Source organism: Nycticebus coucang, chromosome X (assembly GCF_027406575.1).
Source record: "Nycticebus coucang isolate mNycCou1 chromosome X, mNycCou1.pri, whole genome shotgun sequence".
Lineage (NCBI taxonomy): Eukaryota > Metazoa > Chordata > Mammalia > Primates > Lorisidae > Nycticebus > Nycticebus coucang.
In genome coordinates, this window is record NC_069804.1 from 14,001,419 (window position 1) to 14,284,136 (window position 282,718).

The 282,718-nt window shown below is 41.4% G+C and overlaps 4 protein-coding genes and 1 pseudogene across 14 annotated transcripts; 3 read left to right on the forward strand and 2 right to left on the reverse strand.

Annotated features, from left to right (window-relative positions):
* Positions 1–58,817: 58,817 nt before the first annotated feature.
* On the reverse strand, positions 58,818–58,966 carry LOC128578576 (uncharacterized; annotated as a pseudogene).
* Positions 58,967–93,370: 34,404 nt separating this feature from the next.
* CA5B (carbonic anhydrase 5B) lies at positions 93,371–162,216 on the forward strand. 6 transcript variants are annotated; one of them, XM_053580388.1, is made up of 9 exons: positions 93,371–93,552; positions 102,907–102,979; positions 115,578–115,772; positions 134,411–134,608; positions 144,893–145,011; positions 147,412–147,507; positions 148,830–148,892; positions 150,139–150,294; positions 157,982–162,216. In XM_053580388.1, exons 3-9 carry the CDS (start codon positions 115,631–115,633, stop codon positions 158,159–158,161), a joined length of 954 nt encoding a protein of 317 aa, XP_053436363.1. In that variant the 5' UTR covers positions 93,371–93,552; positions 102,907–102,979; positions 115,578–115,630; the 3' UTR covers positions 158,162–162,216. The 6 variants fall into 6 exon arrangements, with proteins under 6 accessions (XP_053436363.1, XP_053436364.1, XP_053436366.1 ...); XM_053580389.1 differs by lacking the exon at positions 93,371–93,552 and adding an exon at positions 93,649–93,663; XM_053580391.1 differs by lacking the exon at positions 93,371–93,552 and having other exon boundaries at positions 102,964–102,979; positions 115,586–115,772.
* LOC128578002 (protein S100-A10-like) lies at positions 143,865–144,474 on the forward strand. The gene has a single exon (XM_053580393.1). It carries the CDS (start codon positions 143,928–143,930, stop codon positions 144,303–144,305), a length of 378 nt encoding a protein of 125 aa, XP_053436368.1. The 5' UTR covers positions 143,865–143,927; the 3' UTR covers positions 144,306–144,474.
* On the forward strand, positions 161,634–196,738 carry ZRSR2 (zinc finger CCCH-type, RNA binding motif and serine/arginine rich 2). 4 transcript variants are annotated; one of them, XM_053580382.1, is made up of 13 exons: positions 161,634–161,723; positions 164,710–164,927; positions 165,338–165,417; positions 165,673–165,720; positions 170,852–170,927; positions 175,691–175,799; positions 178,932–179,018; positions 183,674–183,712; positions 184,599–184,717; positions 190,160–190,373; positions 192,587–192,642; positions 193,335–193,444; positions 196,185–196,738. In XM_053580382.1, exons 1-13 carry the CDS (start codon positions 161,685–161,687, stop codon positions 196,718–196,720), a joined length of 1,731 nt encoding a protein of 576 aa, XP_053436357.1. In that variant the 5' UTR covers positions 161,634–161,684; the 3' UTR covers positions 196,721–196,738. The 4 variants fall into 4 exon arrangements, with proteins under 4 accessions (XP_053436357.1, XP_053436358.1, XP_053436359.1 ...); XM_053580384.1 differs by having other exon boundaries at positions 161,643–161,723; positions 164,858–164,927; XM_053580383.1 differs by lacking the exon at positions 165,673–165,720.
* A 3,730-nt stretch (positions 196,739–200,468) lies between these two features.
* On the reverse strand, positions 200,469–230,684 carry AP1S2 (adaptor related protein complex 1 subunit sigma 2). 3 transcript variants are annotated; one of them, XM_053580395.1, is made up of 6 exons: positions 230,547–230,684; positions 230,334–230,411; positions 228,025–228,203; positions 220,325–220,433; positions 219,258–219,395; positions 200,469–201,790 (listed from the first exon to the last, which is right to left on the reverse strand). In XM_053580395.1, exons 3-6 carry the CDS (start codon positions 228,201–228,203, stop codon positions 201,743–201,745), a joined length of 474 nt encoding a protein of 157 aa, XP_053436370.1. In that variant the 5' UTR covers positions 230,334–230,411; positions 230,547–230,684; the 3' UTR covers positions 200,469–201,742. The 3 variants fall into 3 exon arrangements, 2 of the variants coding, with proteins under 2 accessions (XP_053436370.1, XP_053436369.1); XR_008377658.1 differs by adding an exon at positions 214,307–214,401 and having other exon boundaries at positions 201,668–201,790; positions 230,334–230,652; XM_053580394.1 differs by lacking the exon at positions 200,469–201,790 and adding an exon at positions 205,052–206,549 and having other exon boundaries at positions 230,334–230,652.
* Positions 230,685–282,718: the final 52,034 nt, after the last annotated feature.

The window sequence follows — 282,718 nt, forward strand, 5'->3', positions numbered from 1 at the left end:
CAGTAATTGCTTAGGAAACTATTTGACATCAGGAAAAGAAACAGCAGCCAAAAATATAATGATTCAAAATACAGAGTTTTATAGCTCTTGTCACATGGGAAAAAAAGCTAAGGTCAAATAACAAATACGAGACACTGCCAATAACTTAACTTCAAATATGAAGACACCACAGGTTACATGCCACACAGAAGGTACTGAAAACGAATTCATTGTTGAATAGCTTGATGGAGATCTCAATAATTTGAGGGGGAGTTATTGTTTTTTTGAGACAGGCTCTCATTCTGTCGATAGAGTACCATGGCAACATAATTTATAGCAACCTCAAGCTCTTGGGCTCAAGGAATCCCTAGCCTCAGCCTCCCAAGTAGCTGGGATCACCAGCACCTGCCACAAAGCCCTACTAGTTTTTCTATTTTTAGTAGGGGCGTGGTCTCACTCTTACTCAGGCCTGCCTCAAACTCCCCCCAGAGCACTAGGATCACAGGCATGAGTCACTGCACCCAGCCTGATGTACAAGTTTTAAGTAGTAAACTTCCAGAGGATTCATATGTGTGTAACTTGCTTCATAAACTGCTCGTTTCAGCAGTTCCACATATGGGGAGCCTAATAACTTCTTAGTAACCATGGTAATGACGACAAAGAGAGCAGTTTCAATCATTGTGAATGTTACTATTTACTTCCAAATGTTCAGAGTTTAGAGAATGTAGATAAAAAGTGGAGATTACTGTTGCCATGAACAACACAAAAGAGCACCAAGTCTCCTGAGACAGAAAAAAGAAATTGATTTCTCCATGTTTTTTATACTCCACAACAGTATTGAAAAGCAGTTACTGGGCACATAACTATTGATCTACCACTCTGGGTGGTAAATAAAACATGAGATCACATGAAAAGAAAACACTATGTCATTTTTTTGATTCACATAAGATGCCTTTTAAAGTTCATCAGAGTCATAAAAGCATGTGGGGATATGTAGGCTCCATTTACCTGCAATAAAGCACAAAGTAGGGAAGATGGATGTTCCTTTTAAATTTTGACCCTGATTATGCTGCTTCATTCTAAACAGGAATTTAGTAAACATACAACTATAACTTGTATAGTGATCCATGAAACCATTTCTTTTTTTTTTTTGATGACATTGATCTTTATTAGTTGGTATGGAAAGGTAACCATCACAAAGCAATTTTAAAAAGGAGGATATAAAACAGCATTATGATATACATCCATTTTTGTTTAAAAATATTAGTGTATATCTGAAGAAAGATGAAAGAAAGCATATTCACAAAAATTGAGATATGTCTGATTGGTGCTAAGTTTCATAATTTATGTTTATTTCAGCTTATATTACTTTCTTACTTTTTTTATTAACCACGAAGATTCATTACTTTTGTATAAAAGTGTAAAGTTAGTTAAAGGGAATTTTTCATGTCTTTCATCTCCAAATGAAATGGTCCTGATTCCTTTCATGTCATTACTCTGTAAATTTTTATTGGATTTTGGGATATAGCTGGTTGTGACACATTAAAAGAAATCAAAATCTGCAGTTTTTTTTCTTTTTTGGCCAGGGCCAGGTTTGAACCCACCACCTCCGGTATATGGGGTCAATGCCCTACTCCTTTGAGCCACAGGAACCACCCAAAAGAAATCAAAATCTGGCTTGGCGCCCGTAGCACAGTGGTTACGGTGCTAGCCACATACACCAAGGCTGGTGGGTTCGAACCCGGCCCAGGCCAGCTAAACAACGACAACTGCAACAAAAAAATAGCCTGTTGTGTTGTGGTGGGCACCTGTAGTCCCAGCTTCTTGGGAGGTTGAGGCAAGAGAATCGCCTAAGCACAAGAGTTTGAGGTTGCTGTGAGCTGTGATGCCACAGCACCCTACTAAGGGTGACATAGTAAGACTGTCTCAAAAAACAAAAATCTTTCACAACTGAACATGGAAACCTTTTATAAGATTAAAAAAACTTTGTGGGTGGTGCCTGTGGCTCAAAGGAGTAAGGTGCCAGCCCCATATGCCGGAGGTGGCGGGTTCAAACCCTGCCCCAGTCAAAAACTGCAAAAAAAACAAAAATAAAAACTTTATACTTTTTAAACTAACATCTTAATTAAGTAGTCCACTCAATGATTTTCTAGAAGTTGTAGAATTCTGAATAAATGCAATCCTTCCTGTTTAAATTAGAATGAAATTCATAATAAACAATATCAAGGTACTTATAGTAATCGATACAATATTTTTACTATGATTAGGTAACAAAAATGACTTGATTCTCTTTAAATTGTCAGTATTAACATGCATGGAGAAATGACATTTTGGCCTATTGTGCAAAACTGTTGTATTTTAACTCAGTAGTTTTCAGTTGGGAGTGATTTTGTCTTCTAGAGGACATTTGACAAGGCCTAGTGACATTTCGGTTGTCACAGTGGCAGAGGAGAGGGGTACTACTGGCATCTAGTGGGCAGAGGCCAGGCATGCTACTAAACACCCTACAAACTTTAAAAACATCATTCAGGCTGATATCTGGTACCTTTTTTCTTATAGTTGGGTTAACAGCAATAACTCACATGAGGAAGAAAGGAGATAAAGGGAACCCAATGTGTGTGCATGTGCATGTATAAAATTAATCATACTATAAGATTGTAACATCATTCGTTGTATATTCTGAAATTATTACTAAAACCATTTTCTTTTTATTAAGATGGCTAATAAGAAAGAATAATTTCCTGGGTTTTGGAGTTCTGGATTCATAACAGGCTGCCAGCACAACGTTCCATAATTTGTAAGTAAAGGGGACGTTGGAAACTCACTATCAAGGACTGCCCCCTTCCCTTCCATTGTTGTTCTCCTTGTCATTTACACTGAAGCCAGCCATTTCCACATTGAAATCTTCATTAGCCCCACCCCAGGCAACATCAGAGAATCCAAACTATTTGTCCTCTAACATCTGAACGCAACCTGGTTTCTCAGATGCAGATCTGGACTCCTCTGAGCTGTTCTACCAGCTAGTCCTGGCAAGTTGGCCATGTCAGCCATGTCCTACTTCTGTGCTTTGTGTGTATTTTCAGGTGATTTCTTTAACTTGAATCCTGTGAGCTTTCATGTTTTACCTTTAAAGATCTTAGCCATTGTTCCAGGTCCGGAACTCTTGATTATCACTTCCTTTTAAAAACCTTTTTTTTTTTTTTTTTTTTTGTAGCTTTTGCTTTTGTTCTAGCTTTAGAATTGACTTGTGTCCACTAACTTTTTATTCTATCCTAGTCTATGTGTTCTCAGAGCATTTGGTTCAGATTCATACACGTGTCTATCAGTAACATGATTTACTTTTGTGTCCTACAAAATTTTAAGTTTCTAGAGGGCAGTTACTATATCTGGTTCATTTTTGCATTTTCCATAGCCCATGAATATTTGATAGTTTTAAAGAACTGAACAGAGGCTGGGCATGATGGCTCACACATATAATCCCAGTGCTTTGAAAGGAAGAGATGGTAAGATTATGGTAAGGTTAGGAGTTTGAAGTCTAGCCTGGGCAACAGAGTAAGACCCCTTCCCCACCATCTTCACAAAAAATTTTACACGTTAGCCCAGTGCGGTGGTGTGTGTCTGTGGTCCCAGCTACTTGGGAGGGTGAAGCAAGAGGATTGCTTTAACCTAGGAGTTCAAGGATGCAATGAGCTAAGATGAGTGAGACCCTGTCTCTAAAAAAAAAAAAAGAAAGAAAAGTAAAAATTATTGGCTAATTTGAATCATAAAGTGAAGTTCTATAAGCTTAGACTGTGGACATGAAGTACTATGAAGTACATTGCAATATTGTTTTTACATTCCTAGCACTAGAAAAACAATTCCCAGAATCCCTGATAAACAAGGAACCCTGTGCTCAGGAATACTTTCGCCTCCACCCCCATACCTTATGCCCTGTTTAAGATGAGAAAACATGACGCCAGGATATTCGAAAGCTCATCAAATTCTGCAGGTTAATCAATAGCCATAACCATTATGAACTTTGTCTTATTCTTCACAAGTTAACATTTTTCTGTCTCACAGAGTTAATCACTACTACTGGGAAATAAAAATTAATTCAGACAAACTGAGTGAGTGTAATTCTGCCAACTTCCTAAGGAAGGAATTTAAAGGCAGGTTTCTTAAATGGGATGCACGTGTGTCTGGATCACCTTATACATGGAAAACCATACATTATAATGAGTCCCATGAGTAAAAACGAGACTTCACTGACATTTCTTCTATGTCCGTTTCCACATCACTCAGGTCTAAGAGTTTTCTCATGGTTTTACCAAGTCAAGATTTTTTTGTGTGTATAAGCCAAAACTGTCACAGTCATATGCCCTGTTAACCACTCTATGGCAGTGGTTCTCAACCTTCCTAATGCCGCGACCCTTTAATACAGTTCCTGTGGGTCGCGATCCACAGGTTGAGAACCGCAGCTCTATGGAATAGTGTTTCCCATCCTTCCTCCACCCAGTCACCTTCAGTTCTGACTATAGGTACTTCCTTCACCAATCTCTATAAAGAGACCCTGAAACTTGTAGGCTACTTTCATTTTCACAACAGAATCTTAAAACTTCCCTCATTCTCACTGATATAAAAAAAATAATTAATCAGTATCCCTAGCCGGGCACGGCGGCTCACACCTGTAATCCCAGCACTTGGGAGGCTGAGGCGGGTGGATTGCCTGAGCTCATGGGCTTGAGACGAGCCTGAGCAATGCGAGGACCTCGTCTCTAAAAAAAAAAAAAATAGCTGGGCGTTGTGGCGGGCGCCTGTAGTCCTAGCTACTAGGGAGGCTGAGACAAGAGAATCACTTGAGCCCAAGAGTTTGAGGTTGCTGTGAGCTATGACACCACAGCACTCTATCAAGGGTAACAAAGTGAGACTATCTCAAAAAAAAATCAATATCCTAGAATTCTTGTTTCTGGGATTTGGCCAGTGATGACTTTGAACCTTCTATCTGAAATCCATCAAAAGCCTTATAATGAGGCTAAAAGATGTGCTTAAGAGACCCCTGTTCCTACAAATCAGAAATGCCAGATAGGTAGTTGTTCAAATGCATTGAGTGTAAACTCCCCCCACCAAGTACTGAAACATCAACTCACAATCAAAGCAGATAAATGTTTATTTATTGTGTGCATGGGGAGAATCACGGAGTGATTACACAGTATCCCAATGGGATCCAGATAGTTTTACTCACTCCTTTTAGAGGGGACGAAAAGATGAGGAACATAGGTAATTCTGTTTAAGGGCAATCCATGGTTGCTAGGGAGGATAAATGAGAGAAACGGACTGACTTATAAATTATTCTCTTTGGAAATTAAATTAACATTGAGTGGTATTATATTTAAAGTGGTTTGGGCCAAGTCTGGTTGCATTCTTGCTCTTCTTTCCTACAATATAGTGGAGAGGAGGGGAGGTTATTTTATTGATGGGTGCATCTAGTTTATACAGATAAAGGGAAAGCCCCTTCCAAGGGCCTTTAATTCAATACTTCTTATACCAAGGGATCGTATTTGGGGGTGAAATTTTGTGAGCTCCTTCATTTACAGTCATGTGCCCATCCTGCACCCATAATAGATACTCTACCAGGGGTCCTCAAACTTTTTAAACAGGGGGCCAGTTCACTGTCCCTCAGACCGTTGGAGGGCCAGACTATAGTTAAAAAAAACAAAATACTATGAACAAATTCCTATGCACACTGCACATATCTTATTTTGAAGTAAAAAAAAAACAAAACGGGAACAAATATAATCACACCACCTCATGTGGCTTGCGGGCCGTAGTTTAAGGACCCCTGCATACAGAACTTTTTCCTTCTGAGCACGGTCACAGAATTTTCCAATTTGGCTATTAAGTCAGCCAATATGAATAAATAGGAGCTGACATATGAGTTGAAAGTTACTTGCCACCATGGGGAAAGATGATCTAAATGCTACCCCAAATTAAGCCAGACCATTGAGAGCCTGTGTACACAGTTGAACAGGAAAGTTTGGATGGCTCATAAAATTGATTTAGTGCCCTGTGTGAGATTATGCCAACAGTTTCCATTGAGGGGATCTGGGTGTAACACTTATTTCCCACTTAGCTCACAGCATCCTCATGATGAAGAATATGATGCTTCTCAAAAACAAACAGAATCCTGATTGGTTTTGATAAACACTGAAAACCTTAAAATAATTGTTTTTTCCTCTCTTCTCTGGCCATTGAGCAGCTTAGAGTCAAATCTCCTGCCCACCTTCAGCAACTGTTCTGGATCTGACGTGTGCATAGTTGAAAGTCTATTGTAGAATTGGCTACATTATTTATTCTCCCTCCACCAATTTACCCTCTGGTTTCTTAAACTCTTTCTTTTATATAGTGTTGTCTGTATTTTGGTAAGCTGCCTCAAATTATTTGTGGAAGAAGGTGAAATATAACTAATGCTATAAAAATCAATGCAATTACTTATATGGGCTATACTTGGTCCGATTTCCTGTGTTTGTTTTTTCAGGCAAAAAAAAAAATGACTATCATTTGAAACGTTTCACATAAATGAGATAATATTCTCAGGGCAAGGGTGAACTGAATAAAAAATGTTCGGTTAAAAATTGTTTTTTACCGTGCTTCTTCTAGGTCAATGTTGTGAATGTTCCCGGTGTCTTCAAGGTAGAACTGGATGGAAGGTGAGGGGAGAAGCGAACTCTTACACTTTACACGGGATTGTTACAGTTAGAAGCTCAGTAGGTACTATACATGGAGGAGAAAAGAATTTCTCTAGCCCAACATTGGGATATACACGTATAAACTTTATTCTAGCTTCTTAGGAGGAGAAAGAGTGACAGAGTGAAAGAGAGTGGGGAAAGAGGGAAAAAAGAGCAGGGAGAGGGCATAGCATCCTAAAGAAAGAAAGGGAGTATGCCAGCAGTAAGATCAAGGGGCTGCTGAATTTAAAGGGGGGAGAGAAAAGAAAAATAATTGTAGCCAAATTCCCAAGGTATCGTGAATGTGAATGCTGTACCTGCTTTTCCTCTGGCAAGGTTAGAGACAAACTCTTTTATAGGTGTTTCTGATCCTGAGGCCTAATGTTCACACCCCATTTTTCATCCAGGGACAACTCAGGAATCCTTGAGGCTTACAGGAAGAAATTACAATAGACAAAGCTGCTGGTGAACGAAAAGAGAAGAACTGACATTTGCTTTTGGTCTGCGCTCTGCTCTCTCCAGTAAGTCTGGTAGGCAGAGAAAGAAAGCAAAGAGTAGAGAGCTCATGATTTGGCCCTTATTGAAAACCATGAGTTAAAAATTTCTCTATCATTCAACTATTGAGACTGACCATCCTCACAGTGATCATGAAATCTTGATTACTGGCATATGCAGAATTATATGTAGCAAGTCTTACTGCCATGGGAAGAAAATTGTAGTCCTTTACACAAGTGAAAAGGACACCCTTTCAATGAAGATTTATTGAGAATTTATTGTGAAAGAAGATGTAGTAAGTACTGTGAAAGTGGCATCCTGGCAGTATGGAGATTAGTCAAAGAGCTAAAAAGTACATCTACCGGGCGGTACCTGTGGCTCAAAGGAGTAGGGCGCCAGCCTTATATGCCGGAGGTGGCAAGTTCAAACCCAGCCCTGGCCAAAAACTGCAAAAAAAAAAGTACATCTACCATATGAACCTGCAATCTTTTTTTTTTTTTTGACAGGGTTTCACTATGTTGCCTGGTAGAGTGCTGTGGTGTCACAGCTCACAGCAACCTCAAACTCTTGGGCTTAAGTGATTCTCTTGTCTCAGCCTCCCAAGTAGCTGGAACTACAGGTGCCCACCACAATGTCCAGCTATTGTTTGGTTATAGTCGTCATTGTTGTCTGGCAGGGCTGGGTTCAAACCTGCCAGCTCCAGTGTATGTGGCTGGAGCCCTAGCCACTGAGCTACAGGCACCTGCAATCTTTTTATCCAAAGGGGAAAAAAAAAGGCATTCTATCATAAAGACACTTGCACTCCAATGTTTATAGCAGTATGATTCATAATCACAAAGATATGGAAACAACACAAGTGCCCCCAACACGAGAATGGATTAATAAACTGCGGTATATGAATATCGTGGAATATTATTCAGCCATAAAAAGATGGAGATTATGGAGCTTTTGCAACAACCTGGATGGAACTGGAAACCATTCTTCTAAGTATCACAAGAGTAGAAAAACAAACATCACATATACTTAATACTAAATTTGAACTAGTAGATTAACACCTACATGCTCCCATGAGAGAAAAACTCAATGAAATTCAAAGAGGGGGCCCGGAAGGAAGAGGCTGGGTACATTGCAGGGGCAGACAGTCACACTACTTGGATGTAGGACACACCCGCAAATCAGACTTTAACCTTACAAATGCAAACTGTGGAATCTGTCTGTACCCCCCACATTAAGCTGAAATTAAAAAAAAAAAGAAAGTGGCTTCCTATGTTTGCTCTCCTAAAATACCCCAGCTAATTGATCAACCAAACCAGCATTTACCAAGTCCTTTTTCAGCTATCAACTCCTTTACCATACCATCTATAACTTTTTCATTTCTTGTCCCCTCCAAACCCAAGTTGTAATCTCCTTGAGGCTTGTCTTATGTCTAACTGAAACACAGTACTGGATAAATCCATTTCAATGAATGAATGGATGGGTAATGAAAAGTATCTTTCCTCCAGAAGTGCCTACCCAGTGATTTCTGGAAAAAAAACCCAAAAAGCTGGTAATAACCTCCTCATGTTTCTCTTTGTAGACCCAGAACTGCAAAAGGAGGGAGTAAAAAATAATCTTGGAGTAGGAGGCTGCAAACAGAGATCTAAGTGTGGTGGTGTGCTCCACAGGCCCTAGACAGTATGAGGGCACCAGGTCCCTAGGAAAAGTCATCAGGATACACCAGATAGTAGTTAAGTGTGCTTTTCTCCGTGCATCTGCTTAGCATTTAAAGTCTGCTTAGAGACTGGAAGGAACTGGTTCCAGTTGGTTCCTATGTGGGTTTGGAGGCCATGAAACCTAGCTGGACGGAACAGTAGCACTAGTTCACCAGTTCTGTTTCCTACCCAATTTCTGCTTAAAGAGTTACGGTGTTTAGAGATGGGAGAAACGGGAAGAAACTACTTTTTTAGAGGACAGCGATCTGCAAGCTCATTTCATTCTGTACATGCCGCTGACAACTGGCTTCTGGCTCTGGATGGTTATCTCTGGAAGCCTGTAGGCCCCTTCAACTCCTCTGTGGTTTCCCAGGATCATTTCCAAACCTAGAGGGACAGCAGAGCTAGTGGAACCGGCAAGTGAGGTGTAACCACAACGCAAACAAAAGGGCGAGGCACGGGAACCTGCGGAGCAGCCAGGACGCAATGTTGGTAATTGCGCACGCGCACGTTAACTGAGTCCAATGACGGGCAGCGGTCCTGGAGCGTGGCCTGGAGAACCGCCAGTATTGGCCAGAACGGAGGGGTGTGGACTGTAGGCGGAAAGTAACAGAGGCGGCCCAGAGTGGGCCTGGCACCATGGGAACCGCCCGGTTTGTAAGGAAAGCGGGCAGGAAGGCCCAAAGCAGAAGACGTGGCCTAGGCGAATCGCCTGGGCGTGACACGAACGAGTGGGGCTTAGCCTGTGCGTGATAGCGTGGTCGCTTGTAAACACTAAACACGCGAAAAAGACGGTTGAGTTCGCGAGACAGGCGGTTCCAGACAAAAGGCAGAAGAGTTACCAGAGTGGGGTGCGAGGATGTGAGCAGGACAGGCATGACTGGATGATCATAGAGAAGTGATCAGTCTCGTGGACTGGGCGGAGCGTGAAGAAGTGGCTATAGACAGAGAGGGGGACCGCGGACTAGCGCCAGGGAGGGCTGGCGACGCGAAAGAGGAAGGCGGGGCATGATGTAGTCGGGGCACCAACACGTTGAACGCGCGGACGTGGCGCGTACATGTGGGCGTGGCCTTACCGCTCAGGGGTGTGACAAAGATGGTGGAGCTGGCGGAGGGCCAAGCCTGGCGCAAGTTAGTAAGCGATAAGCGAGCGAGTGACTACGGCAAGAGGTCCGAAACAGCTATTAAGATGTAGCCAGAGCAGAAAGCAGGTGCAGACCTAGGGGCTGGCAGGGTGAAAGCCAGGAGGAGGCTCCGGAGGAGGGAGTGTAGTCAGAACGGGATTTGAGGCTTTGTCAGGGACAGAGGCCCACGTGGCGGGGGCGTGGAATAATGAAGTACCGTTTCCAGCGTGAGGGCGTGGTGAAACGTAAGGGGCGTAGCCAAGATGGCCGCGCACGGGATCCTCGTGTACCGGGAGCAAGTAACTAGATTATCGCTTGGGGGACTTGTTCGGGTAAGGGCTGGCGGCGATGAGGAGTGTGGGCAGCAGCGGGGGGGCATGGCCTGCCGGGGAGAATAGGAACTACCTCCTTCCCATGCGGAAGCACATACAACCACGCGCTGCTATGGGTTCCAGGACCGGAGAAGCTGTTGGCTCTGCGAGAATGATTAGGGTCCTGGCGGGCGTTTTCTGACTTGGGGTGGGAGCATGGTGGCGGAATCTAGCCCCTGTTCCACTCTATCCCTGTTGGTCCACTGTGAGGGTGACCAGATGCCCTGTTAGGATTCCGTCCACTTAAAGGTAGAACAGCTGTCCCGGAGACTTTTGGGAGACGAGAAGAGTGCGTTTTGAGAAACTGAGGCGCAGCAAACTGGTACTCCTGGTCTTCATTGTTGCTCTTCCCACCTACTGTTGCCAGGGGATATACACAGACTCACAGCCAACTCCAGGGTAGAGAGTCAACAAAACAGTTGTGTCCCTTGGACAGATCTAAGTCGCCTTCACTTCTCAGTTCCTTCTGCCCCTTTTCTTTTGTATCACAGAGCTGGAAGAGAAAAACCCTCAAAATACAAACGTTATTAGAGGCTGAGATTCTGTGTGACGTTCAGTGTTAAATGCTACTGTTCTTAGGCTGCTGAAAACTCGTTACTCTTAATACCAAGTGTGATTCCTTCTCGTTCATTTTGCTGGAAAATCTTGATAAGGGGTTAATGAAGATGTTTACACCTCAATTTATATTTGTGTTCTGTTAGCCACTGAAGACCACATTGCCTTCTGCTTCTCCTTTTCCCTTTACTGATAATATGCCTATTTCCACTCTGCTGTTTAGAAGCCTTGAGTACTATGGAGAATAGTCAGAAATTTGGTGAGAGAAGCTCGCCCTGATACATCACTGAGAGCAGTCACTGTTGGCAGTCCCCAGTGAACCAAAATTGACTCCATCCATCCTCTCTGAAACTGCCTTTACAGATTGATGAAGGGGCATGAGGTGAGAACTAGAGTAAGGGCCCCAAAACTCTGTGAAGGAACAGGCTTAGCTAAAATAATGGTAATAGTCAGCCACCATCCCCTTGTTTGCTTCTTTGTAATTGCTACCCTGGAGTCACACATAGTTGTTGGTTATAAGGATTCTTAACTTTCTCTATAGATAACATTGCTTTTTGGAACCCTAACGGTAGTTCTTTTTTTTTTTTTTCTTTTTTTTTTTTTTTGTAGAGACAGAGTCTCACTTTATGGCCCTGGGTAGAGTGCCGTGGCCTCACACAGCTCACAGCAACCTCCAACTCCTGGGCTTAAGCGATTCTCTTGCCTCAGCCTCCCGAGTAGCTGGGACTACGTAGTTCTTAAGTTATCTTCCAGGCCTTGCATTCCAGCAGATTAGCATATCTTCCCAGATCAATAGCCCATACCAAAAAACAAACTCAACTGGAATTGTGACCCTAGGAGTTAAAGCAACACAAGGTGATTTCCACACCCCTATAATTTTGCCCAAAACTAGCCAGTTAGGAAAACCTAATCTACTGCCTGTCAAACTCTCCTTAAAAACTGTCCCCCACTTTCTCCAAGAGACAGATTTGGAAAATTTCTCCTATTTCCTTGCATAGTGCTCTGTGGAATACACTCTTTATCCATTGCAACCCCGACTGTCTCAGTGTATTGGCTTCATGCAGTGGGCAGTACAACCTGATTGAGTGGTAACATCTTCAGGGACCTGGTGAAGAGATGCACTATTCTTGAATATTTTGGAAATGAAAACATTTCTAGGGCTTTCCTCCTTTACTCAGATATTTTGAAATCAGTACCTGGGCTGGGATTCACTAAAGGGCCGAAAGCAGCAAGGGCAACCCATTTTCTGTGCCTATACATAGCTGCCTTATTTTTCCTGGAGACAAGCAAAAGGCTGCCACTGCTCACAGAACACAGTAAAGGTTGAGTAAATTGTGAGTCAATAGAAATCAATTGACTAGTCAATTGTTAGAAAATCTGGTGGGAAGAAGAGAATGAATTGCATTTCATTGGCTACCCAGGGCAGTTAGTTGCAACACACAAAGAAGTTATTAGCAATGTAGTTTAAAACCTCTGGTACCCTGGTAGAGATGCTGTCTGGGAGGAAGTGAGAGAAGGAAGAGATGACAACTTAGTTTCTAATTTAAATTTCTGGAAATTACAAAATACTGGCTTCCTTTGGAAATCAGGAGATAAGAAAATGAAGGATTGGGTGGCCCCTGTGGCTCAGTGAATAGGGTGCGGGCCCCATATACTGAGGGTAACAGGTTCGAACCCGGTCCCAGCCAAACTGCAACAAAAAATAGCCAGGGTGTTGTCGTGAGCACCTGTAGTCCCAGCTACTTGGGAGGCTGAGGCAAGAGAATTGTCTAAGCCCAAGAGCTGGAGGTTGTTGTGAGCTGTGACGCCATAGTACTCTACAGAGAGCAACAAAATGAGACTCTGTCTCAAAAAAAAAAATGAAGGGTCATTCTAGTGATGATGAAAGAATTTTTCCATATAATTGTAACCTTTTGTAAGTATTTTTTCATCTGTTTTATATAGTGAAAATGGCTTAATCAGGTAGAGTTCAAGGTGTGAGGTGGTTATGCCCAGGAGTCTCTCAAAGACCACACCACCAGACAAGTCAAATTTAAAGAGGAGTCCTTTTATTGAAGAGCTGACCAGCGACTGCCTCGGTGTCCCAACATTGGGTTTCTGAGAGCAGCCTCAAGTTGTCTGTGGCTCTGGTTTTTATAGGGCAAAACTTTTCCTGGGGGGCAAGCAAGCATTATTACAGAAGCGAAAACAGCAGTTAAAGGGGCCGGGGGAATCACAAGAGTAGGGCTGTTAGTCATTTTACATAATGTTATGATCACCAGAGCAATTAGTGGTTTTTCTTCCCTACAAAATAGGTACAAACCACAATGTCCTAGGGGGGAAATGTAGGGAGTAGAACTTATAGGTAAGGGTCATAAAGGGCATGATCACAAGAAGCTATAATCACTAGGGCTGCAATCACAAGCAAATGCATTTACAGTCACACAATGGGAGGGCAAACAAGAGGAACTAGTTTTGAAGGTAAAAGGGAGTAAATAGTAAAATGGAGTCAAGCGTGTTCTTTTAACATTTTAATATCACATACAGATGGTATGAAGACCACCTTAACATAATCATGAGAGTAGTTAGTGACTTTCTACACAACAGTAATAATTCCAACAGTTCTAACCAGGTATACTTAACATACAACAGGCAGGAGGCAAGTGAAACTGTTTTTGTTTTTGTTTTTTTTTTTTGTAGAGACAGAGTCTCACTGTACCGCCCTCAGGTAGAGTGCCATGACATCACATGGCTCACAGCTTACGTGATTCTCTTGCCTCAGCCTCCCAAGCAGCTGGGACTACAGGCGCACCACAACGCCCGGCTATTTTTTTTTTAAAAGCAATAAAATGTAATAGAACAATAGAATGGAGACAGGCCTGCTTTGCCTTCCCACTGATTCTCAGGAATAAGAGTGACAACAGGGCAGCGCCTGTGACTCAGTAGGGAGCTGGCCCCATATACTGAGGGTGGCAAGTTTGAACCTGGCTCCAGCCAGCTAAAACAGTTGTTGACAACTACAACAACAAAAAAAGCTGGGCATTGTGGCTGGTGCCTGTAGTCCCAGCTACTTGGGAGGCTGAGGCAAGAGAATCGCTTAAGCCCAAGAGTTTGAGGTTGCTGTGTGCTGTGACACCATGTCTTTCACCCTAATAAGACATTTGGTAAATATGTGATTTATGAATAATTTTGAAGAACTTTTTAGGATCTCCCCCAAGCCTTTGAAGGAACTAAGAAAATTTTGCCCCAAAATATGATTCCTTGGTATAAAGATTATTTTGAATTAAAAGCTATTAGTGAGGCAGCACCTGTGGCTCAGAGGGTAGGGTGCTGGCCCCATATACCAAGGGTGGTGGGTTCGAGCCCAACCCCAGCCAGACTGCAATGAAAATAATAGCTGGGCTTTGTGGCAGGTGCCTGTGGTCCCGGCTGCTTGGGAGGCTGAGGCAGGAGACTCGCCTGAGCCCAGGAGTTGGAGGTTGCTGTGAGCTGTGACACCAGGGCACTCTACCTTGGGAAACAGAGTGAGACTCTGTCTCTAAAAAAAAAAGCTATTCATAATCAGAAAACTGAACAAAGACTTTTCTCTATCTACCTAAAATCTTAAAGGGCTGCTAGACTCCTCATCACATGCTAATAGACCTGCCCTAAGGTCATTTGAAGCACAATACGTATTTTTCAGGTTCATTTACTAATCAATCTGTTTCCCTCCATCTACCCATTTCCCCTCAGCAACCACTTGCTACACATATACTTTACAGTTTCTCTACCCCCCTCCTTCTAAAAGGCATCTTTAAAAACCACTGACTTGTCACTGAAACGTTGGGAAATCATTTTTGTGGTTCCCACCATGTGCATGGTATTTTGAAATAAACTTTTCTCTTATTAATACACTATAACTGTAAGTTCATCTTTTCAATGTACCAACCTAGGGGAACTGGAAAAGTTTTCCTAAGACTCCCTTCAGTTTGAAGTAGTCGGCAGGATCCCCAAGGCCAGTCTGTTCTCTGGAAAGCTGCAGCAGGAAGATTGGAACCCCAACACCAGCTGGCACGTGAGATATTTTACTTACCAGTCAGGCTCCCGGCCTTCCTCTCTGGGCTCTGGTTGAGCAGACGTAAAAGATCTTTGTTCTTTCCATATTTAAGATTAATAAGAGAAACGCTTTTGTTGGTGACTAGTCTTGCAAGCGATTCTGATATTGGTATATTTTTAGGTACTTCGTGGTGTATGAATATACACATTGTTTGATTCCATCTCCTCTCAGAAATAACTTTTATTGTTATTGTTATTGCTTCCTTTTTTGTCTTGTCGCTTGTCTTTCTGTGTCATTTGTCTAAAGAGGGTTACCACAGGGCAGAACTTGGGCCTAGCCCCCCCCCCCCCACCAGCCCGACGTTCAGACTGGCCCTGCATATCAGCAGTTAGGCGGTTCCTGCTGGTCTGGTGTCTTTTAAGACAAACTTTTGTTGTGGGTCCCTGAAACAAAACCCGTATGAGGTTTCCCTCTTGTCCTGTTCTATGTGTCTGAATTTGACTTTGTGACTGAGTGGGAATTCTCTCCTCCGTCTCCACCATCCAGAGGGTGTGTTTTGTTGGGAATACGTCAGGTGGCCGATCTGGAAAGACTGGGAGCCCGAGACACATAAGATTCTAAGCAGCACACTGTGTGTACTGAGCGAGTCAAGGTCTGAGGAGTTAACTCTTTTGTCATTGTCTATTCTAACATAGGTCTATTTCTAAGAGTGAAATTTTGAGAATCTTAGAAATGGCCTTTTCTATGAAGAGGCATTGGACCTTATAAAAAGGCAATGAATTGAGTCGCTTTTAGAACAAATATACTGTTAAAATTAAGTGGCCAAAAGATAGATTCTTTTTTTTTTTTTTGTAGAGACAGAGACACTTTATTGCCCTTGGTAAGTGCCATGCCATCACAACTCACAGCAATCTCCAGCTCCTGGACTTAGGCGATTCTTCTGCCTCAGCCTCCCCAGTAGCTGGGACTACAGGCACCCGCCACAACGCCCGGCTATTTTTTGTTGCAGTTTGGCCAGGGCCGGGTTTGAACCCACCACCCTCGGTAAATGGGGTCGGCGCCCTACTCACTGAGCCACAGGTGCTGCCCCAGAAGATAGATTCTTTAAACTAGAAAAACTCCTTAATCTAAGGAAAATTTTAGAGAGCTCTCATCTTAAGTAATTGCCTTATTTATATTTATGGAAAAATCAAATTGAAAGAAAAACAAACATCAGTATTATGGCTAACCTTAAAAACTCCCTTAAAAAAAAAAAAAAACCTGATGAGCAGAAATCTGAATTAGAGGAAAAGTTAAGATCTGTCTTCACCTTAAACACCTTTCCAACTTATACTCCTCTCTATCCTCACTTACCTGTCCCTGATTCCCCAGAAAATCTTTTGAAAAATAGGCAGGGCCCTGACTCCCTCCCTTCACAAAGCTAAATGATGGTGTGAATGGCCCCTGTCCATATTCCTGTTTTACTGTATCTGTGGCTCCATTTTTATCCCATCTATAATATGTTTGTAGTTTATCTGAGGAAAAAAAAAAAAGAGAAAAACAGAGGGGGAAACCCACTCTTTTGGGAATTGTGCTTTTGTTATGGTATGCGAGATGAAACTACCAGACAAATTGAAGAAGCCAATTAGGAGCCTTTATTAAGACTGACCAGCCTGACTGCCTTGTAAGGTCAGAAGAGTAGTGATGACCAGCTTGGGGACAGAGTTTTTATAGGGTAACTTATGCAGGCTAAAAAACAATACAACTGGTATGTACAGAAGCAAATGTATGACACTTACAGTTAATAACAGTTACTGGTCAACTAGTTCAGCAAGAAAAATATATTTTTTTAGAACAATGGAGTCAGCAGGACCCTAAGGTGCCAGTGGCACCACCAAAGAGACCTCATCCTGTTTTTACTAATCTTTGCCCCATTACCTCATCCTTCTTGTTTTTATTTTCCCCAGTGTTTGGGAAAGAGGAGGGGTATCAGTGCTGGTGGGCTGAGTCTCCCTCTTGCCCACCATCTCACTTTTAGCATTTTAAGAAAGGGTATAGGAGACTATGCAGTAACTGTGTCTCCAGAGAGGTTGAGAACTTCGTGTGAGTAGAAATAACTCAAATACCTTGTTGTCAGGCGACTGTGGTATCCTTTAAAATAAAATTAGTTTTAAACCTGTTATTAAAGTTCAAACGTTCGGAGATTATAAAACTTCCACCTCTGTAATATTTCCAAGTTTGCTAGGTTCAACTGTGAGCTTATGTTCTTGATTTTAAGCCTCTGAATTCTGTGGAGCCTAACAGGATGTCCCTCTCATACTTAGGTCAGCAGCTTCCAGGCACAATCTAACCCACATAGCCCCTTCTTCCCTGCTCTAACTTTGCCCCCTGGCTGTTCTGAGAGAAATTGGATGTTCCAGGTTTTCTGCTTTCTGTCTCAGAACACAAGTCTAGTCCCTGGCGGCTCTGTGGCTATATGAGACTTGGGGAACAATGGAAAGACATCAGAAAAAATGACTGTGTTACCATTTTGTTATGGAAATTTCTTTAATTAGTCCTTGGTCTCAGACATTTGAGAATTTAGCCCACAGGCCACAGATAAATAATAAAGTAGAATTTTGTTAGATGGAGGGGCACGCAGAGGGAGTGGAGAGGAGACCCAAGTCAGAGGTCTCCTGCATGGATCTTTTGTCTAGGATTAGGGGTAATTAATTGGTCCTAAGACATATTTTGATCAGGACTTGGTAGATGGAAAAGCACCTGTATAAGCTGAATGTTCTAACAAATGAATAAATGCAGTCCCTCCCATGGGGCAAGGTTATTAGGTCTTTCCAGTTTTTGTCTAGGGAGGGGATTAGGGTGTGTGCTCCCTACTCAGGGTGGAGCCATCTAAAATGTTTGGGACTGCTTTATTCATAACCTTGCTAGGGCTCAGAGGGTATGGCCTACAATATGTTTGTGCCTAGAGATAAAAGTCTTAATTTCTGAGCTTACCTGTGAGCCTGAAAAATGAGGGTTCCCTGTCTAGACCTGAGTAAAAGAATCCTGTATCCATGTTATATTCCATAAAATGTCTCTCAATTGTAAAACAGAATAATTTAGTTATTTAAATTGTTGAGAAAACTAAGTCTTTGTCAACACAAAAGATCCTTGTCTTTTAAACCTTTTAATTATCAGTTTAGCCAAGTGAATAATTAACTTCATAGTAAACTGTAATTCTATTTTGTGAAAAGTAAGTTTTTAAGAGTAAAAGAAATTAAACAACAACAAAAAAATGACATTGCATAAAGAAAGAATCTTGTATGATAAATTTTGTCCTGAAACAGAATGGTTATTTAAGAAAGTGATAGGCAAGACAATCAAAAAAATTTAAAATATTTATAAATTGTTTATGCAAGATTAAATAAAATTCATAAAAGGAAATTTGTGAAAAAAATTGCGTGCGATCCAGTTAACTATATATTGCCTTTAGAATCTTTTAGCTTATATTCTTATTTAAACAAATGTTTTAAGCATTTGATATTTAACAAACCTTCCAAAATCAAAATTCTAAATTTCTTAGGAGGCTGAGGCAAGAGAATCGCTTAAGCCCAAGAGTTTGAGGTTGCTGTGAGCTGTGACACCATGGCACCATACCAAGGGTGATATAGTGAGACTCTGTCTCAAAAAAAAAAAAAAATCTGAATTTGGTCTTTTTAAAATATCAAGACCACTGAAAGTCTGAAAAAAAATATTAAACTTATTTATTATATTAAAAATGTATAATATATTAAAAATATATAAGAAATATTGTCAAATATAAAATGGTAATTATATGTAAATTATATGTATTTCCCAATATTATAAAATATTGGTCTCGCTTAATGTATATTGTCAATAATAATTTTAATTCATCTCAAAGTTTTTTTTTTTTTTTTTTGAGACAGTCTCACTTTGTCGCCCTTGGTAGAGTGCTGTGGCAACCTCCAGCTCTTGGGCTTAGGCGATTCTCTTGCCTCAGCCTCCTGAGTAGCTGGGCCTACAGGCGCCCACCACAATGCCAAGCTATTTTTTGTTGCAGTTTGGCTGGGGCCGGGTTTGAACCCGCCACCCTCAGTATATGGGGCCGGTGCCCTACTCACTGAGCCATAGGTGCCGCCCTTATCTCAAAGTATTTTTCATAATTAGCTGAGTCCAAAGTTTATCCTTCAAAAGAAATATTAGGGGAAGCTGATGAATTCTCTTGAATTCAAATTTCTGACATCTTTAAAAATTAAATACCTTCAGACTAAAAGCAAACTGTTAGAACTTCAGTTAAAAAGCTAACATGTCGGTGGTGCATGTGGCTCAAAGGAGTAGGGCGCTGGCCCCACCATATGCTGGAATTGGTGGGTTCAAACCCAGCCCTGGCCAAAAAAAAAAAAGCTAACATGTCTAGCCGGGCATTGTGGTGGGCACCTGTAGTCTCAGCTACTTGGGAGGCTGAGGCAAGAAAATCTCTTAAGCCCAAGAGGTTGCTTGTGAGCTGTGATGCTGTGATGCCATGGCACTCTACCGAGGGTGACATTAGTGAGACTTGGTCTCAAAAAAAAAAGCTAACATGTCCATGAGTATTACTAACCTAACTTCAAACAAAACAAATCAGTTATACTGGAACTAGACTGGTCTATTATAACTTTTTTTTTTTTGAGACAGAGCTGCAAGCTGTCACCTTGGGTAGGGTGCCACGGTGTCACAGCTCATAGCAACCTCCAACTTTTGGGCTTAAGTGATTCTCTTGCCTCAGCCTCCCAAGTAGCTGGGACTACAGGTGCCCAGCTATTTTTTGGTTGTACTTGTTATTGTTGTTTGGCAGGCCCAAAAACAATGTTGGGCCCTGTTGTTTGGCAGGGCTGGATTCAAACCTGCCAGCTCTGGTGTACGTGGCTGGTGCCTTAGCCGCTTGAGCTACAGGCACCAAGCCTAACTTTTTGTTTAAACATTACTGATTCTCTGTGTTCTGTTTTCCAGAAGTCAAGAAAACCATTTTATGTCTCTTGAGCTGTTTGTAACTTTCATCAATGTATGTACTTATGGGCAAAATTTAAAACATTTATTTTTTTCTCTCTCCTTGATTTCTCTGGGATTTAAAAGCCATTTGTAAGTATTCTTAATGTCTGACAATACAGTTATTTACATAAGTTCAATAAAAATCTGTTTTGTTCTATAAGACATGATAAAGACACTGGTTATTTTACCAAGGCTTTGCCTAGAATAACATTTTCAGAAGTGTCCAGACTATGTTAAAAAATTAAAGTTAACTTTATAAAGCCAATAAAAAACCCTTTAGAAAAACTGGCCAGATACCCATCAATAACATTTCCTGATCGGTGGTAAGGAACGAAGGTTACTTTCTGACAAGTCCAAGAATCAAAATGTGCTTGGAGACCTCAAGGGAAGAGGAATTTACCCAATGCATACAGGTATCTAATGACAGATGAAACCTGGACTCATAAAAGGCTTTCAAGTCTAACCTAAGAGTCCTTATAAAAAGTTGTAGCAAAGCCAATTTTAAAGGGAAAAAAGCCTAAATGACTAATAATTATTGTTACTGCACTTTATACAAATAATCAGACCCAGTATACTAAAGATACAGTTTATTTTGGCAACTAAGTTAGTTCTACTATAATTTGTCTTTAATAAAAAGAAATTAGAAAAAAAGGTTCAAGGAAAAAAGAGGCTGTGGAGGTGGGTTCAGACCCAGCCCTGGACAGAAACTGCAAAAAAAAAAAAATATATATATATATATTTAGATCAGTTCTTTTCTACTTATTCATTCTCATCCTAACTTATATTCTTGGATGTCTTTCAGCCATCTTATTCTATATTACTAATTCACTATCTTCGCCGTTACCAATTCAACTCTTAATGTATAAAACTTCTAGAAAAGTTCCAGACGATGGGAATGAAGGAGCTAAGAAAATTTCTCCTCAAAATGTGATTCATTGGTATAAAAATTATTTTGAATTAAAAGCTATTCATAATCAGAAAACTGAACAAAGACTTTTCGCTATCTACCTAAAATCTTAAAGGGCTGCTAGACTCCTCATCACATGCTAAAAGACCTGGCCCTAATGTCATTTGAAGCACAATACGTATTTTTCAGGTTCATTTACTAATCAATCTGTTTCCCTCCATCTATCCATCCCCCCTCCCTTCTATAAGGCATCTTTAAAAACCACTGACTGTCACTGAAACTTTGGGAAATCATTCTTGTGGTTCCCACCATGCACATGGTATTTAGAAATAAACCTTTCTCTTGTCAATATACTATAACTGTAAGTTGATCTTTTCAACAAAAGAACCTAGGAACAAGGGGCAAGTTTCCCTAAGACTCCCCTTCACCTTGCATATTTCTAAGTCTACAAAACAACAAAAAAGAATGTGTTGGTAAAATCAATTCATACATAATCAGTGATAGCAAAGGACATACAGCATAGAAGACTTAGTTCCCCAAGGGCCCATTCAGCCACGAATTGATAATTGTCAAAATGGGCTATTGGATATATAAGTGATTTATTAGATTACTCTCACTATATTTGCATAAGTTTCCCTTAATAACAAGCAGAAATAAAAAATATAATCAGATTTTAAATACAGATGATTCATGGTCTATTGCTATTTCAACCTGATCAGTGAATTCAGGTAATGAAGATATTTAAAAACCAGGTGCTCGGGCGGTGCCTATGGCTCAGTCGGTAAGGCGCCGGCCCCATATACCGAGGGTGGCGGGTTCAAACCCAGCCCCGGCCAAACTGCAACAAAAAAATAGCCGGGCGTTGTGGCGGGCACCTGTAGTCCCAGCTACTCGGGAGGCTGAGGCAAGAGAATCGCTTAAGCCCAGGAGTTGGAGGTTGCTGTGAGCTGTGTGAGGCCACAGCACTCTACTGAGGGCCATAAAGTGAGACTCTGTCTCTACAAAAAAAAAAAAAAAAACCAGGTGCTCTAACCTGTCTTTAGACAAGTGTTATTCAAATTTTTTTTATCTCATAGCACACTTCAACCTATAGTTAAACTTCCAGGGCACACTTAAACTATGTTGATACAAAAAAAAGTGAAAAAAAGAATACACTTACTGTTCTTTGAACTTCTTTTGAAAATAATTAATGATCTTTAAAAATTTTTGTGGCACACCTGAGATTTTCTTACCGTACACCAGTGTACCTCAACACAGTGGTTGAAAATTATTGCTCTAGATCAGGGGTCCTCAAACTTTTTAAACAGGGGGACAGTAAACTGTCCCTCAGACCATTGGAGGGCTGGACTATAGTTTAAAAAAAAACTACGAACAAATTCCTATGCACACTGCACATATCTTATTTTGAAGTAAAAAAACAAAATGGGAACAAATACAATCACACTGCCACATGTGGCCTGCAGGCGGTAGTTTGAGGACCCCTGCTCTAGATACTGTGGAGGTAATGTATTGAAAATTTATTGGCAGTTTTTTAAATCCTGAGCTAGACTTTACAACACTTCAAGGTGATTTCTCATCTTAGGCATTTTGACATATACATTCCAACTAAAAAATGTATTTATACAAACACGTAAAATGAAACAAAAGTAATTTTAACTTTAATTTGAAAATTCTGATACCTTTTGGGCAATGCATTCATACTTTAGGTGTTACTTGGTATTATGAGTTGAATTATGCACCCCTACTACCTCAGATTCATATGTTTAAGTCTCAGGCCTTAGAATGACAGAATGTAACCATATATGAAGATTGGATCTTTAGAGAGTTAATCAACTAAAAATAAGGTCGTTAGTTTGGCTCCTAGTCCAATATGTCTGGTGTTCTTAATGAAGGGGGGATTTGGGGGCATAGATAAGGTAAGGATACCCTATGGAGATTGGAGTTAATGCTGCTGGAAGCCAAGGAACTATCAGAAGCAAGGTGTAGTGGGGTCTTCCAGAGGAACAGAACATATGTATGTGTATAGAACAGATTTATTTTAAGGAATTGGCTCGGGTGAGTGTGAGGGCTGGCAAGGCTAAAATCTGTGGTGCAGACCAGCAGGCTGGAGACCCAGGAAAGAGTTGACATCACAGTTTGTCTTGATCCATTTTGTGCTGCTATGATAGAATACTTGATGCTGGGTAGTTTATAGTGAACAGATATTTATTTGGCTTGCAATTCTAGAGGCTGGGAAGTCCAAGGGCATGGGACCAGCATCTGATCAGCACCTGGTAAAGGCCTTCTCGCGCATTACCCCCTGGCAGAAGAAAAGGGTAAGAGGGAGAGAAGGGAAGGAGGCCAAACTCATCCTATTATCAGGAATTCACACCCTCAATAACTAACCAGCTCTTGCAATAATAGCATTAATCCATTCCTGGTAGGCAGAGCCCTCATCACCTAATCACATCTCAACACTTACATTGAGGATTAAGTTTCCAACACATGAACTTTGGGGGACACATTCAAACCTTGCACAGCTCAAATCCAAAGGCAGTCTGGAGGTATAATTTTCTCTCCCTTAGGGGATCTCAGTACTTTTTCAATTGGCTTTCAACTGATTGGATAAGGTGCACCCACATGAAAGGTAATCTTTATTAATCTCATTTTAAAAATACGTTCATGGGCTTGGCACCTGTGGCTCAGTGAGTAGGGCACTGGCCACATACACCAAAGGTGGTAGGTTCAAGCCCAGCCCGGGCCTGCTGAACAGTGACAACTGCAACCAAAAAATAGCCGGGCGTTGTGGCAGTCACCTGTAGTCCCAGCTACTTAGGAGGCTGAGGCAAGAAATCACATAAGCCCAAGAGTTTGAGGTTGCTGTGAGCTGTGACGCAAAGCACTCTACTGAGGGTGACATAGTGAAACTCTGGCTCAAAAAATAAATAAAAATACCTTCATGGTGACATTTAGATTGGCATTTGACCAAATATCTAGTCATCATGGCCTAGCCAAGTTGACACATAAAATTAATGAACTATCCAAGTAAAAAGGCCTAGAACAGATCCTTGACAGCCCTCAGAACCAATCCTTCAAACAAGTTGGATCTCAAGAACTCTAACCTCCAGAACCATGAGACAATAAATTTCTTTTAAGCCACCAGTCTATGGTACTTTATTACAAACTAATACACTAGCCTAAAGACCCCAGGTAGGGAGTAAGGCCTGGAGGTAAGGAGTCTCCTTGGGATTGTTAGGGTGAAAGAGAAGCAAGCCTAATTCCTTTTTTTTTTTTTTTTTTTTTTTTTTTTCAGTTTTGGGCCAGGACTGGGTTTGAACCTGCCACCTCTGGTATGTGGGGCCAGCGCCCTACTCGTTGAGCCAGAGGCACTGTCCCATAACTCCATTTTCTTGTAACTCGTATTCCTGAGGATTGGTGGGGAGGCAACGCAGGCCTGACCCCACTCTTGTTTTGTTGCATTTTATTGCTTTAAAAAAAACAAAACGGTTCCACTTTCCTCCCTGCCCATTGCATGGTATTTTTTATTTTATTATTAAATCATAGCTGTGTACATTAATGCAATCATGGGGCACCATACACTGGTTTTAGAGACCATGTGACATATTTTCATCACACTGGTTAACATAGCCTTCCTGGCATTTTCTTAGTTATTGTGTTAAGACATTTATATTCTACATTTACTAAGTTTCACATATACCCTTGTAAGATTCACCATAGGTGTGATCCTACCAATCACCCTCCTTCTGCTCATCCTCCCCCCTTCCCTCCCCTCCCCATTGCATGGTATTTTATGTGTACCTGGTTAGAACTGTAGAATTATTAGTATTGTATAAAAAGTCACTACCCTTGTAACAAGAACCCTCATGATTATGTTAAGGTGGTTTTCATAACATCAGTATATGATATTGAAATGTTAAAAGAACACGCTTGACTCCATTTTACTGTTTACTCCCTTTTACCTTCAAAACTAGTTCCTCTTGTTTGCCCTCCCATTGTGGAGCTGTAAATGCATTTGCTTGTGATTGCGGCCCTAGTGTCCTTTACCATCCTTACCTGTAAGTTCTCCTCCCTGCATATCCCCTCTAGGGCATTGTGGTTTGTACCTATTTTGTAAGGAAGAAAAATCACTAATTGCTCTCATGATTCCCCCTACCCCTTTAACTGCTGTTTTCACTTCTGTAATAATGCTTGCTTGCCCCAGAAAAGTTTTGCCCTATAGAAACCAGAGGCACAGACAACTCGGGGCTGCTCTCAGAAACCCCATGTTGGGAGACTGAGGCAGTCACTGGCTGGCTTTCCAATAAAGGACTCCACTGCAAATTCGGCTTGTCTGGCTGTGTGGTCTCTGGGGGAACTCCTGGGCATAACATTCACTTACATCCTGCCAGTCCTCTTTAATGTAATGGCTGCACATATCTGGGTTCAGTGTATATTACCAAAGTGATACCCAGGCAAAGCAACGCACACAGCACTGGGCCTGAAGACTGGCTTCTTACCCTCCTGTGTTTCAGTTTACAATGCGGAGAGAGGTAATTTTCTCTCCTTTTGCTTAGGTGTAGCCTCCTCCCCTCTAGCTCAAAGGGAGCAGGGCCAAGGACAGATACAGAGGAAAGAAGCTAGTTCACGGCCAATTATTAGCAGGGTTGTGCACAGATAGGGAGGGAGGATGAAAGCACAGTGTCACCTTCCTGCTCAGCATCCTTGGAGATCATGATATGGGTGTTGTATCTTGCACTCTTCTTGGAAAGACAGTATGAAGAAATAAAGTTCAGGTTTCTAAGTGAAATGTGTCTGCAGTGCCCCTCAACTTCTGTTTTTGTGCCTTCCTCACACCTGCCAGCCTGGCCGTACTGCTCAGAGCCCATCTTTTGACAAGAGAAGGCCAAATCTGAGGTGGCAAAAATGCCCTGCTGTAAACCTGTAAGTTGCCCTTGGAGGTTTCCACGTGATCTCTAAACAGGTTTGCTCTTTGTTTTCCTCTGTGCATCTTAAGAAGTTCCTAAAAGGAGAAATTACTTATGTGGGAGGCAGGGCTCCAGCCTTGTCTTTCTACCACAGTACTCAACACAGTCCTGGAGCAAAAGAAATGACACTGAATGTTGAAATGAAAATGTGAACTGGCAGAATGCCAGCCCTGTGATGCTAGGTGAGGCTCATATTCAGACGTTTCCCCTTTTAGATCAGGCAGGACTTTGAGAGTCTTTTCAGATCTGATAGATAGGATATGAGACCCTCGTCTATAAGATAAGCATCGAAAAGTGTTCTGAAAGTATAAACAATGGCCAGGTGAAGTGGCTCACACCTGTAATCCCAGCACTCTGGGAGGCCAAGACAGGTAGATTGCTTGAGCTCAGGAGTTCGAGACCAAGCAAGAGTGAAATCCCATCTTTACTAAAAATAGAAAAACTAGCCAGGTATTGTGGTGGGTGCCTGTAGTTCCAGCTACATGAGAGGCTGAGACTAAAGACTCTCTTGAGCCCAAGAGTTTGAGGTTGCTGTGAGCTGTGACGCCCTGGCACTCTACCGAGGGTGACATAGTGAGATTCTGTCTCAAAAAAAAGAAAGGTAAAATGCTAACTTGGTGCTATTATAGTAGCTATCAAAGTGCACATAACCCGTACAGAGCGATCTGTAGTTCCAGCTGCTTGGGAGACTGAGGCAGGAGGATCACTTGAGCCCAGGAGTTTAGGTTGCTGTGAGGTATAATGCCACAACACTGTACCCAGGGTGAACAGAGGGAGACTCTCAAAAATAAAAAAAAGAGTATAAACAACCCTACAAATCATGATGGTGGTGCTGGAGAAAATAAATGCTCCATGCAAATTGTCCTTAGTACTGCCCCAGAACATGCTGGCCGTCACATCACAGTTCTGGGTTCTTTCTTTCTTTTTCTTTTTTTTGAGACAGAGTCTCACAATGTCACCCTCGGTAGAGAACTGTGGCGTCACAGCTCACAGCAACCTCCAACTCTTGGGCTTAAGCGATTCTTTTGGCTCAGCCTCCCAAGTAGCTGAGACTACAGGCGCCCATCACAACGCCCGGCTATTTTTTGTTGCAGTTGTCATTGTTGTTTAGCTGGTCCGGGCCAAGTTTAAAACCTACCAGCCGTGGTGGATGTGGCCAGTGCCCTACCCACTGAACTTTGGGCACCTAGGCACAGTTCTGGGTTCTTGAAATTGGGATTAACATCTTTTTTGCCACCCAGGGCGCGTACTAAGGTCATTCAACCAGCAGTCCTTGGACACCCACTGTGACCCAGGTGCTGTGTCCCTTAGTAATATAGCCCTGAAAAAGACACAGTCCCTGCCACTGTGGGGCTTAGATGCTGGGGAGTATGTGTACATTCCTGGTCACATATTTCATTTAGCTGTGATAAGCACTGTAGCCAAGAAGAGGGTGCTGGGCTGACCTGGTAAGCATGAGGAAATGACATGGGGGTCAGTCACCTGGAGTGGGGGTAGGAATTCACCAGGCCCAGATGGAGGGAGAGGGTCCAGGGAAGGACGAACATCTGCGCGGGCTGGAGTTGGAAGAAGCTTTTTTTTTGAGATAGAGACTCAAGCTGTCACCCTGGGTAGAGTGCTGTGGCATCACAGCTCACAGCAACCTCAAACTCCTGGGCTCAAGCGATTCTCCTGCCTCCACCTCCCAAGCACCTGGGATTACAGGCACCCGCCACAACACTTGTATTTTTTGGTTGCAGCCGTCACTTTTGTTTGGCGGGCCTGGGCTGGATTCAAACCGCCAGCTCAGGTAGATGTAGCTGGTGCCTTAACCACTTAAGCCACAGGCACCGAGCCTGGAGTTGGAAGAAGTAAAGCCCATGTGGCCAGTGGGTACACGGGGAGCACACAGTGGATATGAGGAAAGGCACATGGGTTTGTCATCTGGGGTGGCCAATGTGTTTGAGGAACAGGACAAATTATTGACTCCTACTTGCCCTCCAGCCACCTGGAGGTGTGTACTGCTACTCTGAATGTTGTCCTTAGTGGTTTCCATGTAATCTTTAGTCTCTGTGCTTTACAGCTTTTCCTCCTCCCTCTAGAGTATTAGGTTCCTATAAGTTATTTGGGAGCTGATCAAGATTTCAAGCTAAAGGGAGTTTATCTAACAAAGGACATGAAAGATCTCTATACAGAGAACTATGAAACTCTAAGAAAAGAAATAGCTGAAAATGTTAACAAATGGAAAAACATCCCATGCTCATGGCTGGAAAGAATCAACATTGTTAAAATGTCCATACTTCCCAAAGCAATATACAATTTTAATGCAATCCCTATTAAAGCTCCACTGTCATACTTTAAAGATCTTGAAAAAATAATACTTCATTTTATATGGAATCAGAAAAAAACCTCGAATAGCCAAGACATTACTCAGAAATAAAAACAAAGCAGGAGGAATCACGCTACCAGACCTCAGACTATACTATAAATCGATAGTGATCAAAACAGCATGGTACTGGCACAAAAACAGGGAAGTAGATGTCTGGAACAGAATAGAGAACCAAGAGATGAATCCAGCTACTTACTGTTATTTGATCTTTGACAAGCCAATTAAAAACATTCAGTGGGGAAAAGATTCCCTATTTAACAAATGGTGCTGGGTGACCTGTCTGGCAACCTGTAGAAGACTGAAACTGGACCCACACCTTTCACCATTAACTAAGATAGACTCTCACTGGATTAAAGATTTAAACTTAAGACATGAAACTACAAAAATACTAAAAGAGAGGGCAGGGAAAACCCTTGAAGAAATCGGTCTGGGCGAGTATTTTATGAGGAGAACCCCCCGTGCAATTGAAGCAGCTTCAAAAATACACTACTGGGACCTGATCAAACTAAAAAGCTTCTGCACAGCCAAGAACACAGTAAGTAAAGCAAGCAAATAGTCCTCAGAATGGAAGAAGATATTTGCATGTTATGTCTCCAACCAAGATTTAATAACCAGAATCCACAGAGAACTCAAACGTATAAGCAAGAAAAGAACAAGTGATCCCATCCCAGGCTGGGCAAGGGACTTGAAGAGAAACTTCTCTGAAGAAGACAGGTGCACGGCCTACAGACATATGAAAAAATGCTCATCATCTTTAATCATCAGAGAAATGCAAATCAAAACTCCTTTGAAATATCATCTAACTCCAGTAAGATTAGCCCATATCACAAAATCCCAAGACCAGAGATGTTGGCGTGGATATGGAGAAAAGGGAACACTTCTACACTGCTGGTGGGAATGCAAATTAATACATTCCTTTTGGAAAGATGTTTGGAGAACACTTAGAGATCTAAAAATAGATCTGCCATTCAATCCTATAATTCCTCTACTAGGCATATACCCAGAAGACCAAAAATCACATCATAACAAAGATATTTGTACCAGAGTGTTTATTGCAGCCCAATTCATAATTGCTAAGTCATGGAAAAAGCCCAAGTGCCTATTGATCCACGAATGGATTAATAAACTGTGGTATATGTACACCATGGAATATTATGCAGCCTTAAAGAAAGATGGAGACTTTACCTCTTTCATGTTTACATGGATGGAGCTGGAACATATTCTTCTTAGTAAAGTATCTCAAGAATGGAAGAAAAAGTATCCAATGTACTCAGCCCTACTATGAAACTAATTTATGGCTTTCACATGAAAGCTATAACCCAGTTATAACCTAAGAATAGGGGGAAGGGGGAGAGGGAGGGCAGGGAGGGAGGAGGTGAGGGTAGGGAGGGGGGAGGTGGGCAGAGGGAGGGTGATTGGTGGGATTACACCTGCAGTGCATCTTCAGGGGTATATGTGAAACTTAGTAAATGTAGAATGTAAATGTCTTAACACAATAACTAAGAAAATGCCAGGAAGGCTATGTTAACCAATGTGATGAAAATGTGTCAAACAGTCTATAAAACCAGTGTATGGTGCCCCACGATTGCATTAACGTACACAGCTATGATTTAATAAAATAAATAAATAAAAAGATTTCAAGCTAAAAATGGTGGTGATGAACAGCCTGAGGGTCATTCTTCAAGGGTCTCCATGCAAACTGCTGTGGAGAAGGTTCCAGATTCCAAGGTCCACGCCATCCTGTAGTCTCTATATCATCCCATAGTCTCTATATGTGCACTTACAAAACCTAGAATCGAGCCTGTGTGTATACTACTTCCGTAAAGAGAGAAAAAAGGACTTGTTTTTATGACAGTCATGTGTGTTAAGCATATGATGATATGCTGTCATTGGTGTTTGAGTGTGGGATTATATGCCTTAAGGACTGTGAGAATAACTAATTTCTCTATTTGTTCATTAAAATGTGGAGAGTTCTTTCTTGACCAATGTTGAAATGATGTCATGCAGAAAGTGGATAAGAGAGATACCCGTTTTCAAATATTTTGGAACCTGTTCTGGATTGTTTTCTGTTAGCAAATGTCTTTTTCTGAAGGCTAATCCACAGACTGCAAATTATTTCTGTGAGATCTTAAGTTTCTGGAAGTTGCATATGTTGTATGTTTGCAAGCAATTCAGTAGCTTCATGCCCCAGAATATTCTGTCCAGAGTTAAGAATTGCAGGATTAATTCCAGATGACCAGTTTGCAAGTTGTGTGCTCTGCTGTGAGCACAGGCGGTCAAGTCAGGCAGCAGGTGGTCTCCCTCCAACTGCTCACATCTCATTCCCCTCCTGGAAATACAGGGAGGTACCGTCCATGTCTGGAGGTTGCCCAGATTCTTCACCAAGGTGCTCTTGACATTGGGGATGGATCATTCTTTGTTGTGGGGTGCTGTCCTGTGCACTATAGATGTTGAATGGCATTCTTGACCCCTTATTGATAGCAATCCACGAAATGGTCACATTCAAATGTGTCTTAATACATTGCCAAATGTCCCCCCCCCCAGAGAGGGGAAGTGACATAACCCTGAGTGAGAACCACAGAGATGATAAAAGAGAACATGTGTGATGGCAGAGAGATGAGTTTAATGAGTTGATGAGTTTAAATATATCTTGTAAGTCCACTATTCAGCATGAATTAGTGGATTTCAGATATTGGTTTGCTTCAAGATTTGAAATTTCTCAACCTTTGCTCTTTGTGCTCTAAAGTTTAAGATGGAAAAAAGTCATATTTATCTAGTTACTAATATTTTGTGTGAGTGTGGGGGTTTTCCATTTGAAAATTAAAGGTCTAAAGTCCACTATGTTTATGTCATTAGGGTAGTTTGCTGTTTTTAGTGCTGACAATAAAACAAACAGTAGTGGCTTATGGAGGCTGAGGCTTTAGTTAATGAATTTCCCACATCGTATGACATGTTCTTGTTTCTGAGTTACTAGAAAAAACTCAAAAACAAGATTTTGATTTTGTTTCTGGCATGTTACATTGTCCCTACCTTCTTTCGCCCAGGAGAATATTCTGGCCTTTGCTGCCCTGGGCATTGAACATGTCCTATTCTATGTTCTAGACCCTCATCTGATCAATTGTGAAGACAATATTCATTGTTTCTGGCAGCTCATTACCCCAGCAGAAGGCTCAGTGTGCACTTGTGACCAAGAATGACCTGAGATTCTGAAGGGTTCGAGAAGATAACTTGTTAGCTGGGTGTGGTGCTGTGTCCCTGTAGCCCCACCTGCTGAGGAGGCTGAGGCAGGAGGATCACTTGAGCCCAGGAGTTGGAGGCTGCAGTGAGCCATGATGACACCACTTCACTCTAGCCTAGGTGGCAGAGCAAGACCCTTTCTCAATCCACCCCAAACTCCCCCCCCATCAAAAAAAAAGGAAAGGAAAGGAAAATCACAAAGTCCTTAGCTAGTGCCTGCCAACCATGGAGTCAGTGTTGGCAGCTCCTTCTAGTAAGATGGTTGTTCTCATCATCACCATCTTTATTTGCATTATGGGCTCAGTGCCTGCCTCGGATGTTTAAGTCTGATGATTTTAAGATGGGGTGCAGAATGAGGAGTGAATGAAAGTAGGAGGTTGCAGGAGATTCAGAAAGCAGCATGTCAGGGCAGTCCTGTGCTCTGTGCCCCTACCTGTGCTCCAGTGCTCCCCACAGGGAATCCTCAGCTGTCAGCTCGGATTGCTCACTCTGAGCAAGAGTGAGACCCCTGTCTCTACTAAAATACAAAAACTAGCCAGGCACCGTAGTGGTCGCCTATAGTCCCAGCTACTCCGGAGGCTGAGGCTCAGAGTGAGACTTTGTTTAAAAAAAAAAAAAACAAAAAAAAAAAACAAACGTAGACACAAGCTACTTGTGATTATTAGCTACATATGCCTATCACTTACCATATTGAACCACATTGAACATTTCCATCTTCAGAAAATGTTGCATTTGACAGCAGAGATCTATATTATAACTGAACTGTGTTACAAAGTTGTTCTATTATTTTTCCAATTAATTTTGAGGAAACAAAGCCTGAAAAACAATAATTTTGAAAGGATTGTTTTGCATCTTCCCAAGGAAGTCTGATATAGGCTGGAATGCCCCAGACTCTGTTATCTTTCATTAACTTTTAAATAACCTTAAGAAACAGTGAAAGAATAGACTTGTATTGATGGGCTCCGGGTTCCCTTTAGCCACCTGGGACTAACTCAGCCCTGAACTGACCACCAGGAAATGTGGGCTTTGGTCTCCTGTGCTGGTAACTGCATGTGTATTGTGTGGTTAGTGGGCTCAACATCCAAGTGCCTCTTAAAGCCCTGATGCTTTGACCAGGCAAGTTGTGATTCTGTGATGATCATAGGAGGGTACCCGTGTATCCCATCACTGTACTAAGGCCAAGGCCCACAAAGATGGTCTTCAGTTACATGAGGAAATGTTATAGGAACATCCCTCATAAGAAGGGCAGCACATAGCAAGGCACTGGCTAAGAAGCAAAGGAGCGTGAAAAGCAAGGCTGTGCAGCAGGTAGATAGTGTGAGCCACATCAATGATTCTAAATGTCCTAATAGTCACATTAGAAAAGGGAAAAAGAGGCTCAGCACCTGTAGCACAGTGGTTACGGCGCCAGCCACATACACCAAGACTGGCAGGTTCGAACCCAACCTGGGCCTGCTAAACAACAATGACAACAACAACAACAAAAAAATAGCCAGGTGTTGTGGTGGGCACCTGTAGTCCCAGCTACTTGGGAGGCTGAGGCAAGAGAATTGCTTAAGCCCAGGAGCTGAAAGTTGCTGTGAGCTGCGATGCCATGGCCCTCTACCGAGGGTGACAAAGTGAGACTCTGTCTCAAAAAAAAAAAAAGAAAAGAAAATAGAAAAAGAAATAAGTGAAATTAATTTTAGTAATATATTTTATTTAATCCAGTATACCCAGGACACTATCATTTTTACATGTCATCTATGTAACTATAGTAGTGAGGGCTCAGTGCCTGAAGCAGTGATTATGGCGCCAGCCACATACACCCAGCCCGGACCAGCTAAACAATAATGACAACCACAACAAAAAAATAGCTGGGCGTTGTGGTGGGCACCTGTAGTCCCAGCTACTTGGGAGGCTGAGGCAAGAGAATTACTTGAGCCCAAGAGTTTGAGGTTGCTGTGAGCTGTGACACCATGGCACTCTACTGAGGGCAACATAGTGAGATTCTGTCTCAAAAAAAAAAAAAACAAAACAGGAATTGCCGCGGACCGCCAGTCGAATGAGTCTCAGTCCGAGGGCTTTCAGGGTGAGAACGGCTCAGGTTGATTGAAAGGGCGACGCAGGAAAATGACAAACTGCCACACACCAAGGATGATGAAGAAAGCAGTTGTACTTTACTGATTTTTAGGCATGGTATTTATACATTTTTGACAATGTCTTACAAACTACAAAAGATATTTTTATGACTTGCTGATGCTTACAAAGTTCTTATCGAGTTTTGTAGATGGGAGTAGTCAACTGTCTTTTCTTAGACAATGTTTCTGCCCGTAAGGGGGAACAAAGGACTGCTGCTTATCAGCAGTTACTCTTTTACTTCTCTTTATCTATGTTTAAACCTTCTTTCTTTGTAAAACTGCTTTGTTCACATTTTGTATTTTTATATTTTTATATTTGATTATGATTTTTATGTTGTTAGTGAATTGATAGTGAATTATGTATATGTTTTAAGTGTATAGTGACAAAATTATAGAGAAAGCAATTTTATAGAAAACTTATTTCAAAGAAACAGTTTCAAAGGGACATAAGGTAGAGATAAGAGACCGGAGGGAGCGGGTATCTGGTAGGAACATCTTAACTTATCATCCCTGCATTCTCTTGATACATTGTTTCAATTAACTGACCTTTATGGTGGGAACGTGTTCCCTTGGAGACATTTAGTCTCCATTGTATAGATGAAGTCATGGATTAGTAAGTCATTATGTTTATTCTTAGTTTCTGAGGACATTCAAGCAACAATTAACCATTCAACTCAACAAACAAGTTTCAAACAGGTTTCAGGGTAAAGGTTATTCAGGCCTTTATGCCGCACCTCATGAATTCTTACGTTCACTAAAAGGCATGCTAGGCAACTTATGCGCTGCTGTTGCAGGCCAGGGGGACCGGGGGCAACGCTCCGGGGAGCACTCACCGCCTTACCACAGTTTTTACAACGCGGACAGAGCCATCCCGCCACGGCTTGATGCCGGGGGTGCGGCATTTCCCCCTTTTTTGTTAATGAAACGTAGCTCAAAGAGGTCTTGGCGAACAGCCTTTAAGGAGGAAAAGACACAACGAAGGAGACAAGGTAACAGTAAAACAACACAGAATATCAAGCATCCAATAATGACAATAAACACAATGTACTGAATCCAGGACACAGGATTTAAAGATTTAAGATTGTCAGAGAGGGATTGAGCCAGTGAATCAAGAGAAGTGCTAGGTAAATGAGCTTCACTGATGGCAGTGATATCCTTTTGGAGAGTATGTAAATCATGTGTAATATCATTGTCCTTCCAGACACCCTGTAGATGAGCTTTAGTTTTCTCCCAGGAAGTGGACATATTATAAGGTAAAGGAGTGACACAAATAGCAGGAAAGGCAGAATGACATCTGGTTTGAAGTTTATGTTGTATAAACTTTATATCTTGACCTAGGGCTAAAACTACTTCTTCTAGGATGTTAAGTTTTGCTTCAAGTTTATTATCTATGCTGGCTTGAGTCATTAAGGCTAGAGTTATGTTGCTGCTGAGAGAATTAACAAAGTGAGCTGTGTGAACTTCTTGAACCAAAGCAGTAGTGGCTACAGCAAATGTTGTAACTATAGAAATTAAAGCTAAAATACCGAGAATCAAAGCAGCCACAAACCTCTTAGGTCGAATTAATTGATTAACAGTATGTAAAACTTGTAAAGCGGAATTATCATACCAAGGATCATCTTGTAAATCAACAGGTAATAGTACATAAGAGGGTCTTTTAACAATTAAAACAGAATTAAATAAGCGGTCATTGAATAAATCAGTAGAAGTAAGACAATTTGTAACTTTACAAGCGGTACAAGAAATATGATAAGAGTTTTTAGATTGTGTAATAGTTAGATACTTATTTGGAGCTAAAAGTAGAGCATATGGATATCCAACACAAGTTCGTATTGATATTGGATTAGGTTTAGGCATATTAGGTTTCTTTTATAAAATTAAGTTGGATGCAGCAACAAGTCTAAATAAATCATAATGTATTTGAGTTTTATTGTTGTATTGAGCCACCCATATGGGCTCAACTAAACCAGGTGTGAACCACCTCCGTACTGGCTGAGGGGAACCAGACCATTGATACTTATGATATTTATCCAATTGATTAGATAAATATTTGTTATGATCATAGCAGGAAGTAGGAGAATAATCCCAGATAACTGTGTTTGAATTTACAGGAGAATGCTTGTTGGCAGCATTTGGGAATCCACAGGAAAGCCAAGTAGGTGTTTTAGTTAATGATGATTCCCAGAATTGATTTTTATTTCTATATTTTTCTTTACAGTTAGGGAGAGGTAATGAGTTAACAGATAAACAGGTTTCATTATAATTAGGACTTCCAATAGTTTGTAACTCATATTCCCAAACATAACGTCTATTTGCATCATGAGGATCTGGAGCATCAGTTAAAAATACCCTGTAGCTAGTAGGTAAACAAAAAGGAGGTGTGTTGCCTCTTAAAGTAAAGCAAATAGGCAAGGAGTCGGCTTTGCCAGTGAAATTAATTAAAGCCGCAGCATGATGTCTGGATTCTGAGTCAGTTAAACCTCCTAAGCGGATAGAATCATTAGAAAGAATTTTTATGGGGTCTGGATCTAGCCAGCCCACAGGGTGTAGCAGAGGAGGATTAGGCACATAAGACCAATAAGCTGCAGTTTCTACCTTAGGAGTAGAGATTAGTGATAGAAACGCAAGAAAGTACATTGTAGGAGTTAGAGGGTTTCCTTGAGATATGAGAAGTTGTTTAGCTTGTTTCACCAGGGCACGGATCTGTGTCCACGTGGTCTTGGAGGGTTTCGGTGAAATTTCCACAGTCGTCCTCATTTGTGCAGATAGGATCTTCATCCGCCGCAGGCGTTGTCTTCTGCGCCGGGGTCTCCGGAGGAGCCGGTTTGATGAGCCGGTCTGGAATCCAGACGGGAGAGTCGGCATCCTGTGGAAATATGCAAGCATAGCCTCGTCCGGAGGTTAACAATACATCAGGGCCTTTCCATTGGCCCGATAATAAATCTTTCCAAAGAACTTTAGGAAGGGTGGCAGCCGATTGTGGCTGCCAATGGGAGAGAGCAGGGGTTAAATTGTTGGAGTTTACATTAAGGTGATTTAGGACGAATAAAGCATGGGTTAAAATATGATGAGGAGAGAAATATTTATGAGCTTTTTGAAGGCGTTCAATTTGTAATTTTAATATTTGATTAGTTCTTTCAACAATCGCCTGACCCTGAGGATTATAAGGGATCCCCGTAGAATGAGCAATTTTCCACTGTATACAAAATTGTTCAAATGCTCGAGAGGTATAAGCTGGAGCATTGTCTGTTTTTAATTGATGAGGAACACCTAGCTGCTGAAAGCAGTAAAATAGGTGTTGTACAACATCTTTGTAGGCCTCGCCAGATCTTGCAGAGGCACAGATAAAATGAGAAAAAGTATCAACAGTAACATGTACATATTGTAATTTTCCAAAACTAGACACATGTGTTACATCCATTTGCCATAATACATTGGGGCGTAAACCCCGAGGATTAACACCAAATTTTAAAGGATGATGAGTAACAGGACAGGATTTACACTTCAAGACTATTTGTCTTGCCTGTTCTCTAGTAATTTGAAACATTTTTCTTAATGCGTTAGCATTTTGGTGATGTAAGGCGTGGCTTTCTTCAGCGTCGGCCACTGATGCCACTATAGTACGTGTTAATAAATCTGCAGTGGCATTTCCTTGGGCCAAAGGGCCAGGTAAGTTAGTATGTCCTCTTATGTGACCAATATAAAATTGATTATTCCTTTGCTGAATTAAAGTTTGTAGTTTCTTTAATAAAGGTAGAATAGTTGAGGTTCCTGTTAAAAGAGCAGTTTCAAGAGCTGGAAAAAGAGAAGCAATATATTTTGAATCTGTGTACAAGTTAAACCTTTGTTTGAAATTATTAAAGGCCGAGATTAGAGCCCATAATTCTGTTTGTTGGGCAGAGGCTTGTGTGACCTCTTTAATAAGAGGAGACAGGCCTGGGCTAAAAACTACAGCTCGACCTGTAGAGGAGCCATCTGTGAACAAGGTTATTGCGTCAGACAGAGGCTGTTTGGAACACATAAGAGGAAATATAAGTGAAATTGTTTTTGTAAATTCAATTAAAGGATGTTTAGGATAATGGTATAAGATTTGACCTGCATAGCCTTGTAAGGCCAATACCCAATCATCATTATTTTGAAATAGTTGTTCCACTTGAGTTTTATTATAAGCAGTTACAATTACATGAGGATCTTTACCAAATAATTCCCGTGATCTTTTTCTTCCTTTATCAATTAATAAAGACACCAGGTATGGATAATCAGCAACAATCTTTGTCTGAACATGTGGTAAATGAATCCATTCTAAAATACCTTCCTGCCATAGGCAAGCTGTAGGAGTATACTCAGTAGAAAAAATGAGTAAAGACCATGGGTTTTGATAATTAATTTGTTTAACCCTAGCTTGAGTTAAAGCCTGTTCAACAACTTGTAAAGCCTGCAAGGCTTCTGGAGTTAAATGTCTAGGGGAACGGGGATTAGAGTCTCCCTGTAAGATAGTAAACAAAGGACTAAGGGTTCCCGTAGTAATCTTCAGAAAAGGTCGAATCCAATTTATTTCTCCCAGTAATTTTTGATAATCATTAAGAGTTTGTAATTTATCTCTCCTTATTTGCACCTTTTGAGGTGCAATATAGTCAGAGTGAATCCATTGTCCCAGATAACTTAATGGTTTATCTCTCTGAATTTTCTCTGGGGCAATAACTAAGCCAAATTTAGTTAATTGTTCTATAGCCTTTTCTAGCATTAGCTGTACTTTTGGCAGCTCAGGATGAGCTAGCAAGATATCATCCATATAATGAATTATGTAGGCGCTAGGAAATTGTTTTCTCAGTGCTGCTAATGCAGCCGCCACGAATTTTTGGCATAAGGTAGGGCTGTTTTTCATGCCCTGTGGTAAAGTTTTCCACTGATATCTTTTAAATGGTTCCTGTAAATTCAAAGAAGGAACGCTGAAAGCAAAACGAGGACAGTCCTCAGGATGTAAATTAATAGTAAAAAAGCAGTCTTGCAGATCTATAATTATAAGTGACCATTGTTCTGGTACTGCTACAGGAGACGGAAGCCCAGGTTGAAGGGAGCCCATGTCTTCCATAATGGCATTTACTGCTCTTAAATCTTGTAAAAGTCTCCATTTGCCAGATTTTTTCTTAATGACAAACACAGGAGTGTTCCATGGACTAGTGGATTCCTCTAAATGACCTTTATCTAATTGTTCTTGTACTAAAATTTGTAATGCCTGTAACTTTTCTGTTGTTAGGGGCCACTGACTAACCCACACAGGAACATCTGTTAACCATTTTATTTTACAGGCATAGTTTTCTGCAGTGGCCCCTATGAAAAACACTGATCGTTAAGTTGATCACCTGTAACTAGTTTCATGTCTAGGACATGTAAAAGATCTCGTCCCCATAAAGTATAGGGTAGAGAGGGTAACACATAAGGTTGAAAGTAAATTTTCTTGTCCTTATATTCACATAACAAATGAGATGTACTACGCATGACACCAGAAACAGAGCCGAGACCAACTAAAGAAGACCCAGTTCGATGAACCGGCCAGGATCTCGGCCAGTCGGAGGCAGCAATGCAGGTTACATCAGCGCCTGTGTCCATCAGGCCCTTAATGGGCCTGCCTTCTATTTTCATTTTTAACATCGGTCTATCATATAAATCATGTATAAGAGCCACACAATCTTTATCAGTAAATCCAAACTGTCCCTCTCCCCTGGCATCATGTAAGTGATAAGTGGGGAGTGGTATATATGGCAACAATAGTAATTGAGCAATTCTTTGTCCCTTATGAATTTGTGTAGTTTCTACTAGAGACTTTACCATGACTTTAATTGTATTTTCAGTATCAGAATCGATTACTCCTGGAACAACTTCAAAATGTTTGGTGTAATTGGAACTTCGTCCCAATATAACACCAACAGTACCTGGTAATAACTTTCCTTTTATTCCTGTGGGAACTAACACAACACCATCATGTTTGGATATGATTACATCTTTAGAACTGGCAAGGTCTAAGCCTGCACTGCCAGGAGTCCCACGTGGGAGATCATGAATTGTCCATTCAGGTGGTATACAATTAATAGTAGATGTGGGCTCTAACTTAGGTCGTACTGCGGTAGAAGCAGGAGACTCTCCCTTGGAGTCGGGGCTAGGAGAACGCCCCTTATCTAGTTTTTTGTCTGGTTGGTATCAATAAAGTTAGCACCCTTGTCTGACAAGGGGGTTCCATCTTTATGAAATTTAGATTTACATTCATTTCTCCAGTGCCTGCCCTTCTTACAACGAGGGCATGGTCCCGGGGGTAATCCACGGGACTTATTATTATTATTATTAGCACCGGTGGATTTCTTACAATCCTTCTGTATATGACCTGGCTTCCCACAGTTATAACAAGTGGGCAAGTCATGTGGGGGATTACACCCAAAACATGTATTACTGGGGTCTCTATCAAAAGCACCTTTAACATATGAACTAAATTTCTGACCCCGCATAGCTGCAGCAAACGCCATTCCCTGGACAATTGCTGGTGAGGCATCCATGCATGCTTTAATATAATCTTGTAAGGTACCTGTTTTCCTGAGTGGACGTATTAAGTCCTGACACAGCGTATTTGCATTTTCCCAAGCCAATTGCTTGAGTAATAATTCTGTGCCCTCTGATGGTGGAAGCATTCTATTAATAGCTTCTTCCAGGCGAGAAATAAAGTCAGGATAGGACTCTTCCATACCCTGTTTTATGCCTGCTAAAGTTGTGCCCTTGGTTCCCGGAGGAGGTATTTTTCGCCAAGCGGAGACTGCATTATGGCTGACTATCTCTAAAAATTGTCGGGGTAGTTTAATTTGATTTTCAAAAGAAGCAAATTCATCTGTCCCTAGAAGCATGGACAGCGTGGGCTGTGCTTTTCTTCCTACATGTTGATTAATACTTTCTCTACATCTATCTTCATACTCTGTTCTCCATAAAATATAATCACCTGGGGAAAGCGTGGCTTTGGCCGTTTGCTGCCAATCATACGGGGTAAGCCATTGACTGCTAATTGATTCCACAATTTGTAAGGTATAAGGGGCAGAAGCTCCCGATGTACGGACAGCCTGTTGCAGTTCTTTAAGCGTCTTTAACGACAGAGGTTCCCAGGTGGGTGGTGCCCTATCCTCAGTGGGAAAGCGTACCGGGAAAGCAAATGTAAAATCTCCCTGCTGACGGGCTTCTCGCACCGCCGCTTGAAAACCCGCGGGCGGCGGAGGGAGACAAGGAGGTACACGGGGAAGCGGAGCTTGTGAGGTTGTCTTAGATGTGACTTTTGGGACACGAACAGCCGGGTAAGCTCGGCGGGGGTGAATAAAATCATTCATTCTGTCCCTCTCATCTGGTTTAGTAAATTCATCGACCACATCCCACTCGTCACTGTCTGAGGAATTATCGACCGGTGGGAGTGGTGGTAGAATGTCTTTGAGCGTTGGAGCCGAAGGGACAACGCTCTCAGTGTTTGGTACCGGTTCAGGATCTTTAAGAACCTCGGGGGGAACCTCATCAGGAATCGGTGCCCCTTTAGATTCAGGATCACCAACCTCCGAATCAGTTTCTCTTATAAATGCTTCTAAAAAGGTATTGTCAGCTAAAAGTTCTCTAACTTGTAACCATAAAGAAAAAGCCTGAGGGGGCAAGACCTTCTCCCCATGTTCTTGCATGTATTTCCGCATTTCGCGTCCCACCCTTTTCCAATCGGAGAGAGAGAGAGAGCCTTCCTCCAGAAACCAAGGACTAACCAACTTTATGAAATGCATAAGCTCCTCCAACCGTTTGAGAGACACATGAAAACCATTTTTCTCTAATAAACGCTGTATCATGACACTGAGCATGTGTTCTTCCTTACCCAATGTATGCCCCATGTTGTCCTGCGGATTACTCACACTTAACCGGTCAGCCTTTACCGGCGGGACTGCAGCTCCCTGGTGAGAGTCGCCTTCAATCTGAAAAGAGAGGAAAGAAAGAAAAAGAAAGATCACCTGTCCTTCAGGTCCCTGTTCGAGGCGCCAGCTGCCGCGGACCGCCAGTCGAATGAGTCTCAGTCCGAGGGCTTTCAGGGTGAGAACGGCTCAGGTTGATTGAAAGGGCGACGCAGGAAAATGACAAACTGCCACACACCAAGGATGATGAAGAAAGCAGTTGTACTTTACTGATTTTTAGGCATGGTATTTATACATTTTTGACAATGTCTTACAAACTACAAAAGATATTTTTATGACTTGCTGATGCTTACAAAGTTCTTATCGAGTTTTGTAGATGGGAGTAGTCAACTGTCTTTTCTTAGACAATGTTTCTGCCCGTAAGGGGGAACAAAGGACTGCTGCTTATCAGCAGTTACTCTTTTACTTCTCTTTATCTATGTTTAAACCTTCTTTCTTTGTAAAACTGCTTTGTTCACATTTTGTATTTTTATATTTTTATATTTGATTATGATTTTTATGTTGTTAGTGAATTGATAGTGAATTATGTATATGTTTTAAGTGTATAGTGACAAAATTATAGAGAAAGCAATTTTATAGAAAACTTATTTCAAAGAAACAGTTTCAAAGGGACATAAGGTAGAGATAAGAGACCGGAGGGAGCGGGTATCTGGTAGGAACATCTTAACTTATCATCCCTGCATTCTCTTGATACATTGTTTCAATTAACTGACCTTTATGGTGGGAACGTGTTCCCTTGGAGACATTTAGTCTCCATTGTATAGATGAAGTCATGGATTAGTAAGTCATTATGTTTATTCTTAGTTTCTGAGGACATTCAAGCAACAATTAACCATTCAACTCAACAAACAAGTTTCAAACAGGTTTCAGGGTAAAGGTTATTCAGGCCTTTATGCCGCACCTCATGAATTCTTACGTTCACTAAAAGGCATGCTAGGCAACTTATGCGCTGCTGTTGCAGGCCAGGGGGACCGGGGGCAACGCTCCGGGGAGCACTCACCGCCTTACCACAGTTTTTACAACGCGGACAGAGCCATCCCGCCACGGCTTGATGCCGGGGGTGCGGCAAGGAATGAGTTTACGTTCTTTGTACCAAGTCTTCAAAGCTTGGTGGGAGTTTTCCATTATACACAGCACCTCTGACTTAGAACTGACCAAGGGGAGCAGCATGGGAAGCCCAGAGCTTGGGAAGGATGAGAAATGAGATAAGGGTTCCTAATAGGAAAACCGGCACTCTTGGACACAACTTGATGTACTGTCTTTAGCACAGGAGCGACATGGCAAAGGTGATAATTTTGGAGAACTACTGCATGGCAGAAGTCAAGTGGGGTAGTGAGAGAGGAGGAAAAGCCATAAGAGGCTTTGTATGAAGTTTGGGATGTGGGGGCCTGAACCAGGCTGGTGGTCACAGGCAGGGTGAGGAAGAGATAAACCTCATGTGGAATGTAAAGGTCTTAGCAAAATAACTAAGAAAATGCCATGAAAGCTATGTTAACTAGTGTGATGAAAATGTGTCAGTCTGTGAACCAAGTGTATGGTGCCCCATGATCATACTATTGTACACAGTTATAATTTAATAAAAATAAATAAATAAATAAAAAGAAAAAATAATGTGACCAGTGGGGTAATAGGAAAAAGGCAAAAAGAGCCTCCTCAGCAAGGCGCTTCATCTTACTCATTCAATCCACGAGTAATGATGGAAAGCCAGCTGGCTTGCAGAGCAGTGAGAGAAGCAGATAATTAAGGACACATGCATGCAATTAGAGCTATACCCGTGTAGTAATATTCTGGAGGACAAAATCAGAGTGTTATGATTAAAAAATTATAATCCAAAGGGATCGTGTTATGAGTAGGTAATCAGACAGGTGAGGAGGCGACAGTTCCACCAATAATAGGAGGTAGCACCAAGCAGAATGAGGGAAAATTGATTCCAGCAACGGGGGAGGATCAGGAGCAGAGGCGCTAAGGCAGCAATGAGGGTGCCACATTTGAAGAGCCGAGGGACATAGCAGTGGAGCTGGAAAATGGGTGGTGCAAGCATAAAATAAATCAAACCTAAGACTAGTCACATAAAACAGAACTAAGACCAGGCACAGCCTCACCAGGAAATGTAAAGGGCTTTTGTTGTTCATCAGCCACAGATTACTGCACCTTCTGAATGACAGTGTGCTTTACTCATTTAAACCGTGGTAGATTATAATCACTGTCTCTGTTTATTTCATTTTGTATGTATAAGAAAACCCTGAAAATGTAGCGTCTGTTAGAACATTTAATCATCTTCCTATTTTGAGGGGAAGTATGACAACTACCAAGAAATCATTTCGATCTGTATTTTGTTAAAGTGGAGAAAGTGGAGGGAGGACAGAAGATATGTGTGAGTTTATCCTCAGCAAGATGAGCCCTTGACAAAAAGCTGGCTTCAATAAGGTGACAGTGACCAAGACCCCTCCCGGCAGTGGGTGAGATGATCTAACCTAGATGGTTTGTGTTAATAAAGGAGGAAGTGGGTGGGGAAAGAAAACCTTCTGGAAGCTGAACTTGTAAATCAAAGGGCCTAAATTGAAAGTAGCATTATGGTCATAAAAGAGCAATGGAAGGTGGGCAGCGCCTGTGGCTCAAAGGAATAGGGCACTAGCCCCATATATCAGAGGTTGCCGGTTCAAACCCGGCCCCGGCCAAAAACTGCAAAAAAAAAAAAGGAGCAGTGGAGGGCAGCGCCCATGGCTCAAGGAGTAGGGCTTTGGCCCCATATACTGCGGGTGGTGGGTTCAAGCCCGGGCCCGGACAAAACTGCAAAAGAAAAAAAAAAAAAAAACAGCAATGGAAGGGATAGGCCCCCTTTTCTCGGGTTAGTGTTTGCATGGGTGTGAGAGTTGATATTTCCAGTTCCTGAATGAAGTAGAGAACAATTAAGGGTGGCTCACCGACTTGGGGACCTGACCATCATTCCAGCTCTACCCCACCTTTCACAGGACACCCCTGTTAACTGACTTTGAAGAGTGTGAATTCTCAAATTTTCAGCCACAGTCTATCTCAGAGGAAAAAGAGTGTGGTTTTTGTGCTAGAATCTTTGAAACTGTATCAGAGCCTTTCAAGTGCCTTCTAGAAAGAATCTGCATCTAATATTAAAATACTGTGCTAGCTCAAATGCTTCTTCTATTTTTGGTTTCTGAAACAGAAAATTCTAGGAAGTTCTTTTATACTAAGACAAATAATTAAAACACAGGATTCAAATCTCTTTAGAGATAAGAAAATACTATGTTATAGGAAGAAATAGAAAAAAATAATACTCGTTTGAGTTTCTATAGACTGGGATTTTTTAATTTATTGGCAGGGGACCAGATAATTCTTACATTGGCAGCTCAAGCCTATACTTTCTAAGACAGGCGTCCTCAAACTTTTTAAACAGGGGGCCAGTTCACTGTCCCTCAGACCGTTGGAGGGCCGGACTATAGTTTAAAAAAAAAACTATGAACAAATTCCTATGCACACTGTACATATCTTATTTTAAAGTAAAAAAACAAAACAGGAACAAATACAATCACACCGCCTCATGTGGCCCGCGGGCCGCAGTTTGAGGACCCCTGTTCTAAGATGTTTAAGCAGCATCCTTGGCATCTATCCACTAGGTGGCACTAGCACTCTCTTGGTGAGAACACAATGTCTACTGCTGAGGCACTTTTGCCATCCGGATAAATAAATAAATAAATAAATAGCCAAAGCTACGATTTTTGAACTTCTGTTTTTGAGCAGCTACTGAAGCAGAAGAAATACCTCCTCTGTCAGAGTAAACCCCAAGTAGGTTTCTGGTTTTTATGGAAATAAGATGGTAACCCTGCCATATGCAGGGTTTTGACTGGGTGGCAGCTGCCTTGTCACTTTCTCAAATCCTTAGACTCATTCTTATCAGGGGGGCAAGGTAATAATTTCTCTTTTTTAATTTCAGGTTTTATTACGAACACCCAGGTCACAATTTTTGAATTTGTTAGGTAGCGTCCCTCTTGTAGTTATGTCCCGTTCCCAAAAGGTGTGCCATATACCCCTACCTTGTGCCCTTTAAGTGGGCAAGATAATGATTTCTCCATTTGTGTTTCTCGGAGTTTTCCTGTTGGTCTTGATTCTCCCCATCTATGGTGCTTCTAAAGGTTAGAGAGCTGGACCACCCCAAACTGATACGTGTGAGCTCCGTCCATCATGCATGGGTGTCTCAGCAGGCCTATCTGTGTTATCAGGAAGTCTGCTGACACTTATCAGGGACTTGCTACAGAGACCCAGTACTTGACCCTGTAGAAGAAAATCAGCATCAGCGTATCATCAGTGCCTGTGGGGGACGGGCTGTACGTATACACATCTACACATTAATAGATAATGTCCACATTAGCGTGACCCACCATGAACCTTAGCAGTGGTAGTATTCTACCCAGCTTTTGCAGGGTGGCTGGCTGGTCCTCAGAGTTTGCTTACATGAGAGGTGAACTCAGCATGACATTTACGTGGGTGAGCATTTTACAGGATGCAGGCTACACAGCCTTTCTGTCTATGAGCCAACCATTAAAAAGTGACCATGGTTGGCTGAAAAACTGCTTTCCAAAAATTTGTCCCCTGTTTTCTTTATTGAAAGTAAGTCCATGATTGAACACTAGATTACTTTGTCTTTGTACTTAAAGCTAGTTTTGGGGGGTTGGAGGTCAGGAAATTCTCAATGAAGAAAAGGAACTCATTGTGAATACCTATTCCATGTGACGCTAATCTCCTTGTGGTTATCCCAGGACTGATCGCACTGGGTTCAGGTGAACGTGGCAGGCAGGCTGAGACGGGTTGGGTTTTCCAGATGGCAGAGTGCTGTTCCTCTGCAAGGTGCTCTCTGACCTGCCTTTACCCTCTGCTTTAGTCAGTTGATTGAAGCTAATTCCTAAGACTTTAAGTTTCCATTAATCTTGACAGGTTCTCCAGAAGTAGGATTGCTTCCTGTGTGTGCTAGAGAGTGGATAGTCTTGATTACAGCCCTTCTCCTTGCCTTTTCCTAGTGCATCTGCTCTGGAAGAGCATGGACCTGGTTCTGGGGAGTGACTGATAGTCGGCCATCAATATACGGTGGACAGACAGTGTTTATGATCCTGGCTTAAAACCATTCACCATCGCTTATGACCCAGCCACCTGCCTCCGAGTCTGGAATAATGGGTACTCTTTCCTCGTGGAATTTGAAGATTCTGTAGATGAATCAGGTGAGGGCAAGGTGTGGTAGTCTTCTCTGGAGTTAAAGAAATAGTGCCAGGACAATGAAGGCCACATGAAACTCCCTCCATGAGAATATTGACCTCTGTTAGCAGTGGCCTGGGACTCATTGGATTCTCTGTGTGTGAAAAAATATACATGACATGAAATTTACCATCTTAACCATTTTTTAAGAATACAGTTAAGTAGGCCAGGCACAGTGGTTCATGCCTGAAATCCTAGCACTTTTGGAAGCCAAGATAGGACAATCACTTGGGCCCAGGAATTCAAGACCATCCTGGACCACAAAGCAAGACCCTGTCTCTACACTAAATAGAAAACTTAGTGGGGTATGGCAGTGCATGCCTATAGTCCCAGCTAGTTGGGAGGCCACGGCAAGAGGATTGCTTAAGCCAAGGAGTTTGAGGTTGCAGTGACCTATGATGATGCCACTGTACTCTAGCCCAGGCAACTAAGTGAGTCCATGTTTAAAAAACATATGTACAGGGAAGGATAAGAGGCCAGAAAGGGACTAAATGAATTAGGATCATAAACTTGGAGAGCTTTGTGATTGTCATTTAAATAAGTGATTGTCATGCGATAAAGGCATTAAGACTTATTTAAGAAAGTTTTTATCTTGTATGTCAAGAGAAGCTGGAAATGATTTTAAGATGATACAGTATTAGATTTCAAAAGTATCTTGAAGTCATCTGGTTCACCTCCCTACCTAGGGCATAAGTTCCTCTTGTAATATCCCAAATGGTTATTAAGCAAAACAGGTTATTTACTTAGAGAAAGTGTGACTGATCTGCTTTTGATTTTGTACTTTATAATAAATGTGATACATGCTAACATATATATACATATATATGTACAGTTAAGTAGTAGTAAGTACATTCTCATTGTGCAAACATCACCACCATCCATCTGCAGAAATCCTTTCCTCCTGCAAAACTAAAACTTTACCGGCTCAACGCCCATAGCACAGTGGTTACAGTACCAGCCACATACACTGAGGGTGGCGGATTCGAACCCGGCCCAGGCCAGCTAAACAACAATGACAACTGCAACAACAACAACAAATAGCCGGGTGTTGTGGCTGGTGCCCATAGTCCCAGCTACTGGGAGGCTGTGACAAGAGAATCGCTGAAGCCGGGGAGTTTGAGGTTGCTGTGAGCTGTGACGCCACGGTACTGTACCAAGGGTGACATAATGAGACTCTGTCTCAAAAAAAAAAAAAAAACAGCAACAACTAAAACTTTACCCATTAAACAGTAACTCCTCATTGCCTTTCCTTCCACTCCCCCCCACCCCCGGTAACCACCATTCTACTTTCCATCTCTGTGCATTGGACTACTCTTGACACCTCATATGAGTGCAATCATACACTGTTTGGCTTATTTCAGTTCACATAGTGTTTCTACGGTTAACCCATGTTTTGTATGCATCAGAATGTCCTTTTAAAAGCTGAGGGATAGGACATTTGTATGGATATACCACATTTTGCTTATCCATTCCTCACCTTTTGCTATTGTGAGTAATGCTGCTGTGAACATGAATGTACAAATGTCTCTTCACAATTCTGTCTTCAGTTCTTTCAGGTGTATGTCCTGAAGTGGACTTACTGGATCAGCAATGGCTTTTTTTTTTTTGAGACAGAGTCTCACTGTGTCACCCTTGGTAGAGTGCTGTACTGTCACAGCTCACAGCAACCTCTGACTCTTGGGCTTAAGCAATTCTCTTGCCTCAGTCTCCCAAGTAGCTGGGGCTACAGGTGCTCACCACAATGCCCAGCCTTTTTTTTTTTTTTTAAACAGAATCTCACTTTGTCGCCCCCAACAGAATGCTGTGGCATCACAGCTCACAGCAACCTCCAACTCTTGGGTTTAACCAATCCTCTTGCCTCAGCTTCCCAAGTAGCTGGGACTACAGGCACCTACCACAATGCCCAGCTATTTTTTGTTGTAGTCGTCATTGCTGTTAGCGGGCTAGGCCAGGTTTGAACCTGCCAGCCCCTGTGTATATGGCTGGTGCCCTACCCACTGAGCTATGGGCGCTGAGCCCAATGGACTAACTTTGAAGTGCATGAAAAAACTATTTGTTATGTGCATTTCCTTCTACTAGTATAGGTAAGATTTTTCCATTAATAAATACATATGTCTGTGTCTATAGATTTTATAATTGATATAGAAAATAGGGTGTGAAAGGAAATGAAACTTTGTCAGAAATCTATTTTGTGCGTGTTGAACACATGCTAATTTTCCTCTGCTTGTTGACTGTACTGACAATTTCTGTATTAAATAGTAATAGTCCTGGGCTGCGCCTATGGCTCAGTCGGTAAGGCGCCGGCCCCATACACCGAGGGTGGCAGGTTCAAACCCGGCCCCGGCCAAACTGCAACCAAAAAATAGCCGGGCGTTGTGGCGGGTGCCTGTAGTCCCAGCTACTCGGGAGGCTGAGGCAAGAGAATCGCCTTAAGCCCAGGAGTTGGAGGTTGCTGTGAGCTGTGTGAGGCCACGGCACTCTACCGAGGGCCATAAGTGAGACTCTGTCTCTACAAAAAAAAAAAAAAAAAATAGTAATAGTACTTAATGATATTTCAAATGTAAGATTGCAATACAGAGCAAAAGAATATTTAGGCAAAAAAAGTACATTTTATATTTTTGGTCACGTAATGACATGTATGTATTTATTCATTTATTCATTTATTCATTCATCATTTACTGAGTGTCAGCCATGTGCCAGGCATTGCACAAGTGCTAGGAGTACTAACCCAGTTCCCAACTCCCTAGAGTTCAAGGTCCAGGGAGATGCATACTTGAAATTAGAATTACTGAGCAACTGTGATTTGGAAAGATTTCTTTTCTCTTTTCTCTTTTTCTTTTTCTTTTCTTTTCTTTCTTTCTTTTTTTTTTTTTTTTTTTTTTGAGACAGAGTCTCTGTTGCCCTGGGTAGAGTGCCATGGTGTCATAGCTCACAGCAATCTCAAATTCTTGGGCTCAAGTGATCCTCTTGCCTCAGCCTCCCAAGTAGCTGTGACTACAGATACCCATCACAACACCAGGCTAATTTTTCTATTTTTTAGTAGAGGCAAGGTCTTGCTCTTGTTCAGGCTGGTCTCTAACTCTTGAGCTCAAGGGATCCACCTGCCTCAACCTCCCAAAGTGCTAGAATTACAGGCATGATCCAAGTGTGAATTTTTGAAATCTAAATACAGATCATGTCCTTCTAATGAAAGTTAAGCATCCTTCTCAACATGGAGGAAGTAGGGGAAAAAAAGAAAGTTTAGCATCCAAATTGAGATGTGCTAAGGAGGGGCAAGAGGCCGACTGGAGCCAGGTTTCGACAGGAGCTCCCATCTAGAGGGAAGGATAATGACCAGAAAGTACCCAATAAAGCTGAAGACTGGGAGCTGAGCAGAGAGAGAAGAGTGATAACTGCACATCACCTCTGCTGAGGCAAGCTGCGACCCCAAGAAAGCGAATTTCAGGTACAAAACTCATCCCAAAGGAAAAGTGTCCGTCCCCTCCCCCAAGAGAGTTTTTTCTTTTGGGTTTTTGTTTTTTTGCTTGCTATAGGTTTTTTTTTTGGCCGGGGCTGGGTATGAACCCGCCACCTCCAGCATATGGGACCGGTGCCCTACTCCTTGAGCCATAGGCGCCACCCCCACTATAGGTTTTTTAATTAATTAATTAATTAATTTTATTTTTATTAAGTCATTTGTACATAGATCATAAATACATTTATGCCATTATGGGATTCGATGTGTTGATTATTTGTACAAATTGGAGTGCTTACATCCTACTAATCAACACAGCTTTCACCTCATTTACCCAATTACAGCATTAAGACATTTGTGTTCTACACCTGATAAATCCAACTTGTACTTGTAATGTGCTCCATAGGTGTGGTCCCCCTACTAACTCTCCCTCTATCAACCCATCCCCCTCCCTTCCCCTCTCCATCTCCTTCCTTCCTTTATCCTAGGCTATAGTTGTGTTTCATTTTTCATATGCAAGTGTGAGTGATTCTAAATTGGTTTCACAGTAGTACAGAGTACTTTACTAAGAAGAATATATTCTGGCTCCATCCATGTAAACACAAAAGAGGTAAAGTCTCCATTTTTTTAATGCTGCATAGTATTCCATGGTATACATATACCACAATTTATTAATCCATTCATGGGTCGATGAGCACTTGGGCTTCTTCCATGACTTGGCAATTATGAATTGAGCTGCAATGAACAATCTGGTGAAAATATCTTTATTGTCAAATGATTTTTTTTTTTTTTTTTGAGACAGAGCCCTGGGTAGAGTGTCACCCTGGGTAGAATGCTGTGGCATCACAGGTCACAGCAACCTCCAACTCCTGGGCTCAAGCAATTCTCCTGCCTCCACCACCCAAGTAGCTGGGACTACAGGCACCCGCCACAATGCCTGGCTATTTTTTGGTTGCAGCCGTCACTGTTGTTTGGCGGGCCCAGGCTGGATTCGAACCTGCCAGCTCAGGTGTATGTGGCTGGCACCTTAGCTGCTTGAGCCACAGGCGCCAAGCCAGTCAAATGGTTTTTGGTCCATTAGATATAAACCTAGAAGAGGAATTACAGGATCAAACAGCAGATCTACATTTGGATCCCTGAGTGTTCTCCAAACTTCCTTCCAAAAGGAACATACTAGCTTGCATTCCCACCAGCAGTGCAGAAGTATTCCCTTTTCTCCACATCCATGCCAATATCTGTAGTTTTGGGATTTTGTGATGTGGGCTCCTCTTACTGGAGTTAGATGGTATCTCTGAGTAGTTTTGGTTTGCATTTCTCTGATGATTAAAGATGATGAGCATTTTTTCATGTGTCTGTAGACCATGTGCCTGTCTTCTTCAGAGAAGCTTCTGTTCATGTCTCTTACCCACAATGAAATGGGATCACTTGTTCTTTTCTTATTAATAAGTTTGAGTCCTCTATGGATTCTGGTTATTAGACGGTTGTTGGAAATATAACCTGCAAAAATCCTTTCCCATTCTGAGGGCTGTCTACTTGCTTTACGTACTGTGTTATTGGCAGTGCAGAAGGTTTTTAGTTTGATCAGATCCCAGTAATGTATTTTTGATGTTGCTTCAATTGCCTGGGGGGGTCCTCCTCATAAAGTATTTTCCCAGGCCAATAAGTGTTTCCCCTGCACTCTCTCCAAGAAATTTTATAGTTTCATGTCTTAAGTTTAAGTCCTTTAACCATTGAGAGTCAATTTTTGTTAGAGGAGAAAGGTGTGGGTCCAGTTTCAGTCTTCTACAGGTTGCCAGCCAATTCACCCAGCATCATTTGTTAAATAGGGAATCTTTCCCCCGATTTATATTTTTGATAGGCTTATCAAAGATCAAATGACAATAAGTGTCTGGGTTCATCTCTTGGTTTTCAATTCTGTTCCATATATCTACCTCTCTATTTTTGTGCCAGTACCATGCTGTTTTGATCACTATCACTTTATAGTATAGTCTGAAGTCTGGAAGTGTGATTCCTCCCGATTTGTTTTTATTTCTGAGTAATGTCTTGGCTATTCGAGTTTTTTTGTTTCCATATAAAACAAAGTACTAATTTTTCCAGGTCTTTAAAGTATGACAGAGGTGCTTTAATAGGGATGGCATTAAATCTGTAGATTGCTTTGGGTAGTTTAGATAGTTTAGCAATGTTGATTCTTCCCAGCCATGAGCATGGTATAGTTTTCCATTTGTTAACATCTTCAGCTATTTCTCTTCTCAGAGTTTCATAGTTCTCTTTATAGAGATCTTTCACGTCCTTAGTGAGATACACTCCCAGATATTTCATCTTCTTTGGCACTATTGTAAAGGAAATAGAGTCCTTGATTGTTTTTTCACCTTGACTATTGTTGGTACGTATAAAGCCTACTGATTTGTGAGTATTGATTTTGTATGCTGAGACGCTGCTGTATGCCTTGATCACTTCTAGGAGTTTTGTGGTTGAATTCCTGGGGTTTTCCAGATATACAATCATATTATCTGTGAAGAGTAACAGTTTGATCTCCTGGACCCTATTTGGATACCCTTGATCGCCTTCACTTGCCTGATTGCGATAACTAAGACTTCCATTGCAATGTTAAAAAGCAGTAGAGACAATGGGCAACCTTGCCAGGGATCTAAATGTAGACCTGGGGTGACACCTGTTGCTCAGTAGTTAGGGTGCCAACCCCATATACTGAGGGTGGTGGGTTCAAACCTAGCCCCGGCTAGCTAAAACAGCAGTGGCAACTGCAACAAAAATAGCCAGGCATTGTGGTGGGCACCTGTAGTTCCAGCAACTCAGAAGGCTGAGGCAAGGGAATCTCCCTAGCCCAAGAGCTGGAGGTTGCTGTGAGCTGTGACACCATGGCACTCTACCAAGGGCGACAAAATGAGACTCTGTCTCTAAAAAGAAAAATAATAAAAATAAATAAATGTAGACCTGCCATTTGATTCTGCAATTCGTCTACTAGGTGTATATCCAAAAGACCAAAAATCACTTGGCAACAAAGATATTTGTACCAGATTGTTCATTGCAGCTCAATTCATAATTGCCAAGTCATGGAAGAAGCCCAAGTGCCCATCAACCCATGAATGGATTAATAAATTATGGTATATGTATACCATGGAATACTATGCAGCATTAAAAAAAGATGGAGACTTTACCTGTTTTATGTTTACATGGATGGAGCTAGAAAATATTCTTCTTAGTAAAGTATCTCAGGAATGGAAAAAATATATCCAATGTACTCATTACTACTGTGAAACCAATTTATAATCACTCACACTTTTATATGAAAGATGAATCACAATTATAGCCCAGGATAAAGGAGGGAAGTGGAGAGGGATGAGTAGGGAGGGGGTGGTTTGATAGAGGGAGGGTTAATGTTGGGACCATTCCTATGGAGCATATTGCAAGGGTATAAGTCAAATCTATCAAGTATAGAACACAAATGTCTTAAACTGTGATTAAGTAAATGAGGTGAAAGCTATGTTAATTAGGAGGATGTAAGCACTCCAATTTGTACAAATAATCAACACATTGAATCCCACAAAGGCATAAATGTATTAATGATCTATGTATATATGACTTAATAAAAAAAATTGAGATGTGTTCTAAGTTTAAAGAACACAACAGATTTTTTTTTTTTTTTTTGAGACAGAATCTCACTTTTTCGCTGTTGGTAGAGTACTAAGGCATCATAGCTCACAGCAATGTCAAACTCCTGGCTCAAAGGATCTTCTTATCTCAGCCTCCCAAGTAACTGGAACTACTGGTGCCTGCCACAATGCCCATCTATTTTTAGAGATAGGGTCTCTCTCTCGGTCAGGGTGTCTCAAACTCCTGATCTCAAGCAATCCACCTGCTTCAGCTTCCCAGAGTGCTAGGATTACAGGTGTGAGCCACCACTCCAGCACAACAGATTTTTGAGAATCGGTATGGAAAAAATGTAAAACAGTCTAATTAATAGTTTTTCATACTGATTACCTATTGAAGTGGTAGTATTTTGAACATATGTGGTAAGCTATATTAAAATGGATTTCATCTGGTGTCACACTTTATGGGGGCAAGACATGCTTGCAAGAGGGACTTTACCTAACAATTGCAATCAGTGTAACCTGGCTTATTGTACCCTCAATGAATCCCCAACAATAAAAAAAAAAAAAATGGATTTCATCTGCTTTATTTATTTATTTATTTATTGAGACAGAGTCTATGTCACCCTTGGTAGAGTGCTATGGTGTCACGGCTCACAGCAACCTCAAACTTTTTTTTTTTCTCACTGTATCGCCCTCGGGTAGAGTGCCGTGGCGTCACATGGCTCACAGCAACCTCTAACTCTTGGGCTTACGCAATTCTCTTGCCTCAGCCTCCCAAGCAGCTGGGACTACAGGCGCCCGCCACAACGCCCGACTATTTTTTTGTTGCAGTTTGGCTGGGGCTGGGTTTGAACCCGCCACCCTTGGCATATGGGGCTGGCGCCCTACTCACTGAGCCACAGGCGCCGCCGTCTTTTTACTTTTTAAATGTAGCTAGTAGGAAATTTAAAATTACTTCTGTGGCTTACATTATATTCTGTTTTTAAGCACTGGTATAAAAGGATAAAGGAAATAACCAAGTAAATAATAGTTAAAATAGGCAATTAGTTAAGAATGTATTTTAAATGGAATAAAATGATAAAGGCATATAATTGGGAAATAATCATAAAAGGAACTAATATTTATGAGTACTAAGTGACTCCATATTTGCTAAGTGCTTAGTTTATCTTCCCAAGAGCTTTCTGATGGCAGTATTATTGTCTCCATTTTTCAGATTAAAAAAGTGAAGCTCAACAAGGTTAAGTGCTCTCCTGCCAGGCCACACAGCCAACTAATGGAGAACTGGGGTTACAAATTCATAGACTACACTCTCAGTGTGGCCTCGGAGCTCCTGTAGGTTCAGTGGCTGTAGGCTTCCCACAGGCTCCCAGCTTTAGACTATTCTGGAGGCTGAATGTTTTAAGAGTACATGAGATTTTTATTTTATTTTATTTTATTTCTTTTATTTTATCAATATTGTATTTTTGAGACTAAGTCTGTCCTCTGTCACTCTAGGTAGAGTAACATGGCATCATAGCTCACAGCAAAATCAGACTCTTAGGCTCAAGAGATTCTCTTGCCTTAGCCTCCCAAGAACTGAGAGTACAGGAACCTGCCACAACACTTGGCTAATTGTTCTATTTTTAGTAGAGATGGGGGTCTCACTCTTGCTCAGGCTGGTCTTGAACTCCTGAACTCAAGTGATCCATCCGCCTTGGCCTCCCAGAGCTCTAAGATTACAGGTGTGAGTCACTGTGCCCAGCCCCCTGAGATTTGTTTTAATCAGGTATGGTAAGATATGCAGACATCGGAAAGACTGTCACCAAGGAAGTTGATTTTATTCACAGATCCCAAAATGCTGGAGACATGGCACACAGTGCAGGGACACGTGGGTAAGCACCAGTATTGGGCAGGAGACAGAGAGAGTGAGGGGGACATGGGGTTAAGAGCCTTGATTGTGGTTTCTGTGGGAAGAAAAGAGTGAAGCAGGGTTAGCAAGCTTGGAGTTGGCTACTTTGAATAATTTCAGCCTGTTCTGGGGCATGGAGCTGTCCTGTGTTGGGGTGTGAGCTCTGGGTTGCTTGGTTTGCATATGAAGAGCATTCTCCTAGTTGTCTGTTTTCTCTAGCCTTGGGAGGAACTATCCCTCCAGTGTCAACAAGAGCCCAGATGTCAAAGCATCCAATACAGGAGCTAGAAAATGTGGTTATTGTAATGAGCAACATGGGACTTTCCTTTGTGTCCCTGCACTGTGCGCCATCTCTGTAGCATTTAGGGATCTGTGAATAAAATCAACTTCTTTCATGACAGTCCTCAGCGGCCTGTGCTGAAAGCTGGGCCTTTGCTGCTCTAGCCTGCTCCAAGAGCCTCAGCCTCCAGAGCACCCTTGGGCAAGGGCCCAGTAAGGCCCTGGGGAGGCCACTAGAGCAGGGGCACCTTTCCCTGCAGACTGCAGGCACAGCCACAAACAGCCTGCTAATCTGTTCTGGGTCAAGTTTAATTTAGCCATGTTTATAACATTCTAAATTGCCAGACTATGATTTGTCTATAGGTAATCATGAGGTGTTGATTTTAATTCTTTTTAATATTTTCTCATTCATCATTCCTTGGCAACACAAAATTCAAAAAGAGCTGTAGAAATTGGTGGATACTCGCCATCAATTAAGCATGCTGTAATAGTTTTTCTTAAATCACTTGAAATATACTTTATGCTTCAATCTTAAAGTGAAGATATTACCAAGGCACTTTAGACTGAGAAGTGTAATAAGCTAGACTGTATTCAAGTTCTCCTTGAACATTGCCTTAGAAGGAGATTGCCATTTATGATGCTTGTGTTAAGAGAGCCCCTGACCCTGGGTCACATTGCAGGGGACAGAAGCAATTGTATTAGTGGGTAGTGGGCTTTCTGGTTTTGCTGCCATGCTACTGAGGACTTGGGGATGCAGGAACATACTGCTGTCCCCTCCTTCGTTGCCAACACGGGCTCCTTCTCCATCCTGAGCAGCCTTCTTTTCTCCAGCTACCCTCCCATGGGCAGGGCAGGGAGCAGAGAAAAGTTTTACAGAAACTTGTCCAGCAGTAAAGAGCAGTGACCCGTATCCTTCAGGTTGGATACCTTTGTCCTGAGCCCAAGTGTAATTCTTCACTGTTCAGCATCCCCAAGGGGCTGCTCCCTGGAGGTCCATGTATTCTCCCCTGCACCCCCCAACTTCCACTCTCTCCCCCTGCACCCACCTGTTTCCCTCTCCTCGCCTCCCCATTCCCTTTCTCCTTTTTTAGTCCAAGATTCCGGCTCCCCCTATTTGCATTTCAAAGGACAGTTCTGTGTCAGTCTCCCTTGAAAAAGTAAAGCCTCCTCCTTTACATGCCAGCCCCTGTCTGAAACCTCCCCACAATGCCAGAGACCACCTGCCGTAAACTCTGCAGAACTGGAGGACAAAATAGTTTGGGCCGTTCCCCCCCCCCCCCCGAGGAGTACCAAAAATACAGTTAATTGCACAAAGCCTGGCATGGTTCTGCCCTAAGCAGTGATGCTCAGACAGCTGCCCACTGCTCCCCTGGAGCTCCTATCCCCAGACGCCTCCGCCCCCAGAAGCCTCACCTCCTCATCTGATTCTTGAGTGGTTGTCACTATTAAATAATGACTCGGTGACCCCTTCTCTTGTCCAGGACGCCCTTGTGGAATTTGGGTTATTCGACCCTTCCTGCCTGATGCCCACCTGCCCGGATTATTGGACCTACTCAGGCTCTCTGACTACCCCACCCCTCTCTGAGTCTGTCACCTGGATCATTAAGAAGCAGCCAGTAGAGGTGGACCATGATCAGGTATGTTCTTTCTGCTTTCCACCTGAGGAGGTCTGAGTCTGCCCATTTAAAATAAGGCTGGGCTCAAACCGTGGCGTGACTCCTAACATTTGTAATGCTTATACCTTTCTATTGAAGGTGCCGATGGGTTGTCTCAGTTTGGACATGAATTAACTAGAAGAAGAGTTCAAAACATAGAAGCGCATAAGCTTTCTTTCTACTTCCATATTTTACAATCGCATATTTTTGACAATTAAGTTCTTTTCTCTTATTTTAATTTTTAATTGGGGTGCATAAAAGTTATATATCTTTATAGGGTTTTTGTGTATATTTTATGCATTGTGTATTTTATATACCCATATTAATCTCCTTATAAAGTCAAGACCCTTTTAAAGAGAAGAATGAAGGCTGGAAATGCATGTGTTCAAAACCCTTTCAAATCATTAAGGGAGTTTTGCTATGGAATCTCAAGATAAAGAGAATCTAGTAGTGTCTACTTAGAAACTTTAATGTAAGTTATTTTGAACTTGGAATTTATTTTTCCCTCTTAAATTTAGAGACTAAGTTTAAGTGGTGATTACCACGTCAGTACACAAAATCCTTTTTAATTCATAAAGTGACTTAATGGTGATACTAACTGCTTTTACTTGTTTGTGTTGGATTTTTATTGATTAAAATTTTTTTCATAACAACGAAAGCTTCCAAACTCTTTTTTATGAAACTAAGATAACAGTGATACCAAAACACATAAAAATTGGACCACTCTACCTAACAAAGTAACAATAGGCCAGTATCTCTGAAAGATATTTAGCAAAGAAAAGCTAAAGAAAATACCAGAAACAGGGCGGCGTCTGTGGCTCAGTGAGTAGGGCACCGGCCCCATATGCCGAGGGTGGCGGGTTCGGACCCAGCCCCGGCCAAACTGCAACAAAAAAATAGCCGGGCGTTGTGGCAGGCGCCTGTATTCCCAGCTACTCAGGAGGCTGAGGCAAGAGAATCGCGTAAGCCCAAGAGTTAGAGGTTGCTATGAGCTGTGTGACGCCACGGCACTCTACTGAGGGCGGTACAGTGAGACTCTGTCTCTACAAAAAAAAAAAAGAAAATACCAGAAACAGAATCCAGCAGTATATTAGAAGAAATATATACTTTTCCAAGCATGATTTATTCTAGTAATGTAAGGATGGCTCAGTACTAGGAATGATATCCTTGTGATTGACATATTTCATCCCATCAACAAGTCCAAAGAGTAGAATCATAAGATTATTTCTTTAGATTCTTAAAATACATTTAGCAAAACTTACCATCCCTTTTTACACTTGATCTTAGCCAAAAGGCTGAGAAGCAATTCACCATCCCTTTTAAAATAAAGTTTAATGAAACATAAATGAAGGGAGAATTTCTTAACTTGATAGATTAATCTCAACGCAAAAATAATAGTACGCTTAGTGTAGAAGGAATATCTACTAACTCCATGATTATTAGCACACCAAATATTAAATTAAATTGAATTAAATTCTGCTAGAGCCAGTAAGTTTAAACCAAAAAAGATAAAGAACATAAGTGAAACAATAAGAAAGTACTACAGGCTCAGAGCCTGTAGCACAGTGGTTACGGCACCAGCCACATACACTGAAGGTGGTGGGTTCAAACCCGGCCCAGGCCAGCTAACCAGCAATGACAACTGCAACGAAAAATAGCCGGGCGTCGTGGCGGGCGCCTGTAGTCCCAGCTACTTGGGAGACTGAGGCAAGAGAATCACTTGAGCCCATGAGTTTGAGGTTGCTGTGAGCTGTGACATCAGAGCACTCTACCAAGTGTGACAGCTTGAGACTCTGACTCAAAAAAAAAAATAATAAAATGATTTAATTTAAAAATATCAAATCATCAAAAGGCTAAAAGAAAATGTAGATTTTTTTTCCTTCAGATTTCTGAAAGACAAGACCCCTCTAAGTTTAAAAGCAGTGGAAGAAATCACTAAAAAATCAATACAAAGGTTGGCTGTGGTGTAATCCTAGCACTCTGCGAGGCTGAGGCAGGTGGATTGCCCTGAGCTCACAGATTCAAGACTACCCTGAGCAAGAGTGAGACCCTGTCTCTAAAACTAGCAGGACGTTGTGGCAGGCACCTATAGTCCTAGCTACTCAGGAGACTGAGGCAGGAGGGGATCACTAGAACCCAGGAATTTGAAGTTGCTATGAGCCAGGCTGACTCCACAGCACTCTAGCCTGGGCAACAGAGTGAGACTCTGTCTCAAAATAAACCATACAAAGGTAAGATAATACAGCAATTAGAGGAATACTGCATTAATTTGTAGAAATCAATTCCTTTGACATATGTAACTCTCAGGAGACATAATGGAAGAGAGAAGTCTACATAATGGAAACTAAAAAACTAAAGTACCTTGACATAAACATAACATGAAATGTTAAGAATAAGAAAATTGTACATTTCTGAGAAACACAGAAGACTGGACTTAATCAAATTCATACCATGTTATTGAATAGGACCACATAAGCACACCTTTGATGTCAATTCCCCTTAAGTTATGACCTCCATAAATTGAATATGGTTTTAATAAAAATATCAATAAAAATTAAAAACTACAGGTACTATTTTTGCTACTTCTAGGGTTCGTACTAGAAAACAAACAAGCCTCAATAACTAGAAAAATTCTAAAAAAAAAGACGAATGATTAAAACTATAAGGTTACGAAACCACAATAATTAAATAATATGATGCTGGCACATAAATAAAAATATCAACCAGAGAAGAAAACAGTAAGTTCAGACATAGAACCAAACACATGAGAATATACTTTAATGATAAAGATAGCATCTGGGCTCAGTGTGAGGAAAGATAAACTCATTAAATGGTATTGGAAAACAACTAAGCAGGCATTTTGGAGAAAAAGTAGGATCCACCATTCAATCCTTACAAAAGTATATTCCAGGTGGAACAAAACTTTAAAGGTAAAAAATAATGCCATAAAAGTACAGGGGGATTGGTGGGATTATACCTGCAGTGCATCTTACAAGGGTATATGTGAAACTTAGTAAATGTGGAAAGTAAATGTCTTAGCACAATAACTAAGAAAATGCCAGGAAGGCTATGTTAACCAGTATGATGAAAATGTTTCAAACGGTCTATGAAACCAGTGTATGGTGCCCCATGATCACATTAATGTACACAGCTATGATTTAATAAAAAAAAAAAAGTACTAGGATAAGCATAGGAAGATTCTTTCATATAGAGAAAGCTTTTCTATTTGTAAATCAAAACCCAGGATCCATCAAGAAAACAGCTAGCAAATTAGAGTATATACAATTTTTTTTTAATTCTGCATGATGAAAATAGCCATAACAAAAGACAGACAACAGGGAAAACATTTACAACTCTATTTGCTCACTCAGCCACTGTTTATTGAGCACCTACTATATGCCAGCTACTCCTCTAAGTGTTTGGGACACTACAGTGAACAAAACAGAGAAAGCGCTAATTGCCCTTATATGTAAAGAGTTCCTAGAAATCAGTTTTTAAAAAATCAACGCAAGTGATATGAACAGTTTACAGTTAAAGAAACAAGAAGCCCATAACTGCCTTAAAAAAAAATTCAACCTTATAAAAAAGGGTGAAACACTGAAATACCAATTTTCACCTATCAAATTAGCAAATGCCCCCAAATTTGATTTCTCCCAGTGTTGGTATAAGCATGGAGAATGGGCAGCTTCATACATTGCTGGTTGCATAGTGGCACATGAGGAAAGATATAAATCAATGTAATAATAGACTGGAAAGGACTTTGTATTAACAATTAATTACAGTATCAAAGAAAGGTAAAATTCAGCTCCGCACCTGTAGCACAGTGCTTACAGCACCAGCCACATATGCCGAAGGTGGCAGGTTCCAACCCGGCTCAGGCCAGCTAACAGTGGCAGTGCAACAAAAAATACCCAGGCGTTGTGGTGGGCGCCTGTAGTCCCAGCTACTTGGGAAGCTGAGGCAAGAGAATCGCTTAAGCCCAAGAGTTTGAGGTTGCTGTAAACTGTGATGCCCTGGCACTCTACCGACATAGTGAGATTCTGTCTCAAAAAAAAAGAAAGGTAAAACGCTAAATTGGTGCTATTGTAGTAGCTATCAAAATGCAAATGCACATAACCCATAAAGAGCGATCTGTCCTACACATAAACTGCAGACCTAAACAATATTACATATACTGGATTATTTTTTGCATATTCTTACATTGTTTGTAAACCTAAATACCAGTTACCTCTATGGTATTCCCCAAAATTTGTGTCCCTCATCTAAATTGGGACAAAACACAAAACAAAACCAAATTGAGGAAGGACTTCTACAAAATACCCAATGAGCCCTCTTCAGAAGCTTCAAGGTCATGGAAAGCATCAAGGAAGGAAAACTCAGTGGAGGAGACCATGGAGGAGTAGATGCTGGAACAGAAAAGGACCCTAGCCAAAAAACTGGAGAGATCGAAATAAAATCTGGAGTTTACTTAATAGTATTGACCCAATGTTCATTTCTTAGTTCGAATCTGACTGTGTCGTCATATTAGAGGAATCTGGGTGAAGGGTCTTAACCAGAACCATTGACATTCAGGGCAGAACATTCTTTGTGAGGGCTGTTCCATGCATTGCAGGATGCTGAACAGCAATCCCTGGTCTCTGCCCACTGGGTGCTGGTAGCACCACACCCCCTAGCGGTGACAGCCAAAAATATCTGTAGACATTTTCTACTGTCCATTGCAAACTCACCCCAGTTGAACACCACTGATATGCATTAATTCCTAATATTAACTAACTAGTGAAATCTTTTACCTATTGGTGCATGAGAAGATACAGATGTCTTCAATCTCTATGAGAATGGCTTTTAATTATCAACATGTTGATTTACTAGTAGAAAGCTTATTTATTTATTTATTTATTTATGTTTAGAGACAGAGTCTCACTTTATCGCCCTCCGTACAGTGCCATGGCGTCACAGCTCACAGCAACCTCGAACTCCTGGGCTTAGGTGATTCTCTTGCCTCAGCCTCCTGAGTAGCTGGGACTACAGGCACCTGCCACAATGCCTGGCTATTTTTTGGTGGCAGTTTGGCTGGGGCCGGGTTTGAACCTGCCACCCGTGGTGTATGGGGCTGGCGCCCTACCCACTGAGCCACAGGTGCCACCCTAGAAAGCATATTTAGTGGTGCATCACTTACGACTGCCTACAGATGACCAGGCAAAGGCTCTGGTTTGTTAGAGGGTCTTTTCTCACAAGCCAGAATAACACCCACTGGGTTATATTGCAAAAAACGGAAATTCAATAGACATTGGGGAAAAAAATACATTATAAGAAGTACATACCCAATGACTTAACCTGTCTACTCTGATGCCATTATTAAGAGGTATCTTGAATATGAAGAGTCACTTCTAGCATTATGAGAACTATCTTAAAGAAATACCATAGGACTATCTCTGTTTTCAAAATCATACACCTGGGAATCATTCCTTAAATAAGGAATTAGCAAATAAAAGCCAAAGGAATTCAGCCAGTAGACAGTTTTAGGGATCTCATTACTCAGCATCTGATGGCTGACATCCCCCCGCCCACATTTCAAAACACTTAGCCCCCTCAGACCTCTGAAACCTTTTGATGCTTCCTCATTAAGCCCTATTTAGTGTTTTTACCATTCAGCTATCTGCCTCAATCTGGATGGAATCTATTGCCCATGTTAAATTTTTTTGCTAACTTCTTTGCCCTCATTCTGGCTTTCTGTATATGCTTTTTGAGGGAAATGTTTCCAGAAAACCAAGGTTTTGCACCATCTTGAACAGATCATCAGCCTTAAGGACTATAATCAGTTACTCAGCAGTCTCTGTATGCTTTGTTTTTAAAGTTAGATCTTTTTAGCTATTAGTGGAAAATGTGCCTCAAACTACTCCAAGATTACCAGTAGAAATGAAATGAGAAAATGGCATTAGTGTTCAGAGAGAAGACATCTATACATGGATGCGTGAAGGCTGAAAATTAATAGGAGAGTCCACATAAAATCAGCATTCCCGGTGCTAAAACACATATCCTGCATGGCTTTGGCCATTTAAGGTCTAAATTGCAAAAAGTGACATTAACATCCATCGTGGAAGAATGAAACACAATCACCTTTACTGAGTTCTTTGTTTTTTCTTTCCTTTCTTTTTTTTTTTTTTTTGTTTAAGACAGAGTCTCAAGCTGTTGCCCTGGGTAGAGTGCTATGGCATCACAGCTCACAGCAACCTCCAACTCTTGGGCTTAAGTGATTCTCTTGCCTCAGCCTCCCAAGTAACTGCGACTACAGGTGCCCACCACAACATCTGCCTATTTTTGTTGTTATTGTTGCCATTGTCATTGTTGTTTTAGTTGGCCTGGCTGGGTTAGAACCCGCCAGCCTCAGTGAATGTGGCTGGCGCCCTAACCACTGAGCTATGGGCACCACCTTTTTATTTTATTTTATCTTTGAGACAGAGTTTCACTATGTCATGTTCCGTTGAGTGCAATGGTGTCACAGCTTACAGCAACCTCCAACTCTTGGGCTTAAGTGATTCTCTTGCCTCAGCCTCCCAAGTAGCTGGGACTACAGGCGCCCCTCACAACACGCAGCTATTTTTTAGTTGGAGTTGTCATTGTTATTTAGCAGGCTCTTCTGGATTCGAACCCACCAGCCCCGGTGTATGTGGCCAGCGCCGTAACGACTGAGCATGGGTGCTGAGCCTCTTTGTTTTTTCTTAAAAGAGCATCCAAATGTATTATGTTCATTTTCACAATGACAAAAGACAACAAGCACCCTCCTGTCCAGTATCTGAAGTTTTCGGGACCTGGCAGAATTTCTTCTATTTTCTGCCTTTAAAGGTCAGGCGCTGGCTCGGCGCCCGTAGCTCAGTGGTTAGGGCACCGGCCACATGCACTGGGGCTGGCGGGTTCGAACCCAGCCCAGGCCTGCTAAAAGAATGACGACTGCAAACAAAAGATAGCCGGGCACTGTGACGGGCGCCTGTAGTCTCAACTACTGGGGAGGCTGAGGCAAGAGAATCGCTTAAGCCCAGGTGTGTGAGGTCGCTGTGAGCTGTGACGCCACGGTACTGTACTGAGGGCGACATAGTGAGACTCCGTGTCAAATTCAAAAAAAAAAAAAAGTCAGGCACAAAAGTAGCGGGAGCTGCCGGGCGCCTCTGCCCACAGCCAAGTGTCTGGGACCCGCGGCGGGAAGGACAGGCGCTTGAGCTTCCCCGGTGGTCCAGAGAGCACGGGGCGCCCGCTGCGGCCCTGCACCCTGACTGCCCCGCTGTTCTCGAGGCGCGAGCCTGCCTTGCGCGGGAACCGGCGGCCAGGGGGTCTCGAGCTCCCAGCAAGCCCCGCGCTCGTCTCGCGCTCTGCCGCCAACAGTCACCGGCATCTGCGCTCTTCGTCCTCCTCAGCCGTCGGGGCGGCCCACAAGCCGAAGCCGCGCTCGAAGCCAGCTGCCCGCCACACCGCGGTCATGGGTAACTGCCTGAGCCGGTACCTGCTCAGGTGCCTGGCCAGGCTCAGGGGCGCACGGCGGGTCCAGAGGCGTCGGTCCCCACAGCCCGGGCCCGCCAGCCGCCCACAGGCTCTGGAGCACTGCAGGGTCTACCAGGCGCGGCAGAGGTGGGTCCGCACCCGGCCCCTGCCCACCGTGCCGCCCGGCTGGGACAGCGCCCAAATCCGCAGGGCCATGGCCCCTGAGTTGTGGCAGGGCCATGGCCCCTGAGTTGTGGTGGCGCTTTCCCTACAGGCCCACGCCTCAGAGCCTGTTGGGACCCGACCTGTCCTGCGCTGGGCAGATGTACATGAAGCGCTGCCTGTGGCGGGCCCACAACCCAAGCCCGATCTACGGCCCGGGCCGGATCCACAGCCCAGTCCCGGTCAGGATCGTTCCCCCGGAGCGGCCGGGCGACGTCTACCGGCGCCCATCGGCCCACGTGGGCCCGGGCCCCAGCGCCACCAACTCCGGGGCCGTGGAGGGTCCGGTCCCAGACCCCAGCGCCACCCACTCCGGGGCCCTGGAGGGTCCGGTCCCAAGCCCCAGCGCCACCCACTCCGGGGCCCTGGAGGGTCCGGTCCCAAGCCCCAGCGCCACCCACTCCGGGGCCCTGGAGGGTCCGGTCCCGGGCCCCAGCGCCACCCACTCCGGGGCCCTGGAGGGTCCGGTCCCGGGCACCAGCGCCACCGACTCCGGGGCCCTGGAGGGTCGGGTCCCAGGCTCCAGCGCCACCCATTCCGGGGCCCTGGAGGGTCCGGTCTCAGGCCCCAGTGCCACCCACTCCAGGGCCCTGGAGGGTCCGGTCCCAGGCCCCAGTGCCACCGACGCCGGAGCCCTGGAGGGCCCGGGCCCCAGCGCCACCGACGCCGGGGTCAGGGCCCTTGGGCCGCGCGAAAAGTGCAAACGGAAATCCGAGGAGCCGTTCTGCTTTGCCGTTCCGGCCCCCAAGCGGTGGAAGCAGGGCCCGGAGACCCGGCCATCTGCCTTCAGGCCAGTGAGCAGAAACGGGGTGACGCCCACCTTCGTGCCCAGACCCGGGCCGCTGATCATCGACCCGCAGCCCCGGAGAGTCCAGCGGGTTGTGCAGAGGCTCTTCCTGAGCCTGAGACAGAGACCAACCGTGAGCCTGAACCTGAGACCGCTACGGAGCCTGTGCCTGAGCCCGAGCCCGACTCGCAGCCTGAGCCTGAGCCTGAGCCTGAACCCGAGACCCAGACCGAGACCAAGACTGAGCCTGAGGCTGCCCGGCGACCGTCCCGCCACCAGCCTCCTCTCCTGGCCCAGCTGCCGCCGGCCTAGCACCGCCACCGGAGCCCTGGGAGCAACTGCCCCGCGGTCCCCGGATCCCGGGCCTGCCAGCCCCCCTCAGGAGCCTCCGAGCGCCCCCGGCTTCCCACCCCGATCACCCAGCCCGGAGCGGTCACAGCCCGCAGGCCCCGACCAGCCCCTGGCAGCGCCCCTGCAGCCCGCCCTGGACACCACTCTGTAGTTGTGCAACGTCTAGTTGCTGTCCTGGCCCTTGCCTGTTCCCTGCCCACCCAATCCTGCCTTCTCCGCGCTTTGCTCAATTTGCCTAGTTACAGGTCAATAACGAATAATTTATTGACAGTAAATAAACTAATATAAATTGTCATGAATCAAGTGCATTGGTTGTTACTGAAGGAAAGAATAATTTTTTTGTGTGTGCGACAGAGTCTCACTATGTCACCCTCGGTAAAATGCCGTGCCGTCACAGCTCACAGCAACCTCACACTCTTGGGCTTAAGCGATTCTCTTCCCTCAGCCTCCCAAATAGCTGGGACTACAGGCGCCCGCCCCAACGCCTGGCTATTTTTTTTGTTACAGTTGTCATTGTTTAGCAGGCTCGGGCCAGGCTCGAACCCACCAGCCCTGGTGTATGTGGCTGGCGTCCTAGCCGCTGAACTACAGGCGCCGAGCGGAAAGAATGATATTTATTCTCCTATTTACTTTAACCTTGAATACCACTTAAATACGTATTCAAAATGTCCTGGAATTTAAACACCCTGACAGGCAGCCTTATTATCCTAGAGATCACCATATTCTTTCTTTCGCTGGCTCCACTGTGGTTTCTCCAACTTGGAGCCATTGACATTTTGGGCCAGATGGTTCTTTGTTGGCAGGGAGGGGCTGTGTCCTGTGCCTTGCGGGGGTTTAGCAGCATCCCTGGCCTCTAATGTCTAGGTGGCAGTAGCACACCCACAGTTGTGACAATCAGAAAAGTGGCTCTGGCATTGCTCCAACCGTTTTGGCACCAGGGACTCGTTTCATGGAAGACAATTTTTCCGGGGACAGAGAGAGGAGGAGCACAGAGCTCAGGTGGTGATGAGGCAAAGGGTGGTGAGTGGCTGTAAAGAAGCTTGCTAACACTTGCTCCTGACCACTGTGTGACCCCAGATTCCTAAATTTAATGGAAGACCATTTTTCCATGGGTGAGGGTTGGGGACGGCAGCCCTAAAGGAGGAAATTACCCCTGGTGGCTGATCACTGAGCTAGAGCTACATTTTAAAAGAAAGGATGAATCTGACTCCACCCAGAATGGTGGCTCACACCTGTTTCCTAGCACTCTGGGAGGCTGAGGCTGGAGTATCCCTTGAGTTTGAGACCAACTTAAGCAAAGAGAGACCCTCGTCTTTACTAAGAATAAAAAATAAAATTAGTGGGTTGTGTCGGCACACTCCTGTAGTCCCAGCTACTCTGGAGGCTGAGGCACAATGATTGCTTGAGCCCAGGAGTCTGAAGTTGCTGAGTAGGCTGACACCATGGCACTCTAGAGAGTGAGACTCTGTCTCCAAAAAAAAGATGACTCTCAAAACACCTTCAAATGAATTATATTGGAAATAGGGTACTATACGTAGCACAATACCATTTATACAAATTACATATTTATACAATAATCACTTTAATAGAATATAATTTTAATTCATATTTTATTTCCATATATTCATAAATTATATTTATTAAATATGAATTAAACTAACAGCTGATTTTGAAACATTAATAGATAACATATTAATAACTATGTAACATATTCCACATATTTAATATAATAAATATTCCATTATGTAAATTATATAAAAGAAATATAATATTTCAGGCATAATTGAGGAGGCAGAAACCAGGTAAGAGGTCATTTGGATACTTTGCCCATATTGTCCCTTTGATCTAAAGCCTCCCTAAATACTGTTCAGGCAGGAATTTCATGGCATTCCCCATTATGGAGTCAGAGAATATACTGTAAGCCAAGCAAAGCCCCTTCTCCTGTGGAGCTTGCTGTCTAAGGGGGTAGAGACAGAAATAGCAAGTAAATAAATGTATATACTGTAACGGGCTGGGGGAGAGCTGTAAAGAAAAATAAAGCAGGGGAGGGATGTGTACAGTTCCCCCAACACAACTGTGTCCCCAAATATTCTCCTCTGTTCTCATCTCCTTGGAACTATACTAGCACTTACTATGTTTGCAGGTTCTTCAAATGTTTCAGTGTTTCCTTAGGTGGCAATTCATACTTTAAGATGGGATCTCAGGGCTCAGTGCCTGTAGCTCAGCAGCTAGGACACCAGCCACGTACACCGGAGCTGGCAGGTTTGAATTCAGCCCGGGCCTCCCAAACAACAATGACAACTACAACCAAAAAATAGCTGGGCATTGTGCTGTAGTCCCAGCTACTTGGGAGGCTGAGGCAAGAGAATCGCTTAAGCCCAAGAGTTGGAGTTTGCTGTGATCTGTGACACCACGGTACTCTACCCAGGATGACAGCTTGAGACTCTGTCTCAAAAAAAAAAAAAAAGATAGGACCTCACACATACAATGAAGGTATTTTATCTACATAGAAATAAATATACCCAAAAGATTCAAATTGTTGCTGAAAACATGAACCTTACATTTTCAATGGAGACAGTATCTGTTACCAAGAATCTGAAATTTTCCACTCTCCCATCTCTGGGATTGACAAAGCATTACCGTGTGAATGAGGTACAAGAAGGTGCTTGGGCTCTGAGTACATTGGTGGTGACACTTTTGTCACTTTTAGGGGGGATATTCCTTGTCATGTGGGACTGTTCTGAGCCTTAGACCATATAAATTATCTCTTCTCTCCATCCTCTTCAAGGGTCCTCAAACTGCAACCCGTGGGCCACATGAAGCGATGTGATTGTATTTGTTCCCGTTTTGTTTTTTTACTTCAAAATAAGATATATGCAGTGTGCATGGGAATTTGTTCATAGTTTTTTTTTTTTTTTTTTTTTTAACTATAGTCCAGCCCTCCAACAGTCTGAGGGACAGTGAACTGGCCCCCTGTTTAAAAAGTTGGAGGACGCCTATGAGATGCGCAGCTCTAGTCACTGACATAGCTCCAAAACAACCTTCCCACATTTCTGGATGCTCCCTGGGCAGGGTCAGTACCATGGCCAGATGAGAAAAACTTCGCCATCTGTAACATTTATTTTCAGACTCCCATTTGCTTACTTCTTACCAGAAACACTTTTTTCTTTTCTTTTTTGCAGTTTTGGCCGGGGCCAGGCTTGAGCCTGCCACCTCCAGTATATGGGACTGGTGCCCTACTTCTTGAGCCACAGGCACCGCCCCACTTTTTTCTTTAATAGAAATTAAGCCTCCCTGTGTTGCACAGGCTGGTCTTGAACTTCTGTGCTGAAGGGATCCTCCAATCTCAGCCTGTCAAATAATTGGAATTACAGGTGCATGCCACCCCACTCAGCTTCAAAAATTTTATATATAATACCATATATAGTTACATTAAATGAGAGCTGGTAGTAATTCATTCATCCATTTATTTAGAGTTTGTATTACATTATTCTTACAAATCATTTTACTTTTAGAAGTGTTATTCTTTGTATAGCTTTAGAGGCTACAAAATGATTAATTCTTTGAAATGCTGTCTTGCTTACTTGATGTAGGTCTCTGTAGGCATTAATCCCAAAGCTACTTTCCACAAGACTTACATCTTAGGTGTCAGTTAATATTATCTAGTCATATTAACATGTAATTATGTAGTAAGATCGGTCCACAAATTCCTTGGCAATCCTCCCTCTAGGAGTGAAGCTTAATTCCCATCCCCTGAGTGCAAGGGTTCAGAGATTTGCTTCCAACAGACCCAGTTGGGAAAGGGAAGCTTGGCAAGTGCCACCTGATCCAGGGGGCGGAAGTGAACATGCAGCAATGTCATCTGCACATTATGCACCCCAACACCATGTGCTGAGAAGGGCACTTCACCTCTCATTTCTTTCTCCAATAATTTTATGCTCTGGCTAAATTATGAGAAAATATCAAATAATAACAAATTGAGGACTTAACCAGTCCTCCTCAGAAACATCAAGGTTGTGAAAAACAAGGAAAGACTGAGAAACTGTCACAGGGTGGGAAGACTAAACAGGAATAGATAGATCCTGGGGCAGAAAAAGGACATTAACAGAAAAACAGGGAATCTGAATGAAGCCTGATGTTTACTTAATAGCATCCATCCAACAGTAATCTGTTAGTTGTGATGTCTACATCCCGGTTAGGTAAGATAATAGTTGGCTGGGCATGGTGGCTCAGGCCTGTAATCCTAGCACTCTGGGACGCCCAGGCAGGAGAACTGCTTGAGCTCAGGAGTTTGAGACCAGCTTAAGCAAGGGTGAAATCCTGTCTCCACTAAAAATAGAAAAACTAGCCAGGCATTGTGCTGGGTGCCTATAGTTCCAGCTACGTGGGAGGCTGAGACTAAAGAATCTCTTGGGCCCAAGAGTTTGAGGTTGCTGTGAGCTGTGACACCACAGCACTCTACCCAGGGGAACAGAATGAGACTGTCTCAAAAAAAATTTTTTTAACAGCCTTTTTCTATATTCACATGTATCGTATGTTTCTTATTATGCCACACTCTATACTAGTGTCTTAAATAGCACCATTTCCATCATTTCTTCTAGGATTGATATTAGGAAAAAGATAAAATGCAGGCAGCTCATGTGGCTCAGGGAGTAGGGCGCCAGTCCCATGCTTCATTCACTTACAAATATTTACTAAGCACTAACCTCAATTAGCCAGTATGGTTAGGGATGGTTAGGAAGAGAGTTCCTACTGTAAGGGGATTTAGATTCTGTGACCTTTCCCTTAGCAACAGGTGCAGAAATTGAGTGACGCTAAAATGCTGAAGAGGAAGGCCAGTGTCTTGAACCCACTGGAACATCAAATACCAAAGTGCAAGCCAGTAACTCTTTAGATGCCAGAATATGGACAAAGTTCCCTGCTCTGTCTGAGAATAGATCCAGAACATGGGAAGGCAGAGGCTTCCAGATTTCATGTGGCTTGTCTGCAGTCTTTGTCAGGAGGGTCTCTGATCCCTGCCCTGATTTGAATGTCACGGTCTCCAAGCAAAGAACATTTGTTTTAATTTTATCAGTTGCAGGGTCCCTAGGGAGACTATCAAATACTTTATCCATCTGCAACAAGTAGATTTCTCAGGGCCCTGGGACATGAGGACAAGGCCCAAGTCTGTCCTATGCTGTAAGCCCCTGTAATCCTGAAGCATGGTTCACAGGGGCCATTTAGTAAGTGACCGTGAAACAAATGGATGGATAAAAGAAGGTTAATCTCTCACTGTTTCTGGAATTTTCCCCTGAGATACTCAGTGAAAAATTAAACTGGGCAGGAGCTGCAATAATAAATGGGGGTGGAGGGAGGGAGATTACTTCCCTGAGAGTTCCCTTACCCAGATACAAATATTAAGAGACAGTGTAACACACAAAAAACTAACATGAAAGAACAATCATGAATATTCTGTATATGGGAGTAGCCAAAGGGAATGGTAAATGTGAGGAGAAATCGTTGGTGCTTACAAGGAAGTAACATGAAGAATAATTGTGCAAAGTTCAGTAGTTAATTTATTTAGCAGCCAAAGGATGCAAGTTTCTTCTCATTCTAAATGTTTTGTTTTTTAGACAGAATCTCACTGTGTCACCCTGGGTAGAGTGCTGTGGCATCACAGCTCACAGCAACCTCTAACCCTTGGGCTTAAGCGATTCTCTTGCTCAACTTCTTAAATAGCTGAAACTACAGGCACCCACCACAGTGCCCGGCTATTTTTGTTGTTGTTGCAGTTGTCATTGTTGTTTTTAGCAGGTCCGGGCAGGGTTCGAACCCGCCTGCCTTGGTGTATGTGGCTGGCGCACTAACCACAGAGCTGTGGGCGCCGAGCCATCATTCTAAATTTTGTGCAAGTAGTGTGACTTCTCTATGATTTTCCAAATGTGACTACAAGGAATGTCCTCCAAGATTTGCACAGAATAGAAAACCTATCAACAAGTACTTACTGAGCTAACCATGTCTTTTAAAAGGTTTTGATGTAATAAATAAACAGAAATACCATTAGCATAACTAAATAGAAATCCCACATTTTCAAGATGGTAAATATAGATAGGTCTGATGAATTCACTTTAGTAATCATTTCGATCAATTGTTTTTACCAAGAAATTATATGAACACAAGCTCAAGTGGCCTTTTAAGCAAATCACTAAAAAGAGGTAAAAATGTGTACTCCCTTTCCTCGAGGGTGGGAAGCCCAAGTCTCAAGGTAATTCTCTAAGAATTGGCTCCACTGTGATTTTTCCACCGTATGGCACCAGACAGAACTAACTGCTTCCAAGGGGTGGTAAAAATCAGGCTCTTGTTTCTGGAAATCAGAAGCACGAAGTGGGAGCTGAGCTGCTGTTTTACAAGCACAAGACCTTTAATCCCCTTACCATGGATATAAGAACACGTTGTTTCTTTTTAGATCACACAATTCATCCTTGGTTAGGCAGAGCAAGGAATCCATTACACATCCTATGCCATTTAACACAGAGAAAAGTCATGCCTGAATTAGACTTCTACCACTCTTGCTAAAAATGGTAAGTTATCCGAACGCTGACATTTGAACAAATGAGACAGATGAATTTCCCAGTTAACCAGGTAAATAGGCAGGGGATGTAATAATAAATATGAGAGGAAAAGAAGGAGAGAAATTTCCAGTTGATGGGGAAATAAACTAAACTTTAAACTTAGATTATAGCTTCCTGACCAGGCATGGGGGACTCAAGCCTATAATCCTAACACTGTGGGAGGCCAGGGTGGGAGGATCTCTTGAGCTCAGAAGTTTGAGATCAGCCCAAACAAGAGAGAGACTCCATCTCTACTAAAACTGGAAAAATCGTCTGGGCATTGTGGCAGATGCCAGTAGTCCCAGCTACTCAGGAGGCTGAAGCAGAAGGATTGCTTGAGCTCAGAAGCCTGAGGTTGTTATGAGCTATGATACCACAGCACTCTACCCAGGGCAACAGAAAAAAACAAAAATCCTGTGATATCCTTTTATTAGCTTGGGCCTGTATCTTATTGTGATTAATTTAAAACACCTGATTGACATTTTCAATCTTAGTCCTAAGAAAACCTCAACTAGGTCTTGGTGCCGTAGCACAGTGGTTACAATGCCAGTCACATACACCGAGGCTGGCAGATAGGAATCTGGCTTGGACCAGCTAAACAACAATGACAACTGCAACAAAAAAATAGCTGGGCGTTGTGGCGGATGCCTGTGGTCCCAGCTACTTGGGAGGCTGAGGCAAGAGAATCGCTTTAAGCCCAGGAGTTTGAGGTTGCTGTGAGCTGTGATGCCACAGCACTCTACCGAGGGTGACATAGTGAGACTCTGTCTCAAAGAAAAAAAAAAATAAAAGAAAATCTCAAGTAGCATGATCTATAGAAATCAGAGCCTTCGCTCAACTAAGTTTTTTTTTTTTTTTTTTTTTGAGACAGTCTCAAGCTGTCACCCTGGATAGAGTGCAGTGGCGTCACAGCTCACAGCAACCTCCAACTTGGGGCTCAAGCGATCCTCTTGCCTCAGCTTTTTCTATTTTTAGTAGAGATGGGGTCTCCCTTTTTGCTCAGGCTGGTCTTGAACCTGGGAGTTCAAGCTATCCACCCTCCTCAGCCTCCTAGAGTGCTAGGATTACAGGTGTGTTATCAACTAAGTTTTTTCTTTTTTTTTTTTTTTTTTTTTTTTTTTTTTTGTAGAGACAGAGTCTCACTTTATGGCCCTCGGTAGAGTGCCGTGGCCTCACACAGCTCACAGCAACCTCCAACTCCTGGGGCTTAAGCGATTCTCTTGCCTCAGCCTCCCGAGTAGCTGGGACTACAGGCGCCCGCCACAAGGCCCGGCTATCAACTAAGTTTTTTCATCCATCTTCCATTCTGCTTTTAAGAAAAACAGTAAATAACAAGAAAACCATTTGATATCAAGGTTTGTAAATAATTACTTCAAAGGAATTGCTTTATTTCTATGATATTTATTCCATCTTCTTATCATTTCTACCTGGACCAATTTCTTGGGCTTGGGACCTGTGTTCAATAAGAGCTTCTACCATTGGTGTAATGTTCTGCTGTTGCAGTCCTGAAATTCTTAATCATTTTTGAGCACAGGGCCCTCTGTTTTCATTTTGCACTGGGCCCTGAAAAGCCCATGCTGCCTTCCACGCTTACAACTTTAGAATAGCAAAATGGGAATTCCATATAGATTAATAATATACTGCACTCATGGTTTTTTTCTATATGCTTCAAAGTACTTCACATATATTACTTAACTTCATCCAATGGCAGAATTGGTAGATGCTTAGCTTTTAATGAAAGACAAAGTCAGATTCACTCCCTAAGGACTAAAAAATGTATAACGTTACATTTTAGATTTTTAAAATCGCATTGCAATTTGTTGTGGAAATGAATTATTTTCATGAGGTATCCCCTTGAAAGACTGACTTCCTTTAAGATCAGAGGCCAGTGGTCTTTTATAGGGGTCAGCAAGCTTTTCTGAAAGGGCCAGGTACTAAATATTTCAGGTTTTGCAGGCATGCAGCATCTGTCCGGACTACCCAACTCTGCCATTGTAGCAGGAGGACAGGTTGCAGACAATAGATAAACAAATGACCAAGGCTGTATTCCCATGAAACTTGATATGTGGTCACTGAAAATTGGAATTTCATATAATTTTCAGGTATAACATATCTTCTTTTTCATTTTCCAACCCTTTAAAATATATAAAAAATCATAGCTTGTGACTCATATGAAAGCAGGCATCAGGCTGAATTTGGCCTACAGGCCTTGGTTTGCTGACCGCTGATCTTCCGCCTCATTTTAACCTCCATGCCCAGCAGGCAGCAGGCTTTCAGAAGAGGTCACTTAACACTGTCGACCCAACCACAGCAATGCAATTCCACAGGCTGGCCTCCTGGACTGCCGTGAAGGGAGAGGCTGATGTTTCTCACATCATTGCCTTTGGGCCCTGTGACATCACCTGCAGCAGGTGGTGGAGCTGTCCTGTCACTTCCGGCTCTGAAAGCCTCCCAGCCACCCTAGTCAAAACTGCCCTTCCGCTCTAAGCTACAGCTCTGCTCCTCCCTGCAGGCCTGGCAGGAGCAGGGCCCTGTGAGGGCTCCAGCCTTTACCCCCTCCCTCTCTGCACGTGCTCCCCTCCCCCAAGCTTCATTCCCCTGCAGAGGCAGGAAAGGGAGATGGGGGTGAGACAGACAAGAAGCAGCTCTTTTTCCTGGACCAGGGCCCTTTGTGGTCCCCGCTGCTGTCACTGGTCCTCTGCCCTGGGGGGTCCGATGCTCTGAGTTCACAGCACCTGGGGGGGGCCTTTGGGGCACCTCAGGGACTCTGGGCTGAGCCTTCCCCTGATGTGGGTGAGGATCTCTGACCATCTCTCTCTCTCTCCTCTTCCCCCAGGTGACCCCTCCAGCCTTGCCCTGAGGTTGGTTCTGGGCCATCCTGTTCCCTTCCGTAGCCTCACCTTAGCCCCGGGAACATATCCAGGTTTCTGTCCCAGAAACACATGCAGTGACTGGAGACACCATCGTATTCTAAACAGGGGTCCTCGAACTACGGCCCGCGGGCCACATGCGGTGGAGTGATTGTATTTGTTCTCGTTTTGTTTTTTTTTTTTACTTCAAAATAAGATATGTGCAGTGTGCATAGGAATTTGTTCATAGTTTTTTCTTTTTAAACTATAGTCCAGCCCGCCAATGGTCTGAGGGACAGTGAACTGGCCCCCTGTTTAAAAAGTTTGAGGACCCCTGCTCTAGAACCTCAGTGGCTGCTACTCTGCTGGTAACTTAAGGGAGTGCTGAGAAAGTCTGCGAGGTGGGGGGCACCTGGCTGGAAATAATGTGCCCTCTCCCCTCTTACAGACAGCTCCACCCTCTAAGAGCAGCCCTGCCGCTGTAAGAATTTCACTCCAAACACATCATGGCTAGTAAGCAATGGTGCTCTCACCGGAATGGGGCCAGTTGTCAACACCCCGAGGGACTGCGTTGCTGAGTCTACACAGGAACCCTTCCTGCCCCTGTACTACGGAGAGGGGTGGACATGCCACAGGCCTCTGCGGAGCCATACCCTCTGCTTCTCTGAGCCTCTCAGGAAATCCCTGTCTCTTCCTCCGGCAGCTCTCCAGTAGAAGTCACGTCCTCCACCATAGCCGGGGGGTGGGGGTGGGGGTGGGGGGGGTGGGGATCCTACTCTTAAGTGTGGGCCAGGGGCAGCTTCCACATATGAAGAGGCATCCTCGGCAAATAGTGACTCTATCATTGGTGGTGACCACACTTGACGTAAGAGATCTTGTAGTAAGGACTGGGCAAAGGGTGGGATGAAAATGGGCATATTCGTTACCCTGTTAATCACCGGAATGTGTTTGCTTTCAGTTCATGTGATTTGTTTTATTCTTTGGGCTTCACAGTATCTTCTACGTCTTCTGCAATATTAGTGGATATTAGTGAGAGGGAAAAACAATAAATAGCTGATGCCCGAGATTTGAATCCTGACACCTTCCTGGAAAGGGTCACTTGCCACAGTCCGGAATTCACTGTGCCCACACTGGCACCTGAAGACCTCTGGAAGGCAGAAGGCTGCAAACTGAGCCTTTGCCAAGCTCCTGGTATCTCCCACCCACCTGCCCCCTGGAGAGAGGCGGCCTCTCCGCGAAGCTGTTTTCAGCCTCATCTTGCAGTGTGCGGTGCCCTTTCCATAGGAGAAGGCTCTTCCCATAGGGACACTGCCTCCTTTATGTCAGGGCGTGTAGAATCTTGAGCAGCACGTGGCTTGCATCTTAAACACATCCCGCTTCAGTGAGGCGCCCTCATCACTCATCTCCCTGACAGCGGTATTGTTTGAACTCACACTGCCTGGCAGCAAGATCAGCATGTCCCTCTATGCAGGGCACCTGGCCAAGAGCCAACATTTCCCCCCTAACAGGCTCCTTTTTATTAATTCGGCCTTGTTAAATAGCTCTTCCTCAGAGAGCTCTTCCTCTGACCACCCAGAGAAGCCTCCACCCCATGCCACCCTATCATACCATATCATATCATCATCAAGGTAGTTAGTAATCCTTTCCTCTGTAACTGCCACTTACCAACAATCTCTCTGTTGTCCTACAAGCAGCATTTCCTAAGAACACTCACAGTGGTCAACCATGTGTCCCAATTTTGATTTGGGAAATTTTTCACCACATAGGCCTAGCAACAGCTGGCATTTCTACTGCTGTTACTTGTGCCTTATGCAATTTGTTGCTGCTTTTTTGTGCAACTTTACACAAGTAAAGGTTCAAGTATACAGACAGTGGGGTCCCTAGGGATGGGGAGAATTTAGCCCATAATAATTTGTTAGTTCTTCTGTCAGAGCACTCAGTATAAATGTGAGATTTCAAGGAACTGGGAGCTTGCTTTCAAAATGTAAATTTTACACCAGTCCCCACAGGTTCTCTCCTCAGCGACAGAGAGATCCAAAGTCACCACTATCTCTGAGGAGGAATGTCTCATATATGATTAATGGCTATTTTCCTCAAAGGATGGATTTTTTTTTTTTTTTGAGACTCTGTCACCCTGGATAGAGTGCCATGGCATCATCATAGCCCACTGAAACTTAAAATTCCTGGGCTCAAGTGATCCTCTTGCCTCACCCTCCCAAATACCTGGGACTACAGGCATGAGCCATGATGCCCAGCTAATTTTTTTTCTATTTTTAGTAGAGATGGGGTCTCACTCTTGCTTAGGCTGGTCTCATACTCCTGAGCTCAAGTGATCCTCCCACCTGAGCCTCCGAGAGTGCCAGGATCACGGGCATGAGCCACTGCCTGGCCAAAGGATTTTTTTTTTTTTTTGAGACAGAGTCTCTTTATGTCGCCCTTGGTAGAGTGGTGGCATCACAGCTCACAGCAACTTCAAACTCTTGAGCTTAAGTGATTCTCTTGCTTCAGCCTCCCGAGTAGCTGGGACTACAGGTGCCCAGCCACAACACCAGGCTATTTTTGTTGTTGTTGTTGTAGTTGTCATTGTTGTTTAGCAGGCCCTGGGTTGGGTTCCAACCTGCCAGCCCCAGTGTATGTGACCAGCGCCCTAACCACTGAGCTATAGGCACCGAGCCAAAAGGATGGATTTTTAAAACTAATTTACATTGCAATAAAACAACACCCTTGAGCCTGAAGGAAGTGCTGGCTTCCGTCAGGGCCCTTTGTGCTATCTGTAGTAACTTCAGATAGGAGAAGAATGACTTGCTGAAATACAGATAAAATCCCAATCCTCATTTTGGTGAATGAATTTTTCTGATTTTCTTTCCTCAAAGCTACTTTCATAAATTTTGGGAAAAATAAGTTCGAGTTTCATTCTCTTCTTGGTTTCCTTCCCTGTTTAAGTAGCAGAAGTACAGAAAGACCTCAAATCTACAACCTTGAAAATCAAGAAAGATCACTGTTGGTCAGATGTTGGCACCACACACAATTCAGGCAAGGCAGGCTTGTTAACAATGCAGAGATGGAGGTTGAGCCTGCTGCAGAGTAGATGAGAAAGATAAGCTCAGTGCAGCTGATAAAAATGAAGACGTGCCCTCCTGGGATCTTGTCTGGAATATGGCTTGTATTCTGGCAACTTCGGAAAAGGGAGAGCAAGGAGGGCTGGCAAAGGCACCCATTGCACTCCTAGCTTGCTCAGGAGTGGCAGTTTGGAAGATACTCTGCAATGGTGTTCAATCCCTGGACAGGAAAACCCTCCCTCCAGGATTCTCCTTCAGTGTGGATCTGAAAAAAAGAGAAATAAGATAACATTTTAAAAAGAAGATGCTAGCCAGCCAGCTCTCACGAGAGCATGAATTTAAATTGTTTTTCAAATCTTGGGGATGATTTGACCTGCTCCACCAGCCTTATATTGGTTCCTCTTAAAACCAAGAGGGTGAGCTGGCTGAGTAGGAGTCCAGTTTGGGTCATAGAACAAAGCCCCAAGTCACTTAGATCAAAACAGGACTGACACAGTTCAAGACTGAGTTGAGTATTGTGACAGTGGAACTAACTTATCTTGGTTAAGCGTGGAAAGATTAAAAGCTTGTACATTACATATAGCATGTTTCTGCCATGATACTCAAAACATTTCAGAGACGGGCTTCACTCATAAAAGGAATCGAACACATGTGGTAATCAGATATGTAATGTACAACTTAAGAAAAGATAAGGAAAGAGATACTAAAGCTAAATATCCTTATACCCTGTGACCTACATTAATGATGGTGGCCACCATTATCCTAAATAACTATTACATTACAGGACACTGTCCACTCCTGGGAAAATACCCAATAATACGCAAACAGAAAATGCATGTGATAGAATGTTCATGGTAGCTTAGCATATATCCAATACATAATAGATGCTCAATAAATGTGTAAAATTGAATTGAACATGTGTTTATTTCCCACGTGTGGCCTCACAGGCCAAGTGACACATATTAGTTGTGTCATCACTTCAAATTTCTAGCATATACTATGGATTAAATACTTAATCAAAACTATACTTAAATACTTAATCAAAACAGAGTCTCAAGCTGTCACCCTGGGTAGAGTGCTGTGGCATCATAGCTCACAGCAACGTCCAACTCTTGGGGTCAAGAGATCCTTTTGCTTCAGATTTTCTATTTTTAGTAGAGAAGGGGGTCTCATTTTTCTTCAAGCTGGTCTTGAACTCAGAGTTCAAGCAATCCATCTGCCTTGGCCTCCCAGAGTGCTAGGATTACAGGTGTGAGCTACTGTGCCTGGCCATCAAAACCATTTTATTAACAATTCATTTTAATATATAATTGCATTAATAAAACATTAGACTAAAGTCTTTCAGAATAATTTATTCAAGCTTAAGATAACTATGCAGAAGGGCATAGTTAACAAAAAAAGAAAGTTATGAGAAAATAAATTCTTTTTATAAATTTCAGATTTATATAAGAGTACATACAATTAAGTTAACATTGTTTGCATTTGTTAGGTAAAGTCCAAGTTGTAGTTGAGCCCTTCTCCCAGGAAGTGTGCCCCATTGTGGCCATTAGGTGAGAGCTTACCAGTCCCCCTACCTCCTCCCCTCTCCCCACCCCTTCCCTCCACACTTGAATTTAATTCTGTTTTTCTCTTCTGTGGGTGTATAGTTGTTCATCTACTAGTTTCATAGTAATATTTAGTACATTGGATGCTTGCTTTACCATTCTTATGATATTTAGGAGGATGTTCTCCAGATCCATCCAAGTAAATGCAAAAGATGTAAAGTCTCCATCTTTCTTTTCTTTGAGACAGAGTTTTACTTTGTCGCCCTTGGTAGAGTGCTGTAGTGTCACAGCTCACAGCAACCTCCAGCTCTTGGGCTTAGGTGATTCTCTTGCCTCAGCCTCCCTAGTAGCTGGGACTACAGGCACTTGCCACAATGCCCAGCTATTTTTTTGTTGTTGTTGCAGTTTGGCCAGGGCTAGTTTTGAACCCGCCACCCTTGGTATGTGGGGCCGGTGCCCTACTAACTGAGCCACAGGCACCACTCTCTCCATCTGTCTTTATGGCTGAATAGTATTCCATGGTATACATCTACCATGGTTTATTAATCCTTTCATGAGTTGATGGGCCCTTGGGTTGTTTCCACATCTTAAGAAAATGAATTTTTTAGATGAACACTCAACTCCTCCACTTACTGCCTCAGCTCCCACCGCTGCTCTGATACTCTCAATTTAAAAGCATTTTCTTGCAAAGGGATTGGTTTTGGTCAGCCTAAAAGTCTGGTAGTTGTGAAAATCAAAGTTAATGATATAGAACAGTCCTGACTGATGAACTTTCTGTGATGCTGGAAATGTTCTCTACCTGGGCTGTCCAATATGGCAGCAGCTAGACGTAGGTAGCCACTGAGTACTTAAGCAGCAGATGATGACAAAATGTGCCTAACAGAGTCCAATAAGTCCCAATATTTTATGTAACTGGAAGGAACAGAAAACAGATTTACAATTAAATGGCTCCAAATATTCCTGAATGTTTCCCCTCAGTCATTTTAGGTGATGTGATATTTTCTTTCGAAACTCATAAAACAGTCACAGGCTCAAATTTCAAACCTTAACAGGTCCGCGCATTTAGAGAAGTAGCAAGTCCTTTGAGCCAAAACAGAAAACTGGTTTTTTGTGTGTGTTTCTTTCCTTTTGCTTAGAACAGAGCTGGGTGAAAAAATTAGTTGGCTTCTTCTCACTTTTTGACAATAGTAATTGTCCAGACTTTTCTCTTACAGGCCCCATGTTAATCTATTTTTAAGTTTCATGGCTACGCACCTGGTTGATAGAGTTCAGCATGAATAGCAGTCACCAGGACAAGAGGTCACAACATTCTTTCAAAGTGTAAAACAAAAAGAAAAAAAATTGCCCTGCATTTAAAACTGCCTTAGCCATTCTGTGACCTGGATTAGAGTATCAAAGAAACAAGTCAGCCACCACCAAAAGGTTTAATGATTAACACCCATCACTTGGGCTAACACTCCCATAGAAGCCGCCCATCTCCTGCCAGTTATGTATGGAAATCTACAGTTGTTTTTTTTTTTTGCTTGTTTCTTTTTCATTTTTAGACAGAGTCTCACTTGTCGCCCTTGGTAAAGTGCTCTGGCGTCACAGCTCACACAGCAACCGCAAACTCTTGGACTTAAGTGATTCTCTTGCCTCAGCCTCCCAAGTAGCTGGGACTACAGGTGCCCGTCACAACACCTGGCTATTTTTTGTTGCAGTTTTCATTGTTTAGCAGGCCCGGGCCGGGTTGGAACCCTCCAGCCCAATGTATGTGGCCAGCGCTAGAACCACTATGCCTCGGACACGGAGCCTACAGTTGTTTTTTTTTCAGACTCTACCTCAAAAGAATGTTTCCTCTGCTGTCTCAAAGTTGGAATGCTCCCCCAGCCCTTCTGTGGCTGTCTGGTGGAGCGCACAGCGGAAAGCACTGGGTCCTTTCTGGAGCTTTTCCTTGGCATGAACTTTCTGATATCTGGTTCACAGACAGGCTATCTTAATTTAGGAAACAAACTCCTCTCTATCTCTGTCTTCAGAAACAAAGGCTGTCTTCCAAGAATGGCCTCACCTGACTCTCACCACAGCAGGTAAATGTCCAGGAGAGCTTCCACTTCAAACAAAGGGAAGGTTTTGTTCAGCCCTCAGGTCTGGCACTTGTGTAAAATCAAAGTTAATGAGAGAGAGCAGTGGAACATTCTGTAATGATGGGAATGTTCTGTCTGTGCTATCCAATATGGCAGCTACTACATAGGTGGCTATTGAGCACTTGACTATGGGACTTACTGAGAAAATGAAGTTTTCGTTATTTAACTTAATTTAATTTAATGTAATAAGTGGTCACATGTGGCTAGTGACTACACTGGTCAGTGCAGCAACACGACAGTAATTAAGAGCTTTCTACCTGGAACTGGGTTCACTGGATTATTTCTCTAATCCTCAAAACAACAGTCGTTGTTATTGTAATCACGTCAACAAGTTGTGGGCAGCAGAGGATGAGTGGAACGGGTGTCACTTTACAGCTCAGCTGACTTGCACTTGAACCTTGTCTCCAGCACACCAGACCGCATGGTGTCTCTGGTCATCCTTGGTGAAAACTGAAATTGCATCAAAACCTCAGAGATGCTCTGAGGACGAAGAGGATGAGCGTAAAAGAATCTTTCTACTGGTGGGCATCCCACAGATGCCAGTAGATGCCCCCAGAGGGTCGGTGGCAGGCCTGTGCTCGCTACTGTGCTGCCTCTTCATGAATTCAGTCCCCACATTCCCCCTTCTTCCTCGAAAATCATCAATGGCCACATAGGGTGACCCTGACGTCAGATAGAATACTAGGATTTTTAAAGCAACCAGGAGGAAAATACCAACAATGACGTTTCTCCAGCACTTTGAGATATTATCAGTCCCCCTCCTTGTAAGATGATATTTTGTTGTAGAGGACCCATTTCTGCTAGCTAAATCCACCTGAGGAAGCTTTTTCTCTTCTCCTGTATCTTGGGTGCAGGAAAAGCTGTACTAGAGGGAGAGGCAGCCAAAAGTTAGCCCAGCCATGCTAGCAATTTCACTGTTAGGTGCAATGGAAATTTCCAAAAGGAAGAGCTCACTTAACTGACCCCTAAAAAAACTGTCAGACTAGAGGAAGTCACCTTGGGAAATGTTAGAATAGATAAAATCATCATGGGAAGAAAAGTCAATACACACAGAGTTAGAGATAACAAAGCATTTTTATTAGCATGAAGAAACAAAGCCATGTTAGGAACATAGAAATCCGATTCAGCATTCTTTTAGCTTTACACTTCACAAAAGTATCAAATATCTCTCTCTTCCTTTTATTTAGTTCTTACTAAGACTGGGATCAAAGACAGTAAAATGCTGAATTTTACTCAGTGTGATCCATTCATTTGAGAAGAGAAGAAAATCTCATCTCTTCTGAATTCTGATTTTTTAATGCTTGTTGTATTAGTATTTTTTTTTTTTTTTTGAGACAGAATCTCACTATGTCACCCTCGGTAGAGTGCTATGGTTTCACAGCTCACAGCAACCTCATACTCTTGGGCTTAAGCAATTCTCTTGCCTCAGCCTCCCAAGTAGTTGTGACTACAGGTGCCTGCCACAATGCCTGGCTATTTTTCTGTTGCAGTTGTCATTATTGTTTAGCTGGCCCTGGCTGGGTTTCAACGCACCAGCCTCGGTGTATGTGACTAGCGCCGTAACCACTGTGCTACGGGCGCCAAGCCTCCTGTATTATCATTTTAAAAAGAACAATGTAAATTCTTTGTAGAAATACAAAGGAACAAAAAGAGAAAAGTAGAAATCAGCTGTAATTGAACCAGCATCAATGCATGACCAAAGTTAATGTTTTGTAAATATTTGGAACATACCATTCTTGGTCTTGGGTTTTCTTTTGTGTATATGTGTGCAAATACAGATCCATCTTCTTAAAAACAAAGCTGGGATCATACTAATATGTAGCTTTGTCATCTTATTTCTTGAACTTAATGAATTTTGGATGTATTCCCACCTCATTAAATATTCCTCTGTAATATAGTTTTTTTGTTTGTTTGTTTTTGTTTTTTGTAGAGACAGAGTCTCACTGTACCGCCCTCGGTAGAGTGCCGTGGCGTCACACGGCTCACAGCAACCTCTTAACTCTTGGGCTTACGCGATTCTCTTGCCTCAGCCTCCCGAGCAGCTGGGACTACAGGCGCCCGCCACAACGCCCGGCTATTTTTTTGGTTGCAGTTTGGCCGGGGCTGGGTTTGAACCCGCCACCCTCGGCATATGGGGCTGGCGCCCTACTCACTGAGCCACAGGCGCCGCCCTAGTTTTAATTGAATATCTAATATTATATTCATTTTATAGATCTGTCATATGCTTTTATTTATTTTTCTTTTTTTTTTTTTTTTTGAGACAGAGCCTCAAGCTGTCGCCCTGGGTACAGTGCCGGGACATCACAGCTCATAGCAACCTCGAACTCCTGGGCTCAAGAGATTCTCCTGCCTCTGCCTCCCAAGTAGCTGTGATTACAGGCTGGCTATTTTTTTTTGGTTGCAACCATCATTGTTGTTTGGCAGGCCCGAGCTGGATTCGAACCCGCCAGCTAGATGTATGTGGCTGGTGCCTTAGCCATTTGAGCCACAGGTGCCGAGCCGACGTCCAGCTATTTTTTGGTTGTAGTTGTTTGGCAGGCCCGGGCTGGATTCGAACCCACCAGCTCTGGTGTATGTGGCTGGCACTTTAGCTGCTTGACTGACCTACAGGCACTGAACCTGTCATATGCTTTTAAATTTAAGTTCTTATTTGCTTTTTTTACAATAACAAGCAATGCCATAGTAAATATTCTGGAACCTAATAATTTTTCATTCCTTTTTATTAATATCTTCAGCATAAATTTAAATTTTGGCATCAAAGTGTATGCAAATATGTATGATTTTAATATGTATTAATTTCCTTTCAAAGCGGTTATGTCAGTGTCTGTACTTTTTGCAATATGAGTGTCCATTTGCCAGAATCCTGCACCAGATATTATTGGTTCTGAAAAGTCTTTTAGCAAAGCAAATGATACAGCAGTATTTAATACTGCTTTGCTTTGCAATTCTTTGTTTCATAGTAAAGCCGACCATTTGTATTTCTTGTTTTGTAAATTGCTTATTTAATCAACCCTTTGCCCCTTTTCTGTCTTGGAGTGCTCATTGTTCTCGAATTTGTGTGTACACAAACATTCTTTGCCAGTTTATAGTTCCCCTTTCAATTTGATAAATGATTATTCACTTGCATTTTCCCAGAAAACAATCCTATATTTCATGTCATCTATATATACCTATAAGTTTCTCTCCACTATTCAACAGTAACACCTAGCTGTTGATATTGTTGTTTGTCTCATTGTAGTGGCACTGTCAGAGCAGGGTGACATAATGGTGAAATAACATGGACATTTGTCTTCTTCCTTACTGTAATGACAGTGTTTCTACTCCACAGAATCTTGTGAGTCACTGTAAAATACAATGTGCTTTGTGGTAAAAATATCCTTTTATTCTTGGCTTTATTATTTTTAAGATAAAACATTCTTTTTATCAATAATTGATTTTGAAATTTATCTTATGAGTATCTATTAGTATGATCAAGTTTATATCATTGGTGCTTTACACTGATAAACTTCTTTACATTGATCTAACTCTTAGATGATCTGTTTTTTATTTTGATTATTCTTTATTTTGATTTTGACTATTTTGATTATTTTTTAGTATTTTTAACAACTTACTGGACTTATTTTGCTACTTTTTCCCTAGAAGGTTATATCTATTTTCTTTATTTTTTATTATTTGTATTTTTTTCTTTTTTGGAACAGGGTCTCAGTCTGTCACCCAGGATGGAGTACAATGATGTGATCTTACTCACTGTAGCCTCTAACTCCTGGGCTCAAGAGATCTTCCTGCCTCAGCCCCCAAAGTAATGGGATTACAGGTGAGAGCCACCATACTCAGCTGGGTCTATTTTCATTGAAGAATTGGATGTAGCTTTCTTTTCAGGAGTTAATTCTCTCTCTCTTTTTTTTGAGACAGAGTCTCACTATGTCACCCTCGGTTGAGTGCTATGGCATCACAGCTCACAGCAACCTTAAACTCTTGGGCTTAAGAGAATCTCTTGCCTCAGCCTCCCAAGTAGGTAGGACTACAGGTGCCTGCCAATAACCCCTGGCTATTTTTTTGTCATTGTTGTTTTAGCCGGCCCTGGCTGGGTTTGAACCCACCAGCTCTGGTGCATTTGGCCCCTAACTGGTGAGCAAAGGCGCCAAGCCAGGAGTTAATTCTTGAAGTTTTTTGTTTTTCTTATATTACCTTGAATATAGTATATAAATATTTCAAGCATTTTCTGTTTTGAAATACATTAGAAAGCATAAGGAATAAAAACTTTAAAGGTAAATAGTCTACGGGCGGCGCCTGTGGCTCAGTGAGTAGGGCCCCGGCCCCATATGCCGAGGGTGGTGGGTTCAAACCCAGCCCTGGCCAAACTGCAACAACAAAAAAATAGCCAGGTGTTGTGGCGGGCGCCTGTAGTCCCAGCTGCTCAGGAGGCTGAGGGAAGAGAATCACATAAGCCCAAGAGCTGGAGGTTGCTGTGAGCTGTGTGAGGCCACAGCACTCTACCGAGGGCAGTAAAGTGAGACTCTGTCTCTACAAAAAAAAAAAAAAAAAAAAGGTAAATAGTCTAGACTATGCATATTTGGGGATAAAAGTTTTCTGAAAACTTTACATTTCTTCTACTCTTACTCATTTCAAATTTGATGCATCTTTCTAAATCCATTTAGACTCTTTATAGTTTCTAAGAGAATCATTTAATTCATTCATATTTTCCAGAATTCTCATGAACATTATAGATATTTCCTGGAAAATATCTGCATTTGTTGCTATGTTTTCTTAATATTTGCTAGTGAGTACATTATTTTTTTTAATTTTTCCATTAGACTTGCCAGATTTGATAGTATTTGTTATTTTTTCAATGAATATGCTCTTGGATTAATTTTTATTTCTATTCTTTCTGTTTTCTGATTCTTCTATTTTAGTTACATGTATTAAATCCTTAATTTCCAGTTTTTGTTATACATGTTTTGCTGTGCTTTTTGTAACTCTTGAGTCAACTAAGAAGCTCATTTATGCAAGTTTTAGTTAATAACTAAAACATCAGTGGCTATGAATTTTGCTCTGCATACTGTTCTGACCACATGACATGAGAAGTATAGATGCACAGTGATCTCATTACCCTTAATCTTCAGAGTAATCTATAATTACAGTTTTTATTTTTCCATAACCCAATAATTACTTTTTAAATTATTTTCTAAATTTCTAAGTTCTTTCAGATTTAACTACAAATATACATAACGGAATTTAGTAAACATACAACACTTGTAACTAGTCCAGGAAACCATGAAACCACTTCAAATGTGACATTACTCTGTAAATTGTTATGGGGGTTTGGGAAGTGTATCTTTTAATGTGAGACATTAAAAGAAATAAAATAAAATCTTCAATGGCTGAATATGAAAACCTTTTTTTTTTTTCTTGAGACAGAGTCTCACCACGTCGCTCTCAGTAGGGTGCTTTGGTGTCACAGCTCACAGCAACCTCAAACTCTTGGGCTTAAGCAATTCTCTTGTCTCAGCCTCTCAAGCAGCTGGGACTACAGGCGCCGACCACAATGTCCGGCCATCTTTTTGTTGCAGTTGTCATTTTTGACTTTAGCTGGTCCAGGCCGGGTATGAACCTGCCAGTCTCAGTGTATGTGGCTGGCGCCCTAGCCACTGAGCTATGGGCACCGCCCTGAGTATGAAAACCTTTCATAAAATTAAAAAGCTTGCACTTTTAAAACTAACATCTAAGTTATTTAGCACCACTCAGTAATTTTCCAGAGTAGAAGTTGTAGATTTTTAATCAGATGTGACCTTTCATAGTTTAATTCAAATGAAATTGATATCTCTACATAATAAACAACTTCAAGAGGTTTATAATCATTAGCCTAATATTTTTCCAGTAATTAAGAGGTAAAACAAAAAATGATGCTACTCTCTTTAAGCTACCATCAGATTAAGAAACAGAGAGATAAAAGATTTTTGCTTCTGGCTTGGCGCCTGTAGCTCTCGGCTAGGGCGCCAGCCACATACACCAAGGCTGGTGGGTTCAAATACACCCTGGGCCTCCCAAACGACAATGATAACTACAACCAAAAAATAGCTGGGTGTTGTGGTGGGCTCCTGTAGTCCCAGCTAATCGGGAGGCTGAGGCAGGAGTATCACTTAAGCCCAAGAGTTTGAGGTTGCTGTGAGCTGCCACAGCACTCTACCGAGGGCGACATAATAAGACTCTGTCTCAAAAATAAATAAATAAATAATTTTAAAAAAGATTTTTGCTTCACTTGCAAACCTATTCTGTTTTAACCCAGTGGTTCTCTATCGGGGCAATTCGGTCCCCCATAGAACATTTGGCAATGTCTGAAGATATTTTTGTTTGTCACAACTGCAGCAGGCAGGGATGAGGGTGCTACTGGCATCTAGTGGGTAGAGACCAGAAGCTGTTAAATGTCCCACAGTTACACAGGACAGTGCCCATGACCAAAAGTTATCCAGCCCCAAATGTCAATAATACCGAGGTGGAGAAAACCTATTTTAACCTAACAGGGTCACTTTGTGTAGATTGTTTTGGATAATGGACCGTGTTCTCCTTCCTAGTTTCCCAATATTAGAAGTAATAGGATCTAGTGTAGCTGGGGCTGACACCACGGTTAATTGGGATCACTAGTTATTGTTCCCATCTATTGATAAATAAATCATATTCTGGGGAAAAAATTCCTAGCTGTAGGTGTAGTAAGTTTTCTCTGTGGTGACTTTTGTTTTGTACCTGCTTAGGTGAGAAAGATCAAGTTCAGTCTTGACTACTGTTTAGAAGAGACTTGTCTCAGGACTGCACAGTCTTCCTTAAAGAGTTCTCAACTTGGACATGTTTGGCTTAAAAAGAATGCGAAGAAGTTAAAACCTTTTGCACTGCTCTTGCAAAATGAAGTTTTACTTTGACTTGAGTCTTTTCCCTTTTATTTATTTATTTATTTTGAGACAGTATCACTCTGTTGCCCAGGCTAGAGTGGCACGGCATCAGCCTAGCTCACAGCAACCTCAAACTCCTGGGTTCAAGTGATCCTCCTGCTTCAGCCTCCCAAGTAGCTAGAATTACAGGCGCCCGCCACAACACCCAACTAACTTTTTCTATTTTTGAGTAGAAACAGGGGTCTTGCCCTTGCTTAGGCTGGTCTCAAATTCCTAAGCTCAAGGGATCCTCTGGCCTTGGCCTCCCAGAGTGCTGGGAATACAGGAGTGAGCCGCTGTGCTAGGCCTGAGCCTTTTCTCTTTTAAAATTCTCTTTTATAAGACAGCATTCTGATATGTCTACATAATAAACAACCTTAAGAGGTTTGTAATAATTAGCCCAATATTTTCTAAATAATTTAGGTAAAAAATGGTTCTACTGTCTTTAAGCCAGGGGTATACAACCTTGTTTTTTTCTCTGCCATATATTGGAAGAATAACAATTGTCTTGGGCCACACATTAAATACACAAACACTAACTAAAGCTGATTAGCAAAACAAAAGGTGCCTGCATAAGTACTTTCCTGGATATCCACCCCCACAGTCAAGCAAAAAAAGTCTTCATAAAATCAGCATGTGGCCAGGTGGCCTCAGGTTAGAAACCCCTGATAAGTTATAGTCAGGTTAGACACCTATGGAGATAAGAGATTGTTTGCCTCTGTTTTAACCCAGTGGTTCTCAATCAGGGGTAATTTTACCTCCCAGAGAACATTCCAAGCTTTGAGCTTCTGCTAACATTATCACCATTAGTCTAACTTATCAATTTACAAATTTACTCTCTTTTTGCTTCCTTTTATTAACTCCCATTATTTTATTTGGGATTATTTCCAGCCTAAATAGATGGGGCCTGGTGGCTCATGCCTAATCCTAGCACTCTGGGAGGCCAAGGCAGGAGGATTCCTTGAGCTCAGGAATTTGAGATCAGTCTGAGCAAAAGCGAGATCCATGTTTCTACTCAAAAATAGAAAAACGTAGCTGGGCATTGCAGCAGGCGCCAATAGTCCCAGCTAATTGGGAGGTGGAGGGAAGAGGATCACTTGAACCCAGGAGTTTGTTTGTTTGTTTGTTTTGCAGTTTTTGGCCGGGGCTGGGTTTGAACCCCCCACCTCTGGCATATGGGGCAGGAGCCCTACTCCTTTGAGCCACAGGCGCCACCCTGAACCCAAGAGTTTTGAGGTTGCTGTGAGCTAGACACTCTAGCATGGGCAATAGAGTGAGACTGTCTCAAAAAAAAAAAAAAAGAAAAGAAAAGAAAAGGAAAAAAGAAAGAAAGGAAAGAAAGAAAAGAAAGAAAGAGAAAAAGTCTACATAATATTTCTCTAAAGATTATCACTTAAACTCATGGGAAACTGGTTAAAATGAGAGATCAGTTTAATTATAATTTATCATTTGCTCTCTATTCTGAATTCACTATTACAAAAACTCCTTTATCTTAAGATGGCTAGTGAGAAAGTAGAATAATCAAACCTATAATAGTTACATCTAATACAATTTCAATTAATGTCATTGTTAGTATCACTGATTGACTCTACCCTCTCTTATCTACTTCATCTGACTTGACTAATCAAAATTTCATTTTCTTTTTCTGCTTGAGGCTGATGGGAAATTTTTTATAAGAAAAGTCTACATGCTTGCAGTACATTCCTCTTGGTACCAGTGGGTTGATTCCCACAAATGCTGTTTGGGGAAGAAGCCAGCTCTCCCCTCCTTATGTCATCATTAGGGTCCTATTGGTCCCCAATTTCCACAACATCCCTAGTTTATTACAACAGGACTGTTTGAAAACACTTTTAACTAAAATGCATGGACACTATGGTACCACTGTCCATTCCATTCGCCATCTTGCACTACTATGTAATATTTGGCCCTTGCACATGACAAGTGCTCAAGGGTTGTTTATTATAATAATGTAAATTACAGATTTTTAATGAAAAATTGGAGTTTGTGTAGCTTTGGATGTATCACATGGTTCTAAAAGGTTTAGCTGGAAAATAATAATAACTGATTCTGGGATTTTAAAATGCTTAATAAGAATTAGGATCTTCTGGCTTGGAGCCTGTAGCACAGTGGTTATGGTACCAGCCACATACACCGAAGGTGGTGGGTTTGAACTTGGCCCAGGCCTGCTAAATAACAATGACAACTGCAACAACAACCAAAAAATAGCTGGGCACTGTGGCAGGTGCCTGTAGTCCCAGCTACTTGGGAGGCTGAGGCAAGAGAATAGCTTAAGCCCAAGAGTTTGAGGTTGCTATGAGCTGTGATGCCACGGCACTCTACCCAGGGCAACATAGTGAGACTCTGCCTCAAAAAAAAAAAAAAAAAAAAAAAAGAATTAGGATCTTCTTCACCACTTTTTATTTTAAATAAGATTTGAGCAATAGCAATATTTGTTAAATTTATTATGGACTACGTGACATATAATCTCAGTAAAAGACATGGATTTGCTATGTAAGAGTTGTCACAATAATTGCAAAGTTTAGTAGCTCTGGGCTCATCCTGGTGAGCTGAGGACTAGCCCTTCTTGCAAAATCCCACTTAGTGTGACTACCTGTAATATTGGGCTAGGGCCAGTAACTGCCTCATAGATTTTGTGAGTATCAAAAGGGAGTCTATATGCTATGTGCTTACATAGTTCCTGGCACATAGTAGGCATTCAACGAAAGCTAACTATAATAATATTACTAGTAAATTACGTTCACAGTTTGAGAAAAAAAGTGGAGCAAATGTTGGTGAGCGGTAGAATACAAAGGCCAGTGAAAGTGAAGTTCCCATGTGCATGTCAACAAGGAGGCAGGGCACTCTGGGTAAAAGCCCACGGATCTGTGCACGCGAGGAAACCAGCCCAGGGAAGGGTGACTCCCCCAGGGCAGGTAGCGTGCTCCTGCCAGAGCCCAGAGGAGGGGCAGCCTTCTCTGAAGTGAGACTCTTGGGACTGAGGCACAGCTCATCGGGGCTGTTTGCCTTTTCCTTCTTTCCAGTGGGCGGGGAGCTACTCACAATGCAAGAAATACTCCCCTTCATGTGGGGGACGTCTAGGGACACCGACCACATACAAGTAAACGCGGACAGGCTTCTTCTCCGGTAAACCATCGCGATGACGCTGACTCCTTCACTGTCCCACTTGACATTTCACTCCAGGGCCAAAAGGTTGGCGCCCGGCCTCCCTTATCAAGTCCCTGCACAAGGGTCCTTGAGAAGCCGGCTGGCTGTATGAAACTTACAAATAAGGCTCGGGCACCTGTGGTTCAAGCAGCTAAGGCGCCAGCCACATACAACTGAACTGGAGGGTTCGAATCCAGCCCCCCGCCAAACAACGATGATGGCTGCAACCCTCCCCCACCCCCACCTCCCCCCAAAATAGCCGGGCGTTGTGGTGGGCGCCTGTAGTTCCAGCTATTTGGGAGGCGGAGACAAGAGAAAGAATCGCTTGAGCCCAGGCGTTGGTGGTTGCTGTGAGCTGTGATGCCACTGCACTCTACCCAGGATGACAGCTTGAGGCTCTGTCTCAAAAAAAAAAAAAAAGGAAAGAAAAGAAAGAAAGAAACTTACAAATAAGTAGAATACTGTTTTTTTTTTTTTTTTTTGTAGAGACAGAGTCTCACTTTGTCACCCTCGGTAGAGTGCTGTAACATCAGCTCACAGCAACCTCAAACTCTTGGGCTTAGGTGATTCTCTTGCCTCAGCCACCCAAGTAGCTGGGACTACAGGCGCCTGCCACAACGTCCAGCTATTTTTGTTGTTGTTTTTGCAGTTTGCCTGGGGTCGGGTTCGAACTCGCGACCCTCAGTATGTGGAGCCGGCGCCCTACCCACTGAGCCACAGGCGCCGCCCGTGTTTTGTTTTTAAAAATCCACCGAGTGCCAAAAGAACACAGAGGACGCCGCGACTACGCTGTTTTCTGGAGCCCTGGTGAGAGTTTCTGCGGGAAGTGATGTTCCGAGTGGCTCTTCCGTGAAAGACCGGGTGGGAGACAGGAAAGGCGACCCTCACGAGAGCCTTGACGCGGGCGCCGAGCAGAAGGTCCGACGGGGGTTGGGGCCGGGCAGGCTGCGCCCAGGGGTCTGGAGAAGCTGGAGAAGCGGGTCGACCCCAGACGGGGACAGCTTTCACAGGCCCAGCCAAGGAGTTGGGACTCCATCTGGAGACCGGCGACAAGCCAGTCAGATTTTAAGTGAAGACACTCGGGTTTGCTTGTGGGACCCGGACAGTGCATGGGTGGGAGACATGCCAAGATACCAGCCGTGACCAGGTGTAGGGAGTCCGGGAGGACACCGGTGCCTTCGTCGTGGCAGTGGCAGGTGGCGGAGGGAGGTCAGACTCGAGGAACCCTCAGGAGGCAGAACCCTCGGGGCTTCCCCGCCGCGGATCGCCGAGCGTGAGGAAGAGGGAGCAGGGAAGGCCCCCGAGGCTGCCAGCCCCGGGAAACCCAGGGGCCCGAGACGCTCCTGCTCTGGCGACGGGCTGCAGGACCGGGCCAGGAGCGCAAGGACCGTGCCCGGCTCAGCTGGGCACACAGGGACCTGCGGGACCGGGCGGGGGCAGCCGAGCTGCTCACTGCTGCCCGGGGCCCCTCCCGCTCATCTGCTCCGTGTCAGGCGTGTCCCAGGGTCCCCTGGGTTCAGACCCGCGGACCTCATCTCCTGCCACTTCCACGGCCCCTTCTCAGCCCCACGCTAAGGACGCTGCCTGTCTCGGCGCCTTTCCGTCGTCTCACTTTGAGGCTTTCTTTCCCTCCCAACCCTCTGGCACCCGTCACCACAGGACCTGGTTTTCGGGTGCCGCCCACCCACCCCACGCCCCCTTGCATTCTTTTCTCACGTCTGCTCGCCATTTGAAACACCACAGAGCAGCGAATGACTAGTAAACCTGAAGGAAATCTAGCACGCCCTTCAGTCCAGGGCGCCATTTTGCAGGAGGAGACAACTGAGGCCAGAAGGGGCAGCATGGAGTCCACGTCATCCCCGGCGCCGGACTCTTCCTTCCAGGCCCCCTCCAGCTTTCATTCATTCGTTTTAGGAATCCCCGGCCCCTTGGCGGCTCCAGAGCCTTCCCGGCCCTCCCCTGGTAGGTCGAGGCCCACATGGCCTGCAAGTCCGATAGCCCTAGATCAGGAAGAACAGGACACGGGAAACTCACTGTCACCGATGCCCTTCCTGCCTCCCATGATCCGTCTGCTTGTGATTTACACCAAAGCCGTTTCCACGTTGAAGTCCTCATTAGCCGACTTGGCTTCTCAGATGCAGCTACACTGAGCTTTCTCCCTCTTTCTCCCTCTCAATCATTCCTTCAGCCAGTCCCTGCGGTCACCATGTCCTTCCTCTGACCTTTGTGCTTTTGTGTTTGTTGTGATTTCCTGAAGGTGAATCCCCTGGCAGGGGTCCTCAAACTTTTTAAACAGTGGCCAGTTCACTGTCCCTCAGACCATTGGAGGGCTGGACTACAGTTTAAAAAAAAAAAAAAAACTATGAACAAATTCCCATGCATACTGCACATATCTTATTTTGAAGTAAAAAAACAAACCGGGCCCTGCCTGTGACCTTTCAGGTTTTGCCTTTAAACAGCCATTATTCCAGATCTGCCTTGATCATCACCTCTTCTGAGAAACCCTTCCTTTCTTTCCCTTTTGTTAGAAAGTTTTAGAATTGACTTGTGGAACTCGTTTACTATTTATTCACTTCTCTTGCATCCTCGTAGCATGTTGTACACATCCATATACGCATTTATTGCCAACATGATTGACTTTTGTGTACTACAAAATTGTAAGTTCCTAGGGCACAGGGACAATATTTAGTTCATTTTATATTTCTCGTGGCCCATGAATATTTGATTGTTGAATAAAATGGAATTGACTATTCCTAATCACAAACTGGAGTTCTAAGAAGCCTGAAAGTGTTGGGAATGAAGTGTCCTCCCTCATTCCTCGCCAGGAAAAAAACAAAAACTAGAAGGATAGCAACAAAAAAAATCATAACATCCAGGATCTATTATAAACAAAGACTCCTGGTCATTGGAATATTTTTGTCTCCATCCTGATATTTTAGGCCCTATTTTATTTTATTTATTTATGTATTTATTTATTTTTGAGACGGAGCCTCAAGCTGTCACCCTGGGTAGAGTGCCATGGCATCTTAGCTCACAGAAACCTCCAACTTCTGGGCTTAAGCGATTCTCCTGCCTCAGACTCCCAAGTAGCTGGGACTACAGGTGCCCGCCACCACAACGCCTGGCTATTTTTTTTTTTTTTTGGTTGCAGCTGTCATTGTTGTTTGGCAGGCCCTGGGCTGGATTCGAACCCACCAGCTCAGGTGTACTGGCTGGCGCCTTAGCCGCTTGAGCCACAGGCGCCGAGCCAGGCCCTATTTTAAAATTAGAAAAAAATCTTATGAAAATAGCATGTTCAAAAGGCTCATCAAATTCTGTAGGCTAATTAACAGCCATAACTGTTATGAACTTTGACTTACTTTTCACAGGCTTTTTTTTTTAACTTCAGGAAATGTTAATTACTACTGCTTGGAAATAAAAATTAACTCAGACAACCACAGTGAATGTATAATGCCAACATTATATTTCTAAAGTGGGAATTTTTTATTAAAATTTCTTTTTAATTTCAAAAACTTTAAGAGGTGCATGTATTTTTTGTTATGTGGATGAAATGTATCATGGTGAAGTCAGGGCTTTCAGTGTACCTGTCACCAGAATATTGTACATTGTACCCATAGGTAGATTTTTATCTCTTACACTCCCACCCCTTTCCTTAGTTTCCAATGTCCATTATGCCACTTAATGATTATATATATATATCCCTCATTTAGCTCCCACTTATAAGTGAGAACACATGGTGATTGTTTTTCCTTTCCTGAGATCCTTCAATTAGGACGATGGTCTCCAGTTCCATCCAAGCTGCTGCAAAAGACATTATTTCATTCCTTTTTATGACCGTATCTCATGGTATATATATATATATACACCACATTTTCTGTATCCACTCAGTTGATGGGCACTTAGGATGGTTCTATATCTTTCCAATTGTGAATTGTGCTCCAATAAACATTCAGGTGCAAGGTTTTACTTTTTTAATAAAATGGCTTCTTTTCCTTTGAGTAGATACCCAGTAGTAGATTGCTGAATCTAGTAGTAGGTCTATTTCTAGTTCTTTAAGGACTCTCCATACTGCTTTCCATAGCGGTTGTGCCACTTTACATTCCCACCAACAGTGTATAAATATTCCCTTTTTGCCACGTCCATGTCAATATCTATTATTCTTTGACTTTTTGATAATGGACATTCTGACAGAGGTCAGGTAGTATCTCATTGTGGTTTTAATTTGCATTTTCCTGATGATTGGTGATGTTGTGCATTTTTTTCATATATTTCTTGGCCATTTGTCTGTCTTCTTTTGAGAAAAAAATTTGTTGATTTATTTTGCCTACTTTTTGATAGGGTTATTTGTTTTGTTCTGGCTGGTTTATAGATTCAGAATCTATAAAGAACTCCACCCTTTGTCAGATGTATAGTTTGCCAGTGTTTTCTCCTATTCTGTAGGATGTCTATTTCGTCTGTTGATTACTTCCTTTGCTATGCAAAACCTTTTTAGTTTAATTAAGTCCCATTTATTTATTTTTGTTGGTGGCATATTTGCTTTGGAGGTCTTACTCATAAATTCTTTGCCTAGGCCAACTTCTAGAAGAGGTTTTCTTATGAATTCTAGAATCTTTATTGTTTCAAGTCTTACATTGAAGTCTTTAATCCATCTTCAGTTAATTTTTGCATATATTAAGAAACAGAGATCCAGTTTCCTGCTTCTGCATGTGGCTATCTAATAGTGTTAGATAGTGTTTTTGTACCTGCAAAAAACTCTTGTACCTTCCCCAGTATATGTTTTTGTCTGCTTTGTTGAAAAAAAATCAGTTGATCATAGCTATATGGTTTTATTTGGGGGTTCTCTATCGTGTCTTACTGGTCCTTGTGATCCCCCACATTCCTCTGTGTTCTCCCACAATTCTTTTCTTTCTTTCTTTTTTTTTTTTTTTTGAGACAGAGTCTCACTTTGTTACCCTTGGTAGAGAGCCGTGGCATCACAACTCACAGCAACCTCAAACTCTTGGGCTCAAGTGATTCTCTCTTGCCTCAGTCTCCTGAGTAGTTGGGACTACAGGTGCCTGCCACAGCACCTGGCTATTTTTAGAGATGAGGTCTTGCTCTATCTCAGCCTAGTCTCTAAGCTGTGTGCTCAGGCAATCCACCCGCCTTAGCCTCCCAAGTGCTAGGATTACAGGTGTGAGCCACTGCACTCAGCCCTCTCCCACAATTCTTTTTCTTTCTTTCTTTCTTTTTTTTTTTTTTTTGAGACAAAGTCTCACTATGTCACCCTGGGTAGAGTGCCGTGGCGTCACATCTCACAGCTCACAGCAACCTCAAACACTTGGGCTTAGAGCAATTCTCTTGCTTCAGCCTCCCAAGAAGCTGGGACTACAGGCACCTCCCACGATACCCGGCTATTTTTTGGTTGCAGTTGTCGTTGTTTTAGCTGACCCGGGCTGGGTTCAAACCTGCCACCTTCGGTGCATGTGGGGTGCTACCATTCCCACAATTCTTGATCTCTCCCAGAAGTCTCTGTTCTTTGCTCTAATTGTCTGCCCCCATAATTATCTGAGGTACCTTGGTAAGAAGGCATGTGTGCAGGGAGTATGATCCTGGCCATGGGGGTATAGTTACAGTATTCATCAGATGGCTTATGATGCTGCAATAAGAAAGCAGAAGGCAGGCCAGGAACAGTGGCTCCCGCCTGTAATCCCAGCACTCTGGGAGGCCAAGGCGAGTGGATTGCCTGAGCTCACAGCTTCCAGACCAGCCTGAGCCAGAGTGAGACCTTGTCTCTAAAACATAGCCGGTGTTGTGGCAAGCACCTGTAGTCACATCATTCTGGGAGGCTGAGACTGGTGGATCACCTGAACTCAGGAGTTGGAGACCAGCCTGAGCAAGAGCAAGACCCTGTCTCTACTAAAAATAGAAAAACTGGCTCGGTGTCTATAGCACAGTGGTTACAGCGCCAGCCACATACACCCAGGCTGGCGGGTTTGAACCAGGCCTAGGCCAACTAGACAAAAATAACAACTGCAACAAAAAATAGCCAGGTGTTGTGGTGGGTACCTGTAGTCCCAACTACTTGGGAGGCTGAGGCAAGAGGGTCACTTGAGTCAAAGAGTTTGAGGTTGCTGTGAGCTGTGACGCTAGGGCACTCTACCGAGGGTGATAAAATAAGACTGTCAAAAGAAAGAAGTAAGGGAAAGGAAGGGAAGGGAAGGGGAGGCGAGGGGAAGGGAAGGGGAGGGGAGGGGAGGGAAGGGAAGGGAAGGGAGACCTAGACAGAATGTTGGGAGCTTGCACAGGTGGTTGTGGTGTCGCCAAGTGGCACTCATGCGTTTTCTGAGAAGAGGAAAAAAAGAGGCATATGAGGAGGAAAGGGGATTGGCTGAAATAAGAAATGTGTAGGCTTGTCACCTGTAGCTCGGTGGCTACGGCGCTGGCCACATACACCGAGGCTGGTGGGTTCCAACCCGGCCTGGGCCTGCCAAACAACAATGACAACTGCAACCAAAAAATAGCTGGGCGTTATGGTGGGCGCCTGTAGTCCCAGCTACTTGGGGTGCTGAGGCAAGAGAATCTCTTAAACCCTAGAGTTTGAAGTTGCTTTGAGCTGTGATGTCACGACACTCTACAACAGAGTGACATAGTGAGAGAGTCTGTCTCAAAAAAAAAAAAAAAGAGAGAGAGAAAGAAAAAGAAATGTGTGGTTTAGGTGGAAAAATGTGACCCTGGAGGTATGGAAATGGCAGCGAAGAAGTGCAGGAACAGCCAAAGGCATTTCTCCAGATTACTAATCCTGCGGAGGAGCAGATGACTGAATTCGGGTACCATGGCTGAGGTGAGAGGAACCACTTCTTGGTCTGTCCCACAATACCTTTTGTATTAGTCAGGGTTCTCCAGAGAAACAGAACCAACAAGATTTATGTTTAGAAAAAGATTTAAGAAGCTGGCTCCTGCAATTTCGTGAAGGCTTGGTAAGTCCAAAACTGGGCAAGTAGGCCAAAAGGCTGGAGACCCAAGAAAGAGTTAGAGTTCATTATTTCTCAGTGGAGCTCAGTCTTTGCTCTATTAAGGACTTCAACGGATAGAATAAGGCCCACCACTTTATGGGTAATCAGTTTTAGTCCATTCATTTAAACGTTAACCTTCTTAAAAAAAAAAAAAGTTCACAGAAACATTCAGAATGATATATGACCCAATGTCCAAGTACTGTGGCCCACCCAACTTGCCACATAAAATTAACTATCACATTTGATTCCTCCAAAGTTCTGTCTCTACCAGTTTTTTTTGTTCTTGCCAACAGTCTACTATTCTTGCCCCAAATTCTTTGTCTTTCCTATAATTCTTCCCTTTCCCACAATTTTCCATTATCTCCTACAATTCCCTCTCTTCTAGCAAACTCTTTTCTATTTTACCATGCTTTTTCTCCCATAATTCTTAATTTAACCACCAAAATTCCCTGTTCTATCCCATAGTTCCTCATTCTCTCTTCAATCCTCCTTCCTCACGCACAATTGTAAATTCTCTCAACAATTGTTTATTACAGCAAGTGATAACAATTTTGTGATTGCACTTTAAATATGTGTTTCTCTTCCCTGCCTGGGAATTTTCCAAAGATGGAACTGTATGTTATTAAGCTTTCTAGGCTCTATATCAGTGCTCCTTAAAATGTATCACACCACAAGGGCCCTGTTTACACTCTAGGATTAGAAGAGGACCCTTCCTCAGAGGGCTAAGCAACTCATTGGTTTCTTCATCAAGAAAGCCTCCTTAGTATGAAAAAAAAAAAAAGCCATGCTAAATAACCCCTGTGCTTAATGACATATCAGATTTACATTTTAGTTCATGCTTTTTATCTCTGCTTGGACCAATAACCAGTAGTTCACAGACTGGCACTTGAGTGGCACTGCTTTTTATCATTTACAGTCTAGTTTCTGGTGTGTATAAATGAACAGTCATTAATAAGTCAGTAAGTGGGCACTGAAGAAATAATGAAATTAATGAATCTTGAACTCTATTGGTTCAGCAGCTACTGAGGCACCAGGTACTGTGTTCAGTGCTGGGAATGCAAAGTTGGACAAACCGGTGAAAGCTCCTGCTCTCAAAGAATATACATTCTAATAAACAATCAAACAACAATCAATACACTAATAATTTTAAATAGTGAGAAACACCATGAAGAAAATGAAACAGGTGATACTACATAGAGGTGGGGAGGTGAGGCTATTGCTCAAAGTGTCTTTTATGGAACATTAGGTTTTCATCTCCTGGGAGCTTACTTGAAATTCAGAATCTCAGGCCACACCCCAGAACCACTGAGTCAGAGTGTTCATTGTATAACATGATGTGCAGGTGACCCTTATGCTCAGATACGACTTCAGATATTGTTGTCAGGAAAGATGTTCCTAAAGAGGTGACATTTTAGCTGAGAATTTAATGATGAGAAAAACAGCCTTATACAGAAAGATCTGGGAAAAGAGTAGTCTAAATAATGGGAAGAGCAAAGGAAAAGGTTCTGAGGTAGGAATGAACAGGGGAAGACCAGTATGGGAGGAACAGAGTGAGAAAGGGACCTTGAACACTCTGCTATTTGACATTTATCAAAAGCCCTATAATGAGAATTGATGATTTGGACGAAAAGTCCCACAGACAAGCCCTCTATTTCTACAAAGCAGAGGTACCAGATAGGTTTCTGTGTGCAACCACTTTAGCCATCCTGCACTCAGAACATTAATTGATAGAACTTTTCCCTTTTGAGTCTGGACAAAGCCCCAGTGCTTCTCAACATAGTTATTCAGGCAGCTACCACGAATAGTCCAGAGTTGACATCTGAGTTGAAACCTCTTTGCCATCCCAGGGAAGATTATTTAAATACCACCCTGTATCAACACAGACCATTAAGGACCTAAATACTCAAATGAAGAGAAAAGTTTTGATGGTTCATAGAATTAATTTAATGCACTGGGCTTTGGGATTTTGTTTGTTTGTTTTTGTTTTTGTTTTTTTAGACAGAGTCTCACTCTGTCACCCTGGGTTCAGTGCGATGGTATCATCATAGCTCACAGAAACCTCAAACTCTTGGGCTCAAGCAATCCTCCTGCCTCAGCCTCCTGAGTAGCTGGGACTATAGGCGCCCACCAGGATGCCCAGCTAGTTCTTTCTATTTTTAGTAGAGACACAGTTTTGTTCTTGCTCAGGCTAGTCTGGAACTCCTGAGCTCAAGCAATCCTCCTGCCTCAGCCTCCTGAGTAGCTGGGACTACAGGCACCCACCAGGATGCCCAACTAGTTCTTTCTATTTTTAGTCGAGATGAGGTTTTGCTTTTGCTCAGGCTAGTTTGGAACTCCTGAGCTCAAGCAATCCACCTGCCTCAGCCTCCCAGAGTGTTAGGATTACAGGCGTGAGCCACTGAGCCAGGCCTAATTTAATGCACTGGGCTTTGTTATTGTACCCACAGTTTCCATTGAGGGGATCTGGGTGTAATTTCTCATGACATTTAGCCCCCCATTCAGCTCACTACATCATCTTTATGAGAAAATGGGATTTCTCTCAGGACTAAAATTCAAGAAAACAGTGTTTCGATAAAAGCAAAACAGAGAAAACCAGTTTGTTTTTTCATGTGAACACTAGAAACCTAAAAAGGATAGCTATTTTCTCTTTTCTTTGGCTATTCAAAAGCTTAGGGTCAAATTTCTGGCCTGCCTGTGACAAACATTCTGGATCCAACAAAGTGTATTCTTTTTTATTTCTTTTTTTTTTATTATTTATTGTTGGGGATTCAGTGAGGGTACAATAAGCTAGGTTACACTGATTGCAACAAAGTATATTCTTAAATGTTAATATTAGCATTGGCCACATTATTGTATTCTCCTTCCATTAACCCCCACCCCCATCCTTCCTTCCACTATTTTATCTTGTAATGTCTATATTTTATTAAGCTGCCTCAATCATTTGGGGGGAAGAAAGTGAGGTAGAACTACCTGCATAACAATTAACTCACTCCTTTATACAGTCTGAATTTGGACCAATTTCTTTGAGTTCATTTTTCAGGCAAATGACTGACAACATTTTATAAATGTTGAAACATTTTATAAATGAGGCAGAGTTCTCCAGGACAGGGTAAGCTTGATAAAATTGTTCTATTGAAACTTATTCTTTTCTCTGTGTCTCTTCTAGCACAACATTTTGAATATTCTCATTGTCTTCAAGCCAGAAAGGAAATGGAGGATGGGAAGAGAAGAAAAAAGAGGTAATATATAATCATAAAATCTTTATTGCTGGCATACAAAGAAACAAAATGGCAAGTTTTGCTGCTGCAAAGGGAGGAAATTGTATCTTTCTATACATGTGGAAAAGGGTAGATATTCAGTGAAGATTTATTGAGAATTTCTTGTGTAAAGAAGTATACTAAATACTGTAGAAGTGGATTGTTATGTTTGCTACCCTAATATTCCTAATAATGGGATCAAGAAGACCTGGGATTACCAAGTCCTTTTCTTCTATATCTTCCCTAACTTTCTCATCCTTTCTTGTCACATACAAACCCAAGTTGGGGCAACTTCAGACTGTAAGTTCCTTGAAGTTTGTTTTATTTGTGAGGAGACCAGGTACTCAATAAATGTGACTCGAATGGTCAAAGATTCATGGACAGGGGAAGAAAACTGGTTATAACCTCTTCTCATTTTTCAAGTGAAGCCAGAGTTGCAACGGAAGGCACAAGGACAGAAGAGCAATCTCAGAGCATAGGACTGCAACCTGAGTTTCAGTCTAAGTGGGGGTGATGCCTCGACAGGCCCTAGGAGAGCAAGAGGGCATTGGGTGCCCAGAAGAGGTCATCAAGAGGAGGCGTCTGGAAGTGGAGGGATTCTGTTTACTCCAGTCATCTGCCTAGCATTTCAGGTCGGCTAAGGGTCTATAAGGAACATGGGTCCACAGCAAGAAACTCTGGTATGTTAGACATGAAAACAATTTGGAAAGGACACATCAACTGTTCTCAGCACATCAAGTCGCGGTGTTTGGAAATGGAAAGAACCTAAAGAAAGTAATCTTTTAGATGAGGCTCTGAAGACTGCAGTCAGATTTCGCTCCTGCGGGCGCAGGGAGAACAGGTGATGGTACGGGAAAGGGTTAGGGTTACAGCGCGACCACAGCGGAGATCAGAGGGGTGACGCAGGATGGAGAGGCTAGCCCAAGCCGAGAGCAAAGGCGCGGCTAGGACGGAGAAGGTGGCGAGGCCCGGGTGGGAGGGGAGCGACTTTAGCGAAAGAGGTGTGGCCAGTGTGGAGAGCAGAGGCTGGCGGGGTCTGGTGGGCGTGACCAAGGCAGTAAGTCCCCTCGTAGGGGCGCAGATGTCAGGTGGGGGCGTGGCCGGTGCTGTGGGGCGGGGCCCAAAGGGACGTGGTTATAATGGCCCGGAGAGTGGACTGCGGGTCCCAGGAGGCGAGCTAGCAGCTGGTTAGTGATCTGGGGAAACTCAGGTAAGAATCAACGGCTGAATGGAGTGGGGGTGACATCAGGGGTGGACCGACCCAGAGAGGGCCGTGGCCCTCCCCAAGGCACCTCGCTCCAGATCTTGGAAACGGGACAGCTGTCAGTCCTGCCAGTATTGCCTGGGTTCCCCCGGGCGCCCCAGGGGACTGGGTGGGGCCCTAACGGGACGTTGGCCTCCCTCATCCCACCCCTATTCTTATACTATGGGAGTCACTAGACAGATGCACTTCCTTTAGGGTTCTTTGCACTTGACCAGAGAACAGCTGCTCCAGACAATTTATGGGGGTCGGGCGGGCAGCTCCTTGGGAAGGGATGTTGCCAGGGTTGGTTGAATCTACATAACTCAGAAAGTCCAGCCTGCTGTAAAATAGCTGGAGACGGGGTAAAGGCTACAAATCTAAGGTAGTTGTTCCAGAAACCGAGGTGCAGTAAACTTCTATATAGTATCTCTCCCCCGCCCCCCCCCGGGGGCTGTGGACAGACTCACAGCCACCCTCAGGGCAGGGGATCAGCATCAGAGCTGTGCCATGTGGACAAATCTGAGCTTTCTTCACTCCGCAGTTCCTTCTTCCGGCTTTCTTCCTTTGTGCTCTGTCCTAAAGCTGGAGGAGAGGAGCCTCCAAAATACAATGTTGGGGGCCGTGATCCTTTGTGGCATTCCTTGTTAAATGCTTCTTCCCTGAGGCTGGTGGCAACTTGTTAATGTTAATGTCAGTGCCCTCCCCTGGTGTTTTCTCTGGGAAAGTTTGAGAAATACGGTGAGTTAATGTGTACACCTTAGCTTGTCTAGAACTTCTTCTCTCTCAGCCACTGAAAACTGCATTGCTTTCTGCTTCCCTTCTTCCTTTACTATAATCTGGCCATTTTCCACTCTGCTGTTTAAAACCCTTACTGGAATATGGAGAAGAGAAACCCTATTTCTCTGGCTAGAGAAGGTGCTGAAGACCCTGCTTCTGAGCTGTCATCTCTCAGAGTGGCCCTGTTCTCAGATATGTTGGAAGTGGAAAAACTTTCAACTTTCTGGGACTTTCCACTTTTACTCAGATATTTTTTGACCTCAGTACCAGGACTTGAATTCACCAGCCCCAAGAAGCAAGGTACCACCATTCTTTGTGTCTGTGCATACCTGCCCTGTTCTTGGAATATACTGCCTACAGTTCGAAGACAATAAAAGTTGAGTGAATTGTGAGTGAATGAGTGGATATGAATATTTTGGAAATTTGATGGAAAAGAGACTGTGCATTTCAACTCATTGGCCTCACCAGGCAATTAGTTGCAGCACACAGAGCAGTTATTAGAAATATATTTTGAATGCTGGGCTGATGGCTCACACCTGTAATCCCAGCACTCTGGGCAGCCGAGGCAGGTGGATTGCTTAGGTTCATGAGTTCAATACCAGCCTGAGCAAGAGCAAGAACCTGTCTCTAAAAATAGCTGGACATTGTGGTAGGTGCCTGTAGTCCCAGCTACTTGGGAGGCTGAGGGGAGGATCACTGGAGCCCAAGAGTTTGAGGTTGTGAGCTATGACACCATGGCCCTCTACCCAGGGCTACAAAATGAGACTCTTTCTTGAAAAAAAAAATATCCAGGCATTGTGGTGGGTGCCATATAGTCCCAGCTACTTGGGAGGCTGAGGCAAGAGGATTGCTTGAACCCAAGAGTTTGAGGTTTCTGTGAGCTATAACACCACTGCACTCTATCCAGGGTGACTGAGTGAGACTCTGTCTCAAAAAAAAAAAAAAAAAAAGAAAAGAAATATATTTTGAAACCTTTAGCTACCTCAGATTGAGATCATGCTTCCAGGGAAGAAGTGGGTGAGAGGAGGAAGCTAAGCTTTTTCGGTCAAGATATGGCAACCTAACCTCTAATTTAGATTTCAGGGGATTGCAAAAGGCATGTTTTCTTTTGAAATCAGAGAAAAGAAAGGTTCAATCTGTTGAGAATCAAAAAATTGTTTACAATGTGATTGTAACCTTTGGTCAAAGAACATTTTTTTTGCTCTCGATTTTGCATAAATATAAATGGCTTAATCAGGCAGAGTTCAAACTACTTGTCATTTAATAAATATGTGATTTATGAATGATTCATTAAAGGTTTTCAGAATCTTTCCACATATTTCTAAGTCTACAAAAGAGCAGATAAGGGGCATGTTAGTAAAATCCAAGTATATACGTAAATAATCAGTGAGAAGAAAGGGCATATAACACAGAAAGCTCCTCTTTGGCCCATGGAGCCCCTGGGCTTTTATCTGTGGACAGATTCCCCAGGAAATATAGTAATTAGTAGTTCATGGTTGTGTGCTATGTTTGATGGTTAAATGTTATTTTTGGTTTCACAAGCTTACATTTTGTGATTTCAGTAAGTTTAAATAACTGAGTCTAATTGGCCTTGAGTCTGAGCATAAATAACCTCATGTATTGTTAGCTATAATATAGCCTAGCCTTAGCTAAAGTGAGTTTCTGTTTATTTCCATTTTCCTGGTACCCTCCTCACCCCACTTTCCGTGCTCCATTCCTTCCTCCATTGCCCTTGACTGTTCCTTCTCAGTTTTCTTGGCATCCTAATTTCTCCTTTTTGTCAACCTCCCTCCATACGTCTGTAACTCCTGGGGGGGTGGATTTTCCTTTTGTCTCTGGCTTGTGACTGCTCAGGGAGCACCAGAGGTGCAATGCCACCTGTCTCCTAGATGGTTTCTCTGGGCTGTCCCTTTGGCACCTCAAATCCAACATGATTAGCAGTGAGACCATCATCTTTCCCTTTCCTGTTTCTCATGCTGGGTTCTGTTTCTCTATTCAGGGATTCATCCTCTTTCTACCACCAGCATCACTCCAGCCCTAAAATGATGAGGCTCTTTCTACACCTTTGGTTGAGTACCAAACCCAATGTTTTTGTAAAATCAAAATGACTGTCTCTTTTAAAAAATATCCATTTCTTGAAGACAAAATACCTTTGTCCATCTCTACAGTCCTGCCCAGTTAGTGATTCATATTCTCTCACTTAGATTATTGAATATCATTTCAAACTCCACATGGCCAATGTTGAGCTACTAATTTCCCACCTAAAACCTGTTTTACCCACTGTCTTCCCTATCTTAGTTCATGGCAATTCTATTCTTCTAGTTGCTTAGGACAAGAATCTTCCAGTAATGCTTAGCTCCTTTCACTTCTTACCAGCTGTATCTCCAAGACATCCAAATCCAACCACTTCTTACCACCTCCACTGTAACATCCTTAGTTCAAGTTCCTGGATTATCCTGAAGGGTCTTCCTCTTCTTTCCTGTCCCTCCCTGTGTATACTTCTCAGGTGATTTTTTTTTTCTCCCACCATCCTGTAGGAATCTCTCAAGGGGATTTTTAATAGGACAAAATGAATGTTCTTTTAAACATCAATCAGATTATATTATCCTCTGCTCAAAAATCCCCATTTTCTCTCCATTGCACTTTGAAGTTCTCAATCAGGGGCAACCCTCCCCTCCCCCTCAGAGGACTGATGGTGATGTCTGGACACATTTTTTTCCTTATCACAACTCTTACGGAGGGTGTTCCTGGCATCTAGTGGATGCTAGCCAATAGGGGTGCTGCTAAACACCCGCCAATGCGCAGGACAGCCTCCCAAAACCAGGGATCATCTGGCCAAAAATGTTAACAATGCCAAGGTTGAGGAAACCCTGAATTGGAGAAAGAACCTATATAACAGCCCAGAAGTCTCCTTGACCTGGCACCCATTACCTCTGGACTTCGTCTTCTACGTCCTTCTACCTGGCTCACTCTACTTCTGCCATATTGGCCACCTTACCATCCCTCAAATGTGCCAGACATGCTCCCATTTCAGTCTTTTTTCCCAGTCAGTTCCCCTCGCCACCACCTGGAATTCCCTACCTCCTTTAATCCTTTGCTCAGATTTCACCTTCTCAATGAGCCCTCCCTTAAGCAATATATTTCAAAATGCAATACCCCCTCTCCAGTGGCACTCCAAATTTTCCTTACCCTCCTCTACTTTCTCCTGGACATATTCTAATTACCTTTATAATTGCCTTCTTTATTATGTTTGTTGTTTATTATCTGTATCCCCCACTAGAATGTAAGTTCCACAAGGGTAGAGACTTTGTTCTTTTCCCCAGTGAGCCTAGAACAGTATCTGGTATTTAATAGCTGTTCAGTTGATATATTAATGAAAGAAAGAATAAAAGAGTGATGGATTTAATGAACAGTGGTTGAAGGAATCACCTTCTCCTTGACTTTCCTGGCTCCATTCCTTGCCCACTCCCATCCATCTTGTGCTCTGCTGTCAGAGTCATCAGAAACCATCAGTGCTTCCTGCTACACACATGGAATAATAGCTGAACACCTTCCAGTCTCTTGGAAATTCATAGTCCCCAAATTAATCTCAAACCCTCATGCAGCCCCACATTCTGCTGCGTGTCTTGGGCATCTACTTGGCCAATGCATTGACAGATATTCATACAGATTTGGAATAATGGTATGTTCAGACATATTCTTAGCTTTGCTTCAATAAAAAGGTTTGGGCCAGACCTGCTCAAGCCTGTAGTCCCAGCTACTTGGGAGGCTGAGGCAGGAGGATAGGTTTAGGCCAGGAGTTCAAGACCAGCCTGGGCCACATATTCAGATCCCATCTCTTAAAAAATAGATTTGGGGATCTTTTTTGTTGTTTGTTTGTCTAAGGGACATAAAAGGAGATCTTCAGAGTCAGAGTCCCCTACAGGTGAGATCAGCAACAACATTATTTTATTTTATTTTTTGAGATAGTGTCACTTTGTCACCCTGGGTACAGCACCATGGCATCATTGTAGCTCACAGCAACCTCAGATTCTTGGGTTCAAGTAATCTTTTGCCTCAGCCTCTTGAATAGCTGGGATGATAGTTACCTGCCACAACACCTGGCTAGTTTTCTCTATTTTTAGTAGAGGCAGGGTCTCACTCTTGCTCAGGCTGGTCTCAAACCCCTAAGCTCAAGCAATCTGCCCGCCTCAGCCTCCCAAAGTACTAGGATTATAGGCGTGAGCCACTGAGCCCAGCCAGAGATCAGCAACATTCTGGGGGACAGAGTTGAGAGTTTTGAACCACTGCAGGCAATCCATCATTGAGTGATGGGTTTTGTGGAGGACAATAACAGAGGGTGGGGGTAAAGTTAGGCTCTCTGGAACCCTCCTGCTCCTTAGCCCTGGAGAGCCAATCTGGCCCTGTACAGGTGAAACTTCCTCTGGGCCAGGTGTCATTTACTGCCAGCCTCCATATTGCACACAAACAGCTTCACTGCAGGGTGTAGGGCAGTCCCTAAGGCATGACTGTGGCCCTGGCAGTCAGCCCCAGCCTGCCACACCTCAGTGCTTTCCAGACAGCTCTCTGTGGAGCAAAGCCCTGGGTCACTTCCCAGACTTCTCTGGGTGCCATGCTAACAGGCCTCAGACCCCATGTAGTCTCTTGTGCAGGGCCCTGTTCATGTCTAGCCATTTGTTGGTACACCTCTCTTGGCTGGTGGACATGCCCTTGGCCTTATCTTAATCATAAACTTCCCTTGGAAGGCCAAGCCAGCATATCCTTTCTGTTGAGTATATTTTGTATTTGGTATTAGTCTTCCTGAAAATTACTAAGTCTCTCTTTCCAACTAGTTTGTAAGCAAGAGAGGATGCATTTTCCACTTGATTGCCCACATCCTCCTGACACTGAAATTATTAATTGAGTAGCCTAAGGTTCTGTCCATTTCCACCCTCGTTGTCTTCTCTGAGCTTGGGGCCTAATCTTTGCCCCCCCCCCACATTCTCATTATCCGTGAAGTTTCCCTATTTATCCCTTTGCCATTGCCCCCTTGTTGAAATTGCCTCTCTGTGACACATGGGTCATGCCACCCCTTCCTGAAACTTAGAGCCTCTGCCCCATATGTTCTCATCACACTAAATCAAGGCTGCCATTGGATCTGCCTTTGATTGAGAAATATCTGTTTAATTATGCTAGGTAAAAAAAGCCAGCTGCTGAAGGACCAGTGCTGTATGATTCTGCTTCTAGGAGGTAGGGAGAAGAGGCAAATGCACAGAGACACAAAGTAGAAGCAAGGTTACCAGGGCCTGGGAGGATGGCGAAGGAGGAGCTGTGTAATGAGTACAGAATTTATGCTGGGGATAGGTATAGACGGCAGTGACAGTTACACAACACTATGACTGTATTTAATGTCACCAAATTTGTACTTTTACATTTGGTTAAAATGATAACTATTATGTATACTATACCACAATTTTAAAAAGGTAACAGAGAGAGAGGGAGAGAGAAAGATCTGTTTAAATATTTTTTCCTTGTAGATTTTGAGCTCGTGGGAATAGGGAAAGAGCATGACTGTTTCATCTTTACACAAGCAAATTCTTGACATGAGATAATCATGCACTATTGCTTCACTTCAAGAATGAAAGGCAGTAGAAAAGAAATACCAGTTAAGGCAGAATGTCTCCATACCACTTAGCAGTTCTTAAATTTTCGTTTTAGGTCAAGTCAGTTTTATCAGAGGGAATGCTGATTAGTTGCAATTGTTGTTTTTTTTTTGTTGTTGTTTGTTTGTTTGTTTTTTGCAGTTTTTGACTGGAGCTGGGTTTGAACCCGCCACCTCTGGCATATGGTTCCAATGCCCTACTCCTTTGAGCCATAGGCACCGCCCTAGTTGCAATTGTTTGATATTGGCTTTAAAAGAAAAATAAAATCATTACATTAAAAGTCATCCAGAACTCCGAGCACTCTTGGAGGCTGAGGCGGGTGGATTGGCTGAGCTCAGGAGTTGGAGACCAGCCTGAACAAGAGCGAGACCCTGTCTCTACAAAAAATAGAAAAACTAGCCAGGGGTTGTGGCAGGCGCCTGTAGTCCCAGCTACTCAGGAGGCTGGAGCAAGGGGATTTTTGAGCCCAAGAGTTTTAGGTTGCTGTGAGCTATGATGATGCCATGGCACTCAATCTAGGGCAACAAAGTGAGACTTTGTCTCAAAAGAAAAAAAAAAAAAAAGAAGAAAAATAGAAAGCAGAATCAGATTCTGAACTGAGCTCATCGATGGTCTCTTATTCTATAAGCCAGCTCAGTCAATTTGGGTAAGGAAGCTATTTGAAAACAAGTTGCTATTATTTGGCTCAAGATAGTACCAAGGTAATTCCTTGAAAATTTATTACTAGTCTGTGTTTGAAATTGAGTCAAACTTATGCAGATCTTAAATAAGGTACATTTTAACTTATAAGCTCCCTTCAAAAATGACAAACGCACAGAACTATAAACAAACCTGATTTTAACTTTGGTTTGAGAATTGCAAACACCTTTGGGCAATGCAGATGACTTTAGATGTTACCAGCTTAAAGACCCCAGGTAGAGAGTCAGGCGGACCAGTCCCCTTTCTTGTGGCTTGAGTTCCTTGTGTACATACGTAAAGTGATGCATTAGCAAACTGATACATGCCATAATACTTGTCTGGGCAGATGGCTTGTTGATAGCTCTGCTGGAGACCTCTCTTATTCCTTGAAGGGTAGTGACAAGAAATAACTCTGCTTTCTGCTTTCCTTGGACATAGCTCGTCAGGTGCGATTTTCTCTCTTTTCACGTAGGTATAGCCTTCTCCCCTTTGGCTCAGATGGAGCAGGGCCAAGGACAGCAGTACAGTGGCTTACTAGCAGGGGTGTGCACAGAGAGTGGAGGAAGAAAGTAGTGTTGCCTCCTTGCTCAGCAACACTGGGGATCATGATGTGGGTGTTGTATCTTACACTCTTCTTGGAAAGATGGTGTGAAGAAATAAAGTTCAGATCTGTAAGTGAAATGTGTCAAGATGAAAAATGTAGAGAAGAATATAAATTAACGTTTTATTTGGGAAGCATGGATTGCCATTTAAGGCATACACACACACCAGGTGGTCTTCAGTATGTCCAAAGAACAAAGAGAAGACTGGACATTTTATAAAAAGAAGAAATGTTTTGAAAGAAAGTTCATTGGCACTAATAATGGGTGGGGGAGGACTGGCAAACTCTGATCGGTGTATGGTGACAGTGGGTAAAACTAGTCTTAGAATTGCAGCAGCTTGTTTCATAGTTAGTACAAGAACTGTTTTCAGGTTACAGCAGGCAGTTTCGGCAGCAAAGCTGTAGGAAAAATTCTTGGAGCAGGAAAAATTCTCGGAGCAGGTGCTCTGTTGTCCCAAGGGATCAGGGTGGGTTCTTCTCCCCACCCCTTGAGTCTGATTTATTTGATGTGACAAGAATGACCCAGTCTGTATAATCAGCTTTCACAAATGTGTCTTTCATGCTCCTCAATTTCTCTTTTTGTGCCTTTTGGCACCCCTCCCCCACCTTTCCTGCAAGCATGTCCACACTGCTGAGAGTCATACATGAATGTTCTGCTTTGAACTGGTTTGTTAAAGTAAAATCGTATAACACAAAATGAACCTTTTCAAGTGTACAATTCGGTAGCATTTATAATATTGTGAATGTTGTGCAACCACCACCTCCCTCTAGATTAGTTCCAAAGATTTTTCAGTATCCCAAAAAGAAATGCTGTAGCAACCCGTAACCCAGCGGCGACCTGGCAGACTGCGGGGGTTCCTCCTCAAGCCGGGGTCAGGCACACAAAGGGAGAGAAGGGCTGAGAAAATCACACACACACACACACACACACACACACACACACACACACACACACACACACACACACACAGAGTATCCTGATGCTAGTGAGAGCACACAGCACACACACCGTGCCAGCCCCTCCCGAGGCTAACAGGCCCAGGACTCAGGGCTGTATTTATTTAGAAAATTTGGGGCGTGTTCTTACAAGGCAAAAAGTGAAAAGGTAATAACTTCATGCTTCAATGAAACAGGCAGTTCTTTGTTTAGGGAGGAAAGTTCTCATGCTGCAGGACAGGGGAGTGCTAAGCTACAAATTAAAGAATACTTCTGGGGGGCAGTGCAAAGATAAGGAAGGAAAGTCACAGCCTTTAGGTCAAGGTGCCTGCGGCTGCAGGGTATCTACGGGGGCAACTATCGATTATTTTCGACTTTCATTTATATTCTTGTCTCTAACCTATTGATCTTTAGACATTTTCCAAACTACTTTCTTAGCTACTCTGCTGGACATTCCAACCCCCTATCTGCAGCAGAGGAGTGTGTGCACTGCAACAGGGGGACCTGAAACTCAGGGCCGTAACCTGCTGGAGATTTCAGGGGGGAAAGTCAGCCTACTCTAGCTTTCACCCACAAAACTCCACACCCAGTGAGTGCTCACTCCCCCTTCCCCTCTTCTTTCAACCCCTAGCACTGAGAATCTGCCTTCTGTCTCTGTGGATCTCCCCATTCTCAGTATTTCATGTGAATGGAATCATGTAATATATGACTTTCGTGGATGGCTTCTTGTACTTAGCGCCAGATTTTCAAAGTTCATTCACATTACAGCGTGTGACGGGACTTCACTTCTTTTTATGCTCTTTTTCACTTTGCACCACGGGACCCAACACAGTCCTGGAGCAAAGGAAATGACAATAAATGTTGAAAATTCAAACAGGCAGGGTGGTGCCTGTGGCTCAGTCGGTAAGGCGCCGGCCCCATATACCGAGGGTGGCGGGTTCAAACCCAGGCCCGGCCAAACTGCAACCAAAAAATAGCCGGGTGTTGTGGCGGGCACCTGTAGTCCCAGCTGCTCGGGAGGCTGAGGCAAGAGAATCGCTTAAGCCCAGGAGTTGGAGGTTGCTGTGAGCTGTGTGAGGCCACAGCACTCTACAGAGGGCCATAAAGTGAGACTCTGTCTCTACAAAAAAAAAAGAAAGAAAAAAAAGAAAATTCAAACAGGCAGAATCCCAGCCCTGTGAGACCAGGTTGGGGGGGGGGGCGTTCTATTTGGGCAGCGTTCCTACCTTTGACTCTATCCCTACTCAGGAAGCTGAGGCAGGAGGATCTCTTGACCACAAGACTTTGAGGTTGCTGTGAGCAATGACACCACAGCACTCTATCCAGGGTGACAGAGTAAGACTCTGTTTCAAAAAAAACTGACAGAGACAGACATGGTTCCTGCCACTATGGGGCTTAGATGCTGGGGAGGATGGTGTCTGGAAGTACATTCCTGGTCAGGTATTTTTCATTCAATGCTGGCCTGACCTGGTGAGCAGGAGGGAGTGACACGGAAGTCTGTCACTTGGAGTGGGGGTAGAAATTTACCAGGCCCAGATGGAGGGAGAGGGTCCAAGGAAGGAAGAACATCTGCACAGACTGGAGTTGGAAGAAGTAAAGCCTATGTGGCCGATGGGCATGACACTAAAACCTCAGCAAGGCCAGGGCGCATGGCCTGGCAGCCACCCTTCTGTAAAGATTCCTCAAATCATGTCCCCAACAGCTGCCTGAACACATCTGAAGTGCTCACACTACACACTTCAAATCTATAGTGGAGGGTGGTGCCTGTGGCTCAAGGAGTAGGGCGCCAGCCCCATATACCGGAGGTGGTGGGTTCAAACCCAGCCCTGGCCAAAAACTGCAAAAAAAGAAAAAAAACTATGGTGGAATGAATGTGTAATCAAGAAAAAAGAATCCCCCCTCCCATTTTAGAGCATGTTTGTTCACATGGTACAAGGATGGGAGTTTTCAGGGAAAGTGAATGAAGCAGTTTGGGAGTGGGGATGGAATGAGGGGACGTGTTCAAAGTCAGTATTACAGTATCTCAGAACACCATAGTGAGTACCTTGAAATCATCGTCCCCGTCTCAGAAGAGACTTTCACTGTGAACATGTGAGAGGTAGAAAGGGTTCAGGATTAACCTTGTTCATTTTCCCCATGTTCGAGGGCTTTTGCCAGTGTAACACTAAAACTGGCAAAGAATAGCAGATTATATTTAAGCTTTCGTTTCAAAACCGCCCATGACTATTTTGGCAGGATGTGTCTTGGGTTCTTTTTAAGCGATCCAGACACAGATGATTGTTTTTATTCCAGCTGCCTGGAGGCAGCTTTAATCTTGGGCATCTTCCTACATGTGGACACCATGTGGGGTGTGGATACCTAGTTGGGATTTCAGAGAGCAATTTTTTTTTCAATTTTAAACTATATAGTAAACAGTTTTTTTCATTCCTGTGGCTAAAGAGAATCTTTTCTCTGGACCTCTGGTATTTGCCAACCCCAGGGGAAAGGCAAAGCATATGAGTCAGTGATCAAGACCCTCCCTTCCCTCCACGCAGGGGACAAATGAGTTTGAGGAACAAAAGTGAATAAACTCTTGACTCCCATTTGCCCTCCCCCACCTCAGGGTGTGTACTGCTAGCCTGAATGTTGTCCTACTTAGACGTTTCCCCAAGATCTTAACTCTCAGTTTGTAATAGCTTTTCCTCTCTGTCCTCCTCCCTTGAGATTATTAGGTTCCTGCAAGCTATTCGGGAGCTGATCAAGATTTCAAGCTAAAGATGGTGGTGATGAACAGCCTGAGGGTCATTCTTCAAGCAGCTCCACACAAATTGCTGTGGAGAAAGTTCCAGATTCTGAGGTGCATGCCAGCAAGGCTCTGCAGCCTCTATACTTGCACTTACAAAACCCGGAATCGAGCCTGTGAGTACACCACTTCCTTGAAGAGAGAAAAAAAGCTTGTTGGCTTTAAAAATGATCGTGTGTATTAACAATTTGTAGCTGTAGTGTCATTGCCATTCCAACACAGGATTATATATGCCTTATGAACTGTGAGAATAACTCTTTCTCTGTTGATTCATTAAAACAAATGTGGGATGTGCTTTTTTGACTAATTTTAGCTTGTAAAATAATGTCTTCCAGAAACTATAAGAGAGATGTCCCAGTTTTAAATATTTTGGAACCTATTCTTTATCATTTCTTAGTAATTGTCTTTTTTTTTTTGGCAAAGATTGATTCATAGACTTCAAATTATTTCTGTGAATCTCAAGTTTCTGGAAGTTGCATAGTAATGTTTGCAAATAGTTCAGTAGCTAAATGTTCCAGAATATTCTGGCCCAAGTTAGGAATTGTAGAATTAATTGTAGCTGACCATTTTCCAAGTGTGTGCTCAGCTGTAAACATGGAAGACCAAGTTTGGCAGCAGATGATCTCCTTCAAACCTCTTGCCTTTTGTTCCCCTCCTGAAATTACAAGGTACTGTCCATGTCTGGATGTTGCCAGGATTCTCCAACAAAGGCATTGACTTTGAGGTTGAATCATTCTGCTTTGGGGGGCTGTCCCATGTACTGTAGGGTGTTTACCATCATCCCTGGCATCTGCCTACTAGCTCACATGCAGTTATAATACCCAAAACATCTGCAGGCATGACCAAACAAACTCTAGGGGACAATACTGCCCCTTGGTTTAGAACCATTTAGAAGATGGGAGAGGATAATGTGTGTATTTGTAGAGAGATAAGTTTGAGTTTACAGAGTGATGACGTGGCTGAGTATTGATTTATCATTACAGAGGAATCTTTCATGTTCTCTAGTATCTAAAATATATTGACAGAGAGTTTTCAAATTTGGGGCTATATTGAGGTCTGTGTTTCTCTCCATTTTGTGTTTACTCTCTTTGATCCCCTATGCCAGTGGTGCCTAATGCCACAATGTATTTTCGTTGCTAAAAAGGGGTCACTACCCACAGGTTGAGAACTGCTGCCCTATGCGTATAATTAAAAGAATGGGTAAGAATGGAATGGTTGTAAATTAGTAATGCTAATTTAGCTAAATCCAAGGGCTTGAAACTGTTCTATAAATATATTTTTATTGTAAGTTTATTTTGTTTCCTTCAACATTGGCTGTGTTGTTATTAGAAAAAAACTGGCCAGAAGCATAATAAATTGCTGGTTGCTGGGTGTGGCTTCCTACATGCATGCCCACATCCTACCAGGACTGGCTTAATTCTAAACACTGGTACTTTGTGGTCTAAAGTTTAAACTGGAAAATATTAGTCATATTTATCTAGTTACTAAAGTTTTGCTTTTTTTTTGAACAGAAAGTTGAAATTAAACTTCCAGTATGCTTATGTCATTAGGGTAGTTTGCTGCTTTTAGTGCTGAATATGAAACAAACAGTAGTGGCTTATGGAGGCTGAAGCTTTAGTTAATGAATTTCCCACATCATATGACATGTTCTTGTTTCTGAGTTACTAGAAAAAACTCAAAAACAAGATTTTGATTTTGTTTCTGGCATGTTACACTGTCCCTACCTGCTTTCACCCAGGAGAATATTCTGGCCTTTGCTGCCCTGGGCCATTGAACATGTCCTATTCTATGTTCTAGACCATCATCTGATCAATTGTGAAGACAATATTCATTGTTTCTGGCAGCTCATTACCCCAGCAGAAGGCTCAGTGTGCACTTGTGACCAAGAATGACCTGAGATTCTGAAGGGTTCGAGAAGATAACTTGTTAGCTGGGTGTGGTGCTGTGTCCCTGTAGCCCCACCTGCTGAGGAGGCTGAGGCAGGAGGATCACTTGAGCCCAGGAGTTGGAGGCTGCAGTGAGCCATGATGACACCACTTCACTCTAGCCTAGGTGGCAGAGCAAGACCCTGTCTCAATCCACCCCAAACTCCCCCCCAACACACACACCAAAAAAAAAGGAAAATCGCAAAATCTTTAACTAGTACCTGCCACACCATGGAGTTAGTGTTGGCAGCTCCTTTTAGTAAGACGGTTGTTTTCATTATCACCATCTTTTTTTTTTTTGAGACAGAGTCTCACTTTGTTGCCCTCAGTGGAATGCTGTGGTGTCATAGCTCACAGCAACCTCAAACTCTTAGGCTCAAGTGATTCTCTTGCCTCAGCCTTCCAAGTAGGTGGAACTACAGGCGTCCACCACAAGGCCTGGCTACTTTTAGAGATAAGGTCTTGCTCTGGCTCAGGCTGTTCTCGAACCTGTGAGCTCAGGCAATTCACCTACCTCAGCCTCTCAGAGTGCTAGGATTACAGGCGTGAGCCACTGTGCCTGGCCTTATTCCAATGATTCTTAATGTTCATAATCTCTCTATTTTTAGAAGGAAAAAGATCCTTTTAGGATAACTGGGACTAGAATGACACTAGCTCCATGTGTATGTTTACGTATAAATTTCACTTCATTAACATCTTATAGCCACATGTGCCTACCACTTACTGTACTAGACATTGGTATAGTAATGTCCATCATCAGAGAAAGTGTTATAACTGAATTGTTAGAAAGCTGTTCTATTATTTTTCCAATTAATTTTGATGAATACAAATAAAGCCTGTGGTAATGGAAAGAAATCTAAATTTTGTAAAATAATTTAAAGAGGTTTCTTTTGAGTTGAACATGAATGACCATGACCCAGGGATATAGTCTCAAGAGGTCTTAAGAAAATGTGTCTGAAGTGGCCAGGTTATAGTTTGGTTTTATATATTTATAGAGACAGGAATTGTAGGTAAAAACATAAATCAGTATATTGGTGGCTCACACCTGTAATCCTAGCACTCTCAGAGGCTGAGGCGGGTGGATTGCCTGAGCTCACAGGTTCAAGAGCAGCCTGAGTCAGAGCCAGACTTCATCTCTAACAAAATAGCTGGGCTTTGTGGCAGGTGCCTCTAATCCTAGCTACACAGGAGCCTGAGGCAAAAGAATCACTTGAGCCCAAGAGTTTGAGGTTGCTGTAGGCTATGACGCCTTGGCACTCTACCAAGGGCAACAAAGTGATACTTACTCTGTGTCCAAAAAAAAAATCATCCCATATATGGAAGGTGTATATTGGTTTGGCAAAAGAAAGGCATAACATTTTGAAGCAGAGACTTATAGGTTATAGGAAGGTTTAATGACTTTTCAATTTGTGATTGTTAAAGACATAAAGCTGTACCTAAAGACTTAGGATGTTTTCAGATAAAGAAGTCTGTTAATTAGAGACAAGGCATACTATACAGATTTAGGTGATCTGTTAAGCAAATTGATGGCTTGTAGATGTGATTTAATCTTTGTTTTATATTGCATTAGGTCTTGTTAATAATTTAGCATTTTAGTGAATGATGCCCCAGATCATATCAATGTACACAGCTATGATTTAATTAAATAAATAAATAAATAAATAATTTAGTATTTTGTTGCCACAAAGAGTCTGTTTGGCCAGTCTTATGATTTTTGTTTTAATATTAATATTTGTTGGATGGTGAGGGTGATATAAAGGTAGAAAGCCTTGGTATTAACTTGTTCGGTTTTCTCTATCAGCAAAATAGGTCTTTAATGCCTCCTTTGTGCCTGGTACCAAATTTAGCCCTGGAAGCTGTAGAAAAAATTTAGGGCATAAGCCTCATGGGCTTGGAGTTGACACAGGCCCTTTGAGCAGATAAAGCAAATACACATTACACGAGGAATGGTTGAGGGTTAAATGGTGTGAAAGTGAACTCGGCAGTCATTTCAGCAAAGGCAAAGATCAAAGTGGTTGGAGAAAATGTCATTAGAGAGATAAGACTTGAGCTGGAAATGATTTCCATAAGTGGTAGGAGAATGAAGGGCATTCAAGCACAAACAAGCACTGTAGCATGCCAAGAAAAGCAGCATGGGAAGCCCAGAGCTTGGGAAGAATGAGAAATGGGATTAGATAAGTGAGGTGGGTTCCTAATAGGAAAACCGGGCACTCTTGGACACAGAAGTTACAACTTGGTGTACTGTCTTTAACACAGGAGAGATGTGGCAAAGGTGTAATTTAGGAGAACTGCTGAGTGACAGAAGTCAAGTGAGGGAGTGAGAGAGGAGGAAAAACCATAGGAGGCTTTGTATGAAGTTTGGGGTGTGGAGGCCTCAGCTAGGCTGGTAATCATGGGTGGGGTGAGGAAGAGATAAACCTGAATTATTCTTAAAGAGAAAATAATGTGACCAGTGGGGTAATGGGAAAAAAGCAAAAAGGAAAAGTAAACTGTCTTAATCCGTTCAGGCTGCTATAACAAAATACTTTAGACTGGGTACTTTGTAAACAATAAAAATTTGTTGATTGCATTTCTGGAGGCTGGGAAGTCCAAAATCAAGGTACCGGCAGATTCAGCTCTCTGCTTCAAAAGATGGTGACTCTTGCTGCATCCTCACATGGCCCAAGGAGCTGGGGAGCTTTCTCAAACCTCTTTTGTAAGGGAAACAAGCCCCTATATGAGGGCTCCAGCTGCATGACCTAATTCTCCCTCACCTGGGGGGTTAGGATTTCAACATATGGATTTTGAGGAGACATATATAATACATTCAGACCATAGCCCAAACCTTCCCAGCCAGGCTCTTCATCTTACTCATTCTACCCACAAGTAGTGATTGAAAGCCAGTTGGCTTGCAGAGCACTGGGAGAAGCAGATAATTAAGCAATTATGCATATAATTAGAACTATATCTATATAATAAATAATATGAATAAAAAAAATCAGAAGCTTGGCACCTGTGGATCAAGCGGCTAAGGCGCCAGCCACATACACCTGAGCTGGCGGGTTCAAATCCAGACTGGGCCTGCCAAACAACAATGACAGCTGCAACCAAAAAATAGCTGGGCATTGTGGCGGATGCCTGTAGTCCCAGCTACTTGGAAGGCAGAGGCAGGAGAATTGCTTGAGCCCAGGAGTTGGAGGTTGCTGTGAGCTGTAATGCCACGGCACTCTACCCAGGGTGACAGCTTGAGGCTCTGCCTCAAAAAAAATAAATAAATAAAAATCAGAGTGGGCTCGGTACCTGTAGCTCAAGTGCCTAGGGCGCCAGCCACATACACTGGAGCTGGCAGGTTCGAATGCAGCCAGGGCCTGCCAAACAACAAGGACAACTACAAACAAAAAAATAGCTGGGCATTGTGGTGGACACCTGTAATCCCAGCTACTTGGGAGGCTGAGGCAAGGGAATCGCTTAAGCCCAAGAGTTTGAGGTTGGTGTGAGCTATGACACCACGGCACTCTACCCAGGGTGACATAGTGAGACTCTGTCTCAAAAAAAAAAAATCAGAGTGCTGTGTAAAAAATTTTAATATGAAAATGATCATAAGAGAGTAGCCAGAGAAAAATGTTGCTGAGGAGGAGGCAATTAAGCCCAAGACCGAAAGATAATGGGAGCCAGCCCTGAGCTGAATGAGAGGGAATTTATTTTATTTTATTTTACTTTTTAGAGACAGAGTCTCACTTTGTTGCCCTTGGTAAAGTGCTCTGGTGTCACAGCTCACAGCAACCTCCAGCTCTTGGGATTAGGTGATTTTCTTGCCTCAGCCTCCCAAGTAGCTGGGACTACAGGTGCCCACTACAACGCCCGGCTATTTTTTTGGTTGAAGTTTGGCCAGGGCCGGGTTCGAGTTTGCCACCCTCGGTTTATGGGGCTGGCACCCTACTCAATGAGCCATAGGTACCGCCCGAGGTGGCGGTTGATTTTTGTGGAGGAAGAGGAGGAATAGGAACAAAGGGCCTAAGGCAGGAATGAGCTTTCCATGTTTCAAGAGCTGAAGGAGAGACAACACTTGAGGCTGAAGAAATAGGTTGTTGCAATGGACTGAATGTTTTTTTTTTTATTAAATCATAGCTGTGTACATTAATGCAATCATGGGGTACAATGTGCTGGTTTTACATACAATTTGAAATATTTTCATCAAACTGGTTAATATAGCCTTCATGGCATTTTCTTAGCTATTGTGTTAAGACATTTATATTCTACACTTAGTAAATTTCACATGTATCCTTGTAAGATGCACCATAAGTGTGGTCCCACCAATTACCTTCCCTCCACCCATCCTCCCCCTCCCCTCTCCTCCCTCTCTCTTTTCCCCTCCTTCTTGGGCTATAATTGGGTTATAGCTTTCATATGAAAGCTATAAATTGGTTTCATAGTAGGGCTGAGTACATTGGATACTTTTTCTTCCATTCTTGAGATACTTTGCTAAGAAGAATATGTTCCAGCTCCATCCATGTAAACATGTAAGAGATAAAGTCTCCATCTTTCTTTAAGGCTGCATAATATTCCATGGTATACATATACCACAATTTATTAATCCATTCGTGGATCGATGGGCACTTGGGTTTTTTCCATGACTTAGCAATTATGAATTGGACTACAATAAACAGTCTGGTACAAATATCTTTGTTATGATGTCATTTTTGGTCTTCTGGATATATACCTAGAGGAGGAACTGTAGGAGCCAATGGCAGGTCTATTTTTAGATCTCTAAGTGTTCTCCAAACATCTTTCCAAAAGGACCATATTAGTTTGCCTTCCCACCACAGTGCAGAAGTGTTCCCTTTCCTTCACATCCACACCACCATCTCTGGTTTTGGGATTTTGTGATATGGGGTAATCTTACTGGAGTTAGATGATACCTTAAAGTAGTTTTGATTTGCGTTTCTCTGATTATTAAGAATGATGAGCATTTTTCCATATGTCTGTAGGCTGTATGCCTGTCTTCTTCAGAGAAGTTTCTCTTCAGGTCCCTTGCCCAGTCTGAGATGGGATCACTTGTTCTTTTCTTGCTTATACGTTTGAGTTCTCTGTGGATTCTGGTTATTAAACCTTTGTCGGAGACATAATCTGCAAATATCTTCTCTCATTCTGAGGGCTGTCTGCTTGCTTTACTTACTGTGTTCTTGGCTGTGCAGAAGCTTTTTAGTTTGATCAGGTCCCAGTAATGTATTTTTGGTATTGCTTCAATTGCCCAGGGGATCCTCCTTATAAAACATTCGCCCAGGCCGATTTCTTCAAGTGTTTTCCTGCACTTTATTCTAGCATTTTTATAGTTTCATGTCTTAAGTTTAAATCTTTAATCCAGTGAGAGTCTATCTTAGTTAATGGTGAAAGATGTGAGTCCAGTTTCAGTCTTCTGCGGGTGGACAGCCAGTTCATCCAGCACCATTTGTTAAATAGGGAATCTTTTCCCCACTGAATGTTTTTAATTCGCTTGTCAAAGATCAAATAACAGGAAGTAGCCGGGTTCATCTCTTGGTTCTCTATTCTGTTCCATACATCTATCTCTCTGTTTTTGTGCCAGTACCATGCTGTTTTGATCACTATCGATTTATAGTATAGTCTGACGTCTGGTAGCATGATTCCTCCTCCTTTGTTTTTATTTCTGAGTAATGTCTTGGCTATTCGAGGTTTTTTCTGATTCCATATAAAACGGAGTATTATTTTTTTTTGAGATCTTTAAAGTATGACAGTGGAGCTTTAATAGGGATTGCGTTAAAATTGTATATTGCTTTGGGTAGTATGGACATTTAACAATGTTGATTCTTCCCAGCCATGAGTATGGTATGTTTTTTCATTTGCTAACATCTTCAGCTATTTCTTTTCTTAGAGTTTCATAATTCTCTTTTAGAGATCTTTCACGTCCTTTGTTAAGTAAACTCTCAAATATTTCATCTTCTTTGGCACTACTGTGAAAGGAATAGAGTCCTTGACTGTTTTTTCAGCTTGACTATTGTTGGTATACATAAAGGCTACAGATCTATGAGTGTTGGTTTTATAACGTGAGATGCTGCTGTATTCCTTGATCAATTCTAAGAGTTTTGTAGAAGAGTCTCTGGTGTTTTTGAGATATACAATCATATCATCTGCAAAGAGTGAAAGTTTGATCTCTTCTCATCTTATGTGGATACCATTGATCGCCTTTTCTTGCCTAATTGCAATGGCTAAAACTTCCATTAGAATGTTAAAAAGCAATGGAGACAATGGGCACCCTTACTTGGTTCCTAATCTGAGTGGAAATGATTTCAATTTAACTCCATTCAATACGATATTGGCTGTGGGTTTGCTGTATATGGCCTCTATCAGTTTAAGAAATGTCCCTTCTACCCTTGATTGCATTAATGTACACAGCTATGATTTAATAAAAAGAAAGAATGAAAAAAAAAGAAATATCCCTTCTATACCAATTTTCTTGAGTATCCTGATCATGAAAGGATGCTGGATATTATCAAAAGCTTTTTCTGCATCAATTGAAAGAATCATATGGTCTTTGTTTCTTAATTTGTTTATGTGCTGAATTATATTTATAGATTTGTGTATATTGAACCAGCCTTGAGACCCTGGGATAAAACCCACTTGGTCATGGTATATAATTTGTTTGATGTGTTGCTGGATTGTGTTTGTTAGGATCTTGTTGAATATTTTTGCATCAATATTCATTAGTGATACTGGTCTATAATTTTTTTTCTTTTTTTTTTTTTTTTTTGGCCAGGGCTGGGTTTGAACCCGCCACCTCCAGCATATGGGACCAGCGCCTACTCCTTGAGCCACAGGCGCTGCCCAATTTTCTCTTCTTGTTAGGTCTTTTCCTGGTTTGGGGATCAAAGTGATGTTTGCTTCATAGAATGTGTTGGGTAGTATTCCTTCTTTTTCTATATTTTGGAAAAGGTTGAGTAATATAGATACTAGTTCCTCTTTAAAGGTTTGGTACAATTCTGATGTGAAGGCATCTGGTCCTGGGCTTTTCTTTTTAGGGAGATTTTGTATAGTTGATGCTATTTCAGAACTTGATATAGGCCTGTTCAACATTTCCACTTGATTCTGGCTAAGTCTAGGAAGGTGGTGATCTTCCCAGTATTGGTCTATTTCCTTCAGATTTTTGTATTTCTGAGAATAGAGTTTCTTGTGATATTCATTAAGGATTTTTTGAATTTCTTTTTTTTTTTTTTTGAGACAGAGCCTCACACTGTTGCCCTGGGTAGAATGCCGTGGCATCACAGCTCAGAGCAACCTCCAACTCCTAGTCTTAAGTGATTCTCTTGCCTCAGCTTCCCAAGTAGCTGAGACTACGGGCACCTGCCACAACACCCGGCTATTTTTTGGTTGTAGTTGTCATTGTTGTTTGGCAGTCCTGGGCTGGATTCAAACCCACCAGCTCTGGTATATGTGGCTGGTGCCATAGCCGCTTGAGCTACAGGCACCAAGCCGAGTTTTTTAATTTCTGGGGAGTCTATTCTTATTTCGTCTTTACCATTTCTGACTGATGAAATTGGATTTTATTCTCTTTTTTCCTGGTTAGGTTAGCCAAAGGTTTATCTATTTTATTGACCTTTTCAAAAAACCAACTTTTTTAATTTATTGATCTGTTGTATAGTCCTTTTGTTTTCAATTTCATTTAATTCTGCTCTAATTTTGATTATTTCTTTTCTTCTGCTGAATTTGGGATTGGAATGTTCTTCCTTTTCCAATTACTTGAGGTGTCCCATTAAGTTGTTACTTCCTCTCTTTTGGTTCTCTTCAGGTAGGCTTAAAGTGCTATAAATTTCCCTCTTTGGACTGCCTTTGCAGTATCCCAGAAGTTCTGATGATTTGTGTTTTCATTCTCATTTTGTTCAAAAAATTTGGTAATTTCTTTCTTAATCTCATCTATGACCCAGCTATCATTCAGCATAAGGTTATTTAGCCTCCATGTTTTTGTATGAGTATGTAGATTCCTGTTGTTACTGAGTTTAACTTTTATTCCATGATGGTCCGAGAAGATGCAAGGAACAATTTGTATTCTTTTAAATTTGCTGAGGTTAGACTTCTGACCTAAGATGTGATCAATTTTTGAGTATGTTCTGTGGGCTGATGAGAAGAATGTGTATTCAGTTTTGTTAGGATAAAATGTTCTGTAGATGTCTGTTAAGTCCAGTTGTTGAATATTTAAGTCAGCCAACCTGTTCCTCTTTAGAGAACAATTTAAGCCATTCACATTAGTTGTAAATATTGATAAGTCTGGTAGAATTTTGGGTATCGAGTCTTTCGAAAGTCCAATGGATATTTTTAATCCTTTTGCCACTGTAGAAGTTGGAGTTTGATCAAAAGTTTCTGAGTGAGTTTACTTTTGTGGTGGAGGGTTGCACTGGTCATTATGGAGGACAAGTCTGGGAATATCCTGGAGAGCTGGTTTAGTTATGGCAAATTTCTTCAACCAGAGGAGTGAATGTCATTAACGTATTTAATTTCTCCATCATAAATGAAACTCAGTTTAGCTGGATACAGGATCCTGGGTTGAAAGTTATTTTGTTTTAAGGGATTAAAAGTCAATGACGACCCTCTTCTAGCTTGAAAGGTTTCAGCAGAAAGATCTGCAGTCATTCTAATATTCTTCCCCTTGTAGGTTATGGTTTTCTTATGTCTGGCTGCTTTCAGAATTTTCTCCTTTATCTTAACTTTAGTGAAGTTAATTATGATGTGCCTGGGGGATGTCTTATTTGGGTTGAGTCGTGCTGGGGTTCTGAAACTGTCTACTATCTGAATTTCAGAATCTCTTGGCATGTCTGGAAAGTTCTCCTTCATTATCTCATGAAGTAGAGCATCTGCGCCTTTTGAAGCAACCTCGTCACCTTCAGGAATGCCTATAAGGCAAATATTAGTTTTATTTGAATTATCCTGGAGCTTTCTGAGAGAATGATCCATTTTTGCTCTCCACTTCTCTTCCTCTTTGAGCATTTGGGAGTGTTCAAAAGCTTTGTCTTCAATGTCAGAAATCCTTTCTTCTGTCTTCTCCATTCTTTTTTTTTTTTTTTTTTTTTGTAGAGACAGAGTCTCACTCTATGGCCCTCGGTAGAGTGCCGTGGCCTCTCATAGCTCACAGCAACCTCCAACTGCTGGGCTTAGGTGATTCTCTTGCCTCAGCCTCCCGAGTAGCTGGGACTACAGGTGCCCGCCACAGTGCCTGGCTATTTTTTTGGTTGCAGTTTGGCCGGGGCCGGGTTTGAACCCACCACCCTTGGTATATGGGGCTGGCACCTTACCAACTGAGCCACAGGCACCGCCCTGTCTTCTCCATTCTTTACTGAGGGATTCTACTGTATTTCTCAGATCTTTGAGGGCTGCAAGTTCTTGTCTCAATGTGTCAAAATGTTTGGTGATTTTGTCTTTGAATTCATTGAATTCTTGAGACAACTTTTGAAATGCTCCTTGAATTTCTAATTCCAACTTTACCTCTATTCTATTAATCTTACTTGCAATCCAAATTCTGAATTCAATTTCTGACATCTCAGCCATTTGTTTATGAATGATATCTTCTGTTGTGTCTGCCATGTCATTCCTTGGGGGAGTTGATCTACTCTGGTTATTCATGTTGCCAGAGTTTTTCTGCTGATTCCACCCCATGATTATTTTACACCATTTGGCTATAAGCAGATAAGGTGAAGTTGGGTTGGGGGCTTCCAGAGTAGTGATTAACCAGCTCTTTGCCCAAGAGCTGGGACTGGTGTCTGTACCTTTTCCCCTAGAGCTTGCCAAGGACCCGTATAGTGCTACAGCCTGAGACACTGGGGACCTGTTTGGTGTGGTGGGACTAAGTTGCTCTGTCTTGTTTTCAGCTGGTCTCTGTCCTACCTTAGTGAATCAGTTACTCTGGGTTGAAGTCTCAGCTGTGGAGAAACACCAGCAATTAAGTCACCCCACCTCCCACAGGAAACAACTGGAAAAGGAAAATCAAACCTTCCAACAACCACACACCCAGGGTACCACTTTGGATAGTTCTCGGGTGATTGGCCCAGTTCAAGAGCTCCAAATCAATTCTCCCTGTCAGCACCCAGTCTCAAGTGGGAGAGTTCAAAAGGTCTCCGGCAACTAGATAGAAAGGGTCTGCTGGCAGCTTGAGTTTGACTCGCTCCTGTGCTCTGTGGAGTCAGAAGGACCCCCCAACAAATGAATTTGTCTGGGAAGGTTGATGCCTCCCTCCCCACCTTGCACCTCTGTCACACCAGTCACTGGTAACTCCACAGGGCTGTGACTCCAGTGAGCAGATGCTCCAGGGGTTTGCATCTGCCTGAGTCACAGGGAGATCTATGCCTCCTCAGCCAGGTTGCTGCACTCTGCCACCAGCTGGCAGGGGGAGCTGAGGCCTGACAACCTCAGGTGCTTAATGGAAGCTGGGGTGGTTCACTCAGTTCCAGCCCCACCCCTGATTGATGTTGCTAACACTTATATTTTTGCAGAATTTATGTTTCTGTCCTGGCTATATTCCCTGCGGACCAGCCGCTGTTTGAGTTCACAGAAGGTGGGACTCATCCCCGGTCTGTGCCTCTGCCCAGAGCTGGTGTGTCTGTCTCTGCTGCAGTCTGTGTTGGGGCTGGCGCATTTAGAGCTCACACTCAGCTCTCAGTTCCTGCCTCTCCCCACCTGCTTTTGTCTCAGCTATGGTCCCCCGGGGGCCGGGTGCTTCTTAGGCTCACTAAAGCAGTCTTTCTGACTCAGCCCCACCCTGGGAGTATGCCGTCTCTGTGTGCGCATATTCTAGTGTCTGTCCCTGCCGCGCCCCACCCAGGCAGGTACCACTTCAGGCATACCCTTTGCTCACAGGGCCTACATTTCCATCCCAGATCTTTTCTGCCAGTGGCTGCCACCAGAGAAGATGCCCGGCTTTCTCTGGTTGCCCAGAGAGGCAGGGAGTGTCTCTCCAAAATATCCCCAGGGGTGTGACCCCTATTGTTCCCGCTGCTGCCGCTCTGGTCCTCAGGGCACTGCCTCTCCCTCTCCCATATGGTTCCCTCAGTCCACCGTCTGCTCCTCACACCCATACCACAGAACCAGTGCAGACCTGCAACAGCCCATGCCTTGTCCACACCTCTCGAGAAAATGCCCAAAATCTGGACTCCATGGGGGACAGTCTTCCAGGGTGAGAGTAAAGGGAAGTGCTGAGAGTTCAGAATTGCAGGTAGAGAATATATACAGTTTTATACAGTTTTATGCCTGGTGGGAGAGTGCTATGGCACACTAGTAGGGGAAGGAGTTCTGGATTTTAGAGGGTCTCTCCCGTGGGATAAAATAGGAGGATATCTGAACTCTTCTCGCTTGTTTGTAGAAAGTATAGTGGGAGCCATTCTCATGGGGGAGGGGACTCCCATCTGCTTGATAGTGGATTTTATACCTATTGTTTATTTCCTTGGGGTTGTGGCTCACCTCAGCAGGGTTGATGTATGTTCTTCAACCTTCTCTCTTGCCTCAGCTCCAAACCATCAGCTTACTTGCTAAACTTCTGTCCTTTAACTCTCTTTCTGGATGGGAGCCTCTGTGAAAAGCTGGCTCTAGTCGGCCATCTTGCCTCCAGCCCTCTGGACTGAATGTTTTATGTCTTCCTAAAATTCATGTTGAAATCCTAACCCCTGGACAATATTATTAAATAGGTGGGGCTTTTAGGAGGTGATGAGTCATTCATTATGGCAGAGTCCTCATGACTGGGATTCATTTCAGGCCCAGTGCAATGCCTCATGCCTGTAATCCTAGCACTCTGAGAGGCTGAGGCCGGTGGATTGCCGGAGCTCAGGAGTTCAGAGACCATCCTGAGCAAGAGCAAGACCCTGTCTCTAAAAATAGCTGAGCATTGTGGCAGGCTCCTGCAATCCCAGCTACTTTGGAGGCTGAGGCAAGAGGATCACTTGCACCTAACAGTTTGAGGAAGCTCTGAGCTATGACACTACAGCATTCTACCAAGAGAGATAAAGTGAGACTTTGTTTCAAACAAACAAACAAAAAAAATGAATAGGATTAGTTTCCAATATAAAAGAGACCTTTGAGACTTCCCTGGGACCTCCCTTCATGTGAAGACAGTGAGAAGAAGGCTGAATATGAACCAGAAAGCTAGCCCTTTTCAGACACCACATTTGTTGTTGCCCTGATCTTGGACTTCCCAGACTCCAGAACTATAAGAAATGAATTTCTCTTTGTGTATTATCCACCTAGTGTATGATATAACCTGAGTGGACTAAGACAGTGCACAAAATAAATTAAACCTGAGACTATTCATATCAATAAGAACCAAGCCTGTTTTCAACATAAAATCTTCTAAAGGACTTGTGTTGCTCAGCAGGTAGTGATTAATGACAGCTTCCTTTTTTTTTTTTGTCAGAGTCTCACTCTGTTGCCCAGGCTAAAGTGCCATGGCATCAGCCTAGCTCATAGCAATCTCAAACTCCTAGAGTCAAGTGATCCTCCTGCCTCAGCCTCATAAGTAGCTAGGACTACAGGCACCTGCCACAATGCCTGGCTCATTTTTCTATTTTTAGTAGAGATGGGGTCTTACTCTTGCTCAGGATGGTCTCAAATCTCTGACCTCAAGCAGTCCTCCCAAGACAGCCTCCCATAGTGCTAGGATTGCAGGTGTGAGCCACCACTCCTGGCTGAGTGACAGCTTCTTAATGGCAGTATGACTTAAACCATGGTTGATACAATCACAGTCTTCCTTTATTTCATTTTCCTTGTACAAGAAAAAACCTCAAAATGCAGTCCCTGTTAGCCAGAACACTTATTCAGCTTCCTTTTTTTTTTTTTTTGAGACAGAGTCTCACTATGTCACCTTCAGTAGAGTGCTGTGGCAACACAGCTCACAGCTACCTCAAACTCTTGGGCTTAAGCTATTCTATTGCCTCAGCCTCCTGAGTAGCTGGGACTACAGGCGCCTGCCACAATGCCTGGCTATTTTTTTGTTGCAGTTGTCATTGTTTAGCTGGCCTGGCTAGGATCGAACCAGCCAGCCTCAGTGCATGTGGCAGGCTCCATAACCACTGTGCTACAGGCGCCAAGCCATCAGCTTCCTATTTTTGAGGGAAAATATGAGCAATTACCAGGAAATTATTTTTTTTTTATTTTTTTTTTTATAGAGACAGAGTTTCACTTTATTGCCCTCGGTAGAGTGCCGTGGCGTCACACAGCTCACAGCAACCTCCAACTCCTGGGCTTAGGCGATTCTCCTGCCTCAGCCTCCCGAGTAGCTGGGACTACAGGCGCCCGCCACAACGCCCGGCTATTTTTTTGTTGCAGTTTGGCCGGGGCTGGGTTTGAACCCACCACCCTCGGTATATGGGGCCGGCGCCCTACTCACTGAGCCACAGGCGCCGCCCTACCAGGAAATTATTTTAATGTGCTTTTTTGTTTAAATGGAGAAAGAAGAGGGGAGAGGAAAACAAAAGTGTGAGTTTATCTTTGGCAAAATGCTGGCTTCACTAAGAAAACAGTTGAACAACACTTCCCCTTCACCCCCATGCTGCCTTACCTCCCGCCCCCTCCCCTGCCATAGGAGGATAGATGGTCTGGGTTAATGTAGGAGGAGGTAGCAATGGAAGGGATAGGCTGAGTTTTCTCAGGCCAGTGTTTGCGTGGGTGTGAGGGTTGGTGCTTCCCATTTCCTGAATAAAATGGGGGAACAACTAAGGGTTGCTGAGGGCATCTAGGGACCTGGCCATCATTCCAGCTCTTCCCTGCTCTGCACAGGAGACCTTTGTTAATTGGCTTTAGAGAGTGTGAATTCTCAAATTATCTGAGTATCTCAGAGGAGAAAGAAAATGTGTGGTCTCTTTGTTCTGGGAAGTTTTGCAACTGAACAAGGCCTATTTGAGGGTTTTCTAGAAGTTTGAAAATTAACACAATTTGAATAAAATATAGCTTTCCCCACCCCCAACAATGGCAGTTGGATAATCAACACTCAAAGGGCATATGTTTAATAAGACACTACAGGGCAACAAAGCAGGAGGAAGACGTGGCTCCTGCCCATAAGGAATTTGCATTCTAATCAGAATATATGATGATGATATTGTACTGGTTCATATGCCTTTTCCATTCTAGATTTCTGAAACAGAAAGTTCTCGTTCTTTAAGCTCGTCTTCATCACAAGTTCTTTTATTTATTTATTTTTTTAGTGTTTGGTAAGAGTATTTTTTTTTTTACATATACATGTGTTTATTAGGTTTCCACTTTTGCCTTCACAGAATTAAAAAGCCTTAAAATTTAATAACAATAACAGTGTTTAAGATAAGGACTAGAAACAAAAACCTCATAAAGAATGAACGACAATAAATACATTCAAGGGCAGCACCTGTGGCTCAGGGAGTAGGGTGCTGGCCCCACATGCTGAGGGTGGTGGGTTCAAATCCCGCCCCAGCCAAAAAACTGCAAAAAAAAAATAATACAAATACAAATAAATACATTCAGAAAAGAAATCAGACGATTTCTGCATTGAAATTTTAAGCAATATTATAGTGCAAAGAAACTTACATTCACATTATCAGATAAGAGTATGTATATTATAGAATGCTTTGACTCTGAGGTTCAGTATGGAGTCATCAGTTAACTTCTTCTTATTAGTTTTTTTCCTAAAGTCTCAAAAAATAGACAAGTTCTTTTATTACTAAGAGAAGAAAAAACATTGGGTTCTGACCCAAAAGAGGTCTTTCTATTTTTATATGAAAAAACAGAAAGAAAAACATACACCTTTATCTCTACACCTGGATTTGTCAACTTTGGCACTATTGACATTTTGGGCCAGATAACTGTTTATAGTGGGGGCTTTCCTCTGCATTACAGGATGTTTAGCAGCATTCCTATTATGGAGCAATGGAAGGGATAGGCCAGGATAGGATATCCATTCCTGATATACACTAGATTTCAGCAACCTTGTCCCCCAGTTTTGCCATCCAAAAATGTCTCCAGATATTGTCAAATTTTTTTGTGGGGAGGGAGTAGTGATTCCCTCTTTCTGTTGAGACCCATTGGGCTGGACATACTCAGGAGAACTCTATGTTGCTGGGGCACTTTTGTAAACAAAAAACCACCAGGGCTAAGATCTTGACTTCTAGCTACTGAAGAAAGAGTAATGACTCCTCTGTCAGAGTAAAACAGAGGCAGGTTTCTGTTTTTTATGGAAACAGGAAAATGACCCTGCCCTATGTGGGGGATTTGACTGGGTAATGAAACAGCTACCTTTGTCAAATCCTTAGACTCATTCTTAGCTGTGGACTGAGATGCAGAGGATTGTTGGTGGTGATTTCTCCATTTGTGTTTCTCAGAGTTTTCCTGTTGGTCTTGATTCTCCCCATCTATGGTGCTTCTAAAGGTTAGAGAGCTGGACCACCCCAAACTGATACGTGTGAGCTCCGTCCATCATGCATGGGTGTCTCAGCAGGCCTATCTGTGTTATCAGGAAGTCTGCTGACACTTATCAGGGACTTGCTACAAAGACCCAGTACTTGACCCTGTAGAAGAAAATCAGCATCAGCGTGTCATCAGTGCCTGTGGGGGACGGGCTGTACGTATACACATCTACACATTAATAGATAATGTCCACATTAGCGTGACCCACCACGAACCTTAGCAGTGGTAGTGTTCTACCCAGCTTTTGCAGGGTGGCTGGCTGGTCCTCAGAGTTTGCTTACATGAGAGGTGAACTCAGCATGACATTTACGTGGGTGAGCATTTTACAGGATGCAGGCTACACAGCCTTTCTGTCTATGAGCCAACCATTAAAAAGTGACCATGGTTGACTGAAAAACTGCTTTCCAAAAATTTGTCCCCTGTTTTCTTTATTGAAAGTAAGTCCATGATTGAACACTAGATTACTTTGTCTTTGTACTTAAAGCTAGTTTTGGGGGGTTGGAGGTCAGGAAATTCTCAATGAAGAAAAGGAACTCATTGTGAATACCTATTCCACGTGGCGCTAATCTCCTTGTGGTTATCCCAGGACTGATCGCACTGGGTTCAGGTGAATGTGGCAGGCAGGCTGAGACGGGTTGGGTTTTCCAGATGGCAGAGTGCTGTTCCTCTGCAAGGTGCTCTCTGACCTGCCTTTACCCTCTGCTTTAGTCAGTTGATTAAGGCCCTAAGTGACTAATATTATTTAGGATTCTCCAGGGAGACAGAACCGATATGATGTATACATGTATACAGATACATAAGAAGGAGTGTATTAAGGGAATTGACTCATGTGATTATACAAGCTGAGCGGACTCATCACAGGTCATCTGTAAGCTGGAGACTCTGGGATACTGGTGGTGTGGCTCAAAGCCTCAGAACTATGGAAGCTGATTTGTAGCCTGAGTTCTGAGGCCAGATGCCTGAGAACTTTGGGGTCCTCTGGTGTAAGTCCTGGAGTCCAAAGGCCAAGGAGCCTGGAATCCTAGGACAGGAGAGGAAGAGTGCATACTGGCTCCAGTAGACTGCTGGATATATTGGGCTTTCCTCTGTTTTTATTCTCTCTGGCCCCACTGGCAGATTGGATGGTGCCTGCCCACATTGAGGGCAGATTCCCCCCCAACCCCCGCCCACCACCTACTCTACTCAGAGTCACATTCTTAATCTCCTCTGGAAATACCCCCACTGACACACACACAAAATAATGTTTTACCAGGTTCCTAGGTATTCCTTAATACAGTCAAGTTGACATCTAAAATTAACCATCATAGTGGCTAATTCCTGAAACTTTAGTTTCCATTATCCTTGACAGGTTCTCTAGATGTGGAATTGCCTTTTGTGCGATGCTAGAGAGTGGACAGTCTTGATAATGGCCCCCATCTGCTTTCTTCTAGTGCATCCACTCTGGGAGAGCACAGACCTGGTTCCTGCAGGTGATCGACAGTCACCTATCAACATCCGGTGGAGAGACAGTGTTTATGATCCTGGCTTAAAACCACTCACCATTTCTTATGACCCAAACACTTGCCTCCACATCTGGAATAATGGGTACTCTTTCCTCGTGGAATTTGAAGATTCTACAGATAAATCAGGTGAGGGCAAAGATCCAGTGTTTTTTTCTCTTGTCTGGAGTTAAAGAAACAGTGTCATGATGATACAGGCCATATCAGACACCTTCCATGAGGACTGCTGACCTCTGTTAGCAATGGCATGGAAACTCCTTGATCTTACTTTTTGAATGTATGAAAAAAGTCCCTTCTAGTTTTTGTTTACATTTTATTCAACTAATATAAGTAGTATTTTTTATTAAAAATACATGTGTCTCTCTCTGTGTATAGATTCTATAACTGGTATAGAAGATAGGGTGTGAAACTGAAGTTTTTCAGAAATTTATATTCTATATTCTATCCAAAGGGATATTCATGTATACATTACGTTACAAAGACTAGTCATTTATTAGAGGAATAGAAACTTCTGTTAATTGTGGTAAATAAACAATGTTACCTAGTTTAAAAGAAACACAATGTAGACAAAATTATTATTATTATTATTTTGAGATAGAGTCTCACTATGTTGCCCTCGATAGAATGCCATGGCATCACAGCTCACAGCAACCTCAAACTCTTGGGCTCAAGTGATTCTCTTGCCTCAGCCTCCCAAGGAGCTGGGACTACAGGTGCCCGCCACAACGCCCAGCTACTTTGTTGTTGTTGTTGCAGTTCTCATTGTTGTTTAGCAGGCCCGGGCCGGGTTTGAACCTGCCAGCCTCCGTATATGTGGCCAGCATCCTCACCACTTAGCTGCAGGTGCTGAGCCAGAAAAAATTATTAAAGTCAAATATTATATTGCTTTTTGAATCTTCTCTGTCTCTTTTTTAACCTACCTGAATATAAACGAATGAGAATGGGAATTCGACTTCAAAGTTTACAAGAAACTTTTGTTGTCTGTGGAAAACAGAATGTGACTATTTCCATGCAGGTTTCTTCTTTTTCTCTTTACTGAATTTAATGATAGTAAGTAGTCCTAATTAGTCCGAAATAATCATTATTGGAAATAGCATATCTAAAGTAATTCTGCACCAGTGGCAATTTGCTACCTTTGTCTCTGCTACCTACACCCCCTTAAACACACACACCAGGATTGGGGCTACTTGGCATCATCTGGATGCAGTTTTTGGTTGTTACAATGGGTAGGGAAGTGAAACTACAGCTAGTGGGTCAAGGATGTTTCTAAACATGGAAACATAGTGCATAGAACAGCATTAAGGAAGAGTTATCTAGCCTCAAATATTAGTAGAGCTGAGGTTGAGAAATCTTGATCTAAAAGAAATTTGTCTTGTTGGGTGGCACCTGTGGCTCCGTGGGTAGGGCACCAGCCCCATATACCATGGGTGGTGGGTTTGAACCCAGCCTCAGCCAAACTGCAACAAAAAAATAGCTAGGCATTGTGGCGGGCTGTAGTCCCAGCTACTTGGGAGGCTGAGGCAGGAGAATTGCTTAAGCCCAGGAGTTGGAGGTTGCTGTGAGCTGTGATGCCACAGCACTCTACCAAGGGCGACAAAGTGAGACTCTGTCTCTTAAAAAAAAAAGAAAGAAATTTGTCTTGTGAACATTAGGAACTCAGTCCACAAAAATTATAAAGGAGGGCGGTGCCTGTGGCTCAGTGAGTAGGGCACTGGCCCCATATACCGAGGGTGGTGGTTTCAAACCTGGCCCTGGCCAAACTGCAACAAAAAAATAGCCAGGGGTTGTGGCGGGCACCTGTAGTCCCTGCGACTTGGGAGGCTGAGGCAAGAGAATCACCTAAGCCAAAGAGCTGGAGGTTGCTATGAGCTGTGATGCCACAACACTCTACCGAGGGCAACAAAGTGGGACTCTGTCTGTAAAAACAAACAATCAAAAAATGATAATGGAGTCAAAAGTGTAAGTTACAGCATAAATAGAAATGTTCACTCCTGTATTTACCCTGGCTGTAGCATTCTCAGCTAGGTCTTTGTTTTCTCTGCATTTTCCTAGTGATGCTCAGGTACTTAGATTCTGCCCCAGCTGCAAATAGATTGCCCCTTCAATAGTCTTAAAATCTCTCTGGTTCTCTTCCCTCTGACATAATTTTCTGCTGTGATTCAGGAATTATTTGAATCTTTCCTTAAGGGCTTTATGTGTCTCCACATCTCCCATTTTCCTCTATGGTATGACACAGTCCCCAAACCCTGAACATCTTACATATTTCAAACTAAGAAGGAATTACTCTTTTCCTCTCAGATTCATGAACATCTTTCCAAATTTTTTCAAAACTCTACATTGTGCCCCCCATCTCAACTGGAAACCCATAATATTGCATTTTATATAAGGATTTCAGAAATATCAAAATTTCTGTGTTCCAGATGACTGTCTTGCTCTCTGATAACCTCTACTTATCCCCTTTAATGCTCTACCATTATCCCTGCGAGAATTAAACTAACAGAAAACCCTGATCTATAGGGCACCAACTCTCATCCATTCAGTCTAGATGCATACCAGTGCTTTCAAGTCTCAATCCCTGGCAACCTTCCTTCTTCTGAGGATTCTAGGTTGTGGCAGTCAACTTTCTAAATCCCATGACAGTCTAAGGACTATTTCTTGCCAATCTGAATATTATTGCTTCATTGAGTTTTGGAAGTCTTAGAAAGTTGCTTAATGGGTTTCTTAACCACATGAGTTAAGCCCAGGATTTTTCAGGGCAAATTGCTATTTATTTTATTTTTTAGCCATCTCCTTTTCTTTTGAACAATAGAGTCAATTCTTTTTTTTTTTTTTTTTTTGAGACAGTCTCACCTTGTTGCCCTCGGTAGTGCTGTGGCATCATAGCCCATAGTAATCTCAAACTCTTGGGCTGAAGCGATTCTCTTGCTTCAGTCTCCCAAGTAGCTGGGACTACAAGTGCCTGCCACAACACCTGGCTATTTTTAGAGATGGAGTCTCACTCTTGCTCAGGCTGGTCTCAAACCCATGAGCTCAGGGGATCTACTTGCCTCAGCCTCCCAGAGTGCTAGTGAGTCAATTCTTTTCTATTTGCTTGGGTAATCTCAGATGGAAAACAAACCACCCCATGTTTTTATCACAATAGCTCTTTAGACACCTATAAATCCAACTCACTAAATCATCTCTTGATCCTGTCTTCCCTAAATGAGTCAGTCTCACCCTGTTTTTACAAAATATACAAGAAAAATTGTAGAAAGACTGCTCATTTTCTGCTTGTTTTGTTGGGAAGAATTAGAACTGATAGCCACTTTTGTTATGCTTTAATCATTTTCTTTAAGATACCATTAATCTTTAATAAGTACCTAATTTTCTCTATTTCTCTCTCTCTTTCCACATTTTAGTGACTGACTCTTATTTCCTGCTTATTCTTCACTGCTATTTCTTCATGGTGTTGCAAAATACTCAATAGCATTCAAAGGAGGGAAAAAGTAAATGAAAATAAAAAAAGTAAAAGAAAGCAAAGACATCCTAGAAACAAAGAAGGAAAGAATCAATTCTAGAAAAGTAACAATTGTATAAATATCAATGTGTAGACATTTTAAAATAATAACAAACCCCAAGAAACACTGCTGCAGTATGCTTTATAAAGATCTGGAATAAAGTGCAAGGCAAAGGAACTGGGAAAGGTATGTGAAAAGCATCATAAGCCTATGGGATACAGCTAAAGAAGTGCCTAGAGGGAAATTCATAGCTGAAAATGCCTGTAATAAAGAACTTTCTCAAATCAATAATCTAGCTTTCCACCTTAAGAAACTAGAAAGAGAAGAGCAAACTAAACCCAAAGCAAGCAAAATGAAGGTCATAATAAAGATAACAAGGCATAAATCAATGAAATCAAAGTTGGTTCTTTGGGAAGATCTACAGAATGACAAACCTTTAATTAGGGGGAACCAAGAAAAAAAATTAGAGCGAAGACTCATATGACTGAAATCTGGGATGAAAGAGGGGACAACATGACACATTTTACAGAAATTAACTGGATTAAAAGAGAAGGTGTGTGAGCATCTCCTATCACTGCCCTCTGCTGGGTATTGTTTTGTTACCAGGTTCCCCAAGTAGTGTGCAATTAACTGAGTTTAATGAGTGCAACTAAGAGATACAAACTATTGTAGGGAAGGGCTCTAAATTATCCCTGGCTGACATGGGTAGTCCCTGTAAATTATCAGTTCCTCTGGAATCCTGTTTTTGGCAATGTCATCAGGCATTAAAGAAAAGGAAAGGTGGGTCCTTCATTCTCCTCCTCAGGGAACTTCCTGCCCCATCCTGCTTCACTTTACACTTTTATGGGGCAGCCCCAGTGAGCCTAGTAAGAATGCTTTCACATACATTTGAAGTCTTCCTTCCCCATTTTTGGATCTATGTTAACTTTAAACAATTTTTTACATTAAAGAAGTTTTAGGAAATTTACAGTTATACAACCATTAGTACAATTCAATTTTAGAATGTTTCCATCACCTTCCCCCAAAGATCGCTCATGCCCATTTCCTGCATTTCCTTTTTTTGTGTGAGTTCTGTGTATTACCTTTCTCTTCATCATCCCATTTTCTGCTAGGTCCTTCATTTTCATATTGAGAAGCAAAAGAAGGGAATGAATATTAGAGATTGCTTACTGTAAGCCATACTTTATGCTAGATGTTTTGTATTTGTTGTCTAATATTTTACAAGTTTAATCCTTTCTTGTCTTAGAGCACAGGAAGAACAAAATATTAACAACCTCAAATACATAAATATATATTTATTTGATATATCTTATGACTGCTCTGCTATCTAATTTACTATCTCCTGTCTCCCTTCTTTGCCTCATTTCTTTTTATTTATTTGTTTATTTTATTAAGTGTTTTGTACATAGATCATAAATATATTTATGCCAATTTCAGTGTGTTGATTATTTGTACAAATTGGAGTGCTTACATCATACTAATCAGCATAGCTTTCATCTCATTTACCCAATTATAGCATTAGGACATTTGTGTTCTACACATGATAGAACCAACTTGTACTTGCAATGTGCTCCATAGTTGTGGTCCCCCTACTATCCCTCCCTCCCCATCCCCATCCCTTGCCCTCCCCTTTGCCTCATTTCTTGAGGACTATACTTTTCTACTCTACTGATCTGCCCCACCAGACCCCACCCTTTTCCTTTAATCTTGCTGAGGTTACCAGTCCCAATTAGACAGCCATTTGACAGTCTTTTTCTTTAGTTCCTGGTTTCATTATGGATCTACTAAGTGCCAGGCACTGTGCCATACACTAAGACAGACCAATATTTATAATATTAGAGCATACATATAAATATAATCCACAGAAAATTAACCACCATTTCATACTTGACAATATTTGCTATACATTTTTAATATGCCTAATAAGACTAATATGTCTTTCTCAGGCTTTCAGTGGTCTTAATATGGGAAAGCAAACCTTGCGTATAGAAGGAAGAAGAATTAATGAATGGTGGAAGTTATAAATATTAAACCAGAACAGGTTCATTTTCTGTTTGAGAATAGAACTTAAGGCTGCTGAGATGAAAATATAGAATTTTAATCACTAGACTATGAAATAAACTGGCCCTATTATTCTTACAGGGCAGTGTTCAAAAGATTTCTTTCTTTCTTTTTTTTTTTTTTGTTTGTTTTAAATCAGATACTTGTTCTTTAATTTTGTCAGGAGAATTTTTAGGGCTACCCATAACATTATGTGTTTTTCTTTTAATCTAATTTCTGTGTTTATATAACAATTATTTCAAATAAGAGATCTTTGAAAGTTTTAAGAAAATTTAGAAGTTTTTTAATTTAAATGATCCATCTTTGGCCATTAATCACAATGGTATATTTATTCCCAAAGCAACTCAATCCAATGCCTCTTTATAAGGCCTAATGCCTCTTCATAGAAAAGGCCATTTCCAAGATTCCCAAAAATTCACTCTCAGAAATAGACTTATGATAGAATAGACAATGACAAAAACTCCTCAGAGCTTGACATGGTCAGTATACACAGTGTGCTGCTTAGAATCTTACATGTCCCAGACTCCCAGTCTTAAAAGACTAGCCACCTGATGTGTTCCCGACAAAACATGACCGTGAGATGGCAGAGACTGAGGAGAGAATTCCCACTTAGTCACAAAGTCAAGTTCAGAGACGTAGAGCAGGACAAGAGGGAAACCTCATACGGTTTTTGTTTCAGGGACCTGCAACAAAGTTTGTCTTAAAAGGCACCAGACTAGCCAGTACAGTATAACTGGCTAGTATGCAGGGCTGGTTTGAACGTTAGGCTGGTGGGGAGCTAGGCCTGAGTTCTGCCTTACAATAACCCTCTTTAGACAAAACAACACAGAAAGACAAGTGACAAAACAAAAACAAGCAATAACAACAACAGTGATTAGAATCTATTTCTGAGAGGAGATGGAATCAAACAATATCTATATTCATACACCACAAAGTATCTAAAAATATACTAATACCAGAATCTCTTACAAGACTAGTCACCAACAAAAACGTTTCTCTCATTAATCTCAAATATGAAAAGGACAAAGATCTTTTACCATCTGCTCAACTGGAGCCCACAGAAAGGAAGAAAGGGAGGCTGACTGGTAAGTAAAATATCTTACCAAGGGCCAGCTGGTGTCAGCGGTTCCAAGCTTCCTGCTGTGGCTTCCAGGAGAGCAGAGTGGCTTTGACATCCTGCCCACTAATTCAAACTGAAGGGATCAAGACGAAACCTGCCCTTTTCCCATGATCTGGTTCACTGATCAACTCACAATTATGGTAGATTAATAAGAGAAAGGTTTATTTCCAAATACTATGCATATAGGAGGAACCACAAGAATGATTTCCCAAAGTCTTAGTGATGGTCAGAGACCTTTATTGATACCTTTTGGAAGGGGAGGGGATAGAGAAAATGGAACATATATGTGCAGCAAGTGGTTGCTAGGGGGGATGTGTGTGGAAACAGATGATCTGTAGATTAACCTGAGAGACTGGTCTCAGTGCTTCAAATGAGTCTGGGGCCAGGTCTATTAGCATGGAATAAGAAAGTTAGGGCGGCGCCTGTGGCTCAGTCAGTAAGGCGCCGCCCCGGCCCCATATACCGAGGGTGGCGGGTTCAAACCTGGCCCCGGCCAAACTGCAACCAAAAAATAGCCGGGCGTTGTGGCTGGCGCCTGTAGTCCCAGCTGCTTGGGAGGCTGAGGCAAGAGAATCGCTTAAGCCCAGGAGTTGGAGGTTGCTGTGAGCTCTGTGATGCCACGGCACTCTACCGAGGGCCATAAAGTGAGACTCTGTCTCTACAAAAAAAAAAAAAAGTAAGTCAGCAGCTCCTATTTGATTCTCAATCAGGTTATTCAGGTTTTATGTAGACAAAGAAAAGGCCTCTTTCAATGCTTCCTGATCATGAATAGCCTTTAATTCAAAATATTCTTTTTTTTTTTTTTTGCAGTTTTTGACCAGGGCCAGGTTTGAACCCGCCACCTCCTGTATATGGGGCCGGTGCCCTACTCCTTTGAGCCATAGGCGCCGCCTTCAAAATATTCTTTATACCAAGGAGTTATATTTCGAGGCAAAATTTTCTTATCTCCTTCATTCCCCAGTGGGATTGTGTGCCTATCATGGCTAGGGTGTTTCATTTTCACAAGTTAAGTTGAAAATGTAGATTTTTATATGAAATTGTTCAGTTTTAAATGTTGGCAACTAATTTAAAAATGTGTTTAGTATTATATGAGTTGATCCCGTGTGAGTGAATCAAAACACACCTGAAGACCAATTCTGCATCCCTTTTCCCTTGCAGCCACCTACTGGTGACATCTCCTTCCTGCCCTGCTCATCATCTCTGGAGGACAAAAGGTCCAGGAAATGTTGCCAATGTTGTTTAAGGATAAGAAAAACTGGCTTTTTCCTCTGCCCTGGCCACCTGCCTTAGGAACAAAACTTGAATTTTGTTTAACAGATTAGATTTGGTATTTGCCAAAATCATGCCATAGTATGGAGCTGGCATAGAAAAATAAGAGTTTTTGGAAGGTATTTTATTTTTATCTCAGTGTACTTTAGTACCTTCCTCCTGTTAACTTAGCAAATCATGTAGTATTATTCTCTGCACCTCCCCCATCCTCCAAAGAGAATTAGCCATTGCTATCTTCTTACAAAACTTATTTTGGAGGAATTATTTAAGAATTTTTGAAAAGCCTATAAAATACATAGTGGACCAGTACGTGATGTGTCTCCAATATGTTTGGTTTTGGAGATTGCTTGTAGTCAATCATTTGTGCACATAAAATTCAGCTAATGATGCAGTAAACTCCAAAGATCATTAAGATGGATGAGATGGATGGTTTTAATGTTGCTATATTGGTTTAACCAGGTATAGACATCACCAAGGTCTGATCAGATAGAAGAAATGAAGAATTAATATGCCTTAGCAAATTCAAGGAAAAAAATACCAACATAACTCAAAACTTGAAAAAAGATGACTAAAAACTTGCCTATCTGAATACTTTGCTTATAATGTATTGATTTCACTAGTTTCAGAAAAATCTACGCTAAACAAAAGGTATTTATTATCCAATATGGCAAGACCAGAGGTAAAGTATATGGATGGCTTACATTGTTCATTCTGTCCAAAGAGAGATAAGTGACCATTTTTGTATGTTTTTTAAATTGAGAAGAATTATATACATTTATGGGAATTTGGGTGCAAATTAGCTGGGTGATGTGGCTTTGGGTCTCTCATAAGGCTACAGCAAGATCTAGTATTTTACAAGTGATATTTTGATATATGTATATGTTCTGAAATGATTATATCAAGCAATTAACATCCCCCTCATTTCACATAACATTCTTTTGTAGTGAGAACATTTAAAATCTACTCTTTAAGCAGTTTTGAAATATGTAATATATTATTATTAACTACTGCTACCATGCTGTGCAATAAATCTGGAAAACTTATTTACTCTAAGTGAAACTTTGTACCCTTTGGCCAGTATCTCCCAGGTGGGAAATTTTGACTCCCAAATTTCCTATTCCATTTCAATCAAAGGGAAAGAAACACTAGTATCTTTTAAACATTGAAAATCAGGCCTTGTAGGTGACTCACTCTTGTATTCTTAGCACTCTGGAAGGCTGAGACAGGTGGACTGCTTGGAGACCAGCCTGAGCAAGAACAAGACCTTGTCTCTACTGAAAAAGAAAAACTAACTGGGTGTAGTGGCACATGCCTGTAGTCCTAGCTCCTGGGGAGGCTGAGGCCAAGAGGATTGCTCAAGCCCAGGAGTTTGAGGTTGCTATGAGCTATGACATCACAGCACACTACTCAGAGTGACAAAGTAAGACTCTGGGTGTTCGCCGCCCCGCGCCTCAGCCAGCTAGCGTCTGCCGCGCCTCTCGGCCCAGTAGATCTCACCAAAATGCCATCTCAGATGGAGCACGCCATGGAAACCATGATGTTCACATTTCACAAATTTGCCGGGGATAAAGGCTACTTAACAAAGGAGGACCTCAGAGTGCTCATGGAGAAGGAGTTCCCGGGATTTTTGGAAAATCAAAAAGACCCTCTGGCCTTAGACAAAATAATGAAGGACCTGGACCAGTGCCGAGATGGCAAAGTGGGCTTCCAGAGCTTCTTTTCCCTAATTGCGGGCCTCACCATCGCGTGCAACGACTATTTTGTAGTACACGTGAAGCAGAAGGGAAAGAAGTCGGCAGCACCGAGCAATTACTCTGCCCTGAAAAGTGTTCTCTCAAAGGATTGCTTCAAACATCTGCCCCACAGCTTCTCCCTATAGAAGGATTTCATGAGCAGATCAGGATCCTTAGAATGTATACAAATAAAATCCAACTCCCATTTGTCAAGCAGAGAAGAAAAAGTTAATTAAATGCCAGATGAGCTTTTGTTTTTTACATTGTTTGCATCCGCTTGCCCTCAATAAACATAATCCTTTTTTTAGTTCCAAATTTAAAAAAAAAAAAAAACAAAACAAAGTAAGACTCTGTCTCAAAAAAAAAAAAAATTCAAAAGCAAAGTATCAGTGTATAGAAAAGAAAGAATCCTTTGCCCCCATGTTTTAGTATTATGCCATGGGGCTGGATAAATATGTTGAGAGAAATGTGCATTTTATTGCACACAAAAGGAAACTGGACACAATAAATATACAATATAAAAATAAGTCAAGAATTGGCCTTCAGCAATTGTACATAGCTTGGTATATGTTTAAATCTTGGTGGCATTCACTTTCGCCCTTGTACATGCATTGACCACATAGAAATCAAATTTATAAACACTTGTATATAGTACAGTGTTCTCCATTTAAGACAGTTTTACCTATATTCCCACACAGCATAAATAACCATGTCCTGAATTGTGCCATTTTAGTGATCAAGGGAGGACCCCTGGAGCACAAGTATCGACTGAAGCAGTTCCATTTTCACTGGGGGGCCATCGATGCCTGGGGCTCCGAGCACACTGTGGACAGCAAATGCTACCCAGCAGAGGTATGTTGAGAACCTCAGGAATAGTGACAGCTGTACAAAAGTGGTTTTGTAGTTTTCTAGTTACAAGAAATTCCCAGGAAGAGGCTGGGCATGGTGGCTTATACCTGTCTGTAATCCTAGTCCTTTGGAAGACAAAGGATTGCTTAAGGCCAGGAGTTTAAGACCAGCCTGGGCAACATTGCAAGATCTTGTCTCTACAAACAATTAAAAAAAGAAAGAAATAAAAAAGAGGCTCAGCGCCTGTAGCTCAAGTGGGTAAGGCCAGCCATATACACCAAAGCTGGCGGGTTTGAATCCAGCCCAGGCCTACCAAACAACAATGACAACTACAACCAAAAAATAGCCGAGTGTTGTGATGGGCGCCTCTAATCCCAGGTACTTGGAAGGCTGAGGCAAGAGAATCGCTTAAGCCCAGGAGTAGTTGGAGGTTGCTGTGAGCTGTGATGCCACAGCATTCCATCCAGAGCGACAGCTTGAGACACTATCTCAAAAAAAGAAAGAAAGAAAGAAATCATTAGGAAGAATCAAATGATTCTTATAGATGCTAAATAGCTCTCTCAAGGGCACATTTGATCCTTCTCAGCTTAGGTGTATAAAAAACAATAATGTGTCTCATCTCAAACAATATAGCTGAAATGAACCTTGAGGTTCTGAAACTGATTCTTCCAAATTCTAAGGTAGGCTCAAATGATAGTGATAACCCAGGCAACAATAAATGGCCACAGGTCAGATTAACTTGCATGAGAGAAGTTGGGAGTCTGAATGAAGGCTGTGGCAAGAGGAATAGAGCAAAAGAGCAAAATATTAAACATTTCTGAAACCAAAGCCACAAGACTTAGAGGTAGGACCCTCATTCTGGAGAGAAGGCAAAGTTAACCATAACCTTGAAGTGTCTCATTTGGAAGGCTGAGTAATAATGTGTTCATGAATGATAGATAAGAAATGATTTGAGAGATCATAAAGAAACAGAATTTATGCTTACAATACAGGGTGTCCATAAAGTTTGTGTGCAATGGCACACCCTGTATTTTCTTTAATTTAGTGTTAAATGTTATGTTAAAAATATAGCTGGACATTGTGGCAGGTGCCTGTAGTCCCAGCCACTTGGGAGGCTAAGGCAAGAGAATTGCTTAAACCCAAGAGTTTAAGGTTGCTGTGAGCTGTGATGCCATAGCACTCTACCCAGGGTGAATGCTTGGGACTCTTGTCTCAAAAAAAAAAAAAAGTTATGTTAAAAATCAAAGCACATTTTAACTGATTTTTCCTCAAAGAAGAAATTTACCCTTAACTCCTATCTAATTTTCATAGAGAGAATTTATTTCTCTCAATATACTATCTTCTGTCCTTCAGATGTAAATGGTTTTAGATGTTAGCATTTTATGCAACCAGAGGAAGGGAATGGACAAATATTGATCCCTCATTTAAATGTAACTGACTTTGCTACATGCATTTTCTTTTATTTTCCTCCCCAAGTAAATTCCTCTATTCCAAACTAAATTAATTACTACTCTTACATAAAGTTCTTACTATTCTTTTTTTTTTTTTGCACTTTTTAGCAGGGGCTGGGTTTGAACCCCCACATCCGACATATGAGGCCAGTGCCCTACTCCTTTGAGCCACAGGCGCTGCCCCTATTCTTTTTTTTTTTTTTTTGAGACAGATTTTCACCCTGTTGCCCTGGGTAGAATGCCGTGGCATCACAGCTCACAGCAACCTCCAACTCTTGGGCTAAAGCGATTCTCTTGCCTCAGCCTCCTGAGTAGCTGGGACTACAGGCGCCGGCTACAATGCCCGACTATTTTTGTTGCAGTTGCCACTGCTGTTTTAACTGGCTGGGGCTGGATTCGAATCCCCCACCCTCGGTTTGTGGAGCCGGCGCCCTACGCACTGAGCCACAGGCGTCACCCCTTCCTATTCTTTATTTCTATCTCATTTGGCACCAGATTGTCCTATGGTTTTCTCAGTGGCCTTATTTTGAGTGAGGAAATATGTTTAAATACCACAGGGCCAGGTGCAGTGGCTCACACCTGTCATCCTAGTACTCTGGAAGGCTAAGGTGGGAGGATCATGTGAGCTCAGGAGTTGGAGACCAGCCTAAGCAAGAGCAAGACCCCGTCCCTACCAAAAATAAAAAGAACTAGCCAAACGCTGTAGTGTAGACCTGTAGTCCCAGCTACTCAAGAGGCTGAGGCAGGAGGAATCCTTGAGCCTTAGAATTTGAGGTTGCTGTGAGCTAGGCTGAAGCCATGGCACTCTAGCCTGGAGAACAGAGTGAGATTGTCACAAATGAATGAATGAATGAAGTAAATAAATAAATATCATAGGATGAATAAAGCTGTCATTTTGTTTTGGAGCAATCCCTCATGGTCTTGTGTTAACTCTCCGTTAATGGTGTTTCAGCTGCACTTGGTGCACTGGAATGCAGTCAAATTTGAAAGCTTTGAGGATGCAGCACTGGAAGAAAATGGTTTGGCTGTAATAGGAGTATTTTTAAAGGTAAAAATTCTCACCAACTTTCAATGATCTGTTGTACACATTAAATATTATTATTTACTTTAAAAATATTGAGATGGGAGCCACCCATAGCTCAGTGGGTAAGACGTTGGCCACATACACTGAGGCTGGCAGTTTTGAACCCAACCTGGGCCTGCTAAAATCAACAATGACAACTGCAACAAAAAAACAGCTGGGCATTGTGGTGGGTGCCTGTAGTCCCAGCTACTTGGGAGGCTGAAGCAAGAGAATCTCTTAAACCCAAGAGTTTGAGGTTGCTGTGAGCTGTGCTACCATGGCACTTTACCAAGGGCAACATAGTGAGATTGTCTCGCGGCAGGGAGTGGGGGAAGATGGGGCATAGGGGAGAGAATATAGGATCAAGGTCAGTAGCAGTGGCTCACACGTGGATTCCTAGCACTCTGGGAGGCCCAAGCGGGAGGATCCCTTAAGCTCAGGAGTTCAAGACCAGCCTAAGCAAGAGTGAGACCTCATCTCTACTAAAAATAGAAAATAACTAGCCTAGCATGGTGGTGGGTGCTTGTAGTCCCAGCTACTGGGGAGGCTGAGGCAAAAGGATCTCCTGAGCCCAAGGGGTTGATGTTGCTATGAGCTATTATGACATGATGACACTTTACCCAGGGCAACAGAATGAGACTCTGTCTCAACCAAAAAAAAAAAGAAGAGAATCAATAGGATCACTACATTGGTGAGACAAACAATGCTTGAGATACAAGATTGTTTAGAATACATTTTATTTCTCTTAATTTTTTTATTAAATCATAACTGTGTACATTAATGCATTTATGGGGTACAGAGTGCTAATTTGATATACAATGTAGAAAGCTTACATCAAACTTGTTAACATAACCATCACCTCACTTATTTGTTGTGGTAAGATATTTATATTCTTAATAGTTTTTAAATGGTATAAAAATGCATAGTCCAACAGAGTAGTCACAAGGCACAAGTGGCAATCATGCGCTTGAAATGTGGCTACTGAAATTGCAGGACTATTTTTAATTTTATTTAAATTTTAATTAATTTTAATTTCAATTTAAGAACTGATGCTTTGTTGGAGCAGGGGACAACTTTCCCTGCAGGCATGCTGACCTTGTCGGCAAACAGCCTGCTCATTAGCTCTCTGTCTAGTTCAATTCACTGATGTTTAGAAAATTTTAAATTAACACTTCTGTGTAGTTTCAGTCAGTCCTGTGGATTGTTTTTATGCAATCACCAGGTGGTTAATTTTAATTCATATTCTATTACAGTTTCTACAGTGAAATGTCCATTGATTATAATATTTTCTCATTATTATTCTTTAGCTAGGCAAACATCATAAAGAGCTACAGAAATTGGTGGATACTCTGCCATCAATTAAGCATAAGGTAATATATTCTTTTCCTAATCACTTGAAATGTATTTTATGCTTCAATCTCAGAGTGGAGACATCCCAAGGCACTTGGAACCAGGAAGTGTAATTAGGTGAATTGTATTCAGGTTCTTTTTGAATGTTGCTTAGAAGGAGACTTGCCATTTATAAGACTCATTTTAAACATGATTGCAAGAGGGACTTTACCTAACAATTGCAATCAGTGTAACTGGCTTATTGTACCCTCAATGAATCCCCAACAATAAAAAAAAAAGTTACTTTAAAAAAAAAAAAAAAAAGACTCATTTTAAGAGAGCCCCGTGAGCCAGGTGCAGTGGTACATGCCTGTATTCCTAGCTACTCTAGAGGCCAAGGAGGACTGCGTGAACCTAGGAATTGGAGTCCAGCCTTGGCAACATAGTGAGACCCTCATCTCTTAAAAAAAAAAAAAAAAAGGTATGGGTCACATTGCAGGGACGGAAGTTGGGCTTTCTGGTTTTGCTGCCATGCTACTGAGGACTCTGGGACTCAGGAACATACTGCTGTCCCCTCCTTTGTTGCCAACACTGACTCCTTCTCGGTCCCGTGAACACCCTCAGAGCAGCCTTCTTTTCTCCAGCTACCCTCCCACGGGCAGGGCAGGGAGCAGAGAAAAGTTTTACAGAAACTTGTCCAGCAGTAAAGAGCAGTGACCCATATCCTTCAGGTTGGATACCTTTGTCCTGAGCCCAAGTGTAATTCTTCACTGTTCAGCATCCCCAAGGGGCTGCTCCCTGGAGGTCCATGTATTCTCCCCTGCACCCCCCAACTTCCACTCTCTCCCCCTGCACCCACCTCTTTCCCTCTCCTCGCCTCCCCATTCCCTCTCTCCTTTTTTAGTCCAAGATTCCGGCTCCCCCTATTTGCATTTCAAAGGACAGTTCTGTGTCAGTCTCCCTTGAAAAAGTAAAGCCTCCTCCTTTACATGCCAGCCCCTGTCTAAAACCTCCCCACAATGCCAGAGACCACCTGCCGTAAACTCTGCAGAACTGGAGGACAAAATAGTTTGGGCCGTTTCCCCCCAAGGAGTACCAAAAATACAGTTAATTGCACAAAGCCTGTCATGGTTCTGCCCTAAGCAGTGATGCTCAGACAGCTGCCCACTGCTCCCCTGGAGCTCCTATCCCCAGACGCCTCCGCCCCCAGAAGCCTCACCTCCTCATCTGATTCTTGAGTGGTTGTCACTATTAAATAATGACTCGGTGACCCCTTCTCTTGTCCAGGACACCCTTGTGGAATTTGGGTTATTCAACCCTTCCTGCCTGATGCCCACCTGCCCGGATTATTGGACCTACTCAGGCTCTCTGACTACCCCGCCCCTCTCTGAGTCTGTCACCTGGATCATTAAGAAGCAGCCAGTAGAGGTGGACCATGATCAGGTACGTTCTTTCTGCTTTCCACCTGAGGAGGTCTGAGTCTGCCCATTTAAAATAAGGCTGGGCTCAAACCGTGGCGTGACTCCTAACATTTGTAATGCTTATACCTTTCTATTGAAGGTGCCGATGGGTTGTCTCAGTTTGGACATGAATTAACTAGAAGAAGAGTTCAAAACATAGAAGCACATAAGCTTTCTACTTCCATACTTGGCAATGACCTATCTTTTATTATACATGCATTGTCTAGATTTTCTTTTCTTTTTTTTTTTTTTTTTTTTGTTGCAGTTCAGCCGGGGCTGGGTTTGAACCCTCCACCCTCGGTATATGGGGCTGGCGCCCAACTCACTAAGCCACAGGTGCCACCCTTGTGTAGATTTTCTATAAAAATTAAGACCCTTTTATAGGGAAGAATGGAGGCTGGAAATGGATGTGTTCAGAACCCTTTAAAATCTTAAAGGAAGTTTCAAATAGAATCTCAGTATAAACACAGCAATGTCCGACCAGAAATTTTAATATAAGTCAGTTGTTTTGAACTTGAGGTTCATTTTTCCCTTAGATACTAAGTCTAAGTGGCAATTACTATGTCATGACACAAAATTTTGTTTAATTCACAATGTAACTAAACTATAATAATATTTGCTCATATTTGTTTATGGCATTTTTATTCATCTCAAAGCATTTTGACAAGAACAAAAGCTTCCAAATTCTCTCATAATGCCAGGATAAACTGATGCCAATACTGAAAAGATTGGAACCCCCACCAAAAGGAAGCTATAGACTGATAGCTGTGAAGAATATAAAAGAAAACCAAAAAGCCAAAAAAAAAATTAGAAACACAATCCAGTAGTACCCTAGAAGAAATATATACTTTCTCCAATAAGGCAAGGATGGTTTATTGTTAAGAAATATATATATATTTTTTTTGGAAGACAGAGTCTCACTATGTCGTCATCGGTAGAGTGCTGTGGCATCACAGCTCACAGCAACCTCAAACTCTTGTGCTTAAGCGATTCTCTTGCCTCAGCCTCCCAAGTAGCTGGGACTACTGGCACCTGCCACAATGCCCAGCTATTTTTTTGTTGCAGTTGTTTAGCTGTTGTTTAGCAGGCCCGGGCTGGGTTTGAACCTGCCACCTTCGGTGTATGTGGCCAGTGCTGTAACCACTGTGCTATGGGTGCCAAACCAGAAAGATTTTTTTTTTTTTTTGAGGCAGAGTTTCACTGTGTCATCCTTGGTAGAATGCCATGGTGTTACAGCTCACAGCGACCTCAAACTCTTGGGTGTAAGGGATTCTCTTGCCTCAGCCTCCCAAGTAGCTGGGATTACAGGTGCCCGCCACAATGCCTAGCTATTTTTGGTTGCAGTTGTCATTGTTGTTTAGCAGGCCCAGGCGGGGCTCAAGCCCACCAGCCTCAGGATGTGTGGCCGGCACCCTAACCACTGAGCTACGGGTGCCGAGCCATAAGAAAGATATTAATATAATTTATTATTTCAGCAGACCTATATAGAAACATCATATTATCACTTCCATAGATTTTTGTTTTAATTTCAGGTTAAAATGAGGGTACAAACAACTAGGTTACAATATTTGCATTTGTTAGGTATAGTCCCTCTTATAGTTGTGTCCCACACCCAAAACGTGTGCCATATACTCTTTATATTGTGCCCGTTGAGTGGGAGCATACCAATCCCCTCCCCTCCTCTCCTCTCCCAGCTCTCTTGTTCCCCTTCTTCCCAACTTGAATTGAGTTTTGCTCTTATGTGGGCATGTACTAGATCATCTACTGGCTTCATATCAGTATTGAGTACATTGGATATTTGATTTTCCATTCTTGTGATACTTTACTAAGAAAAATGTGTTTCAACCCCATGAGGTAAATACAAAAGGTGTAAAGTCTCCATCCTTTTTATGGCAGAATAGTATTCCGTGATATACATATACCACAGCTTGTTAATCCATTCCTGGGTTGATGGGCATTTAGGTTATTTCCACATTTTGGCAATTGTAAATTGAGCTGCAATAAACATTTAGTGCAGATGTCTTTATAATAAAAGACATTTTTTTTCTTCTGGGTAGATGTCTAGTAATAGGATTGTGGGATCAAATGAGAGGTCTAATTTGAGTTCTTTGAAGATTCTCCATGCTTCTTTCCAAAGAGGCTATATTAGTTTGCAGTCCCACCAGTAACTTAAAAGTGTTCCCCTCTCTCCACATCTGCACCAGCATCTACCACTTTGAGAATATGTGATGTGGGCTATTCTCACTGGAGTTAGGTGATATCTCAGGGTGGTTTTGATTTGCATTTCTCTGATGATTAGGGACAATGAGTATTTTTCATATGTTTTTTAGACATTTATCTGTCTTCAGAGAAGGTTCTGTTCATGTCTCTTGTACAGTGATGGGATTGCTTGTTCTTTTTTGTTGATTAGCTTAAGTACTCTATAGTTCCTAATTACTAAGCTTTTGTCAGATTCATAACATGCAAATATATTTTCCAATTCTGAAGATGGTCTATTTGCTTTAATTGTTGTGTCCTTAGCTGTGCAAAAGATTTTCAGCTTAATTAAGTCCCATTTGTTTATTTTTGTTGTTGTTGCAATCAACCACTGAAGTCTTCTTCATAAAATCTTTCCACAGGCTGACACTCTCAAGAGTTTTTCCCACACTTTATTCTAGGATTTTTATCATTTCCTGTCTTAGATTTAAATCTTTTATCCATCTTGAGTCAATTTTTGTAAGTGGTGAAAGGTGTGGGTCCAGTTTTATTCTTTTACATGTGGTTATCCAGTTCTCTCAGCACTATTTATTGAATAGGGATTCTTTTCCCCCTGAGTATGCTTTACTTTGGTTTATCAAAGATCAAATGGCTATAAGAGACTTGTTTTATCTCTTGGTTTTCTATTCGGTTCCATATGTCTATGTCTCTAGTTTTTGCATTTTTTAATCAAATCAAAGCTGTGTACATTAATGCACTCATTGGGGTACAATGTTCTGGTTTTATATACGATTTGAAATATTTTCATCAAACTGGTTACCATAGCCTTCATGGCATTTTCTTAGTTATTATGTTAAGACATTTATATTCTACATTTAGTAAGTTTCACATGTACCCTTGTAAGATGTACTGTAGGTGTGGTCCCACCAATTACCCTCCCTCCACCCAGCCTCCCCCCTCCCCTCCCCTCCCTTTCCCCTTTCCCCATATTCTTAGGCTATAATTGGGTTATAGCTTTCATATGAAAGCTATAAATTAGTTTCATAGTAGGGCTGAGAATGTCTCTATTTTTGTGGGAATACCATGCTGTTTTGATAATATAACCTAAATATAATGTAATATATTTGTAATATAACCTAAAGTTTGATAGAGTGTTGCCTCTGGCTTTGTTTTTATTACCAAAAATTGCCTTGGCTATATGGGTTTTTTTCTGTTTCCATATGAAACAAAGAACTATTTTTTCCAATTCTTCAAAGAATGATGTTGGTATTTTAATGGGGATTGCCTTGAATTTGTTAATTGCTTTGGGAAGTATAGACATTTTAACAATGTTGATTGTTCCCAGCTAAGAGTGTCATGTGTTCTTCCATTTGTTAATGTCATCTATTTCTTTTCTTAGGGTCTCATAATTCTCTTGGTAGAGGTCTTTCACTTCTTTCTTCAGATATATTCCTAGGTGGGAAGGGAATTGTGTCTCTGATTGGCTTCTCAACTTGGCTGTTATTGGCGTATACAAAGGCTACTGATTTGTGGACATTGATTTTATCCCCTGAGACATTACTGTATTTATTGATCACTTCCAGGAGTCTTGTAGTTGAGTCTGGGGTTCTCTAAGTATAAGATCATATCATTAGCAAAGAGTGAGAGTTTGACCTCCTCTGCCCATTTAGATGCTCTTTATATGCTTATCTTGCCTGATTGCATTGACTAGAACTTCCCAAACTATGTTTAATGGTAGTGACAATAGAGGACATTCTTGTCTGGTTCAAGTTTTAAGTGGAAAAGCTTTCAGTTTTACTCCATTCACTATGATATTAGCTGTGGGTTTGTCATAGATAGCTTCAATTAGTTTAAGAAATGTGCCACCTGTGCCTGTATTTTTAAGTTTTTTTTTTTTTTTTTAGCAACCTCAAACTCTTGGGCTCAAGTGATTCTCTTGCCTCAGCCTCCCAAGTAGCTGGGACTACAGGCACCCACCACAATGCCCAGTTATTTTTAGAAATGGGGTCTTGCTTAGGCTGGTCTCAAACTCGTAAGCTCAGGCAATCCACCCACCTTGGCCTCCCAGAGTGCTAGGATTACAATAACATATTATTGGATAGAAACATATCATAATGACACCTTTGGTGTCAGTTCTTAAGTTGTTATTCCCCATGAATTGTTTATTCTCCACATATTTATTGTGGTACCAATACATATACCAACAAGATGTTTAAATAAATATGCTACTTCTAAACTCATGAGGAAAAAAATAGCCAGGGAAAATTCTAAAATGAAAAAATGAGGAGACAATCAGACTCACAAGGTTATGTGTGGGTCACTACAAAAGTTTTGAGATAGATCATGTTATGGCCCATTATTTCACTTCTAAGAAACATAGCTCACGGCATCCTTTATGATTCACCCATGCAAGTTTCAACTTGCTAGGCTTATCGGTGTTGCTGGGAGGGCTTAATTTGTTTCCATCCATGAGAATTTCATGTTTCTTGATTTTTGTTTGTCTCAAAACTTTCCTAATGACCACATAAAACCTCAATAATTAAGTAGCATGGTTCTGGGCCACAGATAAAGAGATCAATCAAGGGAAATGTATTAACCCTGGATAATAGGATAGATAATGCTATAGCTATAGCAAAAGATTTATTATAAAGTATTGGCTTACGCAATTATGGAGGCTGAGGAGTCTTCACAATCTGCCATATTCAAGCTGGGGACCCAGAAAAGCAACTTTTATAGTTCTGAGAGCCAGAAAGTCAGTGATGTAGGTTTCCAGTCCTAGTCTGAAAGCCTGAAAACCAAGAGCTCTCTAGGCAGGAGAAGATTGATGTCCTCACACAAGCAGTCAGGCAGAGTGCAGATTTATCCTTCCTTTGCTTTTTTGCTCTATTCAGGCCTTCAGTGGATTGGATGATGCTCATTCACCTTGGGGATGGCCATTTGCTTTACAGTCACCAATTCAACTGCTAATGTCTTCCAGAAACACCCTTACAGATATACCCAGAAATAGTGTTTAATCATATATGTGGGTATCCCATGGCCCCATCAAGTTGACACATAAAATTAACCATCATGGGGCTGAGCACAGTGGCTCATTCCTATAATCCTTGCACTCTGGGAGGCCAAGGCAGGAGGATCAGTTGAGCTCAGGAGTTTGAGACCAGACTGAGCAAGAGTGAGACCCTGTCTCTACTATAAATAGAAAAATTAATTGGGTGTTGTGGCAGGTTCCTATAGTCTCAGCTACTCAGGAGGCTGAGGTAGGAGGATTACTTGAACCCAGGAGTTTGAGGTTGCTGAGAGCTAGGCTGATGCTATAGCACAACAGTTCTCAACCTATGGGTGTCGCGACCCCTTTTTAACAATGAAAATACATTGCGGCATTAGGAAGGTTGAGAACCACTGCCATAGCACTGTAGCCTGAGCAAAAGATTGAGACTTTGTCTCAAAAAATAAATAAATAAATAAATAATAAAACCATCACAATAAGAAAACAATAAGTTCAGAAATATGTTCAAATACATATGAGAATTTATTTTATGATAAAGGTAGGATCTTAGCTCAGTGGGGGGGGGGAGATAGAATATTTAGCCCATGCTTTTGGGGAACAACTGAGCAGACATTTGGGGGAAGAATTAGATCCACCATTCAAATGTTACACAAGAGTATATTCCAGATATATTAAATGTAAAAACTGCCACCATAAAAGTACTATTTTGCATAGGAAAATCCTTTTATACTTCCTTATACTTCCAAATGAGGAAGATTTTCTAATTATAAGTCAAAACCAGAGGTCTTAAAGAAAGGAACTAGTAAATTAGATTACATGATTTTTTAAAAAAAATCTATGTGATGAAAACCACTGTTAACAATGACAAAATATAGAGCTTGGCTCCCCATAAGCCTATGCTTTGTGACCTATACATTTAGTCTGCTACTATCCTTCATATTAGGAAATTGATCTAACACTGAAACATAAATAAGCAAAGTAAGTAGATCAGAGAGTCAGAGGACCATGTGAGGACTTGACAAGTAAAATTTCAACACAAAAAATTTAGTAAGAAAAAAATTCAACCTGTCATCTATAATCCTAGTCATCTATAATATGACCACTCTGGGTTAATCATTGTTTGGGTAATTCCTTTTGGTCGTTTATCTAGTGTATATAAATATGCACAATTTTTGTAACCAAGTGGAATCATTCTGTATATTTTGCTGCTCTTTTTACTCAGTGATGCAATTAATATAATAATATTAATATTAGAGCTACGAAATGAGCTAGTATATTGTCCTTGAAAGTAACACTAAAGATAATATTTTAGTTTTAAGGACAATATACTAGTTCATTTTGTAGCTCTAATGTTGTTTATTATTGGTTCTTGGGCTATTTCTAATATTTTGCAATTAGCTGAATAAAAATAAATATTAACTACTTGTACAGCTTTCTTATTAGGGAGGGTATATGTGTCATTTGCAAGTACAGCCCCCGTGTTTGGTGTTTGCCTCCCACCCTAGTTCTGCCTTTTCAGCCCTACGTGGCCTGATGTCTTTGTTCCAGACGACACTTCCCATGCTTGCCTGCTGTGCTCCAGGCTGTGTTCTTCAGAGCTCCAGTGAGCCGGATTGACTCAGGGGAAATGTTGTGAACGGTTTTCCAGTTGGCTTGAAGTGAAGTGTCCCATAACATGGTTGCTCAGAAAGCCCAGGGGCTATGATTGATGCACTTGCCACATCAAAGAACAAGCCCTTGTTACTTTGGGCTGCTCCCTTTGCATTGAGCTGCCCTGTCCAGTACATAAGCCATTAGCCACATGTGACAGTTTAAATTAAACATAAGTAAATTCAAATTGTATTAAAATAAAAAAAACAATTCCTCAGTTTCGCTGCCACTTTTCAAGTGCCCAGCAGCTGTATGTGGCTGGCGGCTACTGAAATGGACTGTGCAAAGGACATTTCCATCAGTGCAGAAAGTTCTGTTGGGTAATGCCAGCATGGAATGTCCCACTGCCAGTTAAGACATCTATGTGCTCTGCTTGCCCATAAGGGCCAGGAGCAGTGAATGATCAATAATGTACTTTCTATGTTAATAATTTAGTTAAATTCAGAAAAACCCACATTCTTTGTGCTGCTACTTTACGCATCAGGGAAGGCTTTAGTAATGGCTCATTTAAAGATGAGGTTCCTGAGAATCAAAGTGATAAAGTAACCTGTCCTTGCTAAATAGCCCATATGTGAGGGACAGGACGTTTGCACCCCAGTCTTTGGATGCCAAGCCCTGCTGATTTCACCACCTGCTGTAGCTTCTGGGCACTTGATTCTCTGTCAGGTGATGAGGGTATTCTTACCTGGAAACAACTTCTCCTTCTATATCTAACTTGAGATGAATGTTTCGGAATTGTAAAAATGAAAGTAATTTACTCTCAAGGGAAAGCTGGTTTTCTATTGAACTAACTTATACTTTGTATTTCTATTTCTAGCTTGAACAATTTCGGACCCTGCTTTTTACTTCCGAGGGAGAGAAAGAGAAAAGAATGGTGGACAACTTCCGTCCCCTACAACCCCTGATGAATCGCACTGTCCGCTCATCCTTCCGGCACGATTATGTGCTGAATATACAATTGAAACCCAAGCCTGCAATCAGCCAAGCGACCCCCTAAAACATTTGTATCTAGGTGGTATTTTGCTTTAATACATGCTAGCTTTCAAAAAATTGTTAACTAGACTATTCTAAATACCTGCATTTAGTAATGTTTATAGATGTGCATTTCGTGGTGTGGGAGTACTTCATCAGTCTTTGAGGAGAACTATTTGGTAAACAAATTCTTTTTGGTTGATAATAATATTTATCACTGAAGTAATAGCAAGAGACACAAGTTTTTCTTGCAGCAGCCTGTTGGGTAACACCAGCATGGAATGTCCCACTGCCAATTAAGACATCTGCGTGCACTGCTTGCCTATAATGGCGAGGAGCAGTGAATGATCAATAATGGTAATTGTAATGTCTTTTCATGTCTGATTTTTTTTTTGAGACTCTATGGCCCAGGCTAGAGTGCCATGATGTCAGCCTAGCTCACAGCAACATCAAATCCCTGGGCTCAAACAATTCTTCTGCTTCAGCCTCAAGAAGCTTGGACTACAGGCACCTGCCACCACGCCCAGTTAGTTTTTTCTATTTTTAGTAAAGACAAGATCTTGTTCTTGCTCAGGCTGGTCTCAAACTCCTGAGCTCAATGGACCCTCCCATCTTGGCCTCCCAGAGTGCTAGAATTACAGGTGTGAGCCACCACGCCCAGCCCATGTCTGACATTTTTGAGCAATCTTTTTGTTTATATCAGTTACCAGTTCTGTAGAGTTATAAGCAGAGATTATAAACAAAATGTTTAACAACTGGTAAGGCACAAACACTGACCATCCATAGCTCAGGCCTTTTAGAAACTGCCACAGGGCCCAGACTGGTATTTCCTGGCTTAACATAGGAATATTTTGAAATACAGTAGTTATCTTTTATTTGAAAACATGACTGTGTATTCTTTTATAAGGGCTTCTCAGTGAGTATGTTTGCCCTAGTCTTTAGTTGTCATTGTTAGTATATGATATGCTTGGTTGGCTCAGCGCCTGTAGCACAGTGGTTACGGCGCCAGCCACATAGACTGAGGCTGGTGGGTTCGAACCCAGCCTGAGCCAGCTAAACAACAATGATGACAACTTCGACAAAAAATAGCCAGGTGTTGTGGCAGGCGCCTGTAGTCCCAGCTACTTGGGAGGCTGAGGCAAAAGAATCACTTAAGCCCAAGGGTTAGAGGTTGCTATGAGCTGTGATGCCACCGCACTCTACTGAGGGTGATAAAGTGAGACTCTGTCTCTAAAAAATAAATAAATAAATAAATAAATAAATAAATAATGAGATATCACCTCACATCCATTGTGATGGCCACTATCAGAAGACCAGATAATAATAAGTGTTGGGAAGGGTACAGAGGAGTTGGACCCCCTGTGCACTATTAGTAGGAATGTAAAATAACTGAGTCCTTATGGAAAAGAATACAGAGGATCCTTGAAGAACTGAAAGCAATTACCCTATGATCCAGCAATCCAGCTTCTGGGTATATATCCAAAAGAATTCAAAGCAGGATCTTGAAGAGATATTTGTACATCTGTGTTCATTGCAGCATTATTTGCAAAATCTAGGGGGTAGAAGAAATCCAGATGTCCATCAACAGATGAATAGGTAAAGAAAATGTGGCATATACATATAACAGAATATTGTGCAGCCTTAAAAAGAAGGAAATCCTGTCTAATGTACCACGTAGGTGAACCTTGACATTATGCCAAGCAAAATAAGCCAGTCACAAAAGAACAAATATTGTACAATTCTTCTCATGTGAAATGTCTAAAGTAGTAAAATTCATAGAACAGAAAATAGAAAGGTTGTTGCCAATGGCTGGGGAGAGTTGGGGTGGGGTTTGAGTTTAATGGATACAGAGTTTCAGTGTTGTAAAATGAAAAGTCTAGAGATCTGTTACACAACAATGCAAATATACTTAACACTTCTAAACTATGCACTTAAAATGGTTGAGATAGTAAATTTTACATGCATTTTTACCCCAATTATGAGTCAAAAAAATTCAGTAGGAAAAAAATGGAGGCTGGGTGCAGTGGCTTACGTTTGTAATCCTAGTTTGTAATCTGTGAGGCTGAGGCAGGTGGATTGCTGAACTTAAAGGTTCGAGACCAGCCTGAGCAAGAGCGAGACTCCCTCTCTAAAAATAGCCAGACATTGTGGTGGGCGCCTATAGTCCCAGCTACTCGGGAGACTGAGACAAGAGAATCACTTGAGCCCAAGAGTTTGAGGTTGCTGTGAGCTGTGATGCCGAGGGTGACAAGTGAGACTGTCTCAAAAAAAAAAAAAAATGGAGTTTTATGTATAAGTTTAGAGAAATATCTATTCTCTAAAAATGGCAGTTGTGGAGGGGTGAAGACTTTTGAATGTGTGCCCTAGGAAAGGCATAAAATTCCTAGAAAGATAAACATGGCAAAAAAAAAAAAAGTCTATGTTAACTTTCTGCAATTCACCTGTTTCAAACTATGTTTACCTTTAAAAGCGTGAACACATGAGATATTTATGTTCCAGGGCACACAGGCTTTCCTTCTAGCCCTCTTGCAAACTCTTGGGGCAAAACTATGCTGCAGTGAGTCTTCCAAATGGAAAGGAATAATAATATGCAGAATGCCTGACATGCCCTTATATCTTAGAGATACAAAAGATGCATTTACAGTGCAGGTAGGTGTCCTTGGTTTACCATTCCTGATTTACTTATACCTGGTGTTCTAGTGTAATTATTAACAGCACCCTCTTTTTCTTTCAACCCTATCCTGGTCTGCACAATAAATTCTTGGTCACTTTCCCTGTAAAGGCTATGGAAACTGCCTGGAGGTAGTTTCTTCCTCCATGTCTTAGTTATATAGTTATATGACCCTAAAAGGGGCACTGTAGATTCCCTGGCTACTGATACACCTAAACAAGAATTTTTTTGTTCTTGTCTTTTATGCTCTCAAAAGTTTTTTACTTGTGCTTTCCTAGACATGAAGGTGGAAAATGGGTCTAAGTCTGTCAAAGGTCTTGGGAAAGAAGTTTTTAATAAAACTGATGGTCATCTTCATTAAATAATATTTGACCAAACTCTTTATTTGCAGTATTAATGGGTGGGGAAAGACTTTCCCACCTATTGTTTTGGTATATAAGATGTCTGTAAAATTAGTGAGACATCCTTTAACATACAAATCAGAAAGCATCTAGAAAGTTCCTAAGGGATTTACTAGAGAAGCAGTAAATCAGTGGATTTACTGATTTTCTAGCAGTGGAAAGAAGCAGCCAATCTTCTTCAGCTCACCTCATTCAGTCCACGGTCCAGTGCACAGTCTGTTGGCATCACCACACAGGGGGAACTATGAGCCCCTTTCCCAGGGCTACATGGTACAAAGCAGGTACACTGTGCACTGGTTACCAACTTGTCTCGGTCCAGTGAGACAGAATGCACTCACACCTAATAAGTTACATGAAGCAGGTTTATTACTTAAACACAGACAGCAAGAGACAAAAGAAGCCAAGGATCCATTGTGAGCTGGAAACCTAAGGCTCAAGAGAGCTGCCTTGGGTGGTGTGGATGGAGTCTCTACTGCATGTGCCCCACTTGCACTGTGGCTGAGGGATCCCAAAAGGTAACTCACCCTGAGTTATATACCTCAGGGACTACATATAACTTACTGGGTAAAGCTTTGAAGAACATCCTGCTTCCAGGGGAGAGAGGAACAAAGCCTGGGCCATCCCAGGCAGTTCCTCTCTAATTCAAGATGTTACATTACCTAGGAATAACAGAAATAAGGTCTGGGCTGTTCCAGGCAGTTCCTCCCTATCTCAAGATGTTGCATTCCCATTGCAGTCTGCAGTTACACTCAGGAATGACAAGCAAGAAAGGGGGAATTTGTCTTGCACATGGGTTAGGGGAAAGCTGGCTGTTTAAAACCAGGTATCCACCCCAAAAACATCTAGGAAGAAGTCTTTCCCTATTAAATTCAAATGATGGTAGTTATAGTTTGGAAGTGGAATTGGCTTTTAGACTTACTTCTGTAATGAAATTAATTTAAGCAATTCAAGCCCGTTCCTGAAAATGAATTCAGTGGTTAATTGTTGAAAATAAATGTCGAACTTCTATAAGAGAAAATTTACAGTCACTTCTAACTGATGATAAAACAAAATCTACATCTGTATCTTTTTTATAATTAGGAATTAGGAGTGTCTTCCTAGGAGATATTCTTACTTATTGTTCTGAAGTGAAACTCTTGCCTGATTCATAAGAAATGTTAGAGCAACCCAAACACTGATGCTTTCAGAATGGCAGCAATTCTCAGCATAAGTTTTGTCATAGGGACCAGCAAAACTGATGACTTGCATAACTACAACATTCTATGCTACTCAGGACATTCTCCAGTTTTAGGACACAACTACCAAATCTCTGCCTTCAAAGAGTTTTAAGATTTAGTGCAAGAAGCAGACAGGTGAAGACCATAATGTGCGGTATATAGTCATAGGTGTTACAAAAGGTGAGATACTTGTTCTGGGAGCACAAGTAGCATCTAACCCAGTTTTGAGGGGATTAGGATGTTTTCATGCCAATGGTGGTGGTGGTGGTGGTGATGATATAACAGCTAAAGTTTGGGGGACATTCACTATTACTAGGCACTGTGCTAATATATAGTATGGGTTATCTTATTCAGTCTTATACAATAAAAAGACTTGTAAGATGGGAATTATTACTATCTTGATTTTTACAAATGATAAAACTGAGAAATAGACATGAAGAAATTTACTCAAGATCACAGAGCCAGGCTGAGAGCAGTGGCGCATGCCTATAATCCTAGCACTCTAGGAGGCCAAGGCCAGTGGATTGCCTGAGTTCACAGGTTCAAGACCAGCCTAAGAGCAAGACCCTGTCTCTAAAAATAGCCACACGGTATGGAAGGTGCCTATAGTCCCAGGCACTTGGGGGGCTGAGGCAAGAGAATTGCTTGAGCCCAAGAGTTTGAGGTTGCTGTGAGCTTCGATACCGTGGCACTCAACCTCAGGGTGACTGAGTGAGACTCTGTCTCAAAAAAAAAAAAAATTTAAAAATAAATAAAAGATCAGAGAGCCAACTACTGGTTCTCGGGACAAGGTCAACTTGGAGGTAAAGGGAAATGTGTGTTGCTTCAAGTGTTTGAGTAAGATGTGGTAGAGTGAGGCTTTATGCAGGATTTGGGCTGCATATATCAACAATTCTGATCAGGGATTAGAAGAAGCAGGGGAAGTTTAGTAATTTGGGTATCACAGCTATTTTAATTTGGAGGAGAAAGGAAACAAAGGGAGGCCAGGGAAGTTATTAAATCACTCAAAAGATGGAGGCTATTAGCCATTTTGAAGCTGTACTGTGTCCTTGAAAAAAATTTCATCTCAGTCAGATTATTAGCAGAGATGATTTTTACTTTTCCAATCCGTACTCTCATTGCCTCTATCTAATTTATCATCACCTCTGACCTAGATTATTGATATTCCAGATTTATCTTTTAATCCTTCATATTGCAAACCAGAGAAATTTACCAAAAACATAAATATGACTGCAACAAGCCCCTATTTGAAGGCTTTCAATGGTTCACTGTTGCCTACAGAACTTAATTATAGCTCTTAGTATGGCATACCTGGCCCTCCTCCGTAACCTAGTCCCTCAGCCCTATCCTGCCTACTGTATTCCGTGGTACTCTCGAATTACACTTCAAATACGATTGCCAAAATACTTGCTGTTCCCGGAGCATTCCATTTTCATCTTTCAGGGCTTTTGCCTATGCTGATCTCCCTGTAACCTCATTCCTACCCTTCTCTGTCTAGGTAAAGGCCATTGTCCTTTAATACTCAACTTAATCATCACAAAGGTCTCCCCAAATTCCCAGGCAGACTATGTTAAGTAAACTTCAACTTTGCGCCATATCATCTTTTATTTATTTATCTCAGAGTCTCACTTTGTCACCCTCGGTAGAGTGCTATGGCATCACAGCTCACAGCAACCTCCAACTCTTGGGCTCAAGCGATTCTCTTGCCTCAGCCTCCCCAAGTAGCTGGGACTACAGGCACCTGCCACCAACGCCCAGCTATTTTCAGAGACAAGGTCTCGTTCTGGCTCAGGCTGGTCTTGAATCTGTGAGCTCAGGCAATCCACCGCCTCAGCCTCCCAAATGCTGAGATTACAGGCGTGAGCCACCGCGCCCGGCTGCACCATATCATTTTATTTATGGATTGGGTCTTCTTTGCCCCTCGATTGTAAAGCCCTCTGGGGCAGAGGAGAGACCTCTCCAGTCCTAGGAGTTAGATTTACAGGAGAAGCCCCGACAGGCGTGACTAGAAGGGGGCGGAGTCCAGAGCATTGTCTGAGGCTCTGATAGGTGAATCCGCGGAAGGAGGCGAAGCCTGGAGAAGTTGGAAGGGAAGCAAAGCGAGCATCTCTGTATAAAGAGCCTTCAAGAGTGGTTGTGAGAAAGGGGGGAGAGGAGAGATTTTAGCCTGGCTACACAAGGTCCTTCTATGGCAGGAGGAGAGATAGTAATAAAGCCGTCGGGGAGCGCTGCGGAGGGAAGCATTACTTTCAGGGCGGCCTAAGAACCGCAGAGGATTTTTCAGGGAGGAGACATTTGTTCGAGCTCGGTTTTGGAAGAGGAGCCACCCAAGAGAACCTCCCATCTTCTGATTTTGGTTCGGGCCAGGCGGTGCCTGCAGCAGTTGCGCTTGCGTGCGCCCGCCCTGCTAGTAAATCCGCCTTTTCCGGCAGGGTCTGCGGGGCGGAGCAGTGCCGTCAAGATGGCAGCGCCCGAGGAGGTAGTTTTCCCACAAAAACCTAGGTAAGCTTCGCCGAGGGACATGAATGGGAAAAAAGAGGGGACCAAGCGGGCCGAGCCTGGGCACGCGGGAGGCGCAGGCAGGGATGAACAGGAAAAGGAAAATTAAGCCAAGCAAATGAGCCCCAGAGGCAGCTCCTGCCCTACCCGATGGGCGCCCTGAGCTGTCACGGGCGTCTGGGGGCTGAGTGAAAAGAGGAGAGGGACAGGTAGCAGATGGAGCATAACTGCCGTTTAGGCGTGGAAACATGAGACCGTGGTAGATGCATGTTAAGTGTGTAAGACGAAGGGAAGCAAGCTATATCTCTCGGGTACTTGCGGGATTTCCTGTCTCTGGGTGCAGAGGAGAGGGGAGCTCTCGCAGCATTTCGGGTGCAGCGGCTGACACCGGTATGTCCGTCTTCATCTTTCAGCCACAAAATATACAGGGCTGCTCTGAAGAAGGAGAAAAGAAAGAAACGTCGGCAGGAACTCGCTCGATTGAGAGACTCAGGTAATAGACTCCTCATTCCGTTTTCTGTGTTTGAAATTGCTCCCTCCACTCGCGCCCTGACTTGGGGCCCCAAGTGTCTGAAGAAAGTTAATATTGTATCCTATGAATTGCAGTGGTTACTGTCTTCGAGTAAAGTTGTTACAGTAGATACACTTTAGAAATAATGTTAACATACTAATGAGGACGAGGAAACGCCTTGGACAATTGTTGCCTACTGATTCGGTGTAAGTCTATATTAAGTATCTAATGTTACAGATGCAAGCAGCATGAACTTAAGCAGCCAGTACAGTCCTTGGACACATAGTAAGTATTTAGTGAATATTTGTCTTTCTAAAAGTAGCAAAAGTCCAATGTTCTCTTTAGACGATTTGCAAGTTTTTTCTCAAACTTGAGTACTGTAAGAGACCTTTGTTGACTCTTCTTCATGCTGAGGAGGAGGAAGAGGAAGGGCTGGTCCTGGTGTCTTCGTGGAGGCAGAGGTGGAACAGGTGAAGGAGGGGGACTGGGAGGCAGAAGAGGCAGGAACACGTGGTGTCACTTTATGGATATATTTATTGTATATCATAACTTATGTCTGATTTTTTTACTTTTCATTTCTGTAAAAATGTTTCTATGTGGTGGCGATCTTTCTCCCAACCATTTGCTTTAGTTTCACTGCCCATATCAGAGAAGGGTCCATGTCATAAAAGAAGTCAAAAGCAGTCTGGCGTAACTGGAACCCTTCTGCCGGCTTGTCCAATGTCAGTCTGTTTCCTGGCACTGCTTCTTCCACATCCTCTTCTTCATTGTCTGCCACCGGTTCTAAAGCACACGCTCCCATCAAGCTGTCTTCTGTGAATTCCTCTGGTGTGGTGTCTCCAAGATCCATACCTTGAAACCCTTCACGCCCTACTTTTTCTTTTTTTGCCATATCCACAGTCTCGCGTACCATGTGCAATGAGCCTTAAAGGTCCTTATGAACCCTTTGTCTAGAAGAGGCTGATTTAGAGATGCTGTGTTTGGGGGCAAGTAGACCACTTTAATGTTTTTAGTGTTGAACACATGGGGTTGTGAGTGGCCAGGGGGCATTCTCCAATATCATAAGAATGTTAAAAGGCAAAATATTTTCTGACTTCAGAGACAAAGCATTGCTAGAACAAAACCACAAAAATTGTTCTCATTGTCCAGGCCTTCTCATTGTGCAATCTAACAATTGGAAGCTGGTGTTTCTTTTCCCTTCAAGGCTTAGAGGTTAGCTACTTTATAGGTAAGGGCAGTCTTGATCATAAATTCAACTTCATTTGCACAAAACAGTAGAGTTAGCCCATACTAATAAATGTTTTTTGAGGAATGTTTTGTCCAGGATAGGGCAATTTTGTCTACATTAGAAACCTGTTCAGGCAGATATCCTTTCTTTTCAATGTTTTTTTAGTGGCATCTGAGAACTCATTTATTCCTGCTTCTCCTGTTTTTTTTTTTTTTTTTTTGAGACAGAGTCTGACTTTGTCACCCTCCATAGAATGCCGTGGTGTCACAGCTCACAACAAACCCAAACTCTTGCCTCAGCCTCCCAAGTAGCTGGGACTACAGGCATCCACCACAATACCAGGCTATTTTTTTGTTGTAGTTGTCATTGTTGTTTGGCAGGCCCAGGCTGGGTTTGAACCTGCCAGCCCTGGTGTATGTGGCTGGCGTCCTAGCTGCTGAGCTACAGGCGCCGAGCCTATCGTGACATTTTAAAAGCCAAACCTCTTTCAAAAATTATCAAACCATTCTTCGCTGGCATTATATTCGCCAGCTGTAGATTCTTCACCTTCCTTTTGCTTTACCTCGCCATATAATGACCTCGCTTTTCTTGAATCATAGAGTCTATAGGTATGCCTTCCTTATAGTAATCCTGTACCCACAGAAAACTGCACTTTCAATCTGAGATAAAAAAGTACTTTGCAAAAAGTGCAAGGTTTTCACGCCTGCTAATGTAGCTGCCGTGACTTCATAAATTTCCTTTTCCTTCTCCCCTCCCCTCCCCTCCCATCCTCTCTGCTCCCCTCCCCTCTCCTCTCCTCTCCTCTCCTCTCTTCTCTCTCTTCTTTCACCATCCTTACACTGGATGTGTTTATCTTGAAATGGCAGGCATTTGCAGTGGCAGACCTCAATCTCTGGTACATATCAAACAATTCAACTTTTTCTTGTAACGTCATGATTTTGCTTCTTGGGAGCACTTCCAGCATCACTAGTGGCACTTTGTATAGCTCCCATGGCATTATTCAAAGTTTACGGTATCACACTAAATATGACGAAAAATACTCTAGAGATCACTTTTTTTTTGCAGTTTTTGGCCAGGGCTGGGTTTGAACCCGCCATCTCCAGTATATGGGGCCGGCACCCTACTCACTGAGCCATATATGGGGCTGGTGCCCTACTCACTGAGCCATAGGCATTGCCCTCCAGAGATCACTTTTTACTGCAACATAATTTATCGGAAAGGCGAATTGCTTTCTCGGAGTTCACATGACATTTTAAGTGGATACTCATAACATTTGAGCTCACCACAATAGCAATAGTAGGTGGCTATGATATTATTACAGTAGCACAGTATGTATACACACTACAGTTAATTTTATGCAGTTATGATTTAATACTGCATGTTTAATTTGTTTGCATTTTCCTTGACTGTGAATGGTGCCATGTATGGTCTATAAGTATAAATTTTGTTAAATTTTAACTTTTTATAATAGATTTGTGTATATTTTATGGTAATGGTAAAATAGATTGCTGTCTACATATATTTTGTGCAGTTATGACATACCTAACTTTTTCTTAATTTTTTCAATGCTTCTAGGTTGCAAGGTTCATCTTCGAGTTTTTTCAAATTGTCAGAAATCTCCAAAAACTTTCCCAGTATGTTTATTGAAAAAAATCTGCATAGACCTATGTGGTTCGAACCTGTGTTGTTCAGGGGTCAACTGCATTGTATCGATATGTATTGATCGTACGTGAAGGAAAAATGCTATACCGAAACTGTTAGCGATGGTCTCTGTGGATTGTGTGAGCTTAGTTTGGGGGGATGGGGAGTTGAGTGAGTCAGTCAACAGATATTTGTAAATATCGTCTATGACCATGCCATGTCTGACCTATGGTCATAACTCTAAGTCAGTTATATCCTATGTTCCAGGTTCTCTGGCCCTTTGTTACATTAGATCATTTAATTATCTGAATAATTAGTTATTTTATATGATTGCACTTATTCTAAATTTTTGCCTATTTTAACTTAAGGTGCTGAAATAATAAAGTTTACTTAAGAAAAGTAAATTGTTATAATTATCTAGGACTAGATGAGCTTTTGGTTAAGGCAATACTTGATATATGTGACAAACACAAATCTTTCTCCTTGAGCCTGAGTTCATCTATTATCTCTGTAGGATCATTTCATTTGTCCCCCATTTCTCTTCCACTTTCACTGCTTTGTTTCCCTCACATTTAAATTTTGAATAGGATAGAATATATATTTCTAGTCTATTAAAAATCATTTCACCATGTTTTTATTTTGAAATGTTCTAATCTATAGAAAGTTGGAAATAATAGTGTAGTAAATCCAGGCATGGTGGCTCATACCTGCAGTCCTAGCATTTTGGGAGGCCAATGCAGGAGAATTGCTTGAAGCCAGGAGTTGGAGACCACCCTGGACAACATAGCAAGACCCCATTTCTATAGAAAATTTAAAAAGTAGCTAGGCATGGTAGTGCGTGCCTGTAGTCCTAGCTCTTTGGCATACTGAGACAGGAGGATTGCTTGAACTCAAGAGTTTGAGGTTGAGCTATGATGGTACCACTGGGCAACAGAGAGAGACTCTGCCTTAAAAAGAAAAAGTACAATATATACCTATATGAACCCTTAAGCTAGATTTGCCAATTATTAACATTTGACTTTTTCTGTCTCTCTATGAAGAAAGGTACATACATACAGATTTTTTTCTGAACCCTTTGCACAGCAGTTTCAGATACCACAGCACCTCCCCCGTAAATCTTTCAGCCTATAACTCCTAAGAATAAGGACATTTGCTCACAGAATCATAATACCAGACTTGCACCTGAATAAACAAGCAGTAATTCAGTTGTAAGCTCTACAGGCTGTACTTACACTTCCAAAAGCTCAAGCCAGTTATTTTGTGGAATGCTGGGCATTCTGGATTAGTCTTGTCATGATTAGCTTCAGGTGACACTTTCTGTGACAAAAGATTATTCAGAGTGGAGGCTGTAAACTTCTCAATTACATACATCACAAGGCCCATCATGTCAGGTTGTTCTAATCCTAATGATGCTAATTGTGGTTTAAGTGTTACTCATCAGATCACTTCATTGTAAAGGTACATTTTTCCACTTTGTAATTTGTCCTGATCTGTGGGAGTGATATTTTGTAGTGTAAATCTCCCCTTCCCAATGTTTTTAACATCTGTGTCTAAATTTTTTGTTCTATTTTAGTGAAGTCAAATTTATTCTTTTGATTGATTATGCTTTTGGTGTCATGTTTAAGAACTCGTTGCAAGTCTTAGATTTCAAAGATTTTTGTCCTGTATTTTTTCTAATAGTTTTATGTTTTACATTTAACTCCATGATCCATTTTTTAAAACTTCAAAATATTATGGGGTACATATGTTTTGGTTACATGAATTGCTTTTGTACTGTTGAGTTTAAGTTATAAGTGTGCTCATCCCCTGGATAATGTGTATTGTACTCATTTAGGTGTGAATTTACCCCTCTCCTCCTGCCCCCCACCTCCTTGTCTAAGTTTTTATAACAAGGGGCTGCAAAAGTGATGATTTTTCTACATAAATCTTTCTATATGTTTAAGTTGCCATGCTTCTGTAAAGACAGATGTTCCTTCCCACACCTCCACCACCTTTTTGCATATCTATGGAACCACTGATTAATTTTTTAGTTTAATGTGTTGTCCAGTAACATCATTGCTCTTTTTAATGCTTACATTGTACCAAATAAGGGTGGTTAAAGCCCTTAATATTAGAAAGTTTCAGAGATAGGTTTTTACCATAATTATAAAGATTAAAGATTGTATGTATTTTTTTCCTGAAGGTTTTTCTTGTTTGTTTGTTTTGAGTCAGTCTCACTCGGTCACCCTGGTAGAGTACAGTGGTGTTATCATAGCTCACTGTACCCTCAAACTTCTGGGGTCAAGTGATCCTCTTGCCTCAGCCTCCAAAATAGTTGGAACTATAGCTGCACACTACTGCACCCTGATATTTTTTCTAATTTTTTAGTAGAAACAGGGTCTTGCTTTTGCTCAGGCTGGCCTTGAACTCTGACCTCAAGCAGTTTTCCTACCTTGGCCTCCCAGAGTGTTAGGATTATGGGCATGAGCCACCACACCCAGCCTTTTCCTGAAATTTTGATCAAAGATTTGCAATACTCAGTTTAATAAACCATTTTAATTTCCTCAGGACTCTCACAGGAGGAAGAGGAAGATGCTTCTATTGAAGAACAACAACTAGAAGAGAAGTTGTTGGAGAGAGAAAGGTCAGTGTTAATTGAGATACTTAAAGTGAATAAAGTTATTTTGGAATATTATCAGCCTTACTAACTAGTACTGGTTTTCTGTATAAAGTCTTGTACAAAATAAGTCTTATTGGCTCGGCGCCTGTAGCTCAATCAGCTAAGGCACTGGCCACATACACCAGAGCTGGTGGGTTTGAATCCAGCCTGGGCCTGCCAAACAACAACGAAAACTACAACCAAAAAAAAAAAAAAAAATAGCTGGGCTTATGGTGGGCTTAAGCCCAGGAGTTGGAGGTTGCTGTGAGCTGTGATGTCACAGCACTCTACCCAGGACGACAGCTTGAGGCTTTGTCTCCAAAAAAAAAGTCTTATTAAATACCATGTATAAACTATTTAAGTCTCTAGCTGACAGGCTAAAACTAGGTGTTATCATTTTTTTAAAATTGAGACAGAGTCTCAGTTTATCACCCTCTGTAGAGCACTGTAGCCTCATAGCTCACAGCAATCTTAAGTGATTCTCTTGCCTCAGCTTCCCTAGTAGCTGGGACTACAAGTGCCTACCACAATGCCTGGCTATTTTTTTTGTTGTTCAGCAGGCCCGGGCCAGGTTCGAACCCATGAGCCCCAGTGCATGTGGCCAGCGCCCTAACCACTGAGCTACAGACACCCCCATTATCACTTTTTTTCCATAGTGAAATCAGATACAGTTTTATTTATTTAAGAATTTATTATCGGGCGGCGCCTGTGGCTCAGTCTGTAAGGCGCCGGCCCCATATACCGAGGGTGGCGGGTTCAAACCCGGCCCCGGCCAAACTGCAACCAAAAAATAGCTGGGTGTTGTGGCAGGCGCCTGTAGTCCCAGCTACTCGGGAGGCTGAGGCAAGAGAATCGCTTAAGCCCAGGAGTTGGAGGTTGCTGTGAGCTGTGTGAGGCCACGGCACTCTACCGAGGGCCATAAAGTAAGACTCTGTCTCTACAAAAAAAAAAAAAAAAAAAAAAAAGAATTTATTATCACTTTTTTTAAAATAGAAATATTCTTCACTGTTTTTGCTAATTTGTAAAGTTTTTGCTTTCCTTTTTTTTTTTTTTTTTGGAGACAGTCTTACTCTGTCACCCTGGGCTTGAGTTCCATGGCATCATCAAAGCAATCTCTATCTCCCGGGCTTAAGTGATCCTTCTGTCTCACCTTCCTAAGTAACTGGGACTACAGAAACCTGCCATGACACCCAGCTAAGTTTTTCCATGTTTAGTAGAGATGAAGTCTTGCTCTTGCTCAGGCTTGTCTCAAACTCCTGAGCTCACGGGAGATCCTCCTGCCTCGCACTCTCAGAGTAGTAGAATTATAGGCGTGAGCCACCCTGCCTGGCCTGTAAATGTTTTTGAAATAGGAAAAAACCCAAATAATTAATAAGTGTAAGAAGTGAATGGACTATAATAAGTCTACACACCCAAAAATAGTCACTGTTAAGAAAGGAAGTGTAAATGTACATGTGTGTTTCTATAATGATATGATATATACATTTTTCTATAAATTGCTTTCTTGCTAAATACATAGTACATACATTTCATTGTTGATGCTGAGATCTAATTCAACCATTTTAATGGCAACATAGTTTCCACTGTGCGGATCTAGCATAATTTATCCTTTCTTTATAATTTATTCATTCATAATTTATAGTTCTTTACTGATGGACTTTCCGGTTATAAAGTTACTTTTTATATACTTTTATATAAAAAGTTGCAGTGGGCAGCGCTTGTGGCTCAGTGAATAGGGCACCGGTCCCATATATCGAGGGTGACATGTTCAAACCCAGCCCCGGCCAAACTGTAACAAAAAATACCTGGGCGTTGTGGTAACTGTAACAAAAAATACCTGGCCTGTAGTTCCAGCTACTCGGGAGGCTGGGTCAAGAGAATCACCTGGGCCCAAGAGCTGGAGGTTGCTGTGAGCTGTGATGCCATGGCACTCTACCGAGGGTGACAAAGTGAGACTCCGTCTCTCTAAAAAAAAAAAAAAGTGGCAGTGAGTACCCCGTTTATATATCCTTGATAACTGTCCTACTGTTTCCTTAGAAAAATGACTAGAAATTGGTAGTATCAAAGGATAAATGTTAAGCCCATGCAAAATGTTGATGGTAGAAAAGGCATCTCAGTTTGCGGTTTGCAGCCTTTATTATAGTGAATAAAGGCACCCATCTCCCTGTACCTTCACTCACACTAGGCATTATCAAATGTTGAAACTCATACAGTGAAAAACTACATTTCATTGTTTCAAAGGCACATTTCTGAACTAGTAAGGTCAAGCATCTTTTTATGTGTTTTATTATCCATAGGTTGCTTAAGTCTTATACCTTTCTCTTTTTGGATACATTTTTTAATTTGTAAGTAATTTTGTTACTTGATGGATTTTTTTTTTTTTTTAAGACAGAGTCTTGCTGTTGTCTGGGCTGGAGTGCCATGGCCTCAGCCTAGCTTACAGCAACCTCAGACTCCTGGACTCAAGCAATCCTCCTGTCTCAGCCTCCTGAGTAGCTAGGACTATAGGTGCCTGCCATAACACCCGGTTAATTTTTTGTATTTTTAGTAGAGATGGGGTCTTGCTTTGCTTAGGCTGGCCTCCAACTCCTGAGCTCAAGGCATCCTCCTGCCTCAGCATCTCAGTGTTGGGATTATAGGCATGAGCCACCATGCCTGGCTATGATTTGATTTTTATGACATCTTTTCTCATGATATCTGGCCTTGCTGTCTGCCTGAAAAAGTTCTCCCGTATCCCAAGATGATGAAAATATTCTGCTTTTTTCTTCTCTTAGTATTTTTCAGAGGGTAGTTTTTCTCAAATGTGGCACACACCAATGTGAATATATTTAATGCCACTCAACTAATTATCAAAATGCAAAAAAAATAAAAAGAGCAGTAGTGGGCTGCGCCCGTAGCTCAGTGGGTAGGGTGCCACCCACATACACCAAGGCTGGTGGGTTCAAACTCAGCCTGGGCCAGCCAAACAACAATGACAGCTGTAACAACAACAAAAGAAATAGCCGGTCGTTGTCTTGGGTGCCTGTCGTCCCACCTACTCGGGGCTGAGACAAGAGAGTTGCTTAAGCCCAAGAGTTTGAGGTTGCTGGAGCTGAGACACCAAGCACTCTACCGAGGGCGACAGCTTAAAACTCTATCTCAAAAAAATAAATAAATAAATAATTCACATACATGTATCTTTGTGTATTTTTATCTTTATTTTGTATGAGTTGCATACTACTTTACTGAAAAATGGGAAAATTATATGAAAATCCTATATGGTGTTATGTCCTATTTTAAAACAGATGTATAGTACATTCAAGTTACTACATTTTAACATTTATAACATTTTACTTTTTTGTGGTTTAAAATTATATACTATTTGGTTTAGTTATATACAGTTAATATATTCCCCAGGTAATTTGTAAATCAGGGTTCTGAACATTGAAACATCTATATGATACTCCCAAACATGCATAGGAACGTTGATATGCAACACACCAGCTTCTACCATGGCTAAAAGATGTGTTCCTGGAATCTGTAGGTTGGAAATGTAACATAATTTCTCATAGAATATTTAAAATTGTGGTTAGCTTCCCCAGGTGGACATAAAACCGTATTTAACTCCTAATATTGCTGAAGTAATATAGAACCATTCCTCATATTTCATTTTCCTTTTACAAATTCAGTAGAAAAATGAAATCTAGGTTGTAAGCACCTGTTTGGCAAATAAACTCAGGAAATCTAATCCTCCTTTAAATTAGAGACTTGTGATACTGGCTGTCTGAGACACTTGAAATATCACTCTTCATGACTGGTTAACTTAAAAAATAGACTAGACTGGGCGGCGCCTGTGGCTCAGTCGGTAAGGCACCAGCCCCGTATACCAAGGGTGGTGGGTTCAAACCCGGCCCTGGCTGAACTGCAACCAAAAAATAGCTGGGTGTTGTGGCGGGCGCCTGTAGTCCCAGCTACTCGGGAGGCTGAGGCAAGAGAATCGCTTAAGCCCAGGAGTTGGAGGTTTCTGTGAGCTGTGTGATGCCATAGCACTCTACTGAGGGCCATAAAGTGAGACTCTGTCTCTACAAAAAAAAAAAAAAATAGACTAGACAGTTGTTAATTTATTTTTATAACTTCATCTTTTCTTAAAACCTATAGCTTTCTTCTCTCTTCTGGAGTGTTCAGAAAAATTTTTTAGACCCTATAGCTTCCTTTATTTTAAAGACATAATCATAATGTAGTTTTATTTTCCTTCATTCAGCAGTTTAGGTGTTTGGAGGCAAACCACAGGAGTCTCTTAACTGTGTGGAGTAGTAATCCAAAGGTTAATGTCAGAAGATGCCAGGTTTTCAGAGTGATGCAATCATGGAATTACCACTTTTAAATGCATAAAATAGGAAGAGTAATACTTTCTGAAGTGAAAAGCTAGATGTTGCTTTGAAACTTGCTACCCACTTTATTGGTACCCAAAATCACGGTGATCAGCCTGAAGGGAATGGCATAGCATCCTTTTTTGGTAAAAGATATCACAACTAAACACACCTATGAAGTGTAAAATAGGGATTTTGTTATTACCATTTGGGAAGATGGCTACTGACACTTAGGGCTTTCCTTCTCATTTTCTTAACCACAATCGACTACTTTATTGAGAATATCTTTCATGCTATTTAATTAGTCCCCAAACGTGTCATTTTGCTCCCTTATGTGTATGTATGTATTTGTAAATTAATGCCTATTTCTTTTATTTGATTATATCGTTATATTGACAGGCAAAAATTGCATGAAGAGTGGTTGCTGAGGGAGCAGAAGGCACAAGAAGAATTCAGAATAAAAAAGGAAAAGGAAGAGGCAGCTAGGAAACGTCAGGAAGAGCAAGAGGTATGATATTAATCACATAACCAGGGAACCAATTAATTCGTTAACCAAAATAACTCTCATTAAGAGTTGCTTATCTTCTTTTTTTTGTTTTGGATCAAATGGTGATTTTATTTTTAATTTTTTGAAGAGTTACCATACCACTTTCCATAGCAACTGCACCATTGTACACTCCCACCAGCAACCTACAAGAGTTCTAATTTCTCCACATCCTCCATCAACATTTGTTATTTTCCTAATTTTTTTTATAACAGCCATTTTAATGGGTGTGGCAGGATATTTCTTTTTAGTTTTGATTTGCATTTCCGTAATGAATAGTGAGGTTGAACGTCTTTTCATCTGCTTATCAGCCATTTATATATCTACTTTGGAGAAATGCCTATTAAAATCCTTTGCCCAATTTCTAATCAGTTATTCATTTTCTTGTTGTTAGGTAGATAACTAGAAATCTTGGCTCTCCTGGAGAAGGAGACAAGGGCACTAGTGCCCCCCAGGCCTCCATTTTGGTGCCTCCCACCTTAATTTTTTTCCCAAGTGATTGCTCACATCTGGGAAGGAAGGAACACCCTAGCAATCTACCAATCAGAACTTAGCATGCCAACTGCGAAAGGATGTAGAAGAGTCTCTAACCTAGAACAGGTACAATACAGTCTTAAAGGTCACCTAGAACACCCTTAAGACTAATTATGTTGGCTTAGCACCTGTAGCTCAGGTGGCTAAGGCGCCAGCCATATACACCTGAGCTGGTGGGTTCGAATCCAGCCCAGGCTGCCAAACAACAATGACAACTACAACCAAAAAATAGCCAGGCATTGTGGCAGGCACCTGTAGTCCCAGCTACTTGGGAGGCTGAGGCAAGAGAATCACTTAAGCCCAGGAGGTTGCTGTGAGCTGTGATGCCACGGCACTCTATGCAGGGCAACAGCCTAAGGCTCTGTCTCAAAAAAGAGAGAGAGAGAGACTAATTATGGGGCGGCGCCTGTGGCTCAGTCGGTAAGGCGCCGGCCCCATATACCAAGGGTGGTGGGTTCAAACCCGGCCCCGGCCAAACTGCAACCAAAAAATAGCCGGGCTTTGTGGCGGGCGCCTGTAGTCCCAGCTACTTGGGAGGCTGAGGCAAGAGAATCGCTTAAGCCCAGGAGTTGGAGGTTGCTGTGAGCTGTGTGAGGCCACAGCACTCTACCGAGGGCCATAAAGTGAGACTCTGTCTCTACAAAAAAAAAAAAAGAGAGAGAGAGACTAATTATGTCATTAGCTTAAATCAACATTGTGGTCCACACCCCCCCAATGGGCTTTCAGAAAGGCCCGTGGGAGTTATATATGCACAGTAAGAGTCAGGTTTCAAGGTGACCACTGAACCATGAGGTGGGCCTGATCCAGATAGTATAAAAGAAAATCAGGAGCCATGACCCATGCCTTTTCCTTGTTGCACCAGTGGGGGCCATTTGCTCTCTATGGTGAACATATCTTGCTCTGTAAGCCTATATTTTGTTCTTACTCTTTAAACCCATTTTTGTCTTTCTCAATAAACTTTGTTTTATGCTTGCCTTATTTTGGGGTGTCTGGTCATTTTTCAACCAAGAGCAATCCAAGAACCAAGGACCCAGGCAGCTGGTTGGAACTCTGGCATTTTAGGATGCAGGGAGCTGCCTTGGAACCCAACACTATTATTGAGTTGTAGAAGTTCATATATTCTGCATATTGATCCCTTATCAGACATATGATTTACAAATATTTTCTCTCATTCTGTGGGTTGCCTTTTCAATGTGTTAATAGTGCCCTTTGATGTATAAAAGTTTTTAATTTTGATAAAATTCATCTTACCTATTTTTTCTTTTGCCTGTGCTCTTTAGGTCATAGCCAAGAAATCGTTGCTAAATCCAATGTCATGAAACATTTCCCCTGTTTTCATCTAAAAGTTTTATAGTTTTCAGCTCATACATTTAGGTCTTTGATCCATGTTAAATTAATTTTTATATATGATGTAAGGGTCCAACTTCATTCTTTTGCATGTGGATATCCAGTTTTTCCAACACCTCTGGTTGAAAAGATTGTCCTTTCCCCATTGAATGGTCTTAGTAACCATGTTGAAAATCATTTGAACTTATATGAAAGGGTATATTTCTGAGCTCTCTATTTTATTTCATTGGTCTCTATATCAGTCTTTATGCCAATACCACACTGGTTTGATTACTGTACTTTGTAGTAAGTTCTGAAATTAGAAAGTTTGAGACCTCCAACTTAGTTTTTCTTTTTCAAGATTGATTTGGCTGGCCGGGAAGGATGGCACATGCCTGTAATCCTAGCACTTTGGGAGGCTGAAGTGTGTGGAGCTCAGGAGTGTGAGACCGGCCAGAGAAAGCAAGAAACACTGTCTCTACTAAAAATAGAAAAACTAGTTGGGCATTGTGGCGGGTGCCTATAGTCCCAGCTACTTGGTAGGCTGACGCAAGAGGATTGCTTGAGGCCAAGAGTTTGAGGTTGCTGTGAGCTACAGTGACATCATGGCACTCTTCCCAGGGTGACAAGTGTGGCTCTGTCTCAAAAAAAAAAAAAAAAAAAAAAAAAGAATTGATTTGCCTATCCAGGCTTCTTTGAGATTCCATGTGAATTTTAGGATGGATTTTTCTGTTTCCTTTCTGATGGCAGCTGGAGAATGTATCCTTGGTGGAGCCTAAAGCACAGCATTCTTTGGGACAGGCCCTTCATTTTCCTTGTTTTTTTGAGATAGTCTCTGTTGCCCAGACTAGATTGCCATGGTATTAGCCTTCCTCACAGCAACTTCAAACTTCTGGGCTCAAGTGATCCTCATGCCCCAGCCTCTTGAGTAGCTGGGTGCGCACCACTGTGCCCTGTTAATTTTTAGAGATGGAGTCTCACTCTGGCTCAGGCGGTCTTGAATTACTGAAGTCAAGGGATCCTCCTGCCTCAGCCTCCCAGAGTGCTAGGATTACAGTCATGAGCCACTATGTCTGGCAAGAGTTGCTTATCTCAAACTTAAAAAAAAACCTATTATTCATTTTACCTAGGTTTCTAAATTTTTTTATTTATTTGCCATACACGTTAAATATTTTTTAAAAATGAGTCTGAAAAAAATTATCTTTCCTTCTCTTTTTTTTCTTTTTTCCCTTAAAGAGAAAGTTAAAGGAAGAATGGGAAGAACAGCAGAGAAAAGAGAGAGAAGAGGAGCAGCAAAAACTACAGGAGAAGAGAGAAAGAGAGGTGATTCCTGCCGTGGGAGGATAGACAGAGGGCATATCCTCTGAGTGTGCGGATGTGCTGTATGATGGGATTGAAGAATAAGCTGTACTCATGTCAGGGTTTGGATTTGTTTTCCGTTTTGCCTGGTTCTTCATTTGTTGGAAAGAATCGGATTCTCAGTCTAGATATACACTGGAGTTGCCTTATGATGCTCTTCTTTAGGTCTGTGCAGTAGCACATGCCCTAAATTAAAGTTTCCTTCAACTTTATCCGATTTACCCTTTATACCAGGGATTGGCAAACTTTGTCTACAAAGGGCCAGATAATATTTTTATGCTTTGTCATTTGTGTGGTCTCTGTGGAAAAGATCTGTCTCTGACAGTGTGCCCTGAAAGCAGCTGTAGATGTATATGTAAATGAATGGGGGTGGCTATGTACCAATAAAGCTTTATTTACAAAGCCCTTGCTTTACACTCTCTACTACTCTATAGCAAGTGTTGTTTTTCTGAGGTTCTCCTGTATGTGGATTGACTCCTTTAGAAAATAATATTTTGCTGGGCATGGTGGCTCACACCTGTAATCCTAGCACTCTGGGAGACCGAGGCGGGTGGATTGCCTGAGCTGAGGTGTCTGAGACCATCCTGAGCAAGAGGATGGTCTCTACAAACTAGCTGGGTATTATGGCAAGTATCTGTAGTCCCAGCAACTTGGGAGGCTGAGGCAAGAGGATCACTTGTGCCCAGGAGTTTTAGATTGCTGTGAGCTGTGATGCCATGACACTCTACCAAGGGTGACAGAGTGAGACTGTCTCCAAAAACAAAATAATACTTTGGTTTCCATACTTATTTAGTTCATAAGAGATCTAATTTCTTGTGATACATTAGCAAGAATTAGTGGATTTAAAGAAATCAGGAACTCAAATATTGAAGAATTAGGAAATACATTTTATTAAATCTTTTTACATCTTGACTTCCTTTCCAACTTGGGCTATAAAGGCAATTGTAGCTAACAAAGTTATTCACTAAGGGAAAAAAGTCTGTAAGGTATATAGATATGTCTTCTCTATCTTCCAGGATTCTTTTTAAAATATTGATCTGTTACGTTTTGCTGCTATTCCTTAACAGTGTGTTTATTTCAAAGCTATCACCTCTCATCTTTTCTCAACTGACTCATCAGGATGTATCTTTTCTGTAATATTCCTAAATTTGAATGGCACAACATTAAGTAGTTAATTACTTATGATGGGGAAAAGTGCATGTGTTTACATCCTACTCATGGAAGGGTAGAAACAGCCTGTACAGCCTTTGTTTTCTGTGTCTCAGGCCATCAGTCAATTTCAATGCTGATTCTAGAGATCCTTATTTAAGCACTGCTTTGCTTTGCTTTCTTTTCTTTTCTTTCTTTTCCCTCCCTTTTCTTCCTTCCTCCTTCCCTCCCTTTCTCCCTCCCTCCCTCTCTCCCTCCCTCTTTCTTTCTCTTTTTTTTTTCTTGAGACAGTCTCACTTAGTCACCCTGGGTAGAGTGTTGTGGCATCATAGCTCATAACAACCTCAAACTGTTGTGCTCAGGTGGCGCCTGTAGCTCAGTGGGCAGGGCACCGGCCCCATATACTGAGGGTGGTGGGTTTGAACCTGACCCCGACCAAACTGCAACAAAAAAAATAGCCGGGCGTTGTGGGGGGCACCTGTAGTCCCAGCTACGCGGAAGGCTGAGGCAAGAGGATCGCCTAAGCCCAAGAGCTGGAGGTTGCTGTGAGCTGTGATATCATGGCACTCTACCGAGGGCAATAAAGTGAGACTCTGTCTCTAAAACCAAAAAACCAAAAAAGCTATTGTGCTCAAGTGATCCTCTTGCCGCAGCCTCCCATGTAGCTGGGACTACACGTATCCACCATGACACCCAGCTAATTTTTTCTGTTTTCAGTAGGGATGGGGGTCTCACTCTTGCTCAGGCTGGTCTCAGACTCCTGAGCTCAGGCAATCCACCCACCTCGGCTTCCCAGAGTGCTAGGATTATAGGCGTGAGCCACTGCACCCGGCCGGCATGACTTTTCAAATGAGACAAGATCATGCTAGCTTTTTAAGGGACAGAAAAATTGTATGAAGTTTGTCTTTTTTTTTGAGACAGAGTCTCACTGTGTTGCCCTGGGTACAGTGCCGTGGTGTCACAGCTCACAGCAACCTCAACTCTTGGGCTTAAGTGAATCTCTTGCCTCAGCCTCCCAAGTAGCTGGGACTACAGGTGCCTACCAGGTCACCTGGGTATTTTTTGGCTGTAGTTGTCATTGTTGTTTAGCTGGCCTGGGGCTGGGTTTGAATTTGCCAGCTCAATTGTATGTGGCCAGCACCCTAACCACTGAGCTAAGGGTGCTGAGCCGGAGCTTGTCATTTTTGATAGAGAGGAATCAAGTTCCATTCTAACAGTAGAGTGTTCTTCAACTGAAGTCTTTTAGGATTTAGGTAAAAGCTAATGCTTCTTTTAAATGCTTTTGGTTCAAAAGAAGTCTGGTGAGACATTAAGGAGAAATGGGTAAAATAAATAGAGTTTAAGCATATATAAAGGAATGTGCAATATGTGTTTTTGCTATGTGCTAGGCACTTCTGTAGTACACAGAGGTAGAACAGTGAAAACGCAGGTCCCTGCTCTCATTGAGTTATTTTTTTAGATAGGAGTGTCAGGCAATAAGGGAGCAAAAACAAATCATTTAAAATGTTATAAGATAATATATTAAGCAGATAAGGTGATAGAGTAATACGGATAGAGAAGTACTTTTTTCAACTGTCTAGTCAAGGAAATCTCTGAGGAATTGATATTTGAGTTGACACCTGAGTGCAGAGATCTCAGAGAGAAGAAGCCTGAAACCCAGAGGCTGAAAGAAGGCCAGAGTCCTTGAAACAGAGACCGAAGGAGAGGGATAGGGGAGGAGGTTAGGGAAGGGCCAGGGTCAGGGGGCCAGTGTCAGATGGTACAGGGGCTCCTGCATTTGAAGGAGGAGTTTGGATTTTATGTTACATGTCATGGGAAGCCATTGAAGGTTGTTCTTTGTTTTTGGGGGGGGTCAGGGGTTTGAGGCAGAGTCTCACTTTCTTGCCCAAGCTAGAGTGCCATCGCATCAACCTAGCTCACAGCAACCTCAAGCTCCTGAGTTCAAGTGATCTTCCTCCCTTAGCCTCCCAAGTGGCTGGGACTACAGGTGCCTACCATGATGCCCAGCTAATTTTTTTCTATTTTTAGTAGAGATAGAGTCTCACTCTTGCTTAAGCTGGTCTCAAACTCCTAGGCTCAAGAGAGATTCTTCTGCCTTGCCCTCTCAAGAGTGCTAGGATTAAAGGCATGAGCCATTGCCTGGCCCATTGAAGGGTTTTTAAGACAGAAGTAACCTCATCTTATTTATGGCTTTACTTTTTTGTTTGTTTTGAGACAGGGTTTCACTCTGTTGCCCAGGCTAGAGTGTAGTGGCATCATCATCATAACTCACGGCAAACACAAACTCCTGAACTCAAGTGATCCTTCTGCCTCAGCCTCTAGAGTAACTTCAGGCAGTAACTATAGGCACACTACCATGCCTGGCTAATTTTTCTATATTTTGTAGAGACAGAGTCTCACTATTGTTGCTCAGGCTGGTCTCCTGCCCTAAAGTGATCCTCCTACCTTGGCCTCCAAAAATGCTAGGATTATAGGCATAAGCCCCCATGTTCCCCTATATCTTAACCCTTAACAGATGAATTGTAACTTTTCTATGGAGAATGGGAAATGGGGAGCAGTGACCAAGGAGGCCAGAGCAGAAATACTGTGACCAGTCAGAAGGCTGTGGTTCCAGGCAGGCGATGATAGTGGTTTGGATGAGGGTAGTGCTTCTTAATAAAAAGTCATGGATTGGGGGTATGTGGAGGCAGACTTAGTGGGATTCCAGCTAGTAGATTGGGAGGGATGAGAAAGAAGGGAAGGGGGATTCAAGTCATATTTTCAGGATTTTAGATTGAACAGACAGACAAATGGCAGCACTATTGAATGAGAGGGGTGTTTAGGTGGGTCAGGACAGGGGAGGGTTTTGAGCACATTAAGTTACTGAGGATTCTACATGGCAAGGTAGAGTTATCAAGTAAGCAGTCAGACATATGAGTCTTATGTAATGCTTTAAGGACCTGGGGAAAAGAAGTCTGTGGAACATAATTTAAAACTTGTTCAAATGCTAATTAGGTAGAAACTTACTGGGGTATTACAGAACTTCCTTTGCCTTATTGAAAAGTTTGAAATTTCTCCTAAATGCTAATTACTACTAGTTATGTCATATTTAGCTTCTGTTAAATGTTTTTGATGTTGCAGCTAGCATTGTGTTTTATATTCATGAATACCTGCTCTTAAAAACCAGAATGTGGTAATACATGTATGCTCATCTATGCTAAATATTACCATTAATGAAATTATTATAAGATTGTTTTAAGTATTCTGCAATGTGATTTATTAAATGTTTTATTTGAATAGAAAGTCTCAGCTATATATTCTTTGAAAGCTTTTCAGAAGATCTATGCTTTGAAGGAAAACTAGAACCTGAAGTGTGCACTCACACATGTGTATGTTTTAATTGTTACACATGGGATTCTTAACCATAGAAACCAGATGTGACTTACCTGACTTTTAGGTTTTCATTAGTCTTATGTTTGCACCATTTGTAGGAAGCCGTGCAGAAGATGCTGGATCAGGCTGAAAATGAGGTATTTTCAAAACCTTTCATTAAGAATTTGAGACCAATTATTGTTCCTTTAGAAACAATTTTTCCCAATAATGGTAGTTTTGTGATAGGCTATTTAGTTCATGTCTGGATATCTGGAATCATTTTTGTGGCTCTTACTTATTTATTTATTTTTGAGACAGAGTCTCTGTCACCTGGAATGCAGTGACATCATCAGAGCTCACTGAAACATTAAACTCCTAGGCTTAATTAAGCAATCCTCCTGCCCCAGCCTTCTGAGTAGCTGGGACTACAGGGTGTGCTCTACCACACTCGGCTAATTTTTCCCATTTTTGGTAGAGACAGGGTCTTGCTTTTGCTCAGGCTGGTCTCCAACTCCTAATTTCAAGCAATCCTCCCACCTCGGCCTCCCAGATTACAGGCGTCAAACACTGTGCCCGGCCTGTGGCTCTTCTATTTATGCAATAACAGTAACAAAAGTTTATCGAAGAACAGAAACAAATGGTGTGGACCCCCATGGACTACTTGTCCAGAGCCCTTACAGTGTGTGTCAGCAACATCACAAACCCCAATGGATGGTTTACCTCGATTCAGAGTAACTTCTATTTCTGTCTGTAGTGGTTCCCTAATAAGTCTTCAGACCCTTTAGAGAATGGTTGGAGACCTTGGTGACTTCCCTGGTAGCAGTAGTGATGCCAATAAAAGAAAGTGACTGGGAGCCAAGAGATAATAGAGCTCATGTCCCAGGATAGTTGTTTATAAAGTCATTATTGCCTATTACAACTAAAATGTTTATATTCTTAAATGAAACTGTTTTACTTTTCAGGAAAAGATTGTAATACATTTTAAAACATTTAATCTTTCATGGGTTTTTACACTACCAGTAAAGGTATGGTTATTTTCAACAGTTGGAAAATGGTGCTACATGGCAAAACCCAGAACCACCCATGGATTTAAGAATAATGGAGAAGGATCGAGCTAATTGTCCATTCTACAGTAAAACAGGAGCTTGCAGATTTGGAGATAGGTAACTGACTTTGTTTTATCATGTCAGAATGAAGTGATTCAAAATGTTGAGGTCTTTGAGTTTTCCTTTGGGGCTTTAGTTTGGAATGTTTGTCATCAGGCATCTGCTGTGTCTGTGTTGCTTCTCCATTTCCCCGGCTGGTCTTCCTCTGCTTCTGCCATCCTTGTTTCCTCCATCCCCGTCCCCTGAGTGTGCTTAGTCTAGTTCTCTTCCTTGGCATTCCGCGGCTTCAGGAAGACCTTTTGCTTAAGTCTTCTTCCTGTGCTTACGTTAGTCCACGGTGGCTAACTGAGATGGGAAGTCATCTATTTAGAGAGATTGGAGCAGCCTGGCTTTCTTTTTTGAGTCTCACACATTGTGCCCAAAACAGGCTTTTAAAACTTGGCATGTGTAAAGAGATAATCTGTGAAAGACAGGATCCCAGTGAGTAGAGGAAAAGCACTTTAATTGCCATTGTCAGTGTGTGCAGACCCAGGAACACACCCCTGGGTTCAAAATCCACTTTCAATGGCTGCCACTTGGAGAAAGTTATTTAAGCTCTGTGTGTCTCAATTCTCTCCTTTTTGAAATGGGTTTAAACATAGTGTCACCTTCCTGAGAGAGCTATGAGGCTGAAGTGAGCCAATGCCTAGGAAGCCTCTAGAATGCGGGTGGGTGCATGGTGAATGCTGTCTGGTTTGCTGGTATTTTTATTATTGTTATTGTTGTCATTATTCTCTGAGGCACTCTTGTTCCTGCCTCTTTTGGATCAATGTTTTTTAAATAGGACCCTCAGGTAGAAACCTTGTGTTGATCTCTTTAGTCACCTAACAAATATTTGAACACCTAATATATACCAGGTAATGGTGATTTTTTTTTTTTTTTTTTTTGGCCGGAGCTGGGTTTGAACCTGCCATCTCGTACGTGAGGCCGGCACCCTACTCACTGAGCCACAGGCGTCGCCCGGAAATGGTGATTTTTATAACATGGTTTGTTCATGAATAAATGACTTAAAGTAGGTAAATAATTCCTAATGGTAAATGAATCCATCTGAGGCAAAAGCTAATTGTGACGGTATATTCTGCAGAAGAGAAGACGTAATCATAATCTTAATATCCGATTAATCCTAAAAAGGGATATAAATAAGAAAATTCATATGTATTTAATGAAAAACCATATGGCGTCTGTCAGGTTTATTTAATTCACAAAATTATCCATGCTGTTTTTTTCCTTCTTTGAAAATATAGTCTTCTCGGGCAGCACCTGTGGCTCAGTGAGTAGAGCGCCAGCCCCATATACCAAAGGTGGTGGGTTCAAACCCGGCCCCAGCCAAACTGCAACAAAAAAATAGCCAGGCGTTGTGGGGGGCGCCTGTAGTCCCAGCTACTCGGGAGGCTGAGGCAAGAGAATCATCTAAGCCCAAGAGCTAGAAGTTGCTGTGAGTCCTGTGATGTCATGGCACTCTACCGAGGGCGGTAAAGTGAGACTCTCTCTACAAAAAAAAAAAAAGAAAGAAAGAAAATATAGTCTTCTCTCTCTTCCTTTTTTAATTCACACCTTCACGCTATTTTTTTTTTTTTTTGAGACAGTCTCACTCTGTCAACCTGTGTAGAGTGTGGTGGTGTCATAGCTCACAGCAGCCTCAATATCCTGGTCTCAGGCAATCCTCCTGCCTTAGCCTCCCTAGTAACTAGGACTACAGGTGCCTGCCACAGCGCCTGCCCGGCTAGTTTTTCTATTTTAGTAGAGACAGGGTCTTGCTTTTTCTCAGGTTGGTCTCAAACTCCTGAGCTCAGGCAATCCCCCTGCCTCGATCTCCCAGAGTGCTAGGATTACAGGTATGAGTCACTACGCCCGACCTATACTATTTCTTTGTTTTTAGAGAACAGTGGTTGTCAACTCTGGCTTCACATTAGAATCATCTAGAAAACTTAAAAGAAAATTGTGTCCCACCTCAAATTAAATAAATGAGAATGTCAGGGACTTCGGCAGTCTTAGTTTCGAAATGTCTTCAGGTGTTTCTAATGTGCTACAGTATTGAGAGCCACTAATGGAGAGTATTTATCTCCTTTTGTATTTTGTAGCTTGGATTGTAGATGCCCAGAGTATCTGTGAAAGGATTTGCAGGATCTGGTAACTAGTAGAAAGTCTCCTCTTGAGACTGACAACTAAGGGAAAGAGGGAAATTTTATTCCCTTTGGTACCTGAAGTGCTTCTTAAATGTTTGTTTAATCTCAGTAAGAAGCAGTAATTAATTGATTGGTAAAACACTCACCACCAAACAAAAATGTACCAGGAACTACCTTTCAGGGACAACTGAGACTCAGTATAATTTTGCATTTAAGTTTTTCCAGCTGTGGATCCCTCATGTATGATATGTGTCTAACATTTCCTTGAAATTTAAGACTTGTGGTAGCCTGATTCTGAATTCTTCTGTTGGGCATAAGAGAGTGAAGGGGAAATGTTCTAACCTGTTTTAAGAACTTGGACAGGCACTTCCTTGAGGGAAGGGGAATGGCCCATCAGGCTCTCAGACTCCATCTCCAAGAGTCATTTCAAGGAAATATGGACAGTGGCCAAATTAGTTCAGGACTATTTCTTACTGTTTTCCCAGGCATTTGAAATTTCACCATCACAACTATATCATACTATGAGAGCAATTTGGGTAGTTTCATTATTCAAGTGATAAGTTATGACATAAGATTCTGTGAAATCAGCAGTTAGGAAATCTATCACCATCCCTTCAGACAAGTGTGCCGTTCTGTTCCCCTTTTATGGAGAGTCTTGGTGACTTGCTCTAGATGATACAGCTATGCTGTTCTGTTGTTAAGTTTGTCAAGTCATCAGAGAAACACTCCATAACATAGGCATTTCCTTGCTTATTTATTTTTGTAGTTAATACAGAGTTCAATTCTAGAGCCTTTCTGGAATTAGTATTTCTTGGAATCACAGCTTTGAGGAAAGTTATACTTTCTCCCCCAAAAAATCATAATTACCAATGGAAAGTAAGACTTCTTTGTCTGAGTATCTATTTATATCTCACCTACTTCTAAAAGTGATTTGAAGAAGGCTAACAGTCTACTGCATTAAATAAAGTAGAAGAAATCGAAAGCAAGCAAAGGAAGAGAAAGTGAGTTATTGTGAATGTGCAGTTCTTTTGACTCTGAATTTTAATGCATTCCATGCAGATAACAAGCTATATTTCTTCTCAAAAAGGAAAAATGAGTGATATCTCTAGAAAGACAAAAGATTTTCCTGGCACTATATTTTAAAGGTTTCTCCCATGGAACATTGTATAAAGACATTAAATAGGAAGGTGGATAATAATTTTGATTGATGTTTTGTGACAGTCACAGAGGTAATTTTCCCAAGAATGTTATGAACAATGATCTTGTATAAACGATCATGGCCTGACTTTAGCGTGCAATATGGGGATTCTATGTAGAACAAAGGTAGTGAGTACCAGGAGTGTTCCCTCGAGAGGAGGACAAAGAGAAGGAGTCAATTAGCTACTCTTCAGGGGGCATTTGGATACCTGCACCATTTATTGGCCATCCTTGTTCTATACTCTAAGGTAAAATCTATGTGTTTTTGTAGCAGTCTGATTTGATTCAAGTATTAGAGTAATAGGTAACTAGTATGTCTAGATCAGTGGCTCCCAAACACAGCCAATCTTCAGGACTAGGTAGGGAACTACGTTGAGAATATGGGTTCCTACCCCTTGAGGTCTGGTCAGATAGTTTGGGGCAAGACTACAAAGCCTCAGTTCTTTTCAGATAATTCTGAGACCCACACAGTCTTGGTACTACAGTTTTAGACTGTCTAAGCTTAAATATCATTTCTTTTAGCTGACTTTTCAGTAGAAGCTGTAGGGCTGGCCTTTTGAATACACTCAAATTATAAGGATGATCTCCAGGCCAAGTGGGGTTTTTCCCTAGACAGTGACATGGGCTCTATTCCAAAGCTGACAAATGCTCATTTGACACACCGGGATCTAGGGCCAAGTTCATTCATATTTAAGAATCCCATAAGCAAAATTTTAACCTTGATAACTTGGTCATTTTATTCTGTGTGTGCTTCATATTTGTAAAATTTTGGTTTGCTGGCTAATATTGCCAGCCAGATTGAATCCTCACTCTTTATTGGTAGTTGGGAAGATGGAGCTAATTACAAGTTCTCTAATCGAATAATCTAAGAGTTTATTTAGAAAATACAGAATTTCACATTAATGAACATTGAACATTTCTGAGCTGGCCACAGTATATGCTGGCATCCCATATGCATGATCTTAATAGGTGCTTATCTGTATATTATAGACATGGAAAGTGAGTATGTTAAACATTTAGTCATTTCAGGGCCATGGGTTTTTTTTTTTCCAACACATGCCCTATTCTCAAACTTTCTTTCTCCTTAAGTTCTGTGGATTTTTTTCTTAAAAAATTTGTCTTACCAATTTTTAACTAGAAACCTAACCATGAAAATTCATTTATTTGGAACCTTGAACTGTATGTTTTTTTCTCATTTTATTTTAGGAGAAGGAAATAAATAAGAAAGTAAACTCGTACAAAGGGTTTTTGAAACATTACCCAGGCACAACCTAGCCAGGTTAGCCTAGGTCCAGATTATACAATGAAAAGAAAATTGTTCCTCATAATGGTTATCAACCTTCATTTAATAACCAACTAAAGTATATGTATTATACCCTATAATGAAGAGGCATCAGATGGTAGGCTAATGCAGATTTCTTGGATCCATCTCTTCCCAGCCTGACTTGGGCAAGTGTGGCTTCTCAAGGCCTCAGCTTCCTTCTTTGCAAAGTGGGAAAAATACCAGCACCAACTGTCCTAACAAACAGGTTACAAGGATTAGAGGGAAAAAAATGTAAAAGTGCCATGTGAAAACTATAAAATGCTATATATAGATGGGACTGATATACTCCACTAATTGGAAATTCTTAGATGATCCTATTCTCTAAGAATGTGAGTTCATTGAAGATTGCACAGAACCAGGATTGACTGGATTGTTACTTGTCGTCTTCCTCTCAGGAGTCCCATGTGTGGCATCTTTGGGTCTTCTCACTATATCCTATCATGCCAGTGGACCTTCCTTTTCCCTGTGGTTCAGCATATAAACTATAAAATGGTCAACTATTTTAAATTGCACACAGACTTTACAGACACCCTGTATAAGGCTTCCTGAACTTCATTCAAAGGCAACTGAATGACATGTGAACTTAGAAATCATTCTCAACTTGACATTTTAATGAGAGCCAATATATTGGTCAGTCTTAAAACAGTTTTCTTAAGTACTGAAACTTGGCATCTGAATGGGATTTTTTTAATCTTGCAGTTAAGTCAAAACAACTAAGTTACTTGAGTCTTTGTCTCAAAGTTTAAAGCAAATCTTTTATGCATAATTTTTAACTATTCGACTAGTGTATTTAAGGTTTTCTTTCATATGCAGGTGTTCACGTAAACATAATTTTCCAACATCAAGTCCCACCCTTCTTATTAAAAGCATGTTTACAACATTTGGAATGGAACAGTGCAGGAGAGATGACTACGACCCTGATGCAAGCCTGGAGTACAGTGAAGAGGAAACCTACCAGCAGTTCCTAGATTTCTATGATGATGTGCTCCCCGAGTTTAAGAATGTGGGGAAAGTCATTCAGTTCAAGGTGGGCATGTGCATGGAGGAGGGGACTGGTTTGCTTCACCCTTCAGTACTCAGTGGCATGAGAGACCCAGGACATAGGCCACTTGGGTGGTACCATGTGCAATGGCCAGAGCTGGGAAATCAGGCACTCAGAAATGTGACTTCACTCTCTCTCCCTTTCCACACCCCCAACCCTATTGGCAATGTCATATGGATACCACATAAAATCATAAACATGGGTTAGTATGGTATTTCCTGAATGCTAGGGTCTAGATTGAAAAGGAGCTTTGATTTATTTGGTACCTTTGGGTTCCAGCTCTTTCTCATCAAATGAATTCTCTATAGCAGGTCCTCTGTACATAGCCTCTAAGCCTTTACTTAGAAGCTGCATGTGATGGATGGTGCGTTCTTTTCCTTCTTCTGTAGAAGGCATCTCACCTGGAGCTGTGGTGTACACACTGTGACAACTCCACTCACTGAGTCTGTTGTGTTCACCCAAGGTGCACGTTCTTTCTTCTGGAGTTACACAAGAACATAAATCTGGATTCCTTTTTTTTTTTTAACCTTATTTTTATTTGTTGGATAGTTTCAGTACTGAACATTGTATCCCAAAAACCATGGTTTGTGATGCAGCATACTGGGTTAAAAAGGCATTCAGATAACCCATACTTACCTTAAAATATTCCGTAAGGTAAGAAGGGTAAAGCCAGCTATAATCCCTGCTGTTCCCAGGACCTGTTCATTGAAGCTTAACATAGTGAAGCTTCTTACCTTGTCTATGATTTTGTCAGATCCGAACCTGAATGATTCTATGCTAGGGCAGGAAAAATGTCCCATAATTTGGGAAAAAACAAGAGGAAATCTGTGTGTTTTTTTCTGCTAGTTGGAAATGACAGTGGAGAGTTAAAATACCCAAGAAACAGATATTCATGAAATTCAAGGCTATACTTTCAGCAACCAAATTCAAGATTTTTAAAAATTCTTTTTAAATTTCTTTTCCTCTTTACCTTTTTTCCTCTGTGGCACATGCCTTCCTGTCTTTGCACTACTCAGCACAAGCAATAGCCACTGCCGTGGAAATGCCCAGCCACAACCACACAATCCAGGTTGGCGGCGCTGGCCGAGGAGGCAGTGCGGTTTGACTAGCCCTGGGCTCTGGAAGATGGCACGTAATACCTCTTCATCCCTTTACCTTATCCTAAAAATGAAGGGGCTGGATCACATCAGAGTCCAGGATTGTACTGCTTCTGCGAAGGGGTAGCATCGTAGCCCAGCTGCTTTCGAAACTTCAGACTAGAATTAGCTGCATACACTCACCGCAAACAAATTTGCATGGAAGTCCATCGGCCAAGCTTGCGCTGGTCACACTGGCAGTCACACCCGAAACCTAGTTAATAGATTTAGTGGGAAAATTGTCAGAACATCAAATTCATCATGGAACATTAATGAGTCTTTGGGAACCAGTGGATTAAATGATTTCTAAGGTCCCCTGCACGCCGACATGGACTCGTGAGGCCTTTTATTTGTTCTGAGGATGTGATACAAACTCCCATGGAGTATGGATCCTGCCCCCTTTTAAAATACTCTAATAACAATACTCTGGAACAAATTCATGAAAGTATTCATTCATTTCAAAGATAAAAGCTAACCATTAGTATGCAGGATAGATACACATTTATATGCAGGGTACATATATGTTTGGGGCATGCATATAATACATGCGTATATGCCTGTATGTGTGTCCATATTTGCATCTGTAGGTCTCTGTATATGTGTCCGTACGTGTGTGTTTGGGCTGTGAAGGCTCCATCTAGTATCTGGATAGTGCTCACCTGTGTAAGGGAGGTGAGTGAAGACTAGGATGGAAGTGCTTCAACTGGGTCTTTAATGTTTTACTTATTTAAACATTTTCAGTCAAAAACAGAAAATGCTAGTGTTAGATCAGTGTAGTATCTATACAGATCGACATTCTGTGTATTTTCATGCAGCGTGAAACATTTCATATTTGTGAGAAAAAAGCAGACCTGGGTTAATAGAGATGAGATGATTAAGGCTTCAGTACTTCTGTATGCTGAAGTGTGCCTCAAATAGATGCGAGGGTGGGCTGGTACCCCTATTTTGGAATCTTTGATTGGTAACTACTCTGGAGAGTGTTGGCCTAAACAGAGTGCATTTGAGAGGCGACTGATTACTTTTCCGGAGTCTTTTATGACAGCATTCTTCATTGCTCCTTAGGTCAGCTGCAACCTGGAGCCTCACCTCAGGGGCAACGTGTATGTTCAGTACCAGTCGTAAGTATTATGTCACAGCCTGGCTTTTTTTTTTCTGTTGATGTCTGGAATTTTTCCACTGAATATATAGTTTTCATATGTATGGTATTTTGAAAAAATGTAAATATGAAGAGAAATATAGAAGGGATTTGAAGATAGTGCGTTCGTATTCCATTCTTTATACATTTACATAGTTTGAATCTTTTACAGTGTGGTTATATTATTACTCATATAATTTTGATAATTAAAACACAGTTGAAAAGGGGTAGGATAGAAGATATAAAAGTATAAATTGAAAGAACCAGAGATTAAAGCCCCCAGAGATTAAACCCTCGTGTGTATCTGACCAGCTCAGAGAGCAGTTACTGAATCATTCCTGCTTGTCCTGCCATTTGCCTAAGCTGTACCATGGCTAATGGGTTAACCGTTGTAGTAAGAATAGCAATCCTAGCCTCTAACAATGGAAGACACGTCTGTATTTTTAACGGTCCAATCTTTTAGATTAAGAAGCTTTGATTCAAACTAATTTCCACACATCAAATCTCCTCAGAGTTAGTAAAAAGGGTTCCTAAATAAACTGTGAGATCTGGGAGCTTGAATACTCAAATGAGGACTCCCTATGAACTTGGTGGTCCTATAATAAATTAATAATAGGGTTAACCTGCATATTAGGAAGTTACTACAAAGTGCATCGTTTGCTTGTTGGTTTACAGGGAAGAAGAATGCCAAACCGCCTTTTCTCTTTTTAATGGACGATGGTATGCAGGACGACAGCTTCAGTGCGAATTCTGCCCAGTGACCCGGTGGAAAATGGCGATTTGTGGTAAAATAATGCGATTGAGTTTTTCCCCAATCGTTCCACTGTTTACATAAAGGGATATTCTTCAAGAAAAAGCAGTCTTTTAAAGGAGTAAAGCATAGCTTTTGCCTCACACAGAAGACAAGCAGAGATCTTTATAGAAAGAACACCACAGTTTAGATCTGTAACCAACTTTATGGGTATACTTTATGGATGAGTGACTGAGGTCACAACACATCAGTGACAGAGTCAGGGTTAGAATTCCAGTCTTTTGATCCTCAGTCCTGAACTCTGTGTCTGACAGTTCAGGAAGCCTGAGAAGTGGCATCTATAGGAAGATGCCACTTATTTCCTTATTGCAGAGTCAGAGTGTTTTCTATTCCTGGGCTCTTCTCACTTGACCTATGTTTGTTTCTTTCTTTCTGCCTTTATTTCTAATGAATCTTCTGTCATCATTGCCACCTACATGACCTTATCTATAGCACTTCCTGCCTTACTTGAAATGCATGCTTTTGTGCAGTAGAGGCTGACCATAGGCTTTGGACCAGTTAAGTGTGCAATTCAAGTCTGTCTGAATCACTGGACAGTGGCAGTAAAATCAGGAAATGATTCAGTCCTGTGCAGAGAGTAGCCAGCAGCATTGAAGGCCTGGTTAGTTCCTGATTTCTATCACTGGGCTTAGCCAAACTGTTCTGGAAGTTCCCTAGGTGAAAAAAGAACCTCTGAATGCCTCAGTGGAGCACCTATCTTAGCCTTTACTTGTGTTTTTTTTTCTCCTCTGTGCTTATCTGCTGAAAAAAAATATTAAAAATTATTAAAAAAATACATAATTTATAAACTCTTTGGCAGCTGTGTTTTCATGGGTGTTGTCATTTTAAAAGATCTTAGGATTCCTGCTTAAAAAAATCAGAACTATTATACCTTAGAGTTAAACTTGGGGGATGAGGGAGGAAAGGGAGTCATTTTCTCCATAAAAGCAGTAACTTTTATCAGTTCCTGTCAATGTGATTTCGGGGAGGTGCTTCTGAGTATGACTTTGCTTCCTCAAAGTGGGAGACTATTTCTTTTCTTTTTTTTTTTTTTTTTGAGACATGCTCTGACATGGCTAGAGTGCCAGGGCCTCAGCTTAGCTCACAGCAACCTCAAACTCCTGGGTTCCAGCCATTCTCTTGCCTCAGCCTCCTGATTAGCTGGGGCTACAGGTGTGTGCTACCATGCCCAGCTAATTTTTCTTTTTCTTTCTTTCTTTCTTTCTTTTTTTTTTTTTTTTGTTGTTGTTGCAGTTGTCATTGTTGTTTAGCTGATCTGGGCCAGGCTCGAACCCACCAACCTTGGTGCATGTGGCCAGCGCCATAACCACTGTACTATAGGTGCTGAGCCTAATTTTTCTATTTTTAGTAAAGATAGCATCTCACTTTGCTCAGGCTGATCTTGAACTCCTGACTTCAAGCGATCCACCCACCTCCACCTCCCAGAGTTTGAGGATTACAGGCGTGAGCCACTGCACCTGCCCTCATTTTTTAAAAAGAAAATAACAGCTATGTTAACTTCTTTAGCAGCTTATCAGCATCTGTACATATCCTCATTTTTGGCTATTTGTATATCTTCTTTGGAGAGATGTCTATTCATATCATTTGCCCAGTTCTTAAATTGTCTTTTTATCGAGTCATGAGAGTTCTTGATATAATATGTGCTCCATACAAGGACCTCATGCAGGACGGGTGTAATCCCAGCACTCTGGGAAGCTGAGGCGGGTAGATTGCTTGAGCTCAGGAGTTCAAGACTAGCTTGACCAAGAGTAAGACCCTGTCTCTACTAAAAAAAAAAAAAAAAAAAAGACCTCATGACAAACAAGACCTGCAAATATTTTCTCCTTTTGTGGGTTGTCTTGTCACTTTCTGTCCTTTGCAGTGCAAGGTTTAAATTTTGATGAAGTCCAATTTACCTTTTTGTTTTATTTTGCTTGTGCTTTTGGTATATCACATCTAGGATGGCATTGCTTAGCCCAGTGTCATGAAAATTTACTTATGTTTTCTTCAGAGTTATAGTTTCTCATACATTTAGCTCTCTGATCCAGTTTTAGTTTTTGGATATAGGATGTGGTACTGTGGTATTTTACTTTTAACTGTTATGCATATTTGGGGGATTTTTTTTTTTTGAAAAAGTTTGAAAACCCTAAAAGATCTCAAATTTGTTGAATTAGATTTCACCTTTGATAAGACTCTTCCGTATTAAAAGCACTTGGTAAATTTAAGGCATTAGGCCAATATTTATCATCTTATTCAAAAAATATAAAGAAAATATCAGGTTTTTCCACCTATAATGGGCCATCTGTTTCGACCATTGGTTCTGTCCTGCTACCACCATGCCCTCAAATCACTTGAGCATAGGAACTCCAAGGGCTGGCTCTTCAGTGTTGATTAGAGGTGTAAATTAGCAATCAAAGGGATGGTAAAACTCTAGAAAGATAATGTGGTTACCGTGTTCAATTGCACTCTGCACCATAATCCAGTAGGGTCACAGGATATTCTGGTTAATTAAAACTTTTGAATTGTTGCCTTTCAGTGTGCAATTTGTTAGAGCACTTCTGAAATTCTGGGAACAAAATTATAACATCAATTTATCTAAGCCCCATATAAATAACACACAGTGGGAAATAGTTATAGCATATCTAAACGTCAGAAATGTACCTTCTAAAAAGGATAAAGTACCATCTTCTGAAATGCACAATAATAAATGCTGTTTCATCACTATGCCATTGCAGGTTTATTTGAAATACAACAGTGTCCAAGAGGAAAACACTGCAACTTTCTTCATGTGTTCAGAAATCCCAATAATGAGTTTTGGGAAGCTAACAGAGACATCTACCTGTCTCCAGATAGGACTGGCTCCTCATTTGGTAAGAACTTGGAGAGGAGAGAGAGGACGGGCCACCATGATGAATACTATGGCAGGCTAAGGAGGAGAAGAAGCCCCAGTCCAGACCGTTCCTATAAGAGAAATGGGGAATCTGAGAGGAAAAGGAGAAGGAGTCACAGGGGGAAGAAATCTCACAAACACACATCAAAGAGTCGTGAAAGGCACAGTTCCCGAAATAGAGGAAGAAAAAGGGACCGCAGCCGGGGCAGAGGCAGCAGGAGGAGCCGGAGCCGGACCCGGAGCCAGAGCCAGAGCCAGAGCTGCAGGAGCCACAGGAGCCGGAGCAGGAGCAGGAGCCAGAGCTCATCTAGGTCCAGGAGCCATGGCCCCAGGAGGTCAAGTAGTAGAGACAGAACTACTCAGAGTCCCAAATCCAAATAAACCTGTTTTGTTCTTAAATGATTGTATATCTCATTTATTATGGCTGTACATGCTTGGATAGTAGGCTATGAGTTCAAATGGGTTCTCAAGTCTGGCTCAACCCTATAGAGCCTGAAAACCTGTTTAAAAATATTTCTGGTCTCTGATAATCACAAAGTATGCTTGGAATAGAAAACCTAGAAAACAAAATATAAATAACGACCCTAAAAATACTTGTAATTGTAGCCCTGAGAGACAGCCTCTTCACATTGGAGCATTGCTTTTGTCTTTTTTTTGCCTTGTGGGTGTGTATACATTTTTTACACAGAGATCCTATATGGCTTGCAGTTGAGTATGCTATTTTTCACAGGAAACATTGTTGTATTTCCTCGAGCCCTGTTGTTTTTACTCACTGCATACTGTGGATCTCCCAATTTATTTAACCATATCCTTATTGGTGAGTTTTATTATTATTATTATTAAATCATAGCTGTGTACATTAATACAATCATGGGGTACAATGTGCTGGTTTTATATACCATTTGAAATATTTTCATCGAACTGGTTAACATAGCCTTCATGGCATTTTCTTAGTTATTGTCTTCAGACATTTATATTCTGCATTTAGTAAGTTTCTATGGTGAGTTTTAAATTTTGCACTATTAAAGAATCTTGCACTAGGGCGGTGCTGTGGCTCAGTGGGTAGGGCACCAGCCCCATATACTGAGGGTGGTGGGTTCAAACTCGGCCCTGGCCAAACTGCAACAAAAAAATAGTCAGGCATTGTGGTGGGCGCCTGTAGTCCCAGCTGCTCAGGAGGCTGAAGCAAGAGAATCGCATAAGCCCAGGAGTTGGAGGTTGCTGTGAGCTGTGTGACGCCACGGCACTCACTGAAGGCGATAAAGTGAGACTCTGTCTCTACAAAAAAAAAAAGAATCCTGCACTGAAAAACAATCCTGTCATGGATTTCCTTAAATATTTCCACACATTTCTGACTATTTCCTAAGGATAAATTACATCAAGGGAGATGAATACTATTTGCAAATTGCCCTCTGAAAGACTGGAAAATTTATTGTATCGCTAATATACTTTGCTTCTCCCACAATACTGTTATTTTAATCTTTGCCAATTTGGTAAATGTTGTGTTTGTGTATTTAATGGACATTGATTCTTGTTTGCCCTATTGTTTTTTTAAAGACACAGGATCTCACTATGTTACCTAGGCTAAAGCACAGTGGCTATTCACAGGTGCAATCATGTGCACTATAGCCTTGAACCCTTGGGCCCAAGTGATCTTTCTGGCTCACCCTCCCAAGTATTTGTGACTACAGGTGTGCACCACTGCACCTAGCTTGTATGCGCTTAATAATATATTGGATTTTTCTACATGCAATAGCTGAATAGCTTTTAATTAATTTTTTCCTTCTATTTTTGGTAGAGATGGGGTCTCACTCTTGGTCAGGCTGGTCTCCAACCCCTGAGCTCCGGCAATCCACCCGCCTCGGCCTCCCAGAGTGCTAGGATTACAGGCATGAGCTGCCACACCCGGCCATACTTTTTCACTTTAAAATTCATTTTCTGTTTTAAAGTACTAAAGGTTAGAATCAATTTTCCCCCTACCTTCTATCTGCAGTACCTCTAGCTGGGAGCGGCCATGATGTATCTTTTTAAAATAGTTTGGTAGAAAGTTTTTTATATGGGGTAAAAATTACTTTTGTCATTTCCAGGACAATTCGAGTCATTGCCACTGAATATGCCTGGTGGTAAAGCAATTCTAGTATAAAAATCCTAGAGTGGTCAGAGAATAAAACTGAATGTAGAAAAAGATTCAGGCAAAATATCATTCCTAGATTTCAGGTCACAAATAAGACGCTCTTCAGCTTTCTTATACATTTTATGTACTTTCTTTCCATGGACATACTTGAGATCTTGAATTTCAGAATATGTGATATTTGTCAATTTGAAATTTGGGAATGTAAGGATTTAATGATGTAAATACTTAAAAGTTAGCAAAAATGAAACAGAAAAAAATTTATTATTATTATTTTTTTTGAGACAGCTTCAAGCTGTCTTTCTGGGTAGAGTGCTGTGGCATCACAGCTCACAGCAACCTCCAACTCCTGGGCTCTAGCGATTCTCCTGCCTCTGCCTCCCAAGTAGCTAGGACTACAGGCTCCTGCCACAATGCCTGGCTATTTTTTGGTTGCAGCCATCGTTGTTGTTTGGCGGGCCTGGGCTGGATTCGAACTCACCAGCTCAGGTGTACATGGCTGGCGCCTTAGCTGCTTGAGCCACAGGCGCTGAGCCAGAAAAAACTTTCTTAAAGATTGGGATTTCTATGGACATCCGTTAAAGATGAGAATTCTTCAACCTGTAGTCAATAAAAGAAATGAAGTATGTGATTCATAATTTCACCTTAAAAAATCTGATTTGTTCTAGATTCTAAATTCCTGCTTTACCCTAAAAATGATTGATTGAAAATTTCTGGATCTACTGGATTCACTAATGCAGAATTGAGTATTTTATTATTAAGTAAACTATTTTTCAATACTTTTCTAAATACAGTCAAACATAGGCAATTAAATGTGGTATGCAGAGCTGAATAGTTTTAATCAATCTTGGATAACAAAGAAAACACCAATTGACCTCAATACAATTGAGATATCCCTGACTTTTCCCTCAAATGTTAATAGGCAGTGGTAGAGAGAGAGGGCAGGACATTTTTGAACCACTGACTGGTTCATTATCATGATCAATAACCATTCCGAACCTAAATTCATCCATGTTTTTTTTGTTTGTTTGTTGTTTTGAGACAGAGCCTCAAGTTTTTGCCCTGGCTTCACAGCTCACAGCAACCTCCAACTCCTGGGCTCAAGTGATTCTCTTGCCTCAGCCTCCCAAGTAGCTGGGACTACAGGCGCCCGCCACAACGCCCGGCTATTTTTTGTTGCAGCCATCATTGTTGTTTGGTGGGCCAGGGCTAGATTCAAACCCGTCAGCTCAGGTGTATGCGGTTGGCGCCTTAGCTGCTTGAGCCACAGACGCTGAGCCTATCCATGTGTTTTTATACATATTACCTGATCGTGATTTATGATTCAAAAATCCCAATTCTACATTGCAGTTAGAAACCCACTGGGCTGTTTTCAGTGAATAGCTACACATCCAAGGCTCTTTAAACCTATAAATTATGTCTTCTTTTTTTAGTAGACCAGCAACTTGATGGTAGTCCTTCCCACATTCTTAAATACCCAGTTTTGGAATGTAGCATTTCCCATCTGTAGTAATAGGCAGTCCCTTAACATGGTGACTAAAGTGTTCATTTGTTGTACACTGGGGCAGTACAGTCTGTAAATACTAGTCTTATTTCTGTTGCATGTACTAGCACCTTTAGTTCATGGGGGCCAGGGGGAGAGGAATCCAGCTAATTTGCAATAACTTGTGATTACTTAAGAGTAATCTGAGTAGTTCATTCAAAAGAGTAAAAAAGTCAATTGCATCAAGGTTTTAAAAGCGGCATTTATTGAGTGAAAATAAATGTGTAGATAAGCTCTCAGCAGCATGGAATCCAGGTTATCTTTTAATGAACTTGAAGTACACGAAGACTTCTTAGATTCTTCCACCATTTATCTTGTGTGTGCTTATAACAACCACCACATTCAAATGCAGGGGAATTTTCAACATTTTACTGAAAAAAATTTAAAACTCTTTCCTTCAGCAACTTTCTATAGTTTGACAAACTTTGAAAGAGAGATAAAAACACACTCCAGTGTTTGTACGTTGAACGTTTATTACAACTAATTGGTGATGTGATAAGACAGTGCTTATGTGGCCTGAATATTGGTCATAATCACAAAAAGCTTACTCCAGCCCAGCATGTACAAGTGAAAGTATAAACTATGAACACATGTTTAGATAGGTACCTTGTATAAGGACTTAGAAAAGGTGATGCTGAACAATTGTATAGCTTTAAAAAATATAGGGCCAACTAATGCCATTTTACCTCATTCAACTCTCACTTTTTTATATGAAAGGTGTTCTATATTTTTATAAGACTTCTGCTAACTAGGCAGTGCCATGGAAATAAAGGAAGCTGCTGTACTTTGCAGCACTTCTAAGTAGAGGGAAGCAATAGGGAAGCAAAATAAATTTGGCTTTAACAAGCACCCTAGGAGCATTCGTGCTTTAAACGACGACTTTACAGGCAATACTGTGAAGAGAACATGACATTTTCTGTAAGATGCTGTTATGAAGAATTCCTGGTAAATTAATATTCCCACTTTATTTGGGGGGCATCAAAAACAATCTGAGTAAATGATTATGACCACAAAAAGTTCATTTCAGGAGTCAAATGTCCCTTGGTCCTAAAAATTATGTGCTCATTATGAAACAATCTCTGTACCTCATCCCAGGTTCAGAATGCCCAAGAAAAAATTTTTAGTGTAAAACACATCATTCCAATTTAGTCATTTAAAATAATCTGTATTCCCTTTGTTTTAAGCTGTGTAGTTTCCAATAGGAGTCTTTGGTATAAATTTGGGTTTCTTTTTAAAGTTTCAATAGAGTTAAATTTCCATTCATTTGATAAGTGACATGTCAATTCCCTTTATTCTTATATATACTGAAAAGCTGCACTAGTCTTTGGTTTCATAAAACCAGGTTTCACCTTATAATAACAGTTTCCTTTGTCAATTGCAGTAATTAGTAAATGCATATTGCCCGATTGTTTGATTTTACATATATATAGATGTGTCATTTTCATATATGCACATAATTAGATTAAGAGAAACTGACCTATAAACTTTAGAATATCCAGAAAAGGTAGCTTTCTGCACCATTCTAATTAATTTTTAAGTCCCTTAATTTATCACTCGATTAACCAAAGTTCCCTTTAAAAAAAAATTGTGTAGGCCTGAATGAAGCGGCTTAGCAAAACAGTAATACTGACAAGACATCATCTTACACCATTAGCTAACATGGACATGAAGGCAGTGACCATCTACAGTGTGTGAAATGCCACAAGAAGTCATCAACAAGGAAGGAGAGTTATGTCAGTCCAATTTCTTCAAGAACACTACGTGGGGTTTCAGCTTCCTGTGGAGGGAAAATGTGAGACTCTGGTAAGCAGATCCAGGGAGTCTTGAGAACGTGAAAAATTGACATGGAAGGACATGCTCGTTGTAGAGAGTAAAAAAAGCAATTTAGTGCATAGGTACATTCTACTAGTGACAGCTAGTGGTTATTTAGGGTTTTGTGCCCAAAACATTGGAGACCACAGAAGAATGTTTTCAGCATTTATTAAACACATACTGATTACCTACCAATGTCCTGGATACCTTTGCTGTAACACAAAAAGCAGTCAAGCCCAATGCAATACCACTGGCAGTTTATGAAATCACTGCTACTTAATTACATACAGGAAAGACACGTTATCATAGTGGTAAAATTCAGAACCTCTTCCAGATAAAAAGCAGGACCCTCCCCCTCAGTACCCAAGTTCCCACAATTCTTCACTTAATGTTTTCCATGCTCTTTTTTTTTGTCACATGCATTTATAGAAACATCTTCTTGGAATTTTTACTTAACTGCCTACCCCTGGTAAGCCTTCAGAAACAACCACATTCCCAGACCTCCCCAAGGCAACCAGAGGCACCAGTAGAGGCCACATAGAGAGAGAGAATGCTCTGTGACAAAAGGCATTTTTGTCCTATCTAGCAACCAATAGTTGAAGTGTCAAAGGAGGGCAAAACAAAGAAAGCAGGCATATCTAGAAAAAAATTATTTTAAAATTTTCCAAAGTGGCTGATATTACACATCACAAAATAAAAAAGGTCAACTTTCAGTCTTTACTAGCAACAGTTTTGTAATTAAATGGAAACACTGTATTTTAATGTGGGAAAACAATGTAAATTTTTGGTATCCAGTAATTAACTTACTTTTGCATCCTAATTGTGGTACAGCACAAAACAAGAAGAAAAATCATATTAAACCATAAATCGTTAGAACATCAGACTTAATTGTATATAAAGCACTTCATGGTATAATCTTAAATAAATTACTTAAACTTTATGATGTTTCCTTATTTGGCAAACAAGTATACTTACCTTAATATGTTCAGATTCAGTGAGTTTAGATTCTGATTTATAGAAAGTGCTCAAAAAATATTAGTGGATACAGTTATACAAGTGAAATCTAAATGAAAGTATTTAGCATTTAGTATTAAATTGAAGTACTGTAAGCCAACTCTACAGTTCATATGATGACCTTTTAGTATGTTTGTGTGCTAATGAAAATAGGCAAAAATCAGCTTCAGTGCAAAAAAAATTTTTAAAAGACAGTCTAACCCATGAAGTATTCTTGTTCCCTCAAATTGGACCTCAGTCTAATTAGGTTACAGTTAGGTTAGGTTAATTAGTTTAGGTTAAACTATATATAGACAGAGGATAAAAGAGTAAGCTAAACACTGCCATAAAAATACAACTAGCCAAATACATAATGTAGGATATTCTACAACATAAAACCTGGTTTAAAAAAAAAATTGGCAAGGGGCAGTGCCTGTGGCTCAAAGGAGTAGGGCGCCAGACCCATATGCCTGAGGTGGAGGGTCAAACCCAGCCCTGGCCAAAAACTGCAAAAAAAGAAAGAAAAAAAAAATTGGCAAGGAGAAAAAAAAAGCAGATGACTTGTTAAAGATTGAGAAAAACTTAAGCGACACATCAAACAGATACAAGGTGAGCCTTGTTAGGAAACCTATTCTAATAAACCAAATATAAAAAGGCATTTTTTCAAATAATTAGGGGAAAGTGAGCAAGGCACAAGATATTAATAAGGAATTGATAATTGTTCATTGTGTTGGGCTTGGTACTTATGTATCAGGGATACATGCTTAAGTTTTTTTTTTTGAGACAGAGTCTCACTTTGTCGCCCTCGGTAGAGTGCCATTGCATCCTTCACAGCTCACAGCAACCTCAAACTTGGGAGCTCAAACAATTCTCTTGCCTCAGCCTCCCAAATAGCTGGGGCTACAGGCGCCTGCCACAGTGCCCAGCTATTTTTAGAGATGAGGTCTTGCTCTGGCTCAGGCTGGTCTCAAACCTGTGAGCTCAGGGCAATCCACCTGCCTCGGCCTCCCAGAGTGGTGGGATTACAGGCCTGAGCCACCACATCTGGCAATACTGAAGTATTAAAAACATATCAATTCTATTAAGTATAGAGTCTAAATGTCTTAACACAATAATTAAGTAAATGAGGTGAAGGCTATATTAACTAGTTTGATGTAAGCATTCCAAATTGTATTAAAAACAGCACATTGTACCCCATAAATGCATTAATGTATACGTGATCTATGTGTTTATGACTCAATAAAAAAAAATGACAGGCTATCTAGGGCTTTCTCGGAAATAATGAGCAAAACTAGGGGTGGGGTGGTTGGAAAAACAAGTAGATAAGTTGATGGTTGTTGAAGCTGAGTGATATGTACATGAGAGTTAAAGTCTAATGGAAATGATGCAACACTCCCAAGAATGATATAAGCCAATCTCTGTCATTTATAATGTTTAGCCTTAAACACTGAATACACTGACTGAGAGAATGACCTCTGAATCACATAAATATTAAATAAAATGATTTTACAATAATTATTTCCATTTAATGTCAAATAGTTTTTTAAAATTTCACATAACCTTCAATGTGTTTATTAAAGGACGCCTGTATCTTTACAGTTTACACTTTCAGTTTCTCCATGTAAAAATGTCCCACTACTCCCTGGGGCTGGTCAGATGTCCCGTATGTGCTCACTGCCTGCAATCTTATATGTATATCATTTTCTGAAGAGAATCAATGTTGCTTATTTAATATGCGTTATTTAAATATTGTCCTTTCTAAAGGGCCTAGTTTCAAAGAATCGTTCACACATTTTATTCCTTTGAGATTTGCACAAATAGTTTTTTTTTACAAATTTTGTTTATGATATCAAATGTAACTTTCTTGTGTTCACACTGAAATCACAGCTCAAAATTACCCAGAAAAACTATTATCTAAAATAGTCAAATTCATGGAAACAGAAAGTAGAATGGTGGCTACCCATGGCTGGGGGAAAGGAAGAAATGGAGAGTTGCCGATTAATGAATATAGTTTTGGTTTTACAAGATGAAAAAGTTCTGGAGATCTGTCACACAGCATTGCATATATACTTAACACTATCTGAACTGTACACTTAAAATTTGTTAAGATGGTGAACTCTGTGTTATGTGTTTTTTATAACAACTAAAAAAATTACCTGGAAAAATGAAAATATAAAATGTTATTTTATGAGGGATGGAGAAGAAAAAAGTCATTCACATGAGACGAAGGAAGTACATGCAATACTTTTATTTTAGACATGCGAGGAAAGCTGTTTCAGAATCTACTAATAATTTAAAGCAAGCAGCTGTATACAGATAACAAAAGAAGCAACATTTTGTTATAGCTCAGAACATAGCATCCAAAGCAAACAGGCATGAGACAATGCATAGTTATGTAGCATTAAAACCAGATGAATAACATATTGTGGAGCAGAGGGAGGGATGGAGGAAACAAATGAAAATGAAAGAACAACGTTTCCCAATGCTTCAAATGTATAATGGTAAATTCCTCATTTGATAGCACATCCAGGTGCTTCAAATGTAGTGCATTACAGCAAGAATGGTAAGAATGGAAATAACTTGTCTGTATACCTGCCCAATACTAAGTTTGGTCAAAACACATTTTCAAAAAAAAAAATAAAAAAAACAACAACACATTTTCATAGGTCTTCTTTCAGTGGCAAACCAGTTTGATCATATTCTGAAGCTATTGTTTAATAAGTTACTTAACTCAGGCTTTATGCTCTCTAGATATAAACAATGAATTATTTGGTACTTTTCCTTTTATATTTTATTAAAATATACAATAGTGATCAATAATAAAAGTTTTAATATTCAGAAATATAATGCCAAAGTTAACAAAGCATTAAGTATTTAAATGAAGATTTAATATATTAGAAAGGCATAACTAGTAAAACGCAAGTATTTAGGAATTGAAATTGAACATTAGAATTTTTTAATTATATACTTAAACTCAGCATTAATACTTTGGAAAAGTTACTATTAAGCAACAGATTTCGCAGAAGAGACTTTTCAGACATAGCTTTCTATAAATTCTTAAAAGGATTTTCAATATCATTGTATACCACAAATGTGATCCAATAATGTGGTACTACAGTTTCTTAAAAACTGAATGTTTTAACTTTAAATATTATATAATAATACAGATTCATTTTACTTTCTTATTTCCACATATACCACATTACTGCATATAGATTGTACGATAGTCACAAAAAATCATCTCCCCACCTCCCAAGATTTGAAGACCAAACCACACTATATATTATGGCACTGCTTATTTAGATCTAGCACTTCAACTATATTTTCTTTGGTAAACATTTTAATGATTGCCAGGTTTTCCTCTTATAAGATTAATAACAGATAGTTCATTAATGATAACATGCATGTGGTTAAAATGAAATATTACTCAAAACGCTCATAGGTCATATTGGTCTAGATGAGATAAAATCAGTTTTGGACAGGAAGGAGCTATAACAATATCACACACAGAATGAAAATAAAACAGAGAAGAATTAGGAATGAGAACAGAAAAAAATACAATCATAAAGGTACTGGCTCTGAAATGATCTATTATTATACAAGATAATCGGTCACCAAGCTGAGGATATTTTCTTTCCTATGTATGCAGCACTCTATTTCCTCTGTGAAATTCTGCATACTCGATGAGTAGTCATTTAGTACACAGGGACATTAAAATATTCATGACGTGGCTACAAAAGAAATACATATATTCTTACACACAGTATACAAACTGACACAGATACAATCAGATTTGCAGAATATTTAGTTCACAGTACCTAACGTTACCTAAAGCTTACATTTTTGTTTGCTTTTTGTTCTTTGGTTTATGACCGAATATTTAACTTCTAGACAATGACTAGGAGTTCAGATTCATCTTTTATAACTTTACTGCTTATGATGATAAACCAAATGATGACACATGTCCTCCACAAGTCCTACAAAATACTGAAGCACTATATTTACTACAAATATTCTGCAAGATTTTCAGTGTAAGTTATCTGGTCAATACCAAATCAATTGAAAATCCAATTAGAACACTCCCTTCCACCAGTATTTATACTCATCACGATTTTATAAATAGAGATCCTACAGAAAAAAAAAAAATCTTTCCTAAGAAAAAGTAGGAAAGTAGTCTCCCATCTGGTACTTTAAGTAGCAATGAAAGCTTTTAACTGTTCACTTAGAGCTACAAAAACAAAAATACACAGAGAATGTGACTTTGAGACTAAGGATATTACTTTTTTAAAGATCCTCAAGATAGATTTTAAAGAATTCTCCAAACAGATTTGTTAAATGTCTATGCTGACAAATGTATCAAACAAGATGTTCTCTCACGATCAAGGAAGAAAATGTGACCTGAGGTAAGGTTTTCACAGTGACCCTAGAGTGTCTACAGATGGTATTCTAGGGGCTCCAAGAATTTTCTGAAATTAGAAGCACAGTTATGTACAAACTTTCTCGGGGAGAGGGCCCATCACCCTTGAGACTTTCAAAGGGATTATATGGCCCACGAGAAGGCTTGTGACTCCAAAAGTTTACAACTGCTTATTTGAGCATTTTTAAAGCATCCTCATTTTAATATTTATTCAAGTTGGAACATTGAAATGTTGAGGTACAAAATTATGTAAACTGTTCAAAAAATGTAACAGATTCCCAACCACTAAATACAAAAGTATCTGAGGAGAAAAGTCAGTTTTTAATCTTCAAATAATGTCTAAACATTTTTAAGAGACCATTGCCCTTTTTCTTCCTTACTCAGAATAAATTATAATGGAATGAAGTAGCAAGTTAAAATACTATTAATAATAAACTCCCAAAAGCTTCATTTTCTTATAGCAATTCCCATTTTCATAGGAAAATTCTTCTGTATCAATAGCCTTAGCAATTCACAGTGCTTAATGAATATATTTTTTCAATGAACCTCTGAACCTAGTTCAATATTCTAGGTAAAAAATAAATTATAAGTAAAATTCCCTGTGAAAATATCAGTTTAATGAAGTTATTGGGACTATCCTTTGGTATTTAATATAATTATAGAATTTTGAAGTAATGCTAAAACATAAACAACAAACTTGACAAAATAACAATTACAAACTGAATTCACATATCCTACTACATTTTGATGCATGTCAGTAGTCCAGCACGTAGTCTAGTACGCTTTCTTACACCCAATGAAACTCTTGCTGTGATATATATTCTCTGTTTTCTGAAGAAAGAACAAGAAAAGCTTAAGTCTGTCAAATAACCTTTTATGCCTAAATAACACAGTTCTTTGGGCCCTTATACTTTCTAAACTTTTTGTTTTCTCTCTTAATTTTAGGTCACAACATGTAAAAAACAACTTATGCTTATTAGAAGAAAAGAGAGAGGTGGCTTGGGCAGCGCCTGTGGCTCAAGGAGTAGCGTGCCGGCCCCATATACCGGAGGTGGCAGGTTCAAACCTGGCCCTGGCCAAAAACTGCAACAACAACAAAAAAAAAAAAAAAGAGAGAGAGAGAGAGAGAGAGGTGGCTTGCCAAATAGAGTGAGTATGTAGCCATTCCTCCCTGGAGAAGACTTACTATCAACTAGAACAAATGATTCTATAGAACAATTCTCAAAGGTGACTGTCCCAGGCATTTCCAGCACTCATTACCTGACAGACCTTTTACTATCCTCAAGAGATGATGATAAGCCAAACTATTCTTTACAGGCAGTGATTAATATTACTGTACTTAAACAAGAAACTTAACATCCTTCAATTGTGAAGAATACTCTTCACAATACTCTTCACAAGGGTTTCCAAGGAACCCCTCTTCCTTGGAAAAACTTGAAGAAGAAACCCTAAAATGCACAAATATAAACATATTCTTTTACCATTTTTTTTTTTTTTGAGATGGAGTCTCACTTTATCGCCCTCAGTAGAGTGCTGTTGCATCACAGCTCACAGCAACCTCCAACTCCTGGGCTTAGGCGATTCTCTTGCCTTAGTAGAGAATAGCTGGGACTACAGGCATCTGCCACAATGCCCGGCTAATTTTTTTTTGTTGTTGTTGCAGTTTGGCCAGGGCCGGGTTTGTACCCGCCACCCTCAGTATATGGGGCCAGCACCCTACCCACTGAGCCACAGGTGCCGCCCTCTTTTGCCACTTTTAAGTTACTATAACATGTTTTAAATAATTTCCCAGTTAAGAGTGCTAGGGTCTGAGGAAGTTCTGCTATAAATAAAAGCCTTAAGGACCTATTAACATTTAAGGTTGATTTTTAGCTAAACGATAGCGATATATCCATAATTAACTAAGCTATTTTTCTCTCATATACAAAGAAAATATTATAGTGATTCAATACAAACTCCAGTATTCTGAACCCTCATAAAACCAGTACATTTTGTGAGTTACAGGAAAATTATATTAAGAATTAGGGAGAGTAAGAGTCTGTCACAGCCCACAAGGTCTAGGCCTCCTGTCTTGCTCTTCCCCCAGCGCCTGTTAAAAACAGTCATATATAAAACCCAGAAATCTATTAGTTTCTCAATACACTCAAATGTCTGTGATTTAAATTAAGTGGCAATAAAGGCCAGAATGAAAATAGTAAGGAAAAACATTTTTTAATTTAGTTGCATTACACAAATATAAGCCACATGTTGCTTTCAATACAGATTCTTTGGAGACCTATTCTTTGAATAAAGATTAAAACGTATTATTTTCAACCTGAAATGGGCCTCTAATCCCGGGCAATCCTTTTTGCTTCCCACTAAGACTACTGCCAACTCTCCACACTGTCCTCAGTTACACACCCCTCCACTCCTTTCCAGTCCCCAATAGTTCTTCTCTAGATGATGTCATTTCTCAAAGCCCCCAAAAATGACAATTCAATTTTGCTCATCTAACTCATGAAGAAAAGAAAAAAGATCTTCAGCTTTACCCCATTATTGGGTTATAACAAAGGAGAAAAAGACTCTTACCCAAGATTAGTGCTTTTTTTCCTTTCTTTTTTTTTTTTTTTCAGAAACAGGGTCTTGCTGTGTTGCCCAGCTGGAGTGCAGTGGCACAATCACAGCTTATTGCGGCCTTCAACCGCTGGCCTCAAGTAATCCTCCCACCTTAGTCTCCCCAAATCTTGGGATTACAGGCCTGAGCCACTGCGCCTGGCCAAGAACAATGCTTTTGATTCCATTCCCATTCTCCCTTCCAATATACTTTCCTCTTTATTCCATTCCTGCTTGTCATCACTGTCTACATTAATTAGCTCCTTCTCCTTAGAAAATATGCATCTTAACTTTCCTTTGCATTAAGAATAATTTTGTTCTCAGTTCCCTACAAAAAGGCCCAGATGCAGTGGGAAGTGTATGACGACAATTAACACACAGTAGAGAGAAGTCAAGTTACACCAGTTCTCAAAACCACCTACCTTCCTAAGAAAAACCCCATTACTGTAAATTTCCTAGATATTCACCGTACTGGACTTATGACTCACAAGAGTAAAGCCAGGTGGCGCCTGTGGCTCAAAGGAGTAGGGCACCAGCCCCATATACTGGAGGTGGTGGGTTCAAACCTGGCCCTGGCCAAAAAAAAAAAAAACTGCAAAAAAGAAAGAGTAAAGACAACTGGGAAATTACAACAAACACTGGTAAACTAACATTTATCTTTGGCCCTAAGTCTTATCAACACTCAACTCTGGAACCGTATTCCTTGTGTTAAAAACCAAGAAGGGTCTGAGAGTATCAATTCTCACTAAGATCTGTTTTGAGGAATGAATTTTTTAAAAAATGAAAGCACTTTATGGAACCTTTCAGATGACAGCTCAAGGTGTCAGCCTTATTTCACAAGCATTTGTGAAGTGCTAAGACAGTCAATTGATTTTTTTACATTAAGTTAGCAATAAATGGTAAGAGCTATATGGTTGGTCCAGATGGTTAGTGTCTGAAATGGCAAAGAGCAGACAAGTGCTTTATTTTCCATGCTGAAACTTCAGTCAATTCTACTCTAGTTTTACCATCTGGAATAAAAGTATATACTCTTTCTTTCACACAGCAGCATTTTTCCATTATTAAAAAATTCATAATACTAAATACAAGCTTGTTTTATACTTCCAAAAAGGAAGGGAACTTCAAACATTTTCAGAGGTAACACTTCAGTTAGTTAATATCCAGCTCCTAGATATTTTCTCATTTGATATAACTTGAATGTCTTTCTATATAATTACATAGAAATAGATCTCATTTCTTTTACAGCTAAGTAACAGTTTCACATATGGATGTATTATAATTTTCTTAACTTATTTTCCATTTGGGTAAGTTTCAATAGTTTATTATACTGAGTATGTGCCTTGGTACATTTGTATATTTCCATTGGGTTAAAAGGTGTACACATTTAAACATTAGTAGATACTGCCAAACTAATCCTCCGAGACAAAATAGAACTGGAAGTGCTCACAAGCAGCAACAAGGGTGTCTCTCATCTTTGCCACCCCCCCAAAAAAAATCTAGTTGATATTTTAATTTGTATTCCCTTAATAGAAGGACCATTTGTTTTTGTTTTTTTATCTGTGAATTACTTATTCATGTCTTCTGCCTTTTGCTATTTTACTGTTCATCTATTTCTGTTAGATTTGTCATAAATTTGTCTTAAAAATAATGTTGGGGTAAACTTACTGTATCTTATAAACTATGCTCTAAAACCTGTTAGTTGTCAAATACTAAGAACAAATTACTTCCTTTGTCAGTTAACTGTACTTTTAAAATAAAAAAGCAGAACAATTAACTTAGCAAATATAACTTTAAATGTAAAGAAACATTTTATGTGTATTCTAGGGTAGCTGCATTGTATTTGTCATGAAATACCTTACATTTAATCAGGGTTCTCTAAACATAAGTGATTTCTTGGAATCACAGACTTTCAAATTCTCAAACTCTAAATATCTTCACTAAGTGAAATCTTTAAGGCTAATAGAGTGCAAGAGAACAACAACAAAAATGTCTATTTGTGCGACAAAACTATATATATCTAAATTCTGTTCAATTAAACTAGTCCTCTTATAAGAAATTAACAAATCCCTAAAGTGGACAGGGAAATTGGCAGAAAATTCAAAGTGCTCTGCCTGCCTGCAGGGTATACTCAATTCGGTTTCCACATAAAAACTCCATTACCTTGATAGAAGTTAAAAGACTTGGCTTCTGTTGAGAAAATTAAATTACATAGTGACATCCCACAAGCTTTGCAGGAGGTTCTAAAGTCAACCAAAGAGTATCACCTCAGTCACTGGTTACCAAGTAAAGGTAGTTTTGGTGAATCATAGAGGGGATTTTTATAGCTATTTATGTGTTCTTAAGCACATTTCTCCTTCTTTCACAAATTTTAAGAGTTATTTCTACCGCTTCCTTTTGCATTTTTGATTAATTTTCAGCCAGTTGTTTATACTGCAGATTATATATAATATTAAAAAGATAGAGCAGTCTATAAATGTAAATGGGATCTCTATTCACGGTACTAAATTAAACCAGTGTTTCTCAATCTGGGCACAACTGACACTCGAGGCCAGGTAATTCCTTATTCTGGGGGAACTGTCCTCTGCACTGAAGGATATTCAGTAGCATCCTTGGTCTTTACCTATTAAGTGCCAGTGCCACTCCACTCCCCCCATCCCAATGAGAACCACAGAGTTAATCTAATTGGGTCTGGCTGGTGGGTGAGACTATATTCTGGTGTGCTTGCCTATTATTTGCCAATTTATCTGTAACGGTAAGTTTTATTTGGAAAAAAGGCAACAGAGGAAACAAAAGGAAATGTCAGTAGGGGAAGAAAAAGAACTCAAATCTGAAATTTTTCAGAAAATACTTTTTAATTTAAAAAAACAACACAGACACCATAGAATATGCTCTTGGCAGGTCCCTGTGCAGGTTCCAGCCCTAGGGCTCCTGAAATCACTTTAGTAGGTCAGGATCAGCATTAAAGAAAAGAAAAATAGAATAGAATAGAAAATGTGAGATTGCAAAACTCAATGAGAGTATTATTCAATAAAAATTTTGGCATTTTGTTTACATACCATTATGATATAAAAAATGTATTTACTACTATGGATTCTACTCAAAAACTCTTGAAGATCAGATTTTCAGTTATTGGATATTTTAAAGTATTCTAATGTTTCCTCATTACAAATAGCCCAGACTATGACTGGGCCCAAGAGATGACTCAAAATGAGTTAGAAATGAAACAGAAAGGGGAGAAATCCTCAAAATTCTGAAAAGCAGATAAGGGGAAAAAAGCTCAAAAACATAAACATACAGCAAAATGATTACAATCTGAAAACCAGTAATCAAAGACAATGGCCAAACTATCTCTTATTAAATGTAAAGCGAAAGGCAAGGTTTGTTCTGCTTTCTATATTTTCTGTATCTGCTCTTCTGTATTTTTCCATTTTAAGCATTAACACAACCAAATCTCATTTATCTAGAATTTGGTCTTGGAGACCCCAATTACATTTACTGATAAAAAACTAAAATACGCTACCATAAAAGACTATAGTTTTGTTAACTTTTAACCCAATTTAAAAGAAAAGAGGTTTAGGCTTAAAGATTTTTATGTAAATTGGCAATTACACAAAGGAATTATAGGAGTTTGCCTTATTAAAGCAAATTCTAAGAGGATTTATATGAAAATGCTTTTTTGTTGAATGAATGACATTGTATATATTTGAAAGCATCTAACTCTTTTAAAATAATTTAAGGTAGTCTTGAGTTTGACTAGTATGCCCAAATATTCTTAATTATACCAAGACTTGACTTTCAAAAAACCTAAAACATCATATTAAAAGGCATGTTATTAAATACTTCAAAAGTGCTTATTTACTTAAAATAATTTTAAATTACAAAAGCTTCTTTTTTGTAAAAGAAATCACATTTTCTCCTAAGATTATAAAGAAATCACGTTTTCTCCTAAGATTCTTACCGTTCCATTTTTATGCAGTCCCACAGACTTATTATTACTTTCACAAAGATAAATCATGCAGCCCCCAAACTAAAATCAATTTTAGCAGCACTAATTCTCCATAGAGCACCACTTTCTAGACAAGGCAAATAAACAAGTGTAAATCCAGTAAATATTCATAAAGTGATCTCAAAAATAGAAGCAAATTCATGAGCATAATGCTTGCTTTTGGTACCTCACTTATTTTGCATTTCACAGATTACTTTGGTGAGAAACAATACCAACAGCAAACAAAACTCAAAGGAAAAAAGCCACCACAAATTTCAAAATGATGCTGTTAGTATAAAAAAGAAAGGCTGACACATCTCAAAGCGCTGATGAACAATCATGCATCTACCACTGAGGGTTAAAGCCCACGGCCCGGTATTCACCTATTTGACCTTCACGGATCAAGCAAGGACTTGAAATCATCTCACGTGCAACTGTCTTTGCATAGCACCCCATTTTATCCATGCCACAAAAATGGTAAATTTAGTAGTTACCAATAAATAAGTTGGGGGTCAAAGGGACTAAAGCCTTAGACTGCTCTTTATCATAAGATATCCTCAGACAAACCTCCCCATTCTTCATTCTGGCTCTATAAAATTAAGGAGCAGAGAGAAACTGGTAAGTGCCTGACTTTACAGAACAAAAATGTCATGCTATTATTTCCTTTGTTATTATATATGTGTTTGTGTGTTTATATAAAACCAATTGCATTACCACCTCCCATCCTACCCCTACCAAAAGTCTACCTTAAAATAGGTGGTGAGAAAAATATTCCAAGCATTGCAAAGAATAGCAATATAATAATTTCAGCATGTTGATTTAAGAATCATCTTTAGTGCCAGTGGCATGTTAAGAAGACATGTTTTAAATTCCAGTAATCAAACATTAAAATTTGGATAAATGACCAATTTCTGGGCATTATTCTCAAATCTAATTATGTATTCATACAACTAAACACCAAAAGGGATAAACATAAAGTTCAGTCTAAAAATGTTAAAACTGATCCCTTATTTACCAAGTAATCAAGTAAAATTACAAAAGCTATTTTGACTGGTCCAAAAATAGTGAGTTATCGCAATTATTTGTCCACTGTCAGTTACAAATCGAACTTATCCTACTCTTGCCCCCCTCTCTCTACTGTACATGACTGGCATTTTAAAAAAAGGTATCTTTATTATATAAACACAATGTCTTCTGATTCCTTAGTGGTTATTATTTGAATACCCTTTATGCTATGTTATCACTGACTATAATACGCTAATAGAAAATCTTCACCCACTGATCTTCTTCCTTATTTGCCTTTAAAATGAAGGACTGCCCTAAACTACGTGATGTTTATGCAAATTGGGTAAAGGATAAATTGTAAGAAAGTTTTCTGAAGAAAATAAGCATTCTTAAGGATAGAAGTATGCATTTCAAAAATTAAAGAAAGAACTAATATCAAAATCATTTTGAGATTTGCATATACCTTTAAGCCAACAGATATAAGCTCATTGTAAGTTCAAAGTCATCTTTGGTGCTTAGAAATAATCAAGAAATAATCAATTTAGGTAAAAGACCTGAAACTAAATAGAAAAATCATGAGACATAAAAAATTAAAGTTAACTAATTAGGACTTCTACTACAAATTTAAGACTGAATTTAGATAAGTATCTTCACAGCTATATTTATAATTTTGGAAGTGAAATCATTTCATGACATTGACTAAGTGAATGCTATACCCCAAATTATAAGACGAAAAAAGCTATAATACATCCAGGCATTTTGATCCATCCAACAAGAAATAAATTAAAAGTTCTTATTTACATCTATATAGCCAATAAAAAATTCCAAGTGCTGATAATTTGGACATTAAAAATTCCCAGCCTGGCAGTGCCTATAGCTCAATAGGTAAGGCACTGGCTACATACACTGAGGCTGGTGGGTTCGACCCTGGCCCGGGCCAGCTCAAACAACAATGACAACTGCAACACGAAAGAAAAAAAAAATAGCCGGGCATTGTGGTGGTGCCTGTAGTCCCAGCTACTTGGGAGGCTGAGTCAAGAGAATCACTTAAACCCAAGAGTTAGAGGTTGTTGTGAGCTGTGACGCCATAGCACTCTACCAAGGGTGACACAGTGAGACTCTGTCTCAAAAAAAAAGAAAAAAAAAAATTCCCAGCCTAACAAGTCAAAGATGGCATTAGTCTTAGGAAATCTACTCTGTTCCACACAGAAACACCTCTGGGAGAATTATGAATTTCTCACTGTATGACTAAGAACACAGAATTTGGCGTCTAAACCAAAACAGTTACAAGATACATAGCAAGACAATGCACGAATGGGGAGACGGAGCACAGTGGTTTCACACAGCTCTGGGGTTTAGCAGAGTTGCTAACCAGGTAGCCTCAGAAGACTGGACCCTCACTGAGCTTCTACTTTCTCAGTTGTTCAAAAGGGCTCCCTCTAGCCTGTTCACAGGGTGTCCTCACGATTAGCACAGGATACTTAAAGCAAACTGCTGAGCCCTGGGCCTCACATAAGCATTACTTACTGTCATAGTTATTTTTGTTGTCATGGTATCTAGAACAAAAACTTTTTTAGCAGTTTATTGAGTGCTCTTGCTCATCTTATATAATATTCAAATACTCTCCCACAAATGTAAACCTTATCATGTACCAACATAAAAATGAACTCACTTCAGTGAACACATAACTTGCCATCCCTGAATTTATGTTAATGAAGTGAACAGAATAACCTGAAGCCCACACAGACTTGAGCTTGGCTTCATAAAGGCCTTAACCTGCAATATATTCAAACTCACTGTAAATTCAGAATGGACTACCACCTTCTGCTTCCTCAGGACCTGAATGGCTAAGAAAAACTGTTTACCTACACCCCTAAAGAGACAATATCTTAATGTACTCCTCAGTTTGGTTTGTATACAAACAATGTAAAAGTAGTCACAGAAGAGAAAGAGGGCCATAGCTCTCTTCTAAAGACAAGAAACTGTAATTAATAGTAGTCATTAAAATAAAAAAGGGTGCGGAAAGGTATCTTTTCTCTATTCCTACTTTCCTCATTTAAAGACATAAAAATAGTATTTTAAAAAGAGAGACAAGAGGCTTGATGCAGTGGCTTAGGCTTATAATTATAGGACTTCTGGGAGTTAGAGGTGGGAGGTTTGCTTGAGGCCAGGAATTCAAGACCACCAGCCTGAGCAACAGTGAGAGCTCTTCTTTACAAAAAAATAAAAGAATATTATTCAGGGATGGTGGAACTAAACGGGAGGCTGTGGTGGGAGGATCGCAAGAACCCAGGAGTTCATGGTTATGTAAGATATGATCCAGCCATTGTATTCTAGCCTGGGTGACAGAGATATCAAAATCTAAATATCACACTCCAGGAAAAACATTAAAATTAAAAGCTGATGGTGGGCGTCTGTAGTCCCACATACTTAGAAGGCTGAGGCAAGGGGATCGCCTGAGCCCAAGAGTTTGAAGTTGCTGTGAGCTATGACACCATGGCACTCTATCCAGGGCAACAAGTGAGAGTCTCTCAAAAAAGAAAAAAAAAAATTAAAAGGTGAGGGCAGCGCCTGTGGCTCAAAGGAGTAGGGCACCGGTCCCATATGCCAGAGGTGGCGAGTTCAAACCCCGCCCCAGCCAAAAACTGCAAAAAACAAACAAAAAAAAATTAAAAGGTGAACTTTAACAAGTTTTAAAATGTTTTATAGCAAATGTAATCAATCAGAAAATGGTGAAAAACTTGGAGTAAATACCAAGTTCTATTAAAACAGAATATAGATCCATAATAATAAAATACACAAGTGATCAAAGGAACAGACAAATATGAAAAATTCCCAATACCTAATCCTGGTTTTAACCTACTTTTTAAAGAAGTCTGATTGGTGAACAGCCAAATAAGGAGATGCTAACTTTATAAAACCAATTTTACAACAGTAGAACATAAGCTTATAGTCACCACCCCTGATATTAAAAAAAAAAAAATCTGCAAACTGACATTTCTAATCAATTAATAAACCACTATGTAAAGGATACATACAAGGCAAAGGGCTGGTGTTCATGTCACTACTGAATAGCAGATGGTAACAAGGATGCCAATCAAATACCTCACCTTTGCAGGCACCTGGATAACTCTTTTGATAAAGCCAAGAACACTAAACACACAATGCACTGTCTCACGTTCAATAGATGTGTACTAGATGAATGTCATCTCAACTTCAAGCCATCCTCACAATCAACCTAGCCAATGACTGATGCAGGGAGATTCCTGAGTAGTTTTACCCTCCTCCCAGAGGCCAAGAGTTAAGTTATAATGCAGAATATAAGTTACTCTTCTTCTCTTAATTCATTCTCTTAAAACTTGACATTCCTGTTATAACAGAAATGGTAAAAAACCGGATTTCAAGTCTCCTTTAATAATTAAAAAAAGACAAGAACAAACTGATGAACAAGTACATAATAAACAAGAAAGGGTCAAAATAAAATGCAAACACAAAATCATACTTTCAATGCCTCTGGAAAATGAACCAGTGAGCCAAAATTATTCAATATCTTTTATATACAGTAGAACCTCCATAGTTGACCACCTCTTCAAGTTGACCTAATTTTCATATACCAGAGGTGCACCACATCCGCAGATTAGTACAGCAGGCCTAGTTCCTTATGTTGACCACCTCTGTGCGTTGACCAGTTTGTTATAGTCCTTTGGGTGGTCAACTTACAGAAGGTCTACTGTATATGTACACACACAAACTTAACTACTTTAAAGAAAAAACAATGCATGTTTTAATATTTACTCTTTCTTATGCTATAGTGTAAATGATAAAAATATGATAGTTTTTCTATAGGATCAAAATCACAACTAGCTTTAAAGCAGGAGTGTCCAACCTTTTTTTCCCCTCTGAGCACATTACAAGAATAAGAGTTGTCTTGGGCCACACGTGAAATACACAAACAGTGGCTCGGCTCCTGTAGCACAGTGATTACGGCGCCAGCCACATGCACCGAGGTTGGAGTGTTCGAACCCGGCCTGAGCCAGCGAAACAACAATGACAACTGCAACAAAAGAATAGCCGGGCATTGTGGCAGGCACCTGTAGTCCCAGCTACTTGGGAGGCTGAGGCAAAAGAATTACTTAAGCCCAAAAGTTTGAGGTTGCTGTAAGCTGTGATGCCATGGTACTCTACTGAGGGTGACATAGTGAGACCGTCTCAAAAAAAAAAAGGGGGGGGTGTCCAACCAACAGACCTCCTCCAAAGTGAACCATCCATCCATAGATAACTGAGTTGACATGACAGACACATATTCCATTCAATAAACTGCACATGGATGGACACTACATGCCAAGCAGAGAACTTCAGAGTAATTTGTGAAACTGTAAGAGTGACGACTGAGGCTTCACATGCTATTGCCTAGTCAAGGGACCAAGAATTTTATCTTACCTCCTGCAGTAGGTCGGCCTGCTCGATTGCTTTAAGGACATTTTTCTTGGATGTTTCCTGAACTTCCCCTCCCAAAAGAAACTCATCTAAAATAAAATAAGCCTTCTCAAAATTAAAGATGATATCAAGTTCACACACCTGAAAAGAAAAAGAAAATACTGTTAAAACTTAAGACAGCTCTCTTCAATGATGAGGGGTTAAAGAAAAGCCAAAACAAAACTTGAGGAAGTAAAAGATGCTTATTCATCACTACATAATGAATAAAATTCAACCCGAGTGAATCAATCTTAATTCTTGCTAAAAATGGCAATCATGCTAACTAAGCATCACTGGTGTAAGTAATCTTAATTTTCATATCTCGAGTACTTAAAAACATAATGCCTATAATCTAAATAAGGCCTAGGGCTGTACGCTCCCAATGTGGGCAACTTAATAATTCCTTATTCATAAAAACTGATCTTTAAACATATATTTCCTAGGCAATATGATTCTAACTGCTAACCAAATTCAAATTCTATAGTAAGCTCTTCCAGAATATTAATGGTTGCACTTGGACTCCTTTCTACTTCAATATTTTAAACCTCATTCTCAGTATCATAATTAAATGAGTTAGGGTGGTAGGGTCCTCAATTCTAGAAGTTAACTATCTAGGCCCACTGACAAGAAAGAATCATTCCTGTCCTCCCCTGCAGTTAGAATCGCTAAGACAATGAAATAATAAACTTTTTAGAGAAAAGATTTTTTTTTTTTGAGACAGAGTCTCACTATGTTGCCCTCGGTAGAGTGCCGCGGAGTCACTGCTCACAGCAAGCTCAAACTGTTGGGTTTAAGCGATTCTCTTGCCTCAGCCTCCTAAATACCTGGTACTATAGGAGCCCACCACAACGCCTGGCTATTTTTTGTTGTTGTTGTCACTGTTGTTTGGCAGGCTCGGACTGGGTTCAAACCTACCAGCTCTGGCATATGTGGCTGGAGCCCTAGCCGCTGAGCTACAGGCACTGAGTCTAGAGAAAAGATTTTTTAAAAATACTATGGCATACAATTTCCTAAAATAAAATACTACTCACACTGCCAAAATACTTGTCAAGTAATTCCACGTAACGATGAATTATTTCCAGGGTAATTAGTTCATTATCCTGATCCTCAATAGCACAGCAAAAATACAGACTAGCATATCTGTAACAAAATACAAACATGGAAACAAATGTTATCCTGTAATCATGTTTTCTAAATATATTTTCATACCTTATTGTGAAAGATACCATGCTTATCAGTTTATTTCTTCTTTAACAGTACAGATTATTTTTCTCCTAGACTACAAAAGTAATAAATGCATAAGAGAAATTTTGAAAAGCATAGTCAAGCATACTACCCAGAAAAGAGTAACTGATTTTATTCTTCTTTCTTTCGGGTCCCTTTCTATGAGCACTTTATTTTTATTTTTATTTTTATTTTTGGAGGCACAGTTCCACTCTGTCACCCTGGGTTGAGCGCCATGGCATCATCACAGCTCACAGCAACCTCAATTTCTTGGGCTCAAGCAATCCTCCTGCCTCAGCCTCCCGAGTAGCTGGGACTACAGGTGCTCACCACAACGCCCAGTTAGTTTTTCCATTTTTAGTGGAGATGGGGTCTCACTCTTGCTCAGGTTGAGCTCCTGAATTCAAACAATCCACCCACCTCAGCCTCCCAGAGTGCTAGGATTATAGGCATGAGCTACCATGTCTGGCATCTATGAACAATTTAAAACATAGTTGACCCAGGTTTTTCTTAAGTTAACTTAATTAAAACAAATTATACTGTGGATTCATTTGAAGTACAAGTAAACAGGGAAGAAAATAGACCTTCCAACTGAAGGACTTGTTACTGGGGTACAAGTAACACACATACAGAGAAGACCACAAGACACACAAGCTCAATGAATTTTCAGAATGAACCATCTATGTATCAGCACCCAGATCAAGAAAGAGAACACTATCCAACTCTGAAACCCCTCCCCTATCCTCTCCCAGTCATAACCTCCCACCCCGAAGTTAATTTAATCACTATCTTAACTTCTAATAACATAAAATTGAGGTTTCCAGGATTGTGGAAACCCCAAGAAAAGAACAACAGTTCCAAATTATGACAGAAGTTAGAGAAAGAGAACAAAAAGTTTCTATCACTTAGGGCAGTGGTTCTCAACCTTCCTAATGGTTGGGGGTCACCACAACATGAGGAACTGAATTAAAGGGTCGCAGCATTAGGAAGGTTGGAAACCACTGACTCAAGGGAAACTCAGACCTGTCCTCAAAATTTTCAAGTTCTACTGTGGAACTGAAGTGTAGTTTATTTACCCAAGAGGAAGGAATGAAGCTGGGAAACTCATATTCTCCAAATTAGGATTCTAGCACAGGGGACCAGGATATGACTGAACCAAGAAAGCCACACTTTTTAATGAACGACCTGAGGTATGGCAAGTCCTTTAAGGAAGATTAAAAGAACATTTTTAAATGGTTTGAGTGTATTTAAAGCTTTTGAAAAGAAAGAAAATACCTGAAACCTTCTAAACATGTCTCAGTTAAGACTGTACTTTCCACTAAAGAGCACTAAAATGGTTTTTGGAAAACACAATGGGTAATTACTGTTCATAGCATCAATGTAAAATAATACTGTATATAGAAAAACACACACACCCTCAGTTTTGGGATTCAACAAATTCTTATTCCTCTTTGTGAAAATAACTAGTATTCACACAATAGTATTATTTTCAGTATTATTCAACTCACCTTTTTTGATGTTTTCAATAGTAAGTACTATCATCCTTGGTTATGGGTTAAAAAAAAAAAAAAAAAGACCAGTAACAACAACAACAAAAATGATACCCGGGATCACAGGCCCTACAAGTGGTAGTACTTAGGACAAGAAACTTGATCGTTTGACCTTAACTGTAGGCCTTTTTCCACTCTGCCATACCAACTTCCTTGTCATACATAATCATGACTTTTTTTTTTTTTTTTTTGCAGTTTCTGGCTGGGGCTGGGTTTGAACCCACCACCTCCAGCATATGGGGCCAGTGTCCTACTCCTTTGAGCCACAAGCGCTGCCCAATCATGACATTTTTATATGTTCACTCTACCTGACTTCCACATTCGGCGGTAAGTTATTTAAAATGGTGGGTCTCCTATAGTCTTATTGAGAATAGGCATTTATCATTGTGAAGGGAATAAATCATGGAGGATACAACAGAGCACTGCCTCCAACTTTAACAAAGTGCTTCCTCTTTTTCTCATAACAACTCTGTTTTTGTTTATCTGTTTTTTTTTGGCTGGGCCGGGTTTGAACCCGCCACCTCCGGTATATGGGGCCGGTACCCTACTCCTTTGAGCAACAGGCATCGATTGCCCTTTTTGTTTATCTGTTTAAAAGGTAATAGGATATTCCAACTTATTTTGAATTTGGGGAAATTGATACAAATGATACATAACATTCCCTGAATTAACAAAACTAAAGATTAAAGGAACTAACAAAAAATTATAGATTAAAAACCACATATAACTAGCTGATATGAACAGAATGCGAAACACTTCCATTACAGAGTTTACTAATACTCAGTTTCGAGTAAAACTGCTTTTACTCTTATTTTCAGTATTTCTTCAGTACTACTATTAATCAATCTAATCCATCTTTGCTCCTTATCCACAGTACTGCCTCTTTACTTCCAAATAAACAGCACTTAAACACTAGTCAAAGATCCCAAACTGTACAAATCATTTGGAAGCATTAATTTAAAAATCACCAGGATCAATGTGTCTAAGCCAACCAGTAATATGAAAAAAAAAATGCACAACACTATTTGAATGTTTACTCTCACTCAGAATGGAAAAAAAGAGCCATGGAATTAATGAATTCTTCGTTGTTGTAGGCGAACAGATAGCTATCAGGATGATAAGAAGGCACCTCTTTCCAGAAAGCTTAGGGAAGGAAGAAACAAGCATAATAACAAGTACCATTCACTGAGACCTCACCCTACAGGAGGCACTAAATGTCAGCCAAGGCTTTTGCATATTTTACCATTCAAATCCTCACAACAACTCTGCCAGAGAGATACCATTATTATTTGCATTTAGAGGAGACCCAGGTTTGAGTAACAATAATTTGATTCCAGAGCCCAGCAACTGTATTAAAGTAATCCTGCACCTGGCAAAAATTAAAATATGCTTAAAAGAATATCCTAAGAGCTTTGAAGAAGAGCAATAAAAAATGTCATACTGATTTAGTAAAAGATTACCAAGAGAACCTGAAGTGTACTCCCTATATTTAGGACCAAATGGTTTTTAAAAATTCAATAATGAACTCATTTTGTTCTCTTAGTGCATATTTGTAAGTCTAAATCTGAAGAAAAATTAATAATAGACTAGTAAGAAGAAAGGTATGTTGGCTATTTTTAGCACAGTGGATTAAGGCTTACTCTAATTACTGGCACTCAGAGAACATCTGAAAGTGCCTATTCTTATATTCAAAACACATGACTTCTCTGCAGTCAGCTAAATATCAGCTGACTATGGGTGAATGTAGCTAAACTGTTCTCAATACCCACTGGTATGCCATTACACATTCTTTTGTTAGTAAAGAAAATCAATAAGTACTCTTTGACAAATTCTCAAGCTAGTAATTTGGAGATGCATGTGCTTTTAAATTAATTTTGAAAGACTTTAATCCAGTGCTTCTTCCATAAAATGCTGCACAGAATAGGAATTTTTAAAAAAGCATAGTGTTCTGTCTTCAAGGGATTGTCAAGAGCATTTATTTTAGAGATGAGGAAACAAAGGCAAAGTGACTTATTCAAAGTCACAAAACTAGCTAATGGCACAAATGGAACAGAATTCAAGTCCCCAGATTTTCAGTCTGTCTTTTCAGCTGACATTGTTCTTATTCCTTTACCTCTCCCTCCCCAACAAGGGAGTATGTGTATGCCTAATACTCAGGATAAAAAATGTAGATGAGCCAATTTTAAAAAGACAAAAATCACTGGCTGATATTAACAGCAAAAGTGCTAGTTCAGGTTTCTCAGAAGCCAAGCAGCAATTCTCTTACTTAAAAGGTGTTCTCTTCCAGCTGGAGTAGGGAAAACAAATCAACTGTTTACATCAACAAAAAATAAATTCTGGGGTGGTGCAGAAGATGATGTTTTCAAGTATGAAATGGTGGGGGGGGGGAGTGTATAAAGAAACATCATAAATTCCACCACCTTTTGTATACAAATGAAATCTCAATAAAGCGGTTTCTTTTAAAACTCCACCTTTTATATAAAGGGGTATGATGTAAGTATCATAGTTGGGTTAGATTACCTTTTATACCTTTTAAAAGAAAAGGCAGTGGCCCAACATGGGACAGGAATGCCAACCAGTGCTTTCCTTTCTTCCCTTAACAGGGCATTCCTGGGATTGATTCCCTTGCTGGTATTTTCCTCCTCCACACGGGGGACTCCTTCCCCTATCTAGAAATAAGCTTAAGCCTTTCACACTTTTTTTTTTAAACCACGTCCCCCACTCCTATGTCTATAGGTGGTTACCACCTCTTCTGCCTTCATAGCAAAGCTCCCTAAATAGTCTACAAACGTGCTGTTTAAATTTCTCCACCTCATCACATTTTGCCCCATTATATCAAGAGTTCTGCCTCTATTATTCCACTGAAAATGTTCTGGCAAAAGGCATTTTGTGAAATGCTCACTGTAAAATCTAACAGTCTTTTTTCACTTTCATTGAACTTTATGCATCTGGCACCGGTGATCTTATTTTCAAAACTCTGCTGCCCTGACTTTACAGACCTAATACTTTCTCTCTTTGGTTCTGATTCTACTCTGATGGTCCCATCTTCATCCCCTTGCCTGCTGCTTGAATGCTGGTGATCTTCTACTTTATGGCTTATTTTCCCCAGACTTCCATGCCTGTGCTTTTCTCATCAGAAAATCAGGCCATCTCTTAAGGAAGTCACATAGGCATCTCCAAATCAATTTGCCCCCAACTGAGCTGAGTTGCTAGCTCACCATTTGCCCCATCAGCCAAAGGGGAAGTACAGAATCACTCCCACTCCTCCCTTTCCTTTGTCACCCTTCCCATTTCTAGGGGTGACCAAGTCTTACCAACTTACCTCATAATACCTCTCCTTTCCAGCATTTGGGTTCGAGACCTCAGACCTCCTATCTTCAAGACCATGCAGCCTCCTACAGATCCCACAGGTGCCAGTCTCAGCTCCTCCTCCCCCGATCCACTGTCCTACTGCAATCTTTTAAGAAACCCAAATCTGATTTTTTTTAGCCCTATTTAAAACCTTTCCCTCCAAGCTTAAGAATTAAGTTTCAGTCCCATGTCAATCACTAACTAGCATATTATCTTGAACAAGTCACTTCTCCCAAATCCTTACTATTTTTTTGAGACAGAGTCTCCCTCTATTGCTCTGGGTAGAGTGCCATGGCTTCATAGCTCAAAGCAACCTCAAACTCTTGGGTTCAAGCCATCCTCCTGCCTCAGCCTCCCAAGTAGCTGGGACTATAGGTGCCCACCACAACGTCTAGCTAGTTTTTCTCTTTTTAATAGAGATGGGGGTTTCACTCTTGCTCACACTGGTCTTGAACTCCTGAGATCAAGGCATCCCCCCATCTTGGCCTCCCAGAGTACTAGGATTACAGGGAGATACCAAACCTGGCTCCAAATCTTCACCTTTTTTTTTTTTTCTGGCTGGGGCTGGGTTTGAACCTGCCACCTCCAGCATATGGGGCCAGCACCCTACTCCTTTGAGCCACAGGTGCCGCCCCAAATCTTCACTTTTTATAAAACTGAAGTTTGATCAACAACAGAGATTTTTAAACTCAGGAACTGTCTCCTCTGCAGAAGGTAGAAGCCAAGTGAGCAATGGTCCAGGATCCCTGTTCCTGATTTCACAAAGAGCAACTCTACTTCTGCTTGTTTTATTTAAGGTTTTACCCCTGGAGCAAAAAGCTTAAGGGGGGGAAGATTTGACTCGATTATTGTAAGGTATCTCCCAACTCGGATTTGTTATGATTTTTTTCTATGATCTTTAACAAGTACTAAGCCAAACACTACATACAAAATCACACAAAGATGACTAAATTCATTTTATAGTAAAGAGGAGTCTGTAATATTTAAGAAACTGGTTCGGGTGTGGTGGCTCACACCTATAATCCTAGCACTCTGGGAGGCTGAGAAGGGTGGATTGCTTGAGCTCAGGAGTTCAAGACCATCCTGAGCAAGAGGGAGATCCCATCTCTATTGGAGAAAAAAAAAAACTAGCTGGGCATTGTGGCCAGAGCCTGAAGTCCCAGCTACTCAGGAGGCTGAAGTAAGAGGATCACTTAAGCTCAAGAGTTTGAGGTTGCTGTGAGATAGATATGACACCACAGCACTCTACTCAGGGCAGCAGAGTGAGACTCTATCTCAAAAAAAAAAAAAAAGGAAAAGAAACAGTCTGTCCTATAATCTCTATTTCTTCTCCTGCCATTTTCCCCACAAAAATTGCCATCCATACTTGGAGTACAATAAAGGAAAGAAGAGAAGAAAACCAGACTTCTCTCCCATCCCATTTTGTTACTTCCATGCACTCTCCATACAAGAGAATTTTTTTATATTTTTCATATTGAATATGAAATTATTCAATAAGGAATAGGAATGGGAAAGAAACAAAGAAAATATCCCTCAAAGAAAGTATATTTATTTTAACCTACTGAGAACAATTTTGAGAAATTTATTTTATGATATTCAAAGAGTTTCAGATATTAATAAAGATGCACAGCATTTAAAAAAACTCAGTGTTCAAATGAGTCACTTTGCAACATCAAATCTTTAAAAATCTATCTCTAACAAAATTATTTATTGTATCTAATCATATCTACACGACAGCCACAAGTGGACTTCAAATTAATAAACATGGCTTACAAACAGATCCTGTACATACACAAAGGTTTTGTGGGTTTTTTCTTTTTTTTCTGTAGACAGGGTCTTGCTCTGTGCCCAGGCTGGAGTGTAGTGGCATCATCATAGCTCACTACAATCTCAAACTCCTGGAATCAAGTGATCCTCCTGCCTCAACCTTCTGATTAGCTGAGACTACAGGCACATACCACCATGCCTGGATAATTTTTCTATTTTTTTTTTTTTTTTTTTTTGTAGGGATGAGGTCTCACTCTTGCTCAAGCTGGTTTTGAACTCCTGAGGTCACATCGGTCCTCCTTCCTCAGGCTCCCCAAAGGGCATGCCTAGCCTACATAAAGTTTTTAAACATCTGTGTGATTGAAATGGTCTATGTACCCTACTTATTTGTAAGTGATTAAAAGTAAGATTCTAAAAATCACATAAAAGGTATGTCAATTATTAGTCACTACTTTATAAATTTTCAGGAGAAGGGATTTGCATCTGTGCTTGCCAAAATTCAGAGAATTACCCAATTTAAAATACTGATCCTATTTTCCTCTGAATTCCAATGAATTCATTGAACTCATCTAAAAAGATGATTAAGCATGAATAATCATTTATGTCTTTAATTATATAATTAGTTTTCAAATGATTTCTCTGCCTTTATCATTTCAGCCTGGGTAATCAATCAAAACAACAGTTACATTAAAAATGTAAAGGTTTATCTCTTAAACTTATTTCATCTAAATCTTTACTAATCATTATCTGTAAATGTCATCACTCAAAAGTCTGCAATTTCCCAAATGACCTAACACTTGATTCTGCTACTTCATCTTTCTGATAAATAAAAATTGTACCTTTTGTAAACAATCTTCAGATCTCGCCACTCAAGAAAGCTGCACATTTTAGGTTTCCGTGCTAAAACGGTTTGAACAAGTTCTCTTGTAATCTTTTTCTTCTCTTTGTCTGATAGTGGGACATACCATTTCTGCAGTCGAAGCTTTCCCTGACGACTAAAAAGCAACATAAACTGCATCTGTTAAGATAAATAAAATCCAGATTACATGCAATACTTCAAATCAATAAAGTTAAGATTAAGATTACACGTTCCACAGAGAAGCTTTGAGGGGGAGGCATTTAACTGACAAATGATTAGCAGCCATCGATATTTCTATACCCATTAAAATACCAGGAAATTCTTTTAAGATCTTCCTACTAGACATACACCTTCCCATCCCACTCTGTTCCACATAAATTTGGAGGAGAATGTGTGGGGGAAAGAGAAAAACAGGCAATAATTTGGAGTGAAGAAAAATAAAGATAACTCTCACATTTTAAGAAACTAGTTACCTATGCTATACATTCCATTCTCTCTATATGCATCAAAAGAGAACTGCAGACTTCAATTGGTGTAGGTCCGTTTAAAAGAAACAAGAGACCTACTATTTTTTTCACCCTGAGGCCATTCTAGTTCCAGACAGAATTACTTGTAGACAGCTTATCACTTAAAATGCTCTCTTCAGTTTATGGTATTTTATTTTAAGCAAAACAGAATGAGCCACAATATTAAACAAACAAAAAAATCCCATAAATACACATTTCGCTTAATAAAAGTCTGTTTTCATTTCACTTTTTAAAAATTGGAACATCAATATACACACAATTAAGAACTGAGTTAATACAATGTTATGAAAGAGAATACAAATATTTAAAAGGCAAAAATAAGAGTTACAAACATTCAGAGACATACAAAATATTTCATTTAAAACAATAAAAAATAGCTTTTACAGATGGACTGGATGCTGAATCCAGTGTATTTTATACTTAAACTAATTTCTATGTATTTATTTGGAACCCGCTAATGTGTTGATTAGTCTGCATGTTTAATTTTTTTAAGCAGGCTTCTTGTAATTTAATTGGTCATCACAACCGCAAACATACAAGTATTGTTTCTACAAGGTAATTTAAAGGTGGAATTCAGATAGCTATTCTCTTTTTTCTGTTAACCCTTTCAAGTGCCTTTAACAGTGTTACGGCAAGATTCAAGCCTGATTCTCAATATTCACCACACCATCTTGAATTTGAACATGGGGAGGGGAAATGTACGCAACCGATGTAGAATAAAACTGGTCCTAAATTTCGATAAGAAATTATTGTTGTTCTTTTGTAATGACCCCTAAAGGCATCAACAAGATATCTGTAAATTTATAACGTGGCAATTTAACTTTAGTAAAGTTAAAATTGGCTGATTACCTCACTTAAAATGCTTTAGGAACACAAAATCTACGGATATTATTAGGTGACACCGAAGTGCCTCTCATCCAAGTCCTGAAGATAGCGGCAGTCGAGGGGGACAGCAAGTGAACCATCAACTGGACAACGTTTAAAGCAAACCAGCTACCAGAACTTGGAAAAGAATGGACCCCGTATTCCTAGATCTTGGTGACCAGAGGGGTGGAGGTTTGGTACGGGCTCAAGGCTGTCTGTAGCAGGTTCCTGTATTAGCAGTACCACTTTGCAGGACGATAACACAATGTATTCTACTTAAAATAAATTATGTGCTAACACGGGACAAAACCGGCAAGCAAGGCACAAGTATTCCTTCCCTCTTGCTAAAAACCAATGCTTTGATTTTGCCGCAAATCACAGGGCACAATTCCTCGAGATTGATATTAAAAACAATGGGCTCAGCCGCGGAGAGGGCTCGGGGCCAGGGTTCCTCGGGTCCGGCCGTCTCCAGTGTCTCCCTCCCTCCCGATGCCACACTCCATCACTGACCATGCCGGGGCGAGGTGACAGGCAAGGAGTGGAGCAGACAATGGCATCCACCGCCGCGCAGGGGGCGCCAAGAGTCCTTGGCCGTCGCCACCCCCGGCTGCCGGCCCCTCCCGAAAACGCCCCGCAAAACTTAAGGCGATTCCCGAACCACAGGTGCCGCGGGGCTGTCGCGGAGCCCAGGACCGGACCTGACATCCTGAGGTGCGGCGCGAAGTGGTGCGCGGAGCGCGGACCCCGAGAGAAGTGAGTTGCGGGGCGCCGCGCCCCAGTAGCGGGCCAGCTGGGCGCGGGGTGGGGTCGTCGGGGCGCGCGCGGGGTGGCAGGGGGCGCGTCCAGCCCTCCCTCCCCATCCCCAACCGGCGAGCTCCGCTCGCCCCCCGGCACTTACGGCAGCCGCGGGCCGCAGGCGCGGCGAGGCTCTGCCGACGGCGGCGGCGGCGGTTGAGGGGAAGCCCCTGTCGCCGAGCTGGAAAAGAGAAGCCGTGTTGCTGTGGGGAGAGTACCCGGTTGGCGGAGGGCAGGCTGAGGCGGTTAGGGGAGGGCGAGTCGGCAGACTCCGCCCCGGGGGCCGGACGGGGGAGGAGTTGGGGCTGCGGCTTACGGAGGAGCGGGCTGGACGACGCGCGGGAAGCTGCTCAGCGGTCACCAACGGCACCCGAGGCAGCGCAGGTGACCATACAATCCGAGGAAGCCGATTGGCTGCTGCTTCTCTGAGAGGGGAATGCCGCGAACCGGAAGCCGGGCCACGTGACCCGGAAGCGGCGTCTGCTGGACCGGCGAGCTCGCGCACTTATGCCGGTACCTCTGGGACGCGCGCGGGCAGCTGTCCAGGCTCTTTAGTGACAGGAAGACAGGGTTCTGCGGCGACCTTAGTCTACCCTGTGGTGTGGGGCAGGAAAGGTCCGAACCGCGAAGAGCCAAGTTCGAGCTCGGATGACTCTCCGTGCCCCGAGAGGGTGGGACGGGGAGGTGTGACGGCTGATGATGATGGTGGGAGGAGAGAACTCTGGAAAAAACAAGTCAGCTCTTTCGTGGAGCTCGTCACACATTCACAGAGCCTTTTGCTGTCAGTCTGTCTCACAGTTTTCCGTAATGCAGCTCCCCCTCATTGCACTGCTGCAGCCCTAGCCCACACACCTTTCGCCCCGAGCTTCGCAAGAATCTCTTCCTTGGGCTTGCCTCGCCCGTCCTCAGTGCTGCGGACTGTATGAGGTACCGTCCGTTTGGCGAGAAGCCCAGACAGCACTTCATCTTCGAGATCCCACTTCCTTCACGCGGGATTGCCCCCGCCTGCCGCCTGGGTTCCAGTTTAGCCTTACCGATGACTTGCTCTACCTGGCATGTCCTTCCTCTCAAATGTCACATCTCCTACGAAGGCTCACCCTAAGATCCTGTAAGAACGATTCCCTTTTTCACCCACGTGCCCATTTGCCTCTATTTAGCACATCTTGGATTTTATTCATTTTGCGTTCCAACCTAGTTCACTGCCTGGTATATAGCACAACTAATAAATAAGAGTTGACTGGGAAAACTATATAAAATGATAGATTTGTTAAGAGCTCTAATGCTGAGCATAAGGCTGGCCACGTAATGGATTTTTTTTTTTTTCTGAATGCTAGAATGGATGAATCATCTAATCCAACTCATCTTTTACCGATAAGGAAAGGGGAGCCCCGTGGGATTACGTGACCTTCCTTGAACAGCCACGTGTTTCCCATGTCAAATGCTATTCATTACCCTAGTCACCTAGGTTCTTACAAAGGAAGCTAGAAAATTGCTTTTGTTGGGCCATGCCGGTTTTGCATAGGTTCCTAAACATAGTCACCAGAATTTTTTTTAGTACCCCAAAGTAAAAGAGAATGCTAATTTTTTATGAAGCTAAATTTAAAGGAATTTAAAGTCAATTTAAAGGAATCCTTTAATAGGGATTATGTTCTTTTTGTGTACTACAGTATGTCTAAAACTAAGATAGTTTGGGGGGCATTTTTAATGTCCTTGTTTGGCAAGATAAAAAATGTATAATACCTCCCCTTTTCAGCACTACTATGCTGCTTGGAAAGTTTCCTACTAACATGTATGATTAATACATACTGGAATGTTAAAGGAAGGCTTTAAACCAAAGCACAGAGCTGGCTCTGTAGTGCTTTAGGCCCCCTGCCCAGTCATGCCCCAAAGGTGCTGCCGATGTCCCATTTCTGTCTTACTACATGACACAGATGCCATTAGCCAGTTCAAAGATAGCTCTAATGCTACACAATGAAAAATCATCCTCTGATTCCCAATGCTGATTTTCTCTTTTTCTGTACAAAACACATACGTCCTCAAGGTTCCTGAGATAGCCACCTCCAAGTTTAAAACTCATTGGTTATGCTCCTAATGTTGCTCTGTGGCTCTGAAAATGAGGACAGGAGACTTGGTGATGACATATTGGCAGTCTCCTCTGGGTGTTCCTAGCCAAAAAAAGATGGGGGTGGGATAAGGAGGGGAAGGAATTATGGGAAAAATAATTAGCAGCTGAAAGCAGCTATTACATAATCTTGGCTGCTTATTAATTTAGCAGAAGGAATGGCTTATTAAATTCTAATAGCAACAGCACAACTGCAAACAACCTAGCAATTAACAGTGCAGGGCCCGTTATTTTGTTAATATGTTCTCTTCTTTTGGCAAATGTATAAGAACAAAATTTATAGCAGCAGATGGTCTTTTCTAGTAGATTATAGATAGTTTATTTCCCAGTCTTGGTATTAAGTGCTAATTGTGCATTCACTGTGAAAGACAAACCAGGGTTGCCATTTTTGTTAGTAATTAACTGCTTGACTTTGATTCCCACAATTTTCAAATTGTAGGCTTTGTTACATACATGTTACTTTTCACCTAGTGTCTTCATCTGTCACGTCAATAGGGTAATCCTTTTCAATCATTTTTTGTTTTCCCTATGATCCTGATTTCTTAGTGCTAATAATGATATAAAAATTATAATACAAAAATAATTTTTAGGAACAATTTAACATCAGATTTTATACTTGTTTTTTTTTTAAATATGAAAAATTCCCTTGCTGTTGTTTATGCTAAATGAGGTGAGGGTAAAATAGAGACTTTACCTTCTACCAGTAATATGTTGAGACCTTTTATGTAACCCTGCAAATGTTTTCACAAATAATTTTAGTTTCTTTCCCTAAAAATCGTTTAAAAAAAATAGGGACTGTTTAAAACATATCCCCACGTGGACAATAAGAAAGGGGACATTAACATGAAGATGTCAATAAGTGCATCAGAATGCACTGTCAGCTCATCATTTAAACACTGATGATTTAAAGAAAAACTGTAATATATTGTGATTATAGAGGAACAGAAGTAAGAGGAGGTTGAAATAATCTAAATCCTCATGCAAAACAGATAACATCCAAAATAAATCAAGTAATAGAAATATTAGCATGTTCTTTAGATACCAGGAAGTAAGTTCCAGAAGCAATGACAAATTTCTTCCCAGAGACAGAATCTTGAGGTAGGATGTAACAAAGGGTATTATTGATTAGATTTTGCTTAGGTTCTTACATAAATTATGTTTTTAAAATATTATCATGAAGTAGATAAACATTCAGTTAGTTACTAACTCTATATTATGGACTTATGCAGAGTTCCTTTAGCCAGCCTTTAGATTATTTAGAAATTATTAAAGAAAAATGCCCAGTGATGGAATTCAGTGCTGAAGCAGCATAGATCACAGTAAGTGTAAAAAAGATGCTTAGAGTTTGCGCATTTGCATCTCCCAAGATAAAGTTGTTCCAAGGAGAAAAATGGCCTAAAATAATGAGAATTTGTGAACCAAATCATTTCAAAATAGATAGAGCTGTCACTGCCAAAGTCCTCAACAAGGAACTAAAGAGAAATGTGGAACATATGCTCTTTCGTGAAGCTTGCTTCCATAGCTCTGAATAAAATGCAGGAAAATTACTATTCTCCTATTAATATTATGTTAGAACAGTGATTCTCAACCTGGGCAATTTTGCCCCAGGGCACACTTGGAAGTATGTGGAGACATTTTGGTCGTCACAACTGGGAGTAGGTGATGCTACCAACATCTAAGGGGTAGAGGTCAGAGATTCTGCTTAAGATCCCACAACATGCAGTATAGATCCCACAACAAAGAATGATCCAGCGCTAAATGTCACTGGTGCCAAGGTGTCACTGAAAAGATTCGCATGCAGTAACATATCTTCCATAGACATTTCAAGAATTGGAGCAAGCACTATCTTCATATAAGTTTTCTTCCCTCTCCCAGAGGAATTGGAGGCATTATTCTTTTCTTTTTTTGTATTCTGGAGGCATTATTCTTTATATTTGGTAGATAAAATCCTAAACTGCTGAAAAGACTGGCTGCATACATAAGGCAGTCAGCATTCTTTAATAGCAACTAGAATAAACTATAGAAATGGAATTTTTTAAAAAGGTGACCTTGGGGGCAGTACCTGTGGCTCAGTGGGTAGGGTGCCAGCCCCATATACCAAGGGTGGGGGGTTCAAATGCAGCACCGACCAAACTGCAACAACAACAACAAAAAGTAGCCAGGCACCTGTAGTCCCAGCTACTCAGGAGGTGAGGCAAGAGAATCACCGAAGCCCAGGAGTTGGAGGTTGCTGTGAGCTGTGACGTTGCGGCACTCTGCCGTGGGCAATAAAGTGAGACTCTGTCTCTACAAAAAAAAAAAAAAAAATGACCCCGGAATATTAGTGGAAGTTAAGTACTTAAGTGCCTGAATCCACAAGATTACTATGCTCTCCGTCCATTCGTGTATCATAAATGTATATAATGTAACTATGCTGGGCACTTTAGGAAGTAAAGATGATACAAAGATAAATAAGATAGTGACTTGGTCCTAAATCTCCAAAACCTTTTTTCTACTGTTGCAGAATTCTAAGACTTCTAAAGACAAAACCTGGGTGGTCTGCAGTGGTTCTCAATCTGTGGGTCATGACCCCTTTGTAACAATGAAAATACATTGTGGCATTAGGAAGGTTGAGAACCACTGGAGGTGAGTCACCAAACATATGAACTATTTTTTTTTTTTTTAGGAAATCCGTAAAGATTCTTCACAGAACCTTAGATTTTCATGACTAACACCTTTTGAAAACTATGTCTTCCTGACCTCCCAGCGCTCTTAGCATTATATTCATTCCATGTATCACTCTTAATTCACAGCAATATGAGAGAGATTCTGTGTGTTTTAAGCAGACTATTTCACATAATGTCTTGACCTGGTCCTTGAAATGAGATGCTTTGGTAATAACCTAACTCGACTCTAAACTACTAGACAAGTAGTTCAAGAATATTGTCTAGAATATCATCTTGTGAAAAACACAGATTGCTAGGCTTCATACCCAGAGTTTCTGATTCAGCAGGTCTGAGATGAGGCCTGAGAATCTGCATTTCTAACAAGTTCCCAGGTGATGCTGCTCCTGGCCTGTAGACCACACTTTAAGAACCACTGCTATAAGGGGCTGAGCACAGTGGCTCAAGCCTGTAATCCTAGCACTCTGGAAGCCCAAGGCAGAGGGATCACTTGAGTTCAAAGTTTGAGACCAGCCTGAGCCAGAGTGAGAACCCATCTCTACTAAAAACAGAAAAATTAGCTGGGTATTTTGATGGGTGCCTGTAGTAAAGCTACTTGGGAAGCTGAGGCAGGAAGATCACTTGATAGGAGTGAGACCAGCCCAGGAGTTTGAGACCAGCCTGAGCAAGAGTGAAACCCCATGTCTATTAAAAACAGAAAAAAAAGCTGGATATTTTGAAGGGCACCTGTAGTAGAGGTACTTGGGAGGCTGAGGCAGGAGGATTGCTTGAACCTAGGAGTTTGAGGTTGCTGTGAGCTAGGCTGATGCCACAACACTCTAACCTGGGCAATAGAGTGAGACTCTCTCAAAAAAGGAAAAACAAATGAACCATTGGTCTACACCAAAAAAAGCTATGATTTCCAACTGGAAAAAGCCAGCAATTGTGATATAATTTCCCCAAATGAGCAAAGGAAACTTGAGGTCTGAATATTTTTATCTCTGACCTCATTAAGCCTGATAACATTAGGAGAGTAATATTTCCAGTTATATGAATCTGAAGCTAAATTTATATATGCACAACCCAGAGTGACATATGGTCATTGTATGCCTTGTACAAACTAATGTACTGTAATATTCTGAGGTAGAAATTGGAGTGCTTAGAGAAAGCTGAAGGTTGCATCATAAAAAATCAGCTGCTTACTTGATGAATATCACTACTTTAAAAGTATTTTCCAACTACTCATGGCAGGTTGGAATCACTTCTGAAATATTTTGTCAGCGACTAAAGACATGAGGTAGAAAGAAGATGTCAGGTGGGAACAGCTAGACAGAATGAATGTCCCTGGATAAGGCAGAGACCAGAGATTGCTCAGTATATAATAATCAAAATCAGCCCTTTTTCTTCCTTAGGGCACACCTAGACCACGTTCGTCAGCCTCCTCTGCAGTTAGGTGTGCCCACAGAGCTGAGATTGGGCCAATGACAGGTGGATGGAAATAATATTAGGTCTGGCCCACAGAAACCTTCCTTCCTCCTTCCCCAATCCTGCTCTTACCACCGGGATGTTAACACCCAGGGTATCCCTGGAAGTTGTGTATTGCAGATGACTTAGTCTCTGTCAACCTGGGTTCCTGAATGACTGCATGGAACAGATATACACAGACCACTATCACCATCATTACTCCTACCACCAATGGTACTTTAAAGGAATGAGGAAACTTTGTATTAGCCATTGATTTTCTCAGGTTCATCTGTGACAGCTGCTAATATTACTGGCCATTCTTGAAAGCTGTTGCACACTTAGGTACAAAGAGAACGAGTCACGGCAATGGGGAGAGCAGGTGAATGTTCATGTGGAGAGCTCCTTTTCTTGATTTTAATCCCACTTTCTGGACTCTTTACTATGTCTCCTTTCCATTAAAATTTGAAGAGAATCGTTAAACAGTCTGATCCCAGAATTTAGAACTACTCATATATCAAAAAGGCAAAAAGAAAAAAAAAATTGAAGCTCTTCTTTACATTCCTCTGACAAAGCTGAGCATTTATACTATGCAATAGAAAAGGAAAAATTAAAAATTTTATAAGGCTGAAAGGGCCAAGGAAGTGGAAAGGGGGGTGCATTTGGATAAACTGTCCCAAATTGGCAAATGTGAATACAGTATTATCATCAATCTCTTAGAATCAAGAAATCCAAGCTTCAGGTTTATGTGTACCCATGTAATGTCTTTATTTTCTAAACACTATAGAAAAAGTTAAAACATTTATCCTAAAGCACTAGTTAGAATACATGTACATTTTAACTACATGATTTGAAAATATTTTAGAAATACTGCACACATTTTTAAATATAACAAATACATAAGATAATAGAATTTTAAAGGTAATGTTATTCAAAAACTCTATTTTACAAATAAAGAAACGAAATCCCACAGAAGTTAAGCAAATGTTCAAGATCATACTACCAGATGGTGGCAGATAAGGGACTAAGAATCCTTGTCCTGTTTCGAGGCAATTTTCTTGCCATCACTGGCAAAACAGTTCACTATCTGCTGCTCATTATCTTTAGGCAAAAACAAACAAGCAAACAAATAAATAAACTAAATAAATGACACTCGCTCACACTCAAAATATAAATTTTTCAATTCTGCCTCCTCTTTTCTGCCTGGCATTATAGTGTTTGCATCTCCACTAGCCCACTGAAAGCCTCGCAAGTCTCCCAAATTGGGATAATATCTTACAAATTGCTTTATGGTGTAACCTAATACAATGCTTTGCATAGAGTAGGTACTCAAAAACATGTTAATTAAATGGAATGTCAATATCAAAAGAAGACTTAATAAGGCCCTGTCTCATTACTTCAGTTTTTCTAAAGTATTCCTTCTTTCCATCCCCACTAATAGTGCACTAGGTCAGGCCCACAAAGTGGACTTTATGTCTCACCCCTTCCACCTGATCTCATTACAGTTCCTTCTGCAATGAGAAGGCCATGTTGAGTGTTTTTCTAAAACATAAATCCAATGGAAATTAGTCTCTCTCTGCTTAAAATGCTTCAGCTTCTTTATTATTGCATCCAATTTGCACACCTAAATCTGGGCCAAGTACTCACTCAGGAGTGGGGACAAAATTGAAAGCAACTTAGACATGGAACCTTCCATCAAGTTCTTATGGCACAATGGTGGAGGAGCACAGTTTTCAATAGGCATTCCTGTATAATGGAGTAGGTGCTTGAAGTGGGGAGGCCAGGATGCTGTGGGAGTGCATAGGAGATGCTTAACCCAGAGTTTTGATGGTAATGATGGGCGGTAGGATCAGAGAAGGTTTCTCAGAGGACACAGCCTTTAGGCCAAGATTGAAAAAAAAAGAGCATTAGTCAGGAGAAGACAGGGCAGGAGTGTTCCACCCAGGGAGCACAGCATGGGTAAAGACCAGCCTGCAGAAGACAGGAGGGCCAGATCACACAGGCCCTTTCAAACAAGATTAAGAATCTGAACTTTTAATAGCTGGGCGTTGTGGTGGGCGCCTGTAATCCCAGCTGCTTGGGAGGCTGAGGCAGGAGAATCGCGGAAGCCCAAGAGCTAGAGGTTGCTGTGAGTCCTGTGACATCATGGCACTCTACTGAAGGCAGTAAAGTGAGACTGTCTCTACAAAAAAAAAAAAAAAGAATCTGAACTTTTTATAAGGATACTGGGGGGTGGGGATTGAAAATTTTTAAGCAAGGGCAGTGCCATTTTTGGATTTGAATCCTAGAGTTTCAGGAAGAATTTTGCTCTGGGTGAAATGTGACAAATTGTAGGAAATATTGTGGTGGGAGTTTAGTTACAGAAACAAATAAACCCTTCTGATACAAAGATGATACAAAGAGAAACAGTCTAAAAATGACTGAAATTGCTGGAGGAGCAAAATCTAGGCTGAACTTCCAGAAAAACCTTCCAGAATAAAACTGTCAAACTTGACTGCCAGAGAGTTGCTATCTCTGCTGTGATTGCTGAGATGGAGTATTAAGACACTGTTTCCATATGACTGCTGGCTACAGGACTATCACTTCTCTGCAATGATCTAGAATTCAGAAAGCTACTGCCAGCAGAGTCGATGCCTTGGGTCCTGCTGCTTTTCACTTGTGTAGCTAGGGACTGGGGACTGGACTTCCTCTACAACTGTTGCTGAAACCCAAATGCCTCCACAACCCTCCTTGCCAGCAGAAATGGTAGAAGCAATGCCCCCTCTTCATGATACAGCACTTCAACCTTCTAAATCTCGTGATTGTTGGAATCTGTATCACAGCCAGAAGCCTAACTAAGGAATATAGATTTTAGTTTTCTGAAAGGAGCACAAGGAGGCTGGAATGGATATTGAATAAGCAGATCCACAATGTTCACTGCAGAGGTCAAAAATGGTGGCCAAGAGACCAATCTGGAGACTGCTGAATAATCCATGTGAGAGGTGAAGGTAGCCTAAACAGGGAAGAAAGAGAAGGCAGTAGATTGGAGAGAGGCAGAATGTTTTTTTATTTTTATTTTTTTGAGACAAAGTCTTACTCCGTCACCTTGGTAGAGTGCAGGGGCATCATAGCACACAGCAACCTCAAACTCCTGGGCCCAAGAGATCCTCCTGCCTCAGCCTCCCAAGTAGCTGGGACTATAGGTACCCACTGCAATGCCAGGCTATTTTTAGGGAACAGGTTTCTATGTTTAGTAGAGACAAGGTCTCGCTCTTGTTCACGCTGGTCTCAAACTCCTCCCAGAGTTCTGGAATTAACAGGCGTGAGCCACCTTGCCTGGCTTAGGAGGCAGGATTAATTGGTGTAGGTAGTTTTGATATGGCAGCAGGGAGAGTGGGCATCAAGGCAAAGATGACACTGGGGAATGATGCCCTGAGAGAGGAAACCCAGGAAGAAGGTAAACTGGTGATGAAAGAATGAACTCATTTTTCAACCTTCTAAATTAGGTATTTGTGGGGCCTTTGAGTGGGCAGTGGGAGTTGTTGATACAGGTCTAAAGGCTCAGGGGCTCAGGAGCGAGGTTGGAGCTGGCTAGAGATTTGTGAGTCATCAGCAAAGAGCTGGTAAATAAAGCCGAGTAGGAGGATGAGATCGCTCCAGGAGAATGGATGCAATAATAATACTTTTTTTTTTTAACTATGGAAGGCAGAATTATAATATGGTTCCCATGATGTTCCCTACCTTGTTTCACTTCCATGATTATGTTAAGTTACCTGGCAAAAGGGAATTTGCAAATGTAAATTAAGGTTACTAACCAGTAGACCTTAAGGCAGAGAGATTATGCAAGCAGGCCCAATTCAATCATATCGGGCTCCTGAAAAGAAAAGAATTTTCTCTGGCTGTTAGTAAAAGAAGTCGGACAGATTGGAAGCCTAAGAAGGATTCAGCAAGGAGTTATTTTATTACTGGGATGGAGGGGGCCAACAGAAAAGCAGGGACCTCAGTCCTATAACCACAAGAAACTCAATTTGCTAACAGCCTGAATGAGCCTGGACAGGGACCCCAAGCTCTAGATGAGAACACAGTTCCAGATGACACCTTGATTTCAGCCTTGTGAAACCTGAGCAAAAGGCATAGTTAACCCATGCCTGGATTCCTGACCCACAGAAACCAAGAGATAATAAATGGATGGTATTTTAAACTGCTAAGTTGTAGTAACTTGTTACACATTAATAGATCATTTGTACAAATGGCCAGGATGCAGCCAGGCATGGTGGTTCACACCTGTAATCAAGCACTTTGGGAGGTGAAGCAGATGGATCTGTTGAGGTCAAGAATTAAAGCCAGTGTATGGTGTCCCATGATCGCATTAATGTACACAGCTATGATTTAATATTAATTTTAAAAAAAAAAAGAATTTGAGACCAGCCTGGACAACATCGTGAAACCGTGGCTCTACAAAAAGTTTAAAAATTAGCCTAGCATGGTGGTGGGCACCTGTAATCCCAGCTATTCAGGTGGCTGAGTTTGAGATTGCCGTGAGTTATGATGACACCACTGTACTCCAATCTGAGCAACAGAGTGAGAATCTGTCTCAAAAAAAGAAAAACAAAAATGAACTACTGCTGAAAAGCTGAAAGTTATAGAGGAAAGGTGTAATAATACTGCAGGGACACTGAGTAGTGAGGAAATGATCCAAGCAAAGATACAGGTGGAGAAACTTTAAATAAGCAAAAGGACATTTCTGCCATTTTGCTCAGGACAGTGATTGGTAGGGGAGGAAGAAAGGATGTGGGTAAGCATATAGTTTGCTTAAAGTAAGCATATCCACCCAAATGTATTAAAATGCTGAGCCTTTATTCCCAGGCTGGTAATCCTGTCTCTGAAGCCTAAATGACAGCCTTGCCTGGGTAAAGGGAAATGTTGGCTAAAACTTTTAGGTAATGATGGAGTGTCTGTCTGCCATACAGGAGCACATAAGATCATCTGCTAGGCATGAAGAGGGAGGTGGGAGGTGAAGATGAACTGAGAAACGTGAAGCAGGTTTTTCCTAGAGACCTTGGACTACCAGACAGAAGCTTCTGGAGCAATAGGGAAGGATAACTGAGGGCACTGAGAGTACAGATGAGATGAGATCTGTGACAAGGTCACTCTGTAATTAGTTGCACTGAGGGAGGGTTGAGATTTGGCAGATAATTGAGACAGAAGGATGAGAGACTAAAGTGACAAGCATAGAATTCACGCCAGATGAGGAAAGCAGTGCAAATGAAATCAGGGAATTGCAGGGCAGGCAGGGAGGGAGGTTTGGGGTCCTGATAGAGCAGAAAGAGAGAAAGTGAATGGGTCAAGGAAGAGGATTACCCTGTGCTTTCAAAATCCCCATTATAATGAGAGCAACTGAGTAAGACATTGGAAGTGTGGGAAGTTGTGTTCTGAGAGAAGTGAATGAGTTGTTTCTGAGGTGGGGAGGGCAAAGGAGTTGGGTGAGGCATGAAACAAATAAGGGTAGAGTGGAAAGAAGGTGATGGTCCTTGGAAAAGCAAAATCAAGAAAGGGACTCACTGAGGTATTGACTAGTGGATCACCCATGTGGATGTCACAGTCATTCAGGCTGTTAGCAAGACCTGATAGAAGAAGTGACAGTGATCCAGTTGCTAAAGATTCCAAGAAAAGAGGGCAAGTATCATGGCAATAAGAAGAGTGGAGTGGGATTTTTTAACAACAGCTTCACTGAGATAAAATTCATACACTACCCAATCACTCATTTATAGTGTACAATTCAGTGGTGTTTAGAGTATAGACAATCACTGTAAACTCTGTACCCCTTAGTCATCACCTCACAGATCTCTATTTTCCCTAATCCCTGGCATCCACTAATCTGTTTCCTGTCTATGGATTTGCCTGTTCTGGTGCCATTCTGTATAAATGAAATCATACGACATATGGTCCTTTGTGTCTGGCTGCTTTCACTCCAAGTAATGTTTTCAAGGTTCATTCATGTTGTAGCATGTATCAATACTTCATTTCAGAGCATGATGGGAAGAACCTCAAAAGAGCTTAGGGAAGGCTCCAAGGCTGAACACTTTCCTTGGACACCAAATCATTCTATATTCAGCACTGAAATTGTTATGAGTACCTCTTTCTCTTGGGAGTATCTAAAATAAGTCAGTATTAAATGCTAATGCTTGCTGCTCCTCCCTACCCCTAGCAAATATAACTGAAAGCCTTGCTTAATTACAAAAATTGAGTCAGTCATTGTTGTTGCTTCATGTTAACTACTTGCCTAAGAAATGCATTCATCTTGTAGAGGAGATAATGAGCAGAAATGGCAATGCCCTAATAAGCTCTAAATTAAGCACACACAATGTTGAACAAAATATAAGAATCAGCAAAAGAAAATTTTCTACTTATTGATCATTAGTGTTAATGAGAATAGCATCAAGTGGCTTTGTTCCTGTTCACTTAGAAAGTAAAAAAACAAGGTAAGCACACAATTAGGAAGGTTAATGTGAGGATTCAGTTTTCATCCTGATAATGGAATAATTTATTTCCTAGCCTACTGACCTTAGAAGCCCACAATGGCTTCATCTTCTCTAGTCTCTCCCTAATTTTCAACCATGTTGGTAACAAAAACTTTGGAAATGGGATGGGGCCTACTAAAAGAAATGAAACCAAATGAATACATTTACCTCTAGGAAATGTCAATTATGAACAAACTATTGTCTGTATTAAGGGACTAGAGCCTCTTATTAATAACAGTGGATATCTTAGTTTGGGCAGCTATAACAGAATACCAGAGGTTAGGTGACTTAACAAATATTCATTCTCACAGTTCTGGAGGTTGGGAAGTTCAAGATCAAGGTTTCAGTAGATCCAGTGTCTGTTGAGAGTTCACTTCCTGGTTGGTAGATGGCCATTTTCTCCTTGTATCCTCACAAGGTGGAGAGATAGAGTGAGGGAAAGCAAGCTCTCTGGAGGCTTTTATAAGGGAACTAATTTCATCATGAGAGCTCCACCTCCAGATATTATCACGTTGGGGATTAAGTTTTCAACATATGACTTTGGGAGACATGAACATTAAGTTCATAGCATGGAGGAAGTTATCTAAGGACTAAATTTGCTAGTGAGTGGAGCTGAGGCTCTCTGAGGAGCTCAGATCATAAGGGACACATAAAAATGTAGGGGTGGGGGAAGATAGCAATCAAAGACTCAAACCACAAGAACAGCAGAGACCTGTAACAGTAATGCAAGACAGACTAGCTGGAGATACAAGTCTTGCTGAGGGGTATTTGAATTCGAAGGTTCATTACTTCAATGGAATCTGTTTTGTTTCCCCAATATCCCTCACTCCTTTTGAAAACAATACCCCTATTCTTTGGAAAAATTGTTCTCTCTCCTACTACCATCATTCCCATTTCAACAGTGCAAACCAAAAGAATGCAAGTCTTCAGGTTTGGACAAATCATATCTGAGAATGTGAAACACTTTTCAAAAGAGATCTGTAAAATATCACCTGCCATCTATGGGACACAGAAGCACTTCCTGAAGACAGGAGATGGGAAACGTCCTGGTTTTCAAAAATGGGGAGAAGGTAGCTAATACAGATCTTAACCCAGGATTTCAATGTTAATTCTCTTTTGAGAATACCAAATGGGTGGTGTGTAAGCTACCAGCGAGAGAAGAGGTGATCCTTAAAGAAATAAACATGAGGGTGGCGCCTGTGGCTCAAAGGAGAAGGGCACTGGCCCTATATACTGGAGGTGGTGGGTTCAAACTCGGCCCTGGACAAAAACTGCAAAAAATAAAAATAAAAAAAGAACATGAATTTACTGAGATAGCATGATAGACAAGTCTTGGTTTCTTTTGTGATATGTTTATTAGACTAGTAGATCAAAGGGATCCTGTGGATATAGAGTTTCTGTATTTTCACATGACATTTTTAAATTTTTCATGGCATCCTTGTGGGAGAGGTTGAAAAACTGGATGGATGATAAGATAATTTAGCAGCATAACCACTCTATTGTAGATTTGTGGATCTATCTTTGTCAGATCTGGCAGATTGTGTCAAAGATCTGTATTGAGCGAGGTTGTTTTCCTAACATGGTCTTTTTCAACACTTCTTTAAGCAAACTAGATGTGGGCTGAATGGGCCTGGTTATTGGTGTACAGAGAACAAGAGGCTGGAAGGGAGGATCGCTTGAGCTCAGGAATTCAAGACTAGTCTGAGCAAGAGTGAGACCTCATCTCTACTAAAAATAGAAAAATCAGTTGGGCAGTATGGTGGGTGCCTATAGTCCCAGGTACTCGGGAAGCTGAGGCAGGAGTTTGAGGTTACTACCCTGTTTCCCCGAAAATAAGACATCTCCTGAAAATAAGACCTACTTACAGGAAAGATAAGACATCCCCTGAAAATAAGACCTAGCGCATCTTTGGAAGCACACCTTAAAATAAGACGCTGTCTTATTTTCGGAGAAACAGGGTATGAGCTATGATGACTCCAGGGTACTCTACCCAGGGCAGCAGAGTTAGACTCTGTCTCAGAAAGAAAACAAAACAAACAAAAGAGAAGCTGGGAGTGAAAGTGAATAAATCAGATGACAAAGCAGGATCCAAACTGGTGTGGGCCTAGAGATGATATATCAGCTAACTAGTATCTTTTGGAATAAGGCAGGATAAATGCGTAAATAAATGTATAAATGACCGTGTCTATTACAATGAAATTTAAATAGGATGAGTTTTAATGTTCTATCCTGAAAACTTGCTAAATAGCAGCAGTGGAAAAGAAGACTTGAGGATTTTAGTGGCCTAAATCCAGTAAAAGCCAAGGGCATGGGGGGCCTGGGGTGGGGGGGATTCCTGGGCTGTTTCAACAGAAATATAGTATTCTGACTGTTGCATACTTTGATAATCAATCTTACCATACTTTGATTTATTATGTTTAATTCTGAGAAACATATTTCATGAGGTTACGTAGATCAACTTCAACTCCTTCATGGGAGTCATATTATATAGTGCTATAAATCATGACATATGAGTGAGGAGAGTTAGCTCAGGAAATAAAATATTCAGAAGCAAAAGGATGGCTGTCTCATAGCATTTAAAGAGATGGAATATAAGATAGAATTTGGTTTAGTTCCAAGAGAAAAACAAGAATCGATGGGTGAAAGTTACAGTGTGGTAGGTTTCAGACAAAATATAAGCAAGTATTATGTAATAATTAGGTATCTGGAATCAAAGTAGGCGAGTTCCCAGTGGTTAGAAATGTTCAATGAAGGGGCTAGACAGTGAGAACCTCAGGGGGCCTTTCAGTTCAGAGATCCTGCAAAGCTCAGTTCAAATCTGCTGTTGTTTTGGGGTATGCATCCACTCTAAACAGAAAGGAAGTGTTTCATGAGTTATGTCAGAAAGTCTTGAAAGAGTCAGGTTCATGGCTAGAAGACCAATGTCTCCAATTTCCATTGAATTATCCCTGTGACACCTACCACACAAACATGCAAGGAAGGTGCTCTTTTCTTGAGGCTTCTCTGTGTTTCTCATGAAGATGCTTTCTTTGATGCCTCATTTCTGTTCACAGTTTAACCTTAAATCCAGATGCTTTTCTTCTCCTCAAATATCAATCTTTTTTTTTTTTTTTTTTGAAACAGAGCCTCAAGCTCTCACCCTGGGTAGAGTGCTGTGGCATCACAGCTCACAGCAACCGCCAACTCCTGGGCTCTAGCGATTCTCCTGCCTCCGCCTCCCAAGTAGCTGGGACCACAGGCGCCTGCCACAACGCCTGGCTATTTTTTGGTTGCAGCCGTCATTGTTGTTTGGTGGCCCAGGCTGGATTCGAACCCGCCAGCTCAGGTGTATGTGGCTGGCACCTTAGCCACTTGAGCCACAGGCGCCAAGCCAAATATCAATCTTTAATCTTTCCTTCAACTGTTTTCTTGGCGCCTGCAGATATCTCATAATTTAAAAGGGAAGAATTACAACTTTCCACAACTACTAGAGAAACTGTAACTCCTCACTGTGATTTCCATAATTGCAAATTCACAGTAAATACTCTCCTAATTTTCATTTATTCTTTCTCTGACAGGACTTTGTTTAGAAACATGCTTGGTGTTTGCCATAAAAACCTGAAAGAACTTTTCAGGGCCCGGCACAGTGGCTTACTCCTGTAATCCTAGTACTCTGGGAGGCCGAGGTGGGTAGATTGCTTGAGCTCAGGAGTCCGAGACCAGCCTGAGCAAGAGTGAGACCCTTTCTCTACTAAAAATAGAAAAACTAGCTGGGAGAAGTGGTGGCTGCCTGTAGTCCCAGCTACTTGGGAGGCTGAGGCAAGAGTCATGTGAGCCCAAGAGTTTAAGCCCAAGGTTGCTGTGAGCTGTGCCACCACAGCACTCTACCAAGGCTGACATAGCGAGACTCTGTCTCAAAAAATAAAATAAAATAAAATAAAAAGAATATATACACATATACTTCAGCCAGGTGCAGTGGCTCACACCTTAATCCCAGAATTTTGGGAGGCTGAGGGGGAGGATCTCTTGAACCTAGGAGTTTGAGACCAACCTGGGCAACTTAGTGAGATCCTGTCTACAAAAAATTTAAAAATTACCTGGGTGTGGTGGTGTGGCTGGGGCAAGAGGATTGGAGGTTGGAGTTTACAGTGAACTATGATCAGGCCACTGCATTCCAACCCGGGCAACATAGCAAGACCTTGTCTAAAAATAAACAAATATGGGAGGCTGAGGCAAGATAATCACCTAAGCCCAAGAGTTGGAGGTTGCTGTGAGCTGTGATGCCACGGCACTCTACCGAGGGTGATAAAGTGAGACTGTCTCTAAAAACAAATAAATAAATAAAAATAAACAAATATACACACACACACATATATATACATACATCTTTCAGAAAGTTATTTTGGAGAAAAATAAAGTATCCCAAGGACTTACCATAATGCTTAGTACATAGTAGGTGTACAATGGAATTTGAATATTGTTATTAATTTCCTATGCGGCAACTTTTCAATAATCCTCAGCTTTTCTTAAAGAATTAAAGATAAAATATGTTTTCTTAATACAATAATGTTTATATTTAAAATATTTAGTGCTAATCATCTGTTTCTTTCTCTAACCTAACTATGCCTAAGCTAAAATGTCTTAACTTCATAATTACTTTTAGGTTTCTTTGGAAAACTGGCACAATGGGAACCAGTTCCAACATATGTGTTTGTCAGTAGCCTAGACTTTTTCCACTACCTGTCTTCTGTCTAGGTCTGAAGCTATAGTTCTCCTGAAACTCCTTTCCCAATAAAAAGCAATTGCAGGATTCCTGCCTCTGTAGCCTGCTCTAACCAAGCTGAGGGCACTATTTCCTTCCTATACTTTGCAGAAATTGGCCTCCTCTGTTTGATTTGCAGTCATGAGTCTGGATCACAGTGAGTGGTACACTCTGCTTAATGAATCATTAGTAGAACAGAGAAAAGAGCAGACTCAATTACATGCTGGGTTGGTTAACCAGCTTTTTCCTGAACATTGCCCTACTTCAACCTATGCTGAAACAGGGAGGCTTTTGTATAGCAACGACTCCCTCGCTAGTAGTTCTGTCTGTTGAACTTAAGACCCATACTCTACATTCTTGATTGATTTTAATCTGACTTGGCGGCTTTCTTAAGTACCATAGCCATCTGCAAGCAGAAATAATGAAGCCTTTGTACCAATAGCATAGCTGCTGGGCTCCCTGCCTTGTTTTCCCCGCTTCTGTCTTCTTGACCCTGTGTTCCACCACCTGCAGGTATCAAACTCCAAGTGGTGGCCCTTCAGGGTCGGGCTCTGGGGGCTTGCCCAGAAGATGATAAGCCCAAGAGGTAGGAGAAAAAGAGAGAGGGGACAGATCAACAGATAAATAATCAGGTGATGAACTGCCACCCTTGTCTCCTATGTGTCCCGGGCTCTAGCCTCAGAATATTGAAGTTCCCTGAACAAGCTATGTTCTCTTACATCCCAGTGACTTTGAACTTCTGTAGCACCCTTTCTTCAGAAAAATATCAGTCCTGGCTGGGCGTGGTGGCTCACATCTGTAGTCCCAGCACTCTGGGAGGCCAAGATGGGAGGATCCCTTGAGCTCAGGAGTTGGAGACCAGCCTGAGCAAAAGCGAGACCCTATCTTTACTAAAAATAGAAAAACTAGGCAGGCATCATGGCAGGTGCCTGTAGTCCTAGCTACTCAGGAGGCTGAAGCAGAGGCTCACTTGAGCCCTGGAGCTTGAGTTGCTGTTAGCTAGGTTGACTTCACAGCACTCTAGCTTGGGCAACGGTAAAACAAGAAAAAAAAAGGAAGGAAGGAAGGATGGAAGGAAGAAAGAAAGATCTCTGTCCTTTGCAACTCTTCAGTGAAGCTTCCTCGATGTTCCCCACATCATGGCATCTCCTATGACAAATTGTTGTCTATCCGTGCCTGCTATTCTGGAGGCTTTTACAAGCGAGAACCATGTCTTTTCATTTTCTGCATACTTGCAGTGCCTGGAAAATAAAGATTGCTCAATAACTCTTAGTTGATTGACTGCATGAGTAAGGGTCAGAGTGGAAGCCCAACCTTGATTTATTACCTAAATATTTGCTGTGCACCTGTGACATGCCAGGGGAGCCAGACAACCCAAAAATAAACACATAAATATGTCAGATAGTGAGAAGTGGCAAGAGATAAGAAGAAGAGAGTAACTACAAGAGACACACGATGAGCAGATAAACAAGCAGGTCAGCAGAGATAAATAGCAAGAGAGAGAAATTCCAGAGAGAGGCCCTGGGGGTTGCCATTTTGGACAGAGTGGTCAGGAAAGACCTCCCTGGGAAAATGATGTTCAAGCACAGATCTGAAGAAAGTGAAGGAATGAACCAGGTAAAATGGGGAGTCAGCTTTCCAGGCCGAGGGAACAGACAGTACTAAATTTTAGAGCTTAGTGGGAGAAAGCATAGAATATTTGATGTAAGGAATCAGAAAGAAGCTAATATGGCTGGAGTAGAGTGCACAAACAATCAAGTTGTGGAAAGTGAGATCAGAAGCAAAGAACAAAAAACCCAGACCAAAGTGTGGGTTGGGGTCCAGGTCAACACAATAAACAACCAGAAATGAGACCCTGAATGTCTATGGTTGGAAAGTAGGAAAAACACCAGAGGAACAGAGGGAAGGGGTCCTGATTCAGAAAGGAAGACAAGATCAAAATGAATACTATATTATACTTGATGTTATCTGCAGGTAATGGATTGCAGTATTCAAAGAAATATTTGCCAGCACACCCACACAGGAAATTAGTGAGCTGTAGGAGCCAGGACAGAGGGGATCACAGAGAACTTCGTGTCAGGCCATTAGATTCCCTTCAACTTGTACCTTCACTAATGATGTCAGGCTGGTTGATCAAAGTAATGTGGTAAAAAATAGTGCGTAGAGAGATTTCTGCAAGGCGTTTGGCAAGGTCTTAGTCTCCTTGTGCTCAAGATAGACAGATATGCTTTGCTCAGTCACTCTGTTAGATGACTTTGTTCTTTTTTATTGTAAAATTCTTTATTTTAATCGTGGTAAAGTATGCATAATATAAAATTTGCCATTTTAATGATTTTAAAGTGTTCAATTCAGTGATACGTAGTACATTCACAATGTTATGGAACCAACACCATTATCCAGTTTCAGAACTTTCTCATCATTCCAAAAGAAAACCTTGTACCCATTAACAGTTACTTCTCATTCCTTCGTCCCTTTAACCCCTGGCAACTACCAATCTGCCTTTTATCTCTGATTTGCCTATCCTGGACAGTTCATATAAACGGAATGATACATTATATGACTTTTTATGGCTTCTTTTACTGAGCATAACGTTTTCAAAATTCATCCATGTTGTAGCCTACAGCAGGACTTCATTCCTTTTTATGGTTGAATAATTTTACATTGTATGGATAAAGTGTGTTTGTTTATCCATTCATTTGTTGATGGGCATTTAGGTTGTTTCCTGCTTTCCAGGTGACTTGCCAACGACCCCAGAGAAGACATATCCCACTTTCAGATGAACCCTGTCTTTGCAAATGAATACAGCATTAGATCAGGTGGTATTTGCCTCTCATTGAGTGCCAGCATTTACATCCTGGGGCAGGGACAAGCACTGTGCACAGTCCATAATGCAGGGGTAAAGCAGACTTGTTGAGTAAACTTAGAGGTGGAGGCTCAGTGAAATGTATGACAGACAATAGCACACGTCGTGTGTGTCCCCCTCCCACCCACAAAGTCACTTTCTATAGAGGAGCGTTTGGGAGTGGAGAACCATTGGAAGCACCAAAGTTCAGATCCAAAAGGACTCTGCTCCCCTATACTGATAGAGAATTGGGGAAGGGGAAGGGATGCCTGCCTGGGAGTGTGTCACTGGGAATTAGAAAGACGTGTTATTGATCATTGCAATGACCAGTCATCCTAGTCTTGGATGTGAACCACCTGGAATTTTCTGCCCTTCTCAGCAGAAAATCTCGAAGTCATTGCTGTTGTGAGTCTTGATGACGAGAGGGACAGGGTGGGCCAGCAGACTGTTTCTCTTGACATGGCAAACTGATCAAATTTTCAGATGGCATTAGAATGGAAGGGATACCAAATTTAGAATCAGGATTTTGAAAGGTGGCAACAAGCCAGAAAGATGAGTAGAACTTAGCCAGATGACATTTAGTAATTTCTTTCTAATTTCTTTTCTTTTCTTTTGAAAATGTGCCTAATACTCCAAAGCCTAAGTTTAGAGTGGATAAAATGGGTCACCTGTGGGAAAACACAGAGGCTTTCTAGGCCAGGTAATACACTAATATATGTACCAATCAGATATTAATTTTAAGAACTTAGTTTCTCCTTCAAAGAATAACAAAGAGCTAGAAAGAACAAATGCCCACTTAAAAAAAAGTCAACATGAAAATAGCTACTCAATGGGTGGCGCCTGTGGCTCAGTGGATAGGCTCTGGCCCTGTATTCCGAGGATGGTGGGTTCAAACCCGGCCCCAGCCAAACTGCAACAAAAAAATAGCTGGGCATTGTGGTGGACATCTTTAGTTCCTAGCTACTCGGGAAGCTGAAGCAAGAGAATCGCCTAAACCCAAGAGCTGGAGGTTGCTGTGAGCTGTGTGACATCATGGCACTCTACCCAGGGCGGTAAAGTGAGACTCTGTCTCTACAAAAAAAAAAAAAAAGCTATTCAAATAGGAATAAACCAAGGAATGTACTAAAAGTGGTGCTTGGGTTTATTTCCAATATTCCATAATAGGTGAATGCTAAAATTGTAGTAATATGTCTCCAAGTTAGCAAACTCAAAAGCCACTGATTACCAAATATTTTGCTTGATGTACTGATAATCTCTCCACTCTTAGGAGCAGCTTTTGCTAAGAATCCTTGCTTACCGTAGGAGCCATATGTCATGCAGTTAATGAAAGCAGTGTGTACATGAGGGTGGCATTAGAGGTAGAAAAAGTACAATTTAGTCACTGAAGGAAACCGTAAGGGCCAAGAACCTTGGCACCCTGGAGGTTAGCTCGAAATCACTTGCATGAGGCAGATTGATTAATAGGAGAAAAAGCAGATACATTTTATTTAACATGTGTACACCACAGCCACCACAATGCACCAGCCCCACAATGAGGTACAGAAACTTAGATATCATCTTGAGGTTACAGAAAGAATGGGGGTTTGGATCCTGGCAAAATAGGCTGTGGGAGGGGAGAGAAGAATTCTGGGTGGTGCCTGTACCTCAGTGGGTAGGGCGCTGGCTACATACACAGAAGCTGGCGGGTTTGAACCCATGCCTGGGTCAGCTAAACAACAATGACAACTGCAACAAAAAAATAGCTGGGCATTGTGGCGGATGCTTGTAGTCCCAGCTACTTGGGAGGCTGAGACAAGAGAATTGCTTGAGCCCAAGAGTTTGAGGTTGCTGTGAGCTGTGACGCCTCAGCACTCTACCCAGGACGACATAGTGAGACTCTGTCTCAAAAAAAAAAAAAAAGAAAAAAAAAAACAAAAACAGGCAGCACCTGTGGCTCAAGGAGTAGGGCACTGGTCCCATATGCCAGAGGTGGTGGGTTCAAACCCAGCCCTGGCCAAAAACCACAAAAAAAAAAAAAAAAGAAAAAAAGAATTCTGTTCCAAGGGACAATAAATGATTACTAGAGAGAATTGATGGATGGGAAACAGAAATTTATTGGCTGACAGTAGTTCTCTGTGAATTTGAGTGAGTCTGAGAGATAGAAATCATCTTGTAAAAGGGTCTGTCCAGGTGTGGTTACATTCTTGGTCTTCTTTTCTGCAGTACATAATGAGATAACAGGGAGAGGAAGAAAAAGCAATTGTTCTCCTTGGTGCTTCAGACTTCAGGCAGATAAAGGAACTTCAGAGAACAATTTTATCCTATTTTCTGGAAGAGACTGTAGGGGAGTGGGGAGGCCAGAAAGACCCCGAGGCTTCTTCAGTCCAACATGTCAATACACCATATGTTAGAGGATTGGCTTCGTAGCACAAATAAAATCAAAACATTTGACCCAAACTATGGCTTCCCGGTACAATGAGTATTTTGAATAAAAGGCCCGTAGAAGATTGACAGATGCTGGAAAAGACTTGTCTCTTATCAACGTGATGACTGAACAGACCCACCAAGGAGAACAGCTATTTTTTCTTATTTTCCCTGTTATCTCTTTATTTATTCCAGAAAAGGAGACTGAAGAAGGAAATCACACCTGAAGAGACTTCTTTCAGCTTCCACAAAGAGCCATTTAATCTCTGTTCCCCATCCATTCACTCTCCCTTGTAATCATTTATTGCCCCCTGTAGAATCACCTACATTCCCTGTCTCTCTCCTCCCCTCTAAAAAAGGCTATATATGGGTCTGGGGCCCTTTTGGTTGTTTGGGATAATCACATTCAACTGCTTTGTGAATTGATTTTTCAGAAGGCAAAGGGGAAATTTTCCTTTGGCCCCTCAAATACCAAATCAGAAAATGAATTATTCTAGAGTCAACATCCCCACTGAAAATGTTTTAAAACCTAAAAGTCTATCAAGATGCTTATATAATATTTTTCATCTTCAATATCAAGAGAGCACCAAAGAACAAGCCAATTATTTTCTAAAATATTTATGAAAAAATAAATCATAGAATTCCATTCAATTTTTAACAATGTATTATATTTATGAGTCCACAAATAGTGAATGAAAAATATGGAAAAGGCAATAAAAATGATTTGTTTCCAACTGGGAAACAGGCATTGGAAAATTTGAATCTGCTCTTGCAAAGTCTTGTTCAGCACATTTTCTCATGGGGGCCTGGAGGGTTAGCATCATATTTACGGATTTTCAGATAAAGAATGCTTCCTAAGGCTTGAATTTTCATAACTGACTTCAATTTTGACAGTTTTAGCTGGTATCGAAGGATCTAATTTTTAGGCAGAGAAAAAAATCTGCTTTACATGACCTAGGAATATTTGTACGACCTGTCCAATTCCAATATCCACCATGGATACATTTGCATGACTTCAACTTAAATCTTTTGGCTTTCTGCTGTTCCTTTGACATGCAAACAGGAGGAGGAGAAAGGGACCTGATAAATAAAACATCCAAGAATATTATAATTTCCAAGTGGTGAAAGGAAACTCATTTAAACATTACAGCAGACATAATTTTAAAGTAATATTTGGTGTTTGAAAACATAAACAAGTATTCCATGTAATGTGGTAGTGTTGTTTTTTTTTATAATTTTATTTTATTTTTTGGTTTTTGGCTGGGGCTGGGTTTGAACCCACCCCCTCTGGCATATGGGACCCGCGCCCTACCCCTTTAAGCCACAGATGCCGCCCAATGTGGTAGTGTTTGAACGTAAGTTAACTGATTATTTAAAGCTTTTCAAAAACACAAATTCATATTTTAAAAACATTTATATCCTAGCAAAGAGGAAAACAGGAATCCTTCTAAAACCCAGGATAAAGTTTAAGTAAACTATCTGGAGAAGGATAACATCTTCATGAGCAGCAGATATAACAGTTAAGTCAGCATAGGGCTATTGAATGATTCTAAAATGACTAAGCTGAATCTCAAACAGTGCTCAGGAGGAAGCATCAAAGTTGCCCTCTCTACTTACCTCGGTACTATCCATTTCAAACCTGTTTCTTTCTCTTGAAATTGCTTTCAGACCAAAGTGTTGGTATTTGATAAGTTATAAAACTAAGCACAGATGAGGGCAATACTCATAATGAACATTTTTGGAGTATTGAATAGTAAATAATCACTTCTTTTAGTGAAATCCCTGCCTCAAAGAAGAAATGAATGTATTTTAGAGTTTCCCCCGCAAAACTGATTTCCATCCACAATTCCAAACCAATAATAAAGATGTAAAGTCCCAAAGACAAGTGTTGAAAAGGTCATTATTACATCTTCTCACTTCCCCAAGAAAATGTCACATTAATTTAGCACCACAGAGCAGGTGAATATGTTTTTTTTTTTTTTTTTCACTTCCTACCCTTTTTCAATCTGTCCTTAAGCCTGCAAGAGTAATTAGTGTCACGATCTGGAATACTACTGCAGTTTTAATTAATATGTGAACATCTCCATATTATTGTCAGGAATGAAAATGTTAGTCTACAGACCAAGCACAATCCAATGGTCTCCACATTTCTACGTGGAATATTCTGGTATAAGTGGACTGGTGGCTAAAACAAGAATAGTTTGTGTATTTTAAAAATGATGAATATACTGAGAAGGTCAAACATGCGGTCAGTCATTGGCAAATCCAGCCTCTTCCTGGGGGCTCCACTGATTCCCAGTTCTACACACCTGCTTCTCTCTCTCTATTTATTTATTTTTTAAGGCAGAGTCTCACTCTGTTGCCTGGGCTAGAATATCATGACTTCAGCCTAGCTCACGGCAACCTCAAACTCCTGGGTTCAAGTGATCCTCCTGCCTCAGCCTCCAGAGTACCTGGGACTGCAGGCTCCCACCACCATGCTGGCTAATTTTTCTAGTTTTTTTTTTTTTTTTTTTTGTGAGACAGAGTCTCACTTTGTCACCCTTGGTAGAGTGCTATGGCATCACAGTTCACAGCAACCTCAAACTCTTAGGCTTAAGTGATTCTTTTGCTTCAGCCTCCCAAATAGCTGGGATTATAGGCACCCACCACAACGCCTGGCTAGTTTTTGGTTGTAGTTGTCATTGTTTGGCAGGCCTGGGCTGGATTTGAACCCGCCAGCTCCAGTGTATTTGGCTGGTGGCCTAGCCACTGAGCTACAGGAGCCGAGCCTAATTTTTCTATTTTTAGTACAGATGAGGTCTCGCTTTGCTCAAGCAATTCTCCCACCTTGGCCTCCCAAAGTACTAGGATTCCACCACATCCAGCCTTTTTTTTTTTTTTTTAAACCCTGTACAATTGTACAATTCCTTCTCTCTCTTTCTTTTAAGAGACAGAGTCTCACTATGTTGCCCAGGCTGGAGTGCAGGGCCACTCACAGGCTAGATATCATCGTAGCTCACTGCCACCTCTAACTGTTAACCTCAAGCCATCCTCTTGCCTCAGTCTCCAGACTAGCTGGGGCTCTGAGTGTGCATCATCATACCCGACCCTGCTTCCTTCCCTTCAAATTTCTTTGTGTTCCCAAATCCCTACCTCTCTAGTTTACATGCCTTTCTGTTTCATGAGTCTAGAAGGGGTGATCACAAGGTATGTTTCAGATGTTGCTTCTCTGTTTAGTCTGTCTCCTCCCTCATTCATGAATTAGGGTCAGCGCTTTTCCCAGATTTGTTTTTGGTTTTGGTTTTTTTCCTCAGAGGCAATTTGTCCCTTTTCACTGTCATACTCTATCAAGAGTCGCTCAGCTTTGTACCCTACTTTGTCATGACCACTGTGACCCAAAACCAACACCCAAAGATGAATGAATTTGTGTGTTTTAATTAAGATCAGGGGCCAATGGATTAAGAGAAAAGAATCTGGAAGATCAAGGCTTCATTTGGGGATGTTATTACTTAGACATTTTAAGAAATCATCTAGGTTTTCTTGAAGCCTTAACTACTACCTGGTTAGTATGATTCTCTCCTATAGAAACTTAAAATTTGGCTGGGCAAGGTGGCTCATGCCTGTAATCCTAACACTCTGGGAGGCTGACACGGGTGGATTGCCTGAGCTAACAGGTTCAAGAACAGCCTGAGCCAGAGCAAGACCTTGTCTCTAAAAATAGCTGGGCATTGTGGTGGGCGCCTGTAGTCCCAGCTACTCGGGAGGCTGAGGCAAGAGAATGGCTTGAGCCCAGGAGTTTGAGGTTGCTGTGAGCTATGGCTCCACAGCACTCTACTGAGGGTGACAAAGTGAAACTCTGTCTCAAAAAAATAAATTAATTACAAAAACTAAACTTAAAATTTCTAATCTTGTTTTTAAGGAAGTGCTTTAACATTCCTTCGAAAGTGAATATTGGAAAGCCAACCAGCAGTATAAGGGTTCAAACTGTAGAGAAAAGATGGCAGTTCTACTAGAAGTGCAACTTTCTGTGAAGAAAAGTGCAAGGTGGCCAGCCCTAACTCAGCACAGATGGGACAAGAATAGCTTAACTCACATTCTCCTGCTGTAGGCTTATCCATTTTGTTAGGGATTTGGACTCAAGAGAGAGCTGTGCATTTTTGCTCATTCTTATCCTCAAAATAATAATATCCTTTCCTTGAGCCAGTCAATTGTATTTAAAGTTTTCTACAGCTAAGGCTGCTATAAGCTATAATACCTAGCAGCGTCTTTTGTATGTTGCAAAGAAATGGCAAAGTATGGTGCAGCCCCAATAATTCCCCTTTTGTATCTCATTTTTATTTAAATTATAATGGCGCAGAAAAAAGTGTTGAATTTCTCTGTTACCCCTAGCCAGCGACCCGTGTCAAATTATTTTTATCTCAGTGAAAAATGTTCGCAGGCCACATATTTTGAACATATAATTGTATATCATGAAGCACGAATGACAATTCATGATAAAACTTGGGGGGGAAGGGACGGACATTGCATTCATTTCTTAAGCATCCCCTCTATAAACAATAGAATTATTTTTACGATTTGCTTGAATAGACCATTTTTCTTGTGAAGAATCCGCTAATAGAGTGAGCAGCATACAGGTGTACAGGGAAGAATTAATCTATGGCTGTCTTTATTATGATAACGGTACACTTTTCTCTCCAGAAATTGAAGCCCTTTGCATCTATCCTAAACCCCCCTTGTGAAGTTAGTAGATGTTATCCTCCTTAAGTGATCCAAATGATAGTGTTTGTGAAAGTCTCTGTAAGCTAGAAAGTACTATTCATATTTAAATTGATGTCCTTGTTAGCTTGATGTTTATTTATACCTGAAATGAGACACCTGGTGCTTGTTCTAGTTTGATTTCCCCAAAGCAGGCACTGAGACTAGGATTTGGGTGCAGAAAGTGATCTGGGGAGGTGATCCCAGGAAGCCTGGGGAGGGACTGGGGAGCATTACACAGGTAAGGAAGGAAATTGCCAAAAAAGGGTGAGCTGCTGAGTAATGGCAACTGGGCAAGTGAAACTCAGAAGAACCAGCAGCCTCTGAATTGCCCCACTGAAGATGAGGAAGCTGGATATTTAGCCATTGACTTCTGTCCCTCGTTTGGTTAAGGGCTACCCCTGGCGGTCTTAAATCCCTGGTTCTGCCTAGACACCTTGAACACGCATTGAGCCAGCTCCCATGGTGCTAGAGAAAGCGCTTGGGCAAAGATGCAGAGAGATAGGGGTGGTTGCTCCAGGTGAGGAGCTGCCAGCACGTGCAGAACTGTTTTCCCCAGTAGCTGCAGGTGAATCGGGAGGATCAAGGGCAGGGCATTTGTGGCATGTGCTGAGAGGCCAACCACTGCACACAGGCTCAGAAGCAAATCCAACAGCAGGCTTCTGGGATCTGATTTGTGCTGTCTTGGGCCCAGGCTTATCATAAACAGTTTGCATGAGTGAAGCATCCTGCATGCAATCACCTTGAGTTTCCTTTAATGCTGTGTATTGGTGCCACTAGTCACTATTTTTAGATGTCAATATTGAAGTGCTATTCAGCCTCTGCTATGTTTCATGACATTTATTGGTATGGTTTGAGAAGCAGCACATTCTAGTACCATTTGTTCTAACCATGAGTTTTCGTTGCAATTATCCAAAAGGTTTTGAAGGAAAATATTGATGCTAAAGCACCACCCGTTTAAAATAGGATCTCTAAGGGCAAGGCCAGGGTCTTGATTGTGTATGTTTTAACTCTCCAGATGATTCTTATGTGCAGCCAAATGAGAGAGCATAACTTTGGAAAGACTTTGAAACCAGGCGCAATGGCTCATGCCTGTAATCCTAGCACTCTGAGAGGCCAAGGCAGGTGGATCACCTGAGCTCAGGAGTTTGAGACCAGCCTGAGCAAGAGCAAGACCCTGTCTCTACTAAAAATAGAAAAACTAGCTGGGTGTTTTGGGGAACACCTATAGTTCAGCCTGCTGTGGTGGGCACCTATAGTCCCAACTACTGGGGAGGCTGAGGCAAGAGGATCACTTGAGCCCAAGAGTTTGAGATTGCTGTGAGCTATGACACCACAGCACTCTACCCACAGAGATAGAATGAGACTCTGTCTCAAGAAAAAAAGAAAAAAGAAAAACTTTGTAATCAGATGGCCCTGACTGTAGATTTCTGTGACTCCACTAAGCAACTGTGTAATTTTGTATGAGTAATACACCTGCTCTGGGATTCAGTTTCCGCATTTGTAAATGAGAGATACTATATCTATATCACAGACTTCTTTGAGAATTAAATGAATGAAAAAAAAACGTCTACCCTCATCCCAGGCACACAGTTGGTGCCTAATATCAATTCTCACCTTCCCAGCACTGGCTGGCTTGCTCAGTAAAGTACTATTGTGTCTCTATATGTTGGAAAATGAAAAATGAATTTTCATATGTAGGTGGAGAAGGTGGAGCTGTAAGAAGAAACAGAGGAGGCAGGATAGGATAGTTACTCTGGTAGAAATTAATGGAGAAGAGTATAACAAGGGAACAAACAACTGGTTGAAGATGGAAACAAGAAAACCACTCACTGACTGAAATACAATTGTGAAAAGGCCTCATCTGGAATAAATGTAGGATGGCATGAAAGCTGTTCCCTGCCAGGGATAGGTGGATAAGGGTCAGCCCTCACCCTCATGGAGTGCCTGCCTGGAGTTTAACTCCCAATTGGGCATACCTTCAATCACAGGTAAAATATTTAACAGAGAACCTTTACAACACCCTAGGTTAGGCTAAATACCCTTCTCGGGGTTTCTTCAACTACGTTCTAATTAGCATTTAATATTATACTCCAAGTAACTATTTACATATTGACTAGAAGACTGAGTTTCTTTTGGGCGAGACTGTGTTCATTCATCAGCAATAACTGGTACACAGTAGAAGTTCAACAACTATCAAAGTAAACTAAGCCAAAACAATGGCCGGGTCATTGTGGTGAACCTTTAGATTGCCTCTGCCAACAAGTGACAGCCTTAATCCCTTCCTTTTTGTTTCATGAATGGTGGGTTTGTCCAATTAGAGTCCAATGACAGGTGAGACAGAATTCTACAACCATTTTTCCTCCATAAGAAATGTAGAGCCTCTCAAGGTGGCTTTTATCAAAAACATAAGAGAAAACAAGTGTTAGCCAGGGTGTGGAGGAAGGGGAACCCTTGTACACTGTTGGTGGCAATGTAGATTGGTACAGCCACTGTGGAAAACAGTATGGAGGTTCCTAAAGAAATTAAAAATAGTGGCTCGGTGCCCGTAGCTCAGTGCTTAGGGCACTGGCCACATACACTGGTGCTGGTGGGTTTGAACCTGGCCTGGGCCTGCTAAACAAAAATGACGATTACAACAAAAAAATAGCCAGGCATTGTGGCGGGCTCCTGTAGTCCCAGCTACTTGGGAGACTGAGGCAAGAGATTTGCTTGAGCCCAAGAGTTTGAGGTTGCTGTGAGCTGTGACGCCATAGCACTCTACCAAGGGTGACAAAGTGAGACTCTGTCTCAAAAAAAAAAAAAAAAAAAATATATATATATATATAAGTACCATATAACCCAGCAAACTCTCTTCTGGGTATATATCCAAAGGCAATGAATCAACACCTTGTGAAGAGATCTGCACCCCCATGGTCATTACAGTATTATTCACAATAGCCAGAGCATGGAAACCAATGTCCACTGACAGATGAATGGCTAAAGAAAGGCCTGCGCCCACCCCCCCCACGCCTCACCCTGTGCATCTCTTCACCTGCGTCCTTCATGATATCCTTTATAATAAACTGGTACGTGTGTTTCCCTGAGGTCTATGAGTGACTCCAGCAAATTATTCAAACTCAAAGATGGGGTTGTGGGAACGTCAACTTGAAGCTGGTGGGTCAGAAGTTCTGGAGGCCTGGACTTGTGATTGGCATCTGAAGTGGGGGCAGTTTGGGGGACTGAGCCCTCACCCTGTGGGATCTGACTCTATCTCCAGGTAGATGGTATCGGAATGGAACTGGAGGACACCCACTGGTGTGCACTGTTTGGTGTGTGGGAGAAAACCCCACACACATTTGGTCGCAGAAATCTTGGGTATAGATGACTGTGGTGTGAGAGTAGAGGAAAAACAGGATTTGAGGAGGTTTTCTTGAAAGGAACTTATTCCATGGCTATCTCGGCAGGATAGTGATGTGGAAGGATGCCCATAGATACAATTCGAGGAATATGTTTTCTCTGATGGCAAATGCCACAGAAGTTTAGCTGTATCCGACGGCTTCACAAAGCAGGAGACAATGCAGCCTGCGTCCTGAATCCCTCAGAGATCCTTTTCACTGTGGTGAGCAGAGTGAGAATTTTCCTGAATGGGAGAAGCTCTCACCCTCCTCTTCTTTTGGAGTCTTACTCTTTTATCTCCTTTCAGGAACACCAAAGGGCCTGACTACCTGCTTGCTGATTCGCCAGGTATAAAAAATGAAAGAAAAGGCTTGGTGCCCATAGCTCAGTGGGTAGGGCCCTGGCTACATAAACTGGAGCTGGCAGGTCCAAATCCAGCCTGGGCCTGCTAAACAACAATGACAACTACAACCAAAAAATAGCTGGGCGTTTTTTTGGTGGGCGCCTGTAATCCCACCTACTTGGGAGGCTGAGGCAAGAGAATCGCTTAAGCCCAAGAGTCACTTGAGGTTGCTGTGAGCTGTGACACCACAGCACTCTACCCAGGGTGACATAGTTAGACTGTGTCTCAAAAAAAAGAATAACAAAACAATGACAGCAACCCCTAGCACATTCCCTCTGTTTACCACAAGACTGGTGACATGGAATACCAGTTTCTGGGTCTGAACCTTTAGGCCTGCCTAAGGCCCATCCCACACTTTCCAGAAAGGAGGGTAGGATCAATGCACTAAGTCTCAGGGAAATAAAACCAGGGCCACCTCGGGAACCTCAGAGACAAGATGGGGATCCTCTTGTCATCAAGAGTCTGCCTCGCTACTATCTCTGCTTTGCTCTGTAGGTTTCAACCAAGGGCACACCTCTGACAGAATAGCCTTGGGTCGCATATCCCCTCTTATGAATGGGGTGGGGGGATGATGAGCCTTGGAGGATGGTATTGTGATTAGCTGCCATTAAAACCACACAGCTGGAGCGGTGAAGACACACACATCCTCCAAAAGAAAGGCTGTTCTCAAAAGGCAGGGTGTAAAATAGACTGTACCACAATGGTAAGAAGTAAACCTTTGAAATCCAAATCACCCTCACCACTGATGCCACTGACTCTGCTCAGGAGAAGACGTCATCTCTGAGCATCTCAGGGCACTCTTAAAAATGGTGACTGACAGAGCTGTTTTTCTAGTCGTGTGCTTGACAAATATTGTTCTACTCCTGTCCCTTTGAGAAAACACTTAAGAACAAAGGGTGATTGTATGGCTTATGAAATGTCTAGAAGAGACAAATTCATGGAGACAGGAAGTGGATTAGTGGTTGCCCGGCCTGGGGAGCTGGGAGACCTAGGGGCAGGATGTGATAGCTAAAGGATATAGGGTTTCTATTTGAGGTGATGAAATATTCTAATATTGTGGTGATTGTTGCAGTCTTAGTCTGTTTGTGCTGCTATAACAGAATACCACAGACTGGGTAATTTACAAAAGAATAGAAATTTATCTTGTCAGTTCTGGAGGCTGAAAAATCCAAGATCAAGGTGCCAGCGGGTTCAGTTGTCTGGTTAGGGCTGCATCCCTTAAAGGGCAAGAACACTGTGTCCTCGCATGGGAGAAGGCTGAAGGGTGAGAGCCAAATGCTTGGTGAAGCCCTTTCTTAAGGCCTTAGTCTCATTCATGAGGGCTCCTTCTCTCACAGCCTAATCACCTCTTTTTCTTTTCTTTTTTTGAGACATAGTCTTACTCTGTCTTGATGTCATCATAGCTCACAGTGACCTCACACTCTTGGGCTCAAGCTGTCCTCCTGCCTCAGCCTCCCAAGTAGCTGGGGGCGCCTGCTGGGACTACGGGCGCCTACCACAACCCTTGGCTAGTTTTTCTATTTTTAATAGAGACAGGGTCTATCCCCTGCATGGGCTGGTCTCAAAGTCTTGAGCTCAAGCAATCATCCTGCATCAGCCTCCCAGTGCTGGGATTACATGCGTGAGTCACCGTGCCTGGCCCTAATCACCTCTTCCAGACCTCAGCTCTTAATCTTAACATGTTGAGCATTAAATTTCAACACCTGACTTTTGGAGGGGACACACAAAAACCATAATAGTTGCTACAACTTTGTGGCTATACAAAAGGCCACGGAATTTTACCCTTTAAGTGGATGAATGATATGGTATGTGAATTATATATCAATAAAGCTGTTTAAAAGAAAAGAACAGAGAGCTGAATGGTGCCTTTGAAAAGAAGCTTAGAAACTGGAAAAATAAGAAAAGCAGGCAAATACCCCTTAAGCAAACCAGGCACACAACTGAAGGGAATAGGTGGGGACGAGTCATTTTTAAACTCAGAGTTACTCCCAGTGTGAGTCCCTGGCTAGAAGCTTCATGTCCTGGGAGCACGGTAGAAATGCAAATGTTTAGTCTTACCCAAATTACTAAATCAGGATCTCTGGGGATCACAAAAGTTTAGGAAGCACTAATTCAACTCATTGTGGCTTTTAATAAACAATAAACTCCTTCCCTAACAGCATACAAGGTACTACCGGAAGTACTCTTCAAACTGCATCCAAACAAGATATAAATGCAGCAATAACTGCTTTAAAAAAATTCTATGTAGACAAAGGGACTTAATTCTGTACTTTGCAGATAATGATTCCAACATAACTGGGCTTATGAACAACCAATGGTTACTTGCAGTGAAGGTAGTTCATTTGCAGGAAACTGCTGAAGCAGTTAACCAGACTGATGTGCTTTGAAGCTGCAAGTATTTCCTACATGACCTGCTGGAAAGATCTTGCTATCATTTTTCTCCAGTGAAGATGCTGGAACTGGTGTGAATGCAATGAAAAGCTGAGATGCAGGTGGAAATTCAGAGATAGTTTTGTCATCTTGAAAGCCAATTACTTGCTCCAGTGCCGCATTTCTAGATCCAAGGTTTGGGGACAAATTTATCTCCTCATGTGAAGCATTGTAATTGTAGTACACATATTAGAAATAAAAAGAACAAGAAAAACAATCTTAAGACTGCTCTTGAAAATATTCTGAAATTATCTTCCTTAAGCCTTGCACATAGCTAGGCTGGTGAGACCACTTGAGTGAAATTGCACTGTTCCTATCAGCTTAATCTTTGACTCAGGAAGGTAAATGTCGACCTTGGTGAATTACTATTAGGAAAGAAACTTAATTAATCAATGGCAGCATCACCAGTAGCAGAATCTCTGCTGCCAGTGCTGGCCAAAATTAAAAGACATCAATTGAAAGAGAATGTCCATTTGGTGCAAAATTGTGAATGTATGGTGCAGTGGTTGAAAGCGCTGTTCAGGCTCAGATATTCTTGTAGCTACAGTAAAATGTCATACTTTAAAAATGACAACCATAACTCAATAATAAAATTGTAAGAGTTTACAATAAAGTTTTATGTATGGGAGTTCGTTCTAGGATAGAATATTTGGTTCTGGCCTTGGCTTGGGCCATTGGGGACGTGGCTAAAATGTATATTTTGTGCACCCTTGATTTACAATGGATAAAATGTAAAAATTAACATTGGATAGCCATGTTCTTAAACAATTCCTTGAGCTGTTCTACAACTTAGTATCGGCTTCTTGTTTTCTTGTTCAGGTTTCCCTCTCTTCTTTGCCTTCTCTGGTTTGTCTCTCTCAGGAGCCAAACGCCAATTCCTTCTACTTCCTTAGGGGAGCAGTTCAGCCTTCTCTCACCTCTACCTTCAAACTCAACTAGGATCTTTTTTCTCCCTAACTAAGGCCTTAAACTAAGTACTGAATCATAGAGCACACCTTTCCCAGACCCTTACAGAGATAAAAATTTATACTGGCAAATATGTATCATGTATGTAATATATACAAACAGAAAATACTGAAAATTCAACTGAATAAACAGTAAAAATAAGTGGTGTATAGGAACTCTCTACACTTTATTTATTTATTTATTTATTTTTGTTGTTGTACTTGTCACTGTTGTTTAGCAGGCCCAGACTGGGTTCAAACCTGCCAGCCCCGGTGTATGTGGCTGGCACCCTAACAACTGAGCAGCAGGCACCAAACCTCTACACTATCTTTAATGTATACGTGTTATACAGTATTTTATATAATTCAGCCATTGCTATCATTGTAATTTTTGATGTTCATATTGTCCCATATTTTTTGCCAATGAGAACCTTTTTAGGTTGACTTCTGTATGCTTTTTTAAAAACTTAGGGTAAAAATTACCGGTGGCGCCTGTGGCTCAAAGGAGTAGGGTGCCGGCCCCATATGCCGAAGGTGGCAGGTTCAAGCCCAGCCCCAGCCAAAACTGCAAAAATAAATAAATAAATAAATAATTAAATAAAAAACCTTAGGGTAAAAAACATATAGCATTAGCCAGGAATGGTGGCTCACACCTGTAATCCTAGCACTTTGGGAGGCTGAGGTGAGTGGATTGCTTAAGCTCAAGAGTTCAAGACCAGCCTGAGCAAGAGCTAGACCACATCTCTAAAAATAGCCGGGTGTTATGGGGGGTCCTGTAGTTCTAGGTGCTCTGGAAACTGAGGCAAGACAATTGCTTGAGCCCAACAGTTTGAGGTTGCTGTGAGCTATGACACCGCAGCACTCTACCCAGGGTGACAGAGTCAGATTTTGTCTCAAACAAACAATCTCCAAACCCCACATAGCTGTAAATTTACCATCTTAACCATTTTTAAGGACATAGTTCAGTAGTGTTATATATATTCACATAGTTGTGCGACAGATCTCTAGAATTTTTTTCATCTGACAAAACTGAAACTGCATACCCATTAAACACTATTTCCCCCTTTTCCTTCCCCCCAGCCCTTGGCAGCTACCTTTCTACTTTCTGTTGTATGATTTTGAGTACTTTAGATGCTTCACACGTTGTGAACTCATACAGTATCTGTTCTTTTGTGACTAGCTTGTTTTGCTTAGCACAACATCCTTGGGGTTCACCCATGTTGTAGCATGTGTCAGTATTCCCTTCCTTTCTAAGGCTGCATAGTATTAAATTGCATGAGTATACCACATTTTGTTTATCCATTCACCCATCAGTGGACGTTTATGTTGTTTCTACTTGTTGTCTATTGTGACTACTGATGCAATGAACCAGGGTGTGCTGATATCTCTTGGAGATCCTGCTTTGAAATTTTTTGGATATATACCCAGAAATGAGATTGCTGGGTCTTATGATAATTCTATTTTTTAAATTTTTCGAGGAACCTCCATACCATTTTTCATAATGTCAACACCATTCTTTCCATACCATCTTTATAATCTTTCTGCAAATCTAAAATTATTCCAAAAAGTTTTTACAATTTTATTTTAAAATAATAATGCGTTGCATAAGCCAAACAATCCTGCCAACAAAACACCTTTTATACCAATATGGAAGAGAGAAAAACACAATTTATTATGGAATATGTGATCAAAACACATACCTAAGCTGGGCAAGGTGGCTCATGCCTGTAATCCTAGCACTCTGGGAGGTTGAGGTGGGCCTGGGAGGTTGAGGTGGGTGGATCGCCTGAACTCAGGAGTTCAAGGCCAGCCTGAGCAGAGTGAGACCTCATCTCTATTAAAGATAGAAAAACTAGCTGGGTGTTGTGGCAAGTGCCTATAGTGCCAACTGCTCAGGAGGCTGAGGCAAGAGGATTTCTTGAGCTATGACACCACAGCACTCTAGCTAGGGCACAGAGTGAGACTCTGTCAAAAGAAAGAAAGAAAAAGAGACAGAAAAAAGGGAGGGAGGGAGGAAAGAAAGGAAGAAAGGAAGGAAGAAAAAAGGAAGGAAAGAAAGCCCCAAAAACACATCTGTATAGATAGTCCACTCAAAAGACTAGGAAGTGAGGACAAAACCTCACATAATTTATATAGCGCAAAACAGAACAAAGAACAATGACTTCTCTTACCTCCTAGCTGGAGATACAAAGGACAGTGCCCCCTAGAGGTCTCCCATATACTGCAGGAGAGTCCCCTGAGCTGCCACATTTATATACTAGACTAGAGCCTATTGTAAAAAACTGGAGATTGAGCCTAATTCCTAGAGTTATAGTAACAATTCAGAGTCACTATGTTGTTATGTCTTAGGAAAAGCTCTAAGAAAAGGTTGGAGGAGGAAGGTCTCTTTGGCCTCTGTAAAGAAAAAAAATAATTTTCTAAAAAAGTGTTGAGAATATTTTATTCTTTCAAAAATATTTTTATTTAGTGATTTTAATGGACAAATAAACATTGTATATATTTATTGTCTATAACATGCTTTGAAATATACATTGTGAAATGGATAAATTGAGCTAATTAGTGCTATCTGTTACCCCACACATTTATTTTTTGTGGTGAGAACACTTAATACTTTAGTGATTTTGCAAGAATACAATATGTTATTATTGACTATAGTTAACATATTGTACATTATTTCTCTTGAACTTACTCTTTTTGCCTAATTGAAACTTTCTACCCTTCAACTAACATCTTCCCAACACTTTCCCCTCAAAACTCTTATACTCGGCTTGGCGCCTGTAGCTCAAGCAGCTAAGGCCAGGCTAGCTTTTCTATTTTTAGTAGAGATGGGCCTCACTCTTAGCTCAGGCTGATCTTGAACTCCTAAGCTCAACCAATCCACCCCGGCCCCAGCCTCCCAGCAGGCTAGGTACAGGCTTGAGCCACTGAGTCTGGCCTCCTTTTGAATTACTTTAATTTGTTGATACAATAAAGTGAGCTTTACTTTTTAGTAATTCTCTAACATAACATTTTTTCTTTTACTGTGATAAAAAACATATTTAATTGACACATAAAGCTTGTATATATATTCAAGGTATGTTTTATTTTGTTTTAAGGATAGTAAAAGCTTAGCCGGGCGTTGTGGCAGGCGCCTGTAGTCCCAGCTGCTCGGGAGGCTGAGGCAAGAGAATCGCGTAAGCCCCAAGTTAGAGTTTGCTGTGAGCCGTGTGACGCCACGGCACTCTACCGGAGGGCGGTACAGTGAGACTGTCTCTACAAAAAAAAAAAAAAGATAGTAAAAGCTAAGCGAAAGATTAGTGCTGGCAGGAATTCCAGAGCAGAGCCCTTTGGGAGGAGGTAAGGCTTCAACTGGAAAGTGGAAAATACACTCAAATTTTAAGAGAACACGATGACCAAACAATTGTCAGGTCAGGCTGTGTTTCTCTTCTTCTGGAACTGTGCCTCCCTCTCTGCCCTGTGTATGTTCCCAGTCCTATTCAAAGGGCCCAGGAGAGGGTCGTTCAGCTATGGTTGCTCAGGCATAACAGCTAGGATGAGAGGACAGGCAACATCAGATCTCTGCTTTGCCCCTTTGGCCTCGGCAGGTGTTACCTGGAGCCTGTTAGATTATGTCTAGGGCAGTGTGTTCCAGCCCACAGACTGTCTGTTTTGGCCTAGAACAGCATGTACTGTTCACTCTGTCTTTAAAGAGCTACTTCACCTTCTCATAAAACTCGTATAATGGTGACTAGTAAGAGAATTATAATCCTTTCTCTCACCCTCAATCCCCACCATTAAAAAAAAAAAAGATGAAAGGCTGGGCACGGTGGATTGCCTGAACTCATAGGTTCAAGACCAGCCTGAGCCAGGGTGAGACCTCATCTCTAAAAATAGCCGGGCAATGTGGCAGGCGCCTGTAATCCCAGCTACTTGGGAGGCTGAGGCAAGAGAATTGCTTGAGCCCAAGAGTTTGAGGTTGCTGTGAGCTGTGACGACACAGCACTCTACTGAGGGCGACAAAGTAAGACTCTATCTGTCTCAAAAAATAAACAAAAATAAACAAATAACTAAAGAATGAAGTGGAGACTCAGGGAAGTTAACTTGCTCAAGGTCACATCTTCGAAACTGGCGATCAGGTTCCACCTCAGAGCTACCTGGCTCCAGAGCAGGTGCTGTTTTTACTATAACTCACTGCATGAGAACTATGTTGTCTTTGTCAGTCTAACAGTTTAATCCTGTTTTCCTCTGTCATGAGTTGGCAATTCATTTATAGTAACTTATTTATGGCATTAGCACTTCACTGAAAATGAGGTTGCCAGATTAAACACTGAGTGAGATTTGGGATCTGTTTATACTAAAAAGTTATGTGTTGCTTATCTGAAATTCAAATTTAACTGGACATCCTCTATTTTTAATTTGCTAAATCTGGCAATCCCTAACCAAAAATCCGAGGAAAAAGACTTGATGATTTCTAGTGAGGCTTCCCGCCTCATAAGGTAAAGAAAAGCACATGTGATAGATTGGGTGCTGAGGACAGACCTTAAAGATGTCTTCTCAAGTCTTGCCCTTTCCCTGGGCAATGTGTAAGACATTTTTGGTTGTCCTAACTGCAGGAGGGTCGTGCTACCACATCTAGTGAACATACGCCAGGGATGCTGCCAAACGTCCTATGATACCCTGTAACAAAGAACGATCTGGTCCAAAATGCCAGTAACACCAAAGTTAAGGAACCTTGCCTTGAAAACTTACTCATCAACCAGTAAAGAGAACACTAACTTCAACTTGCCTTAAAAATCACTTATTTATGCTAATTTAGTACAAATCTAGGAACAATATATAAATATTTCTTATCTATAAATATTTATACAATATAAAGATATATTCTTTGTTACACATGTACCTTATGTTTTATATATATAGATATACTTTACATTTCTTTTTCTTTTTTTTTTGTTATTGGTAAACTAAATATCTTGTTTTTGGCAGAACTGAAGATTTTATTTTGAGATTTTGTTTTACATTTCTTTTTTTAGATTCCTTTGAGACTATCGATCTATTTCCACACAGAGTTTGACTTTTTTCTATTTCCCAGGAAAATAATGCCCAAGTTGCTTATTTATCTGGACTAGTAAACTCACAATTATGGATGCTGGTGGCAGCAGAAATAGACTCAATTTTTTAAATTACTGTAGCATGTATTATGAGAGACTACTGATATGAGATTTGCATTTTTAGTCAAGTTTTTGAAAAATATTCTTGACTCGTACTAGGGGCAGGGTTAGAAATAAAGTGGTTTTGGGAAGCAGTCTAGATGTTAAGTTGAACCATATGGTGGTCAAAACTGGTTGAATGTTAGCGATTTAACCCGGCGTGAGCTGATGTACACTGTGTGATTAGATTTACTCTAATCCAATCCATGCTTCAAATTACAGTTAGAGCCTTCGTGGGTCCCTGGAGTTGCTGTAGCTTTTGATCTGGGTTAGAACTTTCACTGAACAATTAAAGGAACTATTTAATTTTTTGTATTTTTTGTTTTTCTTTTTTTGAGACAGAGTCTCTCTCGGTTGCCCTGGCTAGAGTACAGTGGCATCATCTTAGCTCAAAAAAACCTCAAACTCTTGGGCTCAAGCCATCCTCCTGCCTCAGCCTCCTGGGTAGCTTGGACTACAGGTGCTCCTACAATTTTTCTATTTTTAGTAGAGATGGGGTCTCACTCTTGCTCAGGCGGAACTCCAACTCCTGCCCTCAAGCAATCTTCCTGCCTCACCTCCTCAGAGTGCTGGCATTACAGGAGTGAGCCACTGCACCCGGCCATGAGTTTTTTGTTTTAATTACTAATGAAACTTGGGAAACCTGTCTTTCAGCTGTTTGCTATGCCAGCCCTTTTCTCCTTTATCTAAATCCATGAATTTCACTGAAGTTAGCCATATAGAACTTAGACCCTCAGGCACACAAAATATGCCCAAGAGTTTAATAGCAAATAAATCAACTAGTAAAGGGAATCCTAAATTCAATTTGTATTCAGATTTATCTCAAGGTCCAGAAGTATAAAATTAGTAAGTTTAATGAATAAATAACATTTTAAGGTTATTTTAGTTTATTTCTTGTCAAGATCCCCTTGAGATAGAGGACCTAAGAGAAATGCCAATTGCCTCTTGTCAAACATCCTCGAAAATAAATATCTGCTATATTTTGGTGTGATGGATTTACAAAAAGAAACTTTTTTTTTAAAAAAGACTAAAGACAACATATACTAAAATGATTTGAATTTTACAGATGATACCCTACTAATATTTTTAGTTTGGCACCATCTGTTTATCTGAAATTAAGTTTCTAGCAAATGGTCATGCCAGGAGATGCTGTTTTTATTTTTATGTGCAGCTGAAACATAGAATAATAAAAATCTGCTTGAGTTGAAGAAATATGTTCAGAAATGTTTCTTTTTTAATCCGACTTGGCTGAGAATATGACTTTTTAATCTAGTGGCAGCTGCTTTCATTTGGCTGGTTTTCAGTCTAAATAGTTTATGTTGGAGACAGATCATTTGTTTTATATTTGGCTGCGGTATAACAAACAGTGCCTTTTGAGCTACGAGGAAGACCCAAATATCACAAACATCTCATTCTCCCTATTAGCCTACCTTTCTAATGATTTCTTGTTTCTTTGACTGACACAAGTGGCATGCAATAGGTCTGTAAATCAAAAGTACAAGTGGCAAATCAAAATCACCCAGTTGCCGCGTTGTTTTTGACTCTGAGGAAGTCACATCCTACACATTAACTGGCATTTGTTTACAGGAGGAGAAAATGATAGCTTTTGAAAATATGACTCAGTGGAACCACTTCTCATCACACTGACTTAGAAATAGAATCACTGCATTCCCTTTGGGAGCCCTGGGTGATTCCATCGGGAGCCCAGGATTCTTCCCAACAGAGTGTTAATTAAAGAGAGCCACCTCTTGGCACCTCTCTCACTCCAGCTACACTTTAAAATCCTCCAGGCACCTCTTTAATCAACAGCACGTGTTGGATGTCTACTTTTAGTGTGAGGCATTGCAGCTACCACCTTGATCTCAAAGGCAATGGCAAGGACAGGGTTTTATTGCATAACTTTAAGGTCAGGACACCTAAACCTACATTAGAGGTGCCATTAATACCTACCATTGACATGGAATTATTGAAACTTTATAAGTATGAATTTCGTAGAAGACAGAGATCTCGTATTTCTTTTTTGCACTCTGGCACTTAGCTCACAGGTCTCATTATGTTTATCTAATGAAACTACGTTTCTTACTGGACAGCATTAAATGCATTTTGTGTGCCAACTTCTCCTAATCCTGATAAAAACCAGTGAATTGTTTTGAAACGCAGAGGCTGGTCTTCAGTGATTAACTTTGCTCAAAAGTTTTTACTCACAAAGTATCTCAAGAATGAAAGAAAAAGTATCCAATGTACTCAGCCCTACTATGAAACTAATTTATGGCTTTCACATGAAAACTATAACCCAGTTATAACCCAAGAATAGGGGGAAGGGGGAAAGGGAAGGGGGGGGGGAGGTGGGCAGAGGAAGGGTGATTGGTGGGATTACACCTGCAGTGCATCTTACAAGGGTATATGTGAAACTTAGTAAATGTAGAATGTAAATGTCTTAACACAATAACTAAGAAAATGCCAGGAAGGCTATGTTAACCAGTGTGATGAAAATGTGTCAAACGGTCTATAAAACCAGTGTATGGTGCCCCATGATCGCATTAATGTACACAGCTATGATTTAATAATAAAAAAAGAATAAAAAAAAAGTTTTTACTCACACACAAAAAAGTGAAATACATTTCCAAGAAAGTGCATGTATTAGTCAACTTGGTTGCCATAACAAAGTGCTACAGACTAGGTGGCTTAAACAACAGAAATTTATTTCTCACCATTCTAGAGGCTGGAAGTCCAAGATCCAGGCTCCTGCAGATTCTGTTCCTTGTGAGGACTCCCTTCCTGGTTTACATACAGCTGCCTTCTCCTTGTGCCCTCCCATGGGTGGTGGGGTGGGAAGGGTGTATGGAAAGAAATCTAATTCTCTTCAGTTAAGGTCACAGCGCTATCTGATTAGGGTCCCACATTTATGACCTCATCTAACCTTGATTTCCTCCTTAAGGCCCTAATTTCAAATACAGTCACACTGGGGGTTGGGGCTTCAGCATATAAATTTGGGGGTGGTGGTGGTGGACCCAATTCAGTACACAGCAATTGGACTGGACTAAAAGAGACACTTATAATATGAGAACCCTCAAATTACTATGAAAAAAATGACTTTCAAAAATTGGCATTACAAATTTAAAGGTTGAAAAATAAACTAGACTAGGGCAGTGCCTGTGGCTCAAGGAGTAGGGTGCCGGCTCCATATGCCGAGGGTGGCGGGTTCCAGCTCAGCCCCAGCCAAAAAAAAAAAAAGCTAGACTAATCTATGAAGTGTTAACACTCAGATGGTTATTCCCCTGGGGAATAGTGACTTATAGAGGCACACAGGGGGCTTCTGGGATGCTGCAGTGCTCCATTTCTTTTTTTTCTTTCTTTTTTTTTTAAGAGACAGAGTCTCACTTTATGGCCCTCGGTAGAGTGCCGTGGCCTCACACAGCTCACAGCAACCTCCAGTTCCTGGGCTTAAGCGATTCTCTTGCCTCAGCCTCCCGAGTAGCTGGGACCACAGGCGCCCGCCACAACGCCCGGCTATTTTTTGGTTGCAGTTTGGCTGGGGTCGGGTTTGAACCCGCCACCCTTGGTATATGGGGCCGGCGCCTTACCGACTGAGCCACAGGCACCGCCCTGCCATTTCTTATTTGGATGTGACCAATCTGTGAATATTGATCGAGCTGTTCATAGAGAATTTGTGCCCTTTCCTATATATGTGTGTTATAGTTCAATCAAAAGTTAAAGCAGAAATAAACCCGAGTGATGCATTAAATACTAAAGGTAAACTGCAGAGCTGTCCCATTGCCTCAGCCCAACAGGCTACTCTTTTTCTTTGTCCTTTTTACTTTAAAAAGTCACAAGAGATGAAAATCTAATGACTTGGAGTATATGAGGATGGCTAGCCTTCTAGTTGAGTGTAATATTATCTTCCCAAAGGCACAGGCAGTACTGCAGACGCGGTGAAAATTTCTGGCTGACATGGCTTGATGCTGTTTTTCCCAGACTGGTAGCTTAGCAGCTGGAGGTTAAAAAGCCAGGTTTCCAGGGAAAGGAGGAAGGCTTTCTGGGAAAGCGGCAATGTGGAGTCCAGGCCAGGGGCATTGCTCGGGTTCTCTCAAGAGTGGTGGCAGTTTTAAGTGGGTTGTAAGCAAACACTACACCATGTTGCTCTGGGAGGGTCCAGCTGCTCTAGGCAGAGACTTTGGATCTGTGTAAGACCCAGAACCAAAGTGTCCCTTAAGACATTTGTGATCCTGAATTTTGGAATCCCTTGAAGCTTCATACTCACACACCCAAGGTGGAGTGAATTTTCCTAAAGATAATCACAGCTTAGGAATTTGCATCATGTAAAATTTTAGACAGATCAGCAGCTTTATAGAGACCTTTTGGATTTACAAACAGGTTACTGCTCAAATTCTAAAATGCCAGGACTGTACGCCATTGTTCCCAGCTCTTGCATGCAGGATTTTATTGTTTCATATGTGCTTTAACTTCCTACAGAACATTAACAGCAGTAGCCAGTAGTTGAATGTTTTCAATCAAAACCTTTTAAATTTGTGGAGCTGGCTGTGCCACATCAGCTAATGGAAATTTCATGTTACCAGGAGTGCTGGCTTTGTCAACAATTATCTTGGTCATTTTGTACAGTCGACCATGTGTAAAATAGCACATTTACATCTACTTATGCCTTTTATGATTGTTGGGCTGTAATTTTAAAAAATCACTGCACAAAATGCTTTTAAAATAAATTTTGAAGCTCTTTGCCATCAATACCCTGCCTTGTTTGGAACGTAATGGTTTTCAAGTTGTTCGGGTTGTTGAAATGTTCTGATTTTACTGTCAAAACCACAAGGGGGTTTCAGTCTAGGTCCACTTGCTCATTGCCCAAAGATCCAGTTATTGAGACAATGAGGATTGCCAAGGAAGAAGGCAGAGAACTGGAGAAGCTGTCTCCAGTCTGTCCCTCTGACTAAGGGAAATCATGGGCTTTTAAAGGAGGGGCCATGTGCATTGGAGCAAGGTAAGGGGGATGGTGAGTCATCAGGAAGTCTGCCCAGGGGCCTCTAATCTCAGCTCCTTTGTCCTCCAGATAATCCATCTTTTCTGGGGAACAACAACAAAAAGTCAAGTAGTTAGTTAAGGGAGAGAAGTATATGGCAGTCATGGAAATTTGTTCAGTTTGTTCAATGGGCGAGCCACTTACAATTTGGTGTTTGTCAGTTGTGTGTATGTTTACTGAGAATAGGTCTATCTCTTGGTGCTTACTAAATTAATAGACTCTAGACATTAAGGCAAACCAAAATTACAGAAGGTGCCAAAGAAAAAAAATATACACATTTTAAGAAAGGAAAAAAAACTTTAAAAATTGTAATCCTCATTCATGTTTGACTTCTGCAATTAAAAGAGGTGCTCAACATGACTTGTATTCATCTTTTGTTATTGGTAGATATTTACTATTGCAATTTTAATACAGTTGTTTCTTTTCTCAAAATGTGTATACAGCCTCTGTATTTCATCCGAAAATATACTTCTTGACAAATTCTGAGATGACTATTCAGAGGGCCTGCAGATAGGAATAGCCCAGCAAAGCTGCCTTTTGTAGAGATTTGCATCTGTAGAGAGAATCTGTAGTGGTGAATAAATAGGTAGGCTTTCTCTGAGGCTTTCCCTTGTCCAGATTTAGGAAAGATTAAATGGGAGATTGATTCCTTTAAATATCTGACAGAAACATGTACCACCACGGAGACCTTGCATTCTTTCCGCTGCTACCTGTGAGGTGTCATTTGCATAACAAGAGGGGCCTTCGCATCTTGCCTTTCCTCTCCTTCCTTTCATTTGACACCATAACCTGTCTTGCCACACTCTAAGCCCCTATTATTTCTGTAGCCTCAAAGTGGTATAAAAGTGTCAACTACCTGGCCATTTCTTTGCATTTCATATTTTCTGTGACTCCCAGCACAAAATAAATTTCTATGCCTTTAACTCCTGTTAATCTAGTAGCAATTTGTTTTGTAGACTCAAATTATGGAAACTTCAGGGGAAAAGTTTAAACTTCCCTCTGACATTCATGATTACTATAGACTCTAGGTACTGATAAGTTTCCAAGCATTTGGGCACATAGCACTCTTTGCTTCACCCAATAACCGTCCCTTGACATTCAAAATGTCCTTGAACCACTAACATTGCATTACTGAGGAGGTTGTTAGAAATGGAAAGTCTCAGAGCCCCACCTTAAACATTGAGGTGTAGAGTAGCAGCATCTGCATTTTAACAAGTGATTCCTACACATATGCAAACGAATCAGCTAGTAGGCAATGGAAGGATTGAGAAATCTCTTCTCAGAACATCTCCCACTAGGGGAGGACTGTCATTGTGTACAATGAATTTCTCCAGTTTATGCCACTTCTTATGAACTATCCCTGGCCTGCACACATAACTCAACAAGTCTTTTTCAGTTTAAAGCTGTCATGTGAATCCAGCCACTTGGGCCTTTTCAACTTGACGGGTGGTAGGCAGCAGGTTGACTTGGGGTGGGTGAAGGTGAGAGGAAGGAAATGGGGTAGAAAATGTAGTGCCTCTGGTGGAAGAAAGCAGGCAGACTCCATACCATGGCCCCCTGGAAACTGTGCCATTAGTGTGGGCTGCAAGAAAGAAAATAGCAATGACAGTGGTCACAATAATGGTAAATAACTGTGGAGGGGGAGAGCATAAGTTTGTTTGACGAGCTCTCTTATTGCAGGAAGACGAGGCCCAAAGGAGAGAAAGAGCACCCAAACACCTTGTTTATAAGAGGAAGGGCTTTATTCACCAGCCAGGAGCTTACGGCATAGAATTCCAAATGGCCTCACTCTCTGACTGGCTTGGTCTTTCCCTTTTTATCCACAGTCAAAAAGTTCCTACCCATAGGTACCCTTCTCACTGGCCAGGTTGAATCAAGCGGGAGATGCTATTCCAGTCCCCACAGAATTACAGTATTTCAAAGAAGTGGAAATTTCCAAGTTCCAGGAAGTTAAGTTTATAAATTCCCAAGAGCTGAGTCACTATGGAGAGGACCCTGCAGGTGGATCTTTGTGGTCTCCTTATAGAAGACCTGTTCTCCTAGACCTCAACCTTCTCGGGTATCCTCTCTCACTCTCACCTGGGACAGAAGAGAAATTTCTCAGACAATACAGATTCCCCAGAGGATAAAATAGGGAAAGACCATAATCTGAGTCTACAAAACAAATTTCATAAAAAGGGAAAGACCAAGGCAGTCGGGGAGCACGGCCATTTGGAATTCTTCTATGCGGTAAGCTCCCGGGTGGTGAATAAAGCCCTTCCTCTTATAAACATGGTGTTTAGGTGCTCTTTCTTTACCTTGGGCCTCATCTTCCTGCAACAAGAGAGCTTGTCGAACAAACTTATGATCTCCCCCTCTGAGAACCCACTCTGGTTTACACCATCCTAATCTGTAGGGGAGAAGTGTGAGAATCTGTATTTTTAACAAGTGTGTCATATATTTACATCCTCAGGTGGGACCAAGTAAATGGAGAGCCTGGGTACTGTGCATGATACCCCATAAATATCCTCCCCAGTACTCGAAATGTTGCAGGAAGATGAGGCCCAACGGAGAGAAAGAGCACCCATATACCATGTTCATAGAGGAAGGGCTTTATTTCAGCCAGCAGAGTGAGGCACGGAAGAATTCAAAATGGCCATGCTCCCCAACTGGCTTGGTCTTCTTTTTATTCCCAGTCAAAAAGTTCTGGCCCAAGGGTACCTCTCTCATTGGTCAGTTTGAATCAAGATGAAGAGGATACTTGAGAAGGGTGAGGTCTAGGAGAACAGATCTTCTCAAGGAGAAGGAGACACCTGCAGGGTCCTCTCCATGGTGACTCAGTTCTTGGGAATTTGTAAACTTAACTTCCTGGAACTTGGAAATTTCTAAGTTCCGTGAAGTCCTGTAGCACTGTGGGGGCTGGAATAGCATCTCCCGCTTGATTCAAACTGGCCAATGAGAAGGGTGCTTTTGGGTTGGAACTTTTTGACTGTGGATAAAAAGGGAAAGACCAAGCCAGTCGAGGAGCGTGGCCATTTGGAATTCTTCTAGGCCGTACGTAAGCTCCTGGCTGGTGAATAAAGCCCTTCTTCTTATAAACATGGTGTTTGGGTGCTCTTTCTCTCTGTCGGGCATCGTCTTCCTGAAACACAGTGGTTACGGCGCTGACCATATACACCAAGGCTGGCGGGTTCAAACCCGGCCAGGGCCAGCTAAACAACAATGACAACTGCAACAGAAAAATAGCTGGGCACCGTGGCAAAGCCTCCTACTTGGGAGGCTGAAGCAAGAGAATCGCTTGAGCCCAAGAGTTTGAGGTTGCTGTGAGCTGTGATACCACAGCACTCTACCAAGGGATACATAGTGAGACTGTCTCAACACCCCCCCTCCAAAAAAAAATAACAACAAAAAAAAGATGCAGATTCTGGCTTTTACAGAATTGCAGGCTTTCACAGTAGCTCAGTGGGTAGGATGCTGGCCACATACGCCAGGGCTGGTGGGTGTTTGAACCCCGCCCGGGCCTGCCAAACAACAGTGACAACAACAACAACAAGGACAACTACATCAATAACAACAAATAAGTAGGGCGGCGCCTGTGGCTCAAGGAATAGGGCGCCGGTCCCATATGCCAGAGGTGGCGGGTTCAAACACAGCCCTGGCCAAAAAAAAAAAAAAAACCACAAACAAACAAACAAAAAAAACAACAAATAAGTAAATAAAATAAAATAAGAGTAATTAGTACAATAAAAAACAAACAAACAAACAAAAAAAAAAGAAGTGGAAACAAGCTTCAGCCTCCAGGTCCCAGAAATTAAGATTTTACAAATTTCTTTCTTTCTTTCTTTCTTTTTTTTTTTTTGAGACAGAACCTCAAGCTGTCGCCCTGGGTAGAGTGCCATGGCATCACAGCTTACAGCAACCTCCAACTTCTGGGCTTAAGCGATTCTCCTGCCTCAGCCTCCCAAGTAGCTGGGACTACAGGCACCTGCCACAATGCTGGATTCAAATCCGCCAGCTCTGGTGTATGTGGCTGGTGCCTTAGCTGCTTGAACTACAGGCATGGAGCCGAGTTTTTACAAATTTCTAAGAGCCGAGTCACCAAAGGGAGGACCTCACAGGTGTATCCTTGGAGTCTCCTTGAGAAGACCTCTGTTCTCTTAGACCTTTCTTTTTCCAGTTATCCTCTCTCATTCCTCCCTTTTGAGAGTCCATATATATTTTAATTTGGGGTCTCTATATCAGCTTGCTCCTGCAGGAGCTGGTATTAATTTGCAAGACTAGCTTGAGGGGTAACACTGATCCTATGGAGCAATCTGTCTCCGCTACTTTTTGAGCATGACATTGCTTTTGCTGCAGTCCTCACTGTCTCAGGCACCTTTCTATCATACATTTTCACCTTTCACATTCGCTCTCACACGGCTTTTCTGTAAAATATAAGGCACAGAGGTTATTTCTGATCTGTCCTGTAGTTTCTTTCCCAGCTCCCCTCGCTGCAGCATCTTTGCATGGTGTGTAGGCATTAAACTTCAGAGTCACCTGGTGGGGTCTTCCTATTTCCCTGGTCTGGACCAGCATTCAGATTTCAGGGACTGTGACTTCTCTGAGGTCCTCTACCCAGGCCTTAATTGTACTGTGTGTGTGTGTGGGGGGGGGGGGGCGGTCCACCTTTCTCTGTGTCCTGAAAGAGCTAAGAAAATTTCACTCCAAAATATGATTCCTTGGTATAAAGATTATTTTGAATTAAAAGCTATTCATAGTTAGGAAATTGAACAAAGACTTTCCTCTATCTACCTAAAATCTTAAAGGGCTGCTAGACTCCTTATCACATGCTAATAGACCTGGCCCTAAGATCATTTGAAGCGCAATATTTATCTTTCAGGTTAATTTACTAATGAATCTGTTTCCCTCCATCTACCCGTCCCCCACTAGCAACCATTTGCTACACATATACTTTCCAGTTTCTCTCTCCCTCCCTTCTAAAAGGCATCTTTAAAAGCCGATTACTATCACTGGAACTTTTGGGAAATCATTCTTGTGGTTCCCCCCATGTGCATGGTATTTGGAAATAAATCTTTCTCTTATTAATCTACCATAACTGTGAGTTGATCTTTTTAGCAAACCTAGGGGAAAAGGGCAGGTTTCACTAAGACTCCCCTTCAGTCTCATATTGAGTTTTGTATCAGGTTATGAGTGCAAGTTCCCTTGTGGGTGCCTTCACATTCATGAAAACTATAAGAGCCACCTTTTGTCCTGTCTTAGTGGTGTGAGTGCACAGATCACATTCCTCCTCCCCTTTCCCAAAGTCCAAAGACCAATTAAGACAAGTCCCATTAGGAATTTCCTCAGGCTTCAGCGGTTTGTTGACCAGCCAGCTCCCAGTATGTGGCTGGAGCAGGGCATGTTGACTGCCTCAAAACTTACCTTGCACAGGTTGGATGGATCTGTTTTTGCTTCCCACGGGGCAGTGAAGCTCTCTTCAGCCCGCTGTGATGGATCCAGGAGAGGATCCCGTCCACCTTTGCTGCTGTAGGTGTGGTCAGGTAGGGTCCCTCTACTTTGGTTTGAGGGGGCCAGGTTCTGATCCAAACCTAGACTTGATCCCCCAGAAAGAAAGGATGTAGAGACACAAAAGACTAAACAGAACACCGTTAATTACCCCAGGGAACAAATGAAGATCTTCTGTGCTGCTTTTCCTAGGGCTTCTAACTGTCTGTTCAATTCAGTCTCTCCCAGTTCTTTTTGGAGTCCCTGCTAAATTGCAGAGAATTGGTGAAGACCTGTTATACATTATTTCATAAGGAGAGTACCCTGACCTCCTAAAAGGGGTACAATTAATATTAAACAAGACCATGGCAAGGCCTATACCCAGTTAAGCTTTGCTTCCTGGCAGAGTTTACCATGGCTCTATTTATACACTCTACCCTGCCCAAGCTTTGAGACCTATGTGTCACATGTAGTTTCCAGATGATATTCAAGGCTTTAGCTGTCATTTGCACTATCTCTGTTACGAAGGCCAGTTGTTGTCAGATCCAAACTGTAGTGGCAACCTAAACCATGGGATGATTTCTCTGGGCAATGCTTTTACTATGTCAGTCCTGGTGGGGAAGGCTTCCATCTATCTCAAGCACATGCAGACCAAAACTAGTAGGTACCAGTTTCCTATATATATGGACAACTCAGTATAGTCCATTTGCACATCTTCAAAAGGGGCTTCCCTGTCTGACTGAATTTCAGGTGGCAGGGATGGTCCCTGTTTAGCATTGTGTTGGTTGCATGACACACAATGCTGACTGACTTTCTTGGCAAGGGTGGCCAACAGAGATTGTAGAAGTATCTCCCCAGAAGCTTTTTAATTTTCTTTTTCCTTCTATCCTAAGTGCATGCCTCATGCATACAACTTCTATAACCAACCTTGGATTTTTACATAGTAAGCTTTGATATTGATAAGGCATGAGTTGGTTAACTAACGGTGCCCTTTGCTGTTCATAAGAGTGACCACTGTTGAGTTTTGTCCCAAAGTCAACTTATCAGCCTCTTATACCAGCATGGTAGTGTCTGCAAGTGTTCTTAGGCACAGGGGCCATCCTTTTGAGACCCTGTCAAGTTGCTTAGAGAGATAAGCAACTGGTCTTGCCCAGTATTCTACATTCTGGGTGAGCATTCCCTCAGCTGTTCTATTTCTTTCTGATACGTAATAGTTCAAAAGGCTTGGCCAGGTCAGGGAGGCCTAGCACCAGGGCTGCCTGCAGCTTTTCCTTTAGCCTCTTGAAGGCTTTTGTTTGGTCGGATATCTACTTAATTGGCCCTTTTTCTCCCCCCTTTGTGGCTTCATACAGTGGTTTGGCCAATCTGTATGTTTCACACAGTTTTTCTTAGAAATACCCAGGGCTTTCATCTGGAGTGCATGACCTCAGCCACCTTGCATATATCTGTGGCTTTCTGGCTTTCCTACACTGACAGGGATGAAGTCAAGGTTGGATCCAGGGTAAGAGAATGAAACCATTTAGCAGTCACCTACAAATATCTACAAGTTCTGGATTTCGAGGCTAAGGTTTGCATAATGAGAACATTTTACAGTCTTAGCACAATTCTTAAGGTAATACCTAGTTTTAAGAGTCCCTACAGAACTGACCCAAAGTTCTGGGCAATTCAAGTGAATATTCAGGTTCCAATTTTTCCTAAGGTATCTGTATAGACACAGCAGATAGTGTTTAATACTGCACAAATTTTTCCAGTGTAGCCAAGGGGCTACCTTTGTTGAGCCTTGAGGCTTCAGAGCATATATAACTACTGTGTATAATTATATACTCTTTGGCCAGTCTCTTAGTCCTGTTTAATAGATCAGTTTAGTTAAACAGCTATATCTCATTTTATGAGCTGGCATTGCAGACAAGACTGGAATCTAATACAGGTGGGCTGAAGTTTTTTTCCTTTTGAACTGTTTTTCTCTCTCTAATTTCTCACTTTACTAAAAACAAATTATAGCAGAACTAATTTAATTGACAAAATAAACTGTATGTTCAGTATATTGGATCTTATTATTTGCACAAAGCATAGCAAGAATAATTATTAGCCATCTAGGCTTTTCTTCCTTTTAAAATTGGCATTGCTGGAACCTTTTATAAGGAATCTTGGGTTAGACTTGAAAGCCTTCCATGAGCCCAGGTTTCATCTGTGTTATTAGA

Bases quoted from the DNA above. Each gene is read 5' to 3' on its own strand.
- CA5B (XM_053580388.1), top strand. From the start codon at position 115,631: ATGGTGGTGATGAACAGCCTGAGGGTCATTCTTCAAGCAGCTCCACAC. The intron at 115,773-134,410 runs GTGAGTACACCA...GCTTTCTTCTAG, and splicing joins CAAAACCCGGAATCGAGCCT to TGCATCCACTCTGGGAGAGC. The intron at 134,609-144,892 runs GTGAGGGCAAAG...GTGCCATTTTAG, and splicing joins AGATTCTACAGATAAATCAG to TGATCAAGGGAGGACCCCTG.
- LOC128578002 (XM_053580393.1), top strand. From the start codon at position 143,928: ATGCCATCTCAGATGGAGCACGCCATGGAAACCATGATGTTCACATTT.
- ZRSR2 (XM_053580382.1), top strand. From the start codon at position 161,685: ATGTGCCCCACTTGCACTGTGGCTGAGGGATCCCAAAAG. The intron at 165,418-165,672 runs GTAATAGACTCC...CTAATGTTACAG, and splicing joins CGCTCGATTGAGAGACTCAG to ATGCAAGCAGCATGAACTTA. The intron at 179,019-183,673 runs GTGATTCCTGCC...CACCATTTGTAG, and splicing joins AGGAGAAGAGAGAAAGAGAG to GAAGCCGTGCAGAAGATGCT.
- AP1S2 (XM_053580395.1), bottom strand. From the start codon at position 228,203: ATGCAGTTTATGTTGCTTTTTAGTCGTCAGGGAAAGCTTCGACTGCAG. The intron at 220,434-228,024 runs GTACAATTTTTA...ATTTTGTTACAG, and splicing joins CTGAAGATTGTTTACAAAAG to ATATGCTAGTCTGTATTTTT. The intron at 219,396-220,324 runs GTGAGTAGTATT...TTTTCTTTTCAG, and splicing joins TTGACAAGTATTTTGGCAGT to GTGTGTGAACTTGATATCAT.